At 44.3% G+C, this 287,054-nt stretch overlaps 5 protein-coding genes and 3 non-coding genes across 24 annotated transcripts; 2 read left to right on the plus strand and 6 right to left on the minus strand.

Annotated features, from left to right (window-relative positions):
- The first annotated feature begins 4,888 nt into the window (after positions 1-4,888).
- Positions 4,889-84,067, plus strand: NDRG4 (NDRG family member 4). 7 transcript variants are annotated; one of them, XM_078438838.2, is made up of 17 exons: positions 4,889-5,059; positions 60,922-61,016; positions 65,743-65,787; positions 73,267-73,372; positions 73,594-73,714; positions 73,799-73,861; positions 73,977-74,037; positions 76,751-76,837; positions 76,917-76,973; positions 77,287-77,390; positions 78,272-78,328; positions 78,406-78,457; positions 79,188-79,235; positions 79,420-79,455; positions 79,564-79,615; positions 81,050-81,088; positions 81,935-84,067. In XM_078438838.2, the coding sequence occupies exons 2-17, from the start codon at positions 60,945-60,947 to the stop codon at positions 82,087-82,089; spliced, it is 1,155 nt and encodes a 384-aa protein (XP_078294964.1). In that variant the 5' UTR covers positions 4,889-5,059; positions 60,922-60,944; the 3' UTR covers positions 82,090-84,067. The 7 variants fall into 7 exon arrangements, with proteins under 7 accessions (XP_078294964.1, XP_060506619.1, XP_060506614.1 ...); XM_060650636.3 differs by lacking the exon at positions 4,889-5,059 and adding an exon at positions 40,637-40,927; XM_060650631.3 differs by lacking the exon at positions 4,889-5,059 and adding an exon at positions 41,320-41,517.
- Positions 84,068-84,777: 710 nt separating this feature from the next.
- Positions 84,778-90,526, plus strand: SETD6 (SET domain containing 6, protein lysine methyltransferase). The gene is made up of 9 exons (XM_060650629.3): positions 84,778-85,307; positions 85,542-85,640; positions 85,714-85,858; positions 85,937-86,078; positions 86,214-86,408; positions 86,539-86,659; positions 88,098-88,278; positions 88,453-88,595; positions 88,747-90,526. Exons 1-9 carry the CDS (start codon positions 85,281-85,283, stop codon positions 89,050-89,052), a joined length of 1,359 nt encoding a protein of 452 aa, XP_060506612.1. The 5' UTR covers positions 84,778-85,280; the 3' UTR covers positions 89,053-90,526.
- Positions 90,527-90,713: 187 nt separating this feature from the next.
- On the minus strand, positions 90,714-193,057 carry CNOT1 (CCR4-NOT transcription complex subunit 1). 8 transcript variants are annotated; one of them, XM_078438837.1, is made up of 49 exons: positions 193,034-193,057; positions 166,834-167,109; positions 148,481-148,588; positions 147,567-147,665; positions 147,129-147,197; positions 146,987-147,041; positions 146,069-146,272; positions 144,830-144,998; positions 141,758-141,884; positions 141,500-141,610; positions 138,415-138,585; positions 137,869-137,996; positions 135,071-135,311; positions 133,399-133,518; positions 132,035-132,157; positions 131,673-131,824; positions 125,456-125,606; positions 124,061-124,262; positions 122,935-123,081; positions 121,420-121,544; positions 120,699-120,985; positions 119,577-119,655; positions 117,389-117,619; positions 116,935-117,075; positions 115,827-116,006; positions 114,168-114,284; positions 113,721-113,831; positions 113,324-113,401; positions 112,958-113,135; positions 111,972-112,102; positions 109,586-109,882; positions 108,775-108,915; positions 108,577-108,681; positions 107,706-107,825; positions 106,357-106,548; positions 105,441-105,583; positions 104,883-104,991; positions 104,611-104,780; positions 103,724-103,976; positions 101,262-101,510; positions 99,926-100,089; positions 99,614-99,731; positions 98,088-98,189; positions 95,105-95,278; positions 94,154-94,303; positions 93,025-93,205; positions 92,281-92,413; positions 91,210-91,344; positions 90,714-91,056 (listed from the first exon to the last, which is right to left on the minus strand). In XM_078438837.1, the coding sequence occupies exons 2-49, from the start codon at positions 166,933-166,935 to the stop codon at positions 90,978-90,980; spliced, it is 7,152 nt and encodes a 2,383-aa protein (XP_078294963.1). In that variant the 5' UTR covers positions 166,936-167,109; positions 193,034-193,057; the 3' UTR covers positions 90,714-90,977. The 8 variants fall into 8 exon arrangements, with proteins under 8 accessions (XP_078294963.1, XP_060506605.1, XP_060506602.1 ...); XM_060650622.2 differs by lacking the exon at positions 193,034-193,057 and adding an exon at positions 192,478-192,589 and having other exon boundaries at positions 103,745-103,976; positions 122,935-123,078; XM_060650619.2 differs by lacking the exon at positions 193,034-193,057 and adding an exon at positions 192,478-192,589 and having other exon boundaries at positions 122,935-123,078.
- LOC132691428 (small nucleolar RNA SNORA46) lies at positions 115,030-115,171 on the minus strand. The gene has a single exon (XR_009615776.3). It is a non-coding gene; the product is annotated as a small nucleolar RNA SNORA46 (small nucleolar RNA).
- LOC132691429 (small nucleolar RNA SNORA50) lies at positions 125,019-125,154 on the minus strand. Its single transcript, XR_009615777.1, has one exon. It is a non-coding gene; the product is annotated as a small nucleolar RNA SNORA50 (small nucleolar RNA).
- On the minus strand, positions 174,395-174,501 carry LOC132691404 (U6 spliceosomal RNA). Its single transcript, XR_009615754.1, has one exon. It is a non-coding gene; the product is annotated as a U6 spliceosomal RNA (small nuclear RNA).
- Positions 193,058-227,475: 34,418 nt separating the features above from the next.
- Positions 227,476-240,164, minus strand: SLC38A7 (solute carrier family 38 member 7). 4 transcript variants are annotated; one of them, XM_060650628.3, is made up of 13 exons: positions 240,085-240,164; positions 239,378-239,511; positions 239,016-239,112; positions 237,834-238,237; positions 236,990-237,188; positions 236,609-236,753; positions 235,504-235,602; positions 234,865-234,922; positions 234,533-234,647; positions 233,037-233,184; positions 232,428-232,627; positions 231,522-231,576; positions 227,476-229,441 (listed from the first exon to the last, which is right to left on the minus strand). In XM_060650628.3, the coding sequence occupies exons 4-13, from the start codon at positions 238,101-238,103 to the stop codon at positions 229,339-229,341; spliced, it is 1,392 nt and encodes a 463-aa protein (XP_060506611.1). In that variant the 5' UTR covers positions 238,104-238,237; positions 239,016-239,112; positions 239,378-239,511; positions 240,085-240,164; the 3' UTR covers positions 227,476-229,338. The 4 variants fall into 4 exon arrangements, 3 of the variants coding, with proteins under 3 accessions (XP_060506611.1, XP_060506609.1, XP_060506610.1); XR_013552497.2 differs by lacking the exon at positions 227,476-229,441 and adding an exon at positions 231,691-232,098 and having other exon boundaries at positions 231,533-231,576; XM_060650626.3 differs by lacking the exon at positions 227,476-229,441 and having other exon boundaries at positions 231,527-232,098.
- A 4,856-nt stretch (positions 240,165-245,020) lies between these two features.
- GOT2 (glutamic-oxaloacetic transaminase 2) lies at positions 245,021-268,919 on the minus strand. Its single transcript, XM_060650630.3, has 10 exons — positions 268,716-268,919; positions 257,158-257,314; positions 255,387-255,515; positions 254,334-254,393; positions 253,373-253,534; positions 253,044-253,148; positions 251,796-251,946; positions 251,189-251,354; positions 246,852-247,002; positions 245,021-246,238 (listed from the first exon to the last, which is right to left on the minus strand). The coding sequence occupies exons 1-10, from the start codon at positions 268,802-268,804 to the stop codon at positions 246,116-246,118; spliced, it is 1,293 nt and encodes a 430-aa protein (XP_060506613.3). The 5' UTR covers positions 268,805-268,919; the 3' UTR covers positions 245,021-246,115.
- Positions 268,920-287,054: the final 18,135 nt, after the last annotated feature.

Consider the following 287,054-nt stretch of genomic DNA (forward strand, 5'->3'; position numbering starts at 1 on the left):
CCTACCTTTCCACCAGTGCACTGCCTCCCCTGATTCCCAAACACTATCTTTTTTTTTTTTTAATATATGAAATTTATTGTCAAACTGGTTTCCATACAACACCCAGTGCTCATCCCAAAAGGTGCCCTCCTCAATACCCATCACCCACCCTCCCCTCCCTCCCACTCCCCATCAACCCTCAGTTTGTTCTCAGTTTTTAACAGTCTCTTATGCTTTGGCTCTCTCCCACTCTAACCTCTTTTTTTTTTTTTCCTTCCCCTCCCCCATGGGTTTCTGTTAAGTTTCTCAGGATCCACATAAGAGTGAAACCATACGGTATCTGTCTTTCTCTGCATGGCTTATTTCACTTAGCATCACACTCTCCAGTTCCATCCACGTTGCTACAAACGGCCATATTTCATTCTTTCTCATTGCCACGTAGTATTCCATTGTGTATATAAACCACAATTTCTTTATCCATTCATCAGTTGATGGACATTTAGGCTCTTTCCATCATTTGGCTATTGTTGAGAGTGCTGCTATAAACATTGGGGTACAAGTGACCCTATGCATTAGTACTCCTGTATCCCTTGGATAAATTCCTAGCAGTGCTATTGCTGGGTCATAGGGTAGGTCTATTTTTAATTTTCTAAGGAACCTCCACACTGCTTTCCAGAGCGGCTGCACCAATTTGCATTCCCACCAACAGTGCAAGAGGGTTCCCGTTTCTCCACATCCTCTCCAGCATCTATAGTCTCCTGATTTCTTCATTTTGGCCACTCTGACTGGCGTGAGGTGATATCTGAGTGTGGTTTTGATTTGTATTTCCCTGATAAGGAGCGCCGTTGAACATCTTTTCATGTGCCTGTTGGCCATCCGGATGTCTTCTTTAGAGAAGTGTCTATTCATGTTTTCTGCCCATTTCTTCACTGGGTTATTTGTTTTTCGGGTGTGGAGTTTGGTGAGCTCTTTATAGATTTTGGATACTAGCCCTTTGTCCGATATGTCATTTGCAAATATCTTTTCCCATTCCGTTGGTTGCCTTTTAGTTTTGTTGGTTGTTTCCTTTGATGTGCAGAAGCTTTTTATCTTCATAAGGTCCCAGTAATTCACTTTTGCTTTTAATTCCCTTGCCTTTGGGGATGTTGAATAATTCTTAATTACAAAAATAATTCATGTTCTTACAAAAACTGTAAAGAAAACAAACAAAACCAGAAATTTTAAATCACTCGTAATTCTGGGGCACCTGGGTAACTCAGTCGGTTGAGCGCCTGACCTCGGCTCAGGTCATGGTCTCACAGGTCGTGGGTCCAAGCCCCACATCAGGCTTTGTGCTAACAGCTTGGAGCCTGCCTCAGATTCTGTGTCTCCCTCTCTCTCTACCCCTCCCCCACTCACACTCTGCCTCTGTCTCTCAAAAATGAATAAATGTTAAAAAAAAATCAAATCACTCATAATTCCATTACCCAGAAATGACAACTGTTAACATATAATCTATTTGAGTCCTTTTACCGTGCATATATGTACACACGAATTTTTACAAAAATGTGGTCATAATGTACACCTTTTTTAGAAACCTGCCTTTTGCAGTTAACTATATATCACAGAGATCTTTCCCAGTTATTTAAGATTCTTCCTTGGTGACATTCGAGCTTGTTAACATGGCTAGGGAGCAAGAAAAGAAAAGCTTATGCGGAAGGAAGGAAGCTAAAAAGAATTTTTTTAAAGACTGTGTTAAAAACAATATTGACAAGCCATGTGTAAGATATATTCACATGAATCTATGTATGTGGAAAAATTATTCTACAACCCTGGTTCTTGAACATTTTTGAGAATCTGGTAAAGCCGTTTTCTTCCCTACAATGTGTATGAATACATAATTTGTATATAATTTCATCCTCTCCCCACCAAAAAATACTTTGTCTACACCATCATTTAATTTAAAAATGTTTTCTCCCTCTTTTTTTTTTTTCTTTGACAGAGAGAGAGTGTGCTTGAGAGTTGGGGAGGGGCACAGAGGGAGAGAGAGAGAATCGGAAGCAGGTTCCATGCTCAGCATCGGTCCCAACACGGGACTAGATCTCACAATACTGGGATCATGACCTGAGTGCCTAACCATCTGAGCCCCCCAGGTGCCTCAACACCATCCTTTTAAATGGTTGCAATGACTGCCTCAATATGGGTGGAGCATAGCTCATTTAACCCATAGAGTAGTTAAGAGTATGGTCTTGAGTCAGACACACCATATAAATCATGGCTGTATTTCTTTTTTTTTTTAATTTTTTTTAACCTTTATTTATTTTTTTTTGAGACAGAAAGAGAGAGCATAAACGGGGGAGGGTCAGAGAGAGAGGGAGACACAGAATTCAAAACAGGCTCCAGGCTCTGAGCTGTTGGCACAGAGCCTGACGTGGGGCTTGAACTCACAGACCGTGAGGTCATGACCTGAGCCGAAGTCAGACGCTCAACCGACTGAGCCACCCAGGCGCCCCTCATGGCTGTATTTCTTATATCTCAGTCCCTCTGCCTGGTTCCTGGCTTGTAAGATCCAGACAATAACAGGTTGGTTATAGAGGTTTCAAGAGTTCATACGCGTAAAATGTTTAGAACAGGGTCTGGCACATGATAAGTGCTAATTAAATGTCAGCTCTTATTATTTCCAGTGTTTTGCTTTTTCAACATGTCTAACTATATCTTTGCACACATCTGTGATTACTTCCCAGGGATAAATTTCTAGGTGTGGACTAGCTGGGTGGGATCACTAACATATTTATAAGATTTGAGATACATAATGCAAAACTCCTCTATAAAGATTCAGATTCAATAATTATTCTATGACTGGGTTTACAATGGTTAGCAAACAGACAAAATTCCCTGCCCTCATGGGGTTTAACATTAAAAAAGGGTAGATAATAAGCAAAATAAGGAAGTGATCTATTTGCAAGTGACAGGTACTATGGAGAAAAATTAAGCAGGGTTAGGAGTTGCAATTCTAAAGGGGGTGGTCAGGGAAGCTCCCTGAAAAGATGACACTGGAGCAGAGACTTAAAGGAAAGACACAAATATGAGGACATCTGGGACAGGAGTGTTCCAGGCAGAGGGCATAGCTAGTTCAAAGGGCCTGGGGCAGGAAGGTGCCAGGAAGTGCATTAGGGGGACCTGGGAGGAGACAGGACAGGGCTGTAAGCAGGCAGGGACATGTCTCAGAGGGCTGGGCAGGCTGAACCCAACTCCGTTTTGGGAGCAGTTTTACTTTTATGCAACTACATGTCTAAGAAGGGTGAGGAAGGTGTTCCAGGAGACACAACACACTGAAATGAGGTTTTCCTTGTTTCAGGCTATGCTTTAGAGCACTAAAGGGAAGTGATAATTCTCACTGTTCCCCCACGAAAATCGGAGGTTCCTTGTTTTCCGAGTAAAACATGTGACTGTCTCAGATACTCCAGTCCAGTGCCTTTTTCCTAGAACAGTGAGAACCAAGAGTAAAATGAAGAGACACAAGCTTGTTTTGTTTGTTCCTGGGCTGAGTTCCCGGACAGCCCGTTTGCCAGGTGTGTGATTTTGAAACAGTATTTCCCAGGGGAACACGGGCCCCTGGACCCCAGGCCTCACCCCCCCCCCCCCCCTGTTTTCCCTGCACACCGCAAAACACCAGCCCCAGACACACATGCAGAAAGCGGAAAGGCCAGCTCGGAGGCTACAGTTCAGGGCAAAAAATAGCACACCACAAGTTCATCATGGAGACCACCATGGCTGAAATAGTGACCTTGACTTTCCACCCAGTTCTTCGAACTGCAGAGCCCCTGCTTTGAATAAACTAGAAAATCCCAGGGGCTGAGCTGAAACGGTTACAAATGGGGGAAGACGAATCTTGGTATGGAGCTGAGGCTCGGTGGAGGTGCCTGTTGCCATAGGGGGTCAAAGATGAACCCTGGCAGGTTGTTCGCTTGTCCTGTTTGGGCTTCATCTACACCTTTACTGGTGCTCCCCTTTGTGACTTGGCTTGTCGACGATATGTCACTGATCACCTGCCGCGGACAGGCACAGGGCCAGGTGCCATAGGAGGGCTGTGAAGAATTGTATCCGCGGGAGCTGCCAGTTCCCGCTGGGGGAGGGAGGGACGCTCTGCTCCGCTAGATACTTGGCTCAGTGCCCCACGTGCCTTCCCTTCTCCAAGTTAACACGAATCAGGTTGTTCTTTTGCTCTGCCTTTCTTTCCCTCCTTCCTTTTGCTTTCTTTTTTTTTCCCCCATTCTCTCCTTTCCTTCCCTCCCTCATCCAAATAAACAGAGAAAACTTGCTGCTTTTCCTCTCCCGAGTTGCTCACTGTTAACAATTTAGTGTTTACTTTCCAGATTTTTTTTTTCATGCACACCCGCATTTTGGTATGTCATTCTCGTATGGAAAGGGACTGTAAACTCCTCCTGTCTAATTGACCTGTTGTGTTCCCAGCTCCTCGCACATGGTAAACATTGAAAATATTTGTGGAACAAATGAATTTTGAATTTCTGAAATCTGTCTCTCTCAAATATACACCACGGACATCCTTCCACGTCATCTAGTTCATTCCTTTTATGGCTGCGTACTGTCCTACAGAATGTCTGAGCTGTTGTTTAACCAGAAACCTGTTGCCAGACATCTGGCTGTCTCTCTGTTTTGTTTGAAGTCCTTGCTCCTCTGCCTTCACGCACTCCTGTGGAAGGTTCTGCAGACAACTGTGGCCGACAGAATAATAGCCTCCCAAATATGCCCACGCCCTGATCCTCAGAACCTGGGAATCTGTTTTGTTACGTGGCGAAGGACTTGCAGGTGTGATGAGTGACGACTCCTAGGACGGGGCGCCTCTCCTGGATTAGCAGGTGGGCCCCATATAATCACAGCGCTCCTTGTAGGAGGAGTTACAGCAGGGGGTGTGTGAGGAAGCAAGGGTCAGAGGAGTGCTCTTGCCAGAAGGAGGCCACAAACCAGAGAACACAGAAGCCTCTAGAAGCCGGAAAAGGCAGGGAAACGGTTCTCCTCTAGAGCCTGCAGAAAGAACGCCGCTTTGCCAGCCTATTTAAGACTTCTCACCTCCAGAACTGTAAGAGAATCCGTTTGTGGATTTTTTTTTTTCAAACTTTTTTCTTCTGGTAAAATACATGTCATGTAAAATCTACTTGTCTTAACCATGTTTAAGTAAACCGTTTAGTGGCATTAAATATTCATAACGTTAGGCAGCCATCAAGACCGTCCATCTCATAACTCTTTTACTTGCAAAACAGAAACTCCGTATCTATCAGTGACTCCCCCTTCCCCCCTCCCCACTGCCAACCAAGATTTCACTTTCTGTCTCTCTGATTTTACTACTCTAAGATTCTCATGTAGTGGAATCATACAGTATTTGTCTTTTGGGGGCTGACTTCTTTCTCTTAGTGTCTTCAGATTTCATCCATGTTTTAGCAGGTGTCAGAATTTCCCTCCTCTTTAAGGCTGAATAATATTTCATTGTGTGGTGGTGGATTTCCAGGGGGGACTGAGATAGTCATTCTTAGCTGAGACACCAAGAGGTGGCAGCTGATTCCAAGCAGAAATCCAGCTGACAACATATCAACGAATTGGAATCAGCTGACAATGTAAAAGATACCCATGAAAAAAATCAGTGACAATTTTATCTAACTTGTGATGTTTAAATTTAACAAAAGAGGGGTGCCTGGGTGGCTCAGTCGGTTGGGCATCCTACTCTTGGTTTCAGCTCAGGTCGTGATCTCATGGTTCGTAAGTTCGAGCCCCAGATGGGGCTCTGTGCTAACAGCACGGAGCCTGCCTGGGATTCTCTCTGCCCCTCCTCCACTCTCTCTGTCTCTCAAAATAAATAAACTTAAAACATTCTTTTTAAAATTTAACAGAAGTGTTTATAACAGATTTCTGAAGGAAATCAAGTCTGTTTTTAGGGGGTTTTTTGTTTGTTTTTTTAAATATAAGTGGGCTAGATCAAAGCTAACTTGATTTGATGTAGACTTTTCAGAAACAAGTGGGTAAATCTTAGGGGTTACACTAGCCACTGGAGACACAAACATACATGAGAAATTCTGTGCTCTTAATGGTCAAAAACTAGTATGTAAAACTCTATAGAAGATTTCATTAAAACAGTTCAGAAAAGGTAGCTCCTTTCCACAGATATTCTACAGACTTTGCTAGTTGTGGATTCTTCTCATTGCTGTGCTGTTTAAAAAATTTTTTTTTTAAGTTTTAAAATCATCCACTCATCTGTCAACGGACATTGGGGTTGCTTCTATGTTTTAGTGCTTGTGAATAATGCTGCCATGAACTTGGGTCTACAAACACCTCTTTGAGACACTGCTTTCAATTCTTTTGGGTGTACATCAGAAGTGGAATTGCTGGGTCATATGGTAATTTTAACGTAAATGTTTTGAGGAACCTTCATACTGTTAACAATAGTGACTATGCCATTCTACATTCCCACCAGCCAATTTCTCCACATCTTTCCCGACTCTTGATGTTTTCTGGTTTTGATAGGAGCCATCTAATGGATGTGGGATGGAATCAGATACCCCATTTGCTTAGCATCTCCCTCATGAGTAGTAATTGTTGTGCATCTTTTCATGTGCTTGTTGGCTGTGTACAAGTATCCCCTGCTTTTCAAGAGTTCCATGCTGTGCCATTTTTCTTTTGCGAAAGACCTGTTCTCCCTAAGCGAATGAAATCTGAAGAGGATTTTCGCTTTTGTTAAAAGGCAAAAAGCAGAAATAGCGCTCTGCATTTGTTTTGCCGTGAGCCTTTATGGAGACAGCGTGCGGTCTGAACAGCTAGTGGTCCCGCCAAGCTCCTTCCCCGGGAACCACACTCAGCATCAAGCTGACAGAGCTTTGAACTGTGTCTCTGAGCGTCTGTGCTTTATCTCCGTTTACTTTGTGCATCCGTTAGCAAGATGTGTCCTAAAGCATCACAAAAGCCTACGGGGGGTATTATTTTGAGTCTGGGAAGGCTCAAAACTTTTCCATATAAATTAATGATAACTGCTTCTTCGCTTCACAACATTTTGGCTTGAGAAAAGTTTCATAGGAACCCTCTGCTTCCAGGTAGTGGGGGAAACCGGCATCATCTTTGGAGAAATGTCGGTTCGAGCCCTTGGCCCATTTTAAAATCAGATTGTTTCTTGTTGTTTTAGTTCTCTATATATTCTAGATATTAATACTTAATCATATATATGATTTGCAAGCAGTTTCTCCCATTATATGGGTTGCCTTTCTATTCTGTTGATGGTGTCTTTTGATGCACAAAAATGAAGTTCAATTGACCTACTTTTCCTTTTGTTGATTATACTTTTGGTGTCCTATGCAAATTCAATGTCCTGAAGCTTTTGTCCTATGGTTTTCTTCTAAGAGTCTTAGATCCTATATTTAGATCTTTGATCCATTTTGAGTTAATTTTTGTATGTAATATTAGGTAAGGGCCCACCTTCATTCTTTTGCATGTGGACATCCAGTTTTCCCAGCACCATTTGTTAGAAAAAAACTATCCTTTTCAAATTAAATAGTCTTGGCACCCTTGTCAAAAATCTTCTGACCGGGGCACCTGGGTGGCTCAGTCGGTTGAGCGTCTGGCTTCGGCTCAGGTCATGATCTCACGGTTTGTGAGTTCGAGCCCCGCATCAGGCTCTGTGCTGACAGCTCGGAGCCTGGAGCCTGCTTCGGATTCTGTATCTCCCTCTCTCTGCCCCTCCCTCACTCACGCTCTGTCTCTCTCTCTCTCTCTCTCTCTCTTTCAAAAATAAATAAACATTAAAAAAAAAAAAATCTTCTGACCATAGCAGCTCCTGGGTAGCTCAGTCAGTTAAGTGTCTGACTTGGGCTCAGGTCATGATCTCATGATTTGTGAGTTCAAGCCCTGCATTGGGCTTTGTGCTGTCTGGGCTCTGTGCTGACAGCGCAGAGCCTGCTTTGAATCCTTTGTCTCCCTCTCTGTTTCTGCTCCTCCCCTGTTCATGAGTATGTGCGTTCTCTCTATCTCCCTCTCAAAAATAATGTTAAAAAAAATACTTTGAGTATATATGTGAGGGTTTATTTCTGGATTTTCTGTTCTATTCCCTTGTTCTATTCACTTGACCCTGTCTTTATGCTAATGCCATGCTGTTTTGCTTACTGTAGCTTTGTGGTAAGTTTTGAAATCACAAAGTGTGAGTCCTCCAGGTTTGATCTTTTTCAATATTGTTTTAGCTATTCCAGGTTTCTTAAGATTTCATGTGAATCTTAAAATAGGATTTTCTATCTCTGCAGAAGCATCGTTGGGATTTTGATGGATTGCAATGACTCCGCAGATCACACTAGGTAGTATTAACCGCTAAACAGTATTATGTATTTTAAAACAGTATTATGTAAAATAAAAAAACAAAAAAACAAAAAAAACAGTATTATGTATTTTAATCCATGAACATGGGATGTGTTTACTTCTATGTCTCCTTTAAATTTTTTCAGTGATGTTTTGTAGTTTTCGTTGTACAAATCTTTTACCTCCTTCATTAATTCCTAGGTATTGTACTCTTTTGGATGCTGTTATAAATAAAATTTTCCTAATTTCCTTTTCAGACCGTTCACTGCTAGTGTATAGAAATGCAACTGATTTTTATGCATTGACTTTGTATCCTGCTACTTTGCTGAGTTCATTTATTACTTCTAACAGTTTTTTTTTTTTTTTCTTATGCAGTCTTTGGTGTTTCTTACATGTAAGGTCCTATTATCTGTGAATGGAGATCTTTTTTCTTTCCAGTTTGGATGCCCTTTATTTCTTTTTCTTGCCTAATACCTCTTACCAGAACTCTGAGTACTGCATTGAATAGAAGTAGTGAGAACAGGCATCTTTGTCTTGTTCCTGATCTTAGAGGAAAAGCTTTAGTCTTCTACCGTTGAGTATGATGTTTGGCTGTGGGTTTTGCTTACATGGCTTTTATTATTTTGAGGTAGTTTCCTTCTGTTTAAGTGTTTTTATCATGAAGCAGTGTTGAATTTTGTCAAATGCTTCTTCAGCAGTGATTGAGGAAGTCATCTGGGTTTTTTTCCCCTTCGTTCTGTTAATGTGCTGTATTACACTGGTCAATTTTTGTATGTTGAACCATTCTTGCACTAGGGGAGTAAATCCCACTTAGTCAGGGGGTATAATCCTCTTAATATGCTGAATTCAGCTTGTGAGTATTTTGTTGAGGATTTTTCCATCAATGTTCATAAGGGCAATTGGTCTGTAGTTTTGGTTTTGGGTTTTTTTGTTTTTGTTTTTTGTCTGTTTATTTGTTTGTAGTGTCTCTGTCTTCAGTATCAGGGTAATGCTGGCCTAATAGAATGACTTAAGAAATAGTCCCTTCTCTTCAGTTTTTTGGAGAAGCTTGAGGAAGACTTCTGTTTCTTTACTTGTTTGGTAGAATTCACTTAAACCATCAGGGCCAGGCTCTTCTTTGGGGAAATGTTTTTTAATTTTTTTTTGACGTTTATTTATTTTTGAGAAACAGAGCATGAGAAGAGGAGGTGCAGAGAGAGAGGGAGACACAGAATCCAAAGCAGGCTCCAGGCTCCAGGCTCCGAGCTGTCAGCTCAGGGCCCAATGCGGGGCTCGAACTCACGAACCATGAGATCATGACCTGAATCAAAGTCAGATGCTCAACCAACTGAGCCACCCAGGCACCCCTCTTTGGGGAAATTTTTGATTACTGATTTAGTCTCCTTACTAGTTACATGTCTGTTCAGATTTTCTATTTTTTCATGATTTAGTCTTGGTAGATTTATGTTTCTAGGAATTTGTCCATTTCATCTAGGTTTTCCAACTTCTTGGCATACAATTGTTCATAGTGCTCTCTGAGGCCTCTTTATTTCTATAAAATCTGTAGTAACATCCCTCCTTTTAGTTCTGATTTTAGTAATTTGCCTTCTCTCTTTTTCTTAGTCCATCTAGCTAGAATTTTATCAATTTTGTTGGTCAAAGAACCAATTTTTGGTTTTATTGACTTCCCCTCCCCTCTATTTTTCTATTTTCTTTAAATTTTTTTTAATGTTTATTTTTGAGAGAGAGAAACAGAGCATGAGCAAGGGACAGGGGGTTAGGGGGAAGGGGGAGAGAGAGAGAGAGAGAGAGAGAGAGAGACCGACCTAGAATCAGAAGCAGGTTCCAGGCACTGAGCTGTCAACACAGAGCCCAACCCGGGGCTTGAACTCCCAAACCACAGGATCATGACCTGAGCCAAAGCTGGACACTGAACTGACTGAACCACCCGGGTGCCCCTATTTTTTTTTTTAAGATTTTAATTTTTGGGGAGGGCACCTGGGTAGCTCAGTTGGTTAAGCGTCTGACTTCGGCTCAGGTTATGATCTCGCGGTCTGTGAGTTCGAGCCCTGCGTCGGACTCTGTGCTGACAGCTCAGAGCCTGGAGCCTGTTTCAGATTCTGTGTCTCCCTCTCTCTCTGCCCCTCCCCCGTTCATGCTTTGTCTCTCTCTGTCTCAAAAATAAATAAAAACATTAAATAAAATTTAAAAAAAAGATTTTAATTTTTTTAAGTAATCTCTACACTCACATAGAGATCAAACTTATAACCACAAGATTAAGTCACATGCTCTATCGACTGAGCGACTGAGCGAGGCGAGCCACCACTTTCTCTTGTCAATCTCCTGTTTTTCTGCTCTAATCTTGATTATTTGCTTCCTTCAGCTAGCTTTGGATTTAGTTCTTTTTCTAGTTCCTTAAGTTGTAGAGTTAGGTTCTTGATTTGAGATCTTTCTTGTTCAAGTGTGTATAGCTATGAATTTTCCTTTACGACTATTTTTGCTGCATTCGTTTTGGTATGTTGTTGTTTTGTTTTGTTTTCATATTTAAGTATTTCCTAACTTCTCTCGTGATTTCTTTGATCCATTGGTTATTTACGAATGTGTTTGTTTATGATCCACATACTTGTGAATTTTCCTGTTTTCCTTCCGTTACCAATTTCTGATTTCATCCCATTGTATTTGGAGAAAGTAGGAGTTCTTTTTAAATCTACTGATACTTAATTTTTTTTTTTGAGACTTAATTTTTGTGGCCTAACATATAGTCTATCCTGAAAAATCCCTGTGTACTTGAGAAGAATGTGTATGCTGCTGTTGGTGAGTAGAGTGTTCTGTCTGTCAGATCTAGTTGGTTTATTGTGTCTATTTCCTTCTGTCTGGTTGCTGTATCCCTTACTGAGATTGGTGTATTAAAGTCTCCAACTATTACTATAGAACTGTGTTTCTGTCTTCAATTCTGTTTGGTTTTGCCTTACATATTTGGATCGTCATTAGATATGTAAATGTTTACAACTGTTAAATTTTCTTGTTGTATTCCAGCTTTTAATATATAATGTCCTTCTTTGTTTCTGGTAGCCATTTTTGATTGAAAGACCTTTTTGTCTGACAGTAAGATAACCATCTTCTCTTTTGCCTTCTCTTTGCGTGGAATACCTTTTCCCATTCTTCAGATCTATTTGTGTCTTTAAATCTAAAGTGAGTCTCTTGCAGACAGCATATAGTTGGGTCATGTGTGTTTATCCATTTTTGCCAATCTAGGTCTTTTGACTATTTAAAAGTAACTATTGGTAAGGAGGGACTTTTGTCATTTTGTTTTCTATACAACTTAGGGCTTTTTTTTTTTTTTTTTTGTCCCTCATTTGTCCCTCATCACAGTCTTCCTTTGTGTTTGTATTAGTTGACTTTTTATTTATTTTTTAATTCCTAATTTCCTTTTGTGTATGACTATTTCCCTTGTGGTCACCATGGGCATTACACTTGATATCCTAAAGTTCTTTAATTTGAATTTATACAAAAAAACTCTGCTCCTTTACAGCTCCACCCTTGCTGTTATCACAAAAAAATACCTTTATACATTATATACCCAAAAATGTAAACTAATGATTTTTAATGCATTAGTCTCTTAAATTATGCAGAAAAAAAAAGTGGAGTTACAAGCCATGGTTACAATAATATTAGCTTTTATAATCGACCATGTATTTACCTTTATTGAGATCTTTGTTTCTTCATTTGGCTTCAAGTTCCTGTTGAGTGTTCCTTCTTTTCACCCTGTAGGAATCCCCTGAGCATTTTTGGCAAGACACATCTAGTCACAGACTCCTTCCACTTTTTTTAGCTGGAAATGTCTTCATTCTCCCTCACTTTTGAAGGACAGTTTTGTTAGTTACAGGACTCTTGGTTGACAGTGTTTTCTTTTAGCCCTTTAAATATATCTGCTCACTGTACTCTGGCCTCCAAAAATTTTTGAGGAGAAATCTGCTGATAATCTTATTACGGATCCCTTGTACATGACGAGTAGCTTCTCTCTCCTGCTGCTTTTGCGAGTTTGTCTTTTGATGGTTGATATGTGTTGTGTGGGTTTCTTTGAATTCATTTTACTTCATTTGTGGAGCTTCTTGGAGGTTTATATTCATGTGTTTCATAAAATTTGTTAAGTTTCCATCCACTATTTCTTCACATGTTCTCTCTGGCCTCCCCCAGTTTCCATTCTTTTTCTCTCAATTTCCATTCTTTTTCTCCCAATTTCCATTCTTTTCCTCCTTTCCACACTGGCTCTTCCCTCCTTCTGGGACTCCCAAAAAGTGTATGTTGTATACTTCATGGTATCCCACAGGTTCCTCAGTCTCTGTTCACTTTTCCTCATTCTCTTTTCTTTGGTTTCCTCAGACTCTGTCATTTCCTTTGTCCTATATTCAAGATTATTCCGGATTCTTCTGCCAGCTCAAATCTGTCTTTGAATCCCTCTAGTGAATTTTTCACCTCAATTATTGTTCTTTTCAGCTCAATTTCTTTTGGCATCTTTAAGACTGTTCTTTTTAAAGTGTTTTAAGACTGTTGTTTAGGAGGCGCCTGGGTGGCTCAGTCGGTTAAGCATCCGACTTCGGCTCAGGTCATGATCTCGCAGTCCGTGAGTTCGAGCCCCGCGTCAGGCTCTGTGCTGACAGCTCGGAGCCTGGGGCCTGCTTCAGATTCTGTGCCTCCCTCTCTCTCTGACCCTCCCCCGTTCATGCTGTCTCTCCCTGTCTCAAAAATAAAATAAAACGTTTAAAAAAATTAAAAAAAAAAAAAAAAAGAGTTGTTTAGTATATTTGCCATTAGGTCATTGTAAGAGACTGTGTTGATTTACTTTTTCCCTTTGGATGGACTGTACTTTTTATTTCTTTGTAAGCTTTGTAAATTTTTGGGGGAAAAACTGCATATTTTGAATTCTTAAAGTTTCTATTTATTTTTGAGAGAGCAAAAGCAGGAGAGGGACAGAGAGAAGGAGAGATGGAATCCCAAGTAGGCTCCACACCATCAGAGCAGAACCTGATGTGGGGCTCGAACTCACAAACTGTGGGATTGTGACCTGAGCCAAAACTAAGAGTCGGACCTTCCACTGACTGCACCACCCAGGAACCCCCGATTTTTTTTAATTAAGTAGTCTCCACATTCAACATGGGGCTTGAACCCATGACCCTGACATCAAGAATCACATGCTCTACTGACTGAGCCAGTCAGGTGCCCATGGATACTTGAATTTAATTATATTGTAAATGTGAAGATCAGATTCCCCCTGCTTCCCAGGGCTTGTTGGGGATTTGCTTTGTTCTTTAAATTTTGTTTATAACTTAAAAAAAAAAATCTTTGTAGACTGCGGCACCTGGGTGGCTCAGTCGGTTGAGTGTCCAACTTCTGCTCATGATATCCCAGTTCATGAGTTTGAGACCCACATCGGGCTTTCTGCTCTCAGTGCAGAGCCCACTTCAGATCCTCTGTACCCCTCTCTTTGTCCCTCTCCTGCGTGCGCTCTCTCTCTCTCTCTCTCTCTCAAAAATGGATAAACATTAAAATATATATTTATCCTGTCTCTGTGCCAAGGACCAGCCCTAAGGTATAAAGTTAAGGTCCTGGCTCTTATTTTAGCCTTTCCTTGGGCTTGCATGATCCTTTGCCATTTTCCCCCAAATATGCAGTTGCTTTCAGTGTCTGTGATGGGTTAATTCTACATGTAAACTTGACTATAGTCAGGGATGCCCAAATAATAACGGTATGTGTTATTTCTGGGTCTGTTTGTGAGGGTGTTTCCAAAAGAGACTAGAAGATCAGGAGAACTGAGTAAAGTTCTGCCTTCACCCATGTAGGCGGGTATCGTCCAATCCATTGAGGATCCAAATAAAACAAATAGGCAGTAGAACAGCAAATCATTGTTCTTCTTGAGCTGAGATGTCTATCTCCTCCTGCCCTCAGATCTTAGACCTTCTGGTTCTTGGGACTTTGCACTCCAGTACTCACACCAGCAGCCCCTCACCCCCCTGGTTCTTAGGGCCTCAGCCTCAGACTGAATTATACCAGTGGCTTTCCTCCTTCTCCAGTTTGCAGATAGAGATCATTGGACTTCTCAACCTCCGTAGCATGAACTAATTCCTATATACACACATATATAGGAGATTGATAATATCTACGTATAATATATTGGTTCTTTTTCTTTGGAGAACCCTGAAGAATACAATGTCCTAGTCTTAATGTATGTCTCCCAAACTAGAAAAAGGTAAAAATGAAGGGGAGTGGGGAGGAAGCATCCTGGGCCTTTAAATCCCTTGGAAGTCACTTCAGCTGGAGGGAGAGGGGTTGCAGCAACGGGGGGGGGGGGGGGGGGGGGGGACGGGCACAACGATGGCTCCCTGCCCCTTTGTCTATACTTCTGTGATCAAAGGCAATAATCAGCAATCAGAGCACAGGTCTCTGATATTTGGAGAACGAGGTCCTTTTTCGCCCACTCTGGCCCCTGGAAGCTTATGTAAGCTGTTCCAGGGATATGGGCACAATGATCTACCATGGGGACAGGGAGTGGGTACTTCTGAGCTCAGAGCTGAAACCAACCAAATTAACTGCAATTTAGCTGTCTGAACCTTTCCCCTGGAAGTTACAAGCCTTCAGTAGACTCCAGAGTTCCAAAATATATCTGACAGATTCTACCAATGCAATTGTTGCCTAGGTAGGAAAACCTACTTCTGATGATTCCTACTCCACCATTTTTCCAGAGTCCTCTTAATATGTATTATTTCAAGCAGCCTAGTTTTCAGTAATTGGTTAGAGCAGTGATGAGAAAATAATTCAATAGGAGACCTAAAATTTCTGGTTTAAAAGATAAGCTCCATTTATCATCTTTTATGTACTTATGGTTTCCAACTCGGGCCCTGCCTTCCAGATAAATTTAAGGTATCTATGTACTTCTCAAAATATCAACCCCCGAATGACCCATCTCTGCAGACCCTGCTGACTGGAGCAAAATAAGCATTGTGCTAGATTTGAGCAGCACGTTTGGGCATCTCACGTTAAGCTATGCTCATTATGCTGGAAATGAACCGAACACCTGAAACTTCTCCCTTCACGTCTCTTCTGTCCTGTTCTTGAATCCTTGGTCTGTTTTTCTGACTTTGGGGCATGACTCACCTTTGATTCCTCCTAAACTTCATGTTGTCTAAATAGGTGATGTGTCTCACATCACACTACTGACTGGCTCTTTGTTGCCATTTCAATTCCATGTACTTTCAGAGAAAGGAAAGAGCAGGTAAATCTGGCCCCTTAAATCTCAGAGGAAGGAAGCTAATAGAGGCAACATAATAATATAGTAGGTAAAAGCCTCTATAAAAAAAAAAAAAAAGGCTCAACTTGAGGGCCTAAGATGTGATTTATATGGGAAAGCTTCACAGGAAAGCCTAACATGCTTTCCTAGCCTTGTGCTTTTCTCCATTTGGCCTAAGAATGGTGGACACTCTCATTTCCCCACCCCTAGGACTTCATAGTGGCCCTCCCAGTGGGTCATAAGCAGGAGATTACAAATAAATGAGTTTCCATAATTACTGTGCTGCCAGAGGCTTCTGGTTGTGTCTATTGTGAGGCAAGGGTAGATGAGGATCAGGGCTTTAGAATCTTCTCCAGGTTCAAGTCCTGGTTCTTCTGTAGTGTTGGCCTTGTGACCTCAGGCAAGTGAGCCAGGCTGGCAAGACTCTGGCCCCTGACTCCACTCACCCTCATCCCTGCTTTCACTCTGGAGCCGCACCATACCCCCAACCAGTACACAAATGTACCAAGAACTTCCCAGAGTTTGGGGCTCAGGCAGCCTATAGCGAAGAAGGAGAAATCCTCTGCTACTTTACCAAAGTGGCTGTAGAAAGGGCTATACCAACTCATAGGCATTCCCTCCACCTGCCATCATAGTAACTTCTTGGTTTCTACATCCATTCCAATCCATCGAATGTTCATTCATCTATCACACGCTAAGTGGGAGCCAGCCAGGCATGCACTAGGCTCTGTTCTGAGCCACAGCAATGAATGGGACAGGGACTCCTTCATAGGGCTTTTCTCTTACTGTCATTCATGCCCTTGAGCCTGCAGCTGACTTGGCCAGGAAGAGCAAGCAAGTCTGTGATCCTCAGGCTCAGTCCCTCCTCTGTCGATAGGGATCATAACAGTCCCCATCTCCTAATGTGGTCCTGAAGCTCCACAGGAGATAGAGAAAGGAGGGTTAGTAGCTGGAACTAGACCAGTATCTAGTACATGGTAAGTGTGTTGAATTATATAATCATTATATTCTACTAGAATATAAACTTCCTCAGGGCAAGCCTGATATGAGATTCCTTTTTTTTTCTTTTTTTTAAGATTTTATTTATTGTTGAAAGACCGAGAGAGACAGACCATGGGTGGGGCAGGGGCAGAGAGAGACAGAGACGGAATCTGAAGCAGGCTTCAGGCTGCAGAGCCTGACACAGGGCTCAACCCCACGAACTGTGAGATCATGACCTGAGCCGAAGTCGGAGGCTCAACCAACTGAGACACCCAGGAGTCCTATACTGATAGCAGATTCTTTCATTCATTTCCCTTCCAGAATATAAGAAGGTGGAAAAACACTGAATTAGGAGTGACAAAGCCCAAGTTCAATGATTTGGCCATTACGTAATCATCTAATGACTGTGGATTGGGTTCCTACTCTGTTGGAGCTAGTGTTGAACACAGCAGATGAGCTCCTTGGCCTCATGGAGCTCACAGTCCATGGGGAGGGACAAGTACTCAAAAAGTGAGCACTTAAGTGAATTTCAGACCGTGATCAGGGCGGGAAGAGAAGACCATGACAACTGGTGTAGATTTCTTGTCCCTAGGGGACTGCAGAGCCCAGCAACTCCATGTTGTTGAGCCCCCATGTGTGGGCTTGGAGCCAGGTGAGCCCAGGTTCAAATCCTGGCTCTACCAGCACAGACTCTGAGACCTGGGCCCATCACTCTCCCCTCCAGGTTTTAGCACCCTCCTCTGTAAGATAGTATAGGGTGCTGTGCAGGTGAGCCTGGTCAATGGGAATGGAGGAACTCAGACTGTGTCCCAGACTGAATGTATCCCCTAACTTGATATGCTGAAGGGTGAACCCACAGTATGATGGCATTTGGAGATGGGGTCTTTGGGAGGTAATTAGGTTTTGAGGAGGCCGTGAGGCTGGGGCCCTCATGATGAGATTAGCACCCTAATAAAAGAGGTTGCCTCTCTCTTTGCCTCCCTCCTCCCTGCCTCTTTACATGCATTAAAAGAAGAGATCCTGTGAGCCTGCAGCGGGAGGATGGCCACTGTGCCAAGTGGAGAAGTCTCAGAATGAAACCCACCTTCTCAGTACCTTGATCTTAGACTTCTGGCCTCCAAAAGTGGCAGATCAGGGACGCCTGGGTGGCTCAGTCGGTTAAGCGTCCAAACTTCAGTTCAGGTCCTAAGCCCCCAGTTCATGTGTTCAAGCCCCGCATCGGGCTCTGTGCTGACAGCTCAGAGCCTGGAGCCTGCTTCAGATTCTGTATCTCCCTCTTTCTCTGCCTCTCCCTCACTTGTGCTGTCTTTCAAAAATAAAACATTAAAAAAATTTTTTTAAGTGGCAGACCATGAATTTCTGTTTAAGCCACCCAATCTCTGGTACTTTGTTATGGTGGCCTGAGCTGAGGTGGCACGGCCCCAAGCACGGTGACAGGGTGCACATCCACGGTCCCTGGTTCATTTCTGCCATCAGGTTCAGGGCTGCATTCGGAGCTGTAAGCGCTGTCCGTGTTTCCCTAGGGTGGGTGACCAGCACCGCATCGCCCGTCTGCGGTCAGAACTGAGCACCCGACTCTCCGGGCACAGCCCTGAGCTGATGGGGATCGGTGCCAGGTCACTGTTCTTAGACGCCCTCCTCCAGGGGAAGCCCACTGCATGGCTCCCAAGGCTTTACCGCAGCCCGCAGCCCCTTCCCACCCCACCCAAGTCTGAGGGATGTCCAGAACCTGCTGGCTGTGTGTGTCCATAACACAGTAGGCTGGATTCTTTCCTGCTGTTTAACTTCTGACGAAGCTTTGCTGCAAAAGAAGAGGGGAGATTGGAAGGGGCTCACCCATAGGACAGGACCCAATTTCTAGAGCGTGAGAAACCAGGCAGTGGCGTCCCGAGAGACAGGGTCTCTCACCATACAGGAGAGCAGAGCACCGCAACAGGAAATTCACTCCCCACACAGGTATTGGGTGGCTGCTGTGTGCCAGGCACAGGCGGTGGGGGAAGGGAGGGGCTCTGGGGTACAGACGGGACCCAGACCATGAAGGCACGGAGGTCAGGCTCTGGGATCAACCGTCCTGGGCCAAGCCTAGCTCCTCTACTTGGCATCCCCGAGAAGCCAAGAACATCTGTTGTTTTCTGTCAACATTCATTCTCCATCTGCCCTCCTACCTCTACCCTTATCGTCCTCTGAGAAACCACCCCTTTGACTCACATGGTCCCAGAGAAGCTGATTGTGAGCCCCGTTCCAGGGGAAGCGCACAGGCCCCTCCTCAGCCCATGCCTGTCAATGCCTCTCACTCCCCCTGCCGTGATGCACACAAGTCAGAGCCCGGGACGCACCCCTAGGCACGCATGAGTTCCTGCTGGACCTGAAGCCAGAGAGGAAGTAGGGACCAGGACTTCTGTGTCCATCTGGCCACTAAACAAAACCCCAAAGTAAATCAGACACGGGAGAAGAACCACAGATGAGGAACCAAGGCCTGATGGCTTTTGAGTCCGTGGGTTAGCCGTGCCTGAACTAGCTGGGTTCCCACACTTCCCAGCAACATGAGCAAATTGATGGCTTCTTTTAAATTATTTGTTATAAGCCCGTCAACTTTCTGTTCTAATACACATACCCAGAGCAGTGGCAGGTTTCTAAAATTGGAGTACAAATGAGACCACGGTATTCCAGGTTGTACTCGACGACTCAAGGTTAGTGAGGGACTATTGATAAGGGGCAGGTTGGTGATGGCATCAGAGAATATCTGATGTAGACAGGAAAGCTGCTCACCTAAGTGGCTTTGTGGATACCAGATAAATCCTGACCTTTCCCCCCTCTGTTTTGAGGGTGACTCACAGGCAGACTGGTTGCTCCATGGGTACCTTCAACCTCCCAGGCAGGGGATGGCCAATATCCAGGCAGGCTCACTGGCCCCAGGATCAATGCATTCAACTCCTCCAGGAACAGGATTCTTTATTATTATTTTTTTACTTAAAAGAATTTTTAAATGTTTACTTTTGAGAGAGACAGAATGTGAATAGGGGAGGAGACAGAATCCAAAGCAGGCTCCAGGCTCTAGGCTCTGAGCTGTCAGCATAGAGCCCGATGCGGAGCTCGAACTTACAAACCACAAGATCATGACCTGAGCTGAAGTCAGACGTTTAACCGACTGAGCCACCCAGGCATCCCCAGGAATGGGATTCTTAGATCAAGAGAGGAACAAGGAAAGGCACGTTTCTGGGTAGAGGCTGGCAAAGCGGCAGGAAGAATTCCATCTCCAGATGGGACAGGCAGGAAGCTGCTAGATCTCTGTCAACTAATGGGGCCTGGCTCCCCTAGCTGCTTAATAAACTGATATTTCCACAGTCAAGAATGAATGAATGAATGAGTAAGCAGACCTCACAGAAGAGCAGACTATGGGAGATGGTTATTATACAAGGAATTTCCTGAGACCTCAAACGACCTTGGGACATCACTTGACATGGTGGGTCTCAAATTTGTCATTCAGATTTTTGCCACATTTGCCTGCCACCAATTTTATTTCAAGTAACCCACTTTTTAAAACTTAAATATACTATGGCAAGTGCATGTACAACACAGATGCAATAATTCTAAGCCTAGGCCAGCCTCTCTGTTAAGAAGGATTAATGAGCTGGAGAGGTGTTAAAGACCTCCAGAAGCAGACAGACACTCTGTCTTGGTATAATCAGCACCGAAAGGAATGACTTCCCATGAGATTTACTGCCACTTGAAACCAACTTGTACATCTTGGATGTCATAAGATGTGCTTGTCTTGGGCTGTTGGGACACAGAAACACAGAAATGGAGGGCACGGCAAATCCGTGGCTTGGGACCTCCTAGGCAAAAGGCCACTAGACCACTAGTGACCTATCCTGCTGCCCCTCTGGGCTGCCCTCTGGGACCATCACCTCCCTCTTTCCTTTAGGTTTTGGTCCTTGGTTCACCGGAGGCTGGCTGGGGCTCGGAGTCCAGACTGGGTTGCTCAGAACCCTCCTGTGAAGCTCCCCATCTTGCTACATACTTATTAACTACCCTAATTTCAAAGTAGTAAGGAACACAATATTTCAAATTGTTGACAGCAACCATAGTGTGATATGAAAAATATCTGATGTCTATTGCTGAGACTACTGTGGTCTGTGACCTACAATAAGGTGCATGTAGAGTTTAGTGAAAAGAGAAGTGTAACCTTTTGGGCTTGTTGTTGTAAAAATACAGATTTTATTATTTGGGTAAAGCCAAAAGATGAAGAGATGATTGCCATTGGCTGGGGTACATTTGTTACAGATCTCAAGAGGAGGGGCGGAACGGGAAGGCACTGGAGCCAGTCAGGAGGCAGAGGGAGCAGGGGGGGAAATGTGGGCAAGAGCCTTTATTGTGGTTCCCGTGCAAGGAAGCAGTGAGGCAGGATACGCGGGCTTACGATTGGCTAGTTTGAATCATTCCAAGGGCTCTGAGGCCTAGGAGCTGTCTCTCCTGTCATCCAGGACCTGCCCATGGAGAAATCAAGGAGTGGGAATAGTGGCCCAGAGTACAAAGAGGTGGTTGGGGTATGGGTTTTAGATTTAGATGGTTTTAGATTGAAAGATGTACTCACAGGCTCGACATCATCTCTAGGGGTTAGCCCTGGGAGGGGCAGTCTCTTTAGGCTCAGCAAGTCCCCAGATAGTAAAAACACCAAGAATACATGGTTAATATGTGCATCCGAATTCACAGGCCCCCTGAGTCTTACTTAAGCTGTCAGATTGAGAATCCTGTCTGAGAAAAGCCCAGATGAGAAAGGCAGCCTTAACACCTGAGAGTCAGAGATCCCAAACCCAGTGCCTTGGAGGAACAGGCAGGCGACATCAGTGAAGGCAATGAGCCAAGGACAGCAAGGCTGGGGCTGTGGGACTTATGCCCCACAAAGGCCAGCTGCTTTTAGCCCCAGCCAGTGAGGATTACCCGGGATTACACCATCTTCTGAGCATTCAGGTGAAGCCTGATAACTAAACTCTGCATATGTGTGAAAGAGAGGAAATGAAAAAAAATCACTGATTTTTAAATGTTCGCAATTACTTTTTTAAAAAAGTAAACATTGCATGAATAAGCACATCTCTGAGTTGCAAAGGCCTGGGGCCACCAGCCTTGGTTTTGCCCCTGTCCCAGGGCATCCACTCCCCCAGGGCCATTCTCGCTCATGGGGAATCTCTCCTCTTGCTGCAGGAAACCGTGCCTCCTCTGATTCTGGCTTGGTTTCTTTTGCCTATGGAGTTAAAACTCGAACATTCTTCCAGGCTTAATTTTTCCCTGGTATTCTCGGGAGCAAAGAGAGCATGTGGGGTGACATGGCACAGCTTTTTACAAAGATTTTTTTTCCCCTAAACTTTGAATTTCTGCCCCAAGTCCCTCAAGTTCTCTGACTGTGGGTTTCCTCACTTGGACCAGGAGGCTGACGACAGGGACCCCCACCTGGGGCTGCACTGCCTATTCTAGGAGGTGGTGCAGGCAGTAAGCTGGCCAATTACCGTCTAGGGCCACGAGCCAGAGTTGCTCGGCTTTGTCTCAGCCTCCTTCCAGATTGGCTGTACTGTTAATCCTACCTCACTGGTGGGGAAGTGGAAGCAGGAAGACCATGAACTTGCCTGAGAGCATCCTGAGACAAAGCCGCCTGGGTAGCTCTGAGGCTGGGGGGTACGGGATGGAAGCCACCTGCCTGCCCCACCCAGGAAGCCCCTCCCCCTGGATCTGGCTCACACCAAGAGGGATGTAGAAAGTAGAATAGATGGATCAAAGGCTTAATCATAAAATAAGAAGGACCATTATTCAGCCCTCACGTGTTCAAGGTGGGGAGGCTTGATTCTGTCGAGGAGGCAAACGCCCTGAGAGCAGTTGGTGCCTATCAGGGTGGACCAGGGTGGCAGAGCCTGGCTGCTGTCCAGTGAGGCTGTATCAGTGGGCTAGAGCTGCGGTGACAAGAACCACAGACCAGGGGAGCTTAAACAACCGAGATTTATTTTCTCTCCGTTCTGGAGACATCTGAGATCAAGACGTCTGTAAATTTGGTTTCTTCTGAGGCCTCTCCCCTTGGCTTATAAATGGCTGCCTTCTCCCTGTGTCCCCACACCATCGTCCTCCTGTGTCCACATGTCCTCTTTTTTTTTGAAATTTTTAAATGTTTTTATTTATTTTTGAGACAGAGACAGAGCATGAGGAGGGGGGAGGGGTAGAAAGAGGGGGAGACACAAAATCTGAAGCGGGCTCCAGGCTCTGAGCTGTCAGCACAGAGCCCAATGCGGGGCTTGAACTCATGGAGTGTGAGATCATGACCTGAGCTGAAGTCGAATGCTCAACCGACTGAGCCACCCAGGCGCCCCCACATGTCCTCTTATAAGGACACCACTCTGACTGGATTTCAGCCCACTCTAATGACCTCATTTAAGTTAATCACTTCTTTAAAGACTCTTCTCTAAAGACGGTCACATTCTGAGGTCCTGCGGATTAGGACTTCAGCATGAACTTTGGGGAGGACACAATCTGGCCCATGATGAAGGCACATGAAGCTGACAAGGGTCAGCTCACTGGTCTCCAGGGAGGCACATGGTGCTGGGGGTAGTGGGGGGTGGGAATAGGAGGAGCGGGGACTATGGGAAGCGGGGAGGGGTCAGAGGTGAAACAGAACAAAGCCTCCCCTGGCCCAGGGTGCACTGGGCTTCAACAGGATGCTAGGAGGCCCTCAGGACCTCTCACCACTCAGCTCAGTCCGAGGCCCGCTCACTGTGGCCCCTCTCTTCAGGCACGCAGGAATAGTGCCTCAAGTCTGTAACAGACAATCCAATATGAACTAAGCAAAAGATTTGAATGGAGCCTTTGCAAAAGAAGATACGCTAATGGCCAACAGTACAGGTGCTCAGCGTCGTTATTCATCAGGGTAACGCACATTCAAACCACAAGGAAGAGTTAACCCTCGCCCCAGAAAGGCTAAAATTCAAAAGACTGGCAAGACCAAATGTTGGCAAGGACGTGGAGCCGGTACCACTATGATAACTTGTTTGCAGGAACGTGAAATGGTACGACCACTCAGGAAAACCAAATGAAGTGTCTTAAAAACCTAATTATATACCTACTCTATGACTCAGCAATTCCTCGTAGCTATGTAGCCAAAAGAAATGAAAACATATGCTCACCAAAAAAAAAAAAAAAAATTGTACAAGAATGTTTATAGCAGCTTTCTTCCTAATAACCCCCAAACTGGAAATGGCCCAAGTGTCCATCAACAGGAGAGTAGATGAAATGTCATGTAGCCAGGCAGTGGAATACTGCTCAGCAATCAGAGGCACAGTGTCACACAAAACGACGTCGGTGAATCTCAAAAGCATTATGTTAAATGGAAGAAGCCAAAGGAAAAGGAATCTGTTCCAATGATCTGAGGGTCTGGGATAGACTGGATAATGCATAGGACAACCTCTAATAACAAATAATTATTTGGACCCAAATCTCAATGGCACTGTGTTTCAGAAGCCTCAACTAATTTATGGTGGAAAAAAATCAGAACAGTGGTTGTCTCTGGGAGATGGAGACAGGGATTGCCTGAGGCTGGGCACAAAGGAATTTTCTAGGGTGATGGTAACGTCTCCTATTTTGACAGGAATTTGGGTTACACAAGTGTATGTGTCTGTCAAACTTCAGCAGACATATGCTTCAAATTTTTGTATTTCATTATAAAGTTTAAATTAAAAGAAAAACCCGGAAAAAACTGAAGTTTAATGGCATGCATACTGAGGTGTTTAAGGGGTGCACTGATGCCCACAATTTACCTTGAAATACATTAAAGAAATAAGATGGGGCACCTGAATGGCTTGGTCAGCTGAGCATCCGACTTCAGCTCAGGTCATGACCTCACGGTTTGTGAGTTCAAGCCCCTCATCAGGCTCTGTGCTGTCAGTGCAGAGCCCATTTTGGATCCTCAGTCCCCCTCTCTGTCCACCCCCCACTTATGTGCTCTCTCTCTCTCTTTCTCTCTCTCAAAAAGAAACATTAAAAAACTAAATGAGATGGATGGGTGGATAGAAGGATGGATAGATACACCTAGGTGATTCTTCTCATTAAATTCTTTCTGTTCAAAGCACTGGTGTGGTTTCTGTCTCCCGTGTGGACCTTCACAGGCTTTGAGAAGCCATTCAAAAAGGGTTCTTAGTCCATCATCCAGGCCCTTCGCCATCCAACCAGTGCATCCAAACACATTATCCTGTACCCTAATTTGCGGTCACAGTCAGCAAGTGGCTATTTCGTGAAGACAACTCTAGCTTTCCTGCCGCCCCCTCACATGCCGGGGTCGCTCTGCACATTCTCTTCCGTTTGCCTGTGTGTCTTCCCACTTCTCCTCCTAAGTGTCATTTACCTCCTCTTTGATACCTTCTGTGATTTTCTCAGGCAGAGAAAAGGACTACCTCTTCTGGGCTTTCCCAGTGCCCTCCCAGAGCATGTACCCAACCTGGTGCTGTTGGCATAACTGTGTCTCCCAGACTAGGACCTGCTCCAGGCTTGGGACCCATCCCCATTCCTTCCTGAATCCTGTGAGCCTAGAATATTGCCTGGCCCTGGGAAAAACTCCATATCTGTTGAACGAAAAAGATACAGAAACAGATCCATTCTAGAGTGGTAAAGAAAAGCAGTTTCTAAGGTCTAACAAACGAAGTTAACATTTTAAAAACTCAAGTTCCATTCCACTTAAAAAATATATTAAAATTATTTAGTGAATATAATTGTTAGCCTGGATCTTGTTTTCGCTCTCTTTTATTTTAGCACGAGTTGGGGAGGGGCAGAGGGACAGAGAGAGAGAATCTTAAGCAGATTTCTTGCTGAGCGTGGAGCCCCAACTTGGGGGTTGATCCCATGACTGTGGGATCATGACATGAGCAGAAATCAAGAGGAGGACGCTCAACCAACTGAACCACCCAGGCGCCTCTTGTTTTTTTCTTTTTCTTTTTAATTTATTTTTTTAATATGAAATTTATTGTCAAATTGGTTTCCATACAACACCAGTGTTCATCCCAACAGGTGCCCTCCTCAATGCCCATCGCCCACTTTCCCCTCCCTTCTGCCCCCCATCAACCCTCAGTTTATTCTCAGTTTTTAAGAATCTCTTATGGTTTGCCTCCTTCCCTCTCTGTAATTTTTTTCCCCTTCCCCTCCCCCATGGATTTCTGTGAAGTTTCTCAGGATCCACATAAGAGTGAAAACATATGGTATCTGTTTTTCTCTCTCTGACTTATTTCACTTAGTATAATACCCTTCAGTTCTATCCACGTTGCTACAAAAGGCCATATTTCATACTTTCTCATTGCCAAGTATTATTCCATTGTATATATAAACCACAATTTCTTTATCCATTCATCAGTTGATGGACATTTAGGCTCTTTCCATAATTTGGCTATTGTTGAAAGTGCTGCTCTAAACATTGGGGTACAAGTGCCCCTATGCATCAGCACTCCTGTATCCCTTGGGTAAATTCCTAGCAGTGCTGTTGCTGGGTCTGTTTTTTTCTTTTTAAGCAGAGTTCTCACTTTCTGCTGCTCTGACTGGCTTTAACAAGTTCATAAAAGTTTATTTAACAAATTCATAAAAGCCAGACTTGCCTTGATGGTCTGCCTGAAGGACCAGATTCCTTAAGGATCTGGTGCACATTATTTTTAATGGTAGTAACTTTTTCTTGTTTTATTCTTGAAATTATACATCTTTTTATAAATTAAAAACAATGGGAAGGGGCATCTGGGTGGCTCATTCAGTTAAGCAACCGACTTCAGCTCAGGTCACCATCTCATGGCTTGTGAGTTCAAGCCCTGTGTCAGGCTGTGTGCTGAGAGCTCAGAGCCTGGAGCCTGCTTGGGATTCTGTGTCTCCTTCTCCCTCTGCCCCTCCCCCACTCATACTCTGTCTCTCAGAAATAAAAAAATTTTTTTAAATTTAAAAAATGGGGAGTGAAACAGATAAGAGACACATAAAGAAGAAAATTAGAGCCACATAAAAAAGAAACTAAAAACTCCCTAAAACTCCCTAAAATCCACCTAAAAATAACCACTGTTAGCATTTGGCAAACCAAATGCACCAGTAAGAACCCAAGCTGCCTCTTTTAAAAACAATCCGATACTTTTTATTTTTTATGATTTCAAACTGTCCTGTCTGGTTGCTAAGCCTGAGCACAGACAGCTGAGGCCTTACCCTTAGTGAACGGACCCCGATCACAAAACCCAGGTTCCAGCTCTGAAGTCTGCAAGGCTGTGGGAGCATGAGTTCAAAGGACAGACGGCAAGAGTGGAAAAATATCTCGAGGGTAATAAAATGACAAATAGCCCAATGAACAAATTTTAAAGCACACTCGTATTTGAAAAACAGAACTATTAAATTAGCAAAAGGGAACACATTAGACATGGCAGAGCTGAGTTTCCAAATGTCTTTTTGGAAATAATTAACTCCCGGAGGCAGGAACTGAGTACATTCCCTGCAAGTGGGAAGTGGCTACAGGATTGCAAACTGGAAGGTGGCCCTGGTGAAGGGGCGTGTGGAAGAGGGCTCCGGGAGGGGCCGTGCTAGGAAACCAGGCATTTCTCCCCATACCAGGAGGCTCTTGGAAAGAATGCTTAAAGCACAGGCTGGGAGAGATGCCTGAGTGGCTCACTTGGTTAAGCGTCTGTCCAACTCTTGATGTCGGCTGAGGTCATGCCTTCACAGTTCGGTTTGACCCAGTTCAATTCGTGGGATCAAGCCCTGGGTCACGTTCCGTGCTGACGGCACAGGGCCGGCTTGGGATTCTCTCTCTCCCTCTGTCTCCCTGCCCCCTCCCCTGCTCTCTTTCTCAGTAAATAAATAAACATTAAAAAAAAAAAAAAAAGCAGTGGCTGGGAGATCTCGGCCAGTCTTTTCTCCACCACTTCAGCGGTACGATTGCCAGCCAGTGTCTTAACTTCCCCAAGCCTTGGTTCTCCCATGTATAAAATAGGGATAATCTAGATTCCTACTTCGTAGGATAGTGGTGACAGGCATAGAGAACATTTCAGATGGATTAGCAGTCTGTGGTCAACATTCAAGGCTTGCAGGTGACAACTGTGATTGCTCCCATGACAAATGAGATGGAAGAAGGACAGGCATGCGTCCAGGAGTCTCACAGCTGATTCCGGAGAAGAAAGGGACCAAGCACCATGAAGGTCATTAAAATGACCTGGGACCTTAGAACTAGACTCTTGCTGATTCACTATAGGCAAGAAATCATGCAGTGAGATTTAACGCAGGCAAAGCCCCTGAGAAAACAGACTGATCCTGGCGAACCAGCCAGCTCTTGCTGCAGCACTGCCGGATAACAACCATCCCCCAAATCCAGGGACTTACAACCACAAGTGTTTGTGGGTCTTCTTGCTCAGGGGACTGTACATAGGCTGGTGCAGCTCCTGTCCCCAGGACCTTGCCAGACCTACTCCCTGCGTCTTATTCTGGACCCGGGCTCTGTAGGAGGCTGCTACCCAGTGTGTGTCCTTTCCAAGTCAACAGCCAGGAGATCAAGAGCCAACTCAATCTCAAAAGCACACATGTGACGTCTTCTGACATTGCATTGACCAAAGCAAATCACATAGCCAAGCCTGAGGTCAGCAGGGGCAGGAAGTTACACTCTCCTGAAGAGGGAGAGGAGGGGAGATAACACTTTTCATCTAACTGATGATTAGAAATTGATTGGGGCGCCTGGGTGGCTCAGTCGGTGGAGCATCTGACTTCGGCTCAGGTCATGATCTCACGGTTCGTGAATTCGGGCCCCCGCATTGGGCTCTGTGCTGACAGCTCAGAGCCTGGAGCCTGCTTCGGATTCTGTGTCTTCCACTCTCTCTGCCCCTCCCCTGCTCGCGCTCTCTCAAAAATAAACATTAGGGGTGCCTGGGTGGCTCAGTCGGTTAAGCGTCCGACTTCAGCTCAGGTCACGATCTCACGGTCCGTGAGTTCGAGCCCCACGTCGGGCTCTGGGCTGATGGCTCAGAGCCTGGAGCATGCTTCCGATTCTGTGTCTCCCTCTCTCTCTGCCCCTCCCCTGTTCATGCTCTGTCTCTCTCTGTCTCAAAAATAAATAAACGTTAAAAAAAAAATTAAAAAAAAATAAACATTAAAAAAATTTTGTTAATGTTTTTAAATGTTTTTTTTATTCTTGAGAGAGACAGAGCATGAGCAAGGGAGGGGCAGAGAGAGAGAGAGAGGGACACAGACTCTGAAGCAGACTCCAGGCTCTGAGCTGTCAACACAGAGCCCGATGTGGGGCTTGAACTCAGAAGCTGTGAAATCATGACCTGAGCCAAAGTCAGACGCTCCACCGACTGAGCCACCCAGGTGCCCCAACATTAAAAAAATTAAAAAAATTCTTTAAAAATTTTTTAAAGAAACTGATCAAGATACAGAATCCAGTGCTGGATTCAGAGGAAGTGGGAGGTGGTGAGGTTTGGGGAAGCCCATTCCTTCCATCTTCAGAGTCTTAGGCAGGAGGAAAAGGAGCCTGGGAGACAGGACTCTGGAAGTCTAGGACTCCTTCGAGAGGCATCTGGCACAATCTCCAGCAGAGTGCTTGGTCTCTAATTTCTCACAATGGGCCACCTGCTTTGGAATCACCGTGGAAGCTGATTAAAGACACAGATACTTTCGTGTCCCTAGTCCCTTCTAACCAGGATCCCAGGGTCAGAGCAGGGGCTGTGTGGGTCACGGCATCTCCAGATGATTGTGAGAACCTTCAACCAGTCACTCAGGACCTGGAAGTTTTGAGCTCAAAAGTGGAGAGGAGAGGGGTGTCTGGCTGGCTCAGCTGGTGGAGCTCATGGTTGTGAGTTTGAGTCCCATGTTGGGTATAGAAATTACTTAAAAAAAAATAAAATTTCGGAACACCTGTCTGGCTCAATGGGAAGAGCAAACGACTCTTGATCTCAGGGTCGTGAGTTCAAGCCCCACGTTGGGTATAAAGATTACTTAAATAAATAAAACTTTAAAAAAATAAAAATAAAATCTTTATTGAAAATAAAGTGGGGGTGGGACACCTGGGTGGCTCAGTCGGTTGAGTGTCTGATTCCTGATTTCGGCTCAGGTCATGATCCCAGGGTCGTGGGATCAAGCCCTGCATCAGGTTCTGCACTGAGTGTGGAGTCTGCTTAAGATTTTTTCTGTCTCTCTTCCTCTACCCCTCTCCCCTGCTCATGTTCATTCTCTCTCTCTCTTTCTCTCAAATTAAAAAAAAAAAAAGTGGGGAGGAAAAAACAGAGATGCCTCCTCCCTGGTTTTATGTGCTAATTCATTTTCCAGAATTCCGTGGTGCAAGCCAGGATGTTTAGCAACTGCTAAATTTGGCTATTGCCCATTTTACAGATGCGGAAACTGAGATAAAGGTAGCCTTGCTGCTGTCTAGATGCCAACCATTTGGCCTGTGGAACCCTTGGCTCCTCTGTTCTTCCAGGTGCCCTTCCTCCCAAGAGTTTGAGATCCAAACCCCTCCTTCCTTGCTACAGGGAGGCATTGGTGTGGTGCCTCGTCAAAAGGCACTGATCAACATCTACTGCCCCTTAGACTCTCCACTGATTGCTTTACAGGCATTGTCTCTTTTAACCCTGTAAGGATCCAGTGAAGTAGTTCCTGAGGAAAATTGTGTGCAGAGAAATGAAACAACTTGCTTAATGTCACAGGCTCCAAACTGGGCTCCAGCGGCCTTGAAGGGTCTTGCCCCCAACCTTAACCCTAGACCTGAGCACCTCTTCCCGGTCCCGACAGTGAGAAGGAAGAGGAAAATGATCCTTGCTCATTGCACTTTCTGCGACACCAGAAGAAGTGACTCAAACGTGTTCAACTGTGAGTGCTTTCTCCCCCCGCCCCATATATAACACACCAGCCGCCAGTGCACGTCCCCTGGCCAAACTGGGGGGGATGGTGAGTTTGGACTCAGCTGCTGCCGCTGCTTTGCTCAGAGGCTGGGAGCTTGCCGAAAGTGTCGGCTGGCTTGGCAGAGAGGAAACTGCTCACAAGGTGGTTCTCGTGGGTGGGAAGAGGGGACGGGCTGTGCCACACACCAGGATCCTGCTGAGACCCAGAGAAACTGCATGGGGGAAGGGAGAGAAGAGAGCGAGGATGAGGAAAAGAGTTGCCCTTGGTCCTCTCCAGGGGACACAGTGAGGTCACAGCTCTGGCAGGCAGCATCTGGGCGCCTGCAGGAGGTGAGTAATAGGCCATAAATTATGCATCAGGGTAAGGAAGGGGGCAGCTGGTGGAAGAAAGATTCTGGACTTGGAGTTAGGAGACAGGGGAAGGAATCCCACCCTGGCCTTGAATGGCTGGGTGCCTCCTTCTCATGATCTCTGTTTCCCAAAATGTAAGCCGGGGGCACTAATCATAATGAGCAGCCGCTGGGAGGATGGCGAGAGAATGTGTGTGAACAGAAAGGTCTTCTCCCAGTGTGAGGTGGCGTTACTGCTTTTAGTCATTATACCACCTAGAGAGGCAGAGGATCGCAGTGGGTAAGAAGAGACTCTGAAGCCCCACTGCCTTTGTTCAGTCCCAATTACTGGCTGTGGAGTGGGCAGGTGACTTTACCTTCCAGGCCTCAGCTTCCTAATCTGTGAAATGGACCTAATGATAGCACCCACTACGTGGAGCTATTGGAGGACAGAAGGGGTTAAGGATACTCAGCACGTGGAACCGTGCCCAGCACCGTGAAGTGTGCAAGGGCTGGCTGTTCCCTCCTCTGGCCCACTGGCACCGGCGCAGCCCTCGCACGCAGAGCTTGTTACAGACTGTGTACCCGCCCTCCATGCATGTGTAAATTCTAATCCCCAAGGTGATGGTATTAGGAGGTGGGGCCTTTGGGAGGTGGTGAGGTCATGAGGGTGGAGTCCTCATAAGCGGGGTTAGTGCCCTTATAAAAGGGACCCCAGAGAGCTCTCTGCTTTCTACCACATGAGCAAACAGCTCTCTGCAACCCTGGAGAGGCCCTCACCAGACCCTGACCAGGCTGGCACCCTGCTCAGACCTCCAGCCTCCAGATGTGTAGACAAGACACCCAGTTTGCAATATTTTATGATAGTGACTGGAGATGACTAAGTAAGACAGGGCTGCTGAGCTGATGTGAGTGTGGGGGGGGGGGGGGGGGCGGAGCACAGGACCCTGCCCAGCGGTGTGTGGTGTCCCTGAGGATTATGGAGGCAGCAGGTGCAGTGCCCAGAGACGGCAGTGGGTGGTCCAGGATGCTGGTTCTTCCCGCCCAGCATCGGTGCTCACTTGCCACCCAGTGGCCCTGTTCCCCTAGAAGGCCACTCGTGTCCCGTCTGTGGCCCCACCCCACCCAGCCTGCTGAGCCAATGGCTTTGTCTCAGGATCAAACTCTAACCCACCTTGAGACTTAAGACTTCCCAATGAGACCTCTGATGTAATAAAAAAGCACTTTTATCCGTGTGTCTTTACTGATAGAAAGTGGCGTGCTTACAGTAATAATCCAATTCCATTCAACGGTCATTTAATAAGTGACCACTAGGTGTGGTCCTCGGCATCGGGAGGCCCTGCTCTGGGTTTTGATTGCTGCTGTGAACAATGACTGCCTTAGCGGCTTAATGCCACATAAATTTATTTTCTCGTGGAGCTTGAGGTCTGAAATCTGGAATGGGTCTCATGGGGCTAAAATCAAGGAGTCCTCAAGGCTGCCTTCCTTTTGGAGCCTCTCAGGGAGAATCCACTTCCTTGCTTCTTCCAGCTTCTGGAGACCATCTGCTTTTCCTGGCCCATGGCCTTCATCTTCAAAAGCAGCAATGCTGGCAAGCTATGTCCTTCTCCTACAACCCTCTCTGGCTCTCTCCTGCCTCTCTTCCACTTTGAAGGACCCTTGCATTTACACTGGGCCCACCCAGAAATGCAGAATAATCTCCCTGGGTTACAGTCAGCTGATGAGCAACCTTCATTCCATCTGCTGCCTTCATTCTCCTCTGCCAAGTAACGTGTCATGTTCACAGGTTCCGGGGATTAGGACGCAGACATATCTGGGGGGAGGCACGATTCTGCCTGCCGCAGGTCCCAGCATGTGGTGAGCCCAGCGCCGTGCAGGTACTTTATAAGCCCCCACTCACTTAGTTCTTCAGCAAATACTGGTGGAGGGCTCCATCCTGAGTACGAGGCCCGGCGCCGGATGCTGAGGCTGAACGGCCAACGAGACACAGTCCAGCCCTCAGGCAGCTCGTAGTACAGGGCAGAGAGGGACCTGCACACAGACACTACTTTACAGGGTTAAGGAAAAGTGGTGGAGCCAATTACTTTGCTCCTCTAAACCTGTTTCTTTATCTGTAAAATCAGAAAAATATGCCGTGCCACCCTGAACACGCTGGATCTTGTCTGATCTCAGAAACATAAAGTGGCAGCTCTCTCTCCAAATGGGGGAGAATCAAATGAGACAGCAGCACTATGTGTGGCACACAGTAAGGGCATAATAAACAGTATACTATTAATACTGGGATTTTATTAAGCATGTGGCATGATGGGCACACAGAGGAGGGGGGTCAGGGAGTCAGTAAATCAGGTGAGATCTAAATTGACACCCCAAGGATAAACAGGATTAGCCAGGGGAAGTGTAGGAAGTGAAAGGAAGGGTCCCCAGGTAGAGAGGATGCACGTGCAAAGGCCCTGTGGTGAACAGGCCCCTCAATCCTCATGATACCCTGACACCATACCAGGTCTTTTTCTTCTGTGTATGTATATGAGTTGTGCTTCTCCCCAGAGGCCCAGAAGCCCTAGGGAGCCCCTGGCTTCTCAGCATCCAGCTCCAAGGTGGCTGCATGTGTCACTGTCCCTACTTCCCTCATCATAAGGATCCCACTGGCCCCACGCTTTGTGCCTGGAGCCACAAAATTCATTGTCCTAACAGCCACTAACCAATGGGCCCTGACCAGGTGCCGAGCCCAGGGCTGGGGCCTCTTCAGTTATCAGCTCCCTAACTCCTCACAGCTTTATCATTAGACCCATTTGAGAAAGGAGGAAACTTTTTTTTTTATCAAAATTTTTTTAATGTTTTACTTTGTTTTTGAGGGGGGGGAGGGGCAGAGAGAGAGAGACGCGCGCACACACACAGAATGCGAAGGAGGCTTCAGGCTCTGAGCTGTCAGCACAGAGGCCGTCGCGGGGCCCGAACTCCCAAACTGCGAGATCATGACCTGAGTCGAAGTCGGAGGCTTAACTGACTGAGCCACCCAGGCACCCCGGAAACTCTTTAAGTTTAGGAAACTTGACTGAGTTCATGGAGGTATTAGATGGTAGAGCCCAGGGTTGTCTGACTCCTCATCAGGAGGGCCACACAGGCCAGCAGCCTAGGCTTTGATGGCTCAGCTCCACGCATGGAGGCTGGACAGAGGAAAACGGGATGAGGCAGAGCCTTTGAAGGATAGCTGGTCTGCCCTAGACTTGACTTAGGGGACCAGACCCCGGGGTGAAGGCCAGGGAAGGGGCCAGGGTCCCAGGATGAGTTGCAATAGCAGCAGGCCCAAGAGAACAAAAAGACACAGTGGCTTGGATGCTTACAGGAGGGCCCCAGACTGTGCCCTCCCCCCCTCAGCAGGGCCTGGCCTTTCCCAAGAGCAGGGACCTCCGATCTAGAGCCAGTATAGGAGCCAGAGGGAGCCTCTCAGCTCATCCGTTCCTTACCTGGGGACACAGCTGAACGGACCAAAAGAAAAATGCACGTGGAAGGTTCCCGGTATATGGCAGTGGCTCCTGGCCCCTTAATGCACCTTCAAACCCAGCAGAATTGGGCCAACTGTTTTCTCTTGGGGAGCACTGAGCCGTATCAAATCATGATAGTCGGCCTACCTTGAAGTTAAACTTCCTTTCTTTTATGAAATCAGGTTGATAATAGATGATGGCTTGTGTGGACATGTGGCAGAATAAATGGTGTCGGTGCAATAGGGGTTTAACTCAGCAGGCTTAGGTTGCTTAAATCCCGCACTTGACAAAGAAAGGACGGACCCTTGACCTCTCCTGGGAGATAACCTCTGAGCCTTTGGAAGATCCTGCCAATTAGCAGCTTCTGTTATGTCTGAGGCCTTGGGCCACACTGTATCAGTTTGGCCAGATAGTTGGCAGTAACAATAGGACCTATGGAGAACGCTTGTTTTGGAACGCCTGAGGCCCAGGCCACGCTGTATCAGTGGACCTTGCGGGGCCTGGGGAATGAGCTAAGGCAGCGACACTGCTGATGCATTCTTACACGACTGACGCCCAGTACAAATAAGACACCAGGTCTCAGGTGAGCGCCGCTGGTTGGTACGTTGGTGCTGGAAGAATTCAGCGTGTCCCCATGTGACTCCACCCGCCACGGGTGGGAGGTGCGCCTGGAAGTCTGTGCTTGGCGTCTCTGGCCTCTGCTCGTGCATCTTTTCTCTTTACTGAGTTTGCTCTATGTCTTTTCATTAAAATAAAGTCACTGGGAGGGCGTTGGCTTTTCTGAGAGCACTGTGAGTTCTCCTAGCAAATCACTGAGCTTGAGGGTGGCCTTGGGGACCCCTGACACAGCATCTTCAAGGATGCTAAGTTTGGCTTAGCTGAACCAGCCTCGGTTTCTAGTATCTGGAAATCTGGTCGGAACTTCTGATTTGACCTAACCCTGTCGTTGTGGTACTGGGGTCTCTGCGGGGACACTGTGGCCTGGAGAGGGGAGAGCGGCCCCCCAGGTGGTGGCCACCGGGCCAAGTCCTCCCCGGAGCGGCACATGCTCAGTCTAGCTCAAGCTTGGGTCGGCCTGGGACAACGACACTGCAGAAAAGGGGCTGTTTCTCCCCAGAACTTTCGGACAGAGGCTCCTCCAGACATTCCAGACACATGTGTCCTGTTTGGGAAGGAAAATGGCTTTGCTGTCCTCCAGAGAGAGAATGTCAGCTTTTGTCTGCTTCCTGCCAGATTTCTGTGTACCTGGGAGCTCCCCGGAGCCCCCAGGGGAAGCTGTACCTTATTCCTGCCCCTCGGGTCTCCCTCCCCACCGCTGGAGCCGGGTAGCACATGCCAGAGCCAGCAGGAGAGTTAGGATAGAGGACAGCCTGGAGGGCCACCCTCCTCCCTCCACAGGACTGCCTTTCTGTAGAACAATTCCCACCCTTCGGGGAAAACTGAGGCAAGTTCAGCTAAGCCAAACTTAGTTCTGGTCCTTGTCCCAAAGTTTGGACATAAAATCTTTAGTTCCAGAGACAGGCAAGATAGCTTACCCTCAGACCTGCCTCAGTTGTTTTCTTTTTCTTAGCTTGCTATTTGAAATGGTTATAGATTTATAGGAAGTTGCAAACAAGTACAGGAAGTTGCAAAGAAAAGGTCCTGTGTGCCCTTCACTCAGTGCTCCCCGATGGCAACATCGTACAACTACGAGATCCAGACCTCAGGCTTTAAAATGATATTGGCTCCATGGGGAAGCTGAGTCCTGGAAGCCACTTCACTCCTTCCCCAGGAGTCCCCCAAGCACCTGCATAGGTGCAAAGACAATCAGGGCTTTGAAGCAGGCATTGGCCTCTTTCTGAGGATGGATGAGCTGGCACTGACAGAAGTCAGAGACCAAACAGCCAGGCAAATGGAGGCTGCAGAGTGGTCTTAGGAGGTCATCCAAGAGATGTGGGCAAAGCAGCGTCTTTGGGTGGACTGCTTGCGATATTGTTTCCAATAATGAAAACTTGGAATGCCTGGCAGGTGAGACTGGCCAAGAAAATAATGAAGCATTCACACAATAAAGACAGTGCGGCTAATGTGATCACATTGTAGAAGAATAACTTTTATCAGGGTAAATGTTCATGATATACCAGCAAGTGGAAAAAAGATCACCAAAAATATGTGCAGTATGATTCTTTGGGGAAACACACACACACACACACACATAAAGTGCCGAAGGATATACCCCCCAGAATGTTAACACCTTAACGCTGGTAATCTTTAGACAATGGAATTATGAGAAATTTTTATTTTTTCCTTCTGTATCTTACAAGTTTTCTGCATTAATTATATATGACTATTGGAATTCTTAAAAAAATATTACCAGACCCATCCCTTGTCTTGACTCTGCACAAACTTGGCTCCGTGTGTCTGGTAAAACTTTCAGGGGAGGTGGAGGGTCATTTTCAAAGGGACCTGGAGGGGGTTCTGCTGCCTTGTGGGAGGGGGGAGGAGATGGTAGGGCGTCTGGAGTTGCCTGGAGAGCAAGGGCTGGCCCCGCAGGAAAGGGTCTTTGCACACATGGGAGAAAGGGGGTGGCAACATTGCCAGCAAGTGGTCCAGGGTGGCCCAGGAGTGGGAAGCAGCTAACCTGGTGCCTGGTGAAATTCCAGAGCCAGGCTGAGGCCAGAAGCTCACCCTTGCCCACTTCATTGATCCAGCTTCTTTACCATCTGCTCATACACACACGCATGGCGTTCTCCACTTCCATTTAGGAGCTCCTGGCAGGGGCACGGCTGCCTTGTGTTTAGCTCTGTGCCCCCCTGAGCTTTGCAAAAGGCCTGGCTGACCCAGTGTATGATGGTTGGATGGTATCTTCCCCCATCACCCACTTTATCATCTCCATCTGCTGACTTTCCATCTCTCTGCAGGCTCAGATGCCTCTTCCTCCAGGAAGGCCTTGCTGACCCCTCCAGGGCCCCACCCTACTGCATGGTAACTTCAATTACACATTTTACCAGCCTGCCCAGTACCTAGATTATGGAATTCTGAGCTGGTTTCCTCCTTTAGTGAATAACCTTAGCAAGGTCAATCAATGCCCTCATCAACTCTGGTTCTCCAGTGCACCCCACAACACGAGGTTTGGCACCAAAGAGGCACTCAACCAATCCTTTAACAGAAGAAAAAGGATCCACTCTTCTCTCCCTGAGGCCCTGTAACTCATGACTAGTGCGTGGGGAGTGGGGGACGGTCCCTGCCTCACCTTCCCCTGCTAGGAGAGCAAGCTTCCGTGGCCCCAGGCCCGTCTGCACCTCCAACCCCACCTGCTAGTTCTTCATACTCGCTCCAGTCATGGTCACGAGGGGCCCGGAGAGGAATGGTGACTCAGCCCGATTCATCACCACAATGGAAAAACCCAGTCACCTGTCCTCCTGGCAACGGGACCCGAGCTTCCTCTGCATCTGGAAGGGCAGAAAGCCATACTGTTTTCAAGGTCCTTTTGTCTTTCACCTGCTGAAAAATCAAAGACTGGAATCTGCAGGAGCACCACCCGTCGACACTGTAGACTTGCAGCTGGCTGGGAATCTCAGTGACCAGGGGTGGTGCGTTCCACACCAGGCTCCAAGGTCAGTGCCCTCGTGTGCATCTCAGAGCAGCTTCACGAGCCCACTGCTGTGGGCACCGCCACCGTTTTGACCACCAGCATCTGAGTCGCCCTTCCTACGAGACAGAGCCCACCTCCTCCTAGAGGAACCGAACACATCTTTTCCCAGCCTCCCTTGCAGCTTTGGCAGAGTACCCGACCCGGTCACCTCCAATCAGACACGCCCGTTCTTGACTGTGAATGAGAAGCTAGTGGCACGAGGGAGGGAGCCAAGGGCACACAGAGTCCATCCTGGCCAGGACTCGGCAGCAGCAGCAGCAACTCAGACTTCAGAGGCAGCCGTGGTCCCGAGGCATGGCAGTGTCCCGTGTCCTTGCCCCTGGCGCGGGCTACAGTGTCTGTGGTGGTTTTGACACCAGACCAGCGCTGCAGTGTTGGGCCCGGATCCTGAGACCCAGAGAGCTGCCCGCCCTCCTTGTAACAAAGCCCTTTTTCGCTTAAGCTAGCCAGAGTCGGTCTCTATTTCCTGCAACTGCCAGGCTGCTGCATTAGCCTGAACTTCCAGAGGGGCAAACGAAGGCTCAGAGAGGTCTTCAGAAAGGCTGCGTCTCATCTCCAATGGTGGTGTGGGACAGGCTCCTCCTGCCCATTTGACAAACGGCAAAGGGGAAGTCCAGCAAAGGCAGCGACTTAGGCAGCATCTTTCAGGTAATTAGGAGCCAGGCTGGGGTGCCTTTTAGAGACCCCCAGTTCCAGCCAACAGCTTGGCCCTCTGCCGTGCTCCGTTTTCCTCTGTTCAAAGCCCTGACATCCGGCCTGTCCTCAAACATCATGCCTCCTGCGCGGGTGTTAAAGATGAAGAGAGCCTAGGAGCAGAAGGGACTGAGAACTTGTTCTTCTGCTGACTCAGCAGGGACTCCTCTTCCTGGCATGACTGACCGTCTCCTCCAGAAGGGGCAAGGGCCCCCTCTGCCTGCTTATTCCCTAAGCACCTGTGCTGGGTGCAAAAGCCCCCCCATCCTCAGGGGTGGGGGGTGGGTGTTCTTACATTCCTTCACCAGCTATTAAGTGTCCACTTTCACAGGTTCAAATCTGCAACCTGACCCCCCCGAATGCTCACTTGGGGTTTGGGAATTATCTGAGCCTCATGGATTGTGCACATCAGTTCCAGGCCATCGTAGATGCCATTCTGCACACAGACATGTCACAGTGTCAAAGCTTTTGTTTGGCAGCCCTAACATCCTCCTGGGGCCTGTATTCCCCTCCCCCCCCCCCCCCCGGGAATTCAGAACAGGCTAGGCCTCATGAACTACGTTACTAGAAAACCAACCATTAGTTTTGTTCTATGACTAGGTCTGTCATCAGACAGACCTTATTGAAAAGGGTAGAACTCAGGGAAGCCTGAATCCCTAACACAGGCATAACAATTTAATCATCAATAACAATAGCAACTATTTAGTGAACACTTAAACCATGTGTCTGACACTATGCTAAGCATTTTCTTTATGTTCCGTCATTTAATTCTTACAAGAACCCTCTGAGGGGTCATCATCCCAATTTCAGGGTATGGCATGGAGGCTCAGGGAGGGTGAGTAACTTGCTGGACCTCACACAGCTGGGAAATTGTAGAACCAGCCTGTACTCTTGAGGACTGACTCCAGGCGTGTACACGTAAGAACCACAGTCTCCTGGATGTTTTGGACACAGAGGTTCACTCTGTCACCACTGGCCTCCCCCATCCCTTTTACAAAGGTGGAAAGTGAAAGGGACTTCCCCAAGGTGAGCCCCAGAGCTGTAAGGAGAAGCCAAGCTTGCTACCTCCCATGTGGTTTATATACTGTACCCCGAGCAGGAGCACGCACCCCATCTGGGGCCACCAAATCTTACTAGCTTCCTCAAGACCAGTGAGTCAGTTCATTCAATGGCATGGCAGCCTCCGCCACAGCCTGGAGCTAAGGGACAGCCAGAACCTTACCACAAACCAGCCCAGACAAAGGGGAGGGGGTGCTGCAGGATCCACCTGAACTCCCACCCAGTGGGACCTCTCAGATGACTGGTCCAACTCATTCACTCTGCACAAAACAGGCTGGAATCTGGGAGAGGCAGATCCCTGACCAAGGTCACTGGCAGGCCCTCAATAGAACTCGTCTCCGGAAGCACTGTTTTGAACTGTCTTGCCCAAGTAAATTTTTCCAGGTCATCAGATTTCTCCCTACAGGACTCCATCTAGGGACTTTAGCGCTGCTTCATTTGGGGTGACAGGTGAGAGCAACGTCCCTGAGCTAGACCAGAGAGAGCCTGAGCAACACAAGGGTGTGCCAGATCCCCTTCCCGCTCAGATGATGAAGGGTGAATTGAAAGCAGGGACACTCTGGGCGGGACCCTGACGGCCCAGAACACCTTTGTCTGGAGACCATTACTCCCTCACCAGTTCCCAAGGAAACCCTGGGGGTCTGAAAACTGGACGGGGTTTCAAGGGCCCGTGAGCACCTGGTTCTTTCCGACCCCCCTGGGCTTTTCCCGAACAGGTCCCTGGCGGCGGCGGAGTGGGGCGGGGGCGAGCGGCGGGGGCGGAGGAGGCCGCTGTCCCCAACCGCTGGGGTTCCCCTCGGGAATCTGAACAAAGAGGGAGGCAGAGGCCGCCCCCTCCCCGGGAACCCGACGCCGCGCGGCTGCAGGGGGCGCGGGAGGGTAGGGGCCTTCCGCCGCACCCCGCCAGGTCGAACGCGGTTGACCTTTTCCCCGGACGCCTGCGAGAGGCGAGAAGCGTGCGGGTCCACAGGGAGTCTCGGCTAGGCTCGCGTGCCGCGGCGTCCGCTCGCCCGCCGGCCCATCCACCGGCCGGGCGCTCCCGCCGTGGCCGGAGGGGGAAGCCGAGCGCCCGGGACTTCTCCGCTGCAGCCACCCTGCCGGGCCCAGCCGGCCGGCGGAGCGCCCACGCCCACCACACCCACGTGGGCACGCCCCCCGCGGCGCGCCGCCCCCAGCCCAGCCTCCGCCCCCGGCAGCGGCAGCGAGGTGGAGGGGCTCCCGGCTGCCCGCACCTGCACCCGCGCGTTGGCGACGGCGGCGCCGAGGCCCGGCTCCCCGCCTACGCGTCTGTCTCGTTCACATCACCCTCGGTGAGTCGGCGGCGCCCTCGGTCTTTCTCCCCGTCTCCCCCCGCCGTTGCGGCTGCGGCCAGCCCGCCACCCCTGCTCCGCCTCCCCTCGCGACCCGAGACTCGGCGAACCGCGCGCCCTCTCTCTGGGGCCACATTTGGCTTACGAGGGCGGTACCCCCTCCCAGCCGGACGCGGGGACCTCCCGGGCGTCGCGGTGGGGGAGGGGCGGGCGGCAAGGCCTCTTTGTTCGGGCGACAGGCGCCGGGGCCCCCCTCCCGCCGCCGCCGCCGGGAGTGTCACCCGCACCCAGCCCGCGCGCTCCCCTCCGCCTCCCGGAGATCACCCCGACCAGGTGGCGGCGCGCGCCTTTTAGGGGTGCGCGGTCGTGCAATTGGTGGATTTTTTTAACCGGTTTTGGAGGGGGGGAGAACGGCGAGGGGGGCGGCGAGAGCGCTCCTGGCTCCCGGCAGCTCCGCCTGCCAGGCTCCTGGCTCTCCTGCTGCTTCGCTCCTCGCCTCCCGCGCTCCTCTCCCGGCTCGGCCGAGCTCGCTCCCCGACGCCGCAGCGCGGAGATGAAGGTGCTGGGACACAAGATCGAACTGCTGACAGGTACCGCCGGCCCTTCTCCTCCGCCGCCCCTGGGCGCGGCCCTCGCCGCCCGCTACTTTCCGAGTTGGAGCGGGAGACCGGCGCGCTGGCCGGGGTTTGGGGCGGCTCGGGTTCGAGCTGGAGGAGGGGGTGCGGATGCTAGCGAATTTCGAGCTTGTGCGCTCTCTGTTCCTGCGCGGAGCACCGCTCCGAGAGAGGACGTGGGGCTGTGTCCCGCCCGGCCCTGCTCCAGTCCGCGGTGCTGGCGTCCCGCAGGAGGGAGCGCGGGTCAGGGGAGCGGCCCCTTGGAGTCTCCGACTAGCCGAGCTGTAGCCAGGCCATCGGAAGGGATTTCAGCGCCCTTGCCCTCCAGTCAGTGTCGCCGTCCCCCAGTAAAGAAGGAGCTCCCTGGGCTCCCAACAGGACCCCTGCCATAGGCCTTGTATTTCCTGCTCCCCGTAACAATCTGAGCGCCTCTCCCTAGAAGTTTCTTGCTGGGAGTAGAGGCCAAGTGGTCTGTGAAGTGGGCAACCAGATGGGACCCTGCTGACTGGGGGCTCTCAGCCTTGAGGCTCCTCTGGAGAAGCGGCCAGACACCCTGCTGGAAACCACATCCAGGGTGCTGTGGCCGGAGATCAGCAGAGGACACTGGGTATGCCCAGGAGTGGGGGAGGAAAGAGCAAGGACAGGAGACCCAGTGTCTGAAAGGTGGGAGAGCTCTCCCACTCCTGAGGTTGTGTGGAGAGACTCGGGCAGGTGGAAGGGGGCTAGGAAAGGGAAACACCCAGGGCCACCATCTCCCCCGGGCCTGGGCGGTGAAGGTGCTCAAACAGTGTATCCTGGGGCCATGTGTGGAGTCGGGCACCTGGAAGACTTTGGTTTCTGACCTCAAGGACCTTACTGTCTGGTGCCAGAGAACAGAGCACAGGAACTGTGTTACAAGACAGGGAAGCGGGCAGCAGCGTGGGGGTGCGTTCAGGAAACAGGTTGGAGTCTGAGGGCGCTGGAGGGGAGCAGAGAGATTTGAACACATGGCAGTGTTTGAGCTGGACCCTAAAAGACAGAATTTCTATTAATGGAGAGAGAGGTGGCATCGCAGGCTAATGGAGGGAGGGGCCAGCTTACATATAGGCCCTGCGAGTGGTGCAGAGGCTGGAGGGCCTGGAGCTGCGAGGAGGTCTGGTGAGGTTTCAGGCTGTGAGTGAGAGTTAAGTTACCTGCAGCTGCTGTCTCTTGGCTCCTGGCAAGCTCACAAACAAGGAAGAGGGGGCTGTTCCGAAGCCCTGGAAAACCTGGCCAGGTGCTCAGAAGTGCCAGGTCTTAGTTGGATGAGCCGTGGGGCTGACCCTCCCTCCAATCCCTTACCAGCTTTTCCTTGTAGAGCTCACTTGAGGCAGGCTGGCCCACCTGACTTCAAGGCCACTGCACTAGTTAATGCCCTTGAGGGAAAGTTTTTACAGCCCTGTGGGTGTTGGGAGCCCTGCTCACAGGGCAGAACTTCTGGATCCTCCCCTTCTCCTCTTTGGCCCCAGAAGGCCCTGGAGGAAGAATGCTCTTGGGAGGCATTCATGGGGGCTCCAATGGGGGTGCAGCTTTGGGGTCCCAGGGCAATGCGCCCTTATCTCCTGGGTACAGGGGTCAGGGACCCGCCTCCCTCACCAGACAGGCTTACCTGGTTCTGGTGGACTCTCTAAGCCCCTGGCCAGGCTGGAACAGGAGCCCCTAGGGCACTGTCGTGGGTCACAGCCCCCCCCCCCCCCCTTGCACCTCTCACCAGGCTAAAGGGATGCACCTGGGAGACGGTGCATCCCTTTAGCCTCTGCCTGGTGGTCTTTGTGACCTTCCTCCCAACTCCATCCTGTCCTCCTCCTTGTCCCACAGATAAGGGTTCAAATCCCAGCCCTTCTGCTGACCAGCTATGTGATTTCAGACAGCTTGCTTAACCTCTCTGGCTTCAGTTTTCTCCTCTTAGAGATGAAACTGTTGACCCCTCCCTCTGAGAGTTGGCATGAGGCTCACTGAGATAGCACGGGTGAGGGGGCTAGCCCTGGTGGGCACCTCTTGGGCTTCATCTCCCTTCTGGAAAGTTCCTCGTCATGGAGAACTTCCACCTACCCTGGCTGGTTGGCCACTAGAGAGTTTGGCTCTGCCCTAACCCCACCTTATCCCTGCTCACATGCATCTGTGAGATTCTGACCTGTCTCCCCTGCTGGATGATGAGCAGGTCAAGGTCAGTGTCGTTCCAAGTAGATTGTGGTGGCATATGGCAAATGCTCAATCGTTGTTTGAGTCCAGGCTCAGTTGTGTCTCTGGGAGGATTCCTTAGAGGCCCGTAACTCACTGCCCCCTGCGTAAGCATTAGTGAATTGCTCCATTGAACCTCTTTGCTAAAATCCTACTTCTGTAGCTGTATACAGTTTTCACATTCTCCCCTTTATTCATCATGCCCCTTCTCCCAGTGAGGTTAGTCACTTCGTCATGCAGCTGGGGAAAGGTGGAGCTCAGTTTCAAACCTGGGTCCTGAGCCATCCCGTGTGTTCTAACTGCCCGGCTTCAGGCCAGTCTTCAAGCTGTGCACTTCTTTTTCCCATCTGTAAAATGGGATCATCATGGTACCTACCTGGTTGTGTGCTTCAGCAATTAGCTGTGAGAGTGTGTGTCAGTGCTGAGTGCAGTGTCAGGCAGACAGTCAGCAAATCGCAGTTGTAGGGCTTTTGTCCCCAACTACCTCCTCAGTGTCCTAGGGTCTCCCCCTTCCCCTTTGCTCCTCTTCTGAAATGTTCCAGTTCCTTCTCTGGCTTCTCCACACAATCCAGATCTCCCTGCAATGTGCTCCTGGGGGACTCTGCTGAGACCTCAGTTTCCCGTCATGTGGGACAAATGGGGCATGACACCTAGAGTTGGGCCCTACTGGCCTGACATCACAGCTCTGACATCAGGTAGGGAAGGCCGGGTGCCCCTCACCTGTGGAGCTGGAAGGATGTCCATGAGTTGTTGTGCCCAGTCGGAGCATGTCTTTTTGTTGCAGGGAGAAGAAGCAGGTGGTAGGGGCTGTTCTAGGAAGTTTCACAGGTAACTGATGCATATGGCAGCCAGCATTTTCCAGACTCTCTGAGTCTTGCAGTGTAAGGAGGGCAGGGATTTGGGAACCAGAAGGGTCTCCTCTCTGTTTCTCAGCTCCTGAGCAAATTTGTAATTACTCTGAGCCTCCGTCTCCTGATCAGTAAAATGGGAATAAGGGCCCTACCTCAGTAGCACTGGGAGGACCCCAGCACATGGCCCCCCATGTGCCCACGCAAGCTTGCTGCAGTCTTCGGAGGACAGACTCTTGGTGCCTTTTGTAGCTGAGTGTTTTTTTATTTCTTAGTATGATGTGGGAAAGTGGGACATTAGTCTACTTGGAAACAGGAAAGTGATGGCTTATGTGCATTTGCACTCAAACAATATGTCTCCAAGATGGTTTGGAGTCCTGAGGGAGCTCTAAAGTGGCAGATTTGGGGCTCTGATATGGTCCCTTGGGAGCCCTGATGTTGGATGTTGGAAATGTTTTAAAAATACACTCAATGTGTGATTAAAAAGCAAAACTTTTTGCCTGTTCTGTCTGGAATTTTGGTGTCATTTGAATGCATGGAATATGTAGTCCCACACAATTTCATAGACTACCTTTAAATAGTGTTTGATTCTTGGCAGGTGTGTTGACCCACATTTTACGTGTGGGGGAAAACGAGAAGCACAGATTTATCCCAGCAGGCTGAAAATAGGATCTCAAATCCTCATTTCCAGTTCATCCATTTCAGCAAACTCCACTGCTTCACCGGTGTGCTGCAGTGCGGGCGGGGCATGCAAATGAGGGGGCGTGGTCTGAAGAGGGGAGGGGTACGCAGGTGGGCCCCCAGCCACAGGTGAGGGTGGGGCGTGCGGAGACAGGCGTGCTGTCCCCACTGTCCGTGCGGAGGGCAACTGGCGCAGCTTTTATGAAGGGCAGGTTGGCAATGCTGTATCAGAAGTTTAAAAATATGTGTGATCTGTGACTCAGCAGTTGAATTTTTAGGAACAAATAAAGATGTGTGCAGAGGTGTTTGTTCAAGGGTGTTTATCCCATAGTTGTTTATAGAAAAAAAAATAAACTGGAGCAATCTGAATGCCTAACAGCAGAGAACGTTAAATAAATGCGGGTGCCATCATACTAGGGAACCCCAACAGCTGCAAATTATGCCATCACAGGTTATTTACTCATCCGGACAGACACTCCCTTATACATGTAATAATAAGAGGTGACATCACACTTGTGTGGCATTTGCCGTGTGCCAGGCACAGTTCTGAGTGCTTTCTATGTATTAACTCATCCCAACAACCCTAGGAGGGACCCGTTATTATTTCCTCCTTTTTATAGATAAGGCATACTAAGGCACAGAGAAGTTAAGTAACTTTCTGAAGGTCACACAGATGTTAAGTGGCTAGCTGGAATGTGAACCAGGATATCTGGCTCCAGAGTCCAAAAGTATGTCTCAAAACTGTTTTTTTTGTTTTCAGAAAGAAAAAAGCCTTTTTCAGTATGTAGATCAGCAGTGAAAAAAGATGAAAGAACCTAAGTAGAAATCTTAACAGTGGTTTCCTCCGATGAGTAGGATTGTATGTGCTTTTTACTTCTGTTCGCTCTTCTGCTTCTCTGACTTTTCTCAGTGAATGTGTGTTACATGAAATTCAAGTTCAGTTTTTAAAAACTAAAAAGGAACAGACGCAGAGAAGTGCTGAGTGCTGGGGTTCTGATGAAATCGAGCCGGCGGGAGCCCTGAGGAAGAGCCGAAGCCCAGTGCTTTGGAAGCGGTGTGTTCTTGGAAAGCTTGAGGGCAGAGCAGTGGATGTTGAAGTTGGCTTTCCATAGGGAAGAGGAAGTGTTCAGGGGCACAGTGAACAATTCTGACAAACGTAGGGCTGCAAGACCATGGGGGCGTGTGTGTGCACTAGGCTGAATAACGACTCCCAAAGATATTCAGATCCTAAGCACTAGAACCTAGAAGTGTTAGATGACAAGAGACTGCAGGTGTGATTAAGGTAAGGCACGTGAGATGGGGTCTTTGTCCTGGATTAGCCAGGGGGGCCCTGAATGCAAGCACATGTATCCTTACGAGGGGGGAGGCAGAAGGATACTTGACCACAGAGCCTGGGAGAAGGCAATGGAATGCCCTGCATCAAGATGCTTGACTTTCTCCACACCGCTGGCCTTAATGATGGAGGACCGGCCAGGAGCCAAGCAGTGCAAGGAGCACAGTTCTAAACCTGGAAAGTGCAAGAGAAGAGATTCTCCCCTCGGATCTGCGTAGGAAGGAAGAGTGGTCCTGCCAAAACCTTCACTGCCGCCCAGTGCCATGGAGTTTGGACTTCTGACCTCCAAGGTGATGAGACAATGATAGGCCTTGTTTGAAGCCGCTGAGGTTGTGGTGATTTGTGACACCCAGGAAAACCAGTCCTGGGGTGTGCACATCAGACCCAGGGCCTCAGCCCCTGCGCCGGCCGGCAGCACAGGGTGGTGGTCAGACTGTGGGGTTGGAGTCTAGAAAGCTGGATCTGACCTGCCCTGGCCAAGTGACCTCAGGCTGAACCTGGCCGAGTCCACAGGGTAGTCTTTTTTTTTTTTCTTTTCTTTTTTTAAATGTTTTGTTTATTTATTCAGAGAGAGAGAGCAAGCACGAGCACGAGTGGGGGAGGCACAGAGAGAGAGGGAGACACAGAATCTGAAGCAGGCTCCGGGCTCCAAGCTGTCAGCACAGAGCCTGTCTCAGGGCTCGAACTCACAGACTGTGAGATCATGACCTGAGCCGAAGTCGGATGCTCATAAAACTGAGCCACCCAGGCGCCCTGCACAGGGTAATCTTGAGGGTCAACTGAGAGCCCTGCGATGCTGTTTTCTGAGTAGGAGAGCGTCACAGGAGCATGGACGCAAAGCTGGTCTCCGTGTGGTGACAGAGGAGCTCTCGTTGCATTCATCCTCCAGCGCCCGAAACCCCAAGCCACAGATGAAACGTACATTCCAGCCAGAACGATTACAAGCCCCATAACAAACACTTCTGAGGACTTAGGTGCTTTTCCAGTTCACCTTTTGGGAGAGGCGTGGCAGGACAGATGCTGCGTGCCTGGTGGTGCGCCCTGTCTTAGGCAGGTGAGGTGGGGGGACCCCAGCCTCCTTGGACAGGACGCAGGGCATATTTCTGGGATGTCATCTCCCTACACAGGGGTGGGGGTGGGCATTCCATAGCCACGTCTGAGGTTTGTAGCCAGGATCATATTCTGTGTACCTGAGACAGTTTCCTGACAGCCTACTCCAGGGGCCAGGCTTGTGGGTGCCAGAAGTGGCTTTTAGCGGTCTTTTCCATGCTGGTATTTAGGAGGAGAGATGTCCTGTTGGGGCCCAGGGGCCTGGGGGTGGAACGGGGAAGCTGCTGACTCTCCATCAAGTTCCCTGGAGAATCCTGTCCGCCCCACCCTGAGCCATACACCTGCCTTTCCTCGTGCTGAGAGTAAGAGCTCTGAGCTCACTGCTCCCAAAGCCCAGGCCAGCTCCAGAGTATTCACTGAGAACTCGGCCCACTTGGTCAGGGTGGAGGGCGTAGTGGTCGGGGGTGGCCCCGAGGTCCCTCGTGATCCGAAGTGGTCATCCAGGAGGACTGCAGGCCCTGAGATGTTCCGGGTTGGAAAAGCCCTAGGCAGCTCGAGTGGACTGTGATGTTGCCTTTTGGGTGTGGTGGGCAAGTCCTGCCCTCCAGCCCATGAGCCCTCTGACCCCACACCCAGACCTGGCTGCCCCTATGTGATTGCAGGGTGGATGGGTGGGTGCTGGGCCAAGTGGAAGAAAAGACCTCAGACCTTCTGTTAGGTCTCCTGATTGCAGAAACTGAGCCTAGGGTGACAAAAAAGGACACTGTGGGGCAACTGTGGCATATGGATGTAGGGCACACGGGGCCACCGGACTCTGTCTCTCTCTCCCCCACTCCTACCTGTTCGGGTCTTTGGGTTGTTTTGGTTCTGTCAGGTCCTGCCTCTCGATGGCGAGTTGGCTGCTGGCTCATAGACCATCCTCCCCATAACCCCAGCGAAGAGTGTCCCCAAGGATGCCAGCAAAGGCCTGGTCCTGACGGGAGCCCGAGGCCCTCCCTGCACCCTCCGAGGCCACGCCCTGTGCTGTGTCCCCCTGGTTTCCACTCACTCACTCCTACCTTGCCGCTGCTTTCCCCTCCTCTCCTTTCTCTGGGCTCCAGCCCTGGATACCTCTGTCCTCACTCACCCCCTGGCTGGCCCCATCCGGTCTCACGAGTTTGGGCACTGCCTCTGTGGTGATGTCAGCAGCCCGGCCATTGGCTTCTCTGTCTGCTCAAGGCTAAACCTGCCTTGAGAGAGCTTCCCAGCTCTCTCCTCACAATGGCTCAGAGCAAAACCCAAGTCATGCTTGACTCTCTTTCCTCCCTCATGCCCCACATTGATGGCCGACAGCTCCCACTGGTTCTGCCATCAGGACACACCAGAACCTGAGTGCTTCTCCACCTCCACTAGCCGTCAGGTCTCTTCCAGGTCATTGCAACTGTTCTCCCTATTCCAGCCCCCACGTCTGTTCCCCCCAGAGCAGGTGGAGGGAGTCTTTAAGATGGAAATCCTCTCACATCACCCCTCTGCTCAGAACCCTCCAGCACAACTCACTCGGAGGAAAACCAGAGTTTTCCTAACAACCTTCAAGGCACAACATGATCTGATGCTCCTGCCCTTACGTCTTTGTCCCCAGGTCCTTCCCCACCCACCCACTCCCCAGCTCCCCTGAACGTCCCAGACAAATGCCTGCCTCACAGCCTCTGCCCTTCTCTCTGGCCTCAGTGCTCCTGCACGTCCCCAGAGCCCTCTCCCTCACCTCCGTGCGCCCTGTTTCAGGCTGTCTACCCCCTTCTCTGACACTGCTTCCTCTATTGACCTTGGCATGTCTGACACACCATAGATTAACTCAGACTTGTTGATGTTTATCTCCTCCCCTAGAAAGTTCCACAAAGGAAGGACATTTTGTCTATAATAGTATCTTGTCTTTGGTGCCTGGAACAGTGCCTGGTACGTAGTAGGTGCTCAGTCAGTATCTAGTGAGTGAATGAATGAATGAATGGATTTTCGCCTGAGCCACCTGGCCACGCCTGGGAGTGTGGTTATCTCTGCCTGAACCACATGGATTGGGAAGGGTGGGGGGGGGGGGGGCAGGTAATGTTTCATAAAAGGAAACCAGGTGCCATTACAAGTAGGAAAGACCTGGGTGTTGAGTGAGTCCTGACACAGGGCTCCCTTCTGTAGACATTGTGTTTGAAGCAGGAAGACTCTGGGAGTTGCTTGGTGTGAGTCCTTCTCTCCTAGGTGAATGTTGTTCCCGAAAACACTAATACGTTAGGCATTTCACAGGGGCTTCCTGTGAAAAAATACCCCGTAAGAAAGTTGCTCCCTCCTATTCTCTAATTCGGACCATATTGCAGACTCCTGAGCTGGACGAGGCTTGCTGCCTTAGCTTACCTCTTCGGATCTTGCATACAGATCCAGGACAAGTATATCTTTGTTTCTGGGAAATCTGCCAAATGAGGCAGATACACAGCTGAACTGAAGCACCAGTGTTAAAGAAACTTGAGAATCTGTAGCAAAAAATAAAAAAAATTAAACTGCCACAGTGGGCTTTTCAACTTTTTAGGTAGGTCACGGTTACCCATATCAGCAAGGTTACTGTGCACCTGTGAGGGCTGAGTGAGAAGGGGCTGGCTCCGTTGAAGAGCTAGCGGAGAGCATTGCTTCATGGAGTATACTGCCCACTGGAGAGAGGAAGCTGCAAGTTCTGGCCGAGCTCTGGCATTCCCCTGGTTTCCCTTGGGCAAGCCCTTTCCTTTCCCTTGGCTTTCTGCCTCTTCAGCATGTTAGGGTGGGCCTCCAAGAAAAATGCCCCACATTTAGATTCATTTCAACAGTATGGGACAGAAAACCCCAAGATACTAATAGATTAAACAAGATAAAAGTGTACTTCCCTTCTTTATAAACAGAGTCTGAAGATAGGCCATCCCGAATCATGGCTTCATGATTCTCAGGTACCTAGACTCCTTAGTATCCTGCCCCAGGGCCCAAAATGGCTGTTCAGGGGCACCTGGGTGGCTCAGGAGGTTAAGCATCTGACTTTGGCTCGGGTCATGACCTCGTGGTTCTCGAGTTCAAACCCTGCATCAGGCTCTATGCTGACAGCTCGGAGCCTAGAGTCTGCTTCACATTCAGTGTCTCCCTCTCCCTCTGCCCCTCCCCCGCTCACACTCTGTCTCTCTCTCCCTCTCTCTCTCTCAAAAATAAATAAATAAATAAACAAAATGGCTGTTCAGGCCCCCACCTGCACATCTATATTCCAGCCGGCAGGAAGGAAGATGGATTAAAGAATAGCATGTCTCCTCCCTTTAAAGTCACATGCTTCCATTTACATCTTACTGGAAGAATGTTGTCACATGGTCATTAATAAGTTTTATTGCCATTATCCACCTGCCTGTCTAAAACGTAGGGATCTAGGGGTGCCTGGGTGGTTCAGTCAGTTGAGAATCAGACTCTTGATTTTAGCTCAGGTCTTGCCCTCATGATCAAGAGATCAAGCCCTGTGTCAGACTCTGTGCCGAGAGGGGGGTCTGCTTGAGATTCTCTCTCCCTCTCCTTCCACCCCTCCCCACTCTGTCTCTTTCAAAAATAAATAAATTAATTAAAATAAAATAAAATGTAGGGATCCAGGGGTGCCTGGCTGGCTCAGTTGGTAGAGCATGTGGCTCTTGATCTCAGGATCATGAGTTCAAGCCCCACTTTGGGCGTAGAGCTTACTTTAAATAGATGGGTAGATAGATAGATAGAGACTTAAAAATGTAGGGATCTATTATTAAGGAAGAAGGAGAGAACAGATATTGGGGGACGATTAACAGTCCTTGCTACAGTGGCACTTTTACTGGTTCCTTACAGTAGCTGCCCACATGGAATGTTATTGGGGTTCTAGTTGTGTCTCTCCTTGGTCTGTGTTTAATTCTTGGGGCCATGTTGTGCAAAGAAACAGAGCTCCCACATTGGTGCTCAGCCTCCATAGAAGGAAATTTTATGAAAGAGCTGTGTTATGGCAACTCTGAGACACACATCTTTTTTGTACCCTCTCATGTCTAAAGAGGCTGTGTTGGGGAGACGGGCTCAGCGGTGCTGTCCTCGCTGTCTCGTGCACCTCAGAATCTGTGGTGGGGAGGGAAATCCTGGAGACAGCAGCAGAGCCCCAGTGGGAAATGCCACACCACCAGCATTCCTGATGTCAGAGGATAAGCACGCAGGCAACCACAATTTCAAGACAGTGACTCAGGGACATCGACCCTGGATGCGGAGAAGTTTTAGGAAGACTTTATACCATTTATTTCACGTGTAGTTTCCTTTTTAATTTACAAGAGTGATAGATGCTCTTAAAAATCTGGGTCTAAAAGAGTGAAGTACAGGGGTGCCTCGGTGGCTCAGTCAGCTGAGTGTCTGACTTCAGCTCAGGTCAGGATCTCTCTGTTCATGAGTTCGAGCCCCACATCGGGCTCTGTGCTTACAGCCCAGAGCCTGGAGCCTGCTTTGGATTCTGTGTCTCCCTCTCTCGCTGCCCCTCCCCCCGCCCTCGTGCTCTCTTTCTCTCTCTCTCTCAAAAATAAAGATTAAACATTTTTTTCATAATAAAATAAAAGGGTAAAGTACAAAAAACTAGCTAAAGTAAGTACAAAAGTTCTGAAGAGAAAGAACTCATTATGTGAGTAGCAGTTCTGAAATTACTTTGTGTGTATATACCAGTAATGAGCAAATAAGTGAAACTATTATGGATAGTGAGAGCCAGGTTTCTTATTATGGCAGAAAAAATAACAAAGGGGGAGAAGTAGAAAAAAACTGTTGTGTTGGGGTGCGTGGCTGGCTTTGTCGGTGGAGCATGTGAATGTTAATCTCAGGGACATGACTTCAAGCCCCACGTTGGGTGTGGATCCTACTTAAAAAAAAATTAATTAATGAAAAATTTATTTTAAAAATAGAATTAAAGGTGTCAGTATATATTTCATTTCATCTATTTATTTATTTTTTAAGTTAATTTGTTTTGAGAGAGAGTGCAAGTGGGGAGGGGCAGACAGAGACGGAGACAGAGAATCCCAAGCAGGCTCTGCACTGTCGGAAGAGAGCCCGACGCGGGGCATGAACTCACGAACTGTGAGATCATGATCTGAGCCGAAACCAAGAGTTGAACTCTTAACCGACTGAGCCACCCAGGTGCCCCTTAATTTCAGATTTCTACATACACACAGATGGCTAGATGTACAAGAGTGTGTTAGCATACTTACCTACATATCCTAACTCTGCTTGTTAAGACAGCCTGGAACAATGGAACCCCAGTGGCAATGAGCACACTAGTGCCCAAATCTTGGTTTCCTTTTTTTTTTTTTTTTAAGTTTTTATTTTTAAGCAATTTCTACACCCAGTGTGGGGTTTGAACTCACAACCCCGTGGTCAAAGAGTCACGTGGTCCACCGACTGAACCAGCCAGGTGTCTCCAAATCTTGGTTTCTAAATAGCATTCTGCAATATGAAGAAACTGGGCTCTCTGGAGGAATGGTTGATTCCAGGATTCAGGCAGAGAAAATATGAGATGAGTTTAGAAGATCATAAGGAACCAGAAAACTTGAAACTACTCAAAACGTAATGGGTATGTGGTAAAAGAACTCAACTCAGAGGACCCAGCTTGGAGGAACCCCCCAATGACCAAATCTGACCCGGTATAAACAATGAAATGATGATTGGGTTATAACCCATAGACTAGAATAACTATGCATAAGTCCATAGTAATGTAAATAAGTAATTGGATAAATAAGCAATTGGAGGAGAAAGGACAGCTCTTTCTTACAGAAGAACTCCAATTAATAAATGTAGAAGGGACGGTGGAAATAGAAAAGTGTCATTAAGAAAACACAATAACGACTGTAGGCAGAAGTCGTCAATGGTTGCTACGGTTAGTGGGGAACATATGACGAGAAACAGGAAGTTGCATAATCTCAAAATATCTTCCCACAAGATACTTCTTAATTATAAAGAGAAAAAATAATAACTTTACACTGGAGAAACCTGCAGACACCACCTTAGTCAAGTGATCAAGGTCAGTGTCCCTAGCAATAAGACAGACTGACTGCCCCTACTTCCTGATAGGGTGTGGTGAGAAGGGCGCGTGGCATCTCTTCTATTCCTGCCAAAAATGCATAACCTCCGTCTAATCATAAAGAAGAAAACAGACAAACCAGGGCACATGTGTGGCTCAGTCGGTTAAGTGTCTATTTTCAGCTCAGGTCACCAACTTGTGGTTTGTGAGTTCGAGCCCCACATCAGGCTCTCTGCTGTCAGCACTCAGCTCACCTCGAGTCCTCTGCCCGCCTCTCTTCCTGTCCCTCTCCCGCACGTGCTCTCTCTCAAAAATAAATGAACGTTAAAAAAGAAAGAAAACAACAGACAAACGCAAACTGAGGGGCATTCTACAGATTTAACTGATCAGTAGGTTGAGCCTACTCGATTTCAGCCCAGGTCCTGATCCCAGGGTCATCTGGGGTTGTGAGATCAAGCCCCGCATCCATGCACACAGCCTGCTTAAGATTCTCTCTACATCTGCCCCTCCCCCCCCCACCTCGTGTGCTCTCTCTCTCCATCTCTCTAAAAAAATAAAAAGTAAATAAAATAGTGTTTTCAAACACAATTAGGTAGGTACCTTGTGGTGCTCCAGGTGTAGATGTTCCATTCTCCTGACATTCATTTGGGTTGTTTCCACTTATTTTACTCTTCCAAACAGTGCCTCTTTGCACACACTGCCTCATGGTGTATCCTGCTATCGGGATAGAGACCTCAAGACAATTGCAGAGTTGACAGGCCTTTGCATTTTTACAAACTACCGAGTTGCCCTCCAAATAAAGTGGAACCTCTGCAGTCCAGCCAACGGTAGGTGAAACTCTAGCGCTTCCCCACAACCTCACCGACACTGAATGCCATCAATCTTTTGGTACTTTGAAGTCTAAGAGAAGAATCATTCACTCATTCATCTCATTCAACAAAAAAATACTAAGTGCCAGCAGAAAATACTAATGATCCGTTTCGTTATGATGTAGGGATGCGATGGGGAAGGGCGTTCTGGGTGGAGGGAGCAGCATGAACAAAGGCACTTGCTTCCTGTGGGTAGAATGGGCTCACGGGGTCAGCTGGGGCCATTAGCTGAAAGGGTCAGGATCCCCACATGGCTGCCTTAAGCACGGTGGAATGTGCCGGAAGGATGAGTGAGTGAATGTGTGTGTGTGTGTTGTCAGGCTGGCGGTGGTTGTGGGGAGACGGGAATTCATAGGCCTAAATCAGGAAAATCAGGAGAACTGGTCTAGTTCAGGTTGAGCATGAATCAAGGGGCCATAACTAGAGAGAGGAAGTGGAGGCTGGACCAGAAAAAAAATCATATCCCCCGTAGCCTCCTGTTGGGTATCTAGTGTGGGAGGCAGAATACACGTGGAGTGTGGGGTTTTTTTTAAGCAATTTTTTTTATTTTGTTTTATTTTTTGAGAGAGCACACAAGTGGGGGAGAGGGACAGAGAGAGAGAAGGAAAGAGAGAATCCCAAGCAGGCTCCACACCAAGCACAGAGCCTGACGCAGGGGATCCATCCCACAGCAGTGAGATCATGACCTGAGCCGAAATCAAGAGTCAGACGCTTAATCGCAGGCGCCCCTGGAGTGTGGGTTTTAGAGCACGGCTCTGGGTTCCCTTCTGGGATTTGCCATGGGGGGAGGGGAGGGCTGCACCATCACTCCCGCCTTGCACCTTCATTTTTTTTTTCTCATCTGTGAAATGGGGATGCCGAGGGAAGGTCCAGTCCCCATCCCGGCTCCACCCCCAGTGCTGTCCCAGCCTTTTGAGGTCAGGATAGGGACAGGGAGAGGGATAGAAGGGGCGAGCTAATGTTAAGGCTCCAAACCCCTACTTAGTGCATTTGGAAATTGAGTTCCTCATTTCTGGGGTCCCAGTTTCTGGGGATTCTTTTCAAACCATGGTGCTGGCCATGCGGGGGTGGAAAGGTGTTTGGGTGCACAGGCTTGGACATGAGTCACATGCCCTCCCGCCTTGTCTTTCTTTATCTGTGGCACAGACCCCTCCGCCGGGTGGAGCGGGCCAGTACCAGTTTGACCCTGCTCCTGTTGCAGCCTATTTCATTTGCTTGTGGCCTTTCCCCTAATAACAGGACCTTACAACCAGGACTTTTAGGGGCACAGCATCCACATGGCACCTTGGACCATGACCTTGACCATGATCTGCCAGAGGCCCTCTTACTCTTGAGGTGATAAACCATTGCACAGTCCTGCCTCTTTTCTCTTGGGGTTCAGTTTCTCCCTGCCCCACAAGGTCTGGATCACATGTATGGTTTCTCCTGCATAAACTAACTTCACTCTGTTTATGTCTTGCCTTTCTTCCACTTTGGTTCCTGTGTTGCTCAGTGGGACAGGGATGGGTGTTTTGGTGTGGGGAAGGGCTCTTCACTATGCAGCACTCTCCCTGCCCAGCACCTTTCTCACCTCTGGGCCCTGGGCACTAAATACTAGTAGGAGTCCCCTACCCAGTTGCTAAGACAACAAAAATCCCCGCAGTAGATTTCCAGACATCCCTACCACTGTCTGAGCAGTGCTTCCATTCAGCGATTGCTCTGTTAGGATATGTAACTACTACTGAGCAATTTAATTGGTGTATTTATTGAATAGTTTCAGGAATGACCATAGTAATCACTTATATATATTTTTAAGTTTATTTATTTATTTTGAGAGGGCTAGGGGCAGAGAGAGAGAGAGAAAGAGAGAATCCCCAGCAGGTCCTGTGCTGTCAGCTCAGAGCCTGACGCAGGGCTTGATCCCACAACCTCAAGATCACGACATGAGCAGAAATCAGGAGTCAGACACTTAACTGACTGAGCCACCCGGGTGCCTCTGTATTTTTAACACTAACACATCTGAGGGTTTACATGGCCCAGACCTCAGCATAGAATCATATTTAAAGAAGCACAAACCAGGGATGCCTGGGTGGCTCAGTCAGTTAAGTGTCTGACGTTGGCTCAGGTCATGATCTTGCAGTCCATGAGTTCGAGCCCTTTGTTGGACTCTGTGCTGACAGCTCAGACCCTGGAGCCTGCTTCAGATTCTGTGTCTCCCTCTCTCTCTGCCCCTCACCCACTCGTGTTCTGTCTCTCAAAAATATATAAATAAACATTAAAAAAAGATTTCCTCTTTCTAGGGAGGAAGGAAGGAAGGAAGGAAGGAAGGAAGGAAGGAAGGAAGGAAGGAACACAAACCAGGAACCAAAAGTAATTTAAAAGAAATGCAGGTCCTCGTCAAGAATCACCCACATCCACGCACATCCCTGCCGCTGCTCCCAGCTCCCGTTTGCCCTGTGATGTGACTCTGTCACCTGGTCAGAGAGGCCATGTGTCCATTCCCCCTACTGCAAACATCCGTGTAACCTTCCTGCCAGCACGTGTGAATCCAGCAAAAGACAGCAGGAAAAGAACCCAGAGTTGCCTTATGCACAAGGAGGAAGTTAAGCAAGACCCTGATCAATCACCTTTGCTAAATTCTTTTTGTCCCATCCAGATGGGTACCAAAATCTTCCATTTAAAAGGCATTTTTGTATCCATTGTCTCTGATGCACCTCTGAGGTGGGCAAAGGAAAGCTCATGCCCCCAGTTTGCAGAGAAGCATCCTTTTAGTGGTTTTGCCCAAAATAAAGTGAGTGACAGGGAAGAAATACCGGCCATGGTTCCAGTGACTCCAGGCCTCAGCACCGAGAATTTGGAGAGTTAGAATAATCCCAGGCTTATATGGATCTAACATGCTAGAATCAGGGATCAAAAGGGAGAAAAAAGGGCAGGGTGAAAAGAGCCATCACTGTTGCTTCCCAGACCCCTGGGGTCGCCCACCCAACTCTGCCCTGTGCCACCTATCTCCTTGCAGATCTGACCGCGGCTTCTTTGTGGGAGGTCGATAGGAATCTCTCTTCCCCTCCCTGCCCAGCTTTTCTTTTCTTTTTAAAGTTTATTTATTAATTTTTTGAGAGAGAGAGCCAGTGTGCAAGTGGGGGAGGGGCAGAGAGAGAGGGAGAAAGAGAGAATCCCAAGCAAGCTCCACACTGCCAGCCAGCACAGAACCTAATGTGGGGCTCAAACCCACAGACCGTGAGATTGTGACCTGAGCCAAAATCAGGAGTCAGACACTTAACTGACTTGAGCCACCCAGGTGCCCCCCGCCAGCCACCCAACTTTTCTGATATATAATTGATATTAACTTTATCTACGTTTAAGGTATACACTCTGTTGATTTGATAAGGAATTTCATTTTCCTTTAACTTATCATCTAGCTGCCTTTTTTTTTTTTTTTAACCATAACTTTCTTATGAAAAAGCTTCTAAGCCAGCACCCTGTGGGAATGTCTCTGTTCTGAAGCCCCACATCACCACCTGCTGGGCCCTGGGCTGCCTGTTTTCCATGGGCTGAGACACTCCCAGCTCTCTGAATTATAAGGTTTCTCTCCATCCCCCTTCCCCACCACCCCCTCGATCACAGGCCATCTGTCCCTGCACTGCCCACTCTCAGCCCTTTTCATAGCACCATCCTTGGGGAGGATGGTCTCCACAGTGGTTTCATAACAGGCTAGGGTGAGGGTGGGGACGCCCCAGTGCTGCCAAGGCATTTAATCGAGTTGGCTATTCAAGGAGACTAGCAGCTAAAAAAGTCCTAATGGGGGAAGAGTTTTCCAAGGTGGGGGCCCTTCTTTCAGCTCCCCACCCAGATGGATGGATGAATGCACACATCAGAAAGGATGGAAGAGAAAGGGGGAGGGGAGAGGATGCCTTTCTAAAAATACAGCCCATCTGCATTGTGTTAGCTGGTTTCCCCGGAAACCACTGGGACCGGAGAGCTCCAGCATGGCTCAGAGGTGCAGGGACCTGGGGGCCTGAGTAGGCAGGGACCTCCCTGCTGGGCTTCTTCCCTGGGGGGTGAGGGTGGGGGCCCTGCCCCTCTCCATTAGCTTCCCATGAGGCCTGGGTGGCCATCAGCTCCCAGCCCAACCTCAGCACATCTAAACCCCAAACTAGACTCAGGTGGGGATCCCCATGCTATCACAAGGCATCTTGATAATACTCTGGAGGACTGATGCTTCCTGCTTCTAACAGGAGGGAAGGAAGCCCAGGGAAGGTCTGGAGCTGCCGCCTGGTCTCATGACAGTCTGCCACGGGAATAGGTCCCATCTGAGGCCCTGTGCCCTTGGGCCCCACACAACCACAGTGCAGACTCCATAGTCACTGGGCCTTCCATCTGGGAAAGGATGGGGTGGGATGTGTCTTCTGACCAACCAGCTAGTGGGATTGTCAGCCTTCAGGATGGAAAGGAAAGTCTGAGGGCTTCACCCTTAAGGTGACCAAAATAGAGGGCCACCTGGATGGCTTAGTCGGTTGAGTGTCTGACTTTGGCTGAGGTCATGAGCTCACGGTTCAGGGTTCGTGAGTTCAAGCCCCACATGAGACTCTGCACTGACAGCGTGGGGCCTGCTTCATATTCTCTGTCTCCCTCTCTTTCTCTGCCCCTCCCGTGCTCGCTTTCTCTCTCTCTCTCTCTCAAAAATAAACATTTAGAACATTTTACGAGTGACCTAAAGAGAATTGGGGGGGGGGGGGGGGGGAGGGGTGTGAATGAATGGGAGGACTGAATGAGCACTGGACTAAAGCGGGGACTCAAAGACCCCCTTTCCAGGCCTGGCCCTATCTGGGCATGCCATGGAGCCTCTCTTAGCCTTGGTTTCTTCATCTCCCTTCCCTTGAGGGTAAAATCAAACAGCACAAGAAGTCCTTTGTAAGCCATGAAATGCTTGGGAGAATAAGGCACTGCTGATCATCTGCATATAGCCTTTTAAAAGTGTTGGCTTTTCTAGATTTCAGATGGTAAACTCTAGTTTTTCAGTCCTCCACCTAGGAATAATGCCTATAAGCTTTATATGTACATCCTTTCCGGCTTCTCTGTGGAACTATTCCTATTTTATAATCTCAAGGATACTGTGTGTTTTATAACTTCTTTTTCCATTTATTATGACACAAGCATTTCCCCATGTTATTACATAATCGTTTACAAGTGATTGACCTGCAGTCTGTGGAATGCCCTATTCATGGACATTTAGCTTTTTCTAGTTTATTATTATTATTATAAAAGGCACTGTGGTGAGCATTCTTACAGATAAATCATTAGGTGCCCTCTCTGGTTTCCTTAGGAAATTTCTTCCAGGGAGAGGACTGCGGAGTCCAAGAATATGAACCTTTTAAATTACTTTAATTCATTCTGCAAAAATGTCCTCCAGAAAGATGTAACAATTTATGCACCCACAAGCCGTGCAAGAGAAATGCCAGTTCTGGCTGGGGTGGGGGGGGGGGAGTATCTTGCTTTAACTTGAATGTCTTTGACTTCTAGTGAGCTTTAATATTTTCTCGTGTATTTATTGGTCAATCTTAATTCTTTTCTGGATTTCCAGTTCACGTCCTCAGCTAGTTTTTCTGTTACTGCATTCTAATCTATGACATCATGAAATCCAAGTAGGAATGGCTGTGCCAAGCTGGACAGATTGTCTCCGACGCCCCCACCACCACCACCTCCAAATATACACACAGGCGTGCATGTATACACACATGTGCACATGTAACCCTTCCCTGAGGTTTAGAACCCCAGGGTCTCCCAGGAACACTCAGCTGTTAGGGCCTGGGACCTATCATGTGGGATGAGTGGCCATCCCTCCCTGCTGCTGGCACATGAAGACTGGCGCCCCCTCTTTCACTGCACACTGCCTGCCACACTGGGGGGCCAGGCTTTTCTTCCCAGGCCCCCAGGACAGCCCTGGGTTCTGTTCCTCCCCTTCCGGGAGGGGTCCCCTTCCGGGACCCCACTGTCCACTTCCAACCACAGGGGGCTTCTGTCTGCATCTGCCCCTGCATGTGGCCTCCCCACACCCATCCCCCTGCATCTCAATAAATGCAGAATTTTCCTTGAAATTGTTTTAGGAATCATCCTGTGGTGCCTTTTCTCTTTTCTTTCTTTCTAAACATGCTTTAATTTTTAAGAGCAAATAATATAATGACGTCTTCTGAGCCAAACAGGCGGCTCTTTGCAGATGAAGCCTTGCTACCCCATGAAGCACTGCGAGATGCAGGGAGGATGGGGCAGTCCGTGCGGAGCCCTGTGCCCCTGCCTGGCCTGGGCTTGTGCTGCCCCCCTCCGCAAGGGGGGAGATTAAGCATCAGGGCCCAACCCTCATCCTCGTCCGCCCTTTCTCCCTCCCTCCCTCCCTAGGGCTCCTGCTCCACGACGTGACCATGGCCGGGCTGCAGGAGCTGCGATTCCCCGAGGAGAAGCCACTTCTCCGGGGCCAGGACACCGCTGAGCTGGTGAGTCGCCCCTTCGCGGTCCTGGGGCGGAGGGCGCCACCTCGTGGCCAAGAAGGAAAACTCGTGCCTTCCCTCCAGTCTTGCTGATGGCAAGGAGCCCTCCGACCGCCCACGGGGAGCCGCGGGCCTGGCGGCTTTGGCAGTCTTTGGGGCTGGGAAGCTGTTTGGGAGAGTTATTCCCATTTCAGTGATGAGAAAACTGAGGCACAGGAAGTTAAGTCACTTGGCCAAGGTCGCATAGCTATTGGGGAATGAGGCCATACTCAACCCTCAGTTCTGAGAGGCCCTGGAGCCCCAGGACGTACCCACTGGGGAGTGCCAGGGCCTTTCCTCACCTGCGGCCTTCTGTGTCTTTCCTCACAAGCCTCCGAGGGACGAGGGCAGATATTACCAACAGAGCCGTCGGGAGCAGTAGGACTGAGGCTGTCGAGGTGTTTGTGTCCAGAGGGCTCCCACTGGGGCACCAGACATTAGATTCCAGAGTTGTTTCTACCCCATGTCCTGGTGACACCTAGCACAGCCTCCCTCCCCCTCCCTGCAAGGAACAGCTGAGGGTCCACTGCTTGTAGAATCCTGGCATGTCAGGACCTCAGGTCTCTGCTGGTTGTGCTTCCCACTCCTCCTCTTACAGGTGGGGAAGCCAAGAGCTCAGTCCCGGAAACCCCACCACTCTGGTCTCCACCCTGCCCTTTCACAGCCTCCAGCCAGGAGGGGAGCCCAAGCGCCACTGGGGGCCTCCTGTTGGGACAGAGTGGCTGGCTGGGGCTCCGGGGCCCAACCACATGAGGCTCAGGTCCTGCCCGTTATCTTCAAGACAGAACCTTGAGTTAACTGACAAAACCTGAGTATGTGGGGGCAGCTCCCAGGAATGGTCAGGGGGTGGCTGGTGAGCTGCACCCGTCCTAGCTGTCCTGCCTCCCTCTTCCAGGCCCCCTCATCTCCTGTCTGGCAGCCTCTCCCCATTGCTCTCCTTACCCTACAACCTTCTAAAGCACATCATGTCACTTTCTGCTTGAAGCTGGTCAGTGGCTGCCACCTGCTCGGAGCTACCACCACCATCCTTCCCAGGCCCAGGATGAGGCGTGCACCCGCCCCCCAGGCTCCCCGCTTCCTCCTTCTTCTGCTGCCGCCAGGCCCACCACTCTTCCTTGTACTAGCCAATCATGTTCCCAGCTGCTTCCTCCGCCTGAGGTACCTAGCCCCGAACTTCCCCTCATTTTATTCAGGCTCTGATCAAATGCCCCCTCCTCCAAGGGGCTTTGTCTGACAAGGGGTCTGATATTGACGCCCAGATCCTGTCTGTTTGATTTCTGGTCTCCCTGGTGCCTAACCGAGCCTTGCACAGTGTAGGCTCTCAGCGAAGAGGGTTGGGTCATCACAGACTGAGATGCTTCTCAGAAGGAAGTTTCTCCAAACTTCTTGAAAAAGCCTCTCCTCCTCACAATCCCTTTCAACTCATGCGAGCAGAGACCAGCCTGCTTGTGAGGCTTGGTGGGCGGATGGTGCCCTTGGGGACCCCTGGACCCCATCACAAGGGCTGAGGTGTGGGATCAGAGAGCGGCCGCACGGAGGTCTGCCTGCTGGTACCAGGTGTAGGTCTGTGGTCGGCACGTAGAACTGAGGGCACGACAGCCTCACGCCTCCGTGCCTGTCCTTCCACCCTCACCTCAGCACCCCAAGACATGCCCCCACACTCCTCCCCTGCCAGCCCGGCCCAGCCTTCGCTGGCCCTCCCGCCCTGACTCGGCAAGCATGGCTCCTTTGACCAGCAGCCTGGCTCTGCTTTCTGTCTGCTGCATCTGGTGTCCCTCACTTCATCCCACCTGGACCTGGACCAGAGTTTGCCACTGTGACGTGCTCGCCCTGCACAAGGGTCTGCATCTCAGCCCTGTGTGGAGGCCTCAAGTCCCCAGCTCAGTTTCTCTCTCCCTCTCTCTCTCTCTTTCTCTCTCTCTTTCTCTCTCTCTCTCTCTTTCTCTCTCTCGGGTTGGCACAAGCCCCATGCCGTGGACCTGGTCTCGTCTGCTTTTACCAAAGGCACGTTAAAAGCCCCAAACACCTGTGTGCTCCCAGCGTGGCCATTGTGGATTCTAGTGGCCTCACTCTTTGCCTTCCAGAGCTATTCTGGCTCTGGCTTTCTCTTCCGCTGATTCGCCTTTTGTAGCTGCGGTGTGGGAAGGGGTCTGTCCCCTCACTTTTTTCTTTTTCTCAAGATATATTTGAGAGACAGAGTACAAGCAGGGGAGGGGCAGAGAGAGAAGGAGACACAGAATCTGGAAGCAGGCTCCAGGCTCCGAGCTGTCAGCACAGAGCCCGACGTGGGGCTCAAACCCACGAACTGTGAGATCATGACCTGAGCCGAAGTCGGACGCTTAACCGACTGAGCCACCCAGGTGCTCCTCTGTCCCCTCACTTTTTAAACCTGCAACCTGCTAGGTGCAAGGTCTTGAGTCCAGGGAGGAGTCAATGTTTCCACATCTCTACCCGCCATCTCTCAACGTTTCAGGTTTGCTCACCTCTGAAGACTCGGCCGCCAGGTGTCCAGGGCTCTGTGGGAGAACTGTTGCCCCTTCTCCCTGTGCCTGCATCCCCATCCTCCCCACAGGTGCTCCTGGGCCTCCTCCCACCTGCCTTCCTCCCACTGTTCCTGCACCTCCAGGACCTCCCAGGGTCTCTGGATTGCCTTGTATTATTCCTGCTGTTGCTTGGTTTGGGGTCCTTTCCCATCTCCTGGGGACCCCCAGTACCCTGAGAGCACACAGCACACCCTGCCATTATCTGCCTCATCCCTTGTGCTGATCTTGTTTTTAACAAAACTGTTCCCTTCTCTGAGATAACTGTGCCCTTAGGATTCCCAGGTATAAAAGTCTCTCACATCTCTTTCCCACTTGGGGGTGATCTTCCAGTGAGAGGATTCATCAGTAACCAGCCTCGTCCCCTTCCTGAGACCACCATCCTCTCCGGGAGGCTCTGGGAGTGGCCTGACCAACCTTCATGCTCTCCACCCCTCCCCCAGGCAGAACCCTCCTGGCCCTGGAGGAGCCAGAAGGTGAAGCCAGAGGACAGCCATTGTGTCTGATACAGTTCGAGCTGCAGGAGACCTGGCTCTCCTCCTTGGGTGTGAGGCCCTCTAGTGCCATCTTATTCTCTCCACCGCCCCCACCGCCCCAACTGCCACACAGCAGGTGGCTCAACTTTTCCTTATTTTGAGAGTAAAACACCCGAATTGCTGGTTTTCATTCTTTTTACTCCTGTGATTTACGGTCATTTTCTTTCTTGTACTTAGTTGCCCACCCCTTGGGTTGCCGTCCTCTGATAACATCCCCGTCCTCATCTGATTGTCTCATTTATCCGTGTATTTATTCAGTAGAGCCATAGGGAGCATGTGCAGCATACAAACTCAAGTGCAGAAGTATAAAGGACAGAGTGACAGCTAACACCGTGCTTCTCTTGAATCCTCACAGACACAGGCTTAGAAGCAAGGTGGCCTGCCCTGTTTGTCATAGCTGAGCAGAGGGGAGGAGAGGTTTCTAGACAGACACAGTCGAAAGCAAGGCAGAGACCCAGGATCTCTGGTTTTCCTGGAAATGTGCTGGTCCTCCCCTCGTCCTCATGAGGTTTCCTTCCCTAGACCAGAACCCACAGAAGACGAGTGTCTGAGGGCTGGTAGGTGGCATTGGGGAGAACCTGGCCACACAGACATATAGGGTTCTAGCCCTCTTGCACTCTGCCTCTCTGTGCCTTGCCAACAATGGGTGCTTCTGAGCTCAGTTCCCCTCGTTTGCAAAGTCAGACTCGTTCTTCCAAATCTGTTTGGATTTGGGAAGCCCATTCCATTACAGGCTTTCTGGTAGGAGCAGAGTCAGACACAGTCCTGCCTTCATGGCACTTACAGCCCAGTGCAAGGGACAGGCACCGGAGACTCATACCGTTTGGGGTAAATGAGCCTGAAAACAGGAGACCTCTGTGCTTTGAGAGCACAGAGCAGGCACGTCTGGAAAGGTGGGAGCAAGCACAGGCCCAGACAGAGCCTCTGTGCAGCTTAGTAAAGCCCATGAGTTCCTCCCTCACTGCATGGGCCCTAACTTCCCCATCCCTAAAATGGGTGTGCTGCCATGTCCCAATGACCTTGAAAACCATCTGTGGGGGGAAGCAGGACAAAGTGACAAACGGTAAAGATTTGGCTTCATCAGAGATCCCACCATTTAATAGCTGTGTGATTCAGCCTCTCTAAGCCTCACTCTTCCTACCTGTAAGATGGGAATCTTCACATTTTATTATTTTTTTTTTTTACGTTTATTTATTTTTGAGACAGAGAGAGACAGAGCATGAACGGGGGAGGGTCAGAGAGAGAGGGAGACACAGAATCTGAAACAGGCTCCAGGCTCTGAGCTGTTAGCACAGAGCCCAATGCGAGGCTCGAACTCACGGACCGTGAGATCATGACCTGAGCCGAAGTCGGACGCCCAACCGACTGAGACACCCAGGCGCCCCAAGGGAATCTTCACATTTTAAATAAATAGGTAGAATTCATAGGATGAGTCGCTGCTTGTAGGCTCGTCCATCAGGCACTTACTGGCCTGATGCCTGGGAGGCCCTGCATCACTTTTGTTAACAGTAAGATGGACTGGGGAACAGCTAGTGAGTCTGCTCAAAGCTGAGCCCCTGTGGTCCCCCTGGGCCAGCCAGGACCTAACATGCCACCTCTCTGTTTGCCTCCCCTTAGGAGAACTCCGACACCTTCCTCTTGGCGGTGGACACAGACTGGAAGGTAGGTCTCAGCTCAAACTGCCAAGGTAGGGGCCTGACAGCTGGTTGGCACCTTACCTTGCCCAGCCCGGCCCCAGAGGAGGGTCACAGCCCTTCTGTGCGGGCACCTTGCAGCCTCCAGGACCACCCGCCTGCTCACAGCAGGTTTATCTGCCCTCTGCCCAGTGGAGACGTGCCGCTCTTTCCCTGAATGGGACTGAAGCAGGGGTGAGGCCTGGGGAGAGTGAGGATAGAGATGGGATGCTGTCATCTGAATCAGCACTTTCCTCCAGTGAGGAAACTCTCCAGTGAGGTTGGTGCTCTGAAATAGCTCCTGTTTCCATGGAAGCTGTTGCCGGGACAACCGTGTCCTCTTTAGTTTGATGCCAGATTCCCCGTGAAAATTGAAATTGTTCTTTGTTTTTATTCCTCTGCGCGATGAGTTCGCTCACTTAGCCAGCCGTTTCTCTCTGAGTCCCATCATGGCCATTTATTTCCGGGTCTTGGAAAACATCCGATGGAAGACACAATGGGGAACCTCAGTGGGTTCCAGGGCCCTGCTGGCCATCAAAACCTGCTGAACAAAATCAGATCCTTCTAGGCCCTTCCTCCTGGCTAGATGGAACTAGCCCCCAGGCCACCGCCCTGGCCCCGCCTGACTTCAATTTGGTTTGGTCTCAGAGCCCCAGGATAGCCCCAGCCTCCTGGTCTGGATGCAGGGTGACAGAAGAAGTAGGGTGGCCTGCAAGCTGCGCCCCCTCATGCACAGTGCTGCAGCAAGGATCCAGATCCCAGGCCTGTGCATCAGGCCCTGTGTCCCTTCAAGGACACCAGAGGAGGCTTCAGAACTATACATGTGCTCTGATCCCTGGGGAGCATCAGTTCAAACACAAAGGGCTCTGGAGCTGAGGGCAGGATGGGGTCTGGGGAACAAACAGGAGCCCGTGAGGAGAGAAAGGAGGGACGTGGCCAGGAGATGGCCCAGGCCCAGCTGGAGATCAGTACAGGCACCTCAAGGGGGACTTCTCGTCCTCCCTGCTCAAATGAAGGCAAGAATGTGTGGATGGACAGCCCTCAGCCCCTGCCTGACACCAAGTGGGACCTGCCAGACCAGGTGCTGACTACCAGCCCCCAAAACACACCCTGGAGGTTTTGAAAGGAGAGAAGGGAGTCCTGGGGTCCTTTGCAGCTCAGTCCTTGTGTACCAGGCCCAGCCCAGGGCTACTGCTGGCAGTGCCTGGGACCCTCTGCCTGGTAAAGGGCAGCATGTGCTAAAAGGCACCTTGCTGTCTCCAGTTGCACCACATGGAGGCTGCACAGAGGCTGCCTTTTTTTTTTTTTTTTTTTTTTTAGACGAGCAGCTGAGAGGACGGATGACCGTTATCTGGGCCAAGGCCTGGCAGGGATTTTATCCCCTTTGATTCCTTGCCTCAATGGACCCAGCCAGTGGGGGAGGCAAGACAAACAAGAGCCAGACAGACCTGGGTCCAGGGCCTGGCCCTGCCACTTATGAGCCATGTGACCTCCAACACATGTCACTGCCTCATTTGTACAGTGAGGACAGAGCTCGGACCTCCCCACGTGTTTGTAGGGAATGATGCCCAAGGCCCAGCACTCAGATGCTGAGAGAACTGTGGCTATGGCCACCACAGCATGGAGTCAGAGGCAGACTACCCGAGTGTGGTTCCTGGTTCTGTGTGACGTTAGGCAGGTTACAGAAATTCTCTGTGCTTCATTTTCCTCATCTATAAAGTGGCTGTTAAGAGGATAAAATAAGGTAGCACCTGTAAGGCATTTGACAGAGACTGGCAAGTGGGAGATAGGCTAGTAAGCATTTGCTACTCAAAAGTGTGACCTCAGGCCCGGAGTGCTAAGGTGCTGGTAAGCTCCATGTTTACTAGCTGTTTGGGACACTTGACTTCTCTGTGCTTTAGTTTTCTCATCATTTTCCACAGGTGTGTGAGGACTGTGTGTTATTCTTGCAGCCACTCATGCAGACAGCACAGCTATTCTCCCATTTACAGATGTGGAGGCTCAGAGAGGTTGACTGACTTCCCCAGGGTCACACAGCAGAGAAGTGGCAGAGATATGACCGGAGCCTAGATTTGGCTGGTAGGACCTGAGCCTGCCTCGTCCAGCCACAACTGCACAACCTCCAGGGAAGGGGCCAATTCCCAGTTTGGAGAGGCACACGGATTGCCCGATGTCTCCCCTGTCAGGGCCTGGGCAGGCATGGGCTCAGGTCTAGAGCCCCTCATGCAGCTCTTTCTTGTCTTGGTAGCAACTCTTCAGGAAAGCATGGTTCCTGTTCTACAGTTGAGGAGGCTGAGAAATTAAAAATCCTTACCCAAGGTTACCCAGCTAGTGGGTGGGGGAGCCGGGACTTGAACTCAAGTCTATGGATTTGAAGGCAGTGAGCCGAGCAGAAATCGGGCCATGGATTGGAGTGGGCAGTATCCAGGATCAGCTTCTCAGCTGGGTCCAAGGGTGGCCACTCAGAGGTCAGAGGCTGGACTGGGCATAAAGTTAGAAGGCAACCATGGAAGAGCAGGGGTTTAGTGGCAGAAAGGGTGGGAGGATACCCCCTTTGAGGAGCAGGTAGGAGCATTTTGTGGACAGGGCAGGGGGCGTGGCTGTGCCAAAGTGGCCGCAGGGAACAGGGAACATGGCTAGTAGGTGCGGGGCCGTGGGACACCGTGCTCCATATCCTGGCAAGAGGTCAGAGATGGGGCAGGGAAAGTCGTTGGTGCGCTCCAGACAGAGGATGTGGCCAGGAATAGCACATATGGCAGGTGTTGACCAGGTCACTGGGCACCAGAGATGGGGAGGTGACCCCCTTCCCTCAGTGCTGCCAGACAGCACGCAGGGCTGTCCATGCTCCTTCATCAAAGAGACAAAATGGGGGCACAGGCGCCTAGCACCCTCCTTCTCTGTGTGGTTCCTGCCGCCTCAGTCCTTGGGCTCTCTCCTCTGCTCACCTCCCTGACCTATTTCCTCTCTTCTGCCTCCTCCTTCCCAGTTTCCTCTACTTGCAGGACTCTAACCAGCTCTCCACCCAAGTCCTTGCTGTTCAGGACCGGGCAGAGAGCCTGAGATGGCCTCTGCATCCTGGCGGCCCCCCCCCCCCCCCCACCTGGGAGCCAAGCCCCACACTGGTTGTGGGTGGGTCTGCAGGAGGTGGGCGTGTCCACTTTGACAGGCTGACCCCAGTCCCTCCTCTCCCTGGTAGCCTCCAGCCCCTTGCTGCAGGGTGGGGGTGGCAGCCCCTTGCTGCAGGGTGGGGGTGGGGAGGGCAAGACTGGTGCGTCCCCACCATACCTGCTGGTTCTGCAATCTGCCCAGGCCCCCTGCGCCCAGAACCCCCATTTCAGCACTGTGGGCAGGTGCTAGGCGTGCATGTGGGCAGAATAAGGGCTACCTGGGGAGAACCTGGGGAGTGGAGAAGGAGCATTCCCTGGAACAGGGTCACGAAGGAAGGTTGCCCCAGACAGCCAGTCACTTCCCCGTCCCTTCAAGGTTAAGTCATCCAGACCTTTCTGATGCGGAGATTGGGCTCGGGGCCATCTCAGGCCCTCCCCGCCCCCCTGGGAATGGGACAAGGGCGGGGCCGCCTTGGGCATGCCTGTGTGGCCTCCCCTGCCCCGCGTTAGTGTCCGTGTTCATGAGAGCTCCTGTGTACCTGACACAGGGCACACCTGTATGTGTGGTCTCTTCTCTCATCTTCCCAGGACCCCTCGTGCAGCTGCAGCTGTTGGTGTGTGCCCGCGCGGGAGGTGGGGGGGCGGGAGGTAGGGGCTAGGGACCATCGAGGATGATGTGTTGCTGGGGGCGGAAGGAGTAGGGGGAGGAGCAGGAGCCGGTGAGAGAGGACTTCGGAAGCCAATCAGAGTCAGGTTTGTCTCCCGACAGCCAATCTGGAAGCGGGGGCTGGGGGCGGGGGGAGCGTGTGGCTGCGCAGAAACCCCGCAGGGAGGTGGGGCCGGCCTAGGCCACGAGCCTCTGCTTATAAATGGCCCGGGAGCGGCGCCCCATCACAGCGTCGCCGTCTCCCCTTCTCACTGCCCCCTCCCTTTGGACCGTGGTGACTCAGGCCTTTGTTTGCCCTTCCTGGTAGAGGCGGATCGCCTTCTCGCTCGGCAAGATGCCGGAGTGCTGGGATGGGGTGAGTGAGGGCTCTGGGGGCGGCCAGGTGGGCAGGGAGGAAGGGACATCCCTCTGCCCCTGGCGGCGGATCTGCCTTCAGTCGCCTCACCTTGGGAGTCACTGAGGCAAGGCCAGCAGTTTCTAGTCTCCCTGGTGACCCTGGCCTGCATTAGGGGTTAGTTAGGGTTTAGCTGCTAGTCAGCGTCTGTGGGGAAGGGCTGTGACCTGTCCGCAAGCCTGGGTGGACCGGTGTGCCAGCGCGTGCACATCCCCCTGGCGGTGTGCCCTCCGTCTGGCAGGTGCCCGGTGGGCGTCTGCCTCGCGCCTGTGACCATCTCAGCCCTGGGGCAGGCTGTGTTCGCTGCACGTGTCGGGGTCTCCACCTTTCTGATCCTGCGAGGGTTGTCTTGGTTGTTCGGATCGCCTCACTGAAGTGACAATCGAAGGACAGACAGCCTCTTCCTTCCTTAGGAGTTGCTTGCAGCGCCTCCGTGGTCCCCAGGGAACTGCCGCGCCAGTCGGGCTGAGGTGGGGAGGTCTGGGGGAGGTGCTACCCGAGCCTTCAGGCCCAGGTCCCTGCGGGGGAGAGCTCGAGGAGGGGGTCGCAGGTCTTACTTGGTGGGTGGGGGAAGCCAACGCTGGAGCCATGAGCCTGCGGGGCGGGGGTCAGGGCAGCAGTGCCCAGGGGTGCTGTCCTTCCTCCAGGAGGGAGAAGCAGGAGCACACCTACTACACCCCCCACGCCTGGCCTGCCCTGAAGGTGCCACAGACCACCGGGTGCCCTGCACCCAGGCAGCAATGTCAGCGCCTACCCCGGGTCTGCACCCGGGGGGCCGAATCCCTGATGCGGTTTGATGGAATGAATTGTACTAGCCCCTCCCCCAGCCCTTCACCCCCTCCGTGTGCTGAAACCCGGCTGGGAGCACCCCCCTCCAGTCCTCAAGGTCACAGGAGAGAGGAGTCGGACGGCAGAGAGAGGACGTCAGAGCCCCCTCCCTTGCTGCTGCGGCAGCTGTGCCTCGCGGGCGCCCACCTGGAGGCGGGGGCTCTGACGTCACCAGGAGCCAATGGGAGCGCTCGGCCCTGAGGGCTGGGGGCTCCTAGTGGGTCCGGCCGCGGCCCTTGGATCACCCCTCTTGTGCAGGACCCGGAGGAGCGGGGACACTGGGCTTCCATCTGGCTGAGCTGGGTCTGAGCTCCTGGATTGGCGGGGGAAGGTTCAGCCAAGTCATTGGGCCGCAGAGGCCCAGCAACCGGGCCATTGCCCTCCACAGCCCATCCCACCCGGGCAGTTAAGCCTTAGCTGGGAGAGCATTGCCCAGGCACCGGTGATGGTGTTGCTGCGGTCACACCAGGGCTGGGGGGCGGGTAGACGCCCCTCACGCGCAGTCAGAGGGTGGAAGTCTGAGGTGGTGGTGGTCTGAGGGTGGAAGATTGCCACCCTGGGCCCAGACTTGAACCCGGCAGGGCTAGAGCCGACCCCACATGGACCTACCCTTCACACCCGCAGGAAGCGCATTGCAGCTCTTGTGCGATGGGCGCCCCTCCTGCCCACAACCCTCCCAGTCTTTCCCCACCCTCCCTCCATAGCACTGTGCATCCCTCCTGCCCCAACCCCTACTCTTCAGAGCTAAGAGACTGTGGAGGATGCTGCATACCTCCCTGCCCCCCACCCCACCCCCCACGGCCACCAAGCAGGGCCAGGCAGCTCTGGAAAACTGCCTGCTTGCAAATCTATTGGGTGGAGCCTTGACTGCATACCCCTGATCTCTGAGGCTGGCACCTGGCAAGGCCTGCTGTACCTTCTCTGGACTTGACCTTGGGAAAGTTATTTCTCCTTTCCAAACTTCAGTTTGCTCCTCTGGGGCTTGGGTCCCTGTGAGGAGTAAATGAGAAGACACATGAGAAGTGGCTGGTCAGAGTCAGTGAGCAGGAAGTGTTCCTTGTTTTCATGGCCCTGAGGGAGGACAGGCCTAGGATGTGGGGAGGCTGTGGTGGACCTGGGACCACTTAGAGGACATCAGGTTTCTTTAACAAGGCCTCACAGCAGAATTGTGGCTCCCAGGGTGTGGCCTTTGGCCATAGGGTTTACATCACCTTGTCATTCCCCACTGGAGACACAGGCCTGAACAGTGGTCCTCTGAGGCCTGACCCAAGAACACCAGGCCCCAGGAAGCTGTCTCCTGCCTCCTGAGTCTCCCCTTTTCTCTCAGGGGCAGGAACATGGTATCTCTCTGAACCTAAGCATCCTCCATCTGTAAAAGGGGCAAAGGCATGCATAACATGCATGGCACCTGGCACACATGTTGTCCCTTTCCTGCCCTTGACCTTAGCTTCGCCTCCAACTCAAAGGAACAACTCACAGGGATCCCCTTGGTGCGGGGCAAGGCTGTTAATTCAGCTCTGACAGATCCTCTTAGAGTCTGTCCTTCGAGTGGCCCCAAGTGACTAGTTGGCAGAGGGACCAGCCAGCAGGGCACCTCCCTAAGGCTCAGGGACGCCTGAGCACTTCAGCCTCCTTTTCTGCAAGTGCTACATGCTCCACAGACATCAGCTTCTTCCGTTCTCATTGGGTCCCCGTGAGATGCGCGGGAAGAGGTGGCTGAGGCACAGAGAAGTGGTATATACCCTGTTCAGAGTCACACAGTAAGGGACAGAGGAGGTCTTGAACCTACATCATCCAGCACCTGTTTCCTGAAGGACTAATAACCCCAAGCCACAAAACCAAGGGCATGAACACAGGAGGATCCTACAGTGGTCACTGGAAGGCCTTTGGGGTGGGAGTGCACATCTAACCATGCCCTGTTGGAAGGGAGGCCTTGGGGATCTGGGGGAGGGGCATTCGAGGTGGAAGGAACAGCATGAGTAAGAGTGTGGAGGTGGGAGCCAGGGTCAGGTGCAGGGGTTGGAGGCTGGGCTTGGCTGAAAGGGGAAGGTTACTGCAGATTCTAAGCAGGGCTGTTGAGGCCATTCACCTTCTGAATGGAAGAGGAACATGGTGAGGTCGCGACTCAGGCCAGGGTGGCAGAACTGTCCTGGAGGGGCTGTAGAGAGACAGAGAAAACGAGCTTCACTGGACTCTGCAGGGCTAAGGGCAGCAGGGCCTGGGCACTGGCTGCCCACCCCACCAGTCTGCAGAACTTCCCCGTGCAGACTGGCTCATGCTGTCCCTGTGCCAGACGCCTCTGGGAAGGAGTGCTCCGTCTGCTCTGTTCTCCCTGGGGGCTGCTTGGGGTGATGAGAATGAGATGCCCCCCTGTTGGGAGGTGGAGGCCCCACCACAGGCCCAACAGCCCCCAGGCTGCCCATGAGCCGCAGTGAGGGCTGCCCAGAGTGTCTGGTACCGTTTCCCCTCCAGGAACATGACATCGAGACGCCTTACGGCCTTCTGCACGTGGTGATCCGGGGCTCCCCCAAAGGGAACCGCCCGGCCATCCTCACCTACCATGATGTGGGCCTCAATCGTGAGTGCACCCCAGCCTCATCCTGCCTTCCTCTGCCTCCCCTCCTTCCCCACAGGGCCCCGGAGATCCCCACTCACCCTCAGCTTGGTGCCCTTAGCCATTTGGGCCTTGGTGTCACTGCTGGGCCACGAGGCTGACCACCTCTGCCTTGCCCTCCCTCTCAGGGCCACAGGCCTCCCTACCCCTTTGCTGAGCCACAGCTGAGAGGTGTGTCTTTGCAGACAAGCTGTGCTTCAACACCTTCTTCAACTTTGAGGACATGCAGGAGATCACCAAGCACTTTGTGGTGTGCCACGTGGATGCCCCTGGTCAGCAGGTGGGGGCGTCACAGTTTCCCCAGGGGTAGGTACCGGGGAGCCCCCCTCCAGGTTTCCCAGCTCTGTGCCCCAGGCAGCACCTGGCCCTGACCTCCTGCTCTGCCTGCAGGTACCAGTTCCCCTCAATGGAGCAGCTGGCCGCCATGCTCCCCAGCGTGGTACAGCACTTTGGGTGAGTCTCTGCCCTTACCCTGTCCCTGTGCTGGGGGGGCCATCAGAGTCACCTGATGGCAATCATGGGAAGTAGCTCCCCGAGCCCTGGAGTGACCAGCCACACTTTCCACCAGGTTCAAGTACGTGATTGGCATCGGAGTAGGAGCCGGAGCTTATGTGCTGGCCAAGTTTGCAGTGAGTCTCCTTACTTCCACCCCCACCCCAGGGCTGATGTCTCCTGGAGGGGGCCACCCTTCAACCATAGGAACATTTGCTCTTTCTTCCTTCTCCTTCCCCTCCCCCCACTTCCTCTTCACTCAGAAAAGCCCTTTGTTTTCTTTTATTCACGCAAGGAAATAAAAAAAGAGGGAGATTACTTTTTCCATACATTTCCTCAAAAGACTAGACTATTACTTGCTTACCATTATCCACAGCCAAAGTTTCTTTTAGCGGCAAACCATACAACTAACTGCTCTAGCCACTAAGTAAGGATTATCCTAATCACTCATTCAGTAATTAGGGTGATATTTAAACATAAGGCTTTTTTTCCCCTCTTTTCAAGTTTTTATTTAAATTCTAGTTAGTTAACATAGATGATAAAATTGGTTCCAAGTGTAGAATTTAGTGATTCATCACTTACATACAACACCCAGTGCTCATCACAAATGCCCTCCTTAATACCCATCCGCCATCTAGCCCATCCCCCGCCCACCTCCCTCCATCAACCTATTTGTTCTCTATCGTTAAGCCTCTTATGGTTTCCTTCCCTCTTTTTTTCCTTCCTCTATGTTCATCTGTTTTGTGTCTTAAATTCCACATATGAGTGAAATCATATGCTATTTGTCTTTCTCTGACTGGCTTATTTCACTTAGCATAATACCTTCTAGTTCCATCCATGTCATTGCATGGCAAGATTTCTTTCTTTTTGATGGCTGAGTATATTCCATTGTGTACGTATACCACATCTTCTTTATCCATGTCCAGTCAATGGACATTTGGGCTTTTTCCATAGCTTGACTACTGTGGATAGTGCTGCTATAAATATTGGTGTGCATGTGCCCCTTTGAATCTGTGTTTTTGCATCCTTTGGGTAAATACCTAGTAGTGCAATTGCTGGATCCTAGGGTAGTTCTATTTTTAACTCTCTGAGGAACCTCCATACTGTTTTCCAGAGTGGCTGTACCAGTTTGCATTCCCACCAGCAGTGTAAGAGGGTTCCCCTTTCTCCACATCCTTGCCAACATTTGTTGTTTCCTGTGTTGTTAATTTTAGCCATTCTAACAGGTGTGAGGTGGTATCTCATCGTGGTTTTGATTTTTATTTCCATGATTATGAGTGATGTTGAGCATCTTTTCATGTGTCTGTTAGCATCTGGATGTCTTCTTTGGAAAAATGTCTGTTCATGTCTTCTGCCCATTTCTTAACTGGATTATTTATTTTTTGGGTGTTGAGTTTGACAAGTTCTTTATAGATTTTGGATACTAACCCTTTATCAGAGATGTCATTTGCAAATATCTTCTCCCATTCCATAGGCTGCCTTTTAGTTTTGTTAGTTGTTTCCTTCTCCATGCAGAAGCTTTTTATCATGATGAAGTCCCAGTAGTTCATTTTTGCTTTTGTTTCCCTCACCTCTGGAAACGTGTCTAGTAAAAAGTTGCTATGGCCAAGGTCAAAGAGGTTGCTGCCTGAAACACAAGTCCTTTCTTAACCAAAAATTACACTTACATTAAGTTTGGAAGGTTTAAAGGAAGTTGCATTTCAGAAACATTGTGCTGGGTAGGAGCCCACAAGCTTTTCATCTCTGAAAACAAAAACTTAATTTTCAGGATTCAAAGTGTTTCTTTTTTCAAAAGAAAAGACCAGGAATTTTCAACTCCAGTATGGATTTCAGCACTTAACTACTAACAAGTAGATATATATATAATATATATATATATATATATATTATATATATATATATTATATATGTATAATATATATATATTATATATATATAACTATATCGTTATAACTATATATAAAACTATATATATAGTAATATAGTAGTATATATAAAACTATATATATAGTTATATATATTACCATATATAGTATATATAACTATACTTATAGTATATATGTATATATATTCCCTGTCACCCCAGATAAACTTGACAGGATAGTAAAGTCGTATGTATATGACCATTTTCCCCTAAATGTGGGCAAACACCTGAACAGATCATTTGAATTTCTTTTACCATCAAACACAAAACAGGCTTTGGAAAGGTCAGTTTCTTACTTCACTAGAGCTTCTTTTTCTATGAAAGCAAAGAAACAAAGTGTTTTATTTTTTAATTTTTAATTTTTTTAATGTCTTATTTTTTTATTTTTGAGAGACAGCGTGAGTGGGGGAGGGGCAGAGAGAGAGGGAGACAGCTGTCTGCACAGAGCCTGATGTGAGGCTCAAACCCAGGAACCATGAGATCATGACCCGAGCCACAGTCAGAGGCTTAACCAACTGAGCCAGCCAGGTGCCCCTAAACAAAAGGTTTTATTGCGGATGTTTAATCCTCAGTTTTACAACAGATCAAACAGATTCAAAGACCTGTTAAAAGGGGTGGAAAACAGTGACATAGGCATAGATTCGAAACCAATCAAAGAATACTGAAAGGTGCCGAATGGAGTAGAGGGTGAGCAGAGGCAGCCAGAAGGGGTGGGGTGGGGGGCAGGCAGGTTTCCATCTGTAGCCAGTGGAGGCATCTGTGGCTCCTCAAAGCCCTTCCAGAGCACGTCCTCCTCCTCCTCGGCCCCTCCCAACCACCTGTGAGATAGGCAGAGTCAGCATCTTACAGCCCGTTTGCCGGGTGGGAAGGCTGGGGCTCCCTACATACTAGCCAGCCTCCCAAGCTCTGTCTTCCTCTCATGGCAGCTTATCTTCCCTGACCTGGTGGAGGGGCTGGTGCTGATGAACATTGACCCCAACGGCAAAGGCTGGATCGACTGGGCGGCCACCAAGGTGAGCATGGTCCACCTAGCAGACGGGGGTGGTGGTGGTGAGGGGCGGCACTCACACTGGCCTCCACCCCGGCCCACAGCTCTCCGGCCTGACCAGCACTTTACCTGACACGGTGCTATCCCACCTCTTCAGCCAGGTAAGGGGGTGGGGCCCCCACAGGAGCAGCAGTGGTGGCTGAACTGGGGGTCCTTGGGAGCCTCTGGAGGGCCTGGTTCTGCCTACTCCCAGGGGCGCCTGGGGCTTCTACCAGGAGGGGATCTGGGTTGGGGTCATGAGGCATCTGACCTGTCTCACTCTACTCACCTGAGACAGACGTGGGAGGCCTCCTCCCTCACTTGCTGGGAATGGGGCGAGGGTGGTACTGTCTGGGACACCTGTGCCCGTCTGAGACCACACCCCTGTCTGTCGCTCCCCTCCGTGCACCTCCCCCATCTATCCCGTGGGCCCAGGAGGAGCTGGTGAGCAACACAGAGCTGGTGCAGAGCTACCGGCAGCAGATCGGGAACGTGGTGAACCAGGCCAACCTGCAGCTCTTCTGGAACATGTACAACAGGTGCGGGCAGCCTGGGGCCCAGCTCCGCAGCACCAGGCCAAAGAGTGCCCCCTCTGTCCCCTGGGTACAACCAGTCACGGAAGGAGGCAGGCAGGAGACGTGCTCTCCCAAGCTTGTAGATGAACAACTTGTACCAAGAAGAAAAGAGTTACTTCTTGCCCAAGGTCACACCCCTCGAAGGACAGAGGGTAGGGTAGGGCTTCCAGCTCTGGTTTCTGGGCTCTTCCACGCCTTTTCCCCCAGGGCATTGCTGGCTGGCCAAGAGCAGTGGGGGAAGCTGGGCAGCATCCCTAATGCCCCCAGCCTGAACCTCAGGGCTGACATCTGTAGGAGGGGGACGGGGGGTTGGATGAACTCCATGGTTTTCAAGCTGTGCTCCTTAGAGCCCACTGGCCTTCCCTCCTTTCTTTTTCTCGTACAAATATTTATTAAGCACCTGCCGTGTGCATGGTGCTGGAGGAACAGTGGAGAATGAGAAGCTAGGCCCTGCCTTCCTCTACGACCCAGGAATCCCACGCACAGGTGGTGGTGCATGTCAGAGTGCTTCAAGGGGGAGGGAGAGCCAAATTTCAGGGCCCACCTGGCATGAATTGCAGGGTCTGAGAAGAAGTTACGTATGAGGCATGGCCTGAAGACCCCTGTTTGTGCAGAGCAGGTCCCTGCCTCCCTGTTTACCCCTAACTGGGATCTCTGAGAGCCTTTTCCATAGTTGAGACAACTCAATAACCGTAAACCCCAACTCTGGGACCAGCCCGGGATGCTGGGCCATAATTGCCATTGTGGGAGGATGAGGTAAGGCTGGAATACAACAGGGGCAGGCCTGGGGCACACAACCCCCTCAGATCCAGTTCTGAGATGCCCACCTCTGCCTCTCCCTGCAGCCGCAGAGACCTGGACATTAACCGGCCTGGAACAGTACCCAATGCCAAGACACTCCGGTGAGTGCCCCTCACCCCCCAGCCTGTCCCTGCCTACCACGCCCAGGCCAGACAGCCCTTGTCCTCTGTGTCTGCAGCTGCCCCGTGATGCTGGTGGTCGGGGATAACGCGCCTGCTGAGGACGGTGTGGTGAGTGAGGGACAGCGTCCTGACTGGGGGTGGGAGGCGGGAGTACGGAGATCGCTGGCCTCTGGCTGGCAGGGCCAGGCGCTGGATGCTGGATTTCTCACCCCACCTCCCACCATCTTGCCATGATGCATCACCACCTGGCACAATCCCACCCTTCGAGTGAGGGAGGCGTGGAGACGGGAGGGAGCTGGGGCCAGACCACCTGATGGCCACCCTGTCCCTGGGGTGAGGAGTACCAGGGTGGCCCCCCGTGTGACAGAAACTAGCACACCCTCCCTGTGCTTGAGGGCCTGGAGGAATGCGGTGTGTGCTGCTGTGGCCATGGGGACTCGGGTAGGGGCCTCAGTCTCCTGCTGAGCCTTGACCCTCCCTCACCTCACCGCCTGAACCCGCGGTCCCTGGCACTTTGCCCGCCACTGCCACCAAGGTGGCCCTGGCTCCCCGTGAGGACATCGTCTGGCCAGCAGTTATGAGTGGAGTCCAAGGATCTCAGGTCCCTTGGGGCGCTGCTTCCTGATCTGCAGGGGCCTGACTTTCAGAAGGCAGCCTGGCAGGCGTGGGGCAGCCTCAGCCAGGGCCCCGGTGCCAGCCCGTGTCTGCCCCCTGCACACCCTTCTCACGAGTAGAGCCTCTCAGCTCTGGGAATAGAACCTGCCTTAGCAACTGGGGCAGGGGCTCCCCTGATACCCCGGGGGCTGGGGCTGCCTTACTCTGCTGACCTTGTCCCTAGGTGGAGTGCAACTCCAAACTGGATCCAACCACCACGACCTTCCTGAAGGTGAGGCCTTCTTCCCCAGCCATAGGCCAGCTCCTCAGCCAAGGGCCCAGCCTCAGGGAGGGGCCTGCCTGGGGTCCCATCCAGGGCGGGAGCAGGACAGCGTGTCGGGTCAGCGCAGCCTGTTTAGGCTTGGGCAGGGTGTGGGGTGGCCCCCGCTCAGCTCACCCCCTTCTCTTCCCTGCAGATGGCAGATTCTGGGGGGCTCCCCCAAGTCACACAGGTGAGACTCTTGGCCCTCCTTCCCTTACCTGGCCTAAGTGGGAGAAGCCTCCTTTCCCCCTAATCCCAGGCAGCCAGTCAGAGCATGTACTGTCTCTCTGTCCTGCAGCCAGGGAAGCTGACTGAGGCTTTCAAATATTTCCTGCAAGGCATGGGCTACAGTAAGTATACCTCCCCCTGCCCCCGCCCTAGAGACCGGTGGGCAGGCAGCAAAGTGGGTTTGGCACCCGGTGGCAGGTGGCACTAAGCCTGTGGGCATATGAGCTCTGTGTTCTCAGGGCCCACATGCTGTGCCACTCCCCACATGCTCCCCACATGACGGGGGACCCTCTAGGGCATCTCCACCTGCGTTGTAAGTAGATGATCCTAGGCTGTGTCTGGCTCTCCTCTGCTCTTGGAGGGGCTTTGGGACAGTGCTCTCCTGGCAGCATTGGAGCGGTAAGGCTCTTCCTCCAGCCCTGGAGGACGAGAGCCCAGGGCTGAGTCCTGCCCAGAAAGCCTGCCTACAGGTGAGTCATATATACCACCAGCTCCCCGCCAGGCCTATGGCACCTGAGAAGGGCTTTTGTCACACGTGGTGGGATGGTGCAAGGGACATTAGAGTGGTCTTGGAATCTAGGGCGTGAGGAAGGCAAGTGAGGCCACCTGGGTTTTAGGAGAGAGACAAGGCAGCCAAAGCTGGGGGTTGCGTATATGAAGACCCCAAGGGAGTAGGGGCCAAGGGGTGGCTATGCCCACTCTCCTCCCCTCTCCAGACTGCCCCTTGTGCAGGGATGGTATCCCCAGACTGCTCATGGGCACCTCTAAATCACATACACACGTGCACATGCACACACCCTTTTTATCTCCTTGATTCCTCCCCTTTCCCCCATATACCTGGCTCTCCTGCTGGAAGCAAAACTCTTCTCCCTGAATTTGTTTCCCCCCTGGACTTTACCCTCTGGAGCTTGTGCCTCCTTAGAAGGACAGGCCCGTGGGGGAAAACTGGGGGCCCAGCCAGGAGTGGAAATCCCTCTGGCCCCCCAGGAGCCTGCCAGCCTCTTGTGGGGATGTAGGGCAAAGAGAGGCCAAAGCCAACAGCGAACCACAGCAGGAGCTCTGTGGCTGGGCCTGAGCCCAGGGCCTGCCCCGTGAGCATCTGTGGGATGGGTAGACCAGCAAAGCTTATTGGGCTGGGACATGTTCTCAGGACCCCAGGCAAAATGCCACCAGGCAGCCTGAGAGCTGGGCAGGATTTAGGAGGTTGTGCAGGCCTCCCCATTCTGTACATGGGGGAACTGGGGCCCGGAAGAAGGGTGAGGGTGCTGGCACTAGCCCTGTCACCAAGAGCCCCTCAGGGTCACAGCCCAGGCTGGAGACGCAGGATGAGTGCCTCCACCGTGGGATCAGGGCTCCCTCCAGGGCTGCTGCTTCAGTGGGTGAGCAAGAGGGGGCTTCCTAAAGCTCTGGCCCTGCCCCAGCCCGCTCTGTTCCTGTCCTGTTGTCTTCTCTCCTGACGCTCGCAACACCCTGGCCTTGCCGGATCACGCTCTTCACCCGTGTTCTGTGTCTCCCCCCACCCTGCCCCACCCCTCTGGCTCTGTCTTCTCTCTTAGTTGCATACTTGAAGGACCGAAGGCTGAGTGGAGGAGCAGGTAGCCCTGTGGCCCCTCCCCTGATGCATGGATCCCCACCCCAGGACCCCCTGCTCTTTCCTCTGTGCAGCGCTGCGGCCGGGCCTCATCTTGCTGTGGTTTGGAACTTTCTTGTGTCCCGCTCGCCTCCTAAAGCCCAAAAGAGTCGTGCTTTTTCACAGATCCTGGACCTAGTGGGCTGTGTCCCATGTCAGGGCTCTAGATTGGCTGGGGTTCAGAGTGGTCTGGCTTCTGGGTGGCCATGGGCCACGTGGCTTTCAGAGCTCAGGCATTTGGAACCAGAGCCTCTCAGAGGTAAAGCCTAGGCCTGGCCCTGGGTGCAAGGGTGTCTGACCATGCCCCAGCTGGACCAATGACCAGCTGAGTTCAGGGAGGTGGAGTTTGCCCCTGAGCGTCTTGCTCGTGAAACTCCAACTAAGGACGGAAATTGGATTTAGGGCAGTTTGTGGCCACCACACCTAGTCCTTCTTCACGGAAGTAGTCCCACTCCCCTGTCCCATCATCCTCTTGAGGCGGGGGCATCGCTGGAATTCTGTCCCGTCCCTGTAACAGCTCAGGGGTACCCGGGCAGTGACCCCATTCTGGCCATAGCTCTGGCCAGCTGTTGTGAGCTGGGTCCCGCTGGCCTCTGCGGGGTGCCCGGTCCCCCCCTCTTTGGCTCATTCACTCGCTGGTGCTGCATGCCTCCGGCTTGATGGAGTAGGTGCCAGAGCCCTGGCTTGGGAGGGGCCTCTGTGCCATTGGAAAAATGGGTCTTGCCGCTTTGCTTGTGTCAACCCTTCTCCTGCCTGCTGGCACCCAGACCCCCCTGCCAGTCCTCATGCCCGTTCCCATCTCTGCCCACAGTGCCCTCGGCCAGCATGACCCGCCTCGCCCGCTCTCGTACCGCGTCGCTCACCAGTGCCGGTTCGGTGGATGGCAGCCGCCCGCAGGCCTGCACCCACTCGGAGAGCAGCGAGGGGCTGGGCCAGGTCAATCACACCATGGAGGTGTCCTGTTGAAGCCCCTAGCCTGGCAGAGATACCCACCTGCCCCCGCCCGCATCGACGTCCCACTGGCATCCTCGCGCCGGCTCATTTTCCCTTTAGTTTATTTTTGTGAAGGCCGGGGGAGGAAATGGGTTCACTTCTCTTTTGTTAAAAACGTGAGGGGATTCATCCTAGATGCTGCAGCAGAACGGTCTCCAGATGGTTTGAGAGGCTCGCTCCTCCCCACCCCCACCCCCACCTCACTCACCTTGTTAACTTGGCTGACTTAGGCCCCTCTTCCAACTCCCCACGGTCTGGGCGGGGCTCAGGGAGGAAGGGGATCTGCTAAGGAAAGAGTGCAACTCCTTCTCTGGGCAGGATCCAGGGTAATATCCTGGACTGAAGAAAGCATGGGATGACCCCCATGGACAGGGCAGGTTTGATGATGGGATGGGGTTTTGAGGTGGTGTGCTGGGACAGCAGGAGCATGGGGTCCAGCTCAGGCACCGGGGTGACAGGAGACAGCACAGGGGAGCACTAGGAGGTAGGGGCCCTGGAGCTCTGCAGGCCCCTTTCTCCCCATCTCCCCCACCAAGCACATCTGTTTCTGTCTTTTGCACATGTGACAATCATCTGAACCATAGCCACAAGGGGGCGCTCTGACCAGGCAGCAGTTTTCCTGGTGCTCTCTGGGCTAGCCTGGTGATGTAGGCCCAGGCAGACAGGCAGGCAGGGGCTGAACAGGGTTTCTCTGCCCCAGGAAGACCAAACACAGAGGACCTTACAGGCAGGAACCCCACAGACTGTCCCAGCCCACACACTCCACCATCTCGTGGCCCTGTCCCATGTCTGAGCCAAGGCCCTGAGGTAGAAAGTCACCTGATCCTGTATCTCCATAGGGACCTGACTTGGGGGCTGAACTTAAATGCTGGGATAGCCCATGAAGGTCGGATGCACCCCTGAGAACTTCACGGTGTCTGCCTTCAGGAGCCAGTATGTGACTAGAGACAGTGGTGGCTGAGATTCCCAGCAGACCCCCTCTTTTGTCCCCAGGTTCCATGGAGGACAACCCAATCAGCAGCAGTGTGTCCAAGGCCACCAGAAACATGGTGTTGTTAGGGAGAGTTCTGGTCAAGCTATGCCAACATTTTATGTGGGCATCACTAAGCAAGAAGAGATTTTATCTGGAAAGAAATGGTCTAAGGTAGTGAGACTTCTGCAGGCCCACATCACCATCTCAGGACTGTTGGAGTGGCTTGGGCTGGGGCTTGCTGGGTCCTGGGGTGGGAGGTGGAGGTTCCTAAAGAGAACAAGGTCCAGGCAGAGGAGAAAGGCTCTCCAGGTACCCCAGTCCCCTCCTTTCACCTGAAGCCCAGGACTGAGCCACACACATCCCACCCACCTGCACCATCAGGGAGAATCTCCTGGCCCAGAAACAGGAGCCACTTGTCTTGGAGCCTAAATCAATTGCCACAAACTCTAAAACAAGTAAAAGAGCAATGATAAAGGCAGTGCTGGGGAGGGGACAGTTGCGTGTGGGGTGCTCTGAGGCTGAGAGGACACCTGCATCCACATTTCTGCACATATCACCCCCTTCTAGAATCTTAAGCCATTACTAGACTGCTCTAGAGCCTGGTGGAGTGTTAGTCTGTCCCCAGTTCTATTCACTCACGTGCTTCCTTTGAATATCAAATGTGACTGTTTGAAAAGCTGGTAGAATTAATCCCTCTTAACTGTAGATAGCGCTGCAAATCTTGGATTTTTTTTTTCTTCTTTCAGATAAGATATCTATAAATATCTATACATTATATATATATATATGTATATTGGGTCTTCCTGCGTGTGGTTTTCCATCGGAGGTTGTCTCTTTGGTCAAAGTGAACTTTTAATGGAGTTTATTATTTTCCTGTCTATATAAAGCAAAGAACCTAATTTTGTGTATTCTGGTGGCTGATGTCATGAAACTTTGAGACGACAAAATGTAAAACAAATAAAAACCCTTGTCAAAGTATTAAGAGTTAAGTGTCTGGAAAACTAATAAACTAAGAAGAATTTGAGTGTGGTGACACCAGGCCCATCATAGGAAGCTCGTGAGAAGGCAGCATTGAGGCTGGTGCTTCTTGAGGTTTAGATGGGGTTGCATATGTAGGAGTGTCCATCCATGTTTCTATTTCTGGTTCTTTTTTCTTTTTTAACTCTACCCCCACCCTGGGGCTTGAACTCAGGACCCTGAAATCAGATCCCAAGATTCAGAGTCGTCTGCTCTACCGACTTGGATCCAGCCATGTGCCCCACCTATTTCCTGTTCTGATCACATTCATTATCTTGTCAATTCTTACATTAATTCCATACGGTAGATATTAGTTTCACAGCTGAGGAAACGGAGCCTCAGGAGAAGGAATTTACCCTAATAATATCGTAAAGCTGAGAACTGGCTTTGGCATTGTTTGGCTTCAAAACACTCTCGATTCAATGCTTCATTTACTTAACAGCATGCTACTTTCCCAGGTTTTAACCACCATTTCGGACTCATTCACTCATTTACTCAATAAATACATAATTGCATACCTGCTATGTGTCAACTAATAAAGAAGCATCTAAATAAAAATAAAACCCACCATGTGCTATGCAAATGATGACAAACGGATATACTAGCGAGTGCGGGCAAAGGCGGGTTATTCTACTTCTGGGAACCCTCCCCCTGCTCCTCGGAAACACACACAACCTGACCCACCACACTCCGAAACGCACGCACGCACATTGACAACCTGCTCTGTGTAAAACGGTTAGATGACCGTAGCTAACGGAGACTCGAGATCAGGAAGGCAGGCTGGTCGCCCACCTGGGTGCGCTGACAGCCTTGGTTGGTACCGGGAAAACGGGAGTTTTGTTCTTTACCCCGACTTCTATTCCGAAATGTCTCAGCTCATAGAGACCGAAGGGGAGAGTTGTGGCTGGCTCAGAACCAGGCTCGAGGCTCCACAGAGACACGCCTTATCGGACCCGACTTAAGCCCAACTGGGGACACTTGGGCGCCACAGGATGTCCTCAGGAAGAATGATTTGACCAGGTGCAAATCCCCACTCTTCCTCCGCGTGGATCAGGGGGCGAGCGTCACGTGGCGCCGGGGCGGGGCCTGTGGCCCCGCCCCCGAGAGGCCTTTTCCCGGACGCCGGAAGCGCTAGCGCGGAGCTTCTGAGCGGCAGGGCCGCGCGCCCTCCGCCATGGCGACCAGGGAAAAGCGCCGGCGGGTAAGTTACGGGGGGCCGGAGCGGGGCCTGCCCGTCTCCCTTGCGGCTCGCCCCTACCCCGCCCGCAGTGCGGTCCCGCCCGTCCCTGCGGTTCCCTAGAGCAGGTCGCTGGCCGCCCTCCTCGTCCCCTCCCCCACCCAGACCGAACTTTTCTCCGCGCGCACGCTGCGATGCCTTCCCGCTTCCCGCGCGTTCTCCTGGGCGAACCGTCTCCACCGCGCTGGCTCGTTTCAGGTGGCGGGGCCTGTGGGAGGCGACGCGGACCCGGACCCGGACCCTGTGGCCGGCTTCCTGAGCTGGTGCCGGCGGGTGGGGCTGGAGCTGAGTCCCAAGGTGAGGAGGCGGGGGTGCGGGCGGGCGCGGCTGGGGCGCAGTCCAGCTCTGACCCACCGCTCCCCCTGCTCAGGTGGCGGTGAGCCGGCAGGGCACGGTGGCCGGCTACGGCATGGTGGCCCGGGAGAGCGTGCAGCCCGGGGAGCTGCTGTTTGCCGTGCCGCGGGCCGCGCTCCTGTCGCAGCACACCTGCTCCATCGGCGGCCTGCTGGAGCAAGGTGGGTGCGCCGGCGGGGTGCGACCGGGAGGCGTGCCGCGGGGCCGCGCCGGTGCTCTCACCTCTGTGTCTCTCTCAGAGCGAGGCGCGCTGCAGAGCCAGTCGGGCTGGGTGCCGCTGCTGCTGGCGCTGCTGCACGAGCTGCAGGCCCCGGCCTCGCCCTGGAGCCCTTACTTTGCGATGTGGCCGGAGCTAGGCCGCTTGGAGCACCCGATGTTCTGGTGAGAGCCTTGGTGGGGGCGGGGAGCACCGGCCCCGTAGCCTCGCGGCTCGCTCCGCCCTGGCCCGGGGACCGGGCCACGAGCGCTAGTCCCGGTAGGGTGTGTGAAGGGAGCCTGGCTGGGGTGTCACCGCAGGCCTGAGGAGGAGCGCCGGCGATTGCTGCAGGGCACGGGCGTACCCGAGGCGGTGGAGAAGGACTTGGCCAACATCCGCAGCGAATACTATTCCATCGTATTGCCGTTCATGGAAGCCCACCCGGATCTTTTCAGCCCCAGGGTTCGCTCCCTGGAACTCTACCACCAGCTCGTGGCTCTTGTTATGGCGTACAGGTCAGTGAGCCGAACCTTGAAGGACTCCTTTCTTTAGATCTCAGTTGAGGGATGAGAGGGGAAAGAACAGTGAACCACACCCCAGTCTCTCACCCTACCCTGGGCTTTAGCAAAGTTCTCTCTGTGGCAGCTTTCAGGAACCACTGGAGGAAGAGGAGGATGAAAAGGAGCCAAACTCCCCTTTGATGGTGCCTGCTGCAGACATACTAAACCACTTAGCCAATCATAATGCCAATCTAGAATACTCTCCAGTGAGTGGATCCCTCTCAGTTATTGTTATTATGTGCACTGATGATCAGGCATTTGATTCAAACCAGTGCTGGTCGTTGATGCTGCCCTGACAGTTGGGCTCGGTGGGCTCCATTCTCCTCATGCTAAAAATGTGTTAGGTGAAGTTCTTCTGTTATGTACTTTGAGTTTGCGTATTCCAACGAAGTAGAACACAAAACTTCAAAACTCGCAGAGAAAGTTGTGGTTAGTTCTGTAATAAGCTACTGCCATTTACTTGGTGCTAGAGGTTGGTTGGCTCCTCTGTGCAGTGCCAGTGAACCAAGATCGTGTTGGGGCCCAGTGGACAGCAGCCTGGGTCAGATATACTGTCACTACTTTGGGGAAAGAAGAGGGAGGAAAGGGGAATGGCCATAGGTCAAATCTAACTTGATACCAAGGGTATATCAATTCCATTTGCTATGTGGAAAGTTGCAAGATCAGATCCAAGTTTATGGAATCAAAATTTAGGAAATGGCTATTTTTTAATTTTTGCCTCTATCTGCCATTTCTACTTTGATCTTGGTTTAATTGTTCATTTTTAAAACCCAGCGACTTTTACCCCTTTCATCCTACTGTACAGGCATACCTTGTTCTATTATATTTCAGATACTGCATTTACAGGTTGAACGTCTGTGGCAACCCTGTGTTGAGCAAGTCCGTCAGTGCCGCTTTCTTAACAGTACTTGCTTCATGTCTGTGTGTCATACTTTTGGAAGAATTGTAACTGCAAGAATTGCAGGATTTCAAAGTTTTCCATTGCTGCTGTATTTGTTCTGGTGATCTCATCCCAGCAGTTACAACTCACTGAAAGCTCAGACAGTGATTAGCATTTTTTTTAGCAAGAAAAGCCCATTTTTCTGTTCTTTAGGATGTAATACTGTTGAACACTTAATAGACTACAGTATGGCATAAGCTTTATTAAAAACCTTTTAAACGTATGTTTATTTTTGAGAGAGAGTACGTGAGCTGCGGAGGGGTAGAGAGGGAGACACACAATCCATGGCAGGCTCCACACTGTAAGTGCAAAGCCCAACTTGGGCCTCAAATGCACGAACCATGAGGTGAGGTCACGACCTGAGCCAAAGTCAGACGCTTAACTAGTTGAGCCACCCAGGCACCCCATAAACATCACTTTTATATGCACTGGGAAGCCGTAAAGTTTATTTAAGTTGGCTTTTGTGTTTGGTTTTTTGTCTTTTAACATTATTTGCTCTTTTGTGGTGCTCTGGAATTGAACCTGGACAATCTGAGGTATGCCTGTACAGGATCTTAACAGGAACTAAAAAGGTAGAATGTTGGAAGGTGTATCATCAGTCCCATTGCTGAACTGCACCCACCGGAGGCTTTTCCTAAAATAGAAATTATCTTCGTGGGTTGGCCAGGGAAGGGCTTAGTCCCAGCTTCTCCCTTCCACCCCAGAATTGTCTTCGGATGGTGGCCACTCAGCCCATTCCTAAAGGCCATGAAATTTTCAACACTTATGGACAAATGGCTAATTGGCAACTCATTCATATGTATGGTTTTGTTGAACCATATCCCGACAACACGGATGACACAGCTGACATTCAGATGGTGACAGTTCGTGAAGCAGCATTACTGGGTGAGTGTCGGATTAAGTCTTGCACACTACACTGATGGACGTGTCTCTGTCCCCACCCCAAGTGCTCTTAAATAGCAGTTGCCCCTTTTTTCGTAGACTGGGTGGGGTAGATGGAAGAAGAAATGAACTGGTGGGTATATGGAGACTTACACAACATTGCTTTTCTACCTCCAGGAACAAAAGTTGAAGCTGAAAGGCTCCTACTGTATGAACGCTGGGATTTCTTATGCAAACTGGAGATGGTAGGGGAAGAGGGAGCCTTTGTAATTGGGTGGGAGGAGGTGCTCACTGAAGAGGAACTGACCACCACACTCAAGGTAAAGGGCTGAGAATAGATGAAATACTTGGAACTACATGAAAGAGGAAAGGTGGGATGGAGGGAGAGGACACTTAAATGCTGCCAAGATAGGTCTGGCTTTTCTCTAAATTCAGCGATTCAAAATTAAAGGGCCCAATGATTGCTTCTAGGTACTATGCATGCCTGCTGAGGAGTTCAGAGAGTTTAAAGACCAGGATGGATGGGGAGATGATAAAAGGGAAGAGGAGAGCTTGACAGTCACAAATATCCCCAGGCTGAAAGCATCATGGAGACAGCTGCTTCGGGACAGTGTTTTGTTGACCCTGCAAACCTATGCCACAGACTTAAAATCTGAACAAGATTTACTAAGTAACAAGGAGGTCTACACCAAACTCAGCTCGAGGGAACAGCAGGCCTTGCAGGTTCGCTATGGTCAGAAGATGATCTTACACCAGTTGTTGGAACTGACAAGTTAGCAGGTTCCCTGTTGCCTGAAAGACCATCCACAAGAACTTTATTCTAAGCTCGCATTCATTGATGCTTGAAAAAAAGGAAAATCTGGGTCTTTTGCTTTTCCTTTAATAAATACCAACAGGAAAAGTAACAAAGGTGGTGTGCTAGGGGTAACTGAGATAAGGGTGACCTGTTTAAGGACTGGGTACAGCAGACTTGCAGATTGCTGTTACTAAGATCAGTGAATTTTATAGCTGTTTTGTTCTCAGTCTGAACCAAAGGTTAGAAGAAATGTGATAGTAATAGGTTCCTATTGTAGTCTAGCATTTAATAACAACGTGGACTTTGAAGGTAGACCTGGGTCTGTTTTGAGCAAGCATCCCCCCACTCCAAGACTTCATTTTCTGTTAGAGGGTATGATATGGCACTGGCACTCAACAACTACTGTACTTCCTCAGGAGCCTGAAGTTTCCTCTACATGGCACAGCCCACCGGTAAGGGAAGAAACCCTAAGCCACCAATGACATTCAAGCCCCATTAAGATTTCTGCTGTTGAGTCTTGAACTTTTTGTCCTCTGTGGCCATAAAACTTGAGTTATTAAGGTATATTTTATTTTAAATAGTGTAAATTTTAAAAACTTTTTAAAATGAGTAGGTATATGTGATATATTATCAAAACTCCATGGGGACAAAGGGTATGAAAAATGTTTTGTAATTATTTAACCATAGAAACCTGATCCAATGATTTTTCTACTGCTGAAAACACTACAAAATTCACTTCCTTGCTTGTTTAAAGATGCCAGATTCATGTAAATGATCTACCATGCAGCAAGAAGTGAGGTTTCCCATTGGCAACAGGCTCTGCGAGGCTGGGTAGTCCACTTTCCTCACCACCAGCACTGGCTGCTGCTACTACTGAGAAAGGCACAGTGGAGTCATGTGTGTGTCATGACTTTAATGTTTTGACTACAGTATGCATACACATACAAGTAATGGGAGCTAGAGCCCAGGAACTAGAAAGGCTACAAAATACAACACGTGGACCAATACATTTACAAAACATTCAAAATGCTTACAAAAGGGGCTGTATTGGTCCTTTTGACTTTGTTGTTGTTCAACATAGCCTATATAGGGCTATTTACTGGGATAACGGGGAAGGGCAATTCATACACTATTAGTTCCCTTTCCCACAATTTACAAGGATCAGAAGAACGAAAGGGGCACTTTTAGGCCTGGTCCGGTTTTACGTTATAAAAAGAGCTGACTGCATCTTGCAGGGCCTAAGGGGGCAGGTTCTCCAGTAGAAATGAGAAAATGATGCTCTCCCAGCAGTCAGCTTTAGATTTGGGGAAGAGGCAAAACAAAAACCCATGGGATCTCAATTGTGAGCTCTTCCCATGTCCCCTAAGCATACCAAATAGTAGCACGTACACATTTTTAACAACTTGGTGATTTTCAAGGTCCCCTGTCCACATTAAAAAAATAAGTTACACAATATTTAAACTGGCTTTTTTTGCTATTCTTTGGGACACCAGGAATGTCAGAAGACATGGAGCTGTATTGTTCTGGCCCCAGACAAGTGGATGGCATCAGCAGCCTTTTCAGTTACAAGCTGGGCAGGTACCAAGTTTATCTACTTGCCTTGGACACATTTTGCACAAACCCAAGAAGTTCCAGACAAAAGTTTTCTCTTTCATATATTTACACAAGTTCAAAATGATATTCACAGCATCTTCTAAATTTTGGCCAAGAGTCAAAAAAATGCATTTAAACTTTGGAACGTGCCCACATACACAGGAAGCTGACCCAAACAGTAATTGGGGCAGGTACCCGAGAACCAAAGGGCTGGGAAAGTCAGGAAGAGCTGAAAGGATTCTTCAGCCAGTTTATGAACTTGGTGCAGTGGGACCTCCAGGCTGACGCATTTACAGCAGAGATGCAGTTCCATCTAACTGGCTCCTGTCCCTTCCATTACTTGCTGAGCCTGCTTCTGTCCCATGCAGCACTGTGCAACCGACTGGAATAACCTGAAAATAGAGACAATCACAAGTTTGTGATAAAACTTGAGGCCTGGCAATCCCTTGTGTCACATTAGCTCTGGCTATTATTACCCTCTTAATCACCCACCCTAGCTAGAGCCATCATCTGTTTCATTCTTAGACAAATCACTTTGAACTCACTTTTCAATTTCTGGGGCACAGTGTACAAATTCATGGTTCCAGAACTTAAACGCTGGATTTTTAATCAGCTCAATGAAGGTAATAAGAAGACCCCAAGGATGTGGCCTATTTACAATCAACCGTTCCAAGAGAACCCTGAAGGGAAGAAAAGATGAGTTAATGCACAGAGAAACCTAGAAATTTATGAACACTTCTTCTTTACCTTTATTCCTATCTTTTCTCCTTGATTACTAAACTACATGCAAAAGTTACTAGCTTTACTGAAGACAGGTGGATTAAGGTCTAAACGATACATCACAGTTAATGCAGGTGGATTCCGAATTAGTCTTCTAGGCTCACTAACTGGAAGAGGTAGGATACAAATCTAGGTTTTCTAAGTTAAAGGATAATAGTATCAGATTACATGGCTCACAGAAAGCTACTTAAGGAATGCACAACCAGTGAAAAGAAATGAATTCTAATACTACCTGGGTATGTGTGAAAATGATCAAGGATATTATTTAATGAGATACTGTATCTAATACACAAACTATTAAGTGAAGGGGCAAGTTTTTAAAGTCTGGTCCAGTTTTAAAAATGTGTATCTCTCTCACCAGAATCCACCCATTGCCTAATCTCTGGTGTAGTTTATCATTAGGAAAATGCCAAGTACAATCCTCTATTTCTCCTTCAAACCTTTCAACCTAGAGGATGAAGGAAAAAGCCCAAACTCTTTAACAAAATGCCTTTTAATAGGCCTATGAATTCTGGACTCTGGATAAAAATGTTATCGCTACCATCTGAGAGAAACTTGATTTTCAATCAAGATACCTATACCTTTTGTCAAAACCTTTTTATTTTAGCAATGATTATGATTTGCAATTCTCTACTTGTAATTCTGTGTCCATCAGACTAATCACCAGGGTAGGAATCAATGTACATTTTGTTCACTACTGTATCCCATATCCCACATGTAAAATGTTTTAAATGGACACAAAGATCTCAACGAACAGTGCACAGAAAACACACTTGATGCATAAGTTAAGGGGAAGAGGCAACCATTGAGAATCATCCAAAAAACGTCTCCCTTACCTTGTAATCTGTTCTTGGATAGCTTCAGTGTTGGCCTCTGCAAAAAGGTACAGCATGGTGCAGCTGAAGTAGTGAGTGTGGCTATTTGGGTACCGCAGCTGATTTGCAATTGCATTCAAGAAGAGATATCGACCTAGAAATTCAGAAAACAAACTTTATTAAAGACTTGCTCTGAGAGGCCAAGGCAAAAAGACATCATTCTGAGTGGCTAGGGTTTGGATTTGGGATCCTGGCCTTTCCCGTGTCCTTTAGTTTCAACCAGTGGTTCTCAGGTCCCCAGTGTTTCCACTTCTGGGAGATATATTTTTTTTATTTTCCACATTACAATTTTTAGAAATATTTAAAAACAGATACCCTGCATATTAATACATGTTAATAAAAGCATTCCCCCCCACCCCAAAAAAAAATCAGGGAAGAATATCCCTAATTTCACAGATCTATTTAATGTCATTTAATAGGAGACAGCTGGATTTCACAGATCTATTTAATGTCATTTAATAGAAGACAGCTGGATTCTTCTAATCCTGTGTTCAGTCTGCTCCAGTATTGTTTCCTGTAGCCTCTGGAAAACTCCACTATACACTCACGGCAAGAGTTTCCCCACCACCCAAAAAAAGAAAATAGCCAGAGCCATAAACAGACTAACAAAATATTATATGCCTATTATGACAAAGTATTTCTATGACCAGACTGTGGCAAACAATACAGAGAACTTAACTCTGAGAATTGGCTAGTTTCACTCACCTTCAGTGTCCAAGTCCACAGCCAGGTTCTGGAAGATGTCCATGTGAGCCGAGTGGGTGATCGTGCTCATTGATGGCGTGCTACCCTTGTTGTGGATGTGTGCAATGGCCTGAGTCCCTACATAGAGCACCAGTGCATTGATGAGCTGGAGGTTGTAACGATTGCCAGGTTCATTGGATACCTAAATGAACAAAACAGAAAACTCCTTATTTTCATAGAGGACTCACTATTTCTAAACCCTTTTTATGCCTTCATAGAAAAGCTGAACTGCTCTCAGTGTTCTTTGGGATCTAACTTTTAGAAATTTACTTGACTTTGTGAGGTTGCTGAACAAATGACACAGCTGTCTATGGGTGGTTGTGTCAGTAACAAGAAGGCAAAGCTTTAACAGGTGCCAGCAAAAAAGTACAGTTTATAAAGTCAGTCTATTATCTCAATGATAAAAAAATATTGGGAGGGGCGCCTGGCTGGCTCAGTTGGTGGAGTGTGTGACTCCTGATCACAGGGTTGTGAATTCAAGCCCCATGTTGGGTATGGTGCATTCTTAAAATCTTGAAGAAAAAAATAATCTAGAGAAAGGGAAAAGTGGTACTCTGGTGTGGAAAGACCACACGATTTCAAGTCCTTTTCTAAAACAGCAAACTAAGACAGAATCACCTTATTAAGAACAATCATGGGGTGTGGGAGGAGCCTGGGTGGCTCAGCTGGTTGAGTGTCCAACTTTGGTTTGGGCCATGATCTCATGGTTCGTGGGTTCAGGACCCACGTTGGGCTCTGTGCTGACCGTTCACAGAGCCTGGAGCCTGCTTTGGATTCTGTGTCTCCCCTTCCTCCCTCCCTGTCTCCCTCCCCCTCATGCTCTGTGTCTGTCTCTCAAAATAAACAAACATTAAAAACAATAATCATCTTGGGAGTACTGAAAGGGAACCATTATCAGCCATGTATTCGTACAAAAAATCAGCCTGTTCCCCTGGTTGCCTCTTCTAAGGCTTTGTATCATTGATAAGATGAACCAGTAAAATGCATAATTCAGTGAATCTCATCCAACCATGAGAAATTTTTAAATCTGGTTGACTCCCAAATAGACCACTCACAGACACAGCTGAAAATTTAAGTCAAACCAATTAACCTGTAGGTTGCTGCGCAAATCAGACAGAAAAGTGACCGGTGATCGAGTTTTAAGATAGGAATCCAAATCCTTTTTGAACTGAGGTGGCATCACTCCAGTAAAATTGGTAAGAATCCGAGGTGCAATGTTAATTTCACTTAACATATCCACCTGCCACAGATAGATACAATAATCAAAACCAGAAGCATATGTAGGAGTTAACAGCAAATTCCATCTGTGCTAAAAAGTAGTAGGATTGTTTTTCTAAAACTATACAATGTAAGATCTTACAAAGAGCTGCCACTTTTTATTAATCTGTAATTAAAAATCTATAAAAGGTAGGAATCTCTCATTCTGTAGTAAATCATCTTTCTAAATTAAGGCAGGATAGGTACCTTCTGTGAACAAGCCTAATAATGTGTAGCACTAGTTATTTTTTTTCTGGACTTGGGTTTCAAAGTAAGGGTACAGAGGAGATATTGCTCACTCACCAAGAGCCCTAGTCTTTGAAAAGATGCCTCAGAAGAAAAGAACATCATACTTGTTACTTTAAAAAAAAAAAATGCATGTGAAAGAAAAAGAATACAAAATACATAAGAATTACAGTAGCTGCATCAGGGGGACACACAAAAAATACCTGTGGAATACAGGTATTATAAACGTCTGTTCTGAAATTCTGTGCAGTCAGGGCCACCCAGCAAGTGACTGGCCCAAAACCTTGGTTGACGTTCTGCAAAAATTAACTTACTATCAAAATTAACTGAAAACAGCAGCTAGGCAAAACTGTAAACCAATATTCAGCAGGCTTAATAACATGATTGCCCCCTACCCCCAAAGAGCATCCTCATCTAACAAATAACTTATATGTGGTTTATGCTGGGGAAAGACAGGTTAAATAAGTCTACAACCAGAGAAAAGGACTGAAATACTAAGACGTAACCTTGTTTTTCCTTGAAATGTTTAGAACTTTACCTTCAGATTAGGAGTGAATGGGTCTGGGAGCCTCATGTTTCTTGGGAAGGCACTCAGGATGAGATTTCTTAGCTGAATACAATTAGGTGGGATCACATCACAGAATCCATAATGATAATCACAAAGGAACTCAGGGAAATCATGCAAAAGAACCAGCAGCACTCTCAAAGTGCCCTATTTTTAAAAAATGAGAAAAACATTGTTTTCATATTAAGTTGGAAAGTTGGAGTAACATTTATACTATCATGTTAACTCAAGTAAACATGATAAAAGTATAAAGTATGCTTCATTAACAAATTACAGGCTTTAATAAAAAATTGTGTCACAAGTGATTTACCAAAATATATACATGTACCATCTGGAAATTACCAAAATCTAATTTTGAGGACTTAATACCTTAAATGCTGTATACTAGAAGAAGCTAGCAAAAAAAAAAAAAAAAAAAAAAAAAAAAAGACAGACATAGGCTTCTAACTTCAGAAGCTGAAAAAACATAATTTATGAAAACCAAGAATGTAAAAAAGCCAAAATCAATTACATGTTTAAAAAGTATTAAAGGAGCGTGAACCAAAATTGGCTGTTTGAAAAGATTAATAAAATTGATAAACCCTACTAATGGAAAAAATATTAATAGCAAGAATGAAATGGGACCATCACTACAGATCCTACAGACATAACAGTTTAAGAGAATGGCCCCCAGTTATATGCTAATAAATTTGACAATTCAGATAAAATAAACTACTTTAAAAACCAACTTGCCAAAACCCCAATCAAAATAAAATCTGAATAGGGGTGCCTGGGTGGTTCAGTTGGTTAAGCTCTTGGTTTCAGCTCAGGCCATAATATCACGGTTCGTGAGTTTGAGGCCCGCATCGGGCTCGCAGCTGTTCAGTACAGAGCCCACTTGGGATCCTATGTCCCCCTCTCTCTGCCCCTCCCCACCCTTGTGGCTCTCCCCCCACCCCCAGCATCTCTAAAATCAATGAATAAGAGCTCCCCCAAACTTTGTTGTTTTTTTTTTTAATTTTTAAAGAGAACTTTTCCCAACTTTTTCAATGAGATTAGCATAATCTTGACACCAAAATTTGATGTGAAAAGTCACACAAAAATCCTAAATATCAGAAATAGAAATAACAGTGATATATCATGACCAAATGATTCAAAATGCAATGGCAGTTTAAACATTTTAAAATTAATGGAGTTATAATATTAACAGAAAAAAGATTTTTTACATTATCTTGAATGCAAAAAGGCATTCAATATGACTCCATACCTATTTAATGATTTAAAAACTCAACAAATTATGAATAGAGGGCATTTCCTTATTCAGATAATGGTATCTGCAAAACAAAACTGTAGATTTATAAAAACATTATACTTAATGGTGAATAACTAAAAGCTTTCCTTAGGATCATTAATGAGACAAACATGTCATTATCACTCTCTTCTATTCAACACTTTCCTGGGAGTTACTGGCAAGAAAAAGTAAAACACAAACCCAAAGTTACATGTTGATGGAACGAATACAGAATACACTTCTCCCCACAAAAGACACTCATAAACTCCCAGAAAATGTAAATTTTGCAAGGTAGCTGGATGCAAGGCCAATATACAAAAATCAGTTTGTTTCTATACATTGTTACCAAGTATGAAAAAGTTTAAAGACATTTTACAATGTCACCAAAAAACCCACAAAATGTATAGGCATAAGTCTAAAGAAAGAGGTTGAAAAGCTCTATTCTAAAAACTACAAAGCACTGCATAGTAAAATTAAAGACCTACCTAAATAGAAATATTCATGTTCAGGATTGAAAGCTTAATATTATTAAGATGTCTATTCTCTCCAAAATGATCTAGAGATTCACTGCAATCTCAATCTAAATCCCAGCCAGCTTTTAGAAGTGAAGATGACTGTGTAGTTTTATGCAACGGCAAATGACACAAAATAGCCAAAATAATCTTAAAAGAGAGCAAAGTTGAAGAGGAATCACTTTGCTTGATTACTCTGGTTTTATATGTAAGTCTTACAACTCAAGACAGTTTTATACTGCCCTAAGAACACAAAACAGATGAACTAGAGAGATACCCATACACAAATGGTCAATTATTTGACATAGGTGCCCAAGCAATTCAATAGGGAATAAAGAATGGTACTGAAAAGCTGTACATTATTTATTGGGGTGGGGATATAAGGAAAGAGGAGGAAACGAATCACAAAACCATACACAAAAATAACTCTCAGATAGGTCATACCTCCTAAGCGTAAAAGCCAGAATTATACGGCTTCTTGGGCAGTGAACAGAGCACACACAGAAGAGAATGCGACTTGGGACTGCCAAAGATTTCTTACGTCAGATACAAAAAAAAAAAAAGATTTCTTACATGAGATGAAAGTAAAAACTTGGTAATTCTGACTACATTAAAGTTTCCATTCCTCAAAAGACACCCTACTTTTAAGGGAGTAAAAAAGCCACAAGAATAGGAAATGTTTGAATATATATTAAACAAAGGGCTTATATCCAGAATGTATGAAGCAGTCCTACAAAAAGAAAACAGATATCTAGTAGAAATACGAGCAAAAAACTCGAAGAGGAGCATCACAAAAGGATATCCAAATGGCCAAGCTATTCATTTAAAAAAAAAAAAAAAAAAAAAAAATCAAGGAAATCCAAACTAAATCCACAATGAGATCCCACTGCACAACTGCCAAAATGGCTAACACAAAACAGTAAATACCAGGCACATGCTGGTGTGTCAATTAACAGCTATGTGTATTTTATAAAAGTAGTAGTATCTACTAAAGCTGAACACATGGAATACCCTGTTCAGGTGCTGGTTATACAAGAACATTTGACTTTTGCACTTTTCTGAATATATATTATACTTTAAAAGCTTAATAAAAAATATTTGGCCTCACATTCCCAGTTGAGAGTGTGTAAGTATTTTTAAATTTTATTTTAATTTGTAACTCTAGATTAATTACCTTATAGAGGATTTGCATAGGTTTGGTGAGTTCCACATTTCTAAGGAAAGGCGCTAAATATTTGAATAAATCAATCAGTAGCTGTGCATACATAGGCCATCCCTGAAAGAAAGAAATGTACATGAGTCGTAATTCTACTCAGTTGCTGTTCTACCACCAAAAAGTTGACTTGTTTACTATCTTCTTCAGACTAATATAACTAGAGAATACTGACATAAATAAGTCTCTTGAAGACTGCCATTAAAAAGGAGTAAGGATAATTACAGAAACAGTGAGAAATATTTAAAACAAAATGGCTCCAGAATTCTAGGATGTATGGGTCCTTGTGCCTGTAAGCAAAATTTGAAGAGGAGTAGTAAACCTGGAGAAAATTTCAGACACAACACAAAACAGTCAACTAAGAAACTGACAGAGGTCTGTTTTCTTCCTTCCTTCCTGTATTTATTTATTTTTAAGTTCCTTGTTTTAATTAAGTCCTAGGTCTCAAACCATTTCTTTCCCCACTCCCAACTCCTGTCAAATAATTTGATCCAGTTTATAAAAAGTTCACACTATAAATCCTCTATTTTTCAGCCAAACATGGCTGAACCTGTCACCAACTCCCAATTTTACTAAGTATGTTTATTTGGGGGCAATTTTATTCAATGTTATTGTGTTTCTCCTCCTGGAATATCAAACAATATACACTCCATTTAAGGATTAGCTCACTTTCTTTTTTGCCAAGCACATTAGTCATATTTTCTTCTGAAAGGCCAATCAAGGATATGTTCTACCATATTCATTTGCCATTTAATTGCAAGATGGGAGAGAAACCTCTCATGTTAACTATGTTTATTGCAATTACACTTTAAAAACTCTTTACTAAAGGGGGCACCTGGATGTCTCAGTCATTTAAGTGTCCTACTTCAGCTTAGGTCATGATCTCACAATTTGGGAGTTCGAGCCCTGCATCGGGCTCTGCACTGACAGCTCAGAGCCTGGAGCCTGATTTGGATTCTGTGTCTCCCTCTCTCTCTGCCCCTCCCCTGCTCACACACACACACTCAGTCTCTCAAAAATAAACATTTAAAAATAATAAAAATTAAAAAAATAAAACTCTTTACTAAAACTTGATCCTAATTTCTTCAAATACAGGCCAGCAGTCTTCACCCTTGAGTGTGAGAGTCTTTAGCATTTAAGGTGAGAACCTGTAAAACTGGCGGGTTCTAGAACTCCATTATTCGAAGTTTTATATATAAGTCTACAAAGGTGCTCCAAGGTTTCAGCTTTTCTAAAAAAGTCCTTAAGAAATTAACACAGATGGCTCACAAGACACTTGGAAAAGCAATACCCTAATCACCGAGGAATGGCTTCTAGGCAGAGGCAGTCAAGTACTTGTTAAACCTCTCTCCAAAACTTTACTCCACATGAAATTATTCTCGACTAAACCTGGAATAAGTAAAATTACTACTAAATGACTAAAAGTGCTAATAATAAGCTCCAAGTAGTTACAGTCTTCATCTGTAGGAGATAAACTGCAGCCACACCTTCTGCTGTGGCGTATGTGCCAGCATTCTTGCAATAAATATCCGATGGGAGATCAGTTCAAGCCAGGCATACACAAAGCCAGGGGCTTTGGTAGGCCTCAAGATGTGGAATGTATTGCTGAAAGAAGAAAACCTTAGTCAGAAGAAGGTCCAAGTTAAATATGGTGAATACCACATCAATATAAGTAAGTAACATTCAAGATGTATTATAAATCAACATGCCTCAAATCCACAAGAATACTACTTCTCAAATTTTACCAACAAAATATCAATCCTTAATGGGAAATCTCTATTAAATCCAACAATACTCACCAGAAAGCTGTAAGTGTCTGGAAATTAATGGTTTCCAATACATGCTCAGGTGCATTGAGTTCCAAGAGCAGCATGATAAAAATTCGATGGTAAGGAAGCTGCTGAAATTCACTTTGCCGGACATCGTGATCCTGCAGGAGAACTCCCACGACTATACCAAGAACCTACAGAGCACACAGATTACGAGCCTGTACATCATAAAAATAATTCACTTACCACTCATCAGACAAGTTTTTTTACCTTGTATTCTTAAGTCCCACATTAAAGGACACATATCATTTGAATACAAAATTATATGCTGGCACCCAAAAGGGCCATACACTGATGTGGCCCACAGAATTTTGTTTTCTTTGAATTTCAATGATCTTAGACCAGAAACATACTCTCCACAAATACTGGTTTTTTGTAAGCTTTAGAAAGGAACATGGTACATCGTATTCCATCATGTTAATACAATGTAACAACCTAATTTTTCTGGTCTGATGTGAGTAAAGCTGACAAGAAGCAAAATGGTTTATACTTCTCTTGGCATTTAATAGATGGAAAGCCAGGGAAGCTCTCAGGCTGCAGAAATGTCTCACATACACAAAGAACTGGAAGTGCCTGGGCAGCTCAGCAACAGTCAAGCCTCTCTTGATTTTGGCTCAGGTCATGATCTCATGGTTTGTGGGACAGAGCCCCACAATGGGCTGGGCTGACAGCATGGAGCCTGACTGGGATTCTGTCTCTCTGCCCTTCCCCAGCTTGAGTGCTCTCTCTCAAAATAAATAAATAAATTTAAAAACACAAAGAACCATCCTGCATTCCACTGGATTTTCCCATTGAAGAGTGAGGGACAGGGCAACCTACTTGTAATTACCCAAGACCAAACTCTAAGTTCGTTTTTGCAGTTTTAGTACTGAAATTTCCAGGAATTCTATATATGTCAAAAGAAAACCATTTTGTTCCTGTGAAGAAAACAATCAACTGCAATGTCACTCCTGGTATTTGAGGTGCTAATCTGTTATCAGTGGACAGGTCGAGCCACCCCATTCAGGGTGATTCTGCGCATAGCCCAAAATTCTGTATTATCTAAATATCTTCCAGTATAGTCATTACCAAACATTAACATACTGAAATACCTTGTGGTGGTTGGAGGGGGAGGAGGGGTGGACTTTTAGTTCAGACACTACACTCTTCTAATATTTAATGACTATGTTTATAATACTATCTATGAATTTAATTTCAGGACAGAAAAAGGGCTATTACAAAATGTTTTGGGGAAGGGATTGGGCCCTAAAAACCACTGATGCAGGCTTCAAGTGTATCAAGACTAAGGCAAGAGAGAATTTCAGACCTTGTTCAGCAGATTAATCTTTGTGACAGTGTTGGTGGCCTCCCCTGAGTGCTTCACTAGCAGTGCAATGAGGCGGACAAAGGCATCCAGGTTGTGATAGCACTTGGCTCGGATCATGGTGGGATTAGCAGCAGGATTGTGCTGCTGCTCTGCCTGAGCACGGTAACTGATTTCTACACACATTTCAGTACACAGACGAAAGAACCTTGTTATGAGGTCATCAGTCTTCAGGATTCCTTGCTGGTGCATCTACCAAAGGAATAAAAATATAAAACACAGTGAGATATAATACACACAAATAATTTTTTAATTTTCATATTTAGGAGGTATTCTCCCATTCACTCCTTGTCACATTTCTACTTCTTACTTTTTGTAAAAACAGGGGTCATGAAAATGATTTCTCCATTAAGGACAGATGACAGAATTCCTTAGTTTTAAGTTTAATGGAGAACAGAAATGATGGAAATTGAGAAAGAAATAGAAACATGGCAATTTTGAGTTAACAGTCCACAGCCAAGTAAAGTGGAAAAATTAACTAGGCAAACGAACCAACTTTTAGTAACCTACTAAGTCATAGTTAGACATTCTAACCAATTCATAATTCCCCCAAGTAAGAGATTAAATTATGTATATTTTACTTTTTCACAGAATTTAAGATAACTTCTCCCGAATGACTTAACCAGTAACAAAATTTTTAAACTCCAACTAGCTGCAACATGAAAAGTCAAGTAATAATTTGCACAATAAGTAGGTACCAAAGAAAATAGCCACAGATCATACCTGGCTACTTAAATGTAAATTGAGTTTATTTTGACGTAAATTAAGTTTAAAATAACACGGACAGAATGAATTTCTTCAAAACAAAGGATAAAGAACAAATTTTATGACATATGATTTGGAAGTGAAGCAGAGAAGTTATTTGGCTAGTACAAAAGAAGAAGGCAGTATAAGAGGTGTTAAGGGTGCAGAGGGAGAAGGAGGTCAGTGCTTAAAGAAACCAAGCCCAAAATGGAAACTTGACCGATATCTTGGAAACTTAAAAACAATTTCACTGTCCCTTGATAAGCAGTAAAATAACTGAATTGAAACTTATGTACCCTAGGCAAGACAGAAGGTCAGCAAAGGGACTTTTGTACATTGAAATCTGAGAAACTACCAGGGGGAGGTAACAAAGACAGACTGCTGTTATCAAGGAGGTCAAGGAAGAAAGAATTCTCAAAAGGATGCAAAAGAGAATAAAAAGTATAAATACAGTATCTTTTTCAAACAGAGAGAAGAAACAAGAGTAAATAAGCCAGCAGGAAGAGCTGAGACAAGCGCCACATCCATACCCATGAAATTTTGATGATCACAAAAAAACCCCAACTGATTCAAAGTTCTTCCATCCAAATCAGAAAATCAAACTGTAAATATTCAACAACAGCTTTGCAATAAGGTGTATTTTAGAATTCTTTTAAGGTAGAGACCTACTTAGTATGATTTATTTACCCAGTTAACATTCATCTTGAACAGTAAATCCAATTTTTAACAACTTTTAAAATTCTAATCCGCTCTTCCATAATCCACTGTCATTTATTTGATAATAGATCTAATTGCAATCTTTCTTTGGTTGCACGCCTATGCTTTGGTCTCAGTTTAAAAAATATAATGGTCAATCTGCAGAAATAAGCAGATAAGCTAGTATCTCTCCCTGAATAAACATTACAATAGTTCTACTAAAGGAATTCTAAGGCCAGTTCAGCAAAAGCACCACTCTGGCAATTAAGTAGTATGATCAGGACAAACTGGCTACTGAGTATGAATCCCTTACAGTGGTTGAAAACAGCCAGTAATAATAAAAAACAGAATGCTAAAATGGTACTATCGCTCTCTTCCTACATCATTGTTTACTCATCCTGTTCAAATATTCTTTTCTAGGAAATGGTTTCCTAACACTTTAACTCAAAGTCCAATTTAGATAAAATCACATGAAAATAAATAGAAACTATTTCCCAAAAAACCATGTTAACCAATTATAGGCAGATAAGCTACTTAGTTTAGAAAATATAATAAAAGGCTCTACCATTTAAATATTTAAGATTTTGTTGCATTTTCTTATTTTTAAAAACATGGGCTATTATGAGAATATTACTTATTAGCCCCAAATTCCCTCACTATTGATTATCAAGCTAGTAAAATTACTACATACATGTGGCAATTTCATTATTCATTATCTGATCCACTGTATTTTGTAGCTATGACTACTGAAGTGGGATAAATAGAACTAAAGGGGACATGAAATGCTGAATTTACTGCTTAGTGTCCAAAGATAAGGAATGAAATAGGCTTTATCAATTTAACAGAGTAACGATGCTGACATTTTGGTTTACATGAGTATGGAGGTAACTGTCTGACCACAGGTACATAATATTGAGCTTAAATATTGGAGGCATCACACCCTACTTATGTTGAATAAAAAGCACCTTTCTTTCCAAAAGCTCTACCTGTCCAACAAACGCAGAGAAAGCTTTGGTACTGTCACGGCCAGCTGCTGCTGAATGGTAGAGATTCACCCATTCCCTCAGAAGATACTCTGCCTTCTCCCTCAGGCCTGGAGGATCATCATACTCTGAGGCTTGAGAGATCCCAGAATGCATCATAAAGTTAGGGCCTCCATGAGCACGATCAATCATTGCTTCATAGTTGGATCGCACTACTTCCATCAGCTGGGGCAATCTAGTACAATAAATCCAGAGCGAAAATCAGTCTACTCATGGTTGTGATTTCACAGACATACAGTTGGACAATCTGCTTATTTAATAGAAACCACAACAGTGATTTCCATACTTAAGCAAAGCTATCTTTGGTCTCTTCCTGTTTACTCATGACCACATAATATGCAAATGACTGACTGACCTCAGTTAAGCCACTTCTTGACCCCAAAAAAAATGATGCCTGTTGAGATGGAGCTGATGTGCATAGTTAACAAACACTCTGTGCGCCTACCATGTGCCACGGTTTGTTATTTATCTTAATCTCAACAATTCTCTGAGATACTATTTCTATTTTATTCAAGAAAAGGCTTGAGGAGGGAGGGTAAGTCAACTTGCCTAAAATCAAAATTTAAAGTGCCAGGGCTTAAACACAGGACTCCTGACACCAAGTCTAGTACTGTATGTACTGCTTGCTCTACAGTAAGGTGGCTTGGCAGTTAGTTAAGCTCTCATACTTCAAGGGACAATATTAGGCCTCACTAAAGCTTCCCACATGTTGTACAGCAGTTCTAATAGGTAATGTTAGTAAATCTGCACATTCATTTCTAAAGCTCATTCTTAGACTCAACACACAAAGATCCCATCACCATCCTCACCCTTCTGGAGCATTGCCTCTGGAGTGAGCATTAATCCTCATGAGAGTTTCAATGGTGTGGAACAGATCTGCCTCAGTAACATGAGCAACACTCCTTTCATCCACCAGCAGGATTTTTACCAATTGCATAGCAAATGCCACGGCCATGTAGTTTAAACCATTCTCCATTGACTGGCAACACAGAAAGCACAACGTAAGATAGACAACACTTATGGCAAACACACTTCCCAGCTACCAGAGCCCTTTTTCTGTTTAAGAAAATTCCTTCCATACCTGTGCTAGGTGAAGATCATACTGCTGCATATTAACCAAATGATTGCGAATTAGCAACTCCACTGCTTCAACATTGTATTTATATTCATCCCGACATTCAATTAGGCACCTAGAAAAAGTGTTTCTTTACTCATATAGGCTTAACCATATTGTAACAGGTAAAATAAAGATCCTATTTTATTCAGTGGTAATTTGTTCCAAATTAAGGATGCTTTGAGAACCAAATGCAAATCAGTACCCAAAATTCAAAATAGCCAATAATGAAGCAGAACAGACAGCACAGTGTTAAAACTCAAGCTTTTCTTTCAAAGCCTAGAAAACAAAGCATTCCACTTAAGACACTGAAATATTTATATGTGAACACCACTGCCAAGAAATCATTGAAACCTTTTAAAACCAATGATCTGCAATTTATTCCCCAAAGCAAAGTACTGGTTTTGTATATTCGTCAAAGTCCCATTTGCCTTCTAGAAAAAAAGGAAACCTCTGGACATGAAAAGGGCCATGTATCTTAGAAAGCAGTCTAATAAACAGTACTTGTTTAAGATGGATACTGACCTTGTGATCTGTTTGTTACACCATGGAGACCCATATGCCCGACCATCCTGAAGAGCTTTTAAGACCAAAAGATGACACTCCCTGTAGCGCAGCAATAGGTCAGCATCAGCACCACTTGTGGCATCTAGTAAACCCTCTACTGCCTACGGAAGAAAAACAGTATTCACAAACATGGAAAATATAGTATTCAGCCCAACTTTCAAAGCCAAAAACCAAACCTTAACAGAAATTACAATGTATCTTCTGGAGCCTCGAGTTAACAATGTCTCCACTCACCAAAACCCTTTTCACTCACACACACACACACACACACACTCTCTCTCTCTCTCTCTCTCTCTCTCTCTCTCTCAATTCTAATTTATATTCACATGTGTTCTTCATATAAAAAGTCCCACTGTCCCTACACAGTCAAAATCCAATGGTCCGTAACAACCCTCCCACATAACCCACCTACGTGGATCAACCTTTCCCTCCAAATCTAAAGTGCTGTCTTTTAAAGTTTCTTAAATAACTGTGTTTTCAAAAAATTGTAATAAAAAAAGATTTTCCCACTTCGCCGTTGGTAAGTGCCATGACTACATTCTGTTCTGGGAAAAACTCACCCAGTTTTTACCAAACAAAATTTGTTTTATCTTAATTTTAAAATCTGAAGCTAACTTAAGTAGGCGATGGTGCAGGTCACTAGACTTACAAACATAGTTTCTTCTTAAAAATAACATTTAATGGGGCACCTGGGTGGCTGAGTCAGTTAAGCATCTATCTGACTGTTGACTTCGGCTCAGGTCATGCTCTCACGGTTCATGGGATTGAGCCCCCATGTTGGCTCTGTGCTGATAGGGTGGAGCCTGGTTAGAATTCTCTCACTCTCTCTCTCTGCCCATCCCCTGCTCCCTAACAAAGTTAAAAAAGAACTAACCTTCTGGAGCAATCCAAGAGCAGCTATGGCATCCCGAGAGTTTCGAGATAATACTACAACCTCCAAAAGACTTCTAAGAGCCTGAGCTTGAGGATTCATGGCCAAAGTTGGTGGGATGGCATGTAGGTGCTGCTCCAGTTCTGTAATGCACTTATCATAAATCTGAGCTACATCATCTGTTGCCCAAGCTTGCTGTTTGAGAGAAGGAAAGAACCAAAAAAGAGATAAGCAAAAATTTTTCAGATTTTTCACTGGCACATGCAGCAATTAAAAAGTATTTTAGTATGTTTACTCCCTTGATTCCCACCCCCCCCCCCCCAATTAAAACAGAGGGGCGGCTCTTCCATTGCCTTTCCTAAACTATTCAATCTTAATGACATGAGGTGGGGCAGTGCAAGGCAGGGATGCGGGAAGGGGTACTTCACTTGACTATGAAGGCCTGACAGACATCAACATAATCAAGTAATCAAAGAAAACAAGACAGATAATGGGACAGGATATAGCCTAGGAAAGTAGGTAATCAAACCACAAAAAATATAGTACCCAGTCCAGCTGTCAAAGCCTAACAGAATAATAACACAGCATCATTTCTGTGATAAATATATCAAAGATGCACTACTTGAATCTATTCCTGAGAACATACTGAACAAATCCAAATCAGGACATTCTAGAAAATAACTAGCCTGTAGTCTGCAAAAGTGTCAAGGTCATGAAAGATGAGGAAAAGGTAAGGTGCTATACTAGACTGACCTGGAGGAAACTTTAAAAACATAACTAACTAAAAATGTGTGATTCTGAAATAGGTCCTTTTAACTATAAACAGATGATACTAGGACACTTCATAAAATCTGAATGATGTCTCAGGATTAGGTATTAATGTATCAGTATTAACGTCCTGATTTCAATAGCTGTACTATGGTCACACAGGAGAATGTCTTTGTAGATAACACAGACCAAAGTATTTGAAAGTGATTGGGACACCAGGGTCAGCATCTTATATTCAAATGGTTCAGGGGCAAAATGTTTCCCCCTACATCTCCCAACTTTTCTGTAAATAATTATATCAAAATTTTAGAAACTCTTTTTACAAAACATAGGCAAAGTGATGGGGTCACCATGTAAATTCCTTTAATTAGGCCAAAACATGAAAATCAACCTCATGGATTTAAAAAAAATAAAAAAGTTCCTCTGTGTGCCATCCTGATCTAATACAAAGAATAACTATACTCATCAACCGTGGGGTAATTTTCCCCCCTTTAACTTAAACTCTCAGGAAGCAAGAGATAGATTTGATAAAAACATTCAAATTAAAATGTAAAACATTCAATTTAATCCAAGGAACAGTTTACCTTCATGGGTTGGGCTAAAAATCCTGTAGGCTGACTTAAATCATTTGTGGGCAAGAAGCCAGGCACATTGCGTGCAAACTCTTCATAAACAGCCAGCTGCTTTGGGTCCACACCACCAACCTGGAAAGAAGAAAACCTATTTTGACAGGATCCTCTTCACAGAATCGAAGCAAAGTTCTTTGAAAGTGGAAAGTTTGCATGGAAGTACACACAGGGATTCTGGAGAAGGCACACAGGAGTCACTACAACATATAATAGCGTAATTGCACATGTATGTGTGTGCACACAACTCACAGTGTTTCCCATTTCCCTGAATCCTGTCAAAAGTCCCCTTTGTTTAAAAATTCATTTGAGTTTTTCTAGGGAAAAATACCTCAAATAGGAACACACAAAGTGAAATTCTCTAATGGAGCTGGTAACAGTGATCAGATTTCTTGCATCTTCTCACTAATAAGTAGTTAATAATTAAAACAGAAGTACTAGAAGGCAAGACCAAGTTGTGAAACACAAAAACTAACAGGCACATGAACTCTTTACATAGGGATGCGACAACTGGCAAGTGCATGCATCTAAGGTAACTTTTCTTTTTTAAAATTGTTTAAGTAATCTCTACACCCCATGTGGGGCTTGAACTCATGACCCTTAGATCAAGAATTGTATTCTCTACCAACTGAACCAGCCCAGTGACCCCATCTAAGATATCTTTATGCCTTCTCCACAGGTAGCCTACAAGTGATACGCTACTGAGGGTGGGATATTGTCTCAGAAACAACATGTAACCCCACTGTCTAAATCCTGGTGAGGAGTTTAAGCAACATAAACAGAAAGAAAACAAAGACGTGTAGGGAGAGACAATGCCCCCAATTCTTACTTTCAGCCTGATTTGCTCTGGCATCCGCTCAGCTTGATATGTTAACACAACAGGATCACAGTACCTGCGACCTTCTTGCCTAGCATGTTTTCTCAGTTCAAATTCCTGCAAATAAAAAAAGTCACTGAGGTTCTTGTTATGAGGCATTTTCTTAAACAGAAAAAAAAAATACTTAAATGGCAAAGGCTAAACACTTACAGTTGCTAATCTCTTGTCCATCTCAGGACCTGCTTTTTCTACTGCAGTCTTCTGAATAAAACAGCAAGCTAATTCACAATTGTCCTGAGCTAACTGAGCAGCTGCCTGATCCATCATTTCCCTCTGTTGTGGCGATGCAGTCTTTTGGAAGGGGAAGAGAAAGAAAGAAAACAATTTAAAGTTTTCTGTAGATAGATAGATAAGACAGATAATAGGAGATGCAATGCTTATACAAATTTTTAAAGTTCTGACTCTATTTATGACTTACTAGCTGTGACCACAAAATAGCCTAAAATCATCTTCATCTGTAAGATGAAAATACTACTCAACCAAAACACTTTGTTTTCAGGTTGTTATGAAGACAGTGAACAATATGGAAACAGTAAAGCAGTTAAAAAAAAAAAGGCGGTGGGGGAGGCATCATTAACCATGGCATGTAAGACCCAAAATTAGCAAATGAGTTAACCTGAGGAAAGAGTGTAATTGTGTGTGTACACAAAGTCACTTTACACAGTTTTCCACTGACCTACTACAAGTGCTTTAATCTAAATTCTTAATTACCAGAAACAATATTGTTAACTTATGTATTTTTAAAGCCTTCATGTCTTTAAACCAATAAATATTTGGATATCTACTATCTGCAAAACACTGTGTTGAGGATACAATAGTGAGCAAAAAAACATGAGGCTTCACCTCACAGCATTTACAATTCAACAGGAGGAAAGACATCAAATGTGATGACATGCAAAGAAAAAGAAACTCAAGCACGCATAAGAAATTATGTATTCCACCAAGAAAATAATCAACCTACACGAAGGGCTGAGGCAAAACTGTTTTTCAGGTTGGTAGATATGCTCATAAGCAAAGGTTCCCTGCAGGTAATCATAGCCATTCCAGCTGTTAAGTTCCGCATCATGTGATGAGCTGCTATTCGCATTCGAGATTCCTCAGAATCCAGGGCAAAATCCTTCCTGACTATTTGCTCACAAGTAGTCATAGCAATCTTAATTGATCGATCCACTACAGGATGGACCAGCTCCTGGACAGCCCGTTCAATTGCCTGGCGCACACACTGCTTCAACTGTGGATGAGCCTGAAACAAGGGAATCTAGGTGGGGGAAACAAGTTAAGTCAACAGCTTGTTTAAGTAAGACAACCCAAATTACATCAGTCATCACACCTGTGATTTTGGAAATGACTTCAAAGTTAACCATTAACTACCAATTTCTACTTTAAATTAACCAATGAAAAGCTCAGGAAATAGAAGCTAGTCTACAGAGAGAGTACTATTCGTTATACCTTATGATATGTGATAATAAATAGGTCTTTGCGTTTTTAAAAATTCTAAAAGTTTGATGTGCAAATTTTTAATTACAGGATCCATTATGTGCTTAGTTAAAATCTGTAGCTTAAGTACTCTCAAAGAAAGTAGCTTCGGGGCGCCTGGGTCACTCAGTCGGTTGAGCGTCTGACTTCAGCTCAGTCAGGATCTCACAGTCTGTGGATTCAAGCCCCACATTGGGCTCTGAGCTGACAGCTCAGGGCCTGGAGCCTGCTTCAGATTCTGTGTCTCCCTCTCTCTCTGCCCCTCCCCTGCTCATGCTCTATGTCTCAAAAAGAAATAAAAACATTTAAAAAACTTTTTTTAAATAAAAAAAAAAATGTAGCTTCTATAGTTGCGTGGAGAAATAAATGCAAAAAGAATCAGGTTAACAGAGAAAAGGATTTCTACAGAAACAGTACTACAAATAATTCTCCAGAATAGCAAACATTTACATTACCATACATTGAAGCCACTTTGCTTCACTTGAATGACTGTTTCTAATCTTTTATCTCTGGTATGCCCTAATACTCACTTGATCTCTTTAACTCAATGAATTTGTGAGAAACTTCTAAAATACTCATGATGGATACATAAAAATATTCAGATTACTGACAGTGTTATAAAGGGGAATCACAATTTCTAAATCTAAGGGCTCCCCCCCACCCCACAAAAAATTACATGCCATGGGGGTACAGGAGGGAGACCTAGGTTAAGATTTTTTAATTTTTGGGGCGCCTGGGTGGCGCAGTCGGTTAAGCGTCCGACTTCAGCCAGGTCATGATCTCGCGGTCCGTGAGTTCGAGCCCCGCGTCAGGCTCTGGGCTGATGGCTCAGAGCCTGGAGCCTGTTTCCGATTCTGTGTCTCCCTCTCTCTCTGCCCCTCCCCCGTTCATGCTCTGTCTCTCTCTGTCCCAAAAATAAATAAATAAACGGTGGGGGAAAAAAAAGTTTAATTTTTTAATGTTTACTTATTTTTGAGAGATAGACACAGCGTAAGCAGGGGAGAGGAGAGAGAGAGGGAGAGACAGAATCCGAAGCAGGGCCCAGGCTCTGAGCAGTCAGCACAGAGCCCAATGAGGGGAGTGAAATCACAAACCATGAGATCATGACCTGAGCCGAAGTCAGATGCTTAACCAACTGAGCCACCCAGGCGTCCCTAAAATGATCTTTTTTAAATCCCTTTGTGTCCTTTAAATAAAAAAGCTCAATGTATTAATGTTATTCCTGTATTTGTGAACATGGGCAGTTTCTAAAAATCAAACACCATGAATATTCCAGTATCTGATTCTGAACAAGTGTTAAGTAGACTGAAAGAAGATAATCATCATTCTCAATACACAGAGTAAAATACCTATAACTATTGGCATTTTATATGACTTCAGACCAAACTTCCTTCTGGAATATAGAAATGTAACTGAAAGTATTAAGTCCCACTTTTAGATCCTGGCTTGGAGACTTTACACATACACACAGGAATCAGCTCAGTTCTAGCTATCTACCAAAAGAAACAGCTTAATGCAAGGGCTAAGGGTCGCATGACAATGAAAATAAACAGCAAAAAACTATGGAATACTAAGGATCTTTTGGCCTGTGTAAGGTAATCTTGGCCATTGTGATTATATCGCCAGCTGATTAATACCACAGGGTTTAGATATGAGTAACCAACATAGGTGATTTCCAGTCACAATGACTATATTTTTAGAGTAGGAAAAAATCCCAGCTGTACTATACAGCAAGCAGTTGCCAATCCCTCCTTTCTGTACAAAATCCTCTAAGATCTAGGAACCCAGAAGGAAGGAGAAAAAGAAAAGGAAGGTGACCCATTTACCTTGTCATAAAGTAGGAACTGGGGGATGGAGCAGTTGTTACTTACTGTTGGATTTAAGGTAATGTGTGGTGCCAGGCCTGCAAGGGAATAGACATTGATGTCGTGGTAGCTGTACTGTGGCTGTGGTGGAACTGTGGCTGTACAAGTGGTACTGGTAGCTGGTGTTGTAGAAGTTGCTGAATGTTAAAGAGATAAAATAAGAGCTAATAAAAAGCACATTTCTTGACTTTGCTACAAAATCAAGGCATTAGGCAGTCTTTAACTGGATTAGTCTCTTGGGGGTGGGAGTGGGGGGTGAGAATGGCATAGGTCTCATTTTTCCACCCTAAATTATAACAAAAAAATTTCTATTGTTTTAATACAGAGATTTGAACAAAGTATGTAAAGCTATGTCAGTGACAATACCCCTGCAAAATACCCTTTGCAGTTGCAAAGAAATCAACTGTGAGGACATGCTACAAGCCCAAGACTTGTTATCAGCAAGCCCAAGACTTGTTGATAACTCTTCATTATAGACGTCTCTTTCCCATCTAGGCTGTTCTCTGGTTACAGTTGGGGATTCTTAGCTACTGACGAATGAGACAGAATGACAAGCTGGTTTATTCTTACACACCTCCTAATCTTTCATTCAATACTTCTATAGCCCCCACATTTCCAATCTATGATCCACGTATAATAATCCGCCCCCTGGGCAGGTCTAGCTGGTAGTCTGGCTACCATGTGAGGAGTAACACAGGCCCACCGTGCCATGCAGTTCTTTCTGATCTCAAACACTCTAAAGAATCAGCCGGCTTAGTTGGGATAGGATTAATGATACTTAGTTAAGAATACCATTAAGAATTACCCAGATGAATTCTGGAACTGAAGACAATACCTAGACATTACTAACTTTTCCTTAATAATTCAGATGGCTCACCAAAAAGTATACAAAATTTCAACACATTACGCGGAAAATTAGAACTTGCTACATGCATAAAGATGTACCATTTAAGAAAATTCTGGTAAAGCAGAAGGCTAATTATCACACTTACTTGTGGTTGTGATGGGAGGGAGCTCTTCTGGCTGCTTGACATCTTTCTTTGGAGCAGAGAGTTGCTCATCTAAGTTCTTTAGGCGATCTTTATCCTTTAGGAGGTTTCCAGGTTTTAGCTCATTGATGTCTAATGCAAGGTTCTTGCAGAGGACCTCAATCTCAAACTTCAAGTTTAACTGCATAATTCAAATTATTGGAATTTTGAAAACAAAAATGTAGTTTTATTCACGATATATACTATTCTCATCCAATTGTTACAGTGCTTCTTCCCCCCCACCTCCCCGCAATTCTCCGCCTTTCCTGTAAATTTTAATAATGTGAAGGATTAAGGAAGTTTCAAAGGATAAAGCAGCAACAAATGTACCTTTAAGTCATGTTCCTGATGTAGCTCTGCCAATACATTCATAATTGCCATCGTCCAGGGGTTGGGTGGCCTAAAAACCTAAAGAAAAGCTATTATGTTAAGTTGGTCCCCAAATCATCCTTTAATTCGCATTATTTAAAATACTTAGGCACTTATACCTGTGTGCCCATAATAATCTATATCATAATTTAGAAAACCATCAAAACCCAAAAACATCCATTAAAATTAGAGTTATTAAATGATGCTACCTTAATCTCTCACATTGGAAATCCGAGTTTCCCTGAGAAAGACTGAACTAGCTCTATACTCAGAACTAAGGATATAATCTCGTACCCTTTTGCTGAAACAGACTAACTCTTACAGATTAACCATCAATAAAATATTAAAATCTACTCACCACACTGCGAATGCTAGATTCTAAGACTTTGGCAACAAAGGGCACTACATAGAGCAACTCTTGTTGTCCTTTAACATAAGCCTCTAGCAGCAAAGATTTTACATCCAAGTCCTAGAATAAGAAAAATATTTTTAAAAGCTGGGAATATACTTCAAAACCCCTCACAAAGCACCAAAGAAAGGTATTTTGCAAACTCATTCCCAAATCAGGAATCAATATAATATGACCCTTGCCTTACAAAAAAAGGGTGACAACCAGACCTTACTGGCTTTTATTGTGCTCAACAATACAGAATCATGAGCATGCAATTACAGATTCAAAACATGGGCTAAACTCTTACAAACACCCAAAATCATTAAAACAGTCCCAAATACAGTCAAGACTTTTAGACATAATATGCTATATGAACATTCTCAATTTTTACATGAACCTCTGGCTGGAACTCACAGTGTGTAAGATGGGTTTATTTTTAGCTAACGTGATCATTCCTAGCCAATGTCCCAAATTCTTCAGCAAAGAACGATCTGAAAAATTGGCTGCAGCTTTATCAGAGGTCAGGAGCACCTGGTATAGGATTAAGAAATATAGAAAATAAGTTTAAGAAAAAATTCTCAACTGAATGTTTGAGAATTCCCTTTCATCCAACATTAAAAACAAGACGTCAATTCTGAGAACATACCCCAAAGTAGATCTACTCCATATTATTAGAGTGTAACTATACAAGGTTAAGGGGTCATGTATAGTCCTACAGAAAAGTATTTTAAAACTGAAATTTTTAGCTAGGTTTGAAGCAGGCACCCAAATGCAAATCTATTTTGAAGAGCAAAATTCAATTCAAATGATGATTAAAGCTACGGTTCTAAGGCCTTCAAGACAACAAGCATATGAAGAAATGTAACCAAGATCGCAGTATCTACTACAACCTTTTAGTATTATCCAGGTCACTATGTATCTCTAGAGAGAACTAAAATAACTTTCTGAAATACATTATAATAATGCTAAAGTGCTTCCTTTAAAATTTCTGGATTTAAATCTAGATTTAATTACCTATCTATTTCATTAATTCTGTAGTTCTTACTTTCCTAAGGGGGACAGAAACATCACATGAGTGTGTTTTGGGGCAAGCATATACATCCATCTACTACATATTACTTCTTAATTTATGGCTATAAATTTAAAGTTGTAATTTAAATTTGTTTAAAAGAATCTTGAAATTTTGCTCCAGAATATGTAGAAACTTTTATATCCCAATCATCATTGCCATCAGATTAAAAAAAAACAAAAAACAAAAAACAAAAAGTGAGTATAGTTATGTTCCTTAACTCTACAGATCAACAGCAGAATGGCACAAAGTCAGCTGTGCAACACAAAGAGCCAGGAATGAATTATTTTGCACTACAGCATAACCAGGAATGGGAAAAATTTCCATCCACAGGTTTAAATATAGTGCTGGTTCCTAAGCCAATGCCCAAATCATTCATCAAAGAATGATTACAGCTATATGATAGGTTTTCTTGAAATGTTATTCCTCCTGAGAAATAAAATACCTAATTTCATGAAACAAGCGTTAGCACATTAGGAAAACTTTGACTCTAAACTGCTCAGAATCCTTAAAACAGCTATCCTACAAATAAGTCGAGAGTCTAAAGATATGTGGCACTTAAGAAGACATAAAAGACTTACTGGAGCATTGTCTTTGTAACAGTTAAAGTTATTAACAACCTAAATATCCATTAGCAATAAACATCCATACAATAGATTTCTAGAAGACTATTTAAAAAAAAAAAAACAAAAGTGAGGGACTAGAGCTAAGAGCATATTACAAATTAAAAGCAAGTTGAAAACATAAACAGAGGACCAAGAATTAAAACCATGCATGAAATGATGAAAACAAATTTAGAATAATATAGCTACTTTCAAAGTAAACAGTATAGAGTAGATCTTCATGAAATTCTTCGTGAAATTTAGTTCCGTATCTGAAACAAACCCTAGATAACTTAGAGAAAAAACAGCCAATAAATACCTCCCCCCAAAATTTTGCTTGTACAATCAAGTATTTCCAAATTCAAAACAGTAATGAAAAGGAATAGAAGAACTAAATTTTACTTTGATGTTTCTGTAGGTCTCATTCAGAACCATCTTATTAAATTCAGGGTTCTTCAGCGTGTCAAGGAAGTTTGAATAGAGGCTGTGAAAGTTTGGCTCAATACTGACTCTCTTCATAACCAGGTATTGTGAAACCCAAGGCATAAATTCTTCCTTCACAGTTTCCTTTAGTTCTTCAACCTAGCCAATCAATATGACACAGGAAGTACACGGTTAAAAGATGATAAAATACAGCTTTGTGTTTCTTCTATGTAAACAATCCTATACCATGTGGCTCCTTGCAAAATTAGATGCTAAAGCCCCATGTTTCATCTCCCCCCACATGAGACATATGCTATGAAGTATAATATATTAAATTCTTGTTAGTACAAAGTCAATCATCTCTCAAACTGTGGGTGACTACGACTAAAACATTTATGGTTCCTTTCAACTTTAAGTCCCTCACCCTCACCTTACCCAACTCTCAATTTGATCAAACTTGCATATATTGCTAATGTACAGCCTACTGTTAACAGACTTAACACCAGAACCATATTTTCCTAAATTTCTATCTCCAGGAATCATCTCTAAAGTTTGAAATTTCTCTTCCAAAAGGACACTAAAGACTTATTTTACTCATAATCAATTCTGGTGGGATTTTGAAAGATGGTACATACATAATATCTCAAAACCTACTTGTTTAGGCTAATCTTACAGGCTAAAACAGGCATTTCCAATGCGTTATTATATAATCTTGAAAGAGAAGAATCTCTTCTTATGCTCTGCACAAGGTCTACCTCAGTTACTAAGCACCTAATAATAGCTCTGAATGGTCTCTGGGAGGACATGAGTTGTGATGAGGTACAAATGACATGTTCCATCATGATGAGATCGTGTAGTTTACTTCAAAAGCCTGTAAAACTCACCACAAAACTAGTACTATTTAATGGCTACAAAAACCACAGCCACTAATTGTATATCTGTATTCCCTTTGCTTTGATTCTATTACTTCAATCTTTAAATCTTTAAAGTAAACTGAGTATTTAAAAAGGTGCAGAAATCCCCCAACCCACTAGGGATAAAATAGATAGCATTCGCAATGATATATAAACTATTATATCATGCTCACCTTTTGTGTCATATTCGACTGTGAGAGATTATTGAAGATAAAAGCAATTTTCTCTTGGATATTTTCTGGGGGCTCTACAATTCTCTCAGTTTGATCTGTGGCCACAAGCAACGTATCTATATTTGTAGTATTAATAGAAGGCTAAAAACACAAAGTACATAAAATAAATGAACTGAAATACCTGTTTGACAAATCCCAGGGGAAAATGTATACATATTTAATATAAAACATATACATGGTATATATGGCTGTGCATTGGAACTGTTGGCAAGAATACATGTTGAACTGTTAATAGTGCCTGCCTCTGGGAAATCTGGGGGAGATACAAAGGGAGAAATGTTCATCTTTATACTTTACTAGGCATGTGCTGTTTATAATAAAATTAAAACACATGCTCACTCCTAGATACATTTACAACATAACAAATCCGAGAAAAGAAAAAAGATCTACTTACTGGCACATCTTTCTTAAAGCTGACTCCGGTTGGCCTGGTGACTGTAACCGTTTTAGCAACAGTGGTGGTTGTTGAGGTGGTTACCATCGTGCTAACCTGACCAGCAAGGGGAGCTTTTGCTGGAACCTGGGCCTGAGCCTGGGCCTGAGCCAGTGCAATACTTCCAGGGGTTGTGATAGAGCCCTGCATTTTCACAGGAGGATCTCTAGACTGCTGTCCATACTCAATATACTATAGGGGTAGGGAGATGGAAACACATTAAAAGAGTTCTTAACAAAAACTGAAAATTCTGAATTATACTCCCCTGACTTCTAGCAAGGGAAAAATCATTTCAGAAGATTCTTCTGGCTCATCTATAACCCTTACTCCTTGCCCCATTTTGGTCCATATTTCTATACGTAATATATGTAAGTGGATACCAGGGGCTCTTTAGGAAGTAAAATATTAATGTGTCTTAAAAATTTTATGAGAACTAGTCTAGCAAAACAACGTTCAAAACACCCACCAATGCTTGCATATATACCTCCGTAAATCCCTTAATATATATAAACCTTAACATTTTTAAATTTGTACAATAAACTGATCTCTTTTAATGAACACTGATGAGAAATCTAAGGCCTAAAAAATACATGGTAATGTGAATTATCTCTCAGCAAAGCTATCACTACAAAACAAACACACTGTAGAAAGGCAAGTCAGTTCTAGAAGGTAATAAGCAAGACAGCAAACTTTTTTTTCCATTTCAGACCATTTGACCTTTCTCCATACAAATTAGCAAACTGACATAGGGATCCTGATCCTATTTCCAGCGGTCCATGCCTGAACAAAACAAAAACTACTATCTAGGTATATGATAACTTTATTCAAAAAAGGAGATTTTCAAGTAAGACAGTCTCTGAATAAAGTATAGCGTCTTAAAGTACACAGATGAAAACAATTACCTCTCTCTCTCTCTCTCTCTCTCTCTCTCTCTCTCTCTCTCGCTGTCTTGTTACAAGGGGTGGTGGGGACCACTGTTTTCTGTGATCATGCCCATGCCCCTCTCCTGGTCTCCACTTACCTAAGATCTATATTCCCACCTCTGAATTCCAAACATATTTTACTGTGGTAAGCCTCTGACTTCTCATCTTAGCTTTACAAAACTCTGCTTTCCTGTATAGTTTTCAGTATTACAATACTGGCATATTCTCCCATCCCCCTCAGATGAATAAGTAACACTCACACCTGTCACTCCATAGGTCTCCTAGGTTAAGCCAACACAAAAACCCTGGCCTCCTACAAACAAACCCAGCAGCACGAGGTAGAAAACACTGGACTAAATTCTAACAAAAATTAAAAGTAGGTTCAAATTCTGATCTGATTCCTTAAAATATGATGTTATAAAGCCATTTTTCAGCTTCATGTAAAATAACAATAAAAATTAATCAATTTTCTTGTTCTCTGGGAGTAGACTTTGACTAAAGCCAAGACAAAGGTATGAATAATATTAGCCAATTAACCTAAAATCACTTACTAAAACAATAGTTGACAAATCATGTAAAATGGCTTAAAACTATAATCTCTAGGTCCATTTCCTCAAGGACTACCTCTCTCCTTTTAAACAAGTATATGAAAGGACTCTAAGCAGGTAGTTAAGAAGGCTGTTTTTTTTTTTTTTTTTTTTTTTAAGTAATCTCTACACCTAACATGGAGCTTGAACTCACAATCCAGAGAGCAAGAGTCACATGCTCTACTGACTGAAGCAGCCAGGTGCCACAAGCAGGCTGTAGTTTCAAGAAACACTTGTCTTAGTCTTATATGAAACAGCTCTGGCTCATATTAACATTTAGATCAAAGGAACATCTTTATTTATTTTTATCCAAGATTCCCACTCCAAATACTTTATAGAATCAGGCAGGAATTCTTAATAATAGTAAAAGATGTCTATACTTCAACAGCATTATCAGGCTTAAGTACCTGATAAAAGCCTTTCATTAAATGAAGCAAAACCACTGCTTAGAAAAGATAATCCAAGAATGACATTTTTTTTCATGACCTATCATTAAGCTGCCTAATGAGCACCAAAAATATGTATGCTTATAACATGCCAATCATTAAGAAATCTCAATGCCAGTCCCAGCAAACCCAAAATCAAATTAAAATAAACTCTCCAACTATTAGACAGATTTGAGGTATCAGACACACTTACCTCCTGTAAATGATGTGGAAATTGCATAAAGTGACTGATAGAAGCCAAGTGCTGACAATACTGGGGATAGTCCTTCAATCTGCCAATAAAATATTCATTCATTCATTCATTCTTTTCATGTAAGAACAGAAGCAGCACAATTAACAAATTTTTTTCCAAATGCTAGTCTAAGCCACTGTCCTCATTCTACCTTGGAAACACCTTATTTGAAGAGAATGCCAAAGAACACAGAAGTAGAGAGAAATATTGATGAATTTCACTCTTTTTACATCAGAAAACAGTATCTATGGGGCACCTGTGTAGCTCAGTCAATTAAGCATCTGACTTTGGTTCAGGTCATGATCTCAGGGTTCGGGAGTTCAAGCCCCACTTTGGATTCACTGTGGTCAGTGCAGAGCCCACTTCAGATCCTCTCTCTCTCTCTCTCTCTCTCTCTCAAAATAAATAAATAAACTTAAAAAAAAAAAAAAAGAAAAAGGAAACAGTATCTTTTTTAAAGGTCCTATTTTCAGTTACAATTACAATGAGCCACTAAAACTGCTACCCAGAACAACTCCAAATGTTAACCAAAAAATGGAGAAACAATTCAGAGTTAATCCATACAATGGAATAGTATCCAGCTATGACAAGGAACAAGTACTGAAACATGCAGTAATACAGATTAATTTCAAAAGATGGGTAGTAATTGTAACAAGTTAGACTCACACACACCGTGTACCGGAAAAACTAGAGAGAAAGCAGATTAGTGACTGCCAGGGGTCAAAGATGGGGGAAGGTGAACTTGTACAAAGGCAAAACAAGAGAATTGCTTGGGAGTGATACAAATATTCAGTATCTTGATTGTGACAGTAGTTACATAACTGTATAAATTTTGTCAAATTCAAAGAACTGTAATATAAAACAATGACTTAGCCCTCAATAATCAACAAAAAAGTATTTCGGTTTATACTTTTCCTACCATTTATTTCATAACTGTAATGAATTGTTTTCACTTCTTCCTCTTCAACTTTATACTGTTAAGATATATATAATGATGGGGCATGGCAAGAACTAGGTTGTATATGATAGTTATTATTTCTTACACTAAAAAAGAGATGCTTCATAGGAAACCTATTCACTCACCTATTTTTAAATCTATCTAGTGCAGCAATCCCAAAATAATACATTTTGGATCCAAAAGGCTTGCGTAAGGCTTCAAGAACATATCGCAGGGCCAGACCTAGTGCCATGTAAGTGACCAGTCCTTTTTCGATTATCCCACCAAACAAGCAGGCAGTTATATGTAACTCTTTATCAGGGTATTGGGGGAAAAACCGATATTCTTCAAATAAGTTCCTCAACATACAGTTAAATACTTCTCGTTCCCTCTTTATGGTAGAGTCTTTAAACCTCTGTAACATTTCTAATACCTAGGAAAAACAAGACAAAAACATTCATAAAGGAAACTATTATGAAAAGCATTCTTCAAAGAGTTCTCAAAGAATTGTTAAAAAGAATAATATAATTTAAAAATAAAATCTTTTTTTTAAAGCAGGGGAGGAGGGCGCCTGTCTGCCTCAGTTGGAAGAGCATGCGACTCTTGATTTGGGGGTCATGACCTCCCCCACAGGGGGTTATAGCCCTGTGTCAGGTGTAGAAAAAATAAATATACTTAAAATATTTTCAAAAAGAACCGTCAGGCAAAGCATTTAACAAAACACTTGAGCTTGAGATGAATGTTAAGATCTGAAATGGTACACAGACATATCATAACACGATCAGCTGAATTTCCAAACTCTTTGAAAAGGGCATTTATTTAAGATTTACATAAACCATAACGTATAGGAACATCCTAGACACTCACCTCATCAACAGACATAGTTGGATGTGGTGGATGATTATATATTCTCTGAAAATAGCTGTTTGCTTCATCATCTATCTCTTTACTAAAGTGCTGATTTGCCTCTGGCCACACCTGAGACAAGTCCGCTGTAACAAACAGAAAGGCAACCCACTGGGCATTTAAGCTCTTTCCCCACTTCCCCATGAGACACACAGAAAGCCAAAGAGAATAATATAGTTTTCATTTTAAGGGAGAAAATGAAGAAATTATTAAGTGGCCATGGTTCAGTATTCAAGTATTTTAACTACATAAAAAAGATTTTAACAAAATTGCCTTACAACTATAGTTCTACCTTAGTATTTTCTTCATCAGGCTTTATCAACCTGTGAAAGTCCACTACATTCAAATTCACAATGCACTTACCCTTAATACCACCTCACTTGACGTTAACAAGTCTTTTACTACTTTTTAATAAAAGTGACATCTGGGGCACCTTGGTGGCTCAATCGGTTAAGCATTCGACTTCTTGGTTTTAGCTCAGGTCACTATATCACAAGTTCATGTGATCGAGCCCCATGTGGGGCTGTGCGCTTACAACACAAAGCCTCCTCGGGATTCTTTCTCTCCCCCTCTCTCTCTCCCCCTCCCCCATTTGCATTCGCTCTCTCCCAACTCTCTCAAAAAAATAAACATTTTTAAAATGTTTTATTTTTTAAAAAATGACATCTAGGAATTATCAATGCATGTGCATGACACACTGATGTAAACACAAAGCATGCTACAAAACATTAACATTCAGACAAGCCTTTCACACTAACATTTTCAAGTCAACTGGTATAATTTCAAATCCTGTACAATGCCTATTTAGTCCCAACGAGATGGGTATTTATAAGTAAATGATACTTATGTATTTACAAAGAAGACTTCTGACTTTGAAAATTACCTTACTAAGGAGGTAAAACTTTAAAAGCTGTTTTCCAAGTTACATCATATATATGGTGATATTTATTATATATAATGCTATATAGATCATAAAGCTTTAATCTTAAAATAAACTGCTTTATAAACTACCAACCTGAAAGAAGAATCTGAAATTCTCATGGCTGCTCTTGATTTGTTTAAAAAAACAAAACCAAAAACGAAGACCACCACACCAACACATATTTATAATAAATATAATATTTATATACATATATTTAAACTGCTAAGTCTTCTTTTTACTGTATTTCTTACTTGTAGACTAATGATCCTAAAGGATGCTACTTCTTATTAACCATCATACTGTTCTAGCAATCCGATCAAAGGTGGAGTGATACCTCAGTTTCTTATTTTAATAAATCAAGTTCATAAATTAATTCCCACTGATATAGAAGGCACATCAACATATGGCCCTACTAACAATATATTAAAAGAAGTCAACGTTTTTGTCCACATAACTCTGGGCCGTCCATAAATCTAGGAAGAACAAATTGGAAATCTAAAAAGCTTTATGTGCATCAGTCATACTTCACAATCACAGACAACACTACCACTTACAAGGTTTCATCTTACTCTGCTGGAATGTAGGCTGGTTCAGTCCAGAGGTGCCCAGTTTCCTCTGTACAAAAGGGTCGTTATTCACTGCAGGGAGTCCAAGAGCCCCAGTTCCTATACCAGTCAGGCTGCCTGTGCCAAGACCACCTACTAGAAAGAAGGAAGGCAGCCAGAAGTCTTATCATTATTCATATTCTTGAATTTACATCAGAGATACAGGTTCTTATTTTAAAAGTCCGGGTCTTTCTTAATTCCCTCACAATGTCTATTTAATTTTACAGAGAAACTGAACGAATAAAGAGATGAAAATGGACAATGCCAGAATTTCTTCAGCTTTTAGAATTATTCATGTATTTATATTCTTAATAAGATATTAATACACAAATCCTTAACTGTACATTCTCATATGTGGTATGATACATAAGGTAGTAAAAGTAAAGGGGAACTGGCTTGCTTCTCCCGATGACTGAATATCAATTTCTTGCTACTATATTCCAGTTAACATGAGCCAGGAGGCCTTCCCTATTCCTCAACTCTAGCAAACAGAACTTAAGTTAGGACTTTGCTAAGAAGCTTTTACCGAAGTAACTCTGACTTAAATCAACAATCAGGGCTAGAACCACATAACAGCAGTGTTAATTAGGTTACAGAGTCAAAATGCAGATACCTTAAGACAAACAAATTACAGAGGTGGGGGTGAGGGGTGGGGGTGGGATGTGACCGTTACTTCAACAGAAAAGTTCAAAGCTAAAATAATCTGGAAAAAACTGAAAAGGGATTTACCATCACTGTCAAGGTAGGTGAGGTAGAATGAAGCAGAACATATACCTGAATCTCATACATAAAAGATTTTTTTTATTATACTAACTGTAATTTATAAAGCTTGCAGAATATGTGATTAGCACACTTGTTACTGTTTATACTATCATTTGGTAATACAGGATCCTTACAATGTGAATGAATTAATATTGTAATAGTATAGTTTTCTCTTCCCAGCTGTGAAGGTTGAAGTAACCTTCACAATTTAAACAGCTTTCACTTTATCACAATGACTCCAAACACCTTACTACACACTAAAGCACAATGAAACTTACAAATGATCTGCACTTCCATCCGCCACCCCACTTACCTGGAAGCTGTGATGAAAGTCCTCCAATACCACTGAATGCAGTTGTCTGGTTTGGGGTTGAAAGGGGTGGAAATGCTTTTGCTGGTGACTGAGGGGTACTGAATGCAGAACCCAAATTTGGAGGAAAACCCTGCATACTCTGGGTGTGAGGGGCAGCTGAACCACCTATACTAAGAGATGCCATTCCACCAAGAGGGTCAATCTGAAGAAAAACATTATAAAAATGTATTAAACATACTTCAAGCACATGCAGATTTATGACACAAGAAATCTTTAGCTCTTCATATGCTTAATAAATTACAAAACCCCAAGCAATCATAACTAAATCCCGACATCAAGTCAAGTGTGCCAGACATTGTTCTTACTACATCATAGAGAAGGTTTAAAGAGTTATTAGCCTCCACCAAAGTACCAGAGCCATAATGTGAGGGATAAGGAACTTCAAGAGTTAATGTTTAAGACGAACTGCCCTGCAGCCATAGCACTAAACACACAGGACAACTGTTACATTAGGTCTTTAAAATTTCCAACAAGCCCCTTTACAACAGAAACAATCTCTCGAACTACATTATTTAACTTCCAACACAATAAAAGCTTAGCAATTAGAAATAAATCTTCCACTCAAAACAAATAAATCTACTCAAAATTTGAGGATCTTAAGGGTTGGAGGAGATCAGCTCTAATTTAAAGCAAACAAAAAACAAGGTATGCTATTCACCACAACATCTTTTAAAGTATCTAAAAACTGCACTTCCGAGCTCCTTGGTTCGTGGCATTATTTCAGACCTTTATGACTACAGAAATGGTACATAAATGCCTTTTATAAAGCGGCCATTGAAGAATTACTAAACATTCTTTTTTTCTTAAACCCCAATCTGCCAATCAATGCAGATGAAAACAGAAGTGGAGTATGTTGCTCCCAGAGAGAAGGGGGGTGGTTGGTGTCAGGGAGTAACTTAAATGTACCTTGTTTTTAAAAGAGCAGTTCAGTTGAGAGCTGAAGAGCCCCAGTTATAACAAGTCCTTATGCTCTAGCACTGTTGCTTGGCCCGTGAAGCTACAAACAAGACACATCAGGTTCAAAGGCAGTGCTTATTTCTCAAGTCTAAGTTATTCTTATTTTAAAAAGAAGCCCTTACCATTTACCTAAAGAAGCTGTCTTGTCTCTTTCCTCTCAGAGACAGGTTCTATTTAATGATTAAAGTCTATCCTCAACTACGTTGCCTATTTATAGATCTCCTTTAAAATGTAATAGTGGATGCTAGACATGCAGGTGTCTAAAAGGTAATAAAGTCAGACAAATTTTCCTTTGAGTAGATTACTAATGATGTAGAAGTTTATTCTATTCCAAGTCTATGAACAAATGCAGACATACCAGTTGTAGCATTCACTTACCTGAACAGGAGAAATGGCATCTAAGCTGCTAGCACTAGGAGGACGTCCTTTTGGCATAACTCCAGGTGGTGGCTGTCTGGCTTTATTCATAACATTACTGCAATTGGCTACCATGGTGAGGATGGTTTCTGATAACTCCTGAGAAACACTCCTAAAGACAGAAGAGTGAAAAATATCACTTGCTACTCCTTGGAACACCTATATAAACAAACCTGATTTTCTAATAAAGAAAACCTGCTAGAACATATGGCTACATTTCCACCATACCCCACGTCTTTGTATCCATCACTAATCACTAGGATTTTCTGAGCACAGCTCTCTCTTGGAGATCTTTAATTACTTTTTTTTTTTTTTTTAATTCTATTTTAGAGATAGAGTGCACATGCACAAGTGGGGAAGAGGGATGGAGGGTGGGGAGGAGAGAGAATCCTAAGCAGGCTCCATGCTCATCATGGAACCTGATGTGGGACTTGATCTGATGACCTTGGGATCATGACCTGAGGTCAAATCAAGATTTGGACACTTAACCAACTAAGCCACCCAGGTGCCCCAAAGATATCTAATATATACCTCTGAAACTAAACCTTGTGTACAGTGCAACTAATAACTTTTAAATGTTTTTTTTTTTTAAGTTTATTTTTTGAGAGAGAAAGCATACATGTGTGCGTGGGAAGGGCAGAAAGAGGAGGAGAGAGTCCTAATCAAGCCCCTTGCACTGGGGTGGGGCCCTACAAAGGGGCTCCAACTCAGAAACCATGAGATCATAACCTGAGCCAAAACCAAGAGTTAGAGACTTAATGGAGTCAACCCAGGCACCCCATTTAATGTAGTTTTATGTTTTCTTTTTCTAAATGTGACTACTTTTACTTCTTGATGCCAATAGTTAAGATTTCAAATTCAGAGATAGCTAATGACATGAATCCTTTCAGATTTTAAAATATTAAAAGCTGGGTATATTAGATTGATAAAATATGGTTAATTAAAATATTCCATATTATTCTGGAAAAACTTTCTTATATTTCACACAATTTCAAACTTAGAAGAGGCTAACTAATATTATAAGAAACTCCCATAAATGCTTCACCCACTAGTTAGTTACATTTTGCCCTATTTGTTTAGCCATTCTTTCTACTGTCTCCTCCATGAAGTTTTTAAGGTTAGATACATCACATATCTTTTATTCCTAAATACTTCACTATGTATTTCCTAAGAACAAGGACATTTTCTTACACAACCACGTGAAATAATAAAAATAAGAAAATTTAACGCAGATAAAATTAAACAGGCCATGTTACAATTATATCAATTGTTGGGGTGCCTGGGTGGCATAGTCGGTTAGGCATCCAACTTCAGCTCAGGTCATGATCTCACAGTTCGTGAGTTCGAGCCCCACGTCCGGCTCTGTGCTGACAGCTCAGAGCCTGGAGCCCGCTTCGGATACTGTGTCTCCCTCTCTCTGTGCCCCTCCCCCACTCACACTCTTGTCTCTCGCTCTCTGAAAAAGTAAAGATTTTAAAAAAAAAAAATGTAAAAAAAATTATATGAGTTGTTCCAATTATGTACTTCACTGGTACTTTACCCTTGAATCATGATCCAATACACTGCACTGAGCTGTCACCTCTTTAGTTTCTTTCATTTTTTTAATGTTTATGTTAGAGAGAGAGCGCGAGTGCGAGTGTGCACGCGCATGAGCGAGCGTGCGTGCATGCATGCATGCATGCATGCAAGCATGGGAGAGGCAGAGAGAGAGGGAAACACAGAATCTGAAGCAGACACCAGGCTCCGAGCTGACAACAGCAACCCCAATGCAGGGCTCAAACTCACAAACTGTGAGATCATTACCTGAGCCGAAGTCGAACACTTAACCGACTGAGCCACCCAGGCAACCCTAATTTCTTTAAACTGGAAAAAATTCATCAGCTGTTATTTGCCTTCTTCAAGTTGATTTTTTTTTAAATATGTATTTTATACAACGTCCCTTACTTTGAGTTTGTCTGATATTTTAGATACGTTTATGGCAGGACTACCACAGTAGTTACATCGTATTCTTCTCAGTGCATTATTTTTTCAAGTAATTCTATGCCCAACATGGGGTTCAAACTAACAAACTTGAAATCAAGAGTCGCATGCTCTACTGAATGAGCTAGCCAGGTGCCCTTCATGTTTTATTATGAGGCATATTATACAGAGAGCTGGTGATCACTTTGATCAAAGAATTAATGTGGCATTTGCCAGTTTTCTCAATAAAACATTACTACTTTTCCCTTTGTTAATTTGTGGGGAGACACTCTATAACTAGCTGACTGCCCTGCTCCTGAAACATTCACTCACTACTTTCAGCATCCACTAAATTTTGTAACTCCATCATAATTACTTATTTATTAATTGGAAGAACTTTCCTTCTTTGGCATTTATTTTTTTATCAGTAACGATTCTAAAAACGTTACACGAATTATTTCATTCAATTCTTCAAGAAAACAGGTACTTCTAATCAACAAAAGAAACTGAAATCCAAGTCAGGTAAACTACCTCCCTACACACACACACACACACAAAAAAAACCATTTTATCCAATTTCAATATGCCCTTAAATTTACAGTATTCAATTTATGATTATTTAATTTCAGGTAGATTAAAATATATAAATGTAAGAGTCAAAACTCTAGACTTTAAATTTTAGAACATTAAGAACTTAGCAGGGTTTCTCAAATGTTGTACTATTAGCACTTTGGACTTTGTTGTGTTGTTTCTATTGTGCACTGTAAAATGTTTACCAGCATCCCTGGCCTTTACCCAGGAGGTGCCAACAGCACACTTGTCTCTGGTTATAACAATCAATAACACTGTCTTATGACTCTAAGGAAGCAAAATATTCCTTGATTGAGTACACTGAGTTAGGGATATACATGTGTAAATTTTTTAAAAATAAGGCAAGGCAAAATAAAGTTCAAGATCTGTGTGGGAGACGGAAGAAAACAGGACTGGAGAGGAAGACAAAGAAAGACAGCTTCAAAAATGTTACAGTTGAAGCTGCAGAATAGACTCACACCTGTTTATTATACTTCAGAACTTACAAAAAAAATACATAGTACATAAGCAAAAAACGGTGTAGTAAAGACCTCCATATATTCTCTCCCCTATAAAAGTAACTTAAAAAAGTGGCAAAAATTGTCACAATCAACTTTATCAAAACACTGGAGACTAACAGCTTACAACAATCCAGGAATTTTTACTCTAGAAAGAAAACTAAACCTTGGTAATAAAAGCTTTCTGCAATCTTAAATTACTTTATTCCCAGCCCCCTCAAGCTGCACAGCTGCCTTGAGAACTAATAGTTTACAATCTCAGAGAAAACCAGCAGCCTGACAGCCATAGGAGAGGGCTCGGAAGTGGCTTGAGGCATCTGCAAAGCCTCATTCTTAGAGAATTGCCATTATTTTACCAGAGGATTCCCTGTGAGACCACAATGGCAAGATTATCTTTATCTGACTTAATAGCTGGCCAAATGCAAATAGCGTTTTCCTCTTGAGGTATCTGAAGGAAATATTTAAAGGTAATTGTTTTAATTTTCTGGCTCCCTGGGATAGAAGTTAACAGTCTGAGCAAACAATAGGTTACCCAAAAAGCTTAAAAGGAAAATTTGGGAATAAAATTCCCATGGATAGAACTGTGAAAAACACTCATTTTCCCAGGGAACCAAGAAGTCCTCACACATGTGTAGAGTGCTGCCAATACCTAAATCTGTAATATTCCCCTGAAAGACCTAAAAAGAACCAAGCTCTCACTTGAAGTTGACATTTAGGCTCTAAGAAGAAAATTAAGGTTAACAAGTTGTCAAGTAATTGACTTAGCTGACCACAAGGCTACCCAGAAACTTCAGCGGCCAAACATGACAAAAAAAGACTACTACAAGGGCACCTCACTGGTCAGTTGGTAAAGCATGAGACTCCTGATCTCAGGGTTGTGAGTTAGAGCCCCACATTGGGTAAAGAGATTACTTAAAAATAAAATCTGAGGGGTGTCTGGGTGGCTCACTAAGGGTCCAACTTGGCTCAGGTCATGATCTCAAGGTTCACAAGTTCAAGCCCCGCATAGGTTCTGTGCGGACATCTCAGAGCCTGGAGCCTACTTCAGATTCTGTGTCTCCATCTCTCTCTCTGCCCCTCCCCCCCCCCCTTGTTCTCTCTCTCTCAAAATAACTTAAAAAAAAAAAAAAAAAATCAGTAACAAAATAAAGCCAGGTAATTCCCAAACACATAAAAATTAAACAACCTATTCTCATGGGTCGCAGGAAATTACAAAATACTTTCAGGTGAAAATGAAAACACACAATACCAAACTTAAAGCATTTCATAGGTGGAAATTCAAAGCCATAAACACCCCAATTAAACAGGAACAATCTCAAATGAAAAACCAAACTTTCCACCTTAATCAGGTTTAAAATGTTCAAACCAAATTCAAAATAAGGAAGGAAAATAATAAAGTTGACAGTTGGAATAAATGAAATGGAAAGTAGAAAAACAAGAGAAAAACAAAACAAAAAGTTGCTTCTCTGAAAAGGTCAACAAACTTGACATACGTTTATCTAAAATGACAAGAAATGGGTGGGGGAAAAGGGAGAAGAGATTCAAATACTAAAACCAGGAAGTGAAAGACAGGACTATTACTACCAACCTTAGAGAAATGAAGATGATAAAGATATAGTATGTAAGAACGGTATGCCAACAAGTGAGATAACCTAGGTGAAATGGACAAATTCATAAACTGCTAACATTGATCCAAGGGGGGAAAAAAAAGAAAATATGCAGAGATACATAACAAGATATTGAATTAGTAATTAAAAACTACCACAAGAAAAAGCCTAACACCAGATGGATTCACTGCTAAATTCTATGAAACATCTAAAGAACTGTTACCAATCTTTCTCACAAAAATTAAGAGTTAAGAACACTTTACCAATTCATTGTATGAATCCAAGATTACCCTGATAATCAAAACCAGACAAAAACAACACAAGAAAACTACAAAACAATATCCCTTAGGAATATAGATACAAAAATGCTCACCAAATACTAGCAAATTGAATTCAGCAGCATATAAAAAGTATACATACACAAAGACTGAAGTGAAATTTATCCCAGGAATGCAGTATTTTTTAACATCCAAATTTCTATTAATATACTACAACAGAATAAAAAACAAAAACAAGATCTTCTCAAGAAAGGTAGACCAAAGTATCTGACAAAACACCTTAATGATAAAACAGGCTACTAACTAGAAGTAAAGGTAAGGAAACCTCAACTGGAAGGGTATCTACGGAAACCCACAGCTAACATCACACTTGATGGTGAATAAGGAATACTTTCCTTATAAATTCAAGAACAAGACAAGAATGTCTGCTCTTGCCATTTCTATTCAACATTAGACTGAGGTTTACACTAGAGAAAATAAGCAAGAAAAAGATGGAAAAGGAAGAAATAAAATTCTATTTGCATATGACATGCCTTGTACAAAATATTTAACAATAAATACAATAAAACAAGTGTAAGACTTAAACACTGAAAATGAAAACATTCCTGAAAGGAATTAAAGACCTAAAAACATCTCAGATTCATGAATCGAAATACTTAGTATTTTAAGATGGCAATATTCCCCCAAAATGATGTAAAGATTCAACATTATCCCAGTGGGCTTCTTCATAACTTCGCAAAAATCAACAAGCTGATCCTAAAATTCACACGGGAATGCAAGGGACCCAGAAGAGCCAAAACAATACTAAAAAAAGAACAAAGTTGGAGGACTCGTATTTCCCAATTTCAAATCTCACTGAAAACCTATGGTACTGGCATAAGGATAGACATATACAGAACAAAGAATCCAGAAATAAAACCCATACATTATGGGCAACTTATTTTCCAAAAGACCATTTAAAAGAAAGACCAGTCTCTTCAAATGGTATTGGGATGACTGAACTTCCTATGCAAAACAATGAAACTGGACCCCACCTCACATCATATACCCAAAAAAAAAAAAAAAAAAAAAAAAAATCCATTCAAATGGAAAGAATATGTATTTTGAGTATTGTACTCTAAACTTAAAACCACTGGATTATCTAAACTGCTGTCACTTACACTCGTTCAACCCTTATTTTCCAAAACAAGTTATTCATAATCTAATTCCAGTACTAAACAGTCATATTTAAGCATGCTCTTCTTACCCTGCACAAGCTTGTAAACAGGCCAACATTGTTGCCAGAGTTTCTGGAGGAAGTTGAGCACTTTTGGGCTGATCTTTCTCTGGGGCAAGTCCACCCAAAATAGAAGGGCACCGTCTCTTTAAAAAAGTCATACATGCCTGGATAAAAGGCTCCTGGAAAATATAAAGTTTCTTGGTGTATCAGATATTGATCTTAACTGCTTTCAGATTTAAGATAAACTGCTTTCAGATTAAAGACTATTAAAGACAGTATGACTAAAATCCACAAAATAACATTCCACTGCCATTTAAAAAGGTTGTTTATTTAGCTATTTTAGGCATCAAAATTTAAGAGAAGTAACAAATGGGACAAATCCTGCTTACTCCATGCTCTCGAATTTTATCTGTGAGCCACTTGTCAAGTTTGAGGTATTCACGACGCGAAGCAAGTGCAGCAAGGTCAATAACAAAGGCAAATGGAGTACCATTTAGCAGCATTGACAAGGCCTAAAGCAAAAGAATATCAGAAACTGTAAGTCAAGCAATTAAGTATCTTTCTATCACTCTGTCCTATTTTGTTTCCTGCTTTTATTTTCACAAACAAGTCTAAACAAAACATTGCTAATATTTTCTTGGTCATATTTTTTTTAAAGCTTACTACAATTCAGTGCTGATTTAGTTCTTACTTAAAATAAGATCACATTTCAAAGGTGGGCATATGACTTGACCTCCAAAATAACTTTACCCTGTATTTCTTAAAATAACTAAACCTAGGGGCGCCTGGGTGGCGCAGTCGGTTAAGCGTCCGACTTCAGCCAGGTCACGATCTCACGGTCCATGAGTTCGAGCCCCGCGTCAGGCTCTGGGCTGATGGCTCAGAGCCTGGAGCCGTTTTCCGATTCTGTGTCTCCCTCTCTCTCTGTCCCTCCCCCGTTCATGCTCTGTCTCTCTCTGTCCCACAAATAAATAAACGTTGAAAAAAAAAAAAAAATAACTAAACCTAAATCAGAGCATACGATGCATGAAAAAGTATCCTTACTCCATTTTTAAAAATCTAAAGTCGGGCTTATTCTAACCTAAGCACAACTGCAATATCAGTACTATGCACCTACTGGTCAAAGACATCAAGAATCAGAGACTATTTGTGAAAAGATTCCATTAATGTTAATGAAATCTGCAAAGGGTGTAAAACCCAACCAGTTTCTCCACAAATTATATCTCACAGATCTACATCTGAGGCCAGTTATCACTTGTTTTAAAATAGCCTTGCAGGGGCGCCTGGGTGGCTCAGTCGGTTGAGTGGCCGACTTCGGCTCAGGTCATGATCTCACGGTCCGTGAGTTCAAGCCCCGCGTTGGGATCTGTGCTGACGGCTCGGAGCCTGGAGCCTGGAGCCTGTTTCGGATTCTGTGTCTCCCTCTCTCTGACCCTCCCCCGTTCATGCTCTGTCTCTCTCTATCTCAAAAATAAATAAACGTTAAAAAAAAAAAAAAAAAAAAAAAAAAATAGCCTTGCAACTACCATAGAAGACCAAACAAAATTCAGTCAAATGTAAACAATGAAAACATTTCTTACGTTTCCAAAACCACTGTTCCAATCCCTGTCTACTTACAAAGCAAAACTATAAAGCTCAACATAAGCTACCTAAGAGCTAGTTATATTTGATTATCCCTAAGGTATCTAGATAACATAAAAAGTCTGTTTTTTCATTAATAAATAAAAATGTCAGCCTGTCCCTCCAAGCTCACCTTCAAGTCCTGGGCCACATCAAGTATTCGAGACAATTTGGCCTGGTCATACTGCTCCCCTCGCATGTACCATTCTGCCATTGCATGCATGATAAGTTGGCGGATTGAGGGAGACTGTCCCTAAGAAAACAGGGGTTACATATCAATAATGCTAAACGTTTTCACAGGCACTAACATGAATGCCCAGCTAATTTTACTTGTTATATTTACAAAAAATTGAGGTGCATCAGTTCAAGCCTCAAGCAGTGACTGCGGTGACATTCTTTATAGGAAAGTCAAGTTATTTCCACATCTTCCAAATGAAAGCCTGTTCCTAAACCTTGGGTCATATAGTCATTTAATAAATGTACTTCTCCTATAAAACATAGGCCAATACATTTTCAAACAGATTATGGTGTGAACATGAGGGCACATGAAATTTGTTTAATTCCTTACTAAGTTATAAATTACTAGTCTATAGATTTAAAAAAGTAGTTTAAGGTAATCATTTCTCATGCTGCACAGTGTAGTGTTCAATCAGTATTTCTGGGAATGGTACTTGTACATTCTAAATCTACCTATTTTAACAAATAAGAATGTTCCTTTTTTTTTTTTTTTTTTTTTTTTTTGGTGATTATTCAATTTCCTTTTTGTCCAGAAAACATCCTAGCTTTGAGAACTGATCTAAAGTTTTGCAGCTGAATGAAACCAACAGTCGTAGTTTAGCAATCGATTCTCATGGAAGCAATGGCAAGGCAATTGCTAGCACTGTATCTAAATCACTTTCCAGTAACTGTCTTGAGGCAACAGCAGGTTCAGGTGAAACAAGTATTCAACAAGAAGTGAGGAGACGCAGCTCCTTTCTACCTGCCCTTTGCACCTTATAGATGTGGTGAGAAAGACCTAAAAAGGTCTGGGCAGCAAACCTTGTAAATGGCTGCTAAACATTCTGTCAACTCTAAGTTTACCATGTAAGTTGAGTCCCTAGAAATGGAGGGCTGACTGACAGCATGGAACTAAAGCTAACATTTTTCATTTATAAATAAGAGTTTAATGTTTTAAAAGCACTTACATATAATGTAAACTACACTGAGAATAAAAATGGTTAAAGAAAAAAAAACAAAAACAAAAAAACAACCAGCCAGAAAAGAAACTTGATGTAAAGTAGTTGATGACTGTTTTCTACCCGCCTAAGCTTCTCCATTTGTTATTATTAAAAATATAGGCTAGTGGGAGCAGGGGGAGGTGCAATGGACAAGAAAATATTTACATGTTACAAATTAGGGAAGGAAAGCAGCATAGGACTTAAAAGTCATTGCAGCAGAAACTAAAATAAAATTTAGATGCTGAATTTGGATAAAATAGAAGATGTCAAATTGACCTGTGATCTTCTCCCATTTACAGTTAAAAAGTGACAGGAGTACCTTCTGCTTCCACGATAAATAATTAAGCTCATTACTGTTACCAAATCATAGTGGTGCCCTAGTAGTGTGGAGCTTTCATGATATTGATTTTTTAACTGCCTTCTTATTCTTTAAAGTTTTATACTTTAACACCCACATGATGCTAAAAGATAAAATAGGCTTCATGAAAGTGCAACTTTTCCAAAGTGTCATATTCAAGATTGACAATTTAGTTTGAACATCTTCCACAGAATGTCAAATATTAAGACAAAGAAATATTCATGTCTTACCTGCCCATGCCACGCATAGTGCAAAATAATAGCAGAGTTAGGATGGTTTCCGAGGAAAATTGGCATCAGAGTGGAGATGAGCTCATGGCGCAAGGTGTGCCAAGAGGTGTTGATCTGTAGTAAGGCCAATACCAGCATGTCTGGACAGTGTTTAATAGGGAAGCTGAAGAGCTGTTTAACTTGCTCATATTGCCCCACCTCTGCAAGCCTCAGAAGAGATTCAATCAAATCCAAGCTCTTCCTAACAAGAATGGAAGTAAGATACTCTGTCAATGAAAACATAAGTATACAAAAATCCATTTTCCAAATAAGTCATACCAACTATCATGACAAAACTGAGGGGTCATCTATTAATATTTGAAAAATATTTAAATAGTGTTCATATTAAAATTATATACTAGTATATCACACTAATTTCAGAGATAGTCCAAGTTGACAGTAAGTGGAGAGGCAACACTACAGACCACTGACATAATCATGGATCCTTCTTATCAAGGAGGTATCATTGAAGATTTTTGTGATTAGCGTGTAAAATAGAAGCAAACAACATCACAGGGTTTAGAAATGCTCAAAAATGGAAAATACAAACATTGACCTAATTTATACACTGAAAAATTTTACACAAAAATACAGCTGGACACTTACTTTGATAATGAAAAGGTATAACTTCAGTGCCCCCTGATATCACCCAAGTTCAGAGGTCCACACATCCCATATGCATTATTCTTGCCCCAAGAAGCTGAAAGTGGTTGACTTTATTTTTTTTTTTTTTTAAACATTTATTTATTTTTGAGACAGAGAGAGACAGAGCATGAATGGGGGAGGAGCAGAGAGAGAGGGAGACAAGGAATCCGAAGCAGGCTCCAGGCTCTGAGCTGTCAGCACAGAGCCCGACGCGGGGCTCGAACTCACGGACCATGAGATCGTGACCTGAGCCGAAGTCGGCTGCTTAACCGACTGAGCCACCCAGGTGTCCCATGAAAGTGGTTGACTTTAATCAAACATCAAAATTTTACTCTACCCATAGTGCATGAAAACTATGGAGACAGAGATCAAACTAAATGCCATCAGGAAACATATACCCCATACTATGGGGTATTCTAAAGGAGAAATTATCCGATTACTTCATCAATCAATGGCAAAAGTTATATTTATTTCTAAAGTTTATTTCTGAGAGAGAGTACGGGGAGGCAGAGGATCCAAACACAGCCTCAGCACTGACACCAGCAAGCCCAAAGCAGGGCTCGAACTCACAAACCATGAGATCATGTCCTGAGCCAAAGTCAGACACTCAACTAAGCATTCCAGTCACCCCTAAAAGTTATTATTTTAAAAAAGAAGAGTGAGAAAAGGAAGACTTACAGAATAAACTATATGAACCCTGTCTGGACTCTTACTCATACAAACTGTTAAAAGACAATTTTGAGACAGACTTGAATGTACAGCTATGTTAAGGAACTGTTAAATTTAATATGACATTTTAGTTTCACAAAATAAACACTGCTATATACATTAGACTTAACAGAAAAAAAAAAATCAATCAAGCCTACAGATACAATTTTGCTAGCACCTGGGAAAAGGATACACTTTCTTTTTTTTTAAGATTCATTATTTTTGAGACAAAGAGAGAATCCCAACCAGGCTCTGTGCATTCAGCACAGAGCCCGATACAGGGCTCAAACTCACAAACCATGAGATCATGATCCAAGCCAAAATCAAGGTTGTATGCTCAACCAACTGAGCCATCCAGGCACCCCAAGGACACATTTTAGAACAAACTACTGCTTGGGGTCAATCTTTCAGAACAGGGATCAGCAAACTGCATCCACAGACCAACCTCACCCACTGCCTATTTCACGAAATGTTTTCTGAGAGAGCTACATCTGTATTTATACTGTGCTACAATAAAGAGCTTATTAAGTACTTGCTACAGGAGACTATATGGTCAGAAAACCCAGATGTTAACTAAATCTTCACAGGAAAAGTTTATCATCTCTTCTTGACTTTAGAAGAACTGGAAATATCAAAAGGGCTTTAAACTGCCCTAAAAAACCCACCCATAGCACCCAAAATGCAGAGAATCATCTGTTCCGTGTCAGAAAAGGATCTCAGAAAACTTGAGTTAGGAAGAAGAGATAAGAAACATAAAGTAGTACCTTTGGGGAGCAATCAAGCCCATGTCCCCTCTGTTGAGTAAGTGTGTTAGAGTGTGTTAGAGTGTTTGAGAGAAGGGGGGGGAGAGGGAGAGAGGGAGAGAGTATGTGTAGTGTGTAGTGTGTGTGTGTATTTCAACAGTAATGGAAGTACTTTCACCATCCTTACCTCATATTCCTAGAGAGGAGTGACTTGAGTTCCAGGAGAAATGTACTGGGCCAAAGTCTGATTCTCCCTCAGAAATTAGGAATTGGAACTCAAATAAACTAGGTAATTTAGCTGAAAGGATTAGAATGGATGGTTTGGCCATCTTGAGCTACTTACAAAGGAAAGAAAGCAAGTAAATCTGTAGGCAGAAGAAAAGGATCTAATCTAAAGGAGAAGTACAAACCTCTTTTCCAATATTTGACAGTTTCAGAGAATACCCAGTGGCAGACCTTAGAGAGGAAAAAATGTAACTATCTAGTGACAATGGGACTAAAATTAGATTTTTATCCATTAACACCCATCTAAAAATTTAAAGTCGGCTCACTAAAAATACTGTTTCAGTAAAACCTTTTAACTATGTAGTTGCTCCCTATTAATTTTCTACTGCAAAAAAGCACAAGTTATCCTTTCAAGAAACGCTAGAGGAGAGTGTTTACCATGTGGCAATTTCTCGATTGTCATCCTCTGGTGGTGCTTTCAGAATATCGGTGGCAACCGTATGACAGGGATAGTCAGCAAAACAGAAGATCTCTGGATTTATAAGGGAATGCTGAATAAAAGAGAGCTGGAACAAGAGGAAAAAAGTCCTTACCACCATAAATGACTGCAAATGCTATGAAAATCTGAAACATTTTCATTCAGCTAATCTCAATCTTAAGGTTACTAGAATGACAATTTCCCTTTAAAACATTAACTTTCTGCTCTTTTGAAGCCACAGACAATTCAAACAGATGAAAGGTATGAGATAAAATGGTGCTGGAGACAAATAGTTGGGGAAACGGTTTGCTTCACTTAGTTTGATTAGTACTAAACTACGATAAACCAAGATAATAATCTTTCCAAAACTGACAGTCTCTGCTATTCTGAACTACACAAAACAAATTCTATTTTAAAAGAATGTTTTAATCAATGGACAGATGGCACTACATAAGGAATAAGTCATTATGTGCTTCCTCTTCCAAAGCTACACACCATCAGCTCACCTGGCCTTCTGCATGTTTCCAAGGTCTATATATGAGGTCGACTGGGAACACTTCCATTCCTAGACCCCTCTGAATGCCATAAACCACATTATGAAGTCCTTTACTATCACGAATTTGAAATCCAGGATGGTCCAGTTCGTAAGTTACTTCCTTGAAATTCAAACTCGGGTTCTAAAACAGAAAAACATTTCAAAATCGAAAGAATGAACAAAAACTGTAAACATTTTTATGCTTTATCCAAAGAGCCAAATTAAATCTGAAATTAAATTAAAATGTTCTAATTATAAACTCAAAATAATCATTATCTGGCATTTCTAGAGACTTAGAAAAGTAAATACTTCATATTCAAAGTAAACCAGCTTTTCTAGTGAGGCACTCCAACCTTTCAGCTCATGACATATTTCTGACTATGGGAGTATGTAAAAGGGAACTCTCTTTCCCATACTTAGTTCAACTAACACTCCCATCCCAGTCTGGCAAAACTCTTAAATCAATGACTCGGTTTTAAGCCAAGATTCTACTAACTTGGAACAAAGTAGCAAAGGTAAATCAATTATCCCAAATACCATTATTTTTAAAAAGGAATTTTTAAGTTTATCTTTTGAGACACAGAGAGAGACAGGGCCAGCTTGGCAGAGAGTGAGGGAGAGAGAAACCCAAGCAAGGTTCCATGCCATCCACACAGAGCCCACGTGACTCAAGCTCACAAACTATGAGATCATGGCATGAGCCAAGATGAAGAGTTGGATGCTTACCCAACTGAGCTACCCAGGTGCCCCTCCCCAAACACCATTCTTAATTAACTAAAGATCTCCCCAGAAAGTATACCAATTGTTATCAGGAAAAGTGGTTTAAATTCTTTATGTCAAAATGATTGAAAATTCCATTGAAAAAACGTTCTATGAAAAGGTACTCAAAAAAAATCAGTATGAGACTCCTTAAGAAAACACAAAGCAAAGTTAACTAGTTTATAGAAGATAATTTACCACTCTGCACAAAGTACTAAGTTTATTTTATGCTTAAGAAGAAAGAGGCTTTGTATTTAAAACTCTTCAAAGCATCATGGTCAGTTTAGTTTTGCTCCAAGGTGACCCCTTTCAAGTCATGAAGACATTAATGCTTGCTTGTTATAAAAGTAACAGTACAGGGACGCCTGGGGGGCTCAATCATTTGAGGGTCCGAATCTTGACTTCAGCTCAGGTCATGATCTCAAAGTTCGTGGTTATCAAGCCTTGCGTGGGGCTCTGCACCAACAGCACGGAAACTACTTGGGATTGTCTCTCTCCTCTCTCTCTGCCTCTCTCCCAACTAACTTATTCTCTCTCTCTAAATAAATACACTTAAGAAAAAAGCAACGGTACAAACACAAACTTCAAATTAAGTACTCAATCCAAGCCAACAAGAGCACTGAGAAAATAAGATTGTTTTTCTTTCTAAAATTTGCTTCAATGACTGTGACAGAACAGAACCATTAATGTACTATTAAATAGCCTTATCATAGAGATGAATTTGGTAAATCCACAGGCTAGTTTGGTAAAACTGTAAGAATCCCCTGTGGTTTCTTCCACTCGTTGGTGAGCAATGGAGAAAAAAAATCATTGACCCAAAATGTATCTGAAATGGTTTCCTGCTCCTGTCTACAAAAAATGTACAGAATGGGCACCTGGGTGGTTCAGTCGGTTAAGCATCCAACTTCGACTCAGGTCATGATCTCATAGTTTTTGAGGTCAAGCCCCACATCGGGTTTACGCTAAAAGCACGGAGCCTGTTTCTCCCCCCCCACCCCCGCCCTACTCATGCTCGCTCTCTCAAAAATAAATGTTAAATTTAAAAAAAAATTTAATGTACATTTTTTTTAAAGTACAAAAAACCCTAATATATGAAAAGAAAAAAGAAGAAGGAAGAAAACAGGTTACTAACTCAAGTGTTCAAACCCACAGTGTAGGCACTCCATTTTATAGCCTTTTACAGTCTCTGAAAACAGAAAATAGGTTCAGATAACATGAAAATACTGTCCTTGTCTGCAATTTTTAAAGAGAAATTATTTTCAGTAGGGCAATATATTTTCAATAGGGTAATAAAGTACAATAATGAAACTACTGAGTGAAAAGGGCATGTTCTTCACTTTTGCATAACAACCACAGAATAAAAGCAACAGTAACTAGTGTATCTGTACATGATGAAACTATGGCTGTATTTTGCTTTTCATTTTCCAAATTTTCTGCCATGATCAAGTATTATTTTATCCTATTACTAAAGGAAAATAGGTCTGAACACTGTGACTCCACCTACTACTAAGAAAAATTTAAAGATCCATAATGTTAATAGTAAGGTAATACAGACAACCGTAACCCAACTCTATAAGTTACAAACATGGAAAATTAAAACGGAGGCTTAGGATAGCTAAATGACCTGACACAAAGAATGTTATAAGTATGTATATGTAGTCTTTAATGTTATATTTTGTTCCTTGACATTTTATGAATGAGACTAAAGATATTACACCTTGACTGCACTATTCTCCCAATGACTAAATTTCATCACTCCCTTTCAAAATTTCCAAGTTTCATTCCTACATATTTTATTTAAGCATTTTAATATTTTAGGAGAAGTACTTTATCTGGGGGCCAATTATTTAGTTTGTGGATATTCTAGAAGTGAAAGTCGTTAAGGGAAGTATGGATTTTTATTATCCTTACCCACCACAAAAAAAGATAGCAAGATTTCTGTTGCACTTCCCAGAAAATTTTCAGAAGGCCTCCTTTCTTGGTAATTCTTTATACAATTATTACTATGAAATAAAGCTGTCCCTCCAAACTAACCACACCAGGACTCTACCAAATCACCTCAGTAGTATCACTGAGAACTGCGCAGCAACAACTCCTAATGAACAAAACTGGTATTTGATTATAAACTATCTCCAGTACATAATCATCTTGGACACTTCATTACTTTGGAGCCAATGAAGTCAGGAACACCAAAACACTATGGCTTATTCAGCAGAATTTTATTTGTTACAGTTTGCTTTCTTTGGGCTACATCATATTAACATAATGAATATAAAATCATGATTACATGTACTCACCAGTTCTTTGAGAACATCAATCAAGACTTCTACATTCCACGTGTGTGCCTGTGCTCCGTCACTTTTATCTTTTCCATCACTCCAGATCCCACTGCCAGGAGCAGAGATACTCTGTACAAGTAAAATTTGAATTAAACAAAACCAACTACTTAATGTGTTCAGCTCTGGTTGGTAGAACAATCAATCATACTGTAATTTAATAAATAAAGAGGGCAGGATATTAATTCAAATTGTATAATAGTTGACTTCTACACTTACCTGTAATGGAATTCCATCTGTCAATCCTGAATGAGTTCGAGCCATCATTCCCAAAACCCTGGCAACCTGGGCAGCTGTAACCTCCCGGACACCAAACTGCATGATTATATTGCGACATTCTTCAATACTGAAACAGAAAATAAACTTCAGAAAAAATGTTTCCACCCTTCATACCAAAGATAAGAAATGCTAATATAAAATAATCCTTAAGTGAAATCCTTAGACTTTTACTAATACCAGCTTGGTTCCATGTTACTTTTATATAGCTAGGAATATAAAAACCACCTATGTAACTAAGAAAATGGGAAAGCTTTCTTTCCTTTTTGCTGTATCTGTATTACAAGGTAGATATGAGCTGAATCTATCATGGCAACCATTTCGTAACGTATGTAAATCAAAACCATCAGGCTATATGCTTAAACTTGTACAGTGATGGATATCAACTATTTCTCAGTAAACCTAGAGAGAAAAAGGAAAATGGCAGAAGTTTAAAAGATCAGTGGAAGAGGGGCGCCTGGGTGGCTCAGTCATTTAAGCGTCTGACTTGTGATTTTGGCTCAGGTCATGATCTCACATTCATGAAATGGAGCCGCATGTCCAACTGTGCACTGACAATGTGGAGCCTGCTTGAGATTCTCTCTCCCTCTTTCTCTCTGCCACATTCCTGCTCGCAAGCTCTCTCTCAAAATAAACATAAAAAAAAAAAAATCAGTGGAATAAAGTATGAGCCAAGAGTAATGATTATTTTTCACAAAGACAAATAAAATTAACTTCTTCCATCTTCAACATGAATCAAGTTACTCTTTAAAATACTGATACTCGAGGGGCGCCTGGGTGGCTCAGTCGGTTGGGCGGCCGACTTTGGCTCAGGTCGTGATCTCGCGGTCCGTGAATTCAACCCCCGCGTCGGGCTCTGTGCTGGCAGCTCGGAGCCTGGAGCCTGCTTCGGATTCTGTGTCTGCCTCTCTCTCTGACCCTCCCCCCATTCATGCTCTGTCTCAAAAATAAATAAATGTTAAAAAAAATTTTGTTTTAAATAAAAAAATAAATAAAATACTGATACTCGAGGGGTGCCTGGGTGGGCTTGGTGGGCTCAGTGGGTTAAGCGTCCAACATCGGCTCAGGTCATGGTCTCGCAGTTCATGGGTTCGAGCCCCACGTCGGACTCTGTGCTGACAGCACGGAGCCTGGAGCCCGCTTTGGAATCTGTGACTCCCTCTCTCTCTACCCCTCCCCTGCTAATGCTCTCTGTCTCTCAAAATATAAATAATCGTTAAAAAAAATTTTTTTAAATGCTGATACTCGGTGTGGGGGAGGGGCTGCCTGGGTGGCTCAGTTGGCTAAGTGCCCAACTCTTGGTTTCGGCTTAGATCATGACCTCATGGTTTGTGGGTTCGAGTCCCACACATCAGGCTCTGTGCTGACGGTGCAGAGCCTGCCTGGATTCTCTTTCTCCCTCCCCAACTTGTACTGTCTCTCCCGAAATAAACAAACTTCTAGAAATACATACATACATAAATATAAAATACTAATAACACAGGGGACCTAGCTGGCTCATTCAGGAAAGCACAGGATTCTTATTAATCTCAGGGTCATGAGTTTGAGCTCCACGTTAGGTGTAGAGATTACTTAAATAAAGTTTTAAAATAAAATAAAATACTGATACTCAAGGTGAGTTTGATTATTCTGGTATGAACATGGCCTTGAAAATGTACCCTAACTTTGCTACTTTACACCTTGAAGTTTAACTAAACAAGTTTTATGCCAGGCACATACACATACCCACAAACACATTTTCAAAAATAAATGTAGGTTTGGTTTGTATGAAGAGTTTTTAAAACATTAAAAGCTGGGGCACAAGGGTGGCTCAGTCAGTTGAGCATCCAACTTTGGTTTCAGGGCATGATCTCACGGTTCATGAGTTCAAACCCTGCACAAGGCTCACTGCTATTAGCAAAGAGCCTGCTTCAGATCCTGTGTCCCTCCCCTGCTGTCTCTGCCCCACCCCTGTTCATACTCTCTCGCTCTCAAAAATAAACAAACATTAAAAAAAAAAAATTAAAAGCTACATTTAAAGTAAAAGCAAAGCATATTAATATCTTTAATTCCTCTCAGGAAAATAATGACAATCCACTTTATCAAGTCCTGAGTGCTACCAAAAGGGTGAAACTATCTCCTTTGGGGCCCTTCACAAGTGAGAAAAACATTCAAGAGGAGGCTATAAAACAGGGAGAAAAGGAAGGTTGTAGAAAAGGAAGGTACAGTGGGGATTTGAAGGTTCAGGGAGGGAAGAGAAAGTTAAACTCATGAGGTAGGAAATGATACAATTTCCATAAACACTTGCCTCAATGATCTCTCTCCCCCAAAAGCTAAAAATGTCTATCCTAGCAACCAGGCTAGGAACCCATGATTTCTAAATTTGGGAAACTAGAGATAGAGAAAGAGATAGAAATTTAGCCACCATGATATTTACAGCTGTCACCAAAACTAGTAGAGGCATATCTCGGAGATTTTGTAGATTCAGTTCCAGACCACTGCAATAAAGCCAAATGAATTTTTTGATTTCCCAGCCATACATGCTGTATGTTAGTATGTTTACACTATACTGTAGTCTATCAAGTGTGCAACAGCATTAGGTCTAAACAAAATGTACATACCTTAATTAAAAAAATACTTTTTGCTGAAAATTGCTAACCATCACCTGAGCTTTTGGTTGAGTTATAGATAACCATAATAAATACAGTATGAAACACTTTGAAATACTGTGAGAAATTATCAAAATGTGACAGAGACACAAAGTAAGCACGTTATTGGAAAAATAGTGCCAACAGACTTCCTCAACACAGGGTTGCCACAAACCTTCAATTTGTAAAAAGTGCAGTATCTGCAAAGCACAACAAAGTGAAGCACAGCAAAACGAGGTATGCCTATATGTGGAAGATTAAATTTGGAAGTAAAATTCTTAAGAGGCAAAGATAATAGCACATTAAGTAATGTTAGCAACTTGCCTTAAATAATTACATCATATTTGGCACAGGAGTAAACAGAAGTTTAGTGTATCTTACTACCAACCTTGCACAAAAGCCATAGCCTACTTCCTGCATGAAATCAGCCAAGGAACTCTCCATCATGGTTTTAGCTACCCCTCCGGAATCAGGCAGGATCCTGTCCATTAGAATGTCCCGTTTTTCAGGGTATAAAAGTGGTGCAAGCACCACGGGACAGCGTTCCTGAGGAAAATCTGAAGGAGGAAAAGATTGTAATTGCTAAACTGATGAAAAACAAACTATTCTCATTTACTGTCTTTAAAAGCCCCCAAATCTGAATCTTCCACAAGTTCATGTTCAAAGGTTATTCAGTTTTTTCCAATCCAGCTAGCCCAAGTTACAACTTTAACACCGACTCCAAAATTTGAATGTTTGCTCATCACAAAAATTGCTCAAGTATATTTGTTAAGTTTTTATGCTAGGATCCCAATATCTGGTGGCCAATTCACATCCTAAATATTACTTTAAAATTTCACAAGATTAACTATCAGTTCTCATACAAAGAAAGCATCAGAGACCATTGAAATATCATTGTCTATTTGTTTCATTGATAAGAAAACTCATCACTGAGAAAGTTAATGCAGTTTAAAATTCAGGTATTTAAACATCAGAAAGCAAAGTAACAGTGGAAATGGACAGTGGTTAGTTTATCATCAAGACTTGTTTTAGGGATGCCTGGGTGGCTCAGTCAGTTAAAAGTGGTGATCTCACGGAGTTTGAGCCCCACATCAGGCTTCATGTTGGTAGCGTTGAGCCTGCTTGGGATTCTCTCTCTGCCACCCCTTCTCTCAAAAATAAATAAATCAACTTTTAAAAAAATATTAAAAAAAAAAGATTTGTTTCAAAAAGACTACTTATATCTCTAAAAGAAAGATCGGAGAAAAGAAGAATGGCAACAATAGAAGCCAAGAGTTCTCTTAGCATAGCATTTCAAATAGCCAGATAGGCAAAGTGGGTATATCAATAATGACCAATTTTCTTAAGTAAAAAGAACATGTCACCACAGTGTAGTCTCCATCACCCTAAGGGAGAAAAAAGACTACATGGAAATATACCAAGTCTTAACCGAGACTGTATCTACATAACAATATTACTACAGTTATGTTCATTTTATACCTTTCCTATGAGGCTTTAACTTTCATATTTAAAATTACAATTTACTTCCTTAAAAAATTACCAACTTATAGATAAATCATGGTCTTCACTTATATTCTAAAATCCTTGTCACGAAATCATCTTTTGTAGGCAACAGACACTCCTTTACCTCTGCGCAGCGTCTTAAGAAAAGCGTCTATTTGTTCCTGTCCAACTCCAAAGGCTCCCTTCTGCCCAAAGAGGAGATGGGAGAGGAGGAGATGTAGGACCTCTATTGCTATATCTTGGAAGCCACCTTCTTGATTTCCACTGACGTCTGCGTCAATGTAAGAACGCAGAAGATCAGGAAGCTTCTGTTTGATAAACTGGGCAGCTAAAAGTCAGGTAAACCAAAAATCACAAGTTACTTTAACACCACAATGGGTAAAGAGCCACATCAGAACACAGATGACCATCATTCTTATTCACCAACTCACCCTTCACCCTCTAATATTTTCACAGTTCTAGGTGGCAAGTATAAAATAAGAGACCAACTGCTGGGGGCTGGTAGGAGGGGGAAATGGAGAGCTGTTCGGTGGGTATAGTGTATCAGTTTTGCAAAACAAAGAATTCCAGACATCTATTACACAACAATGTGAATATAAGTATTACTGAACTATACATTTAAAAATGGTTATGAAGAAGGGGGTGCCTGGGTGGCTCAGTCAGTTAAGCACCCAACTCTTCATATCAGCCCAGGTTGTGATCTTGCAGTCTGAGATGGGAGCCCCACGTCGGCCTCTGCACTGACAGCATGGAGACTGCTTGGGATTCACTGTCTCCACCCTCTCCCCCACTCATATTCTCTCTCAAAATAAACATTTTTTTAATTTAAAAAAATTCAAAAATTTTTTAAATGTTTACGAAGGTAAGTTTTATATTATATTAGGTTTTACTATGCATACACACATTCATAAGAGAGGCCAAAAGAAAATAATCTTAGATTATCTTACTCTCTAAATCTAAACTATGGTGCCTCAAGATTCAAAAACTCATGGATTTTAAAGAAATAACTTCACTACAGGATCTCTAAGAAAAAAGAACTTACCAAAACCTCTAAGATCAGAACTGGAAGAATTCAAGAGGGCAAGGCCAAAAATTACCTGAAACAAGAAGGGTTAGATTGATCAAAGAGTCGACTGGCTGTTTTTAATTCCAATTTTGCATGTATCTCTTTTTAAATCACATACCTCTTGTACTTTGCTTAATTTGAGAACTTTACTCAGCTGGGCAAATAAGTGGGGTGCAGGCTTTAAACTCTGAAACAAACCAAACTTTATTTCAAAACAAGAAGAACTTAAAAAACAAGACAAACTTAGGATTTTCAGTAAGTTTATAAAAGCATCTATTCACCCAAATATGGTGCTACACAGGACTGACATAATTCTGTAGTGTTGCTAGAAAGAATACACCAAGTCCTAGACTGACAAACAAGCCTTTGCATGATCTGGTTTTAGTTAAGTTCTATTTATGATCAAACGAACCATCTTGATTTTGTTAGAAAACTAAAAAACCCTAAAGTAACTACTGAGATTTTTAAATTACAACGTGTCTTTATGATATCAAGATTTAAGGTCTTTTCAGAAAGTCACATCCTTAGGACTACTAAAGATAAAAGCAATACCAACCTTCTGATAGTGCAATGGATTATCAATGGCATAGGACAGCGTCGAGATAAAATTTGGCTTTGTAATCAGCGACGCACACTCCTGGATCAGAAACTGAGTCTTTAAAAATAAAAAGTGAATTTTCATTAGCATTAACATTCATCTTCTTCACAAACAGATGCAGAGATGCTCAGAACAGTGAAGTGTAATCCAATATTGGATATTGTTTCTACATTATCAAATCAGCTCTTTAAAATCACATTTAAACTCGTAGAGTCTATTAGCAGCAAGTGTTAAACCAACATTTCTACAAAATAGAGTCCAACGACAAGGTATCTATAAGGAATAACATCATGACAGACTATTACCAGATTGAAAATCAAGCCAAAGAAACTCAATCTAGAAAAAGACAGTCCTGGGGCACCTGGGTGGCTCAGTCAGTTACTTGCCCAACTTCAGCTCAGGATGTGATCTCACAGATCATGAGCGCCGAGTTGAGCTCCATGCTAACAGCTCAGAGCCTGGAGCCTGCTTCTAATTGTGTCTCCCTCTCTCTGCCCCTCCCCTGCTCGTGCTCCTCTCTCTCAAAAATGAATAAACATTAAAAAAAAGTTTTTGTTTTTTTTGTTTTAAGAAAAAGAGCCTCTCTCTCTGCCTTACTTACTTGTCAAGCAGTATTCCCCCCCTCATTCCTACTTCCTTCAGGCAGGCCTGATCCCCAGCACTCTAAGCCTGAACTAGGTAGTTGTAAAGCTCTGTAGTCAGGAAGGAGAAGGAAAGGGAAAAAAAAGGACAAGTCCCAATTCCTTTTAGCCATTCAGCTGAGATTACCTCTGGATGATTTGTGTATGTCACTTAATACACACACTATGCCCAAAATGCAATTTGCTGAACAATTAGATCTAAGTAAACATAAGCTCTGTAAGCCCCAATACCTGATGAAAATCTTTGCCACTGCTTTTACCATCGCCACTGAAATCCACATGCGAAAATAGGCAGCGTAATAAATGCCTGTCTGCCTCAGGACCGTGCCGATTCACAATCTAAAAAGACCAAAAATATGAATTTATAGTCAACATTAAGGAGGACTGAAAAACTTGGGGTGCCTGAGTGGCTCAGGGGGTTGAATGTCTGACTTCAGCTCAGGTCATGATCTCACAGTTCATCAGTTCGAGCCCTGCATTGGGTTCACTGCTGTCCGTGCAGAGCCCACTTCGGATCCTCTGTCCTTCCTCTCTCTCTGATCCTCCCCCACTCACGCTCTCTCTCCCAAAAATGAATAAATATTTTTAAGAGGATTAAAAAAGTCTCTAGGCAAATCTCAATATTAATTTTTCATGTTGAATAAGAGTTATTGGAATTAATGAAATAGAGGTACCCATATTTTATAATTAAAGGTTTTTTTAATGTTTCCTACAGTCACTGGCAGGGGAAAAAAAAAAAAACAAGAAACTAACCAGTCCATGTATATAAAACTGTGTGCACTTTGGTCAACATCTAAACCAAAACACCAAGTAACATAAATGACATGTAGTAAGAATATTAAGTGGTTGGGTTTTTTTGAAGTTGTAAGGCAACAATTTTGTAACAAACTGGAGCTATAAGAGTATCACTTTTTCTGTGCATTATTTGTACCCTAAATACGTAACCTGAAATTTAAGACAACTGTAACTCATTACAATAACCTACAAGACAAGGCCCTAAAAAAAACAGTCTGACTTCAGTACTTTATTTAGATGCTGCCCCTGGGCTCTATTAGTTTTGTGCTGTTTCTCAAATTTACCATTGTTACTGCTATTCTAATTAGAAAGCTTCAGAATGCTAACACGGCCTGTTCTATCAGTTCCTTTCATAACTACATGACCTGCCCCACAATCTCCCCTTCACCCTGAATTACTTTTCACTATAGCACTTAAAATCACCTGATAATTTATGTTTATTTTCTATGTCCCCACTAGACTTTAAGTTGTACGAGAACAGGGAATTTGTGCAGTTATACTCACCTCTTTGCATCTAGTCTAGAAAAGAACTTAGTGCATTTTAAGTACAGAGTGAGTAATGATTCTCTTATTAAATGCTTTTTAAAAATATTATAAATAACACTTGCACTTTAGGCTAAGTACAGTACTGAGCTTCCTTGGTTTAATCTTCAACAACTCTGCCAAAATTTACTGTAATTTTATAGATGAAGAGTTGAACACTTAGACAACTTGAGCGTCAAATTACATAGTCGATGAGTTGAGAAATCTGGATTCATACTCCAACTCCAAATCCTATGCTCTTTGTACTGTATCATAATTATGTGGTAGCTGGCTGAGTTAACTTATTTCAGTTTGTTTTCCCCAGTCAGAAAATACAGGAAGCTAAATAAGACCAATTTTTACACTGTCCCACATACATCTGCAAGATAAAATCAATAAAATCAGATAATCAAGAACTTCTCCATGTCTAAAAGTTATTGTGGCCCTACTCACAATGTACTGGGTTTGTGGGTTCTTACAGTTCCTTAAGTCCTATAAAGGCAGAGATTATTTTTTACTATCCCCTGGAATGCTGAAAACATTATCTTAAAGGGCCAATTCAAATTAACTAGAAATAAATCTACCTATGCTCCAACCAAATGGAGCTCTTGCTCAGAGGAACAAGAATATCTGGTTTAACAAAAATCTGAATACATGCTAGATACTATTCAAGGTACAGCAAATACAGCAGGAGACGAGACCAGCAGGTTCTGTAGCTCTCATGGAGTACATTTGCACAGGGGGAAAAAGTTATGAAATTTTTCTGATAAACTGTCATATAAAAAACAAAACAAGGTGTTGTGATATTGATAGGAGGGGCGAGTGGTGCCTGAGAAAGGCCTTCTCTAAAGATTTAACATATAAACAGACTTAAAATATTGAAGTGACAACAACCACACATAGAGCTGGAGGAAAGAGCATTTGAGGCAAAACGTAAACTATATGCAAATGCATTTAATAACAAAAAAGAAAAAAAAAAGCCAGAGGGAGTCAGGAGACTAGATCATGATTCTTGAACCTAGTGACTTATCTGGTACTGTTACATCAATCTAAAAGATGGAAGACATTCCACTAGACTGTCATCACAGCCAACAAAACCCAAAAAAACAAATTTAACTTTTTGTTTTAACTAGAATAAGCAGAATTTTACGAAGCTCCCTTCTAACCATTTACATTTATTTCTACAATATAATTTTATAGCTTCTATTACAGCCATTCAATCTTAACAACCACCCTCAGTATATATAGACAAACAATATCATGTCATTACAAATACAGATTTGTTTTTTAAGAAAATCAAGGTTGCAACAAAAAGGGACAAATGTCACACATAACTTGCTGGAGAGTAGTAGGATCAGAAGGTATGTTTTTATAGCTGCTAGGTGTATGGAATATTCACTCTGTGATACCATGGTGCCCTTCATTAGAAGCCACTTTTTTCTTCTAAAAACTGAAGTGATATTTTGGGGCACCTCAGTGGCTCAGTCAGTTGAGCATCCCGACTCCTGACTTCAGCTCAGGTCATGATCACAGAGCATGGAGCCTGCCTAAGATTCTCTCTCTGCCTCTCCCTCTGCCCCTCTCCTTCACTCATGCTCTCTAAAAATTCTTTCATAGGGAAACGAATTTGACAATAAATTTCATGTTAAAAAAGTAAAGTTTCTTTAAAAGGCTTTAATAAAAAACATAAAGTGGTATTGTAAAGACATGATCTTGGATTACAAAGATGTTATGGCAAGATTTTATTGATCCCCCAAGACCAAGTCCTATGCATTTTTACTTAAAATTCAAACCTTCCGGGGCACCTGGCTGACCCAATCGGTTGGTTAAGTGTCTTGACTCTTGATTTTTGGCTCAGATCATGATCTCACAGTTCGTGAGATTGAGCCCTGTGTCGGGCTCTGCATTGACAGTGCTGGGATCCCTGCTTGGGGTTCTCTCTCTCCTCTCCCTGCCCCTCCCCAGATTTCCCTCCCTCTGTCTCCCTCTCACCCCCTCCCTTAAAAAAAAAAAGAAATCAAACCATTCCACCCACTGTACACGAGTGGGGCCAATAAAATAATTCAAAGTTTTAGTTAAGTAACTACATTACAATCTGATAAAATCTGTAGGCTACATTAAAAATAAATTAACTATACCAAAGGCATGCCATAATACTTCTATAATGATCTGATCTGCGGCTAGAACAACATATTCTCATTTAGAAGTCACGTATTAAGAGGAACATTAACAAATAATGCATTTATGATGGTAGAGATCCAGAAAATCATGTGAAATGGTCAGAGAAATGGGGCACTATCTGCCCTAGAGAACATATGGAGGAGGATTAAAGACATAATTGTATGAAGGGTAATTACATGAAATAATACATCTTATACAGAAAGAGCCCCATTTATTTTAGCTCATTGTAAGTATAAGAAAATGACTAATGAAGGTTGTCCACAAATGCTATGAGTAATCTTACAAGGTAGTCAAGTAACTTTCATAGTCCAAAACAACAAAAATCCTTCTTTATTAATACTTATTCTTCTTTTGGTGGAATACTGATAAAGCAGCAATTATCTGATGAATTGTGTCTTCAACCATAGCTGTTGTACAGATTTTATATATTTATATATGGATACAGATTTTCACACAAGATCAAAAAGATTTATATAAATATACAAAACCTAACCTACAAATGACCTCAAAGGTCCAAAATATGCCCAAGGTTCTACAGTTATTAAGTACCAGATTTTTTAAATTTAAACTGAAGGCAGTAACTCTCTATATAACAATTACAGTTTTTACATTGTAATATGTTTTATACAAATAATGGAGCCTCTTTGTGTTTCTTACACTTGTTAAACAATTTTAATTCTTAAAATTATATATACAGGTTATTATCTGTAATATACTTTGGGTTACTTTATTAAAAAAATAGTGCATGTATTTGAAACAGTTTAATGTATTGAAAAGAACAAGAAAAAACCATGCAGCAAGTAATCAGGGTTAATTCTAATGAAAATCATTAATTTTAAGGACAAAACTTTCAAAGTCCTAACTCAAAGATGGTGGAACTATGAGCACTTTTTTCCGAATAACAAAAAACTTCCTAATTTCCATTTTCAATAAAACATACTCTTGAAAGAACTGATCCAGAGAGATATGGAAGATAGTTCATTTTTAGCACCTCAAATGACAGGCCAAATGTAGATTTCTATTAGGGACTGATAAATCCACAAGTAAAAATGTTTGGGACTGATACATGTTCCAAAACCTATATCCTTTGTTTGTTCAATTGAGGAACCAGGGGCCAGCTGAGCCATGAAAGAAAAGAGACTATCCATTTAGAAACCCAGATCAACATACTGCAGAATGACAAAGGAGCTGGAGCTGAGGAAACAACCAAATTCAAGATGCTACTTTCAATGTCTAGAGCAAACCATCTAGCCAAAGGAGAATGCTGGTGAAGCAGAATAAAGAGGAGGCTGTGGCAGTGGCAACCATTACTGAATTTGAAAACAAATGGCAGACTACCCCCAACATACTTCCCAGCCCTCAAGCATCCCCAAGATTGTTTACAAGTGAGTAAATAATTGGGTTAATTCAAATATGAGCAAAAATCCAGAGACTCAGGATGGAACCTATCTGGAAGAAACTGTAAAATAAACAGACCAAAGAAACAAACAAGACAGTTGGAGAACATACATTTGAAAGGACTTGCCCAAATATACAGAAGAGTTCAGTAAACAGTATTTCATACTACCAAAGAAATTCTAAGAACTGCTTTAATTTTTGAAGGGGAAAAGTCCTGAAAAAGGCAAAAGACTGGCTCAAAGACAGGAGAACAGAAGGAAATGAAAGCAAGCTTGCATATTTAAGAAAATTAAGGCTGCTTAGGATTCTCTCTTTTCCTCTCTCACTGCCCCTCCCCTGCCTGTTCTTTCTCCCTCAAAATAAAAATAAAAATAAAAATTTAAAAACAAGCAAGGGCACCTGGGTGGCTCAGTCAGCTAAGCATTCGACTTTTGACTCAGGTCAAAAGTCTCAGGTCACGATCTTAACGGTTCATGAGTTCGAGCCCAGGGCTCTGTGCGGACAGCTCAGAGCCTGGAGCATGCTTCGGACCTGTCTCTCCCTCTCTCTCTCTGCCCTTCCCCTGCTCATGCTCTCTCTCTCTCTCTCAAAAATAAACAAATGTTTAGATAAAAATATATATAGATAAAAAAAAATGTCTTAAAAGCAAATTATGTCTTAAAGCAAAAATGTCTTAAAAGCAAAACCTTCAGAAAAGGTAATCACCTAACAATCTATTTCAATCCACATAAAATCTAGTACAATCCACATGGGAAAAAAAAAAAAAAAAATCAAAGAAAGCAACAAAAATATCCATGAAATAAATAAAGATCTGAATGGGAAGACTGAAAGGTATACCACAGCACAAGAAAGGCTGATGCAGAATAACCAATGCTACAGCATATACATAAAGTTAATGAACTCTAAAAGAAAATTCACAGGGATACTGAGGTTAGGAGTAGATATTGGTAGGAAAAGTTAGTTATCTAAAATAAAATGCATGAGGAAGGAGAGAAACAAGGAAAGACAGGGAACCTTTGGCATTACATGTTGCAGAAAAAATAATGGGGAGCAATATTTATAAAACCAGGGGTAATCTTGACTCAAGAATCTCATATTTAGGGGCACCTAAGTGGCTCAGTCGGTTGAGCATCCAACTCTTGATTTTGGCTCAGGTCATGGTCTCACAGTTCATGGGTTCGAGTCCTGAGTCAGGCTCTGTGCTGAGTGTGCAGAGCCTGCTTGGCATTCTCTCATTCTTCTCTCTGCTCCTCCCCCACTTATACTCTCTCTCAAAATAAATAATAAACTTAAAGAAATAATTTCATATTAGTTATAATTGGACTTTAAATAAAAATGAGAACATTCTCAAGCATGAAAGAACTCCATTAATAGCACCCAAGTTCTAAATGAAACAAATCTGACCATGATCTACAGCCAAAACAGAAATGAATGAAAATAGAAGATTTGGGGGGAATGTAGAAACTGTAGTAAAAGGACAGGCAGCAAGAACTGAATCCATTTCAATATATAATATATTTCTAGTAAGATTAAATTGCTCTTTAAATAAAAGTTGTTTTACATATTTAACTTTGGGAACAAAAACTTTACATCATTACCAAGCAAACTTTAATTAAGTAAAAGATATTCCTTAAATATTGAAAGTAATATGAAAACAATGAATCCAATACTATACCCAGTTGGTGGTGTAACTATATCAAGAACTATTCTAAATAACTTTAAAATGTTAATTTGATGGTACATCTCTACTAAGATACATAGCCATACTTCATTTTATTGCACTACAGCAATTTTAAGATATATTTTTTTGTTTTTCAGATTGAAGGTTTATTGCAACTGTGTATCAAAGCTATTTTTCCAGTAACATTTGCTCATTCTTGTTTCTGTGTCACATTTTGGTAATTCTCACAATATTTCAAATTTTCCCATTATTGTATTTCTTATGATGATCTGTGATCAGTGATGTTACTACTGTAATTGTTTGGGGGCACCAAGCACTACATCCATAGAAGGCAGCAAACATAACAAATGTATGTGTTCTGACTACTACAGCAACCAGCTGCTCCCCCACCTTCTTTCCCTCCTGTTACCTGAGATAAAACAATATTGAAATTAGACCAATTAATAATCCTACAATGTCCTCCTAAGTGTTCAAATGAAAGGAAGAGTCAAACATATCTCACTTGAAATCAAAAGATAGATATGATTAAGGTTAGTTAAGGAAGGCACATTCAAAGTCCAAACAGGCCAAAAGCCAGTCCTCTTGTGCCTAAGTTAGCCAAGTTGTAAATACTAAAAAAGGAAGTTTCTTGTAGGACATTACAAGTGTTACTCCAGTGAACACACGAATGATAAGAAAGCAGAAGAATCTTCTTGCTGGTAAAGAAGAAGTTGTCATGGCCTGGACAGAAGATCAAACCAGTCATAATATTCCCTTAAGCCAAAGCCTAATTCAGATCAAGGCCCCAACTTTTCTTCAATTCTATAAAGCCTGAGAGAGGCGAGGAAGCTGCAGAAAAAAAGCGGTAAGTTAGCAGAGGTTCATGGAGTTTAAGGAAAGAAGCCATCTCCCTAATATAAAAGCACAAGGTGAAGCAAAGGCTGATGTAGAAGCTGCAGCAAGTCATCCAGAAGATCTGGCCAGATAATGAAGGCAGCTACAGTAAGCAAAAGACTTTTCAATGTAGATGAAACAGAATATTAGAAGAAAACGCCAGGGACACATGGTGGCTCAGTTGGTGAAATGTCCTGACTTTAGCTCATGTCATGATCTTGCCGTCATGTTCTCGCCGTCCATGGGTTTGAGTCCCGTGTCGGGCTCTGTGCTGACAGCTCAGAGCCTGAAGCCTGCTTCGGATTCTGTGTCTCCCTCTATCTCTGCCCCTCCCCCACTTGTGTTTTCCCTCCCTCCCTCTATCTCTCTCTCAAAAATAAACAAACATTAAAAAGAAGAAGAAAACGCCATTTAGGACTTCCACAGCTAGAGAGAAGTCAATGTCTGACTTCAAAGCTTCAAAAGACAAGCTGACTCTCTTGTTAAGGCCAGATGCAGCAGGCGACTTTTAAGGTGAACCCAATGCTCACTGACCATTCCAAAACTCCTAGGGTCCTTACAAATTATGCTAAATTGACCCTCCTGTGCTCTAAAAATGGAACAAAGCCTACAGGACAGTACATCTGTTTACAACATGATTTGCTGAGTATTTTAAAACCACTGTTGAGACCTAATGTTCAGAAAGAAAGACTCCTTTCAAAAGATTACTGATCACTGACAATGCACCTGGGTCACCCAAGAGCTCTGGTGGAGATATACAAGGAGATTATTGTTGTTTTCAGGTCTGCTAACACAACATCCATTCCGCAGCCCCATGGATCAAAGAGTCCTTTATTAGACTTTTTTTTTTTTTTTTAATCTTCATTTTTGAGAGAGAGACAGACAGAGTGCGAGCAGGGGAAGGGCAGAGAAAGAGGGAGACAAAGAATCCAAACAGGCTCCAGGCTCTGAGCTGTCAGCACAGAGCCTGATGCAGGGCTCAAACTCACGAAAGCAAGTTCATGGCCTGAGCCGAAGTCCAATGCTTAACTGACCGAGCCACCCAAGTGCCCCAGAAGTCCTTCAGATTTTCAAGTCTTACTATTTAAGAAGTACATTTTGTTAAGCTACAGCCACCACAGATAATGATAATCCTTGATGATGGATCTGGGCAAAGTAAACTGAAAACCTTCTGGAAGGGAATTAGCATTCTAGATGCCATCCAAGAAGAGCATTCGTGGTCATGGGGAAAAGGTCAAAATATCAAAAGTAACGAGAGTTACAGAAGTTGATTCCAGTCCGTGGAGATGACTTTAAGGGGTTCAAGACTTCAGTGGAAGAAGTAACTACAGATGTGCTAGAAACAGCACAAGAACCAGAACTGGAAGTGCGGCCTGAAGATGTAACTGAATTACTGTAATCTCATGATAAAATTTTAACAGATGAGGGGCGGCTGGGTGGCTCAGTCAGTTAGGTGTTCAACTCTTGATTTCAGCTCAGGTCATGATCTCACTGTTCGTGGGTTCGAGCCCTGTGTCAGGCTCTATGCTGACAGCTCAGAGTCTGTAGCCTGCTTCAGATTCTGTGTCTCCCTCCTTCTCTCTGTCCCTCCCCTGCCTGCACTGTCTCTCTCTCTCTCAATAAACAAAGATTAAAAAAAACATTTAAAAAAAAAAAAGATTCTCTCCCCCTCTGCCCTTCCCCAGCTTGCTCGCTCGCTCGCTCGCTCTCTCTCTCTCTCTCTCTAAGAAAAAAAAACTTTAACAGATGAAGAGTTGATTCTTTTAAATGAGCAAAGTGGTTACTTGAGATGGAATTTACTCCTGGTGAAGATGCTGTGAAGATTGTTGGAATGACAACGAAGTTTGTTTATCAACTATCAACTTACCAACTTAGTAAAGCAGTGGCAGGCAGGGGTTGAGAGGACTGACTCCACAATTTTGAAACACATTCTACTGCAAATTAAATACTACCAAACAGCATCACATGCTACAGAGAAATCATCCATGAAAAGAAGAGTCAATCAATGTTAAGAAATTGCTACAGCCACCTCAACCTTCAGCAATCATCAGCTGCTTGCACTGGGCTCTGTGCTGACAGATTGAAGCATGGAGCCTGCTTCGGATTCTGGGTCTCCCTCTCTCTGCCCCTCCCCCACTCGTGCTCTGTCTCTCAAAAATAAATTAAAAAAATGTTAATAAAAAATTTTTTAATACTAAAACATATACATCAAAAGTTAAAAATATATGAGCTCCTGGGGTGCCTGGGTGGCTTAGTTAGTTGAGCATACAACTTCGGCTCAAGTCATGATCCCAGTGTAGTGAGATCAAGCCCCACGTTGGGACTCTGCACTCAGCAAAGAGCCTGCTTGGGATTCTCTCCCTCTGCCCCTCTCCCGTACTCACATGCGCTTGCACGCTCTTCCTCCCCCCACCACCACCCCCCAAATAAAAAAGAGTTCTTAAGAATGCTAAAAAAACCCTCCTATTTAGGGTGCCTGGATGGCTCAGTTGGTTACACGTCCAACTTCGGCTTGGGTCATGATCTTGCAGTTCTTGAGTTTGAGCCCCACATCAGGCTCTGTGCTGACAGCTCGGAGACTAGAGCCTGCTTTAGATTCTGTGTCTCCCTCTCTCTGTGTTCATGCCCTGCCTGTGCTCTGACTCTGTCTTTCAAAAATAAACAAACATTAAAAAAATTTTTTTTTAAAACTCATATTCACAGTCATGTTCAAAAGCCAGGAAACGAGTCACTTTGAAAACTTGCAAATAAACACAGAATCAAACATTAATCTTGCCCTTCTTTTATAAACTGTACCTCAGATAACCATAGAGTTGGTAACAGCAAGTTTCTTTTTACAGAACTATTTCAAGAATGCATAACAAGAGTACCATCATTTTGCAATCCTGAACAAATGAATCTAATCAATGAACAAAGTCTACTAAAAATCACAAAAATAGAGGCAACCAGACACTGCAAACCTCCTGATGAAAAGTATATACTACTACCTTTAAAACTGTTTTAAGGGAAGAAAAAACCTAATCTGTTAAGCTTCTAAATTTACTGATTTACAGGAAATACAAGAGACAAAAGAACATGTTAAACATCACCCTGGAGCTATAATCAGCAAAACTCACACTGGGTAGCTATAAGACAATCTGATTTAAAGTTTTTATTTATTTAAGAAGTGGGGAGGGGGACAGAGAATCCGAAGCAGGCTCTGCGCTGACAATAGAGAGCCCAATGCTGTGGGTTCAGGAACTGTGAGATCATGACCTGAGCCAAAGTTGATGCTTAACTGACTAAGCCACCCAGGCACCCCGGAAAACCAAAGATTTTAAAAGATCTTTAATGAGGGCCAATTGAACAAATGTTTATTTTATTGGATCCTAATTCAAACCCACGTGTTATATGAGATTTTTTAGATGAGGCAAACAGGAAATTTGAGTGTTAACTGGATATTACATTTAGAAATTATTATGCTTTTTTTTTTTTTAAAGATATGACAGTGGCATTATGGTTTGGTTTAAATTAATATATAAATAAAATTATGTATGAGACAAGTTTTAAAACCGAAGAATGGGGGCGCCTAGGTGGCTCAGTTGGTAGGGTGTCCAACTCTTGATTTCAGCTCAGGTCATGCATGATGCCACAGTTCGTGGCACCTATCACCTCGTCAGGCTCTGGACTGACAGTGAGAAGCCTGCTTGGGGTCCTTGCTCTCCCTCTCTTTCTGCTCCTCCCCCACGTGTGCTCTCTCTCTCTCTCTCTCAAAAAAAAATTAAAAAAAAAAAAAAAAAAAAGCCTGAAACAAGATTAGTCATGACTTAAAATAAGGATGATAGATTTGGGAAGATTGTATTATACTGTTCTACTCTTGCGCTTGAGATTATCTTTAATAAAACTCTTGGTGTAAGTTTCATTCACTTAATAAATTTTAAAATCTATTTTATATCACATATTAAAAATAAACTTGAAATTTTAATACAATTTTTAAATTATATTTACAGAAACTCTAGATCTTAAAGGACACGACACAAAATACTTTTTTAAATTTTTACTTATATAATCTCTACACCCCACATGGGGCTCAAACTCACAACCCCAAGATCAAGAATCACATGTTCCCCAACTGAGTCAGCCAGGCACCCGAAGGCATAAAATATTTTTATAGAATCAGTATTTTTAACCCAAAAACAAAAGTGAAATATTCAGAAACGTTAAGCTGAGAATTTAAAAAAATTAGTGTATTTTTTTCTATTTTACTTATATAATTTCTTTCACATAACGACAATGATTACCTTTATGGTTTTTTGTTTGTTTTTGAGAGAGAGAGCACACAAGCAGGGCAGTGGTAGAGAGGGAGGGGGAGATGGAATCCCAAGCAGGCCCCACATAGTCAGCACAGAGCCCAACATGGGGTTCGATTTCATGAAGTGTGAAATCAGGACCAAGAGTCCAACCTTAACCAACTAAGCCACCCACGCGTCCCAACAATGATGAATTTAAAGGAAAGAACTACAAGGGTTAATCTTTAAAGAATATCATACATCCTGACTGATGAGACAAACTCCAATCCTGTTTTCTCATCTATAAAATGGTAGTACTAGTTAGTTTACACATCTAGTGAACCCATATATCTAATAAATTCAATGAACAATCCTTTATCCGCTTGTCCCCAGGAGAAACAACAAAGGGAAAACAATCCTAGTCAAGCTATTAAGGCTGCTCAGACTAAGCCACAACACAGCAAGTGTAAAATATACTAAGCATCCAAGAATACAATAAGCCTTTACCAATCACCAAAAGCAATCAAGAACCAAAAATTAGAATGCTGCTTCCACATCCGTTCTAAATTACTAATCATTCTGAAATAACAGAAGGAGGCTGTCTGTAAAGATACTATTTAAGTTTATCAATTTTGAGAGAGCGTACGCAAGCAGGGAAGGGGCAGAGGGAGAGAGGCACTCCCTGCAAAAATACTATTGAAGACACAAAATTTACTTGTCTGAGAAAAATTTGTAGACATTGTGAAAACCTCAGTCATTAGGCCAACCATTCTAACATTTATCTTCAAAATTAATTAGTGGGGCACCTAGCTGGCTCATTCTGGTGGAGCCTGCGACTCCTGATCTCAAGGTTGTGAGTTTGAGCCCCACAATCTTTTAAGGGGCACCAGGGTGGCTCAGTCGGCTGACTGTCCAACTCTTGATTTCTGTTCAGGTCATGATCTCACCGTCAGGAGACTGAGCCCCATGTCTGGCTCCACGATGGACATGGAGCCTGCTTAAGATTCTTCCTCTCTGCCCACCCCCACTGCTCCCTCTCTCAAAAGAAAAGAAAAGAAAAGAAAAGAAAAGAAAAGAAAAGAAAAGAAAAGAAAAGAAAAGAAGAAAAAAGAAAAAAGAAAAGAAAATATCCCCACTTGCACTGTCTCTCTCTCAAAATAAACAAACAAACAAAGGAGGAGGAGCACCTGGGTGGGTCAGTTGGATGAGTTTCAGCCTCTTGTTTTAGGCTCAGGTCAAGATCTCAAAGTTGGGTGAATTCTGTCGGACTCTGCGCTGGCATCACAGAGCCTGCTTGGGATCCTCCGTCTCCCTCTCTCTCTCTCCGCCCTTCCCCCACTCCTGCTGTCTCTCTCTCAAAATACATAAACTTAAAAAAATAAATAAAATGAATTTTGTTTTTTTAATTTTTTAAATTAACTTTTTAAAGACAGAGAGACAGAGTGTGAGTGGGTAAGGGGCAGAAAGAGAGGGAGACACAATCCAAAGCAGGATCCAGGCTCTGAGCTATCAACACAGAGCCTGACATGGGGCTCAAACCCACAAACCGTGAGATCATGAGCTGAGCCAAAGTCGGACACTTAACCAACTGAGCCACCCAGACGCTCCAATAAAATGAATTTTAAAAAATAATCTAATCTTCTTAAAAAAACCAATCACTAAATAATTTATTCCTTCTTTCATCCCGATTGCATTTATAGGTATAAAGATAAAAACTAGAGAATAGTTCCACAACTCAAGGTCTTGAGAGTAGGCAAGATAATCAAACCAATTATAGTATAGTATTAAGCTGACCAGTTCAGGCAGAGCCTTGCTGGGGTGAAGTGACACACTGCACCATCAGATTCCCTACTTCAAGGAAGTTGCACTCACGCTGGCAGTCAGGTCCCTCAGAGTTTGTCTCGGCTGCATGGGACAGCTCTGCCTAAGGTTAGCTCTCATATATTAAGAGATAACATAAGGGATATAAAGGCCTGGCCATCTGGGCACACCGTGGGACAACTTTGAGATCTGTTCCCAAACTTCCCACACAGTTTGCCAACATTTCCACCACAGTTCTCCTTCTGCCCAATTCTGTTTCCAATTGGTCTCCCTCCACTACAGGTGTAGAAACCTTGTAAGTAACCTGCATTCCAAACTACCTCTTACGTGCTTCCAGAGAAGAGCAACACAAGCCAAGCCTAGGAGTCTGAGTTTCTAACTGGATAGGACAGAGACAGACTAAAGATTTTAAAACAACAAAGAGACCACAGCTATACATTTTACAAAGGTCACACTGAGAACACAGTGAAAGATATTTTAGAGTAGGGGCTGTCTGGGACAGCCAAACTTTGAACTAGAAGACCTTCCAATCCAGTCTAATTATCTCCTACTTCTTTGTCTTCCATGCAGAATGAGATCCATCATAGGAATGTTGTGGATTCAAATCACATTTGCCACCATTTTCAGGGAAAGTACCAGTGGGCAAAATAATAATGTCTTTGAAACTCCGTGTAAAGAGAGTAATACCTACCCTGCATGACTATGAGGAGAAGGTGAAAACTGACATAAAATCACATCAAAAATAATACCTGCACCATTACAAGTGTTTGAACAGTTGCTAGGAAGAAATGGTAACAGAACCGAGTATGCACAAACAACGAGTGAACTGACATAATGCTTACCATTTTTCACACAACACCGTAAGATCAATGTTGTTTCACGTAATAATCTCACTGCTACTGATAGACGATTGGGTTATTTCCAGCATGGCTATTGCAATACATGTTTTTTGATGAACATGCACATGAGTTTGTTTTATTGTATACATAGAAGTGAACTGCTGGGTCATAAATGATATGTTCAGTACCTTAAAAAGAGGCTCCTGAGATGTTACCATTTTTCTTGATCTGCATGGTTATGCAGATTTATATTCATTTTATGAATATTCGTCTACTTTTCTTTAATTTTTTAAAAAATTTAAATTTACTTATTTTGAGAGAGTACACCAGTGGGGAAGGGACAGAGAGAGAAAGAGACAGAGAGAGAGAATCACAAGGAGGCTTCACACCACTAGTGCAAGGCCAATGCGAGGCCTGAACTCAAAAACCTTGAGGGGCACCTGGGTGGCTCAGTCGGTTGAGCATCCGACTTTGGCTCAGGTCATCATCTCACAGCTCATGAGTTCGAGCCCCACATCACGCTCTGTGCTGACAGCTCGGAGCCTGGAGCCTGCTTCAGATTCTGTGCCTCCCTCTCTCTCTCTGCCCCAACCCACTCGCATTCTGTCTCTGTCTCTCTCAAAAATAAACATTAAAAAAAAAAAAAAAAAAAAAAAAAAAAAAAAAACCTTGAAATCACGCTCTGAGCCAAAGCTAGATGCTTAACCAACTTAGCCACTGAGGTACCCCTGTGTCTTTTTTTTTTCTTAAGTTTATTTATTACGAGAGAGAGTGTGCAAGCAGGGGAGCGGCAGAGAGAGAATCTCAAGCAGGCTCCACACGGTCAGTGCAGAGCACAACACAGGGCTCAATCTCAGATGCTTGGCTCGATCTCACTAACCATGAGATCTTGACCTGGGCCGTTATCAAGAGCGGGACCCTTAACCAGCTAAGCCATCCAGGCACCCCTCATCTGCATATTTATGATTTGTGAACCGCTCTGTATATACATATTACTTCAATAAAAAGTTGACTAGGGACACCTGGGTGGCTCAATCTAGTATCCGACTTCAGCTCAAGTCATGATCTTACAGTTTGTGAGTTTGAGCCCCACATCAAATCAAAAGAGAATCTCTCCTCTATGCCCTTCTCCCACTGGAGCTTTCTCTAAGTAAACTTTTAAAAAATGACTAAAAAAATAAATAACACATGGTACACAGCAGATGCTTAAATAGTAGTTCCATCAAATTCTTAGGTCACAGACCAGCACAGCTTTCAGAATTTATCCTAAAGAATTAATCCAAATAAAGGAAAAAAGGGGTTAAGTCTTCACTGATGAAGTGTTATTAGATTGGATTCTTCAAAGATGCGAATTTCAGGATTTAGAATGACATAAAGGGTCCTGAAACTCAGACTGAGAAGCTTGAATTTTGTTCTGTACTAGAAGGACCTGTGAAGGTATTAGAAAAATGAACTTAAGCACCGTTAATTCATCAAAGTAGCATCAAATGCATTAAGTCCTGTAAGCATACAAATGTGCTGGTATTTCAATGTACTACATACACTGAAATACTACATGAAAAGAAAAAAAAGCAAATAGGAACTGAGTAATTCCAAGAACTGAGCTTTCCATTAGAAAACTAAGTAGAAGGGGTGCCTGGGTGGTTCAGTCGGTTAAGTGTCCGACTTCGGTTCAGGTCATAATCTCATGGTTCGTGGGTTTGAGCTCTGTGTCAAGCTCTGTGCTGAAAGCTCAGAGCCTGGAGCCTGCTTCAGATTCTGTGTCTCCCTCTCTCTCTGCCCCTCCTCCACTCAGGCTCTGTTTCTGTCTCAAAAATAAATAAACATAAAAAAAATTGAAAGGGGAAAAAAAAACAAAACTAAGTAGAAGAGTTGCCCAAGCTTGAATTTCGAAGAATTTATCCTACAAATCAACTAACACACACGTCAAAAACAATCTTATAACAGCATTGTCGATAGGATGGATACACACACACACACACACACACACACACACACACACCAAACCTATATGTACCTCAATAGTGAAATAAATTACAATTCATCAATACGATGGTTTCCTATACAGCCTTTTAAAAGGATGAAGAAACTTTTCATGTTTGGATTAAGAAATAATTTCTAAAAGAGACTGGTAAATTAAAAAAAAAAAACCAAGATGTAGAACACTATCATACACCACCATATAAAAAAGGATGAGAAGTATTTTACTATTTTCTTTTTCACTTTTTTTTGATGTTTATTTATTTTTGAGAGGGAGACAGAGTGTGGAAGGGGCAGAGAAGAGGGAGACACAGAATCTGAAGCAGGCTCCAAGCTCTGAGTTGTCGGCACAGAGCCCAACACGGAGCTTGAACCCACGGACCACAAGATCATGACCTGAGCTAAAGTCGGACGTTTAACTGACTGAGCCACACAGGTGCCCTTATATTAATCTACTTTAAAAACAAACAAACCACAATTTCTACACACACACTCCAAAAACAAAAGAGAAAAAAGTTTCCATATCCAACTCTTAATTCTTAGATTTAGCTCAAATAATTAGGCACCTACTTCATTTACAAACTTGTACCAGTGTACTACTTAACTTATATAATAACTGTAATTTATTATGCAGAGGAGAATTAGCATTTTTAAAAATAATGCTTACGACAGGAACCATATTAGGTGCTCCACTTATTGCATTTAATCCTAACAAGGATGTCAGGCAGATTTTATTTTTATTCTTATTTTGCAGGTGAGGAAAATAAGGTTCAGAGAAGTTACCTATTGTCACACAACTAGTATGTTTTATTTTAACAATATATACAATTCTAAGTATAGTGCCATTTGATTTATTGATGCGAAGGGGGTACCATCATTGAAACAAAGGTATACTATATAACTTTCAAAAAGATTGAATGAAATGCTCTATAAGTCAAACCTGTACTTGAAAACAATAGCTTTTTAAAATCGGCAGTCAAAGGCAAAACCTGGGCGGGGGGGAGAGGGGCAAAGAATTTGAAATGACATTTCTCCAAAGATACACAAATAAGCACATGAAAGATGTTCGACATCATCTATATTACCAAAATGAGATACCTGTTTACACTCCCTATAATGGGAATAGTGTTAGTAAAGAGGAGGGAAAATTGGAACCCTTCTACATTGCTTGTAGAACTGAAAAGTGGTCCAGTGCTCTAGAAAATAGTCTGGCAGTTCTTCAGATTAGAGTTACCACATGACCTAGAAATTCCATTATTTAGTATATACTAAATATTTAAAACAGGGGCACCTGGATGGTTCAGTCAGTTAATCATCCAACTCTTGGTTTCGGCTCAGGTCATGATCTCATGGTTTCAGGAGTTCGGGCCCCACATCATCCTCCAAGCTGACAGCGCAGAGCCTGCTTGGGATTCTCTCTCTCCTCTCCTCTCATCCTGACCCTTCCAGACTCACGCTGTCTCTCTCTCTCTCTCTCTCTCTCTCTCTCTCTCTCTCTCAAAATATATAAACTTACAAAAAAATTAGAAACAAATATCCACCCAAAAACTGAAAGCCAACACTACTCAAAAGCCACAAAATGGAAACAAATTTAAATATATTCGATGGATGGATGAACAAAATGAGGACTATTCATAGAATTGACTATTGTTCATTATTATGAATAATATTAACACAGTATTATTATTATTCATAAAAAGGAATGAAGTACTGACACTGGCTCCAACATGGATGAAACTTGAAAGTACTGTGATAAGTGAAAGAAGGCAGACACAAAAGGCCACATCTGGTAAGACTGCATTTATATGAAATGTCCAGAAAGGCAAATCCATAAAAGCAGAAAGATTAGTGCTTGCCAGCGGCTGGAGAGAGGAGGAAATGGAAGAGCAACTGCTCACAGTGTCAAGCATTTCTTTCAAAGATGAAGAAGATATTTTCAAAGATGGTGATAATTAAGTAATTTTGTGAATTACTGGAAACTACCAAATGGCACATTTTAAAAGGGTGAGTTTTACATTTTGTAAAGTATACCTCAATTTCAAACTGTAGCTAGAAAAGATGGGGAGTAGGCCAAAATATTTCATAAGTTGTATAGAAAAATTAAAATCTGTGACTCCTCAAAAAAAGGACTGGGATAAATCTCTTTTATGTATTAAAGCTGCGGAGAACCTTCTTTCCACTACATACTCATTCCTTTACTGGTACTTGTTTTCTAAGTTTACTTACATGCTGTATTTCCTGCTGGCTGGCTCGGTAGTTTTTCTTGGTTAAATTGTCCACCAGGTAGCTGATTTGAGACAAGGCCAGCGAGAGCGAGTCAAGATTCATTGCTGGTTGGGGCGGAAGCAGGCGGCCGAGCCCGGCGCAAAATCACCATTATTCCCCTTTAGTCACCTCAGAGGCAGGTTAATGCTTTCTTTGTAATTAGCCTATATCTGATGTCTGTGCAGTGTCTTCAGTTCTTCTTTACCAGGGGTATTACTCTGTTCTGAAACATGGCACCTGTGTTATAAAAAAAAAAAAAAGAAGAAAACACTTCAGATTTTCAAATAGTTTTTTTGTTTTTTACATTTATTTATTTTTGAGAGACAGAGACAGACAGAGACAGACAGAGTGTGAGCAGGGGAGGGGCAGAGAGAGAGAGGGAGACACAGAATCCAAAGCAGGCTCCAGGCTCTGAGCTGCCAGCACAGAGCCCGACGCGGGGCTCAAACCCACAAACGGTGAGATCATGACCTGAGATCATGACCCAAAGTTGGACGCTTAACCGACTGAGCCACCCACAGGTGCCCCCAAATTAGTTTTTATTTTTAGGGAAAAAGGAGTTAAACAACCATCATCGCTCCATCTTAATACCTGAAATACCACTAAGGACTTAGGAAAAACAAAATTAAAATGTCTCAAACACTATTTATAGACGATGCCAAGTTTGAAACTTAGGGCCAATAGAAAAAGAAACCCCCCCCCCCAAAAGTTTGTTTAGCGAGACAACCTATAATATCTGAGATTTCTATTTTATCTACTTCAAAATGATTATTTATACTATACCCTTAGGAACAGCAGGAACGTACTTAAAATTAGGATAGATGGAAAGGAACACTCATCTGACATTTTCAGTCTCTCTTCCCACACTATCTACAACCTATTTACAAGACCCCATTTATTAACTTTACTCCTTATAGACTGCTACAGAATCAGATGGTTTGGTCTTAAAGTTGTACCTTAGGATCTATGTTTTAGGTATTTGAATGGTTGTCTTAAAGGCAAATAAGGACTCCATAACCCAAATTCCTTCTCACAGTGTTGAAAATTTTATTAGGAAAATTTAGAAAGGAAAGCCCAAAGCAGCAGGATAGCTAAAATCACAGGATGCTTATCAGTTTAATTCCAACCACAAGCTGAGTCAGAGGAACTATTCTGTATGACAAAAACAAAAAACAAAAAACACATAAGCTTCTTTTAATATTTATTGTGAAAGAGAGTGTGCAAGCAGGGGAGGGAGAGAGGGAGAGAGAATTCTGAGCATGCTCCACACTGGCAGCACAGAGTCCAACACAGAGCTCTATCTCAAACTGAGATTTTGACCTGAGGCAAAATCAAGAGTCAAGACACTTAACTGACTGAACCACCCAGCTGCCCCCACACGTTCTTCTTAAGCATTCACCAAGTACTGCTGCTGAAATACAAAAATCTTTCAATACAAGGAGCTGAACTTATGCAAAGCTTCATGTTCTATAAAATCGGCTCATAATTTCATTACAATCAGAACTCACCAGGTAAGATATAGAGAATTCACAAAGATTAGGGGCGCTGGGTGGCTCAGTCTGTTAAGCGTCCAACTCTTGATTTCGGCTCAGGTCATGATCTCACCATTCACTTCAGTTCGTGAGTTCAAGCCCCACATGGTGCCCCACATTGGGCTCCACCCTAACAGCCCAGAGCCTGTTTGGGATTCTCTCTCTTCCTCTCTCTCAGCCCCTCCCCTACTTGTGTGCTCTCTTCCTCCCTCTCAAAATAATAAACATTTTTTTTAAAAGGCTGATACAAAGGAACAGAATAACTTTACCATGGAACAGATACTATGGCAGCCTGTTTTTTTTTTAAGTGTTTTAATGTTTATTTATTTACAGAGACAGAGAGCAGGGGAGGGGCAGAGAGAAAAGGAGAGAGAAAATCCCAAGCAGGCTAAGTGCTGTCAACAGAGCACCACACAGGGCTTGATCTCGTTAAGTGTGAGATCATGGCCTGAGTTGAAATCAAGAGCTGGACGTCTAAGTGACTGAGCCACCCAGGCACCCCAGCCTGTTTCAGTTATTATTTTACCCATGGGACAGCACAAATTTTATTTTACTTATGATATGGTACAGCAAAACAAATACTGAATGACCTTCTCAGAATTCCTCTAATAAAACTGAGATTTTGGTACTTTGACTACACCATCTCTTCTGATAAAAGCCTCATGGTAAAGGGTACAACTTTTTCACGTTAACATCTAAAGACTGCTATACAATAAAACACTGGTGTAATCCAAGTTTCAAAAACCCAATCTTCATTATATGAACAAGTTAATGCATTTATGACCAATTCCAAGCCCTTATATTAGATTAGAATGACAACATAATTTATTAACCAAACCAAAACACTTCTGAAAGTAAAGGGTGTAACCAGTTAAACCAGACAACAGGTGTAAACCAAGACATGTGATCACCCTAGCTGGCAAAAATCTTTAAAAAAAAAAAAAAAAAAAGAAAAAAAACCTGACCCGTCCCTCCAAACATTACTTTGTTTCTAAAATGTACTTTCACTCGTCTCTCCTTCTCAGTCTCTTTTGCTGACTCCTCCTCCTTGAACACTACAAATTGTTTCTTGTGCATCCAATCTAAGGAATACCAAGCACTGTGGATTACAGTTAATCTTCTAAGTGTTAACATAAAAGAATACCCATGACACTGAGTGAAAAGCTTCGGAACTATGAACAGCAAGATTGCATCTTTTAAATAAAGACATCTACGTTCCTATGTGCAGAGAATGCAGAGAAAATAAGGCCTTAACCATAGTGGTTACAGACAGGATTTCACTTAAAATTCCATTTACAAAAAGACCCCGAGGGGCGCCTAGGTGGCACAGTCAGTTAAGCGTCCAACTCTTGGTCTGGGCTCAAGTCATGATCTCACAGTTCATGAGTTCAGGTCCTGCATCAGTCTCTGTGCTGACAGCACGGGAAGCTGCTTGGGATTCTGTCTCTCCCCTCTGCCCCTCCCCAGTTTGTGCGCTCGCTCTCACTCTCTTAAAAAAAAAAAAAAAACTTTAAGTCCTAAATAAAGAGTCCTTCTAGAAATCTACAGACCTTCATACATACAACATGTACAGTATTATTCAGTGCAGCAATAGCTGTCATAGCAAAGGAATGGCTAGGAGTTGGTGACCGAATAAGTATCTTGGACAATGCATATAGTATTCTAGCCTTTAAACTCTGATTTCTAGGGGCACCTGGGTGGCTCAGTCAGTTAGGCATCTGACTTCAGCTCAGGTCATGATCAGGTTTGTGAGTTTGAGCCCCATGTCAGGCTCTGTGCTGGCAGCTTAGAGCCCGCTTCAGATTCTGTCTCTCCCTCTCTCTGCCTCTACCCCACTCGCACTGTCTTTCTCACACACAAAATAATAGTAATAAACATTAAAAAAAATTTTTTTAATAAAATAAACTGTTATTTCTATATATGCTACTTTTTGCTTCTAATATGTGGACATATATAGAGTTGGCTTTTTGCAAAAAATATACAGGAAAGATAAGCCACAAACTAATCAAAATGGTTACCCATAAGGAGTGAGAAAAGGGTAGAAGGCATACAAATCAGACTGAAAACTCAGCAAGTATACCTTTTTGTATGTTTTTGACTTTTGAATCACGTGATTATCTTCCACGTTTGAAATTTAATTAAGAAAAAAACTATAATCAGGGGCGCCTCAGTCTGGTTAAGCATCCGACTTCAGCTTAGGTCACAATCTCAGTTTGTGAGTTCAAGACCCACTCCGCGACTCAGTGCTGACAGCTTGGAGCCTGGAGCCTGCTTCTGTGTCTCCTCCTCTCTGTCCCTCCCCTGCTCTCACTCTGTCTCTCTCTCTCAAAAATAAATAAACATTAAAAAAAAATTTTCCTGAGGAAAAAACACAACCAAATACAAACAGAAATAAACCTGAGTGTCAAACTGATTACATAAGACACAATGAAAACAAATTATTTCAAATAATTACTGAACACAGATGCTGTACATCCTTGATGGACAATGCAGAGTGGTGTGTGGGTATGTGTGTATTATTTCTTATTTGAAGGGGTGGGGGGAGGGGCAAGTATCTTAAGTTGGGTCCGTGCTCAGCACAGAGCCTGGCGCAGGGCTCTATCCCACAACCCTGGGATCATAACCTGAGCCAAAACCAAGAGTTGAACACTCAACCAACTGAACCACCAAAGTACCCCTATTTTTTAGGACCAAAAGAAATCAAAGAAATTTGACTCATGTTTACTGTTAGCAAGAGTATTTCATTAAAAAGTTTAAACTTTGGGTACCTGGGTGGCTCAGTTAGTTGACTTCAGCTCAGGTCATGATCTCCCAGTTCATGGATTCAAGCCCCACGTCAGGATCTGCGCTGATGGTGCAAAGCCTGCTTGGGATTCTATGTCTCCCTCTTTTCTCTGACTTTCCCCCACTCACTCACTCACTCTCTCTCTAAAATAAGTAAATAAACATTTTTTTTTTTTTTTTTTTTTTTTTAAGTTTACAGGGTGCCTGGATAGCTCAGTCAGTTAAGTGTCCTACTTTGGTTCAGGTCATGATCTCACAGTTAATGGGTTCAAGCCCCATATCGGGCTCTGTGCTGACAGCCTGTTGAGCCTGGAGCTTGCTTCAGATTCTGTGTCTCCCTCTCTCTCTGCCCCTCCTCCCTCCTCCACTCACAGTGTCCCTCTCTCTATCTCTCTCCCTCCCTCTTGAAGATAAACATTAAAAACATTTTAATAAAAAAGTTTAAACTATTTTTACATTATTGGGCAAAGCAAATAACAGGAATCCAAATTCAGTGCAAAAAAATGTGGTAAACATAAAAGTTTAAAGGCCGTGGGGCACCTGGATGGCTCAGTAGATTAAGCGTCCAACTTTGGCCTAGGTTACGATCTCACCATTCCTGAGTTCGAGCCCTGCGTTAGGCTCTGCGCTGAAAGCTCACAGCCTGGAGCCTGTATCAGATTGTGTCTCCCTCTATCTCTCTCTCTCTGCCCCTCCACTGCTCATGCTCTGTCTTTCTCTCAAAAATAAATAAACATTTAAAACAAAAAAAATCAATAAAATAGGCAAACTTAAAAAAAAAAAGCTTAAAGGCCTGAAATACTAGATTTCAAATGGAATTATCAGAAGAAACGCTTTTTAAAAATCATCATTTCCTAATGGAGTTTAATGAAAGCCCTAGAGTATACAATGGAAACTACAAGACAGTGTTGAAAAAAAAATTAAAGATGACACAAACAAGTGGAAGGACACTGTGTTCATGGATTAGAAGAGTTAATACTCTTAGACTGCCCATGCCACCCAAAGCCACCTAGACTCAACACAAACCCTATGAAAGTCCCAATGGCATTTTTCACATAAATAGGAAAAAAAAAAAAAAAAGTCCTAAAATTGGTATGGAACCATAAAAGACCCTCAAGAGCCAAACAATCATGAGAAAGAACAAAAAAACCAGAGGCATCACAGTTCTTGATTTTCAACTATACTACAAACCTACAGTAATTAGAACAGTATAGCATAAAAATAGACACAAAGATGAAAAGAACAGAGAGCCTAGAACTAAACCCTTGTATATACAGCTTACTAATATCTGATAAGGGGGACAAGAACAACCAATGGGGAAAGGACAGTCTCTTCAACAAATGCTGCTGGGAAAACTGGAAAGCTACATACAAAAAAATGGAAGTGGACCTCTATCTTACACACTCACAAAAATTAACTCAAAATGGATTAAAGACTTAAACAGAAGACCTGATACCACAAAGAAAACATACAAAATAAGCTCTTCAGTGCTGATCTTGGCAATGATGTTTTTGGATATCACACCAAAAAGCACAAACAACAAAAGAAAAAGAATCAACAAATGCGACATCAAAATTAAAAGCTTCTGCACAACAAAACAAACAACAAAATGAAAAGGCAACCTACAAAATTAGAGAGAACATTTGCAAAACATGTACCAGATAAAGGGTTAACATAAGAACTCATACAGGGACACCTGAGTAACTCAGTTGGTTGGGATTCCTTCCAACTCTTGATCTAGGCTCAGGTCCCGATCTCACAGTTTCCAAGTTTGATCTCTGCCCTAGGCTCTGTGCTGATGGCTTAGAGCCTGTTTGGGATTGTCTCTCCTTCCCTCTGCCCCTTATCAGCTATGCATTCTCTTTCTCTCTCTCAAAATAAACTTCAAAAATAAAAATTCAAACAACTCAGTAAAGATATTAAAAAAGTACAAACGATCCAATTAAAAAATAAGCAGAGGAACTGAACATTTTCCCAAGGATGACATCAAAATAGCGAACAGGTATCTGCAAAGGTGGCTCAACATCACTACTCATCAGAGAAAAGCATATCAAAATCAGAATAAAATATCATCTCACACCATTAAGAACAGCTAGCAACAAGAAGAGATAAGTGCTGGAGAGGATATGGAGAAAAGGGAACTCTTGTGAACTGCTGGTGGGATTGTAAAGTGATTCCACCACTATGGAGAACAGTATGAAAATTCCTCAAAATATTAATAAGAGGCACCTGGATAGCTCAGTTAGTTCAGTGTCCAAATCTTGATTTTGGTTCAGGTCCTGATCCCAGGGTTGTGAGATGGAGACCTGCGCATGGAACCTGTTTAAGATTCTCACCCAACCCTCCCTCTCCCCTTCCCCCACTGTGTGAGTGTGCTCTCTCGTGTGCAAAATTTAAAAAATAAAATAAAAAAACAAAACAAAAACTTATACAAGATATTGAGGCAGGGGCACCTGGGTGGCTCAGTCGGCTAAGCGTCTGACTTCAGCTCAGGTCATGATCTCATGGTTTCGAGCCCACGTCAGGCTCTGTGCTGACAACTCAGAGCCTGGAGCCTGGAGCCTGCTTCAGATTCTGTGTCTCCCCTTCTCTCTGCCCCTCCCATGTTCATACTCTGTCTCTGTTTCTCAATAATAAATAAATGTTTGAAAATTTTAAATAAATAAAAGATATTGAGGCAAAGTTTTTTAATTAATTGGATATTATAAAAGTACTTAATAATTTTAGGTGTACTTTGGCTATGCAAGAATGTCTTAATTTGCAGGAGATGAATGCTCAAGTATTTGAGATAAAACAGTTCAGTATAAATATATGAATAGAGATGGGAAAAATGGGTGAAGGGGAGTGGATGTACAGGATTCCAGTTATAGAATAAATCACAAAAATGAAAGGTATATCATAGAGAATATAGTCAGTGGTATGGCAATAATGTTGTATAATGACAGATGGTAGCAACACTTGTGGTGAGCACAGAGTAACATATGGTGTTGTCAAATCACTATGTTGTGCACCTGAAACTGATGTAACGGTGTGTCAACTGTACTCCAATAAAAATATATATATATGAACAACAGAGAAAATAATTATGGTAAGATGTTAATTGCTGAATCTAGGAAGAAGTTACTGGCTGTTCACTGTACTATTAATTTCTCTGTACATGTGATTTTCTTTTCTTTCTTAAAGACTTTACTTTGAGACATGATAGAAAAAATATGGAACACTGCATGAATTTGTGTGTCATCCTCGTGCAGGGGCCGTGTTAATCTTCTCTGTATCGTATCAAGTCTAGTGTATGTGCTGCTGTAGGAAGCACAGGTGAAATTTTTAATAAAACTGGGGGTGATGATACGGCGCCTGGGTGGCTGAGTCAGGTTAAGCATCCAACTTCAGCTCAGGTCGTGATCTCAGGGTTCATGAGTTCAAGCCCTGCATTGACCTTTCTGCTGTCACCACAGAACCCGCTTCAGATTCTCTGTCCCCCTCTGTCTCTGGCCCTCCCCGGCTTGTTCTCTCTCTCAAAATAAATAATTTTTTTTTTTAAAAATGGGGATGATGGGGTGCCTGGGTGGCTCAGTCAGTTAAGTGTCTGACTCTTGATTTTGACTCAGGTCATGATCTCTCTCCCACTTCAGGCTGCACGCTGACAGTGCAGAGCCTACTTGGGATTCTCTTTCTCTTTCTCTCTGCGCCCCCCCCCCCCCCCGCTTCCCTGTTCAGTGCTCTCTCAAAATAAATAAACTGTTATAAAAAAAAAAACAAAAACAAAAAACAAGTTACTCTTTAAAAAAAAAAAAAATAGCGGCGCATGGGTGGCTCAGTCAGTTAAGCATCCGACTTCGGCTCAGGTCACGATCTCACGGTCCGTGAGTTCGAGCCCCGCGTCAGGCTCTGTGCTGACAGCTCAGAGCCTGGAGCCTGCTTCAGATTCTGTGTCTCCCTCTCTCTCTGACCCTCCCCCGTTCATGCTCTGTCTCTCTCTGTCTCAAAAATAAACAAACATTAAAAAAAAAAAATTTTAATATTTCAATTCTAAATCTTTGAATGACTCTAAAAATGTTTTTAAATGTATCAACTTTATTCACGCAAATGAGATCTCTCTTTGACGGGGACTGTCAATAATGTGAAGATTCAAATGTTATATAGGCTTTGAAGCATAAACACCAACATAAATCTGATTGCAGAAACAAGCTCAAATTCATTAAGCTTTGAAAATATTTTTTTAACTTTATTTATTTTGAGAGAAAGAGCAAGCAAGCAAGGGAGGGGCAGAGAAAGAGGGAGAGAGAATCACAAACAGGTCCCCCCCTGCCAGCACAGAGCCCGACTCTGGGCCCGAACTGATGAACCTTAAGATTATAACCTAAACTGAAATCAAGAGTCAGACATTTAACTGAATGAGCCACCCAAGTGCCCCTAAAATACTTTTAATGGAAAAACTATTATCGTTCCTTACGAGGATTATATAAAATGTCCAAAATGATCTCCTTCCAGTTTATTCCAATATACTTTATAAATATCTTCATTTGCTAAAGATGGCACTCTTATTAATTCAAACACTTGAGCCTAACTTTATGCCATGGACATAGCTTAGGTGCTATATATATACCACAAGGGGCTTAATGGAATAAATACAGATTTTTACACTAAAACAATTATGGAAAAAAAAATGTGCATAAGAACTGGCAGATGAAGGGCACCTGGATGTCTTAGTCAGAAGAACGTATGACTTTTGATCTTGGGGTCACGTGTTCCAGACCCACATTGGGTGTAGAGATTACTTAAAACACACACACACACACACACACACACACACACACACCCCTGAGGCACCTGGGTGGCTCAGTTAGTTAAGTGTCCAACTCTTGATTTCAGCTCAGGTCACAATCTCATGGCCTTTTTTTTTTTTTTTAAACATTTATTCAACTTTGAGAGACAGAAACAGCGTGAGTGGGGAAGGAGCAGAGAGAGAGAGAGAGACACAGAATCTGAAGCAGGCTCCAGGACCTGAGCTGTCAGCAACAGAGCCAGAGCCCGATGCAGGGCTTGAACCCATGGACCACAGGATCATGACCTGAGCTGAAGTTGGACACTTAACCAACTGAGCCACCCAGGCACCCCATGATCTCATGGCTCTTGAGTTTGAGCCCTGCATCAGGCTCTGTGCTGACAGCTCACAGCCTGGAGCCTGCTTCAGATCTGGGTCTCCCTCTCTCTCTGCCCCTCCCCCGCTCATGCTCGGTTGGTCTCTCTCTCTCTCTCAAAAATAAATATTGAAAAAAGAAATAGGGGCGCCTGGGTGGCTCAGTCGGTTAAGCCGCCGACTTCGGCTCAGGTCATGATCTCGCGGTCCGTGAGTTCAAGCCCTGCGTCGGGCTCTGTGCTGACAGCTCAGAGCCTGGAGCCTGTTTCAGATTCTGTGTCTCCCTCTCTCTGACCCTCCCCCGTTCATGCTCTGTCTCTCTCTGTCTCAAAAATAAATAAACGTTAAAAAAGAAATAAAAAACCGCTGACTCCTAAGCACCACCCTACATCAAGATAATCAAAATCCTCAAGGAAAGAGTACAGGGGCACCTGAGTGGCTTAGTGAGTTACCGGCTCAGGTCATCATCTCACAGTTTGTGGGTTTGAGCCCCACATCAGACTCTGTGCTGACAGCTAGGAGGCTGGAGCCTGCTTTGGATTCTGTGTGTCTCTCTCAAAAATAAAATAAACATTAAAAAAATAAAAAGAATACAGAACAACATTGTATTTTAAACATACTCTGCAGGCGATTCTTATGCATTTTAAAAGTTGAGAACCACTAAACTTACTAATAGCTTTGGGAAACGTTTTTAGAAAGTTTACCAAACTTTAATGCAATCTCTACTAAGTGACAAGGAAAGCCCTTCACATCTATTCCTTTTTCTCCCCTCAACTTCTACCAGTTCGGCCAAAGACATCTCTGTAAAGGCAATTTGGTCTCCCACTGCACTGACTGATGCTAGCAATCTTGGTAGTATGACCTAACTTGCTCTAGGATTAAATATCAACAGGTACTTTAAGAAGCCAAATAGGCCTGGGGCATCTGGGTGGCTCAGTGGGTTAAGGGTCTGACTCCCGCTCAGGTCAAAAATCTCAGGGTTTGTGGGTTCAAGCCCTATGTCAGGCTCTGTACTGGACACCATGGAGTCTGAAGCCTGCTTCAAATTGTGCCTCCCTCTCTCTCTGCCCCTCCCCCATTCACGCTCTGTCTTTCTCAAAAACAAACATTAAAAAAAGAAGCCACTGGGGCGCCTGGGTGGCTCAGTCGGTTAAGCGTCCGACTTCGGCTCAGGTCACGATCTCGCGGTCCGTGAGTTCGAGCCCCACATCGGGCTCTGGGCTGATGGCTCAGAGCCTGGAGCCTGCTTCCGATTCTGTGTCTCCCTCTCTCTGCGCCCCTCCCCCGTTCATGCTCTGTCTCTCTCTGTCTCAAAAATAAATAAAACGTTAAAAAAAAAAAATTAAAAAAAAAAAAAAAAAAAAGAAGCCACTATCAACAACAGCCAAAGTATGGAAAGAGCCCAAATGTCCATCGATGGATGAATGGATAAAGATGTGGTATATATATACAATGGAGTATTACTCGGCAATCAAAAAGAATGAAATCTTGCCATTTGCAACTATGTGGATGGAACAAGAGGGTATTATGCTAAGTGAAATTAGTCAGAGAAAGACAAAGATCATATGACTTCATTCATATGAGGACTTTAGGATACAAAACAGATGAACATAAGGGAAGGGAAGTAAAAATAATATAAAAACAGGGAGGGGGACAAAACATAAGAGACTCTTAAATATGGAGAACAAACTGAGGGTTAGTGCAGGGGTTGCAGGAGGGGGGATGGGCTAAATGGGTAAGGGGCATTAAGGAATCTACTGAAATCATTGTTTCACTATATGCTAATTAATTTGGATGTAAATTTTAAAAAATTAAACATAAAATTAAAGAGAGAGAGACAGAGACAACATTAGTGGGGGAGGGGCAGAGGGAGGAGAGAGAATCCCAAGCAGGCTCCACACTGTTAGTACAGAGCCCAGCGCAGGGCTTGAACTCACAAAACCATGAGACCATGACCTGAACTGAAACCAAGAGTCAGATGCTTAACTATCTGAGTCACCCAGGCACCCCTAATTTTATCTAATTTTAATTAATCTTAGTATAAATTTAAATAGCCTCATGTGGATAGTGGTTACCATACTGGCCAATGTTGCAAACTCCTAATGACCCATATAAATCGGGGAAGGTATCTTATTCTAGCATTCAGAAACAACCAATACCAATTTTCCCAGATGCCCCACTTTCCCCCTTGGTTTCCTTAAAAGGGAGAGCTCATTATTTTCTATTAGGACTTTAAAACCAACAAAATCACTGACTCAAAATACTCATCCCAATTTATTTTTTAAATTAAAAAAATTTTTTTTTTTATTTTAGAGAGTAAGCACACACACAAGGGGAGGGACAGAAAGGGGGAGAGAGGGAATCTCAAGCAGCCTTTAAGCTCAGCACAGAGCTCAACGTGGGATGCCATCCCACAACCCTGGGCTCATGACCTGAGCCAAAATCATGAGTCAAAGCTCAACTGACTGAGCCACCCATGTGCCCCTACTTATTTTTAATTGAAGTGTTTTTATTTTATGTACAATGAGTTACATTAAGGTAGGTATCCTGGGTATCTGCAGTTAAGGGAGGTATCTTGGATGACCCATTCAAGGAAGTTCACTTAATGTAACTTAATGAAGCCTATATCCTTCACGGACTGACGGAAATACTGGCAGCACATACTGAGAGTGCATTTCTGGGTCAGACCCTGCTGGTTCCAAAAATGCAGCAAGAATGAGACCCCTGGCCAAATTTCCTCAGATGGCTCCAGTACAGCTGTTGGTGACCCATTTTGCTCTCTCAGATGCAATGAGGCAAAAGGCCACAGCAATCTTTAATACTCCTCCAAGAGGCAGAGATTCTAGATTTATAGTACACAGTTCCAATCCATTCATCCAAAATGGTTTACTTATTAAATTCTTAAATATAATTACTATGTACAAAATAGGATAACTTATCCCAGTACAATCACAACACTTAAACAGAATTGTTCTAAGCATTTTATGTATATTAGTTTATTTAAACCTGGTAACTCTTTGAGGAAGGTATTATCCCAAGTTTATAGCTGAAGAATAGTTTAAATGTCAACTGCTAATAGAATTTTAAAGACAGTATTTAACAGAACTTTAAAGAATTGGGCAGTAGAGGTAAGAGGATTTAAAAATGAACAAAAATCCTTGTATTGCACCTTCAAAATCATTAAGAGTCTAAATAAGTGTTTTAATACCAAGTCCCAAAACAAACAGTTCCTGACAGGAGTATCTCCAACCTTTAGGATGAATAGTAAGAGTTTTAGACCACTTAATCCCCAATTCTGTACTGAATACTCAGGAATCATCCCCCCCGAATCATCTTTAATCCATTCCTTTTTCATCCAGGAAATGAACAACTCTTTAAAAACGTATCAAGTGAAAAAGGCCTAAATATCCCCCTAAAAGTGCAATGGTTAAGTAAATCATAAAAAGGAATACTATCTATTGGGAGGAAAGCAAGTTTCAGAACAGCATTGTGTATATATATGTCCTTATATGTAGAGTATCCAGAATGATACAAAAATAACTATCTGAAAAGTTAGATGAAAGGAGATAAGAAGGGAATTGAACTTTTTTTCCCTACTGAAATACAAATGTAATTTTCAAAGACAAAATATTAGGCCAACAAAATTTTGCATATTCCAATTTTGCATATTCTCTATACAAAATCCCTTTTGATGGAGACCATTCACCTCACTTACTGAACAGAAAAGAGTTAACATAGAAGGCCTGCGACTGCTATCCTTAGAAAGACATGCCAGGTTGGCCCGTGGCTAGTGTGAGAACCTGGATTTGGGGAAAACTAATCCCCATTCCAAGAGCTAATAAGAGTGGCTCACTGTGACTAAACTGTACCAAAAAATGTGGTTCATGTTTAACACCTACCTTCCCTCCAGGAACCTGGAATTTTAATGGGTGACAGGCAGAAGGTGCCTATAACAATCCTAGGCACCGTGTCTCTAAGGAGCTTCGCCGCTGGGCAACATTTTGCACATATGTGTTGTCACAATTCCTTGTTGAAGGAATTAAGTGTGTCTGATGTGACTCTACTGGCAAAGGCACTGGGAGAGGTTCAGCTTGGAAGCATGAGTCCAGTTTCCTCAGACTTCACCTCATATGCCTTTTCCCTTTGCTGATTATGCTTTGTATCCTTTTGCTGTAATAAATCACGGTCCTAAATACAATCCCCACACACTAACCCTGACAGTGGCCAAAATGAAATGTCTTCTGGAGGTAACTAAGACCCATTTTGTGGCTTTCTTCTCTTTTATGTATAGAACCCATCTCAGACTTCTAGATTTTATCATAAAGATGATCCTAGAAGCTACATGAATTGGTTTAAGTATATTTTAGGGAATAAGGGAGTAGGAGAGACCAGGTAGATGCTTACCAAATCTGTTTCCTCTCCCTGGCTAAACAGCTAGACTACATTTCTCAGTCTCTCTTGCATAGGTGTGGCCAAGATTCTAAGTTCTAGCCAATAAAACGCAGGCCAAAAATGATACCAGCCACTTCTGGACCTTGTCCATAAAACCTCATACTCATGACCCTCTGGTTTTATCACCATCTGCCAGCTAAACAAAGAGGACTCCCTCTAGAGAAAAACAATGCCACAAGATGGAAGGAGCCTGGGTTCCTGAATTACCACACAGAAGGCAACCTAATGAACACTCAATGAAAGTTATCTGAGGAAAGTTATCGGAGTATAAATGTCTACTCTGTTAAGCCACTGATATCTTGGGGTTGTTTATTACGTTAACCTGCTTTGCATACTAACAGACGGCATGATCTGGTAAACATTTTTAGAAGCTACTCTTGACAATGCAAAATACTGAGAAAGAGGAGGTCACAAGGAAATTTGATAAGAGGGAGGGGCGCCTAGGTGGCTCAGTTGGTTAAGCATCCGACTCTTGATTTCAGCTCGGGCCATGATCTCACAGCTTCAGTTCGAGCCACGCATCGAGCTGTCTGCTGTCAGCACAGAGCCTGCTTCAGATCCTCTGTTCCCCACCCCCTACCCCTGCCCTGCTCAAGCACACGTTCTCTCATCTCTCAAAAATAAACAACAACAAAAGATTATAGGGAAAGCAAAGTGAATGCATTCAAGAGAGAACTGCAAGGACTCTCTGAAACTGTGAATAAGCAAGACAAGTGAAGGAAAAGGAGCAAATATATTTCCACTAAGCACCTGGATTCCACTTACTCCTGACATGAAACAACTAAGAGAATACATGGCAAGAAAGAAAATGAAGAATTTGGACAGGACTATGAATTATAGCCTGCAACATAGCAAGGGTGAGCTACAAATAATAGATCTGGGAGTCATCAACATAAAAAAAAAAAAAAAAAAAAAGACAGGATAGAACTACAGAATGAAAATAAGAGCGTCTAGAGAGAATCCTAAGGAAGCTTAGTATTTCAGGGTGGATAAAGAGGAACTCAAGAAAGGAAATGAAGAGTAGCCTGAGAAGTGGAAAAAACTTAGAATGCATAATATCAGAAACCAAGCAAAGTCCTCTACTTAGTGGTAATAAGTAAAACCTACAAACAGCATCCCTAAAGAGAGCCTTAAGGATGAACCTTCACCAAATGTCCATTGTGGCAGACAGCCTCTAAAACAACCCCAACAATCCCTAAAATGTCCATCCTTATGTAATCCCCTCCCCTTATGAGTGGGATGGACCTTAAGTGTAGCTTCAAAAGAAGGAAATAGTCATTTCCAAGTGTACGTTACAAAAAAGACTGACTTTTGTCTTGTTTACCTCTCTCTGAGCCTATGCTCTAAGCAAGCTGCCATGCTGTGAGTATGGAAAAGACATATGTGGCAAGCAACTGATGTCTCCAAACCAACAGCAAGAATTTGAAGCCAGACAAATGCCATGTGAGTGAGCTTGTAAGATCTCTCCACCCTTCAGCCTTGAGATGACTGCAGCCCGTTAATACTTGCATTGGAACTCTGTGAAAGACACTGAGCCAGAAGCACCTAGCCAAGCTGTGCCTTAGAAATAAAGAACAAGAAAGGTTAAATAGCTAAATTCAGAGGTATTTTGTCATGCAGTAATTGATAACTAATATACCTATAGTCTGCAGAAATCATGGGGGGGGGGGGGAGATTTTTTTTTTAGGTTTATTTATTTTGAGAGAGATAGAGCACATGGGGAGGGGCAGAGAGAGAGGGAGAAAGAGAATCCCAAGCAAGCTCCGCACTGTCAGCACAGAGCCAGACGCGAGGCTCAATCCCACGGGATATGAGCTGAAATCAAGAGTTGGACCAACTGAACCAACTGAGCCACCCAGGTGCCCCCATGGGGGAAAGATTTTAAAAGGTATAGCTGGCAGTATACCAAAACTATATAGAAATTATAAATTATCAGAAATCGCAACTAACTGATCATTGATAACCTTCAAGGGGAAAGTTAGTGACTACCAGAAGGTAGGCCAAGATGCCTCCATAAAGTGGACAATGCATCAGGTAATAAGACCAGGGTCTACTTCAAGCCCCAGCCCCTCCAAAACCTCCCAAGCCACTTCAGATCATCTACAGGCTAATCTACCTTCTCTCCCCTTCAATATGTATGATGCACTATAAAATTAGGGGCGCATTGGTGGCTCAATCAGTTAAGCGTCCGACTCTGGCTCAGGTCATGATCTCACGGTTTGTGGGTTCGAGCCCCGCATCAGGCTCTGTGCTGACAGCTCCAAGCCTGCAGCCTGCTTTGGATTCTGTGTCTCCCTCTCCCTCAGCCCCTCCCCTTCCTATGCTCTCTTTCTCTCTCTAAAATAAACATTAAAATTTTTAATTTAATCATAAAATTTTTTAATTTAATCAAACTGTTCACTATTGTTTCATGTGTATTATCATTTATATCAGGCTCCCGTAGACATGCCTTGGGTTTTATTCCATAGCTCTTCCTCACCATCACTCCCAACCAATCAGCTTTGAGGGCACTGAAAACATTCCAGAACTCTGAAAAATACAATACCAATATTAATTTCTAGGACCCTAAAATATAATTTGACTAGGCCTAACAAAAAGGAAAATGTAGCCCAAGTTTGGCAAAGTTCTTCCACCTTCATCACCCATGAAATGGAGATAATTTTCCACAATCTCATTTCACATTGGTTTGTCTTTAACTGTAGAAGCATCTTTACATTATGTATCACTAAAAAAGTTTACTTGATAGTATTTTTCTTAGGACAAGATGCATCCCAATTTCAGAGATGTTAAAATGTTGAAAATTTGTTTTATAATCAGTGAAATCTGTTATTCCTTCTCTTTACCCAGTCTTCTCATATGTGCCACTGTGAAATTAAAGTAACTTGTGATTTACACCAATAATAACTGGCTCTAAATTAAATAAAATAATCCTGACAACAAATCTGAACCTCAAGGGGGTATTTACTGGAATAAACTAGAAAGCAATGTAATCTCCAAAAGTTTTTGTTTTCTTTTTAATTTTTATATTGGGGTGGGGGGAGGCAGGGGAGAGGGGCAGAGAGAGAGAATGAATCTCAAACAGGCTCCTCACTCAATACAGAGGCCAAAGCAGGGCTCAATCCCAGGACCCTGGGATCATGACCTGAACTGAAACCAGCCAACATTCAACCGACTGAACCAGCCAAGCGCACCTGCTAAAACATTCTGAAATGCTTAAATTTTTTTTTTTAACATTTATTTATTTCTGAGAGACAGAGAGACAGAGAGTGATTATGGGAGGGGCAGAGAGAGAGGGAGACACAGAATCCGAAACAGGCTCCAGGCTCCGAGCTGTCAGCAGAGCCCGACGCAGGGCTCAAACCCACAGACCGCGAGATCATGACCTGAGCTGAAGTCGGCCGTTCAACCAACTGAGCCACCCAGGCGCCCCTTAAATGCCTGAGTGGGAGAGCCACTAGCACACAACGAGAATGAGAGATGAAATAAACATCACACAAAGGACAGCACCACCAACAAAGAATTATCCTGCCCAAACACCAACAGTGCCCTTGCTGAGAAAATGGCTTTTGCATCCACTTTCCAGAAGGTGAGCCCTAGATGTGAACACCTCAGGTATGACTTTCCACAAAGTTAACACAAAGCCAAGCACAACTTAAATTCATCAGATGATAAGAAATAGTGTATCGTTTTCGTGAAGTGGCTACCACAACTTATCAGAAAAACAGTTTATGCACTATATGCACTAACTCAGCCAACTATTTGTTGAGTACTGACTATGTGTCAGGTATTTAAGATACATCCGTGAAGAGACATACACATATGCCTGCATTCCCACTGGAGGTGAGAAATAGTAATCATTAGAAATTATAAAACATGTTAGGAGATGCTAAGTACTATAGAAAAAGAAAAAACATCAGGGTAAAAGTGAGCCAGAGGACAGGAGGGATGCAATTTAAGTTTTCTGACGGTGGTCAGAGTGAGCCTTATTGAGAAAGAAGTCTTTGAGCAGACTTAAAAGGAGCTGAGGGGTTCAGCCATGCACATATCTGAGAGAATGTTCCAGGCAGAAGGATCAATCAGTTGGTGCACAGGCTTCCTAAGAGACTGCGTGGCATCTGTAAGGCAAAGCAAGGAGGTCAAGTGTAGTTGAAGGAAACCAACTGGGGGGACAGGGGTGATAAGTTAGGGGGAAATGGAGAATACATGAGTAGGTATAGAGCAGAGTTAAATTCTATAGGTAATTAAAGGACTCTGGCTTTTATGAAAGACAAATGGAGAATCAACGGATGGTCCTGAACAGGACAACATGATATGACTTTTAAAATACAAGAATTACTCTAGATGATGAACTGAGAAGCAAGGATAGAAGCAAGGTAGATAATAGCACATTAAGAGACAATTAGTCACTGAAACTCAACACAGAAGAACTCTACAAAGCTATATACAAATATGCCAAAACTAAGTATATCAAGATATCATACCAATGTTTTGTGGTTGCCAGAGAACTTGAGGGCTTACTGATACAAGAGTGACTAAATACTTTCATGTAATTTCTACATTTTACATTTAGATACACGATCTCAACTTCTGTAATCTTTGGCATATTTGTCTGTTTGAAAAGGGAAGGGGAAAATTCTTTTTTAAGATTTTTTTTTAACGTTTATTTATTTTTGAGAGCGTGAGTGGGGGAGGCACAGAGAGGGAGACACAGAATTTGAAGTAGGCTCCAGGCTCTGAGCTGTCAGCACAGAGCCTGACATGGGGCTCGAACTCACAAACATTGAGATCATGACCTGAGCTGAAGTCTGCCGCTTAATCAACTGAGCCACTCAGGTGCCCCTCTTTTTTAAGATTTTAAGTTATCTCTACACCCAACATGGTGCTTGAACCTACAACCTTGAGAGACCAAGAGTCACACATTCCTCCAACTGAGCCAGCCAGGGACCCCTTTTTTGTTAACATTACTTTTCTATTTCTTTATATACAGATGATAGATTTTTCTTTTTAAGTAATCTCTACACCCAACGTGGGGCTTGAACTCATGACCCCAAGATCAAGTGTCACAGGCTCTACCAACTGAGCCAGCCATCTGCTTTAGGAAAGGGGAATATTCTTAACAGTGGGCATATACATGGTAGACTTAACTCTCCATTACCCAAACTAAAGAGTAAAAACCAAGTGTAAATAATCCAATCATGAACATCCCAAAATTATGTATTACTGAGGTCAAAAAAGCCTAGTATAAAACTTGTTTTTTAGAACCCAGCTGACAAGGGATAAGGAAATATCCAAAGGCATAATGGTCAACAAATAGTAAATAGGTATGAAATAATAACAAATGGGACATGAGCTAACTTGCTTCCTAACCATGCCACTTTACACAAGCAATTTTTACTCAATTCAATAGAATCTTAAAGATGTTAAAGAACATTTAACAGCCTCTTGTGGATATTTTCAGAATTTTACAAAACTTAATCCAATCCATACATCAGCATAGTTTGAAATACTGTTAGTGTTAGCAAATAAATCTTTTTTTTTTTTTTTTTAAGTAAGCTCTTCACCCAATGTAGGGCTTGAACTCATGACCCCGAGACCAAGAGACCCATGCTCTGCAGACTGAGCCAGCCAGGCACCCCCAATAAATCCCTATTTTTAAAAAACTGAGAAAGTGGAGAACTAGAAAAGTATGCCTACTCCAAAGTCAGAAAGGAATCAAGTTTTTGACTTGGAATCAACTAAATATTCAGAAGCATCTTCCCAGAAGTAACTGCAAAACTATAAAGCAATATAGTGTATAATATACTTAATTACTAAAAGATAACTGAGACTCCTTCACGGAGCTACTTTAAAAATGTAACTACACCAAGAGAACATATTTGTTCTAACAAATACACATATTTGTTAGAATTCAATTTACAGTGCTGAAGAACATTGTAAAACCTCAGTCCTTCCCCATCCTTCAGAGGTCTTAACAGAAGTGCAAGTTAATTTACACTGAGGTTAAATATTAATCACACAATAACTCCAACAGAAAAGACCACCTGTTTGTCACACTACAGTTTTCTATTTTTACACTGAAGAGAAGAAAAACTCAAATCCTGTGTCTCATCCTCCAAAAACTTGCTGGAGAAAAAAATCTGTATTTGCTTTAATCACAACTAAGAAAATCTCACCCAAATACACACTGGTGGTATCTCACAATATATGTGTATCAAGTCATTACACTCTACATATAAAACCTATACACTCTACCTATAAAACTTACATGATTGTGGGAATGCAAGCTGGTGCAGCCACTCTGAAAAACAGTATGGAGGTTCCTCAAAAACCTAACAATAGAACTACCCTACGACCCAGCAACTGCACTACTAGGTATTTATCCAAAAGATACAGGTGTGCTGTTTCGAAGGGACACATGCACCCCCATGTTTATAGCAGCACTATCCACAATAGCCAAAGTATGGAAAGAGCCCAAATGCCCATCGATGGATGAATGGATAAAGAAGGTGTGGTATATACATACAATGGAGTATTACTCAGCAATAAAAAAGAATGAAATCTTGCCATTTGCAACTACGCGGATGGAACTGGAGGGTATTATGCTAAGTGAAATGAGTCAGAGAAAGACAAAAATCATATGACTTCACTCACATGAGGGCTTTAAGAGACAAAACAGGTGAACATAAGGGAAGGGAAACAAAAGTAATATAAAAACAGGGAGGGGGACAAGAGACTCACAAATATGGAGAACAAAATGAGGGTTACTGGAGGGGTTGTGGGAGGGGGGGGATGGGCTAAATGGGAAGAGGCACTAAGGAATCCACTCCTGAAATCATTGTTGCACTGTATGCTAACTAATTTGGATGTAAATTTTAAAAAATAAAATTAAAAAAAAATTAAATTAAAAAAAATAATAAAAGGGGCACCTGGGTGGTTTAACTGGTTAAGGTCTGACTTCAGCTCAGGTCATATCTCACGGTTCGTGGGTTCGAGCCCCGCGTCGGGCTCTGTGCTGACAGCTCTGAGCCTGGAGCCTGCTTCAGATTCTGTGTCTCCCTCTCTCTCTGCTCCTCCCACACTCATGCGCGCTCGCTCTCTCTCTCTCTCTCTCTCTCTCAAAAATAAACATTTAAAACAATTTTTTTATAAAAATAAAAATATTAAATAAATTTAAGAAAACACTATTGTGTGTCAATCAGGTCAATAAAATGGGGGGAAATCACATATTAGGAGTAAAGGAAAATTTTCCCTTGATAATTAATTACCTAAGAAACAGTTTAATTCTATAGAATTAGTATTTTTTTAAGTTTATCTATTGTGAGAGAGAGAGCATGCGCACGCACGCACACACAAGCAGAGGGAAGGGAGAGAGTAAGGATGAGAATCCCAAGCTAGCTCTCTGCTGTCAGCACAGAGACCAATGTGGGCCTCAAACTTACCCATGAGATCATGACCTTAGCAGAAACCAAGAGTCGGATGCCTAACCAACTGAGCCACCCCAGGAGCTCCTGATTCTACAGAGTTATTATTAATAGACATAGTGTGATGTGCTAAACTCCAATCCACTCAATGAAAGTGAAACCCTGAACTACCAATCAACCTGCAGAGATTTTAACTGTAAGATGACAAACATTCTTTCAAAAAAACAAATGGCTGACCACATAGATGATGCTCACTTTTTTGATGAATAAGTTCACAGGCCTTTCTTTTCCTTGTACTGAATTCAAGCCGAGTGTGAAAATACAAAATGAACACTAGGGTAGAGTAGAAAAACCTGGTCTGACCTTAAACTAAGTCAGTCACCTTACTTTCCTCAGCTTCAATTTCCTAAAGGATGATACCTTAATTCTGTATGACCAGCTTTCCAAGTTTAACCATCTAAAAGATGTCAACAGGATTATAAGTATACAGTCCAAAAAAAAATCCTCTATAAATCTTCCCAAGTGTAACAAATGAAACATTTTTCAATTACAATTCAGGGCAATTACATGTTTTTGTGAGAAAGCGGAGGTTCCTTACCCACTATAAAATGAGGCAGAAAAACTTATTACAAAGCAAAACAGTGTATGCCATAGGTAAGTGAAACTGGCCAAAAGGTATAGAGGAAATCAATTTTGCTTAGGAAAATCACAGGAAAGATTTATAGACAGTATACTTATGTCTGAACTGAAATGATGGATGTTTCGGTAGATACAAACAATGAGATTCCAGATAAAAGGGGCAAAGATGCATTCAGGAACCGCTGTGTAACAGTCTTTTGACTATAGCATAAGACAGTAATAGGATGCCACAGGTAGGGAGGGATCAACAGTTACACAGCTCTAGGCCAAGGGATTTGAAGGACTTTGAGCAGAGGATGGCTATTTTCAAACCAATGATTTAGGAGGCAATTTGGGTGTAAGAATTAACAATATTCCTGGAATCATTTACACCCAGAATGTACTTACATACTACTTATGTAATAAAAATAAATAAATAATAAACAAACCATAGGGCAAAAATAGTGGAGATTAGTTAGAAAGCTAGTGCAAAAAAGACAAAAGGGGATGATGCCTGGCTGGCTCAGTTGCTAGAGCATGGGACTCTTGATCTCGGGGTCATGAGTTCAAGCCCTATGTTGGGGGTAGAGAAGACAGACAGAGAGAGAGAGAAAAGGTCTGAAACAAAGGGATAACTATTCTTATGATTAGTGTACATAAAAACTTTAAACATTACATTTCAAAATCATGAGCTATAACTCCAAGGTGACAAACTTTGAAACTAATTACCTGAAAGGGAAAATGCTGAGCTCTTGATGAGGATTAAGAACAGTAAGATGATGTCTTTCGAAACATAACTTCATTCCTTTTTATATTTTACGTAATCAGTTCAACAACACATTCATTACACACAAAAAAACCTCTCTTGAAAACTGTTTAACACCGCATTCAACATATTAGGAATTTCCTCCTGACAACTGTTAACAACATTAACCAAGACATTTTATCCTGGAGGTTTATGCAGAGCTTTCCAGCATTAAAGACAAAATGCATTTCTTAAACCTATACTCTACACTTCCAAAGGCTGCATTTCCTTCAAATCTCAGCACAGGGTTTCAGATTAAGTCTACACTTCTAATTACTGACTTTTCAAACAGTGCTTTTCAGTGAACTGGTTTTATTTGCTTTGCTACATCCTTACAAATGTATGAGTGAAATGTACATTAAAATAGTGTGTATATAGAGAGTGCTAAAGGTTTTGAGCCCATTTTAGCTTTGAAACATGCTTCCCAAAAATTGTGAGCAAAGAGAAAAGGAACTGTAGGATTTTTCTATATATAAGGTCTTAAAATAAGACTCAGTGGGATACCATTTTGAAAGGTCCCAGCAGGAAGCTCAGTTTGGTCACAGGGCCATTTAAGAAGTGCTTCAGCTAATATCTTTAAATGACTTGAAAGTTAGTTTTGTACTTTAATAAAGTATACCAAGATCATAAAATATTGCATTTCAAAATGGCAATTATTTTTGTTCATTTGAGAGGCAGAAACATCTTACCAAAAATTAGTGTCTTAAACAATGTGTGAGCATTCAATTAAAATTATTATGGACAAATTACCTTCCACAGCATTGAGTACCAAAGATTTCTTACCTCATGGAATGAAATAAAAATTCAAGTTCATCAATTCAGGCTGGTTAAAAAGAAAGCTTTTCATAAGTAAGTCAGAATCTAACCAAAAACCTACTTGGAAAACCCAACATGCAAGGATGAATATGAGATTAGTCTTTACGCATGTCTTGAAGAGACAGTAAGCGTCTCGTCTCCTGTCCTCACACAGTAGTTTGGTTTTTAAATGACACAACCCAAAGTTCAAGGGATGCCACAGCACTTAGCCTGACAAGAGTCCATGGTGACGGGACCGGGATTTAAACGCCCAATATAAAGTTAGAGACTAGAGAGAAAAAACTAAGCTAGAAACTAATCCAGCTGAGTTAGGAACCAAGAGCATTTCAGTTCAGTTCCTCCGTGATGCCACAAAACCCTGCCTTAAGACTTCTAAGGTTACAATCTTAGGCAAAAAACGGAAATGCTTTCAGTGATGAATGGTCAAGTCTTTGTGCCTTGATTCCGATGAAGGACTTGGGACCCACACTTGTTGAAAAGGGACCAACGGTCTCAACTCTCAACAAGTTTTATCAACGTGCTTCCATTTCAGTAAAAGTACAACTAGATGCCTAAAACTTTATGTATCATCAGCTCATTTTCTACTTAGACAAGGTAACGATTTGCTGTGTCCTAAAACAAGATTATTTAAACTGTTACCGTATATTTTATTAATAGTTAAAACACTATGCTGTCAATCTGTGGAAAGGTAGGAATGTCAACCTGAGTCACAGATTTACTAACAGATTACTGAAGAGCTCTACAAAAACAGGTTTGTTCTTAATCTGTCTGACCTGCTTTCTAATTTTTTACTTGTCCTCTCACTTTTTTCATCTAAGTATCCCTGTTCCTACCAAACGGATCATCACGAGAGCATTGTTCAGAATCCCCGTCAAAGTACGCAATTATTGGCTGTTAAAATCAATCTCCCAAGGCAACAGAATTACACAGAAATAAGGAGAGAAACTAAGGATCGTTACGCAGCTTACAGTAAGAAAACAGGCTTTTTTATTGGAGTCCTAAGAAATGTGACGTTAGATTGGGTGGCTTGAGGGGAAAAGTTTACTTCTCAAAGTTTATTTTAAACGCAGCATTTTCCAAGTCCACTATCAGGCATCTCCTTTTTGTAAAGTACAAATCTTACTCCTGGCGGGGGGTAATTATCTGTGTGAGGCCAGGTGGGTGAATTCTGCAGCGGGACTGGTAACGAGTAACTGAGTAAGTATTTCGTGTGCGGCCTTAAGCAACCTCTACAAAACCTGGAGGAAGGCAATCCCTCCCCAGCCGCGAGGCCTCCGAGCGGTCGGCTCACTAGGGGGGCACTTCCCACGGGAGAGCAGAAGCCGCCACTACGGCACAGACAGCGGCCCCAGTGAAGGAGGGCCGACTTCGGAGAAAGTCGGAGCGCCCCAGCGCGCGAGTGGAACAAAACCTGTGGCGAGAAGTAATGAGGAAGTGCTCGCTCCCGCCGGCCCCTCCCACCGGCGGACACCCGAAACACCAGGGGTTTGACAACGTGCCGGGGGCACCGGGAGTGGGACTGCCAGCTCCGGGTCGACCAGAAAGAAGCAGGAGCCTACCAACTACTCCAAACACGGACCCTCGCCTCTGGAACTAGGCCTCGGGGGCCGAAGCCCACTGCACCCGTCCGGAAGCCCCGAGAGAAAGGGGCAGTTGAGGAGCTCGCGGGGGCTGAGGAGGGTGCAGCCCGCGCGAAGCGAGGCCCAGCCGTCCGAATTGCCGCCACCGCCGCCCTCAAGAGCCTCCAGGCCCGGGCCGGGGACCACCCCGGGTCTCACCCGGCGCTCTGCCCTGCGCTCCGGGAAGCCTTCAGCCCCGGCCTTTTCTCTTCAGAGCCCAAAGAGTACGCGAGTCGTGGGAAGAGCCCGCCCTCTCCCGCCTCGCCACTTCCCCGTCCCGACTGCCCCTCACTCCGCGGAGCTCCGGGAAACGCTCCCAATGGCCCCTGGACCACCCCGTTCCTTCGCCCACCGGCACTCGCGGTCCGTAGCTGACACTGCCAGCCGGCCCCAGCCCCCTGACCCCGGCCCACCTCACCTCAGGCGGCTCCGGCAGCGCTGGACACAGGAAACTCCTGAGTCCCCGACTCCGGCTCTCCTCGACCCCCTCTTCGGTTAACTCCGCTTGTTTCTCTACAAAATGGCGCCGGAGGTCGCGCGCTCACGTCGCGGCCTTTCCCCTCCCCGTTCCCATTTCATCATTCGCTGCCCGCCCGAGGAGGGATGGACCCAGCACCAGCCAATGATCGTACCCAGCCCGTGGCTCCCGCCCAATCGCCGTGAGGTGCCCGCGGATTTAAACCAATCACACACTATCACTTGCAGAAGTCAAGGAAGAAACCAGGCTCCTGCTAGCAACTACCAATCCGGACTCCTACTTCGCGGGTTTTGGCCAATTGCCGCTCACCCGTCCCTGGGGACTGGAGTCGGCGCTCTCGCGCCTGCGCTCGAGAGGAAGACCAATGGAGAGACGCAGATAACTTCGATTTGGGGCTTCATGGACTTCCCACCTGCCCTCGAGGTCTTCCACCAATAAGGGCCTGGGATTGCCTCCGAGAAACAATAAATAAGGGAGGGGGCCCACAAACCCTCACCTCCCTGCGCGGGAACTACTTTGAGTTACGGTAAAGCACTTTCCCCCACTCTCCGTTCTCTTTCCAAGTGTCAAGTCCGGTACGCTGCGGGGCGACGTTCCCCTCCCCTCGCGTTCCTTTGGCTGAGAACGCCAACTAGCAAGAAACAAGCCAGACTGTAACGAGTGATGGCGCTTTGCTTTCTGGGATATGTAGTCGTCCCTCATCCGCGCGCCCCATTCCTGTCGCAAAAGTATCGCGTCTTTTTCCGTCACTGACTGCGTCCCAAGAGAGCAGTGTGTGCTGGAGAATGTAGTCTCCTATTTGGTCCTAATTTGCTTCACTTTCATCAGAACTTTGTCTTCTATGTAGTTCTGCCTATTGAAGAAGAGATCTCTTACAGAGACATAGGAAGCTAAGGTTCTCTTTTTAGCTTATTCCCTGTAATGGGTATCAGAAAGGATACCTATCAGAAAGGCTCTCCGGAGAAAAAGCATAGAAACCTATATTTTGCTGCGATTTATCTATAGCAGACTATAAGACTTTATAGTCACCTATTCCCAGACAAAAGTAGAAGGACCGGGAGGGGAAGTGTTGACTGGTTGGTTTTCGCTACCTTTGGAAAAAATACCTATCCTCATCACTCCCTCCTAGGCTAGACTCAGTAGCTTGTCTCCTAGCCATCTGTTTTCATACTACCCTTTGTGTCTAAAAATACCTTTTTTAAAATCGTGATAAAAAACACTTCACATAAAATTTATCATCTTAACCATTTTTTTAATGTTCTGTACAGTAGTGTTAAATATATGCCCATTGTCATACAACTGATCTCTAGAACTTTTTCATTTTGTAAAACTGAAATTGTATACCAGTTGAACAACTCCCAATTTCCTCCCTCCAGTCCCTGACAACCACCATTGTACTTTCTAAGAGTTTGACTACTTTAGATATCTTTTATAGGTGGAATCATGCAGTATTTGTCTTTTTGTGATTGGTTTCTTTCACTTAACATAATGTCCTAAAAATACTTTTTGACATCTGCCTTTCCTTGGTTGGAGGCCAACTCTTTTACCAAACATTTATTCATTGTCTTATGTTTTCAAGCAACTGTATGAAATCCAGGAACCCCACATGAAGCTAGGGCAAGGGCTGTTTCAGTCTCGTTTATTGCTGTATTCCCAGCACCTAGCACAGTACCTAGCACATGGTAGACACACAAACAAATGAATGCTGAAAAATCAGGAGACAGAGAAATAGACTTATAACATCATAATCTTAGTGGTAAAAGACCCCTCAAACATATCAAGGATGAGGAATAAATCTTTGTATACAGCGTTGCTGTATAAAATTGCTAAAACATCTGTGGATAGCATTTTAGCCAAGTTTATCAAAATTGAAAGCGCACAAGCCCACTGACCCAGTAATTCCATGTCTAGGAATTTATTCCACAGGTGAACATTGCAAATTTGTATAGATACGAGTGTATAAAAATTCACTGACACATTGTTTATGGGGCCTCTCAAAATTGGAAACAATAGAGAACGGGTTAAATAAATGTATGCTACATTCATACAATGGAATACTATTTAGTTTTTGAAAAGAATGAGGCAAATCTATATGTACTTCAATGAAATGATTCCAAGATTTACTGTTTTTTTTTAATTTTTTTTAATGTTTATTTTTTAGAGAAAGAGCATGAGTGGGGCAGGGGCAGGGAAAGAGTGAGACACAGAATCAAAAGCAGGCTCTAAGCTATCAGCACAGAGCCTAATGTGGGGGTCGAACTCATGATCCGAAGATCATCACCTGAGCTGAAGTCAGATGCTCAACCAGCTGAGCCACCAGGAGCCCCTCAAGATTTATTGTTAAATTTAAAAAGGTGTACAATAGAAAAAACAATAGCATAATCATTACGTTACCATCTGTGTAGGAAAAAAATAACTGTCTATATTTACATATAACTGAATGCATAAAAGGCTTGGAGCTGCGTCTGGGTGGCTCAGTCGGTTGCGCATCTGACTCTTGATACCTGCTCAGGTCATAATCTCATGGTTCCTAAGATCAAGCCCCACGTTGGATTCCCTCCCTCCTCTCCCTCTCCCCCTCACCTGCTTGGGCTCGCTCTCTCTCTCTCTCTCAAAATAAATAAATAAACATGGGGGGGGGGGGCTTGGAAAGATATACGTCCCTACCAAACTGACACTAGTGGTTATCCCTGGGGAGGGAAGTAAAATGAAGAAGGGTAAAGGGAACTTTTGCTTTTTATTCTCTACATCACCACACTATTTGAACTGTTTACAAAGCAGATGTATTCATATCTTTTTGTATAATTTACATTTTTTCTTTTTTAGAAAAGAGACTGATAGCCATAAAGGTCAACTATCTAAGGTTAACTCTGTAATTCTACAACTAGTTCAGGCCTCAAACATAGATCTCCTAAAATAAGATAAGTTGACAGAAAACTGAGTTGCCTTTCCCCACTTCAGCCTGTCTCTGCCAGAAAAATGACTTGCTACTTAATACTGAGACTGTTCCAGGACATTCTTAAAGCCCACTGCAGTCCCTACCCTGGAAATAACACATCAATACCACTCCTGAGGACCTGACCTGCCTTGAGGACTTAGTCAAGTACCTGCAGGATTCACACAATAGCCTGGAGATCAAAGTCCTTCAACTGTGTGTTGTCAAGAATTCTGGGTGGCTTCCATCCCTGCTAGAAACGGAGAGACCTTATAGAATGTTTACCAACTGTAAAAGGTAAAGGAGATTCACCTGGTGTACTTTTTCATTTTACTGAAAAACATAGTAGGAAATCATGCCCAAACTATTTTACTAGAGACCTTCACAAAAGATTCACTAAATCACTCAGCAATTACGTGTCCTAGGGTTCAAAACGTATTTAGAAACAGAACACTTCAGCCAGCTGTTAATTACTCACCTGGCCTCTTTCCTCAGCCTTCTTCTTCTGATCCTTCACCCCCCCAATTAATTGTGCATCCCAAGCTCTGGAAGAATTTTACAAACTCTTTTAATTGTTTCCCAAAATAGCCTGGAGGAGGAAACCTAAGTCTCAGGAAACAAAAGCCTTACTGAATTGGGTTGCAATCAGTTGAGGCAAATGTACCTAGAAGACAAAGGACTTTGAGACTTTTAGATCTGTGGGGCACCTGGGTGGTTCAGTCAGTTAAGTGGCAGGTCATGATCTCAGTTTCTTGAGTTCTCGTGAGTTCCAGCCCCACATTGGGCTCTGTGCTGACATCTCAGAGCCTGGAGCCTGCCTCAGATTCTGTGTCTCCCTCTCTCTCTGCCCCTCCCTCGCTCAGGCTGTGTCTCTCTCTGTCTCTAAAAATAAAAAAAGATTAAAAAAAAAAAAAAAGATCTGTGCGAACTATATATGTTTAGGTGCTTGGAAGAAGGGTGAACAACAACAACAACAAAAAAGCAAGCAGAAATACAAGACTTACTACTTCACGTTCCCCTTTTTCGGTGCCATTTATCAGATGGTTCAGTAAATTCAATTTACAATACTGTTGACTACCTTAGGATTCTCTGTCCTATCCAGAGCAGCTCCCTGACAGCCCAACCCTAAGTTCTGATCTCCTTCCAGCCCATCACCACTGCCTAGCAGCAAAGCTCCTGACTCCCTAAGCACCCATGCTTTGGTATCACTTTGGTGGCTCTACCCTGAGGGCAGTGTGTCCAGGGAAGCACACTGCAAAAAACTCACTGAGAAGTTCTGAAACTCAAGTCCTAAACCAGGCTGTACCCCTAACTTTCTGTGTAACCTTGGGAGGGTCATTCCCTTCCCTGGACCAGTTCTTTCCTTCTTCACTACTCTGAGGATATCGGGCAAGATTACATGGCTCCCCGGTTGTGCACTTTTGACTTCTAAGAAGCCAAGGACCTACTGTGGGGTGCTGGAATTCTTATGTGTGCATAGGTTTCTTTGATCAGCCAATATATTCTAAAAATACAACTTTACATGCTTTATCCCATCCACACCTCAGGACCCTGTGAGGTACAGATTGAGTTATTTACCCCATGTTACAGATCATAAAACCAAGGCTTAGAGAAGCTGAGTCACTCGCTGGAGGTCACATACCTAGTCAATGGCAGAGCAAGTGTTGAAACCCAACCTGTCTGATTTCAGGGCTCATATTCTCAGGCACCATGCTCTTAGTCGTTGTTTGGAAAAACCCCTGCCCAGGTAACCTCCCAGCTGTAATGTTCAATGGCCCATCAGCAACCAGATAGTTTCCAAACCAAAATATATATATATATATATATATATATATATATATATATATATATATATATATTACGTATATGTATATGTATATATATATATATATGTATATATACACGTATATGTACATATATATATATATATATAATCTGACAGGGTGTTATAAATTAGTGATACAGGTCCTGAAAATACCGCTGTGTGTTTGGTGTTTTCCAGTTGAGTTTGCATTTGAATTACTAGATCCTATCCTTAACAGGAAATTTGTTCTAGGACTGTGTAGGAGCTTCTGACTTAATTTAAGGCTGTTAGTCCCCTGTCTCTTTTCATGAGAGAACACGTAAGAAGCTCGGAAGGAACAAGAAAGGCCACACAGCATGGCCTCTGGTTCATGGATACTTTAGAATTATCTAAATGGATGCTTGCACACAAATTAGGGCAGGTCTAAGAAATATGCCTGGGGTCCAGGCAGATGAGTGAACCTTAGGACTACTGATAGAACTCTGAGCTGGACAAAGTCTGTGACTCTGCTCTAATTTTCTGTGTCCTCTCTGATTACAGACCTAATGATTGAAGTGGTTGTCTGTATGCTGGACTTTTAGCTCAAACTCTTTCCTTCACCCATCTGGGCGCCTGCCTTGGCAGATAGTTCATTTTGTATTACAGACTTCTCAGGGCACTATCTGAGCCCCAATGTAGACTTAACATTCTTTTTTCATATTTATAATTGCTTTAAAGAAATTTTTTTTTAAATCCAAGTTAGTTAACATACAGTGTCATAATGGTTTCAGGTAGACTTAACATTTTTTTTTTACCTAACATTTATCTCTGTGATCATTTCAGAGACCTTAGAGATGTAAACTTGAACCGTGTCCTGAACAGGAGAAGGGGTGGGCAATAAATTGGGGATTGCCCTCCAAACTCCTCTTCAGCACTCCATACTTCCCTCTCTAGGGCATAAGTGCATCAGAAATTTAACCTCTTCCAAATACAGCCAGGTGCTCCTAGATGGCCATCTTCTTGATGTAACCTTGTATGGTGGCAGAGGCAAGGGAACTCTCTGGGATCCCTTTTATAAGGGCACAAATCTCATTCGTAAGTGCTCCACCCTCATGACGTAATCATTTCCTAAAGGCCCCACCTCCCGATATCATCACTTTGGGATGGCAATATGTTTACCTGCATTTTAGGCTGTTTAATTTTTAGCTATCTGCCTCAGCATGGTGATGGGCTCATAGTAGGTGCCCTATAAATATGGAATAAATAAGTGAATGAATGGCTCTTTTATTTTTTTACTTTTTTTTCCTGAAGTTTATTTATTTTTGAGAGAGAGAGAGAGAGAGAGAGAGCAAGGGGTAGAGAGAGAGGGAGACACAGAATCCAAAGCAGGCTCCAGGCTCTGAGCTGCCAGCACAGAGCCCAATGTGGGGCTTGAACTCTGAAAGGTAAGATCATGACCTGAGCCGAAGTAGGATGCTTAACTCATTGAGTTACCCAGGTGCCCTTAAAAAACTCTTGAAGACAGTCAACTCCAGAGAATCACTTCTTTTTAATAGGCTGTTGATCATATACAACATCTAATCCTGCTATCTCGATATAGACAATAGACAAATAGATACATCTGTTCAAAAGGGGAGGGGGGGTAAGTAGAGGTGTAGAAAAATGGCTTTCAAAGTTACCTTTAAGTAAGAAAGCCTCTCAAAATGCAACTTGTGTTAAGGTTTATTTTTTCTAAATCGCTGGCAAGAATTTGATCCCTCCCATCAGCTCTAGGAGTCAGGATATGAGCCAGAGAAAGTTTTCTGTCACTTTGCAGATGCGAAAATAGAGACTCAGAAGAGCTTAGTGTCTCTATTAAGGTCAAGTAGCAAATTAGAGGCAGAACCTTCACTGGAACCCGGCAGCTTCTGGAGAATTCCAGGAGCAGCCTACTTGTCCATCCTCCTCACGTAGACCTTTTTTGTCTTCCCCCTTTTCCTCTTCCCAGATTTCACTACTTTGGCGATAGCAGCATAGAGCTTTGGAGAAGGGCAGTGAGAGTGCTTGGAAGGGGAGGCACCTCAAGAGAAGCAGATTGGGTGTACGGGAAGACCCAGCCTTTGGGGAACCTAACCCACATATGAGGAAGATCACAATTCTTCAGGAAGCTTTTGAACATCTCCAGAGCCTGAACAGGTTGGTATTGGAGCACTAGGACACCTGAGCCCTTTGAAAAGAAAGGTCAAATCATTAGTACCAGTTATCTGGCTAGTACGTTTCTGTAGAGCAATGGTTCTCACAGTGGAGTTCCCTCAGCAGCAGCAGGAACTCCATCATGGAACTTGTAAGAAATACACATTCTTTTTTTTTTTTTTTTAATGTTTATATTTTTGAGAGACAGAGAGTGAGCAGAGGAGGGGCAGACAGAGAGGGAGACAAAGAATCCAAAGCAGGGTCCAGGTTCTGAGCTGTCAGCACAGAGCCTGACATGGGGCTCAAACTGCGAGATCATGACCTGAGCCAAAGTTGGATGCTCAACAAACTGAGCCACCCAGGCACCCCCTCCCCCACCCCCTTTTTTTTTTAAGATTTATCGTTATTCTTACATTAGAAAGAGAGAGAGAGAGAGTGTGTGTGTATGAGCAGGGGGCAGGGGGAGAGGGAGAGAGAATCTTAAGCAGGCCCTACACTCAGTGCAGAGCCCAATGAGGGGCTCAATCCCATGACCCTGGGATCATGACCTGAGCTGAAATCAAGACACTCTCGACGCTCAGCTGACCGAGGCACCCAGGTGCCCCCCAAAACACACTCCTTTACACTCTAGCCCAGATCTACAGAATCCAACACCCTGGGGCTAGAGCCCACCAGGCTACCCTCCTAGTGATTCTGATATGTTTTAAACTTTGAAAAGCACTGCTCCAGAGTTGAAGTTTTATATTAACTTTTTTTTTTTTTTTTAGCAGAAAAAGTACTAACTTTTTTTTTTTCTTATGCTATAGAGGCCTGGATAGAGAGACAGGGGAGATCACTGGAGATGTTTGGGGGCTTCTTGGGGAAGGTGGTATTTGAATGGGGACTTTATGACCCTAACCTCAGTCTTCCTAATTATATTCTCCAAGCTATGGGGCTTCTAACTGCATCCACTTTTCTCAGGTCCCCAAACCACAGCTGTCTTTAAGTCCAGAACAAGTCCTGGGGTCTCAAGCCAGGAACTTGGTTCTTTCTGGCTGGGTCCCATTTGGCACCCTTCACTCGTTGAAGGGTGAAGAGCTTCCCTCCCTACCCCCAGGAGGACCTAGCCCAGATTGAGTCCTGAGTCACCTCCCCTGTGCAGGTTCTGGTGAGACACTGGTTAGGAGTTGGGTGGCCCCACCTTGATTCTGAGGAGTGAGATCTCATATTCTTTACAGAAGCCAGCAGCCTATTTGTTCCAATATCAGATAGTGGCTCACTATCTAGGAGACCAAAGAAGTGGGTCACTCAGCAACTGTGTTTTCTTTAGCCTCTGCAAAGAGGCTCCTCCTTAAAGTAACCCTCAGACCAACCGACCCCTATTTGGGTTTCCTCTCACAGCTACCAGCTCTGAGGGTATTTCTGGCTAGAGCATCAGGTACTTATGAGCCAGTAACTCTCCCAGCTCTACAGCCACTGCCCCTCCATCACAAGGGCAGAACTTTCATTTCTTCCACAAATAACCATTGCTTAGACATCCACCATGCCCTAGATTGTAGCTCAGAAGAGTACAGGCCCTTCAGGTGCTGGCTGATGTTGCTCGCAGGCTAGCAGAGAAGCCAACTGTCAAACAAAGAATTACAAGTATAATAAATGTTAATAAATGGGGAAGCACAGGAAGCTTGGGGGAGTCTATAACCCAGTGTAGGCATTCAAGCATTCTCTAAGGATGTGGAAGGAGTAGGAGTTCTCTGGATAGAGTGGCAGAGAGAGTTTGCATCCCAACAAAGACCCGAGCCTTACAGAGATGACACTGGCGTCTGTGGACATCTTTGAGGAATTGAAAGGCCAGGAGAGCTGGAGTTGAGAGAAGTAGCTGGAGACCTGCTAGAGCAGCCTTGCTCAGCCCTTTATCCTTAAGGGCTCTGGAAACCTTTGAAGGGTGGGGTAGAACAGGTGACATACTAATATGTGCATTGTTTTAAGGTCACATTGACTGTACCAAGGAGAAAGGGCGGGTGCCCAGCCAGAGAAGTTAATAGGAGGCTAACCAGGAAGCTACCCCAAGGGGGGGGGGGGGGGACGCTGGGTAGAGCATCAGAGGGAAGTGAGGCCACCAGAGGGAAGGGAGATAAAAGTGTGGGGCTTTGGCAACCTACCTATGAAAGGTGAGGGAGGAAAAAGTTAAGTCTGCCCCAGGTGACTCACCCCCACAAAGCAGGAACAATGGAGGAGTGATGGTGGGTTCAAGGTGCCTGTGAGTCACCCAAGAGGAGAGATTGAGAGACCCCTGGGCTAAGGCTGCAGGACAAGGAGCTGGGAGACAGACTGCTGATGGGGATTGAAGTCTCGGGCAGAAGGGCTGCTGTGGGGGAGACTTCGGAGAGCAGAGGCCTCAAGGCCCTGAGAAGAGGTGCCTCCATTCACAGTTAAGGAGGGAAGAGCCTCGGGACAGCCCAGCCCAAGAGGATGAGGATGAGTAGAGGCTAAGCGAGGTCACAGAATCACAGAAGCCAGAGCACTGAGAGACTCTGTGTTTTGGTGCAGTCCAGCAAGGAAGGGATTGACAAGGCCTCAGGCTGTGTGACAGGGCTGATGGTGACCTTGGAGAGAGCCATTTCTGTGGAATGAGGGGGGAGAAGCCAGATCTGAGTGGGAGATGTAGCTGGAAGGGAGAGGAGAGGTTTTTGTTCTGTTTTGTTTTTTTAAGATGGAGAGATTGGTGCATATTTAAATGCTAATGAACTTCTTTTGGAAAGAAGTTATCTCTCCTCGGGTTTTAGATAGCTTTTTAGATAGCTTGAGGGACAAGGTCTCCTTCTTTGTTTCCAAAAGGAAGGAAGAAATTTTTGGCCTTTGATCTCTCCCACCCTGCCTACCTGACGGTTCTTCTCCCAGGCAGAATGTATTGGGGGGGGGGGCAGCCCCCATTTTGGAGGGGTACTGGAAGCCCCTCATTCCCAGGCTGCTGATTTCCGGAAGAACAAAGGACCTCAGCACTCCACTCTGACCCAGGATTCCTCACCTGCTACTTCAGGGCCTCCACAAACCTCTCCCCACCCAGGAAATTGCAGGCCAGGTTACTGTCCCCCGTGTAGACAAAAGGGCACAAAGGTCATTTTGCCGCAACTTACAGCAGAATGGGCCCCGTCACATCCTGCCTCTGGTACTGAGACCTAACCTGGGAGCTGAGGGGAGAAGAGCTAGGAACTGGGACTCCCTGGGGGCTCTTTTAAATTAGCCAAAAACTGCTCCTAGATATGGGCCTACCTGCTCCCCCAGGATGACAGTTCTATCCCACATCCTCTTCCTGGACCCTAGGGCCCTCACCTCCATGTCCTCTGCTTCCAATCGAATAGCTGCCTCTCCCTCAACCATGGCTTCTTTCAACAAATATTTGAGTACTTACAGTGTTCCTGACACTGTACAGGTGCTGGGATTGTAACAGTGTGCAAACATCCTGCCCTACATTTAATCCCCGTGGTCTCTGGCCTGTCTCTCCCTGACTGTGGGGTCACAGCCTCACTGTAGTGACTTTACCGGTGGCTGCTGGATCTCCTCGGGTTCACCTGCACAGTCCCCAGGCACGGAGTGAGTCCCTGCCTCAGGTAATTCTGGTTTGGCTGCAAGTACAGGATGGGGCATGGATGCACTCAGGCACCCCAGGGATGGGACCATTCGGAGGCTGGAGGCAGCGAGTGTTAAGTGTAGGAAGGGGTTATGTGGTAGAGAGCCTCAGATATTCCCTCCCTCCATTCCATTATTCCACGCCCAGTCCCCCCAGACTCAGTGAATCCCATAGAGATGTTCTTTTTGTTTGGAATCCCACAAACTTTTTCTATGCTTTATACCCCTGATCCATTTCTTTTTTTTTTTTTTTTAACTTTTTTTAAAAGTTTTATTTATTTATCTTGAGAGGGGGAGAGAGAGAAAGAGCATGAGCAGGGGAGGGGCAGAGAGAGGGTCCCAAGCAGTTCTGCACTGCCAGCACAGAACCCGACGTGGGGCTTGAACCCACAAACCGTGAGATCATGACCTGAGCCAAAGTCAGCCACTTAACTGACTGAGCCACCCAGGTGCCCCTCAAAAATAAATAAACATGAAAAAAAAATTAAAAACAAAACAGGGAGGGACGGGGGATAAACAATAATAAATACATACATACATATATAAACAATAAATCAAGCAAGCACACTAGGCATTCAAAGTGCTGTGACAAGTAATGAAGCAGAACAAGTTGCTGGAGTGACAAAGAGGTGGGCACTTAATTTTGTTTGAGGAGATCTCTGACTAGGATCTGAGCAGAGACCTGAGGAGCTGAGGGAGGAAGCCATGCAGGCATCTAGTGGCAAAGGGTTCCAGGCCAGGGACCAGGAAGCACATAGACCCTGAGGCTGACATCTGCTGAGTCTGTAGGTGAAAATGAAGCAGAGCTGAGGTGGTGGACAGGGAGGAGGAGGGTGGTAGAATAGGAGGTCACAGAGAAATAGGACTGTGGGGCCTGTCATTCAAGGTGAGGACCTCGGCTTTCCTCTAGTAAGAAGAGAAGCCATAGAGGATTTTGAGCTGAGGATGACGAGTTTTAAAAGACTGTTGCAGGGGTCCTTGGGTGGCTCAGTCGGTTAAGCGTTCAACTTCAGCTCAGGTCTTGATATCACGGTTCGTGAGTTTGAGCCCCATGTCTCTCTGCCTCTCCCCTGCTCTTGCCCCCCCCCCAAAATAAATAAATAACCTTAAAAAAAAAAAGAGAGTAAAAGATGATTGCAAGGACAGGAGACTACAGGAAAACAAGGGTGGCAGCAGAAATTTGCAACCAAAAAGCCCAAGTTGGGTGGCCCTTCGCTCAAAAAGCCAATACTCAAGAGAAGAATTTTGATTGGCAACGAATAGGAGCTTTATTCAGGAGGCCAGGCACCTGGGGAGAAAGTGGACTCTTGTCCAAAAATCAACTCTGAGGTTTCTGCCTGGCCCAAAGATTTTTAAAGGAACTTCAGGGCAGTTAATCAGTAAAAGGGAACCACAGTGGTCGGTGACACTCCTTGACCACATGCACACTCAGTGGTGCCAGCTACGGATGTTATCTCTGTATTCAGAGGTTGTGTCCTGGTGTTGTGCAAGAGGGTTTGTTCCAAGTCTTTCGAGGAAACAACGCGTGATCTATAGATATACAAAGAAAGGTTATAGATATAACCTTATACTTAGATATGCAAAGAAAGTTAACCAATCACATGGGCTAAAGGTGCTTGCTAAAACTTAAAGACTAGTAAGTTGACTGGAGAGGCTGAGGCAGTGACTTCAGAATCACCAAATTAGAAGGATATTATAATAGTCCAGGCAACAGATGATGGTGGACTGGACTAGTTGCAGAGGTGGAGAAAAGCAATGCCTATAATAATGATATCCAGACCGCAAGGCATGGCTCTCACTGTCTCGCACCCCACTGACCAACCACTTACTGGGGTGGCCATGTGGAACTGGTACCTTCAGAAGAGGTTGCTTGTGTGTGTTGCCAGCATAATGCCCCTGGTAGCCTTGTGCCATCCTCCGTGCCCCCCCTCCCCGCCCCCGGCAGGGTGACTAGAGGTTGAGGGTGTTGAAGCCAATGCCCTGAATCATGCCATAAACCTCCAGGACCAGCAGAGAGAAATCAGTCCAAGATCTTTCCAGGATTAAGGGTTTAATCACAATATACTATACTTCTGGCACAAGGTCTAATTACATTGACACCCAACATGATGAAAACTTCCAGTAGGGCATGTGAGACCTGAGCTTGTGCCCTCCGGCCTCTTGGAGCTGCCCCTGGGGAACACCTGCATGAAGCTGCAGGTACCGCTACAACCTTTCCCCAGGAAGATGGTTACGAAGTACCAGCCAGCTCGGACAAGCCAGTGGGCTCTATTCTGATCTAGGGGCCAGAGTTCACTATTTATGTATGTATGTATGATTTAAACATTTTTTAACATTTATTTATTTTTGAGAGACAGAGTGCGAGCCAGGGATGGGCAGAGAGAGAGGGAGACACAGCACAGAGCCCGACACAGGGCTCAAACCTACATACTCTGAGACCATGACCTCAGCCAAAGTCGGACCCTTAACTGACTCAGCCACCCAGGTGCCCTATTTTTTTTTAAGTTTATTTTTTTTTTTTTATTTTCAGAGAGAGAGAGAGAGAGAGAGAGAGAGCAAGCAGGAAGGCCAGAGAGAGGGAGACAGAATCCCAAGCAGGCTCCGCGCCATCAGCACAGAGTCCATGCGAGGCTGGAACCCAGGAATGTGAGATCATGACTGGAGGCGAAGTTAAGAGTTGGACGTTTACTGACTGAGCCGCCCAGGTGCCCCCACAATTTATTTTTTAAAATTTGGCTCATTCAGACAGAGGCAAAGGCTCTCTGGTCCTCTTCTCCCGCCTATTGTCACTCCTTATAACTTGCCACCTATTTCCACCTGGGCATGCGCAGCAGGAACTTTGCAAGGCTGAATGGCTGCCAAACTTCTAGCGCAGAAATCTGAGCTAGAGTACCCGGTAAATGCTCCTGAAGTGTTAATTCTTGTTTGAAAACCAAAATTTGGTGACCTGCAACAGCTCCCTGTATACAATAATCCTTTGTCAATGGTCAAATGAAATTGTGAATAAATAAAAGATAAAAATAAACAAAATAGATGAAGATGCGAGGTACTTCGGATTTTTGGGTTCCTGCAATGGTAAATCAGAACCCCAAGGGCCCAGCACCAGCACAGGAAGCAGAGGCAGAAACACTGCGGTGAGGCAGCCATCTCCTCTGAGTTGTTACCATTCCTGGTGAGATCTCCTGCTGCTTATTTTGTTTAAAAAAAATCATATAGCACTGGGGAACCAGCTGGCTCAGTCAGCAGAGCATGTGACTCTTGATCTCAGGGTTGTGAGTTCAAACCCCATGTTGGATGTAAAGCCTACTTAAAAAAAGAAAAATCAGAGTGCTGTAGTTTGCATAAATCACTTTCTTTCTTCTTTTTTTTTTTTTAATGTTTTCTGTGTGTGTGTGTGTGTGTGTGTGTGTGTGTGTGTGTGTGTGTTTTATTTGAGAGAGGGAGAGGGAGAGAGAGAGTCCGATGCTCGGCAGACTGAGCCACCCAGGTGCCCCCGTGAATCACTTTCCTAATGAAATCAGAGTCAATTCAGAGTTACCTCTAGACTCTTACTTATTTGTATTTAGATATGCACACCCTGTTAGGTGGGAGAGACAGGTGTGGGGTGGTGGTATATACTGCAGGGGAAATTGAGGACAGTCCTATCTCACCCAACGGAATGAATGTTATCTCTGATGTGGATCAGGGCCTGCCTGTTGAGTGTTTTGTCATGGTCTTTGTAAGTTTCTTCCTGATTAACCCAGGATAGGGGGCAGGGTCCTCATGACAGGGGCTGTACAGCCTGAACAACCCTGCCCTTAGACACAAAAAACTGAATTCTAGTTCACACTCTGCTTCCTACTGCCTGGACAGCCTTAGGGTAGTTTGTTTTCATGTCTACAAGATGGGCATAATAATGCGAATTCTAAACAATAATAAAATTAAATCTGGAGTACATCAAACTTTTGTATTGTTTCAGTTCTTTTTTTTAATATTTTTAAAATATTTATTCATTTTTGAGAGACAAAGAGAGAGCATGAGTGGGGGAGGAGCAGAGAGAGATGGAGACACACAATCTAAAACAGACTCCAGGCTCTGAGCTGTCAGCACAGAGCCCGACACGGGGCTTGAACTCATGGGCTGCAAGATCATGACCTGAGCTGAAGTCTGATGCTTAACCAACTGAGCCACCCAGGCCCCCCTTGTTTGAATTCTTAATAAGGACAATATATTGCCTTTGCAATTTAAAAAGCAAAAAGAGGGATGTCTGGGTGGCTCAGTTAGATAAGCATCTGACTCAGTATCAGCTCAGGTTGTGGTTGAGCTCTGCACTGACAGCATGGATCCTGCTTGGGATTCTCTCTCTGCCCCTCCCCTGCTTGTGCTCTTTCTCTCTCAAAAAATAAAAAGCAAAAAGAAAGCAGCACCTGGCTGGCTTAGTCTGAGGAACATGTGACTCTTGATCCTGGGGTTGTGAGTTTGAGCCCCATGATGGGTGTGGAGCCTACTTTAAAAAAATAAACTAAACAATTTTTAAATAAATAAATATTGTGGAATGATTACCACAAGTTTAGTTAACAACTAATTACCTCACATAGTTAACAAATATTTTTTTTCTTATGGTGAGAACTTTTAAGATTTGCTCCACTGGAAGCTTTCAAATATACAAGACAGTATTAACTGTAGTCACCATGCTGTATATTATATCCCTAAAACTTACTCATCTTATAATTGAAAATTTTTACTTTTTGTCCACCTTCATCCATTTTCCCCACCCCCCCAAAATAAGATTTTTTATTATTTATTTTTAAATGTTTATTTATTTTGAGAGGGAGCGGGAGAGGAGAGAGAGAGAGAGAACAAGCAGGGGAGGGGCAGAGAAAAAGGGTGAGAGAGAATCCCAAGCAGGCTGGGTGCTGTCAGCACAGAGCCCGATGTGGGGCTCAAACTCATGAACTGTGAGATCATGACTTGACCCAAAGTCTCAGGATCAACCGACTGAGTCACCCAGGTGCCCCCAAAATAAGATTTTTTAAAACAAAATGTGGCCTCACCTATCTGCTTGCCTCACAGAATTGCTGTAAATAGAATTGGGAGTGTGTGTGTGTGTGTGTGTGAGAGAGAGAGAGAGAGAGAGAAAGAGAGAGTGTGTAAGGACACTGTGCATTGGGGTTATGAGCTCCTCTTTTTCCTTTGCTCTCTGCCAGCTGAAGAGGAGAGAGTTGCCCTCTCTACAGCCCTCACTGAGGAGAGGGGTGACTCACCTCATTGAAGCCATTGTCCTCTGTGTTGTAGAAGATTTTGCAGGTGTGCTCTCAGAGTCTGGTGTTGAGGGGAGTCCAGAGGCTGTAAGCAGAGAGCCGGAGAGTCAGGCTGTGAGGGCAGGGCCCCGGGGGCTCACCTCCATCCACGTGGCAGTCACTCCATTTCCTGCTGTATTAATTATCCCTGATCAGTCTAAACTGGCCTGCCTGGTGGCATTGCTTACCTCTGGCCTACACATGGCAGAAAGCAACCTGCCTCAGAGGTACATGTGCCAAGGACGGGAAGGAGATAGGACTTACTGCTGCCAGTGAGGCAGTGGTAGTAACCAAACTAGCAGAGTGTCATTGTTCAGCTGGTAGTTGCTCCTTCTGTTTCTGGCTCCAAAGCCCTGAAACCAGAAAAGACAACTAAATGCTAAGAAGCTCCCTCCTGATGGTAACAGTGATGATGTCTAACCTCAGTGGAGTGCTCACTGTGTGCCAGGGTCTGCTCTGAGCCCTTTACATTCATTGTCTCCTTTATTCACCATAACTCTGTAAAGCAGGGACTATTGTGAGAACTCCCAGTTTACAGATGCGGAAACCGAGCCACACAGCCAGTCAATGGCAGAGCCAAGATTCAAACCCAGATTGGTGCCATTTCTGGGCCTGCACTGTTAGCCACTTGGCTATGTGACCTCCTAAAGGATTAACAGTGAACTATATTCAAAATCTCAGAGCAGCTGACATCTTTCATATTAGCCTCATTTCCAGATGGGGAAACCTGTGTGAAACTGAATAAAGAAACTTTATTTAAAATGGAGTCATAAGGCCAGAAAGGGGAGCTCTCGCAACCTCCTCAATTGCAGACCTCAACACGAAGAGGCGGACCTTGCATTCTCAACAGGAGGAAACCTATACTTTACCACCCCAGCAGGAAGAAGAAAGATTTCCTCCTCCTCCAGCAACAGCCCAGCCAATGAGACACTGTCACAACTCAGCCAATGAGAAGTCACAACACTTCAAACTCCCAGTTTACTCCAATGGACTTTCAGTTTACAACAGCGCCCCCCAACTCTCCACCTTCCTCTGTAAAACCTTGTTCTCTAGACTTGGCTCTGGTTTTGCCACAGCTTGTTTGTTCTGAATTGCGATTCTCTATTGTTCCTGAATAAACCTATTTTGCTGGCAAAATAACTGACAATTTTATCATTAAGGATAACACGGGGGGGGGGGGGGAGAACCTGGGTAGCTCAGTTGGGTAAACAACCAATTCTTGATTTCATCTCATGATTTCACAGGTTGGTGAGTTCCAGGCCTGAGACAGGCTCTGCGATGACAGTGGAGAGCCTGCTTCACATTCTGTCTCTCCCCCTCTCTTTCTGCCCCTCCCCTGCTCCTGTGCTCTCTCTCTCAAAATAAATAAATACACTTAAAAAACAAAAACGAAAACACTGGGGGTCGTGGGGTGGGGTCGGGGGAGGTCAAGGTCAAAGTTTAATCCTTATCCTACAAAGGTATTCCAATCTTTCCATTGATCTCCACCTCCAGTGCTTTTGTTGGGTCTAGGCCATCTGTCACTGTCACTTCTGCCTGGACCACAACAGTTCAACTCTTAGGCAAACCTCCTACCACCACCCCCACCCCGGCTCCCGCCTTTTTTTAAAGTAAGCTCTATGCCCAATTTGGGACTTGAACTCACCGCCATGAGAGCTAGAGTTGCCTATTCTTATTGACTGAGACAGCCAGGCACTTTTTGAGGCAAACCCTATTAAGTGAAAAATTCCATCCTAATTTAAGTACTCTCTGATGCCAAATGTGACCTTTTAAAAGGATAACAACAATCGGGCACCTGGCTGATTCAGTTGGTAGAGCACACAACTTTTCATCTCAGGGTTGCCATGAATTCAAGTCCCAGCTAGGGCCTAAACCTTACTTAAAAAATAAAAAAAATAAGGGGCGCCTGGGTGGCTCGGTTGGTTGAGCCTCCGACTTTGGCTCAGGTCATGATCTCCCTATCTGTGAGTTCAAGCACCGCGTGGGGCTCTGTGCTGACAGCTCAGAGCCTGGAGCCTGCTTCAGATTCTGTGTCTCCCTCTCTCTCTCTGACCCTCCCCCATTCATGCTCTGTCTCTCTCTGTCTCAAAAATAAATAAACATAAAAAAAATTTTAAAAATAAGAACTCTAAAAGAATAAAAACAATGAAACACTTATTTATCCCTTAATGTAATAATAATATAATAATAAAGAAAACACTTCTTACAAATCTGACATGATTCTTGCAATACTTTGAGCTAAATATTTATGTATATTTTGCAGATTATGCGGTAGATAAAGATGGCCACAAATTCTGTCACTAATCTCTTGGAGGGATGGGGCGTCACTCCCTTCCACTTGAATGTGATGACCAGCTATACATCAGAGTTCCCACCTCTCCCTCCTCAGGGGGAGATAATTTGCTGGAATGCCTCACAGAAGGGAGGTAAACACTTGTTCATGTTTACCAATTTATTAGAAAGAATATAATAAAAGGTACAGATGAACAGCTGATAAAGTACATAGGATGAGGTCCAGAAGGGTCCCGAGTACAGGAGGTTCTGTTCTGTGGACTTGGGGTGTGCAACCCTCCTGGCGTGTAGATGTGTTCACCAACCCAGAAGCTCTCTGAACCACATACTTTTAGGGTTTTTATGGATGCTTCATCATACAGGCATAATTGATCATTAACTCAATCTCCAACCCTTCTCTCCCTCTTGGAGGATGGGGGGTGGGGCTAAAAGTGCCATGCTTGGTCTTTTTTTTTCAACGTTTTTTTTTTTTATTTTTTTTTATTTTTGGGACAGAGAGAGACAGCGCATGAACGGGGGAGGGGCAGAGAGAGAGGGAGACACAGAATCGGAAACAGGCACCAGGCTCCGAGCCGTCAGCCCAGAGCCCGACGCGGGGCTCGAACTCACGGACCGCGAGATCGTGACCTGGCTGAAGTCGGACGCTTAACCGACTGCGCCACCCAGGCGCCCCTATGCTTGGTCTTTCAGGTCACCAGCCCCTGTGCTGAAGCTACCCAGGAACCTGCCAATAATCACTTCATAGAACAAACCACACTCCTATCACCCAGGAATGCCAAGGGATTTAGGAGCTCTATGTCAAGAACCAGGGTAAAACAACAAATATTAGAACAAAAGTTGTTCCTGGTGCCCTTATTACTTAGGAAATTACAAAGATTTTAGGAACTTTGTACCAGGAATTGGGAGCAGAAGCCAATATACATATTTTCTATTATTTAACAAATTGTATTGTTATCAAAGAATGGAGGAGGGGGCCAGGCAGTCGCTGTTGCAACAAATATTGTAATATATGGATAAGGAAAACAAAGCTCGGGGCACCTGGGTGGCTCAGTTGATTAAGGGTCCAACTCTTGATTTCGGCTCAGGTCATGATCTCATGGCTCCTGAGTCTGAGCCTGCTTCAGATTCTGTGTCTCCCTCTTTCTCTGCCTCTCCCCTGTTTGCACTCTGTCTCTCTCTGTCTCTCAAAAATAAATAAACGTTAAAAAATTAAAAAAAAAAAAAAAAGAAAATCAAGGCTCAAATCAAATCAAGTCTCAGTAACTGCCTAAATCCTCATAATAAGCAACAAAACTACAATTCAAACATGGCCTTGTAGTAGATGTTCCACTTTTACTTCCCTTACTTAAAAAATTTTGGGGCATCTGGGTGCCTAAGTTGGTTAAGCATCTGACCTTGGCTCAGGTCATAATCTCATGGTTCATGAATTCGAGCCACACATGGGGATCTCTGCTGTCAGCACAGAGCCTGCTTCAGATCCTTTGTCTCCCTCTCTCTCTACCCCTCCCCTCCTCTCAAAAAATAAATAAACATAAAAAAAATAATTTTAAGTTAAGGGCTCCTGGGTGGCTTAGTCCATTGAGCATCTGACTCTTTTTTTAAAAAAAATATTTATTTATTTTTTGAGAGTCAGAATACGATCGGGGAGGTGCAGAGAGAGGGAGACACAGAATCGGAAGCAGGCTCCAGGCTCTGAGCTGTCAGCACAGAGCCGGATGCAGGGCTCGAACCCACAAACCATGAGATCATGACGCAAGCTGAAGTTGGTCACTTAACCAGCTGAGCCCCCCCCAGATGCTCCATAGCATCTGACTCTTGATTTGGGCTCAGGTCATGAGGGCCATCGGATGGAGCCCCACATCAGACTGCTGAGTGTGGAGCCTGCTTAAGACTCATATTCTCTCTCTCTCTCTCTCTCTCTCTCTCTCTCTCTCTCTCCCCCTCTGCCCCTCTCCACTGCTTGTGTTCTCTTTAAAAAAAAAACAAAAAATAGTAAGTTAAAAAACAATCAAACTGGGGCGCCTGGGTGGGTCAGTCAGTTAAGTGTCTGACTCTTGGTTTCGGCTCAGGTCATGATCTCACGGTCTGTGAGTTCAAGCCCCACAGAGCCCTCTGTGCTATCAGCACAGAGCCTGCTTGAGATTCTCTGTCTCTCTCTCTGTCTCTCTCTCTCTTTGCCTTTTCCCCACTCACTCTCCTTCTCTCTCAAATATAAATAAACATTAAAAAAAAAATCAAACTTGGGGGTTACCTGGGTGGCTCAGTCAGTTAAGTGTCTGACTCTTGATTTTGGCTCCCATCATAATCTCACAGTTCATGGGATTGAGCCCTTCATCAGGTTCTGTGCTAATAAGCAAACATCCTGCTTGGAATTCTCTCTCTCCTTCTCTCTCTGCCCCTCTGCACTCACACACACACACGTGTGTGTGTGTGTGAAAGAGAGAGAGAGAGAGAGTCTGAACGTGTGTGTGTATGCATATACTCTGTCTCTGTCAAAATTAATAAACATTAAAAAAAATTTTTTTTGAGAGAAAGAGAGGGCACAAGTGAGTGAGGGCAGAGAGATAGAGAGAGAGAGAGAGAGAGAGAGAAATGAGACTCACCCTAAGTGGGACTCATGCTCACCCCATGCAGGACTTGAACTCATGAACTGTGAGATCATGACCTGAGCTGAAGTCAGACACTTAACTGACTGAGCCAACCTGGTGCCCCCATCTTGAATTTATTTTTGTGTATGGTGAAGGAAGGGGTCCAGTTTCATTCTTCTGCATGTTGCTGTCCAGTTTTCCCAACACCATTTGTTGAAGATACTGTCTTTTTTACATTGGATATTCTTTCCTGCTTTGTTGAAGATTAGTTGACCATACTGTTGTGGGTCCATTTCTGGGTTTTCTATTCTATTCCATTGATCTGTGTGTCTGTTTTTGTGCCAGTGCCATACTGTCTTAAGGACTACAGCTTTGTCATATAGCTTGAAGTCCAGAATCATGATGCCTCCAGTTTTGCTTTTCTTTTTCAGGACTGCTTTGGCTATTTGGGGTCTTTTGTGGTTCCATACAAATATTAGGATTTTTTGTTCTAGCTCTGTGAAAACTGCTGGTGGTTTTTTGATAGGGATTGCATTAGATGTGTAGATTACTTTAGGGAGTATAAGCATTTTAACAATGTTTGTTCTTTCAATCCATGAGCATGGACTATTTTCCCATTTCTTTGTGTCTTCTTCAATTTCTTTCATAAGTGTTCTATAATTTTCAGAGTACAGATTTTTTTTTACCTCTTTGGCTAGGTTTATTCCTGTGTATCTTATTGATTTTGATGCAATTGTAAATGGGATAGATTCCTTGGTTTCTTTTTCTGCTGATTGATTATTGGTGTATACTGCTATTTCTTTATTTAAAAACTAAAAGTTTTGGGCACCTGGGTGACTCAATCAGTTGAGCATCCAATTTTGGCTCAGGTTGTGATCTCATGGTTTGTAAGTTCAAGCCCAGCATTGGGCTCCCTGCTGTCAGTGCAGAGCCCACATCAGATCCTCTGTCCTCTTCTATCTCTGCCCCTCCCCTACTCTCATTCTCCCTCAAAAATAAACTTTAAGTAAATAAACAAACATTAAAAAAAGACCTAAAAGCAGTAACTATTGACTAATGATTTAGCTTTCTTACACCTGCACTCTGAAGTCCTTTTCCCCTTTTTTAAGATTTTGTTTATTTATTTTAAGTAATATCTATACCACACTGAGATACCCCCTCATGCCAGTCAGAGTGTCTAAAATGAACAACTCAGGAAACAACAGATGCTGGCGAGGATGCGGAGAAACGGGAACCCTCTTTTGCTGTTGGTGGGAATGCAAACTGGTGCAGCTGCTCTGGAAAACAGTGTGGAGGTTCCTCAAAATATTAAAAGTAGAACTACCCTACGATCCAGTGATAGCACCGCTAGGAATTTATCCAAAGGATACAGGAGTGTTGATGCATAGGGGCACATATACCCCAATGTTTATAGCAGCACTCTCAACAATAGCCAAATTATGCAAAGAGCCCAAGTGTCCATCAACTGATGAATGGATAAAGAACATGTGTTTATATATACAAAGGAATACTACTTGGCAGTGCGAAAGAGTGAAATCACAACATTTGCAGCAACGTGGATGGAACTGGAAGGTATTATGCTAACTGAAATAAGTCAGTCAGAGAAAGACTGATATCATACGTTTTCACCCATATGTGGATCTTGAGAGACTTAACAGAAGACCATGGGGGAAGGCAAGGGGAAAAAAAAAATAGTTACAAACAGAGAGGGAGGGAGGCAAATCGTAAGAGACTCTTAAACACTGACCTTAAATGCCGACCTGTCAGCACAGAGCCTGAGCAGGGCTCACACACAAACCCAGAGATCACGACCTGAGCTGAAGTTGGACGCTTAACAGACTGAGCCACCCAGCTGCCCCATCTGTAAATATTTAAAAAAAATAATTAGTTGTGAGGGGTACCTGGGTGGCTCAGTTGGTTAGTGTCTGACTTGGGCTCAGGTCATGATCTCGCGGTTTGTGAGTTCAAGCCCCGATTCGGGCTCTGTGCTGACAGCTCAGAGCTTGGAGCCGGCTTCAGATTCTGTGTCTCCCTCTCTCTTTCTCTGCCCCTCCCCCACTCACGCTCTGTCTCGGCCTCTCAAAAATAAAGAAAATTAATAAAAAATTAAAAAAAATAATTAGTTGTGTACTAATCTTTTTTTTTTTTTTTAAATAGTCTTGGGGTTCCTGGGTGGCTCAGTTGGTTAAGCCTCAGACTCTTGATTTGGACTCAGGTCCTGATCTCAGGGTCTTAAGATTGAGCCCCTCATCGGGCTCCATGCTGGGCTTGGAGCCTGCTTAAGATTCTCTCTCCTCTCCCTCTGCCCCTCCCCTGCCTGTGTACACATGCACTCCCTCTCTCTCAAAAAATAAAATATAAAAAAATAAAATAAAATAAAATGTAGTCTCTACACCCAAAATGGGGCTCAAATTTACAATCTTGAGATCAAGAGTCATATAGGCCCCTGAGGGGATTCAGTTGGTTAAGTGTCTGACTTTTGGGCCCTGCACCAGCCTCTCTGCTGTCAGCACAGAGCCTGCTTCAGATCCTCTGTCTCTGTCTCTCTCTGCCCTTCTCCTCCCTCTTTCAAATACAAATAATTAAAAAAAGAGTCATATACTTCTCCCACTGAGCCAGCCAGGCACCCTATGAGTAAATATTTTTATTTTAGCCTCACACTTGACTGAGAGTTTGGTTGTATAGTGAAACTTAAGTTGCAAATGTTCACTTAGGGGCACCTGGGTGGCTCAGTCAGTTAAGCATCTGACTTCAGCTCAGGTCATGATCTCGTAGTTCATGAGTTCGAGCCCGGCATGGGGCTCTGTGCTGACAGTTTAGAGCCTGGAGACTGTTTCAGATTCTGTGTCTCCCTCTCTGCCCCTCCCCCATTAATGTTCTGTCTCTGTCTCTTAAAAAATGAATAAATGTTAAAAAAGAAAAAAAGAAAAGAAAATGTTCACTGAAAATTATGAAGGCATAGGGTGCCTGGGTGGCTCAGTTGATTGAGCATCTGACTTCAGCTCAGGTCATGGTCTCATGGTTTGTGAGTTCAAGCCCTGCATCGGGCACTCTGCTATCAGTGTGGAGCTTGCTTTGGATCCTCTGTCCCCCTCTCTCTCTGCCTCTCCCTCTTCGAAAATAAATGAACATTAAAAAAAAAAAACACATCTCTCTCCTGCTTGTGCACTCTCTCTCTCTCTCTCAAAATAATGACTTGGGGCGCCTGGGTGGCTCAGTCGGTTAAGCGTCCGACTTCGGCTCGGGTCATGATCTTGCGGTCTGTGAGTTCGAGCCCCGCGTTGGGCTCTGTGCTGACAGCTCAGAGCCTGGAGCCCATTTCAGATTCTGTGTCTCCCTCTCTCTCTGCCCCTCCCCTGTTCATGCTCTGTCTCTCTCTGTCTCAAAAATAAATAAACATTAAAAAAAAATGTTTTAAAAAAACCAAAATAATGACTCATTATTAAAAAAAAAAAAAAAAGAAAGTTATGAAGGCATTGACGTGTTATCTTCCAGCTTGCAGTTATGCTAAGAAGCATGCTCTCCTGGCCCCCACCATCTCAGAAAACCTTTATGATTTTATTTCCAGTGTACAGCTCTTAAAATTCAATTTACTGTCACAAATATGGAGACTCACATCTTTCAGTCCTGGGAAATCTTCTTATCTCTTTGGTAATATCTCCCTTCCTTGTTCCCCACCCCGCCACCCAGTTTCTCTGTTCTCTATTTCTGGGACCTCTGTTAGTCAGGTGTTGGAGCTGAGTTAAAACTCTAATTTCATTTTTTTTAAAGTTTATTTATCTATTTTTAGAGGGGGGGAGAAAGAGAATGAATGGGGAAGGGGCAGAGAGAGGGGTACAGAGGATCTGAAGCAGGCTCTGGGTTAACAGCAGAGAGCCAGATGTGGGCTTGAACTCACGAACTGTGAGATCATTAACTGAGCCGAAGTTGGACGCTTAATGGACTGAGCTGCCCAGGCACCCCAGAAACTCTAATTTCTTTATTGCTTCTTTTCCATCTCTTTGGCTTTTTGTTTAGCTTTTGGGGAGAGTTTCTTAACTGTCTTTGACTTTTGTTTAATTTTTTAAAATATTTATTTATTTTTGAGAGAGAGAGAGAGAGCAGAGGGTGGGGGTGGGGGGCAGAGAGGAGGCAGACAGAGAATCCAAAGCAGGCTCTGAGATGTCAGTGCAGGGCCCGATGCAGGACTCAAACTCACAAACCATAAGATCATGACCTGAACCAAAGTCAGAGGCTTAACTGACTGAACCACCCAGGTACCCCTCTTGTTTTGATTTTTTAATTTGGCTCTCATAGTTCTGATTTTTAGTGCTAGCTTTTATTTTGCTTATTCTTCAAAGCATTCTTAAAAAAAAAAAAACTTTCTATTTATTTATGTTGAGAAAGAGAGAGAAAGAGAAAGAGTTTGGGGGAGGGGCAGAGAGATGGAGAGACAAATCCTAAGCAGGCTCTGCACTGTCAGCGCAGAGCTCAATGCAGGGGTCGAACTCACAAACCCTGAGATCATGACCTGAGCCAAGATCATGAGTTAGATGCTTAACCATCTGAGCCACCTAGGTGCCCCAGCATTCTTTTCTTATTTTATATTGTAATATCTTCTAGCTTTCATTTTCTTTCTCACTAATGAACTTCTTTTAACACTTATTTCAAGGCAAGTCTACTGGCAATAAATTCCTTCCATTTTTGTCTCAGAAAGTCTTTATTTCACCTTCCTTTTTGAAGGATAATTTCACAGGGTACACAGAAATTCTAGGTTGGTGGTTTTTTTTTTCTCTTAATCTTTAAAATATTTTATTCTACTCTCTTCTTGTTTGCATGGTTTCTGAGAAGTCAGATGTAATTCTTATCTTTGCTTCTCTGTAGGTGTTCCCCTCTCCCCCCTTCCTTGGCTTCTTTCAGGATTTTTAAATTTATCTTTGAGGGGCGCCTGGGTGGCTCAGTCGGTTGAGCGGCCGACTTCGGCTCAGGTCATGATCTCGGGGTCCGTGAGTTCAAGCCCTGCATCGGGCTCTGTGCTGACAGCTCAGAGCCTGGAGCCTGTTCCAGATTCTGTGTCTCCCTCTCTCTGACCCTCTCCCGTTCGTGTTCTGTCTCTCTCTGTCTCAAAAATAAATGAATGTTAAAAAAAAAATTTTAAAAAGTATCTTTGACTTTTTATATTTTGAAAATGAAATGATTGGTGCCATATCAGCCTCCAAAGTGGGGCTCAAACTTAAAACTTTGACATCAGGAATAGTGTGCTTTACCAACTGAGCCAGCCAGGCACCCGTAGGTGTCATATTTTTTGGCATTTATCCTGCTTGGTGTTCTCTGAACTTCCTGCATCTGTGGTTTGGTGTGTGACATTAATTTAGCGGGAATTCTCTGTCATTACTTTTCCAAATATTTTTTTCTGTTCCTTTCTCTCTTCTTCTGGTACTCCTGTTATGTATATGGTACTCCCTCTGTGTTGTTCTATAGTTCTTGGATTTTCTTTGTTTTTCTTTTGCTTTTCATTAAAAAAAATTTTTTTAATGTTAATTACTTTATGTTTTTAAAGTTTATTTATTTATTTATTTTGAGAGAGAGAGAGAGAGAGAGAGAGCGAGCACAAGCTGGGGAAAGTCAGGGAGAAGGAGAGACAGAATCCCAAGCAGGCTCTGCACCATTAGCACAGAGCCCCATGCGGGGCTTGAACTCACATACTGTGAGATCATGCCCTGAGCTGAGATCAAGAGTCAGATACTTAACCGACTGCACCACACAGGTGCCCCTGTTTTTGAGAGAGAGAGACAGAGAGACAGAGAGAGACAGAGGGAGAGAGAGAGACAGAGGGAGAGAGAGAGAAAGAGAGAGAGCACACAAGCTGGGGGAGGGGCAGAGAGAGAGGGAGACACAGAATCTGAAGCAGGCTTCAGGCTCTGCAGTCAGTGTAGAGCCCAATGCGGGGCTCGAACCCACCAACTGCGAGATCATGAGCCTAGCCAAATGGAAGCTGGATGCTTAATGGACTGAGTCACCCAGGTGCCCCGTCTTTTTTCTTTTTTTTTTTCTTTCTATTTACTTTTCAGTTTTGGAGGTTTCTACTGAGATATCCTGAAACTCAGAGAGTCTTTCCTCAGCTGTATTCGGTCTACTTGTGTGTCCATCAAAGGCATTCTTCATGTCTCTTGCAATGCTTTTCATTTCGGCATTTCTGTTTTGGCTCATCGTTCTGCTCACATTGTCCATGTGTTCTTGCGTGCCGCTTACTGTATCCACCAGAGCTCTTTCAGCATATTGATCATCCTTGCTTTAAGTTCCTTGTCTGGTGATTCCGACATTCTTGCCACATCTGAATCTAGAGATCTGATGTTTGCTCTGTTTCTTCAAAATGTATTTTTGGCCTTTAATATATCTCATAATTTTTACTTGATAAGTGGACATCGTGTCCTGGGTAAAAGAAACTGTGGTAAATAGGCTTTCATAAAGGGGTGGCAAGGCATTGGAGGAAAGGAAGCATTCTATTGTCCAATAATTAAATCACAGTCCTCAGGGGCACCTGGGTGGCTCAGTCAGTTGAGCGACTGATTCTTGATTTTCGGTTCAGGTCCTGATCTCACGTTCAGGAATCTGAGCCCCTTGTCAGACTCTGCACTGATAGTGGGATTCTCTCTCTCCGCCCCTCCTGTGTTCCAGCTCCCTCCCCCTCTCTCTGTCTCTCAGAATAAATAAACTTTAAAAAACAAGAAATCACTGTCTTCAGTGATTCTGTACCCCTGGACTGTGAACCTCACACATGCTTCTCATTTCTCTCCCCAGTCCTCTCTGGATGGGACAGGGCAAGTAGAGGGAGCTGGACTGACCTGTTTCCCTTCCTCCACGTGGAAGGCTAGAGCTGGCTGCAGTTGGGTATTTCCCTTCCCTTACGTCAGTTAGGCTCTGATAAAATCCCAGCAGGTTAGGCTCTGGTTAAATTTTAAGTTTCCCCCGAGGGCATGTCTCGTGAGGGTCAGAATGCTGTGGCACATTTCAAAATGGCTTCGTCTTTCCCCTCCTGGAAACTGGAGGGGGTTTTTCTCTGACATTTACTAGGAAAACCTGCAAAGCTCGGGGAGGTAAAATGCACAAAAGTGTGACCCTTCCCACGACTAGGTCCCCTGGGGTTTTTATCTGTCAGATTTGTACCCACTGAGCCTCGAGCAGTTCATCAATCACAGTTCGGGCTTCCCTACCCTGGCTCCAGTTCCTACTTGCTTGTCACTCTCTTCAATTTTCAGGGACCTGTAATCGGACTTATCCTACAGATTTAAGGAGAGTGGTTGACTTTTCAGTTGGTTCAGCTTTTTTACTTGTTGTTAGGATGGAGTGGCCACTTCCAACCTTCTTACGTGCTGGACTGTTTTTTTTTAAGTCCACAAACTTAATTTGTGATGTTCTGGGTTTTTCTTTTTTTTTTTTTTTTTAGTTATATTTATTATTTAAATTTTAGTTAACATACGTGCAATATTAGTTTCAGAAGTAGAATTCAGTGATTCATCACTTAATATATAACACCCAGTGTTCATCACAAGTGCCCTCCTTAGTACCCATCACCATCTAGCCTATCTCCTACCCACCTCCTTCCTTCAACCCATAGTTTGTTCTCTATCATTAAGAGTCTCTTGGGGCGCCTGGGTGGCTCAGTCGGTAAAGCATACGACTTTGGCTCAGGTCATGATCTTGCAGTTTGTGAGTTTAAGCCCCATCTCAGGCTCTGTGCTGACAGCTCAGAGCCTGGAGCCTGCTTCAGATTCTGTGTCTCCCTCTCTCTCTACCCTACCCCTGCTTGGGCTCTGTCTCTCAAAAATGAATATATGTTAAAAAAAAAAAAAAAGACTGAATAATACTGCATTGCATGGATATGCCACATTAAAAAAAATGGTGTGCCTGGGTGGCTCAGTTGGTTAAGCAGCTGACTTCAGCTCAGGTCATTATCTTGTGGTTTGTGGGACTGGGCCCCGTGTTGGGCTCAGCACTGACAGTGTAGAGCCTGCTTGGGATTCCCTCTCTCCCTCTCTCTGCCCCTCCTTTCACATACACATGCACATGTTCTTTCAAATCAATAAACATTTAAAAAATACTTTATTTTTTATTTTTTTAAATGTTTTTATTTATTTTTGAGACAGAGAGAGACAGAGCATGAGCAGAGGAGGAGCAGAGAGAGAGGGAGACACAGAGTCTGAAGCAGGCTCCAGGCCCTGAGCTGTCAGCACAGAGCCCCATGTGGGGCTCAAACTCATGGACTGTGAGATCATGACCTGAGCCAAATTTGGACACTTAACTGACTGAGCCACCCAGGCGCCCCTAAAAAGTACTTTATAAAAACGAGTCTCTTATGATCTGTTTCCTTCTCTTCCCCCAACTTCGCATATATTCATCTGTTTTGTTTCTCAAATTCCACATAGGAATGAAACCATATGGTGTTTGTATTTCCCTGATTCACTTATTTTACTTAGCATAATACATTCTAGCCCCAACCACATCATTGCAAATTGCAAGATTTCATTCTCTTTGATGGCTGAGTAATATTCCATTGTATATATTTGACTGTGATATGTCTTGGCAATCAATAGCTGGCTTTTGTTGAATTTAATGGGAATTCTCTGTGCTTGTTGGATTTTGATGTTTGTGTCCTTCCCCAGATCTGGGGAAGGTTTCAAGTATAATTTGCTCACATAAACCTTCTGCTTCTTTTTCTCTCTCTTCATTTTCTGGAACTCCTACGATATGCATGTAATTAGGTTTGAATAAATTGCTGAATTCCCTAAGTCTCTTCATGATCCCTGACCTTTGTTTCACTTTTCAGCTCATTATTTTCCATAATTTTATCTTCTATATCGCTAATTTGCTCATCTGCCTTGTCCATCCTCATTTTTATGGCCTCTATTTGGGTTTGCATCTTGGTTACAGCATTTTTCATTTTGACTCGATTAGATTTTAGTCCTTTTTTATGTATTTATTTATTTTGAGAGAGAAAGAGAGAGAGAGAGAGAGAGAGAGAGAGAGAGAGGCAGAGAGAGAATCCCAAGCAGACTCTCCACTATCTGTACAAAGCCCGATGCAGAGCTTGAACTCACAAACTGTGAGATCATGACCTGAGCTGAAATTAAGAGTTGGAAGGATGCTTAACTGACTGAGCCACCCAGGTGCCCTCCTGTACTTTCTTACTTTTTTAAAAATTAAAAAAAAAGTTTTTACTTATTTTTGAGAGAGAGAGACAGAGCGTGAGCAGGGGAGGGGCAGAGAGAGAGGGAGACACAGAATCAGAAGCAGGCTCCAGGCTCTGAGCTGTCAGCACAGAACCTGGCACAGGGCTTAAACTCACCAACTGCAAGATCATGACCTGAGCCAAAGTTGGACGCTTAACTGAATAAGTCACCCAGCTGTCCTGTAATTTGTTTTTAATTTACATTCAAATTAGCATATAGTGCAACAATGATTTCAGGAGTAGATTCCTTAATGCCCCTTACCCATTTAGCCCATCCCCCATCCTACACCCCCTCCAGTAACCCTGTGTTTGTTTTCCATATTTACGAGTCTCTTATCTTTTGTCCCCCTCTGTTTTTACATTATTTTTGTTTCCCTTCCCTTATGTTCATCTGTTTTGTCTCTTAAAATCCTCATATGAGTGAAGTCATATGATTTTTGTCTTTCTCTGACTCATTTCACTTAGCATAATACCTTCCAGTTCCATCCATGTAGTTGCAAATAGTAAGATTTCCTTCTTTTTGATTGCTGAGTAATACTCCATTGTATACATATATACCACATCTTCTTTATCCATTCATCCACTGATGGACATTTGGGCTCTTTCTATACTTTGGCTATTGTTGATAGTGCTGCTATAAACATGGGGGTGCATGTGTCCCTTTGGAAAAGCATACCTGTATCCCTTGGATAAATACCTAGTAGTGCAATTGCTGAGTCGTAGGGCAGTTCTATTTTTAGTTTTTTGAAGAACCTCCATACTGTTTTCCAGAGTGGCTGCACCAGCTTGCATTCCCACCGTAATTTAATGTTTATTTATTTTTGAGAGAGAGTGGGAACAGGGGAAGATCAAAGAAAGAAGGAGACCCAGAATCTGAAGCAGGCTCCAGGCTCCAAGCTGTCAGCACAGAGCCTGATGCAGGCCTTGAACTCACAAACCACAAGATCATGACCTGAGCCAAAGTTGTACACTTGACCGACTGAGCCACCCGAGTGCCTTTTTCTTTCTTTCTTTCTTTCTTTCTTTCTTTCTTTCTTTCTTTTTATTTTAAGTTATTTCATTTATTTATTTTGAGAGAGAGAGAGAGAGAGAGAAGGGGAGGGGCAGAGAGAGAGAATCTCAAGCAGGCTCATCACTGTTAGCGCAGAACCAGATGTGGGGCTTTAACTCGCAAACCATGAGATCATAGCCTGAGCTGAAATCAAGAGTTATTTGGATGCTGAATTGACTGAGCCACTCAGGCAGCCCCCCACCCCCTGTTCTTTCTTTTAAGGTGAATTTGTCCATCTTGTCATTTTGGAGGAAGAAAACAACAAGAACAACAACAGAATGAATTAAAAATAAAAAAATAAGATGAAGGAAGTTAGATCCTAGGTGTGTGTTGGTCAGCTTGTTAACAGAAGCTGCTGTGCTCTCTCCCTCAAATTACACAGTTGTTCTGTTAATCCTCGGATAGATTTCCTAGGTGTTCAAGGTGGTTTGATGTTGATCTGTGTTTGAGGGATGAGACTAGCCCAAAGTCCCTTTACTATTCCATCGTCTTAACTCCTCCTTTGATACATCAATTTCCTTTTTCATGGAAGAATGACCTAGTGAATCTTGTGCCTATTCCCTCCCAGGACACACAGTGTTCCTTCACAGGACAGTGTGTCAGCCTTCTTCCTGGCTACAATGTCTCTCTCTGGCCTTCCTCTGTACCTATTGATTTTTTTTTCATTGTATCATAGCAATGAATTATTACCAAATCCGGATTTATAATATCTACATTAGCACATCTACCTACACGATTGGTTTGTGTGATTATTGCGGTCCTGACCCCAATATAGGGGCATCACTCAGGGGTACTAGGCAGCAGCTAAATTACTCAGAGGACTGGAGTCTCCTCTTTCTTTCCTTTTTTTTTTTTTTTTTAAGAGAGACATAGAGCAAGCTGGGGGAAAGGGGCAGAGGGAGAGGCAGAGGGAGAGGGAGAGGAAGAGGGAGAGAGAATCCCCAGCAAGCTCCACACTCAGCACGGAGTCTGACATGGGACTTGATTCCACAACCCTGGGATCATGACCTGAGCCGAAACCAAGAGTCAGAAGCTGAGCTGAGTCACCCAGGCGCCCCTGAAGTCTCCTCTTTCACAAGAAGAAACTACACAGAGGTGACCTCTATTGACCAAAAGAAGAAACTGCATTCACGCGCTTCCCTCCTTCCTTCCAGTACAGGGAAATGACCAACACAATCCTGGCCAGCTTCCAGGCACTTCACATATGTTATTATGCCATTTGTCCTTGGATTTGAAATATTTACAACTACAAGGTGGGCACCATCACTCCTACTTTAGAGTGGAGAAAAGCAGGGTTGAGACAAGTGAACTGATTCTCTGGGTTTCCACAGTGTTAAGAAGCATTGCCGAGATCCACCTCAGGTCTATCTGAGGCTTCTAGAAGGCTTTGCTCCGTCCACCAGTCTCCTGCTACTCAAAGTGTGGTCCAAGCTCCAGAGCATGGGCAACACTGGGAGCATTAACAATACAGACTTCAGGCTCCCTAGACCTACTGAATCAGAACTTGTATCCTAAGGAGATAAAATTTTTGCATGTACATTAGGGGCGCCTGGGTGGCTCAGTTGGTTAAGCATCTGACTCTTGATTTCAGCTTAGGTCATGATCTCACAGTCATGAGGTTGAGAACCCTGCTGGGGCTCAGCATGGAGCTTGCTTGGGATTCTCTCTCTCCCTCTCTCTGCCCCTCTCCTACTCATGATCTTTCTCTCTCTCTCAAAAATAAATAAATTAAACTTTAAAAAAATTTTGTATGTTGTATTAAAGCTTGAAGAGTACCCTGACTCACAGGAAGCGGTAGGGAAATCCCAGTTTTTTGAGGAGACACCGAGTTCTCATATTTATTCTGTGAATGTTGATTTCTGGCTACAAAGCACTTCTGTCATTTTTCCTGTGTTGTCTTTACATTGGCTCCCCTTTTCCCTGGGAGGTAAATAAGGTCAGTGATTATCACTCCAATTTTAAAGCCGGGAAAACAGAAGCCCAGAGGGGAGACGCAGTTTGCCCAGAGCCACTAGTCAGCAGGCATCCCAGTACTTGACAGGGATTGGCTCGGAGGATGATCCAAAGGTTCCAAGATCTGGTGTTGGTGCCAGCGTGGGGGTATTAGGCTCCTGAGCTTGCCTTCAGGAAAGCTGGCTCTGAGAAAGCCTTCTGCTCACTTGTTTATCCATGCATGACAAGAGTGCAGTCGGACTTCAATTTTATTACCAATGTGTCCCTGAGCAAACTATGTGATAGTCTTTCTTAGCCTCCCTCCAGAGCCGTTGCAAGGATCAAGAGAGGATGATGCAGGTGAAGTTGGGGCACAAAGGAAGAATTCAACAAATGTTCCTTGCTATTCATTCATTTGCTCCACAACTATAGGACACTTGCTTACAATGGGCCAGGCTCCAGACTAAGACACCAGATGGATAAGGAGTGTTAAAAACAAAACCACAGTCCTAAGGTGGAGTCATTTGCCTCCAGGATAGCAAAATGAGACTTAATTGCAGTTTCAACCTCCCCAGAAATGTCTTAACTGATCAGTCAGGAATTTTCTGATCAGCACCAAGGGGGCAATCTGTCACCTGGGCCCTCTCCATCCCCCAAAGGAAGATGAGCTAATCCACCCAAGACCCCCTGCCCTTCCCTTTAAGTGAGGGTGACTTTGCCTGAAGCAATGCTTTCTTTTCATTGGCTAATAACCACCTTGTCCCACTCCCTTCCTGTAAAAACCTTCCATTTTGCACAACTCCTTGGAGCATCTCTGTACTTGCTAGACAGGATACTGCTTGATTCATGAATTCCTTAATAAAGCCTATTAGATCTTCCAGTTTACTCGGTTGAATTTTGTTTTTTAACAGGAGATATGCCCTTGCTCCCATGGAGCTTACAGTGCAACGGGGAGATGTGATCAAGTGCCTACAAGTATGGGGACGACACGACACAGGCAAAGTCTTGAATATAACGAACAAATGATGAATCTGGCGTTTGGCCTTTAGCATAGATGTAACCTTTCCTTCTCTTTGTTCAGAGAAAGTGAAACCAAACCTCAACTTCTCGTCCCCTAGTCCTCCCGTGAAGCGCGGCCCAAAGCTGTCTCACTCCTCCAGCCCTCAAAAGTACTAGGCCACTTCAGAAGTATTTTCTCCCTGGAGAGAGTCCCCACTCGCACCAGGAGGGAGGGAGGGAGTGTGGTGGAAGATGAGCTGGTTACACTTTACCCTGTGGGCAAGAGGGGCGCCACTGAAGACCACCCCAGAATGCTCTAGTCTCATCCCTGTTGCTCTCCCACATCCAGCCGATACCCCACAGACAATGTTCTTCCAATACCAAGTGCACATGTAGTTCCCATGGCCTGGAAAGGTTTCCTCACCTCTCTTCATTTAGTTCATTCCTACTCATCATTCAGGGGCCAGCTTAAATGTCACTTCCTCCAGGAAGCCTTCCCTGACTCCCCAGACAAGCTTCAGGCCCCCCAATAGAACATTCTATATGTTCTCCTCTTGGCACATATCACAATTTGCAAATAGATACTTGTGTGACCACTTGGTCTGAGGGTGGAGCCGCTGTCTGTTTTGCTGAGTTTACCTTCTTGCCAGCACTGAGCAGTCAGTACCTGGCTCCGCTACCAGGACAACCAGGGTCTGCTCAACACATGCCTCTGAAAGGATGAGGGTGGATGCTCAGGAGTTGGAAGCTCACCCCAAAATGTGAGGTTGGCAAGAGACATGCAGCACAGAGGCCAGTCTGAGGCCACATGGAGCGGGGAAGACACAAGCAGGACTTAAACCAAGGACAGGAGCCCAGGGTAAATCCCCAGGTTGGCAGGCAGGGCCTGATGGGATGTGGAAGAGAGGGGAGGTACCAAGAACCACTCGCATGCTCCCGTCTTGGTCAGGGGAACACAGCAGAACTCATCCCTGACACAGGGGTCAAAGACAATGAAGCCAGAAGTGCCTGCCCCACCCCTTCTCCACCAGCCTACCTTCTTCCTGTCAGTGGTCTGGACTGTGTCCCCAGCACTGGACATAGGCCACAGAGCTCAGCAGCACAGTCTCTTTTTATTAGCCATCCTCTCTGGTATGAATGTGCACAAGTAGAAAAGAAACAGTAAAATACCCTGGCTGGGAGGGCAGGGCAGGGGGCTCCTGAGCTTAGGCCACATGGCCAGATTCCAGCTCCTTTTCCTGATGGGTCTGTTTCTGTGCGAGGACTCCCCTTACACCCCCATCCCTTGACTGAGCATGGATGGACACTGAAAGGACCTGGTGCTGTGCAGGGGGCGGAGAGAAAACAGCACAGGGGGTCTGGCTCCAGGGGCTGAGGGGCTGAGGGATGTGAAGAAAGGTGAGTCATCCACTCCAGGACCTGAGCAGAACCCATCTGGCTGCGGCCAGTCTCTGCTTCTGTGGTCTCACTGCCCTGAGTGGAGGGCTGTGGGGTGGGGGTCCCTCTCACCCCTCGTACAGAGGTTTGGGGCAGGCAGGGCCAAGGAAATTCTAGGAGTTCCAGGTGGAGGAGGCCTGATTCAATGCCTGGCATTGGTCAAAGTGAACAGCCAAGGAGGGAAAACTGGGAATTGAGAATGGGAGAAGAGTGTCCCTCCTCACCCCACCTGGGGTACAACCCACATGTGACCTCGGTGTTGGGTCACTGAGGCCAGGTCTGGTGGGCCTGTGGAGCTGAGGAAGCTGACACGAGAGGGTTGGGCACAACTCCTGCCCCAGTGTTACATGAGCAGGAGAGACTGAGCTAGAAAACTGGGGGAGGGGCTGAAGAAATGCTGGGGGGAGGGAGCAGACAAGATCTGGACCAGAAGGGAAACTTCTAGACCGGCGTGACTACACTCAAGTGCTGCCCAGTCAGTGACAACTCGGCTGCTCTTCTTCTCTGTGGGCTATCCTGCTGGGGTTGCCAGGGGAGAGGGGAGCAGAGGGCAGGCAGAGAGAAGCAGTCACTGAAAGAGAAGGTAACAGAGAGGCTCACCTGGACCTTGACAGGCCCAACCTGCGTGGGTTTGAAAGATTCCCAGCCTTCTCTCTTACCCACCCTGTGCCACAGAAACGAGGGGCTCATCTGGAATCTGAGTGAGATAAACAGACTTCCTGCCAAGGGGAAAGCTAACTGAGGAGTACTCACAGCACCGTGGTGGCACGGGACGGCCCCTGTCCTTTGGGTCAGAGCCGGGCTGGCACCGTTTGTAAACATTAGACTTGATGATGTCTGGAGATGGAGGAGGAGAGGGATGCCTGGACCCTCAGCTTTGGGGAAAGAGGGTGAGGCCTCAAAGCCTTGGGAGATGTCAATTAGCCACGGAAAAGAGGTCTACAGGTTCACTTTGGACCGAGGCTGGGGGTGGACAAGGCATGACTCTATCTACCTCTGTGCATCTGTATGATTTTTGTGCTACCTTTGGAAATTGCCAGATCCCAGAGAAGTCATGGCTGGCCAAACGGCTGCCCAACTGGAGCAGGCACTGAGTCCCGGGATAATGAGCACAGGTCCTGCTCAGGACAGGGTGCTCTGTCGAGTGGCCCTTTGCCCATACTTTCTCCAAAGGAAAGTCAGGCTGCGGTCTTTTTTCTGAGATGTTCTGATCCTCCTCACCCATGTTTTTCAGAGGTGGAGAAGTCGAGAGTTGAAGGACAGAGAAGGTTCTTCTGTGATACAAGACCTCCTCCCTCCATCCTGGCACTGCCAGGACTGGAGAGCAGGGGGAGCTGGGTCTGAGCCGTCCAGAGGTGTGAGGCCTGATTTTACTCCAGAACTGTTCTTGGAAAAGGATGTCCAGATGTCATCCTACCAGCAGTTGGGAATGATGCTGGACTCAAGGTGACCCCACAACTCTAAGAGATGGGCTCCTGGGTCCAGTGGCAAAAGCCATGTGTTGCCTGGGAGGCAGTGGTTATGCCAAGAGATCCACAAAGATGGCGTTGGCTGTGGTCTGGCCGAAGATGAAGGCTCCCAGGGTGACCAAGAGGACACCATAACTGACCAGCGCCCACCAGCTGTAAGGCAGGAGAGAGAGGCCTAGTCAGTCAACCTACCCTTGGCTTTGCAGACTTGTGTGTGTGTGTGTGTGTGTGTGTGTGTGTGTGTGTGTGTGTGAGTTAATTATTGTAATTACTTATAGCATTTCTCTAGTGAGTAGAGCACTTCCTACTTCTAAATGACTTTTCATACAAAGGTATGTGGGGCCAAGTGTAAGATCCAGTCCATGGGTCAGAAGACCAAGACCTAATGGAGCTCATTGACAGGTCACAGCAAGCCAAGGGCAGAACCAGGATTAGAATGCATGCCTCCTGATGGAAACGTGTTCAGAAAAAAGCAGGTCACATGGAGTGTGATCCATTCCATTTACAAAAAAAAGCGCAGACATCTGCAAATATATATATCAAATATAGTGACAAGGCAGTAAGAGGATACAACAGGGTATTGACATTAAGGATGACTCAAATTTTCTTCCTTACACTTGTACTTTTAAAGTTTTCTATAATGAATATTACTTCATTATAGAATGAAGTATATAGAATATGTAAATATAATTCTTTTAAAAAAGCTTACAAGCTGTTTTCAACCTCTGCACTATTCAAGGAAATGTGGATATTAAAACAATATTGTGTTTTTCATCTACTAGACTAACACAAATTTAAAAGGCTGTTCTGGGACGCCTGGTGGCTCAGTTGGTCAAGCGTGGGTTCATGGGTTCAAGCCCTGCATAGGGCTCTGTGTTAACAGCTCAGAGCCTGGAGCCTGCTCAGATTCTGTGTCTCCCTCTCTCTCTGCCCCTCCCCAGCTCACACTCTGTCTCTGTCTGTCTCTCTCTCAAAAATAAATAAATATTAAAAATTAAAAAAAAAAAGGGTGTTCTAGACAATACTGGCAGGGGTGTGGAGAACAGGGTACCCTCACTCTACTGCTAGGACTCTAACTGGTTTTCTAGAGGGAAATTTGAACCCATGTGCAGAAGTAAAAATGAGCATGCCCCTTGATCCAGCAACTTCTTTCTAAGAATTGATCCTAGTAAGATCCTCGAAACAGGTGTGTCAAGATGCACATGTATAAGAGTATTCACACATTCACACACTAGAACACTCCGCAGCCCTTAAAAAAGGGAAGAAGTGGATGGATCTTCTTGTGCTGACGTAGAGTGATCTCTAACACACATGGTTAAGTGAAAGGAAGCAAGTGGTAGAAAAGCGTCTGGCATGAAGCCATTTTTGAAAAAACCAAACCAGACACAAAATTTCATGTGTTTGTGCATACGTATGCGTAGCTCTATGTATTTGGACATGTATGCACACACAGAAACAACTAGAAGACCATACTGATGACAGAGAGCTCTCAGGAGAAGGGATGTGGTGGGGAGTGGGCTGTAGGGGCAAGAGGAACTTCCACTTTTTTCTCTAAAGTCCTTCAGTAGCATTTAAACTGTCACAGCTAGCATGTGCCACCCATTTCTTAGGTATTTAGACAACTCATGCCTTTTTTTTTTAATTTTTTAACGTTTATTTATTTTTGAGACAGAGAGAGACAGAGCATGAACAGGGGAGGGTCAGAGAGAGAGAGGGAGACACAGAATCTGAAACAGGCTCCAGGCTCTGAGCTGTCAGCACAGAGCCTGACGCGGGGCTTGAACTCACGGACCGCGAGATCATGACCTGAGCCGAAGTTGGCCACTTAACTGACTGAGCCACCCAGGCGCCCCAAGGCTTTTTTTTTTTTTTTAAAGGTATGAGGTTTGTCTTGTTTTTAAAATTTTTTAATGTTTATTTATTTTTGAGAGAAAGTGCGCACGCGCATGAGTGGGGGAGAGGCAGAGAGAGAGGGAGACACAGAATCTGAAGCAGGCTCCAGGCTCTGAGCTGTCAGCAAAGAGCACGAAGCGGGGCTCGAACTCACAAACCGTGAGATCATGACCTGAGCTGAAGTCGGACACTTAGCTGACTGAGCCACCCAGGCGCCCCAAAAACTCTTCTGCTATTTTTAAGTCCACAGGTGTCTTGATCTCTCCCCGTTTTAAGCACCCCCGCCCCCACCAGCCCATCCCTCATCTGGCACCTCCACACGCCCCGGGCTCTGCTTTACCTGGCTGGCTTGACTTCTTCCATCTCCGAGAGTTTGGCTTGAATGAGGCACAGCCCTGGAAGAGAAGACGTGGCCCCGAGAGCTCAGGCGGGCTCCTTCACTCAGGCCCACCCTCCCCCTTTACCAAGAGGTATTGGTGAATGGAGAAAGGCCCGTGTTTACTCTTCACCTCTGCCCCACTCCATGCGCAGTCGGAGGCCTTGCATCTGCTCTCCCGGGAGAGGCCAGCATCTGACAGGCTCTCCTCGGGCTGCAGGAGAGCCCCAGAGCCAAAGGGGCAGCCACGGAAGGGGATTCAGCAGTAGCCCCCACCACCCCGAGGGCCCTTCCCAGGGCACTTCTGAGCAGATGTGGCCCCCCCCTGCTCCTTGCAAAGTGGCAAGGACTTTCAAGTTGGTCTCCTAGAGAGAAATAAGCTGGGTACAGGCAGAACTCATGGCTGGGCAGGTGGGAGCACTTCTTGGGGATCCGGTGGCAGACTTGTGTCTGAAACTTGGGTCTCCCGACTTCTGTATCCGGGTGCTGCCGCCAGACCCTGGCACTCTCTGGGTTGTAATGGGCTGAACCAGCCGGATCCCTAACAGTCAGGCAGCAACAGAGAAGCGAATGAAAGGTTAAGAGTGTAGGCTGTGCACCTAGACAGACTTGGGTCAGAAAAGTTGTTACTCAATGGTTGAGTCTGTTTAACCTCCTCACATCTCATCAACAGAATGGAGATAACATCTATCCCTTCTTTTCAGGAGGGGCAGGGGTTAGCGCAGAGCCTGAGGTGGGTGATTAGTAAGGGCTGGTGGTTACTCTCCTGGCAGGTAAGCAAGGGAGGAGTTGAGGCCGGGAGACCCTGGGAGCTGGTACTGCATGGGCGGGGCGGGGGGCAGTGTGCAGGGGGCGGGCACAGGTCCATACCTGGGAAGACAAAGATGAAGCAGGCAGCCAGGCCTCCGATGACTGAGATGACCTTGCCGATGTCAGGGATGAAGAGTGCCAGCAGCAGGGTGAGCAGGAACCAGACCAGAGTCTGGAGCACACGTCGCCGCCGCTCCCGCCCCACGTCCTCCTCCACGGGCATCCCCTGGTAGCGCAGCCACAGGCCCTCGATCACCGCCCTGCCCACACAGAGAGTGTCTCAGAGGCCCCCACCTCCGGTTCACAGAGCCAGACCTCTGAGTGCGTAGACTAGGGGTAAGGCCCTAAGTGCTGATCCTGTTTCCTGTTCTGTGCAATGGGTCCAGCAGTACTCTTGTGGTTGCCACGGGGACTGGATGGGATGGTGGATGTGATGTGCTTAGGGCCTGGCCTGGCCCAGGACATGCTCACCTCGTGGGAACTGATGCTATTGTCCTCCTGAAAAGAAAGGGTCTGGGTACGCTGGAGGCTAGGTGTTCAGGAAAGGATCTGACTACAGGTTCTTAGAAGACTCACAAAAGGCCAAAGGACTATGTTCAAAGGGCTCTCAGGGGTGCTGAGGAGTCCTGGTGAGAGGGAGCACACCCATGGGGTGGGGAGGGGGCTCACCGCCCACAGAAGTGCAGGATGGGGTAGGAGGTGAGCACGCTCAGGATGATGAAGGCACGGGCAACAGCCACAGCCATGTCCTCCGAGGGGTAGGATAGGAGCACATCGGGGTCCACAGCAGCTCCAAAGGTCAGGAAGCCACAGATGCCTGAGGACAGGGACAAGAGGGCTGGCAGGGGCAATCCTGGGAGGGTGAGGGGGATGGACCATTTACTCCAGGGTGCAACTCAGATGGGGAGGGTGCTGGAGCAGCTCTGGAGGCTGAGAGGGTGTCAGGCTGGGACCCGAGGCTTTGTCCCTGACTTCTCACATCCCCTCCCCACTGCCACCTTTGTCATCCTGAGCTCACCCAGCACGTTCCTGTTTCAGAACTTCTGCACTAACCTTCTGTCTGTCCAGCCCTTCGCACCCCTATCTCTTCACTATTCAGGTCACAGCTCTGGTGTCCCCTCCTCAGAGAATGAGTCCACCCTGCCCATCCACAATAACCCCTGACCTTGGGCGCTCACTCACAGCACCCTGCTCTATTTTCCTCAGAACTCTCCTGTGTGTGTGTGTGTGTGTGTGTGTGTGTGTGTGTGTGTGTGTGTGTGTTTTCCTTTTACACTTATTCATTGTGTGTCTCTCCAGCCAGAACATGAGCCCCAGGAGGACAGGGACTTGGCCTATTTGCCCCTCTTGCTCCTGGCTTTGTCTTCAGAGGTAGAACAATGCTGGCCCCATAACACCTGTGGAAGGAATCACAGCCTGGTCTTCCTGTTCTGCTTTGTCATCCAAACCATTCCCCGCATGGCGCCCGCAGCCATGTTTTGTTGAGATGTGCCCCTGCTGGAAATGCTTCCTCTTGGGCTCCCCATAGTCCTCAGGCCCAACAGGACCTACTCCGGTCCCTGTCTGGCCTCCCTGCCTGCCCCCCACCCCCAAATCACCCCACTCCAGGTGCACAGCCCTGTCTGTCCCTGCCTCAGGGGCCTGGCATTTCCCGCCTCTCTGGAACACTCTTCTCTCAGCCCTTCAGATGCTCGCTCCTCATCTCTGGGGCTCCTCAGACAGGAGCCTCCTGTGAACCATGGAGGCTGTCACCACCTCTTCTAGTCCCACTCACAGCTTCCCTGTCTCACTGTTGTGGTGGCACTCCCCACTGTCTGGATGTCCTTACTGACTCCTGCCTTACTCTTGTAAGACTCTCTGGCTAGACTGTCAATTCCAGGTAAGCAGGACCAGGTCTGTCAATCTTCACAGCATCCCCTGTGCTGGGAACAGTTCCCGGCACTCACGAGGCACTGACTGACAGCTGCCAAGTGAATGGGTGAATACATCTCTCTCATTTGGGGGGGAGGAGGCCCAAGGCAGCCCAGGTTCAAGCCAATGCCTACAGAAGTGTTTGATATGCTGGGAATGCTGGGCTGTCCCCAGGAAAGCTTGGCCAGAGGACTTGGAGACAAAGAGGAAAAGTGGGAGCACTCCAAGCCCAGCCATCAGAGGGGAGCACTCACCCGTGCCCATGTAGACAGCGAGGGCTATGACCATGGCGGCTGTCACCACCCCACCCCAGGTCTTCACCTTGGGCTGCCGCATGCTATTGAAGACCGGCACACTGCTCACATGGCACTGTTAGGGTGAAGGTCACAGTTATGGTGGGGAAGTGACCCCTTCCCAGTTTCCAGAGGGAGGCAGTTTGGGGACAAAGGCACCAGGGACAAAGGACAAGTCCCAGTGCTCTGACTCTGTCTTTCCTCCCAGGATGTCCCCATCCTCCCTATAATGTGGGTTCCTGCCCAGGGTGGGGAGTGAGCTAAGAGGACAATAGGAACCTTGCAACTGGCACCTGAAATCCGAAGCAGATGGTGGGCATAGCATTGAACACGGCTACCCAGGAAGCTGGCCTGTGGACAAACACACAAAGAGTCTGCTGCTTGTGAATCCCACAGAGCCACCAACCGCCCCATGTCCTTACTCTTCACTCATCTCACCATGGCCTCCACCAACCACTATTCTACACATTCAACCCCCTTAAGTCTGGAAACAGGGAGAGGGCACATCTCCATTTCACAGGTCAGTACACTGAGACTCTGGAAGACCCTCCTGGGACCAAAATCCAGAATTTCTGGTTGCTGCACTGGAGTTGCTTTCCTTTTTCTTTCAAAAACAAGAAACTTTTTTTTTTTTTTTTAAATGAGAAAACAGATTCATCCTCATACAGAAATTACAGATAAGGACAAGTTGCAAAAATATGCAATTCTACCCTGGTAGTCTCCATAACTGGAGGCCAAGTCTTACAATGGCTTATCTGTTGGATACTGGATACTGGATGTTGGTTCTCACTCTTGCCTCCTTTCTCCAATGACCAACAAGTCAAGCTCTGGTGACCTAATGAGCTTTAAAAAGAGCACCTGTATGGCCTTTTGATGTCTGACCCAGTACTTCCTGGAGCCCAAGTAGCGGCTTCCTTGGGGTTCTTACCCACCTAGTCAGGATGTCCCCTGGGGTCATCTCTTTATCTGGCCAGATATATTTGATGATAATGATGGCAGTGACGTACCAGGTGCCCACGACGCTCAAGAAGCTGCCAGAAAGAATGGTTTGAGTTTCCTCTTCCCCAGCCCCAGCTGCCCTCTCTCTGATTGCACCCCAGGGGTATCTTACCCTCAGCTCTAGTGACCACAGTGTCTACTGAATAAACTGGGAGATTATTCCAAACAAAGATTAAAAAAATCCATGAGAAATAAGCTTTAGAGGGGCGCCTGGCTGGCTCAGTCAGAAAAGCATGTGACTCCTGATCTTGGGGTCATGAGTTTGAGCCCCACGTTGGGTGTATAGATTATTTATTATAGATAAATAAACTTAAAAAAAAAAAAAGAAATAGGTTTTAGAGAAACCAGTCACAGCTTGGAGGGAGCTGGACCGCAAGAGGGGACCAGACTAACATTTCTGACCATTAGGAAATGCACTGGTTCGGCTTAGAGGTCTGGGCTTCAAAGCATATGTGTTTCTTCCATCAGTGCAGCCCTCACTTGGTGACTGCTACAAGGGCCTTTGAGAAGTAGGAGCCGCTGGAGGTAAAAGGGCTGAAGATTCAAATACGGGGATGTCAACATTAAAGGGGACCTTGGAGACAGCCAAGTGTGACCCTGCCAATTGTGGATCACAGGAAATGGCTCAGAATTACACAGCTTTTCAGACCCTGAGCCAGGAAGCCAGTCCTGTCTCTTCATACTAAGCTGCATGGAAGATGGGGCCAGGCTTTACAATTCCAAATGATAAAAAATCCCCTCCTCCCTGGGAAAGCCAAGGTCCTGGCCTGGAAGCTCCCTTCACACTCCTGATAACCACCTGTCTCTTCTGTGACAAGGACATTTGGAACAGGATCTCTCACTATGCAAAGGGCCACTGTCTCCCTTGATGCAGACACAAAAGGAAATCTTATGCTGGTGGCCTTGCGAGCCATGGTCCACGCTGCCTTGCCCACTTTGGCTGCCCAGAAGGAGAGGGGTTCTCCAGCAGTGCCTGGGCCTTTAGCTGTGTGTGATTAGAGCTTCTGTCTGGCCTGGGTTGGGGTGGAGCCTCCGAACCTGGCATACTTCTGGAAGCCGATCTCTCTGGGGATGGAAAGGGGCAGGATGAAGAGGAAGGCAGTGAGGCTGATAGTGAACTTTCGGTCTGTGTACCAGGAGCTGCTGCCGGCCCCCTCAGGCTCCTTTGCCATCACGGCTATAACTGCACAGGGAGGAAGGAGGGAATGTCATGTCAGGCTCCTGCAGGCTGTGGCCCTCCTGCTCTGCTGAGCCTCAGGGCCTCCATCTGTCTAATGGGCTCAGCAGCCAGGAGGGAGGATTCACAGAAGAAGGCTGGACCCAGGCTAGGCCTTGGGCAGGTGTTCGTGCCCATTCCTCCACCCAGGATCCCGAGGGCCGAGCGGGAGGGATGAAGTAGGTACTGAGGGGGAACCTCACTCTTGTCTTGTTGGTCCCCGATGATGATGAGGAAGGCGATGCAGGTGCCGAAAGTGTAAATGGCAATGGTCACCTCACACAGCACGCCTGTCAGTTTGCCACACACAGCCCACACCACCTCCTGGTAGGTCCTCTCATTGCTGGCCTGGGAGCAGTAGGCCAGGATGACGAGGCCGCTGATGATGAAGACCAGCATGCCCTGCAAGCAGGACAGAGCCACAGGGTGTGGGACAGGCCTGGCAACAAAGGGCTGCCTGATCTTGCTCAGCATTTACTAGGCCAATGCCTACTGCCAGTTTGGTAAATAAGCCTCATCTTGTAGGCAACTTTACCAGATTGCTGGAGGCTGCCGAGTTGAGATTTTCTTTAAAAACAGAAGAAGTTTTGTGGAAAATTTCAAATACACACAAGAGGGACAAAATGGTATCATGAACCACCATGCACCCATCACTCAGCTTCAAAAATAATCAACTCATGGCTCATCTTGTTTCCCTCTGCCACTCTGGATTATGTTGAAGGAAATACAAGCTATCAAATCATTTCACCAGTAAATATTCCAGCATGTAGTTCTAAAAGGTAAGAGCCCACTTTTTAAACATAAACTACAAAATTATTAAATATGCAGTCGATGTCCAAACTGCTGGGAAGCCTTCTGCAGCCTCACCTGGGCTCAGATGAAAGAGTGCTGGGATAGGTTAGTAATGTCTGCCAAAGGTGAGGGTGGGAGCAGTGGTAGCCTGTGTCACTGACTGACTATCCTTGAGGCAAAGCCTCCCTTCCAAGGTAAAGAGCTCAGACCCAACACCTGAACTGCATTTCTGGCCCTTATGGCCAGCACACTCACCATCTGCAGTGTGATGCCGGCTGCCACGCCCCCTGCAGTGCTGAAAGCCGCCGGGAAGTTGAGCAGCCCTGCACCCAGGCAGGCATTGACGACGATGAAGATGGCCCCAATTGTGGAAGTGGTGCCTCTGCCCAGACTCTCAAGAGACGCCTCCCCTTCACTCTTGGGGGCTGTGTCCACGCAGGGACTCTGCAGCAGACGGGCCCGCTCCCCGGAGTCCGTGCTCAGACCCCACTCGCCAAGGTCATTGTTGATGCTGACCTGGGCCATGGCCCTCGGAGCCCTCTTCCCACGGGGTCTGTGGATTCTGCCTCACAACCACATCCCCTGGGCAGCTGGAGGGCGGCACTAGCCTGTTTGGGGCTGTTATCCTAGGAGGCCTGTGAGCTCTGGCTCTTCTCAACCTAGATGGGAAACACAGGTACTACTGTTATGCTGAGATGGGCACAGAACGCTGAAACAACATTCCCAAGGTCATATGGCTGACATTCAAACCCAGGTGTGCCTCTGCAGAACACTGCATTTGGGTGTCACAGTGTATGGTGGCAGAGGCAGAAATATATCTGATGTAAAGCCTGCTTGCTTCAGGCTTAGAGACCCATAGGTAAATAAGTCCTAAACCTAAGAGAGCGGAATACTAACACATCAGCACTACGGAGAGGCTACACTCCTGTTGGGCAGAAGTATCTTGGACATATCTTATCTCATTCAGTCCTTATCACAGTGGTCATAAGGTTCAGAGAGATCATATCGTTGACCCAGGGTCACATGCTAGCAAAAGGCAGAGCAGGATTTGGGTCTAAATCTATCTGGCCTCCCAGCCTGTTTCCACACCACAGGGTTTGCAATCGCAGCCCTCACCTAGAAGTGTGGGTATTTCAATATATTACAATCCAACATACTGCCCTCTAGCCCAGAGTCTAAATTCTGTGTAGCTTGCAAAGCCCTTGAAAATTCAAGGCTAACTCTCACTCTTCTCCCTTGTGACTGACCTAACCATTGCCTATCAGAGAGGCGTCTCTCTGATGCCCTCAGCACACTGAGGGGTTTAGAATGGCTAATGAGGCCACCGCCCACCCCCAGGTCGTCGGATGCTTCTCATTGCTTCTCCTGGTGATGGATGAACAAAGATGGGAACCATACGTTCATGAGAGGGAAAAAAGAGAGTTTGGGTGCTCTCACCAAGCATGCAACCAAGGGACACAGCTCCAGAGGAAATATCTCTCTGCTGGCTCCAAGTCCAGAAAGATCAGATGCCACAGGCTTCCTCTTATGCAACCTGTTACTCAACCAGTAACACAGCAAAAAAAAAAAAAAAAAAAAAAAAAAAAAATCAAAGCTGTGAGTAGTGGAGGCAGAGAGCTCTGGGCTCCCAGGTTTCCAGCATAGCTCAAGAAAGAGCCCTGCAAAGTCAGGGCTCCCAGAGCTGTGAGACCCCCTCCTCCACCCTGCTCACATCTCAGACACAGAGGTCTCTGCACTGGTCCAAGATCTCTTGGCTGTCCTTCCATGAGAAGTCCCCGGTTCCATTGTCCCCACCTTACCTTCTCCTTCCGCCTGATGGGCTATGGTGGAGGGTGTGTTGTTCTTACAGCTCCTTCTCGAAGACCTGGGATCTGATTTTCCTCACTTCCCTCTCTGGCCCCAATTTCTTCTTCAAGACTTTATCTAAAATCTGCTGTCAGTGGAGAGAAGAGTGTGAGCTGTTTCTGCGTTGGTCAGCAGAGCGTCAGCAGCTCTGACGTTAACTCAATAATGGAGCACCAGATCAGTTAGAGGAACAGGCCCAGGGAAGGAAAGAGGCTAGACTAATGTCACAGCAGATAGTCGGCAGAACCAGAAAAATGATGTCCACAGGCTCAGGCCAGAGCTGTAACCATTGCAATAGGCCCTCTCAGATCCCAACCGGAGTGGGTTCCCAGTCCAGTCTGGGGCTGGATCCCAGAAATAAGCAGGGATGGCTGCACTGGGAGGTGGGTTAGGGCGCAACCGGAGCGGAGGGGCAGATCCCCAGGCCCCAAGCGAGGCGAGTGGGCTGCTGTGAGGTGAGCTAGGAAGGCGCTTCAGGCCTAGCACTAGGTGGAAACAGTCCGAACTACGGCGCCGCGGCAAAGCCGGTCCTCTTGAGGGCTGGCGGGGGACCGACGACGCCGGGCTTCGGAGCCCCGCACGGAGTGGGCAGGGCTCTAGACAGCTGGGGTCCGAGACTTAACACTTCCACCCTCCACCGCCTCCACCTCCTACCACCTACCTAAGGTGCTTCCCACCCGAGCCGGCTGCAGAGACACGTGAGCCGAGGTCACATGACAGCCAGGGCTCAGGCGGGCCGCGGGAGACGCTGGAAGTTGTAGTTTTCTGCAGGCTTTAGGCTTGGATGGCACCGGCCCTCTGAATCCTCAACCACACATTTGCTGCGAGCCACTCTCCGCTCCCAGACCACCATGCATAACCTGTTAGTTATCTATCTATCTATCTATCTATATGTATCTATATATATGTATCTATAAACATATATATGTATCTATATATGTATATACACATATATACATGTATATACATATATAAGTATATATACACATATATATGTATATATATATATATGTTTTTAATGTTTATTTATTTTTGAAAGAGAGAGACAGAGCACAAGCAGGGAGGGACAGAGAGAGAGGGAGACACAGAATACAAAGCAGGCTCTAGGCTCTGAGCTGTCAGCACAGAGCCTGACACGGGGCTGGAACCCTTGAGACCCGTGAGAGCATGACCCGAGCTACCCAGTCTTCCCTATCCTGTTAGTTTTAATCCTGGTCTCTTAGCCAAAGCGAAACACTCCTCCTTCCTTTTAGGAAGAATATTAGGAGCTTTGGTGTCTTTGCCAGGCCCAGGAACTGGACAAAAGCGATTTGGCCTCATTATCCTCCTGTGTCTCCCTCCTGGCCTCAGACCCGCAACCAGTGACCCTGGAGTTTCTTTCACTGACAGTGAGGGACCACTTTTACCCACTTGAGCTGTGTGATCTTTCCTGTGAGAGGACTGGTCTGAGTATTGTTCATGGCCATAACCTCAGGGCCTAGATGCTAAAACAGTTTCTGAGGTATCTAGTTACTCATATAAAAAAAATATTTGTGGAATGAGGGAATGGGTGTCCAGAGCCCTGGCTTCTGTTCCTGGTTGTGTGCAACATTTTCAAGTTGTCACGTAATCTTTGCCATTCCAATGTCCTGGGTCTGTCTTATGAGAATATGCTCTCCACTACATGTATCTGTCCATGAATCAAGACCTCACTGATGAGGGAACACAGGAAATACCACATAACCCAAGTCATCTTTAACTGAAACTTTTTTTTTTTTTAATTTTTTTTGACATTTATTTATTTTTGAGACAGAGAGAGACAGAGCATGAACGGGGGAGGGTCACAGAGAGAGGGAGACACAGAATCTGAAACAGGCTCCAGGCTCTGAGCTTTCAGCACAGAGCCCGACGCGGGGCTCGAACTCACGGACCGTGAGATCATGACCTGAGCCGAAGTCAGCCGCTTAACCGACTGAGCCACCCAGGCGCCCCTAACTGAAACTTTTATTGAGATCGCTGTGGATTCATATGCAGTTATAAGACATAATATGGGGGTGCCTGGGTGGCTCAGTTGGTTAAGGGTCTGACTCTTGGTTTTGGCTTAGGTCATGATCTCATGGTTGGTGAGACCAAGCTCTGCGTTGGGCTCTGTGCTGACAGTGCAGAGCCTGCTTGAGAGTCTCTCTCTCTTGTCCCTCCCCCCTTGCTTCTGCTGTCTCTCAAATTAAATGAATAGACTTAAAAAAGCAAAAACAGGGGCACTGGGTAGCTCAGTCAGTTAAACGACTGACTACAGTTCAGGTCATGATCTCGAGGTTTATGGGTTCGAGCCCCATGTCAGGCTCTGTGCTGACAGCTCAGAGCCTGGAGCCTGTTTCGGATTCTGTGTCTCCCTCTCTCTCTGCCCCTCCCCTGTTCACGCTCTGTCTCTGTCTCAAGAATAAATATTTAAAAAAATTAAATAAAAAAAAAATGGAATCAAACAGTTTGTAACTTAGGACTGGTTTTCTGCACTTAATTCCCCAGAGACACATCCAAGTTGTCCTGTAGGTCTTATTATTGAGTAGTATTTTGTGGTGTGTATGTACCAGTTTGTGTAATCACTTGCTGAAGGATAGCTGAGCTGTTTGCAAGTTTTGTTCTGTTTTTTAAGAAATTGCTACACTCAACAGGCGGCTCTCGAACTCAACCCTGAGATCAAGCTTCCCATGCTTTTCCCAACTGAGCCAGCCAGGCACCCCTGCAAGTTTTTGAAACAAGTAACTTTATTGAGCTTCATTATGCATTTTACCGCAAGATTCACCCTTGTAAAGTGTCCAATACAGTGGTGTTTGCTATGTTCAGAATTTTGCAACCTACCCAGTCTCAGAGCATTGTCATCACTCTCTCAAAAACTCTGTAATCATTAGTAGTCACTTTCTACTCCTTCCTGTAGGCCCTTGGAAACTACAAACCTACTCTGTGCTTCTATGGAGTTGCCCAGTATTGCCATTTCACAAAAATAGTCACTTGTGACTTTTTGTTGAATATGTGACTTTTAAAGAAATATTTATTTTGAGAGAGAGAGAGAGAGAGAGAGAGAGAGAGAGAGAGAGAGAGAGACAAGTGAGGGAGGAGCAGAGAAAGAGGGAGACAGAGAATCCCAAGCAGGCTCTATGGTGCCAGAGCAGAGCCCGATGCAGGGCTCCAACTTAAACCTTGAGATCATGACCTGAGCAGGAACCAAGAGTCAGACACACTTAACTGACTGAGCCACCCAGGCAACTCCCCTTTTTTAAAGTAGGTTCCATGCCCAACGTGGGGCTTGAACTCACGACCCTGAGATCAAGAGTTGGATGCTCTACCGACTGAGCCAGGCAGTTGCCCGTAACTTTTTTTTTTTTAATTAGAAAAGAGCAAATTTTAAAAGTAAGACAAATTACTTAAGGTAAAAGTGGACATAATTGTACAGTGATCTTTAGAAAATGAACATGTAGGATTTTTAGATGCATCCAAAGAACATCCACCTCAGAGAGAGATTGACATATGTGACTTTCTTATCACATATATTTTGCCTTCTTTCACTCAGCATACTGTTTTCAAGATTCACCAATGTTGAGGAATATATTAGCACTTCATTCCTTAAAATTTTTTTTTAACATTTATTTATTTTTAAGAGGGAGAGCATAAGTGAGGGAGGGGCAGAGGAGAAAGAGAGAGAGAGAGAGAGAGAGAGAGAGAGAGAGGGAGAGAGAGAGAGAATCTGAAGCAGGCTCCATGCTGTCAGTGCAGCACCCAATATGAGGACTGAACTCATAACTGTGAGATCATGACCTGAGCCCAAGTCAGACACTTAACTGACTGCACCACCCAGGTGCCCCTGGACTTTGGTTGTTTAGATGTAAGCTTGAAGAAGTCTAAGAGTACCGAAGGACTGGTCCATGGGTCAGCTATATGTGAACCACCTAGGAAGTTTTTATTAAAAAAAAAAAAAAAAAGATTCCCCAGCCTTATCTCAGACATATTGAGTCAGAATGCCCAAAGGTAAGACCAGGGAACCAATAATTTAAAAATCAATCCAGGGGCGCCTGGGTGGCTCGGTCGGTTAAGCATCTGACTTCGGCTCAGGTCATGATCTCACGGTCCGTGAGTTTGACCCCCGCGTCGGGCTCTGTGCTGACAGCTCAGAGCCTGGGGCCTGTTTCAGATTCTGTGTCTCCCTCTCTCTCTGCCCTTCCCCTGTTCATGCTCTGTCTCTGTCTCAAAAATAAATAAACGTTAAAAAAAAAATTTAAAAATCAATCCAGTTTGGGGGACGATTAGACCTTAAATTATAACAGAACAAAGGCAAGACTATTCTGAGTGGGCAATCTCCTCCATCAGGTGGAAGAATGTTAACATTTTAGACTCTAAGAAACCAGGAAAAGGTGAAGCAAACAGCCTGAACAGTGGAGAGAAGCATCAGGTTCACATCCCCCAGCTCTGTTTTCAGTGAGGAACGGGACTTAGTCCAGTCCAGGGTGAGCTGGTAATACATGGGTTTAAAAATAACAAGTCAGCAGGGCAGTTAAGTTCCCTTTTTGGTTGAGGTTTTGGCAGCCAACCTTCAACCTTTCAGCTCCAGACAAGGAGACTTAAAGCAGTTTCTCCTAACCTAGGCAGTTAGTTCCTTTATGGATCAATTAATGTTCATTTTATTTAAAGATATTTCCAAAGACATCCAGTGATCCAGTCCATTCACTTTTCCTTTTACCACTGTGGTGTTTCCATTAGCAGAGGAGCCAAGGGTCAGGAGTGACCTCCCCATGCACTGTGTCCCTCAGGGAGTGAGGAGAAACAAGAGCCCACTTTCCCCTCCCAACAACTGTCAGAACACCGTGGATGGCCTCTGAGCCTGACTCCTGTTCCACTGTCTGTCTGGCCAGTAGCCGTCCCATCTTGAATGGCTCCTAGCACGAAGCAGAGGGGACAGAATAGCCTTGGGTAGGACTGATGCTAAGCAGATGCCACTAGGGCGAGAAGTCTGCTGACAGAGCACATGACTTCAGGCTAAAGGCCCCACACTGGCAATCTATTGCTTGCATCTTGCTTACAAATCATTAAAAAAAAAATTGAATTAGTTACCAACTTTTAAGCATCAATTGGCCTCCCATAAAAACAAGGATTTTCATTTTATTAAAAAAACTTAAGACCCACAACCCTAAACTTTTGGTTCTTGCAGTGCTGTCACTTCCCTGCCAGTCAATACCGAGACGAAGGCTGCTTACCAGTCATGATCTCATCTCTAGTTCACATCAGTTTTAATTTACATCACTGTTTATATTACCTGCTTAGCTCCTGTAGGCACCTAGTCACCACTGCCCACCCACCCCCCTTCTTCATCCCTGCTCTATCTATAGGTTCCTTTGAGGTATTCCACATGTCCCCCCAAATCTAAAGGATTATACCTGCATTTTCAACATCGCTGGACTGGACATGCCGAATGGCAAGACAAAGACGTGGCTTCAGTTTACATTCGGAACAGCTAACACACCCACTGGCTTATGGGCAGCTGAACATGACCGCACACTTCTGGGACACAGAGCCACTCTCACCCTTTCCTCCCATTAAAGAAAAACATAACATAGCAGACAGTGGTTGGGTCTACAGTATCTTTATTTTAAACAGAGAAACCAGGCTGCAAGAAGTCTACGTGATCGGAGCAGATGGCGGTTTTCTTTCCAGAGGGTGAAGCCTGAGCCTAGCTGGCAGCACACAAAGGTTAAAACCAAAGCCCAGATATCCTCTTTCCTGGTCTGCCCTGCATGGCCTGCTCATGATGCGAGATGAGAGACTGCACGACCACACTGGATGAAGCGAGGGGTCCAACTGGGCAGAGGCGACACCTCGACAGGAGACCATCATTGAAGAGGACACGAAAATCAAGTGCAGTGACTTACTCTCTGCTATTCTCTGATGAGAAAGGTGAGGGTATGGGATGAACGGTAAAATGTGTTCATTCTTCAAGTAAGTAAATCCTATAGGATGGGGTTGATGATCAATTGAGCAAGAGAAGAGGGTGAAAATCTAGGCTAGTTATAGATCTCTGTGCGTAAGGAAAAGAACAGCAATGATAAGGGAGAAGAGAGGAACATTAAAATGCCTGAAAGTATTAAAAAGAAGGGCCTTTTTCCCCCCTTAAATAAGACAGGAAACAGTATCTTTTATTTTCCTCGCTGCAATGGCAGCAGACTTGCTGGTTTTCATGAAACATGATTTCTGGAACAAGGTCTGTTGATAAGCTTGCTCAATCACGGGAGGACACAGGACTGACTGCTAATGTTAGAATGAGGTCTTCCCACAACACCTCTTGTAGGTGCTACTCTCGTGCTGGATCTGCAGAGGTGCCCCAACACCATATGGTGTTCCAGTTAAAGCTTCAGAAACATTGCAACGGCATGATCGACAGGTTTTTTTGGGCTTTCTTGTACATGTAAACTCTTGGAACAGCTGGAGTTAAAGCATGAGCAGGAGTTTGGTTTTGAGCCACAAAGTTTCAGACACCAGCCACAGATGCCTCTGCCCTATTTCACTACATGTTCTTCTCTGAGAAACACAATGGTTGAGTGTTAAGTACTGTCTCTGAAAAGAAATGACCTGCTCACCGCCACCCACCCTCCTCCTTCCTCTGTGTGAATCTCACAACAGCAGAGGCTGTAGACAGGAAGGCTGTTTGTTCTTTCTCAGCAGGGAAATTACTTGGTGACCTGGTGAATGGCGTGGGCAAGGTAGCCCACGTTGCCCGAGGTGACTCCTGCCACAGAGATGCGGCCATCCTTTGTCATGTAGATGGAGAATTCCTTGGTCAGCCTCTCCACCTGCAGAGAAAAGAGTACAGGAGCACTCCCAGGCAGGGGGGTTTGCCCAGCCAGGTGTGGCACGGTGGCCAAGTGTTAAAACAGGAAAATAACAGAAAACTCTATTTTCTCGTTTAAACCCTATTCCCAGAATTTGGTAGGCTAGTGCAGAGGGAGAGAAGGACAAAATGCTATCTTAAAGTAGGATGAAGAATACCGAGGTGTGGACAGGCAAAAAAAAAAAAAAAAAAAAAAAAAAAAAAAAAAAAAAAAATCAAATCTCATTTCAGCATTTGTAGGAAAGATAGATCCAGAATCCAGCTATGGAACCGCTATGTCTCCTATCAATATTCAGGCTCCTTTTGGTTTGGGAAACTCTTCAGAGAAGCAGCAGTGGTCACAAAAATGATCAAAACGTGCTCTGCTCCTCAGCAGTGTGCAACCTCATGGGGGACACAGACAGGTAAATGACTAAGAACAAAACAAAATGAATGCTACACTCTTCCTTTACCTAAAAGGGCTTCAAACGACTGTTTTAACAGTAATCTGAACAGCTAAGTGATCTATGAGGAATTCCATCATTTTGCAAAGACTCATCAGTTGGTCAGCTGAGGAGAAACTGGAGTCCACTCACCTGTTCAGGCTTTAGTCCTGTGAAACAAAACATGCCAATCTGGTCAGTGATGTGCTGCCAGTTGTGGGAGGAGCCCTCCTTCTTGAGGTTGGAGACCAGCTGAGTCCTCATGCTAATGATGCGGTCAGCCATGCCTTTTACTTCCTGCAACCTGTGCAAAAACCCACCAAGATGCAGCTCAATTCCGGACAAGCACGGACAGACAAGCCACAGCTGACATGAGTATTCCCCTAGTGTGCCTCAATTCTTTGTCCTATCCTGAGTTATATGCTAGTTATAGCCTTCTGTTTTCTATTAGAACACTATTTTGAGGGGCGCCTGGGTGGCGCAGTCGGTTAAGCCTCCGACTTCAGCCAGGTCACGATCTCGCGGTCCGTGAGTTCGAGCCCCGCGTCAGGCTCTGGGCCGATGGCTCGGAGCCTGGAGCCTGTTTCCGATTCTGTGTCTCCCTCTCTCTCTGCCCCTCCCCCGTTCATGCTCTGTCTCTCTCTGTCCCAAAAATAAATAAAAAACGTTGAAAAAAAAAAAAAAAAGGAACACTATTTTGATTAGGCAGCTAAAATGATTAACATAATTGAGTTATTAAGAAAAATGAAAGAACGACTCAAACCTAGGAAGGCTAAAGTTCTCCATACTTTATGTGGGGGCAAAAGTTGTGTTTTAAATAGTAAACTATGACTTTATTTTTAACATGGATGGAAGAAACACTCCTGCGTTTGCAGTTAAGACAGTGCACTGGGAGGCTACAATGTGCCAAGCCATGTGCTAGGTGGTAGGGAGAAAGGGAGGCTTGAGACATAGTCCTTGCCTGTAAATCTTACAACTTGACACTGGGAACAAACCTGGGAGCAACCAACTATGGAACGAGGCAAGAGAAGGTAAGAACCCATAGAACAGTGCTGTGTTGAAGGCCCCAGGAAGAGATGTAATTCTATCTGGGTGGCTGAAAGGAGTCCTGATCCACATGGCTCACTCGGTTCTGTACATAATCACTGCTTTCCTCAGAATCTCCTCTTCCCATTCTATTCCTATGGCTCTAGAGGAAATTCTTATCTGTTCTCAGCAACTAGACGACTGTGGGAACATTTATAGTTTACCCCCAGTTCTTATGTGTTCACATTCTTTAACCACCTATGATGAGGCCATACACAGAACAGATCACAATCGCCAATTACAAGTCAAATGAGAGTCCTAGTCATTTGTGACTCGTTAAACATTTACAATTGGGCACTTGCTCCTAAAAACATGGATTTGTCCTCCCTTGGAAAAGTTGGCAAGTTGGCAACTCGGCACTAGCAGAGTGATTACTGGCTGGAGCTGGAGCCCTGGCCCTTCTAGGGATGGCACTGGGTTTACATTTCCTATGGTTCCATCTCTCCAGCTCCATTTACTTTGAGGCCGGGGTGCTAAAGGCAGGGAGTGTGACCACGGCCAGATCCAGAGCAACTTTGGTGAAGCCCTTCCGTGCTCCCTGCTACCCATAGAATGAATGTCTGACTTCTCAAGATACCAGTGAAGGTGCTCCATGATCTATCTGCTCCCACCTTCCCAGCTTTGCTGCCTTCTCCATCCTCCTCCCACTCAGTGTCTCTGCCACAAAAAACCACTTGGGACTTTTGATGCACATCGTGTAATGTGTGGCTTTCTTCATGTACATCTGTCCAGTTTTCATTTACTCTTCATCTCCTTTGGGGGAAAAAAAGCCGCCTTTTCTCTTCAAGGCACAGCCTGCATGCTGCTGTCTTCATTAGGTCCTCCCTCATTTCCCCCTAGAATCGATGGCTGCTCCTTTCATCCGCCTTTATTCCTTGTCTCTTTTATCAATGCCATACATGTACCTTTCTCACTGGATTATAAACTCTACAGGTAGAAATGTCTTACTCATCCAGCATACTACCTTTGTCATCTTTGTACACTACAGACTTTCGATGTGTACTGATGTGCACACATTAAAAAAAAAAAAGCTTAGTATAATTCTAAGAGACAAATCGAAACTAATCCTACAACACGCATATATAGGAGTAAAATATATAGTATGTTACAATGATGAAAAATAGTGAAGAAAAAAGCTGGGTTATAGTGACTATATTTACAGTTAATTTTTTCCCTCTCCTAAACTTTCTGAAATGTACTTACACGTTAATGCTATAATGGAAAAAAGTAGAATTTAAAAAGTAGTTAATATTTTGGTAAGCCTTCCATGGACTACTGAACTGAAAGAACTACCCTGAACCAGACTTACTTCAATGTTTCACAGGATTAATTTAAGGTAGAAAGAGTAGCTGTCATGTGAAAAGTTGGGGGGTTGCAGATACAGTTCCTTGCAGACAGCAGACAACAGATTTAGCTTTTTTCTTCAGGAAGCTACTCAGGAATCTATTCCCCCAATTAACTGGCTACACAGGACAAACTCTTGTTATAACAAATCACATCGTTCATGGGCATCTTGGCTTTTTTTTTTTTTTTTTAAGTTTGTTTATTTATTTGGTGGGGTGGGGAGAGAAAACACGAGCAGGGAAGGGGCAGAGGGAGAAAGACAATTCCAAGCAGGCTCCACACTTTCAGCACAGAGCCCAATGTGGGGCTTGTACCCACAAACTGTGAGATCATGACCTGGGCCGAAATCATGAGTCGGACACTTAATTGACTGAGCCACCCAGATGCCCCTTGGTTAATTAACTTTGAATTATATACAGCAGGGGGTTAGCAAACTTTTTATTTTTTACTTTTTAAATTTTTTTATTTTTTTAAAGTTCCAGTACAGTTAGCATGGAAAACTTTTTATGAAGGGTTAAATTATAAATTTGTTAGGTTTTGTGGGCCATTTGCTCTCTGTCACAACTACTAAATTCTGCTATATGGCATAAAAGCAGCCACACGTAATTCATCAAAAATGGGTGTGGCTGTGTTCCAATAAAACCTTACAAGAACAGGGAACAAACGAGATTTGATCCACAGAAGTTTGCCAACCTCTGATCTAGAGCAAGGTTTTCTAAATTGTGTCAGGACCCATTAGTAGGTGATAAAGTTTTTCTAAATTGTGTGTCATGACTCATGAGTAGGTCATAAATTCAAGGTAGATGGATGCAACTGGCATTCAGGAAATATTTAAATAAAAAAAAAAGAAAATATTAAAATATAACACACGAAGGGGCGCCTGGGTGACTCAGTTGGTTTGGTGTTCAACTTTGGCTTGGGTCATGATCTCAGTTTGTGGGTTTGAGCCCCGCACCAGGCTCTGTGCTGACAACTCAGAGCCTGGAGCATGCTTTGGGTTCTGTGTCTCCCTCTCTCTCTGACCCTTTTTTCTTTTTTTGATTTTTTTAATGTTTATTTTTGAGACAGAGAGAGAGAGACAAAAGGAGAGAGAGGGAGACACAGAATCCAAAGCAGGCGCTAGGCTCCGAGCTGTCAGCACAGAGCCTGATGCAGGGCTTGAACCCACAAACTGCGAGATCATGACCTGAGCCGAAGTCGGATGCCCAACCGACTGAGCCACCAAGGTGCCCCCATCTCTGACCCTCTCTTGCTCATGCTCTCTCTCCCTCGTAAAAATAAATAAACATTAAAAAAAATTTAAGTATAACACATGAAGCCTAATATTAAGTTTGGACAACCATGTCAGTTATATATATGGTTTTTTTTTTTTTTTAAATTTTTTTTCAACGTTTTTTATTTATTTTTGGGACAGAGAGAGACAGAGCATGAACGGGGGAGGGGCACACAGAATCGGAAACAGGCTCCAGGCTCTGAGCCATCAGCCCAGAGCCTGACGCGGGGCTCGAACTCACCGACTGCGAGATCGTGACCTGGCTGAAGTCAGACGCTTAACCGACTGCGCCACCCAGGCGCCCCAGTTATATATATGTTTACAGGTAATGTGTTCAGAGTCATGATACAAAATATCTGTCTTATGTGGACTGTGGTTAAAGAGATCGAGTAACACTAAGAGCACAGGGGCCAAGAGATTCAGATGGTAGGAAAAATAAAAACTGAAAATAAGCAGAAATACTGATTCGGTGGTAGTTATTACTAGGATTAAGAACCAAAAATATGGTGTTCTTAAAAAAGTTTTCCTATGTAAGGTACTTCAATTTGAACTCAATTTGAGGAGAAGGCAGGTTTTACTTAGCATGGAGATAATGGAATAAAAAACCCTGCCATTTCTCAATCATTTGTCTCCAATGTATTTATTTGAAAGTGCTCTCTCCCTTCTGCCTCTTCCATATATGGAGGCTGCGTGATATTTGTATGTCAGTAGTCGCTGATTATAAAGGAGCTTTGAAAGATCAGTGGTGGGACAGACAGATGGCTGGGGAGTGGCGGTGTGCTCTTACCACTGTTTTCGCAGGTCAGGGCTGGTTAGGATGGTCGAGGCGATCCGGGCCCCGTTGATTGGAGGGTTGGAATACATGGGACGGATCAAGATTTTCAACTGTGACTCCACCCTTTTGGCTTCATCGGCATCTTTGCAGACCACAGTGAAGGCTCCCACACGCTCACCTGAGAAGACAAAAAGGGATCCTGTCTTCTAGTTTTCCAATCTAAAATGCTGAAGCAAATCATGATTCAATTTGCTACATGTTATGCTTCCATCAGCAACGTCACAAAAATATGTTATAAATAAAAACCTTTCAACATCCAGTATGGTGACTTTAGAGACAACAGAAAGAAAGTCTGAGAACTCAAAGGTCTCTTAATATATCCAACTTCTTGGCTCATGGAACGGTTACTTCTTGTTTAGAGAAACAATAGTTTTCTCTGCTGGAGGAATTCAGAGACACAAAAGATGATGTGACTAAGATCAGTTAGATCCATGTTACTGGTCTTTCCTCTCTGGGTAACACACACGCATGGACAGGCACAGACACTCTGTGGTGTCCTTTTCCAGCGCTTCTCCAATCTCACTGGGACAGACATCACAGACTGGGGCCTTCTGCTTACCGTACAAGCCCATGTTCTTGGCATAGGATTGGCAGAGACAAACGTTAATGCCCTGTTCGATGAAGTGGCGTACAGCCCAGGCGTCCTTGTTACCATCACCGCTGGCAAAGCCCTGGTAGGCCATGTCAAAGAATGCAAAGAGGTTGTTTTTCTGGGAAGGAAAGAGAAGAGCAAAGCTTTAGGGAGTCCTTCTCAAGACAACCCACCTGGCTGCCTGTGCTTATTGGGACGACGTCTGCCTCACATAGAGTCAACACAGTTTTCTCTCCAACTGGCAATTTGGAGATGTTTAATTTTCCTTGAGTTAAGGTTATCATTATATATGTTTTTACTTTGGTGGATATGGTCCCTCAAAAAGACATTAAGAAAAGAGACTCTTAATTTCAGTCTTCCCAGAAAGCTGCTTGATCCAACAGGAAGCTCTTTTCAGGCCCACAGGAGTCTGGGTAATTATTGTGGTCCAGTCGACACAGGACCAGCATCAGCCTTTTCTGGGGCTAATGTAACTCTGGCAGCCTCACCTTATACCCAGAAATCATGGGAAGGCCTCATGAGAACCATCTCATCTTCAAAGTGCTCTCTGAATGTTCTTTCTCTGCCCCCCCCTCCCCCACCCCAATCTCATTTTATTTATACCTTAGGTTTGACAGAATGTAAAGAAAGGGAAACCAAAAGAAGTGAAAATGCGGACATAAGGCAAGAGAAATATTTTCCTCCCTTGGAATTTTTTTTTAAGTAAACTCTATCCCCAATGTGGGGCTCAAGCTCTAGATTCTGAGATCATGAGTTACACAGTCTACCCACTGAGCCACCAATGTGCCCCTCCTCCATTAAAATTTTGACTAGGGCCTTCTCTGACAGCTGATGCTGTGAATGGTAATGGCAATGCTGAGCAAACAGGCAAGGATAGGAGGGGACATGAAACAGTGTACAAAAGATGAACAAGTAACAAGGACCAGGGCAAACGACAGACATCCCGGGACCAGTGGGTACCCACTGTACAGGCTGGTCAATGACAAGATTTATCAGAATTCCCCACATCCAGGCTGAGGAACAAAAATTATTTGCAAGCTGCTCACGTATCATCAATTAAGAACTGCTAATTATGCAAATGAGACGTTCTTTCCTGACAACTTAACAATGTGGGCTCAAGGGTAATTAATTCTCATTGTTAAGACTTTGCCAAGGCAAACATCTAAGACTAGTTACTGAACACAGAACTGTCACCAGTCAGTTCAGTCTCCTTACCTTTACCACTGTTGCTATTTCCTTCCACTGCTCAGGGCGAGGGTCCACTCCCGTGGGATTGTGGGCACAGGCATGCAGGAGAAGAACACTTTGCTGTGGCATTTTCTAAAAAGACAACCAACAGATGATTTTGCAGCCCTCAACAAGACAATTTACCTGAAATGCTGTAGGGTCACTATTTTTGATCAATGAAGATAATATGAGCTCTGAGAATTAGCTCATCCCCAGTATTTCAAGTCAGATATTGAGACTGAGATGTGAGGCATCAAATCTCCACAAGGAAGCTTGTTCCTTCACCCCTCTTGCCCTTCAGGGCAAGCCACACTTACCGAAATGTCCTCTATAGCGCCTGTGAAGTCAAAGCCACATGTCTTGGGGTCATAGTATCGATAACCGTGTAGCTGCATGCCAGCGTCCCTGAAGATGGGTGTGTGATTTCCCCAGGATGGTTTGGGCAGATAAACATCTCGGCTGAACTTAAAAAATCTTTGCTAAAAAATGGGATGAAAGGGAATGGAAAAATGAAGGAAAAATAAAATGACATATTTTATGGAGGAAGACATTTTTCTCTATTTTTCTCTTGAGTTTATCTCAATGACTGAGAGACAGTAATGACTGAGAGATGGTATGACTCAGCATCAAGACTGCCTGGGTTGGAATCCAGGCTCTGACAAGGAAACTGGCTGTGTAGTTAGGGACCTCTCTGGGCCTCACTTTCTTCATTTGTAAAATAGCATTAAATGAACCTCCTTCATAAAGATTAACTGAGTTAAAACAAAAGCTGCTAGTAACAGATATGTGCTCAATAAATTATATTTATTGTTATTATAATTTCTAAATTTTAATTATTTGAGAGAGAGAGAGAGAGAGAGAGAGAGAGAGAGAGAACATGTTCACGGGGAAGGGGCAGAGAGAGACGAAGGGTGAGAGAATCCCAAGCAGGCTCCACACTATCAGCAGAGAGCCTGATGCAGGACTCGAACCCACTAACCGTGAAAACATGACCAGAGGCAAAACCAAGAGTCAAATGCTTAACTGACTGAGCCACCCAGGTGCCTTATTATTATTATATCTTCCTTGTAGTTTTTAAGTACTTTTTTTTTTAAACTTAAATCCAAATTAGTTAAAGTACTTTCATATTCCTTACCCCTGACTCCATTTATCAGAGAATAGGAAATCTTCCAATTATGTGGAAAGAAGTCAGCAAACACACATGCAATAGGAAAACACCCTCCTCCTCAGCTTACAGACTGTCTTACAGCTCTTTCCTGAAGGAGTTTCCAGACTCACCAGAAAACTGGCTCCAATCCTCAAGGCCCCGGTTCCAGAAATGGTCTGCACGGTGACATACTGAAGGAGAGACACCACGGTCAGGGAGGTCCAACACTCGCTAGAGGCCCACAGACACAGAACTGAGGCCAAGCCCACAGAGGCAGTACTCTGTAGTCATTGCCCTTCATTTTTCAGAAGTTGAAGACAATGTTCCAAATGGGCATTTGCAAACCAGAAAACAGCACTAATTGTTTCATTTCCCCATTTGCTAAGAGACAGATTGATTCTCCTTGGAGTTCTCAAAACAGCCACCTCTTCAGTTTCCAACACCTTTGCTGATGGAGAAGCTAATTCCTTAGGGCTTGCTATTAGTATCATATGGTATATGAGAAACTTTCAGGACCCAAACTCGCTCCCCATGAATAAGGGCTAATTTATACATATACCACGGTCACTACATTAAAATGTTCTAGAATTATACAAAATTCAATGTGTCTCTGAACATCAAAGCTCCTTGAAAAGCAAATCAATACATTATAATAATATTGCTACATTTTATTATTTTTTAAAAGTTTATTTATTTTGAGTGAGGAGGGGCAGGGGGAGAAGGAGAGAGAGAATCCCAAGCATGCTCTGCACTGTCAGCACAGAGCCTGATGCGGGGCTCAAACTCACGAACTGTGAGATCATGACCTGAGATGAAGTCAGACACTCACTTAACCGACTGAGCCACCCAGGCGTCCTGTAGTTTGTCCTTTCATTTTTTAGGTTTCTAAAGCATATTCAGTACAAGACAAACATAAGCATACACAGAGCAGTGTCAAATCTTCAATCAAATTACTATTCCATTTTCAGGACTACTGCTGCATTTTTGGGATTGGTGTTATATGAAATCGTTTATTTAACAAGTGCCAACTTACTTTCTAAAGGAGAGATATTAGCAATAGTGTGGTTACTGCAAACAACCATCACACAAAGTGATATATCTCTATTTGTTTAAATTAGTTCACATTTGTTTAAACTGTTAAATTTAAACACAGACTGTAGGATGCCAGAGTCTGCTCTGCTTACCCGGCTACTTTTCAACACTTCATTGTTCTCACCCAGGGCTAGTTCTGCAGATGCCTTACAAAATTCAGCAAGTCCTGCAATGGGCAGGTATTCTTTGTCCAAATTTTTTGCAGCAATCTGGGCCTCTGCCTAGACAAGAGAAAATACACCCGCTTAGTTTCTTCTCCTTACCTGGAATTACTGTGATTAATATTTAATGTTTTATAACTTAAACATATATATTCAATATAAAGGAAGTAAAGCCTTGTTTTTATTTTGGAAGTACTGTCCAAGGAAAAGGGTTAAGTACTACATCTGAAACTAATATTACATTGCATGTTAACTGGAATCTAAAGAAAATCTTGAAAACACAAAAATAAATAAATACAAACTATAAAAAAAGTAGAATACTTAATATTTTATATTGTAGAACAGAAATATTTCTAATTTTTAAAATCATATATATATTTTTTATATGGTTTAGGTTTTTATATGAATGGGTATAGTGTTCTCTTGGTCAATATTTAATATAAAATGGCATTCTTGGAATGCACAAGAACAAGGTTTACGAGCAACACTTAAAACACATAAGTAGATATGAGATGATAAAATCAAACTAAATACATAAAAAATTAGTATTTCAAGGCATACGCCAGTCTCAGAACTTCAAAGCGTTAACAGTAACAGCCACATATCTTCATGCTTTGGAGACGGAGGCGTGGCTGTCCCTTTAGCTGTGTGAGTCTCAGCAAATTAGTAACCTTCCTGAATCTCAGCTGAATGGGGGAACAACTTGAAGGATGTACAAGAGCTTGTGGTGGTGTTCCAGCCTGCAAAATAGCTAATACTTGCTGAGTACTTTAAACTGACTTGCTGAGACCAGAGCAATTTCTGCATGACCTGAGACCCAGCAGCCAGCAGTTTTCAATGGGTCTTCTCCTCACAATTGAGCCCTTTTTTTGTACTCAGAGAGTCATAGAGAAGACACCTAACCCACACTCCCACACTTTTGGAAGAAATTTCTTCTTCCAGTGGTTCATTCAGGCCATGTTCTATTATTTCAGTGGCTCATGAGGGCTGGGCCAGCCTGCTGTATAGTGTGAAGCTCAGATGGTTAGAGAGTTCCTTACCCTCACCTGGAAGTATTCTTCTGAAACGTTCACTCACTGTGCCTGTATGGGGGAATGATGCATCACCACCCCACTTTGAGAAGTGACAAAGAAGCATTCATATATCAACAGAGGAGGTGCAGAGGGAAGGGACACTCATACTTTCTTTCAAAAAAACTGTTGTAAGAGGATTATTTAAAGTTATAATGATAACCAATAGAAAAACTACTAATAAAAATACAACAAAAATAAAACAAATTATTCTACAGTGCAGTAGGAAGAAAGGACAGAGCATGCCTGTGTGAGAGCTTTATTAAGGCAATCAACATGAGAGGAAATGGAAAATAACCACAGTAACTCTCATCCACAAAGGGCTATTCTTATCACCAAAAGGCAATGTTTAATTCTTCGTCCTTATGTGCACCCTCAGGATTAAATACGAGACGATGCCTGCTTCAGTAGAAAATCATGTAAGTTCAATCTTGAAAAAGACCACACAGTTCCAATCTGTCACTTTTACAGCCAAGGAGACCACAGCAGACAACCTGAGTCATTCAAGCAGTTAGTGCCAGAACTAGAACCCAGGTCTCCCGACTCCCAGTGTGGCGCTCTTTCTGCCACTCTCTAGGAGCTCTCTCCAGTTTAACCACCCTGAGAAGGCAGGAGATGAACGGCAAACTCACCTTCCGGACACTAGGAAGCACATAGGGCTTTCCATTATCGTCCCGGTAGGCACCAACTCCCAGATTCATCTTTTTGCTGTTGGTGTCTCTCTTAAAGGCTTCTGTGACTCCCAGGATGGGATCTGGGGGCCCCATCTCCACATGGGTCCACCAGGAGCTGAAATGGGAAATAAAATGAAATCAGTCATAGTAGCTAGATTTCCATGGCCAGAGACTTCTCAGATCTGCTGAAAATCCATCTCTTTGCAGAAGAATGCAGAAGACCAAAGACTTTAACACAAATGCAAGGAGGAGAAGGTGGATGGGGAGGACAGGGTGCATGTGTAGGCTTTTAAAGTAGCCCACACCTGTCCTGAATTCCCAGGCAAAGAGGGCTATGAGAAACAGAGTGGCAAAAGATGACACAAAAGAAGCAAACAAGGGCAAGAGTATTATGTGATACTGTCCCCTCAAAGGGGCTTGGGTTTTATCTTGTTCTCAAAATTATTAAGGGGTATCTTTTGGAGAACTTGTTAAAAATACAGGTTCCTGGGGTACCTGGCTGGCTCAGTCGGGTAAGTGTCCGACTTCAGCTCAGGTCGTGATCTCACCATTTTTGAGTTCGAGCCCCGCATCGGACTCTGTGCTGAGAACCCAGAGCCTGGAGCCTGCTTTGGATTCTGTGTCTCCCTCTCTCTCTGCCCATCCCTCACTAGATCTTGCTCTCAAAAATAAATAAAAACATTAAAAAAAAAATACAGGTTCCTGTGTGTCTCATCTTGGATATAATGAGAACATGTGGAGTCATTAAAGTTTTGTTTTCTTTGGGTGTGAGGAGGGTTAGGGTTGTTGATCAGGTAAGGGGAGTGGCATGGATAGCCTTGCCTTTTTTTTTTTTTTTTTTTTTTTTTTTAACGTTTATTCATTTTTGAGACAGGGAGAGACAGAGCATGAACAAGGGAGGGTCAGAGAGAGGGAGACACAGAATATGAAGCAGGTTCCAGGCTCTGAGCTGTCAGCACGGAGCCCGACGCGGGGCTAGAACTCACGGACCACAAGATCATGACTTGAGCCGAAGTCAGCCGCCCAACCGACTGGGCCACCCAGGCGCCCCAGCCTTGCCTTTTTAGAGCCCATCTTCGAGCAAGGTGGGGCACTGAATGCAGAGTGGTCAGAGTAGAAGCAGAAGGATCACTCACTGCACTGGCTCATTACATGGCCAGAGAGTTAAAGGAGGGCCTGAATGAGGATGGGGCAGTAGGGCTTGAGAGGAAGACAGAATTTTGAGGTATTTAGGAATTAAAAATCAACAAGAACTGCTTGTAACATCCTACTGATTCCTTCACTACTTACAAAGTTAAAAAATCCTGGACCATGTTCATTATTCTTTATTTATACAAGAGTCACGATTTTACCTTAAAAAATTATCTTGTAAAAAAAATTATCCCTTAATAGTCTTGGGGTGGGGGGGGGGGGAGGTCATCCACCAGGGCCAGGTGAACTGTATTGCCAGGGAAGTATACATCTGTCCTCAGTGCCCTGAGGTAATCTCAAGAGGCAACAGAACCTTTTTTTTGGCAATAGAACTTTAAAGCTTTTCTTTTAAAAGTTTATTTATTTAGAGAGAATGCGAGTGAGCAGAGTAGGGGCAGAGAGAGAGAGAGAGAGAGAGAGAGAGAGAGAGAGAGAATGAATGAATCAGAAGCAGGCTCCACACAGCACAGAGCCCGATGCAGGGCTTGATCCCATGAACTCTAGATCATGACCTGAGCTGAAATTAAGAGTCTGACACTCAATCTACTAAGCCACCCTGGCACTCCAAGGCAACAGAGCTTTAAATTTCTGAGGCTTGTTTCTCTGGCTTGTTCTCCACCCCCTAGTGATTTGGGGTTTTGTTTCTGTTCCATGTATGGCCAATAAGCTAGTCCTCATTGGCAGCAATGACTATGAATCTGGTTTTATGATCTGACCATTCAGTAATTTCTGTAAATGGACAGCAAAGATCTATTCTCTGTTGGGTGAGAGATGACACATAATATGGTTTATTGTTTGTGTGATTTTGTTTCTTTTTTTTAATCAGAATTGTGAGGTTTTTATTTGTGTTTATTCTCTGTGTGTTTCAGACCTAAAGAGCTGAAGTTTTAGACCTAAAGAGCTATAAGATCTCTATGTGTCTGTAATTCAGAAAGGCTTTTTTGTTTTGCCTCTGAGTGTCTGAATGTGAAATGTTTTCCAGCTCTGGAGGGTACTGATAAATTGGATTATAAAAATCTCAAAGGTACTCTGTTCTGATTGTGTTATAGGGACTGAATTCCTATTACTTTAAATGTGCTAGACAAAAGTTTTTTCTTAAAGAAACTAACTCAGAAATGTTTAAAAAATTCAAGTTCACATAAATGAGATAAACCTTTGAGACTAGTTTAACTGATATAATAAAAGTAGCTATGTCTTCTAGGGTGCCTGAGTGGCTTACTCAGTTAAGTGTCTGACTTTTGATCTCAGCTGAAGTCTTTATCTCAGGGTTGTGAGTTCAAGCCCCTTATGGGGCTCCATGTGGGGTGTGAGGCTTAGGGAAAAAAAAAAAAAGCTAGGTCTTTTATTTAGACACAGCATACATTTTATTCTATGTGGCTTTGTTTTTCCTAAACTTACATTGGTTTACTCATACTATACACAAAGCATTCCTAATATAATGTTTGAAATTATGAAAAATCTGAATTTGTGTTCAACTAATTATTCTGACATATTTTCACCTCATACCTGTCAGAATGGCTAAAATCAAAGACACAAGAAATAAGTGTCAGCTAGGATGTGGAGGAAAAGGAACCTTCATGCACTGTTGGTGGGAATGCAAACTGGTGCAGCCACTGGGGAAAAGACTATGGAGATACCTCAAAAAGTGAAAAATAGAGGACACATGGCTGGCTCAGTGGGTAGAGTACGTGACTCTTGATCTGAGGGTCGTGAGTTTGATCCCCATGTTGGGTGTTGAGAGTACTTAAAGAAGAAAACAACAACAAAAGTTAAAAAAACAAACACATAGGGACACCTGGATGGCTCAGTCGGTTAAGCATCCGACTTCGGCTCAGGTCATGATCTCGCGGTTCGTGAGTTCAAGCCCCTGTGTCGGGCTCTGTGCTGACAGCTCAGAGCCTGGAGCCTGCCTCAGATTCTGTGTCTCCCTCTCTCTCTCACCCTCCCCTGTTCATGCTCTGTCTCTCTCTGTCTCAAAAATAAATAAACGTTAAAAAAAAAAAATTAAAAAAAAACAACAAATAGAACTGCCATATGCTCCAGTAATTCCACTATGAAGTATTTACCCAAAGAAAACAAAAACACTAATTCGAAAGATATATGCACCCCTATGTTTATTGCAGCATCATCATAACAGCTAAGATAGAAGCAGCCCAAGTGCCCATCCACAGATGAATGAGAAGATATAGTATACATACACAATGGAATATGACTCAGCTATAAAAAAGAATGAAGTCTTGTCATTTACAACAACACAGATGGATCTAGAGGGCATAATGCTAAGTGAAATAAGCCAGTCACAGAAAGACAAATACTGTATCATTTAACACATATGTGGAATTTATGAAACAAAATAAATGGAGACCAACAAAAAACCAGACTCTCAAATATAGAGAACTGATGGTTTCCAGAGGGGTGGTGGGTGGGGAATGGGTAAAAACAGGTAAAAGGGATTAATTAAGAGCCCACTTAGATTGATGAACACTGAGTAATGCATAGAATTGCTGTACCCTTATGTTGCATAACTGAAACTAATATAATAATGCTGTATGTTAATTATACTTAAACTAAAAAAATAAAAAATTATGTATCTTTTTTATTAACTTTTATTAGTAGGTTAAATTTCTTAGAATGGTTTTAGATTTACAGAAAATTGAGCAGCTAGTACAGAGTTCCCACAACTTGCCCCCCAACAGTTTCCTCTTACTACTAACATTTTATATTTGTAGAGTACTTTTGTTACAATTAATGAACCGACACATTAAGCCCACAATTTATTTAGATTTCTTTAGTTTTTACCTAATGTCCTATTTCTGTTATAAAGTTCCACCCAGGATACCATATTACATTTACTTGTCATGTCTCCTGAGGCTTCTCTTGGTGATGACAGTTTCAGACATGCCTTGCTTTTTTTTATCACCTTGACAATTTTGGGGAGTACTGGTCAGGCATATTGCAGGGTACCCCTCTATTGGATTTGATATTTTTCTCATTAGACCGGAGTTATGGGTATTTAAAAGAAAAATAATGTATTTTGTAATGTGTTAGCTTGAAGACAATTCTCAAGACCTTTAAGTAACTTAAAATCGTGGACTAATTTAATTATGAGTTAAAGGGTTAATCACTGGATTCTTAGACAATTTCTAAGAGAGGATATAGACACATTTATTACTAAACATAATTCAAATTTCATATATTTTTACTTCTTATTTTTACATAGGCTAGAAGGCTATAGCTTTGGGTCATTTTAGTAAGCATGTTGTTGCCATTTCAAGAAAGCGTAGGGGTGCCTGGGTGGCTCAGTTGGTTAAGCATTCGACTTCAGCTCAGGTCATGATCTCAGTTCTTGAGTGCCAGCCCCATGTCTGGCTCTGTGCCGACAACTCAGAGACTGGAGTGTGCTTCAGATTCTGTGTCTCCCCCTCTCTCTGCCCGTTCCTCGCTCATGCTCTGTCCCTCTCTCTTAAAAATAAACAAACATTAAAAAAAAAAGAGAGAAAATATATAAAAGAAAGTATAAAAGGGATATGTGTGTGGCTACAGAAGCTGAACTATGTGCACCCACTAGTCTGCTAAAATGCTTGCGCAGGACTGGCATCAATGCCCGCCCCCTCAGTTTTGTCCGTGAAATGGAAGGTACTTTGGCTAAAAGTTATTTTTGTAAAGTTTACTTATTTTGAGAGAAAGAGTGGGGGAGAGAGAGGGATAGAGAATCTGAAGCAGGCTCTGCAGTGAGCCAGACATGGGGCTCGATCTCACCACTGTGAGATCATGACCTGAGTGGAAATCAAGAGTTGGAGGCTTAACTGATCCAACTACCCAGGCATCCTGGCTAAAAGTTATTCAAAAAAAATTTTTTTTCTTAAACATTTATTTTTGAGAGACAGAGTGAGACAGAGCATGAGTGGGGGAGGGGCAGAGAGAGGGGGGTACACAGAATCCAAAGCAGGCTCCAGGCTCTGAGCTGTCAGCACAGAGTCTGACATGGGGCTCGAACTCATGGACTGCGAAATCATGACCTGAGCCAAAGTCAGACGCTTAACCGAATGAGCTACCCAGGTGCCTCTAAAAGTTATTAAAAAAAAAAAAATTAATATTTATTTTTGACAGAAAGAGACAGAGACACACACAGCATGAGTGGGGGAGGGGCAGAGAGAGGGAGACACAGAATCTGAAGCAGGCTCCAGGCTCTGAGTTGTCAGCACAGAGCCCAATGTGGGGCTCGAACTCATGGACCGCGAGATCTTGCCCTGAGCCAAAGTCGGATGCTCAACTGACTGAGTCACCCAGGCACCCCTAAAAGTTATTTTTAATGAGTGGTTGAGACTATACTCAGATCAACTGTGACAAGAGAAGTACAACTTTGTGTATGTTTTAGTCTTTCAAAGAAAAAAAAAGTCATGTTGTTCTAAAGCTGTGATCTTTACACATTTTGGTCTTTGGATCTGTTTTTCCTCTTAAAACTTGTTGAGGGTCTGAAATAGCTTTTATTTATGTGGGGTATAACTACCAATATTTACTGTATCAGAAATTAAAACTAAGAATCTCTTATACTAGAGTATCAGCTTGTTCCAAATATGAAAGAGCATATAGGGACAAAACTTGCAAAGTGAATTTTGTCTTGATTCATAAAAACTAAGTCTGAAAAGAAGCTAAGAAATGTGTTAACATTTTTTAAAAGTCTGCTTATTCTTCCTTGGTTCAGTGATTAATGACTTTATAATATAAAAGGTTATTTTCTACCTTCTGTGTTATATGCCTATACAGTGGAGATTCTGTGTTTTACCAGAATACTTCTTTATGCTTTATGTTGATTCTTATGTCCAAAAACAAAACACAGTTCCTCATATATGAAGGAACTAAGGTTCTTTACAATCATGGTGTATGTTTAATTCAATATTTTCTCATTTTAATTAAATAGGTAAACAATGATTAATTCTCAGATACTCAAAATCCTATTTTAATCAAGTGACCAAATATCACCTAACAATTTTTTTGATCTGGCCTTCTCAAACTGAATCCTAAACATAGAAAACATAAAACTTCCAGGCTATCTTTCATCTAAACCTACTGAGAGATTTTTTATTTTTATTTTTTAGCTACTGAGAGATTTTTTAAAAACTATTTTATTTATTTTTGAGAGTGTAAGTGGGGGAGGGGCAGAGGATCCCACGCAGGCTGACAGTAGCGAGTTGACGTGGGGCTTGAACTCACAAACCATGAAATCATGACCCGAGCTGAAGTTGGACGCTCAACCAAATGAGCCACCCAGTGCCCCACTACTGTGAGATTTCTAAGAGTGCACCCAAGAAGCACCATCTATGTTTCTAACACACACTCTCAGCAGCAGGATGCATTAATGTATCAAAACTGAGGTTTTACCTCATGGTAAATTACTGCTCTGAAAAAAAGATTACCCCTTTTCTTCAGGATAAATTAGCAAAAAGCTCTTTACAGATTCAGATTACAGAAAAGTCTTTATGATTGTCTAAATCAATCATTGAGAATGTGCTATGTGCTAAGAGCTAGGAATATCAGTGAGAGTAAAACAACCCCTGACTATCTACCACATTAGCCCAGTGGGGTGACCTGTAGGCAGGCTGGGGTCGGAGGATGACCTTCAGCGATAGAGACAGGCTCAGAGCACAGAATATTAGTTTTAAGAGACCGAGGAGAGGACCTAATAACCTGGGAAAGGGGGAGGTAGTATAGGCTTAGAAGGCTTGCAGGAAGAGGTGACACATGAGCTAAGTGCTACCGATGAGAGGAGGAAAAAGGCGAGGAAAAAGGCGTTCCCAGCAGAGGCATAAGAAAGGCTAAGGGTGAAAAAGAGCTGGGGGCAGAGGGGTGGCAGGGGGAGTGCTGCAGGGAAAGGTGAAAGCTAGGGAAGCAAGGTTCCAAATTACCCAGGTGAAATAGCTCAAGTTCCTTTAGTAATCACTTATCCAATCTCAACCAAATGTTTCAGCACAGCACAGTGAAAGTTCTCTACGGTCACCACGCTGACAAGCTCAGTGAATTATTCAGAATTTCTTTTCTGAAAATGATTCTCTTGAACTAGTCAGTGGCCAGTCAGCACTCGTTCATTTCATTCCTCCACGAGGCACCCTGGATGGCTCAGCACAGCATTACAGAGTTAAATTTATGCTCTCCTGACAAGTTGAAACTGCCTCTGTATTAATAGCTGTAATTGTGACATATAGTTAATTCTGTTATCAAAGGGTAGATTATTCCATTTTTGGATTTCCCAGACTTTTATTAGCCTGCCTCGGATAATGTCAGTACTCGGCAAACTGCACGGATTCAAATAACAGCTCAGCTGCCTACAAGACTGTGTGCGCACAGGCAAGCCAATTACATCTCAACCTTCCTTATACATGAGCACATAACAGTACCCACCTTACAGAGTTGTTATAAGGATGAAAGGAGTTATTAAATATAAAACACTCAGAGCCTGGAATAGGATGAGTGCTTGCTGCTCACTGGTATCATTGCTACTAAATCATTCCTTCTATGCTTCTATTCTACCGTGCCAGTATGGAGCCTGGCAAGGCAAGTATGTAGATAATTCAAGAAGGAAATGGTCATAATTTTATGACCAAATACAGGTCTTTCTTGCTTTTCAGTTATTTGTTTAAAATGTTTATTTATTTGAGAGACAGAGAACATGCCCGAGGGGCAGAGCTAGGAGACAGAGAATCCCAAGCAGGCTCCATGCCACCTTGGAGCCTGATGCATGGCTTGAACTCTCAAACCATGTGGTCATGACCCGAGCCAAAACCAGGAGTCAGATGCTTAACTGACTGAGTTACCCAGGTGCCTCTTGCTTTTCAATTACTACTAGTTTTCCTACAGTTTTGAGAGACATTATCATTACCATCCATCTCCCTCATTAGCTTTACTGCCAGGACTCAAAACCCCTCTGTTCTTTTTCCTTGTTGTAGGCTGCTTAGTTGTTCCGGTACCTAAGCAATAGTAAGAAACAGATACCTTGAAACAACTTCTGACCTGGGCCTGAAGAAAACTTCCTTTATTTCCTACCCACAGTTTAGACCCTGAAAGCTTGCAGCCACCTGCCTGTATATATCCCTGCCATTAACTGGTGAGTGAAAGGAATACTTTGAATGTCAAAGACCTATTATAGAAAACCTGCAGGAAGCAACTGTCATTTCAAAACAGATGTCTTGGTCTCTAAGGCCTTTAATCAACAATGACAGGACTGCTGCCCCAAGCCACAAGGACAGAGGTGCCATTCTTATTAAATGATGTGAAAAGCACTTATTCATCAAGTTCTTTACAAAGTTTATTGAGTACAGAGATTCTCTGAGAAACCAAAGCCTCAAGTCTTCTGGCAGGGATCTGATCAAGAGTGGAATCTTTCTTTTTCTGAGCACATAACAGTATATATGAGGCACCCAGACACCTCTGGAGTGTATCTTTTAAGAATTCTAAAAGCAACTACACCATATTGAATCTTAATCTAAATACAGGAGCATGGATACCCAATTTGATTAGTTCTACATTAGTAATCATGTTCAGAACCTCTATGCCCTTCATCATTCCCTTCCTTAAAACTGTAAAGACTCTATACCCACAATGTAAGAACCATGATGTTTTAAGGGACAGTACTAGCTGAAAACAAGAGTGCTAGGGACAAAACTGATGCTGATAACCTGTGGCCTACAAAGTGATTCCTACAAATGTACTTTGGACAAGTGCAAAAAACCTCAGCCATTGAGCAATGTTGGCTAACAAACCAAAAGATGTTAGGTACAAACTATTCAGATAAGCTTTTCTAAATCAAATGTCTTGTAATTTTCCTGGGAACCTACCTGGCGCTTTAAAATTAAAATAGCTTAGGGGCGCCTGGGTGGCTCAGTCAGTTAAGCGGCCGACTTCAGCTCAGGTCATGATCTAGCGGTCCATGAGTTCGAGCCCCACGTCGGGCTCTATGCTGACAGCTCAGAGCCTGGAGCCTGTTTCAGATTCCGTGTCTCCCTCTCTCTGACCCACCCCCGTTCATGCTCTGGCTCTCTCTGTCTCAAAAATAAACGTTAAAAAAAAATTTAAAATTAAAATAGCTTAGGGACACCTGGGTGGCTCAGTCGGTTGAGCGGCCGACTTCAGCTCAGGTCATGATCTAGCGGTCCGTGAGTTCAAGCCCCACATCAGGCTCTGTGCTGACAGCTCAGAGCCTGGAGCCTGCTTCGGATTCTGTGTCTCCCTCTCTCTCTGCCCCTTCCCCACTAACAGTCTGTCTCTCTCTCCTTCAAAAATAAATATTAAAAAAACTAAAATGAAAATAGTTTAAAATATATAGTTTAAGAATAGTTAAAAAAATGTTTTCCTTCACATTCTTATTTTATTTTGAATTGTGGTGCTCGATCTCACAACTGTGAGATCACAATCAAGAGTTGGTCACTTAACCAACTAAGCCACCTAGGTGCCCCCACATTCTTATTTTAAAATAAGAATAGAAGTTAACTAATTTGCTCAAGATCACAGAGTTAAAAATGGGAAAGATAGTACAATTTTGATCTTCTAGCTACTGGTTATTATACAACTACCACACACTGCCTTTCCAAAGGGTCTCGTGATACTCCTTCAGTTATTTCACAAAAAATTAAATAATCAGAATTAAGAACAGATCATTATAGGCTCTATTACCCAATTAAGTATCATTGCTTAAACCTGAACAGCACCTCCTCAACTACAGGCACTCAACTATTTTAAGGCTTTATATCAGGGAACAAAGTAGGTAAGGTCTCTGCCCCCGTGGAATGTACATTCTAATTGTGAGAAGACTGAAAAGAAAAATGAGTCAGCCACTCAAACTCAAAGAATGACTAAAAGGTCACACCCATAGGGATTTTCACCAAGCACTTTAAGTAAGCTTTAGGACACGCAGCCAAATTTATAAAACAATAATTAATTTAAGGTTACTACAATGTTGAAAGACTTTCTCTTGCCCATCGTTTTAGGCACCCCTTTCCAAACTGGCTACGTGAATGATAACCACTCCCTAATTCTGGCTCACTAGGTAGCATGGCTTAAAGAGCACACCTTGACATAGGGCCAAGGAGGAGCCAAATCTGGGAGAGAAGGAGCAGTGAAAGCCCAGACAAAATTGTACTGCCAAGAGTGCGAGGCTCCGTAAGGACACACTTCTGCTGACTTGAAGACAACGCGCATACAATCAAAGGAAAGGCCAAGACACATAAAAGAGGCCAAGGCTTTGCTCCTTGTAGTCAATATCTAGCTGGAGGTGGGCTGGAGACTAGATTCATTAGGTGGTACTTAAGGATCCGGTCCCAAATCGCCTTCTTGAGTGAATCAATCGCCTGGCTCAGGTCTCCACTAGGAAGGAATTACTAATTCGCTTTAAACTCCGTGCTTTTTAATGGCAATACTTAGCACGCAGGGCTTAATGACATATTTATAATTTTTTGAGTGGCACCTGTTTCCCCGTCAGGCGTGTTCACCGCAGCCTCCATCATTAGCATCGGGTCTAGTACCTGGCTCATAGCTGACGAAGTATTTACTGAATGAGAGCAGAGCGAGGTGGAGAGGAAGAACGGTGACTTCTCTACAATCAGACCCCCTAAGGGCAAACAAAACGGAGGTGAACTACACCTCTGTTCTTTTCCAAGCAAAGGGGTCACCGGCGACATAGGCGCTAACGCGGATGGGAGGATGCCGCCCGCCAAGGTCAGGGGATGCAGAAAAGAAAGCTGGGCTGGAAAGCCAGGGCCTCGGCGGGGTACCTTCCTCTCGAGTACTTCCTACTCCCAGGCCCACGACCGGCAGTACGCCGCGGCCCTGCCAACCCTGCTTAGGCCCGAAGGCGGACACGATAGGTGAGCCCCGCCGTGCCCCAGGGCAGCCCATCAAGGGCACCCGCGCCCCTCCGCGCCGCAGCCAACCGGTGCGAGGCAGCCTCGGCGGCGCAGCCAATGGGCGCCAGGCCGGCCGGGCCCGGCACCTCAGCCCCGCTTGCTCTCCCCTCGCCGCCCCACCCCCACCGCGCCGAATCCGCGTCCCGTGACCCCCCACCCTTGAATGGAAGTCCGGGTGCCGTAGAGGGCCACACTGCCTAACCCCGGGGAACGCGCTGACACGTTCTCCTGCAGTCCTGGGGGCAAAGGAGAGGGTTACTTTGAGGCGCCGGCGCTCAATTTTCAGCGCCCAGTGAGGCCGAAGGGGTGTCAGAGAAAGCATGTGTGTGGTGCTTGCGTCTGCGGGGAGGGGGGATATGTCCGGGGGCGCCCGCAGCCCGGCTGGGCAGGCCTGTTGTCCCCAGCTCCGTCTCCGTCTGTCCTGCTTACCTGGCTCTGGCAGAAGCCGCGGCAGCGAGGCCCGGGTGGAAAGCGGTGGCGACCCCGGACAGGACGCGGCCGGTGTGCAGCAGGGCCATGGTTGGCGGCGAGAAGGCAGTGGGTAGCTGCAGGACGGAGCGGAGGGCCAACGGGCGCACACACGGAGGCGCGGGCTGCTTCTGAAGGTAAGGACAGCGACTTCCCGGGGGCGGCTAGAGCGGCCGCCCGCCGGTCTGAGCCGCGTTACAGCGCACCCTGGCGGCCGGAGCGCAGCGGCGAGGCCAAGGCTGGGCGGTGGGTGGGCGGGGCGGCCCCCGAGTCTGCACCACGCCCCTCCAAGCCGACTCCGGCCACGTGGTTCCGGAGAATGGTGACGACACCGTATATTAAGGTTCAAAGAGCTTGAATACCTTTTTCGTTTAATCACCGTGGACCGGACAGTGGAGGTAGTTGCTTTTATGCCAGTTTGAAACATGAGAAAATTTAGTCTGGTGTAGTTGAAGTAGTTTGCCTACAGCCATACATCCAACTGAGTATTTCGCTAAGTGCGTATCACTTCACCTTCTTCCCGAGTGTGTGTGTGTGTGTGTGTGTGTGTGTGTGTGTGTGTGTGTGTGTTTAAATCTCTGTTTGTAGAAGATAACAGGCCTGTCTCGTGGGGTATTTGTGAGGATTAAGTGAGATTAGCCGCTTATGTCTAAAAACAGGGCTTGGTTTAGTAAGCACGAGATAACCTGTGGTTGTTAATGACAAACTTGTGTTTGTCAAATCCTGCAGTTGTGTGTGGAAGGGAATTAATCACTTTTAAAGGAAAAAGTGAATACATCTGAGATCTCAGAAGTTGAATGATTCAAACAAGTCCACTCTAAAGAATGGCCATTTCTGGACGCCTGGTTGGCTCAGTGGTGGAACTTGCCACATTTGATCTCAGGGTGGTGGGTTCAAGCCCCACATTAGGTGTGGAACCTTCTTTAAAAACAAACAAACAAACAAACAAACAAACCCCTGCAGAAATGGCTAAAGAATGGCTGTTTCTTTGACACTTCACTAACCCCAACAGTGTCCCTTGCTGATGTAATTTATCCTCTGTGGCATCTCATTGCCTGAATGAATAAGTCCAAATACCTATCTAGGGTCATATTGTAGGCCCTTCCCAGTCTAGCCCCAACTGTCTCAGACTCATCTGCTCACTCTCTGACCTCAACTTATGCTCCCACAGGCCAAGTCTTTTGATTCCACCACTACATTTGCTTCTTACAGCTGCTCTGACAAATTACCACGAACTGTATGGTTTAAAACAACAGAAATGTATTGTTTTACAGTTCTGGAGGCTAGAGACCCCAAATCGAGGTGTCAGCAGGGAGTCCCTGAGACAGGAATCTGTTCCCTGCCACTCCCAGCTTCTGGCAGTTGCCACAAGTCCCTGCCAGCAAGCAGTTCCTTGACTTGTAGACATATCACTCGGTCTCTGCCTCTGTCTTCACATGATGTTCTCTCCCTGTGTGTATCTCTCTGGTTCTCTTCTTGTAGGACACGGATCATATTGGATCAGGGCCCACCTTAGTGGTTTCATCTTAAGGTGATTACATTTGCAAAGACCCAACTTGCAAATTAGTCACATTCACAGGTACCTGGGATTGGAACATAGATTTTGAGGGGATGCATTTCATCCCATAACCATCACTATTGTTAAGACCCAGCAATTATACTTCCAGCTATAGACCCTAGAGACCTCGTACATATACAAGGATGTTAGTGAAGCATTGTTTATGAAAGAAAAATGCAGGAAATAATCTAGTTGCTCATCAATAGGTAAATAGATGTGCTGTTATACTCACATGATGGAGCGCTGTAGAGCTACTGACATGAACGAACTCAATTTATGGGTATCAAAATCGATAAACCGTAAAAATATTAAAAAGCAAGTTGCAGAACTATAGGTTAGTATGGCACCACTTAGATAAAATTTTAACATTCACAAAATCATTTCATATATTCATTTGTAAATGTATGTAAAGTTTGAAAAAATACTCCAAGGATACAGTTCATTACAGGATCAGGCCCTTGTGGAGGGAATGACACAACTTTGTCATATTTGTCTCATAAAAAATTACAGGTAATATTAACAATGGTCATCATTTTGGGTGTGTATCTTTGTTATACTGGTCTCTGTAAAATATATATATATTCAAGTTTCTCATACAACAGCTGATTTGAGTTACTGGTAGGAAAGACAGATGGGAAGGGACAGACCTTACAAAGTAGGGCGACTAGGTAGAAAGAAGGTTGACACGGTAACCCAGGGAAGAAATTCTGATTGTCTGAGTTCAGTGCAAGTGGCAGTGGTTGAGAAAAGATTACAGATCTGGGATATATCAAGGAGGTAGATAAAAAGGGTTTGGTGATTAGATGCAGGGAGAGGTGGAAAAGGGGTCTGAAATAATGGCCAGTGTATCAGTTAGAACTGGGGTTGTCTGCAAGTCATAGCGACCCCAAATAATTGGCTTAGACAAGATGAAATTTACTTGTATGACTTAAAAATCTGGAAATAGGTAGTCCAGGGCTGGCATGGCATTTCTGCCTCACAAAGTCCTCAGGGACTGAGGTACTTCCAGCTTGTGACTCTGCCCTCCATAGTGTGGCTCTCAACCAGTGATCCCAGGTAGTAGCCACATGTCTCCATTCCAGCCAGGAGTCTAAAGGAAGGGGCAAAGATAAAAGTGCAAAGGGTCCACACTAGCCATCATTTAAAGGAGCTAATAGGAGGCAGAACATGGCAAAGATCAGATGGAGGAGAGGGAGCCAGCGGAGGGCCCAGGAGAGAGGACTCGTTCCAGTTGTAGAAATCAGAGAGCTATCTGGTCACCAGGGATTGACAAAAAGCTTTGCTGGCAAATCAATAACTCCTCTTAACCAAAAGCGCCACATTCTCTACTCCAATAGAGTGTAGAAACTTATTGAACTCTAGAAACTGAAAGGGCTTTCAGAGCTTATTTAGGACAGTACTTCTCACACTGTAGTGTGCATCAGCACTGCCCAGAGGTTTGATTAAAATGCAGATTCTGATTCAGCAGGTGTTGGGAGGAACCTGAGATTCTGCTTTTCTAATAAGCTCCCTGCTGAGGGCCGTGCTGCTGGCCAGTAGACCACATTTTGAGTAGCACAGATCTAGACTGTACCTTGCCAGCCCTTTATATAGGTATCACAGGAAGCTTGTGTCTCCAACTCCAGACTTCCTACTATATATATGGAAAATCTGAGGCCAGAAGAGGGAAGTATTGCATAAGGTCACACGGCCACCTGGGGTTTGAGACTGGAATCAAAAGCACAGATGAAGGATAGATTCCTTTGTACCTATTTCAGCATGACTTGCAGGTATTTCAGAGGATCCTTGTTCTGCTCCCCGCCTGAGTCAGCCCCTTGGTGGCCTTTCCAGGAATCCTCTCAGGGCTCCAGGCCCAGGCTATAGGAGAGGTCAGCCCTCAGGCCGCAGGGAGAAAAGTGCTAGTCTCCCCCAGTCCGGAGGACTGAAGATCCTTAAAGAAAGGAAGAGTTCTGCACAGACTTATGGCTCTTTTGGGGAGCACTCTGATCAACACCTGGGAGGATGAAGGAAGCAGCCCCAAAGAGTTGTCTTGAATTGAGGCCTACCTTTTGTACCTGTGCATCGACTCCCCTTCCCAAACTCCCTCTTGCCTCATCCTGCTGAGTGACCTTGCCTGGGCAAGTGGATGCTTCAGTGGATAGAGGGGCCGGGGACCTGAGCGGCACCCCAGAGCATCTAGTACACAACTGTGTATATAAAATCTGTAAGGAGAGTACTTGCAGTGCTCGTGTGTGTGTGTGTGTGTGTGTGTGTGTGTGTGTGTGTATAGCTGTATATGGACATGCCTATCTTTGATGTCTGTGGAGGGCATGCGTGTGCACGTGAGGGTGATCGTGTTTGAGTGAGACTTTGTGTTTGGCATTTGTGTGCATACATGACGTGAGTGGTGTGTTTCTTTGCAGACGACCATGTACCTGCCTGTTTGCATGCGGGTATTCCGTATGTGGGAGTGGTGGGGAGTAGTTGTGTGCCAGCTTTCAAGCCCATCGGACAAGAAGCTCTGTGGCCTCCTGTTGCTGAGGAGGACAGGGGAGACCTGCTGGGCCAGGGTGGGGATGCTGGGCTGCCTCAGTGGCCTTGGATGGAGAAGGGATAGTGCTGGGTGAGAGGGCCACCTCATTTGAGGAGGTAGCTCTTTCTTTGGACTGACCAGGCTCTTTTGTATCCTCACAGCCCTTGTCCTCTATGCCCAGCCTGCCTTAGGAGAAACACAAAGCCTCAGAAGAATAGCTTGGGGGATGTCTGGGGCCAGGCACTGCCCTGCCACAATCGGCCTCCTCCTAGCAGGAGGTGAGGGGAGTAGTTTCTGGGGACTGTGGTCCTCCTCAGGGTACTGGAGCATCTCCTGAGTCCTCCCCGCCCCCCCCCCCCCCCCCCCGAATATCATGGTTTCTGGCTGGTGGGCCCTCTGGAAACTTCTGCCACCTTCTCACAGAGTGTCTGCAAACACTTTTCTGCGTATGTGAAATTACTCTGGAAAAGCCCACCTACCCATCTCTACCTGAGAACTCTAAGGATTTTAATACACGATTGAAAAATACTTTATTAATGGTGTCCTTCTGTGGCTCCCCTGTCATACAGCCCCTGGGTATGTCTTTGTTCTGCTTCACACTTAGACTTCCCACCAGAAGGAAAATCATCCAGTTCCCCCATTGGCTAGGATCATGCCAGCAGGAGCTGCAGATTCCGGACTATCCCTGGGTCGATGCTGGCCACCTGCAGTGAGCGGGGCAGAGCAGCACCTGCGGCAGTGAGCCGTGTGGTGGATCAGTACTGTGGGGTGGGCAGGGGCCAGACATAGCTTGGAAGGAAGTTCTCTGGGTGTGCAGTTTTAGTAGCCCAGAGTGAAGAGTGGTTGTTGCTGGCTGGGGAGCCAGGAGAGGTGGCGTGGAGGAGGGGGCACATGAGCAGGGCCCTGAATGCAGAGGAGGTGTTTCAACATCACCATCTGCACTTCCAGCTTTCAGTGTCTGGGGAAACCAGGGCTGGACAAGGATGTCTCCCCGATTCTCATGTGTGTGAAGTCAGTTCCCAGACAGGGAAGTGACTTACCTAGGGCCCTACAGAGCACCTCTGATAGGGCCTAGCCTTTCAGATAATTGGCCTGTTGTTGATTCCAATCACTTCCACCCTTTCTGGCTACCTATGTTGGATCCACCCTGCCCTGCCCATGGGAGTGGGAGCCAGGGCTGAGATAGGAGGGCCTCCCGACATTCCACCCACAGATCCCAAATAGGCCCTCCTACCTATCCCAAGACCTGACATGCTCATAGTTGAGTCATTTCTGACTTATCTACCCATTTCCTTAAGCCAGAAATTCAAGAGTCATCGTTGATCTGGCTCTCCCTCACCTCCCATACTCCCCAGTTGACCTCCAGGACATTTCTGGAATACTGCTACTACTAAAACATTTATTGTCTCATTTATCCCTCACAGAGTGCTGTGAAGTGGGCACCCAAAGTCCATAGCCAAGAAGGGGCAGAGCTGGGATTCAGCCCCAGCTTTCTCCTTATTATAAAGAAGGAAATGGAGCCACTGTCCTCTTGCCATCCAGATGCAGCCCTCTCGTGGGTCACACTAAAAGCCACTCACTGGACTGTTTGACTCTAGTCTTGCCCCTTCTATACATTGTCCCTACAGTAGCCAGTGGCCAATATTGGCCAAAACATAAACATAAACATAAACCTCTAAAACATATGGCCAATCATATCTCTCTCTTGCTTAAAATCCTCCAGAGGTTCCTCAAGATAGAGTCCAGTCCCCTCCACATAACCCTTGAGAGGCCTTGCAGGATCTGCCTATCATGGAGAGAGGCAGGTGCTGGCCTCCTCCCATGTCGCAGACAATGCCAGTGCTGCACACACACCCCTTGGGTCCTTGTACTGTCTTGGTGGCCCTTGCACCCCACGTGCCTTCACTCTCAACAGTCAGTAATGTGTCTAGACTAGTGTTAGCCACCCGAGGAGGACATTGCAAAAAAGGCCAGTTACAAAAGAATATGTTGCATCTGTGCGTCTTAAAGTTTATTTATTTATTTTGAGACAGAGAGAGAGCGAGTGCACAAGTGGTGGAGGGACTGAGAGAGAGGGAGACAGAGAATTCCAAGCAGGTTCCACACTGTCAGTGCAGAGCCTGATGTGGGGCTTGAGCTCATGAACTGTGAGATCGAGAGTCAGCTGCTCAACCAACTGAACCACCCAGGCCCCCCTGTCTCTGAGCATCTGTTTTTTTTTTTTTTTTTTTTTCCAAAATCATGGTTATTTTATTGAAGTGTTTCACCATTTGGAGATGTTAGGGCTAAAATAGGACTGGAGTGCCTGTGGCTTAGTCGGTTGAGCATGTGCACTCTGGGTTTCAGCTCAGGTCCTAATCCTCACGTTGTCCCACATTGGGCTGAGCTGCCAGAGTAGAGCATGCTTGGGATTCTCTGCCCCTCCTCTGCTCATTCTCAAAGAACCTAAACTAGGACTCAATGTAGAGTAAAGGGGGTTAAGGCATTCACAGATGTCGGAGGGAAAACCAGTCCTTGGCTTCTTACTACCCGTGGACTAAAGGTTGTACAACACTCCATTAGGACAGAAATGGCTGTGAGGGGAGCCAGCCTTCAGGAGGGATAGGTGGGCTGGAAGCTGCAGCTCAGGTCTGGGACAGCAGGCTGGGAAGTTAAGCTTTCCAAGCTCTAGGACATTGAGGATTTCCTCAGACAAGGCTGTCTCTGAGCATCTTAATTAAAGGTTGAAACTGATTTCAGGTTTTCTAAGTTCAGTAGCAAATGTAAATATAGGTGCCGCTGCCAGAGGAGTGCAGAATAGAGACAGTCAGCCTGTGATGTCAAGAAAAGTCACTTGGAGGAGAAAACACTTGATCTGACTCTAGAAGAATGAGTAAAATTTAAGGAAGGATGTTACCAGGATGAAGGAGCAGCACTTGTCACGCCTGGTAGATACCAGAGGAAGAGGTAGATAGACAAAGTCAAGATGCTCCCAGATATTACAGCACGAGTTGGGGAGGAGCAGGAGATGTTCCACCAGTGGTCTGATGGGGTTTTCATGGCAGGATTATCAGCTCCATTTTATAGGGACACAAAGCGTCTGAGGCTCCGAGAGGCCACATGAGTGGCTCCAGGTCACAGATCAGTAAGGTCAGAGCCAACCAGGCCTTCCTTGTTCCTCTCCCTGCAAGCGTGCGGCCCTGAGAGGGTGACTGAGGGGATCCAGATAAGCCCAAGGCCTCGCTCAGCTGACTGTAGGCAGGGCAGGGACAGGGTGCAATCAGTGACCTCAAAGCCAAGGCTGGAGGTTGCACTGGGGAGAAATTCCCTGTGCTCAGTGGTTAAGGGGATTTGAGCTCCTCAGCACAGTTTGGAGAAATAGGAGCCAATTTACACATTCACAGCATGTAGTTCCCCCAAGTAAGCTATGCTTTAGCCATGCTGAGTCCCTGACCGAGCCACACACACACAAAATAAGAACAAACTTTAACTTCAAACTTGAAGCTCTTCTTTTGCCTTAACCTAAGCCACGTGTCTGGTCCCACTTCCAGGCCCAGGCATAGCTCTCATTGCTTTTGGAGGTTGAAGTAAACTCCTTCACACAACTTAAACGAGTATTTTTGTACATTTTTTAATCATTAAAGAAAAGAAAATGTCAGAATCACAGAAGGCCAAGCCATTGATTTGGTGGACACAGCCTGTCCCCAACACTGGAGAGAGCATTTCCCAAAGAGTATGAGTGACATTAGTGTGGGGCACAGACCCCGAGAGGCATGATGTAGCCTTTTTGAAAAGACCCAGATGGGCTCGAGCTGTTCCCACCTCCAGCTTTGCTTGTTGGAGGCTAAAGAGGCTAATGCATATTGCATGGGACCAGAAGGCTGCTGCAGAAGGCTGGACTGACAAACTGTGGAATTGCTGGACCAAAAGCTGCCTTTAGATGCCATTTCTTCAGAATGGAGCAACAATCTCAAACTGCATGAGGAGACAGACACCACCCAGCCCCCTCCCTCACTTTCAAGATGGAAAAAACACATGATTTGATACGGAAGATAACTCACTTCAAACCAGGAGTGAGTTCATGGTGTACACAATTAAAATCCAAAGCTTCCAGATTCCAGGCCATCATTCTTACTGGATTTAGCTATTTAGAAGACAGAAAAAGGCTTCTTGGTAACAAGTTTTGCCCTCCACCTGATTACTAAAGTTTTTGCCCTACCTGCTTCCCAGGAATGGTAGAAAAACAAAGTGTGTTTGGTGGCAGTAAGAATGCTGGGCAGCTCATGTATAAACTTCCAATGTTGCTGTCTTCTTTGTGCATTTGCTGATGGGTGTGTATTTTACTGGTGTGGCTCTATGCAAATATAGATCTGTTGGTTGCCCACACCATGTGACTTAGGAGTGACAAGTGTGGTTCCTGTCCACAAGAAGACAATGCCACTCACACCTGAGCTTGAAACTGTAGAATGAAACATCAGGTGTGGGTGCATGACAGTAGAGACGAAAAAGGTTGTTGACCTTCGAAAGACTCTTAGGTCATGTAGTTTAGCATTTTCTACAATACAGTCCATGCGATGGAAGTTTGCTGTCATGAGGAAACAAGGGTACTGCCGTCAAATGACATTTTAGAAACATTGGCTTAATTCAATCAAACAGGTTTCTTTTCTGCAGGGCTCTCTGACTTTTTACTATATGCCTTATAAATTTTTAGGGGAGATTTATTAGATGCAAGATTTCCCAGACCTCTGTGTCCACAGAACCCTTTTCTCCCCCAGAATAATCTCATGAGTCTAATGTTTCTAGGAAAATATCTTTTAAATGTTGACCTTTCCCATTATTCTAACTTCACAGATGAGAACACAAAGGTCTGAGAGAGAAGTGATCTGTCCTTCGTCATAAAACTGGTGAGTGGTGGAACCAGAACTCCAACTCATATTTTCAGACAGAAATCTGAGAACCAAATCCCTTTCTTGTTTTCTACTGCATCCCTAACTTTGTGTCTTTAGCAGAGAAATTAATGGATAAAATAAGGCACAGTGACTGGCCAATAATTAACTAAGTGCATTATTCACATGGTTTGATTAAAACTCTTAAGGGATAAGCATTGCAATTACCAATTTTACAAAACGTTAAGTTAGAAATTGTGAAAGATCTGAGATTGTACGTGACTTGCAAGCTTATGAATTAGTCTGGCACAATTTTATATACATACACTGACAGAAGATATGACTGCTGGGTCAGCGACACAGATTTATTCCTCACAGAAAAAACAGGAACCAGAACAGCATTTCCCCATGCTCCAGTTTCTGCGGGGAAATGCAATGAGGGCTGGGTGTTACCTGCACATGTAGTGGGGTGCCCCACAGGAGAGGAACCGTAAAATTAGGAAACTGATGACCTGCCCATCTTCCCTTCCGGAGAAGGGGAAGAGAGAGAGAGATTACTCATTATTTTGGAATGTAAGCCAGTCTCCCAGGGAGAGAGGAGAAGGCTTATCTTTACCACTCTGGGACATCTCTGGGGAGGTAATAACAAAATAGCTCAGGAGGGAACATATTTCTAACTTCCAAGGCTGTTTGCTATTCAAACATCCTAAAAAAAATTTTTTTTTAAATTTTATTTTAGAGAGAGTGCAAGCAGGGGAGAGGGGCAGGGAGAGTGGAGCCTGATGTGGAACTTGATCCCATGACCCTGGGAACATGACTTAAGCCAAAATCAAGAGTCAGATGCTCAACCGACTGAGCCACCCAGGCACCCCTCACACATATCTTTGGCTCAGAAGGTCCAGACCTGCAGAAAGTGAGGATTCCAGGGAGACCTGTCTCCCAACAATGATATGGGAATTGAAGCTTAACATACAAACTATTTGACTTCACACAAGTGAAAGTACCACGAAAATAAATAAATTAATGAGTGAAGGACCTAGGCAAAGGCACTTTCTACTCCAGATGTAAAGGACCACCTTGACAGGTAATGATGCAGAAGAAGGGAGGAGTAAAGTATATGAGTGCCTTGTGATCATGGCAGAAACCCTTCTATCAAAACCAAGTTGAAGATATTCTCTGACATTCACAACCAGTTGCAGGAGCTCTGTAACTCAGGCACAGGACCAACACAGTTTTTGCACCACTATTTTGCACAAGACCAGACCACACTGGTCTTGCAATATAGTTTCCCTAGAAACCTGCTTAAAGTCAGAGAGGTCCCATTCTAGCCATGAGGAGGCCCTCCCGTGCTGGTCTTAATGTCAGCTTTCATTGTCTCTCTTTTTAAAATTGAGATCTAATTTCACATGCCACTCACATACCTAAATGAACCCTTTTAAAGTGTACAATTCAGTTGTTTTCAGCCTATTCAGAAGATGGTACAACTGTTACCACCATCTAATTCAAGAACATTTTCATGATCCCAAATAGAAACCCAAGCCTTCAGTAGTCATCTCCATTGCCATCCTCCTCATCCCTTCTTGCGATACATGTCTTTTGTGTCTGGCATTTCTTATTAATGTTTTCAAAGTGGACTCATCTTGCAGCATACATTTGCACCTCATTTCTTTTTAGGGCCAAATGATAGTCCATTATGTGGTTATACCACATTTTGTTTATCCACCTGTCAGTTGATAGACATTGGGTTGTTTCTACATTTTGGCGATCACAAATAATGCTGTTGTGAATATTCATGCATGAGTTTTTGTATGAACATGTCTCATTTCTCTTGGATGTACATGAAAGGGTGGAATTTCTGGGTCGTATGGTTACTCTGTGTTTAACATTTTGAGTAACTGCCAGACTATTCCACAGTGGCCCTCCCATTTTATATCCCCACCAGCAATGTATGAAAGTTTGAATTTTTCCACATCCTCACCACTCTTCTTTTTGAAAAACTTATGGCTAAGTGGGTGTAAAGAAGTGTCTTATTGTGGTTTAGATGTGCATTTCCTGGATAATGATGTTAAGCATCTTTTCATGTGCTTTTTGGCCATTTGTGTATGTTCTTTGCAGGGATCTTTTATCCATTTAAAAAGTTGATTATTTGGGGCATTGGGTGGCTTAGTTGGTTAAATGTCTGACTCTTGATTTCGGCTCAGGTCATGATCTCATGATTCATGAGATAGAGCCCCACATAGGGCTCTGTGCTGACAGCATGAAGCTGGCTTGGGATTCTCTGTCTCTCTCTCTTTCTCTGCTCCCCCCCTGCTCGTGCTCTCTCTCTCTGTCTCTCAAATAAATAAACATTAAAAAATTAAAAAGTTGTTTGTCTTTTTATTATTGAAGTATACAAATCCTTTATATATTCTGTATATTACACCTTAGCAGATAGGTGATTTGCAAAGATTTCCTCTCAATCTGTGGGTTGTTTTTTCACAATCTTGATGGTATCCTTTGAAGCACAGAAATTTTACATTTTGATGAAGTCCAACTAATCTGTTTTTTCTTTTGTTTCTTGTACTTTTGGTGCTGTAGCTAAGAGGCCATTTTCCAACCAAAGTCACAGAGATTTATCCCTGTGTTTTATTTTTAGAGTTTCATGATGTGAGCTCTTACATTTAGGCCTTTGATCCATTTTAAATTAATTTTTGTATATGGTGGGGAGTAGAGGCCTAAATCCATTCTTTTACATCTCCAGATATCCCAGCATTATTTGTTGAAAAGACTCATTTCCCCACTAAATGGTTTTGGCATCATTGTGGGAAAACAGTTGTTCATAGATGTATGGGTTTGTTTCTGGGCTCTTAATTTTCTTCCTTTGATGTCTATCTTTATGCCAGTACCACACTGTCTTTGTTATTGTAGCTTTGTAGTAAGTTTTGAAAATAAGAAGTGTGAGTCCTCCTTCAAGATGTTTTGGCTATTTAGGTCCCTTGAATTTCCTTATGAATTTTAGGATCAGCTTGTCAATTGCTGCAAAGAAGCCAGCTGAGGTTTTGGTAGGGATTACACTGAATCTGTTGGGGAGAATTGCCATCTGAACAATATTAAGTTTTCTGACCCACAAAGTGGGATTTCTTCCCACTTATTTAGATCTTCTTTAATTTTGACATGTTTTGTAGTTTTCGGTGTATAAGTCTTGTTCTTATTAGATTAAATTTATTCTTAAGTATTTTATTCTTTTTGATGCTATTACAGGTGAAATTATTCTCTTAATTTCATCTTTAGGTTATTCATTGCTAGTGTATAGAAATACAGCTACTTTTTTTCTATTGATCTTGTATCCTGCAACTTTCTGAACTTGCTTATTAGCTCATATAGTGTCTTAGTGGATTCTTTGGGTATAAGATATGTATAAGATTCTGTTCTGTCTTTCTGATCTGGATGTCTTTATTGCTTTTCCTTGCATAATTGCTGTGGTATGATGTTGTACAATATTGAATGGAAGGGGCAATAGTGGACATTCTTGTCTTGATCTTAGGGGGAAAGTGTTCAGTCTTTTTATCAAGTTGTATGACACTAGCTGTAGATTTTCCAAAGATGCTGTTGATGAGGTTGAGGAAGTTCCCTTGTGTTCCTGGTTTATTGAGATTTATTTATTTATTTATGTATTTATGTATTTATTTATTTTCTTATTATGAAAGGGTGTTGGAGTTTGTCAAATGCTTTTTCTGAATCTGTTAAGATGGTTATGTGGTTTTGTTTTTATATTGTTGATATGGTATATTATACTGATTGTTTTTTGTCTTTTGTACTTATCTTATATTCCTTGGATAAATCTCACTTGGTCATAGTGTATAATTATTTTTATATGCTGTTGGGTTCCCTTTGCTAGTATTTAGTTGAGGATTTTTACATCTATATTCATAAAAGAAATTGATCTTTAGTTTTCTTTTTTTTTTTTTTTGTCATGTCTTTATCTAGTTTTGGCATCAGGGCAACAATATTGGTCTCATTCACTAAGTTAAGAAGTGTTCCTTTCTCTCTTTTTTAGAAGTATCTATCGTTTCCTGAACGTTGCTCAATGATTTTCTGCCACCAAAGACTTCTTGGGACCTGAAAATATTTCATATCCTTGCTCTTGACTTTGCGGTCTTACCTAGTAATGGAAAGAAGTATTTAAAGTCAGTATTTAAAGTCAGAAGACCTAGAATTGGAAACTGCTTTTACCTTACCTGTTATGGACGCTGATCAAATTGAGAATTAAGACGATAATTACCTTTGTTATCACTATACTTTTTATCTCCATCATTTTTTGACTATTTATTATGAACTTTATATGCCTTTATCATCTTTAAATTCCACAACAAACTTGTGGGGGCAGCTGCTACTATTGTCTCCATTTTGTAGCTAAGGAAACATGGTATGAGAAGCCAGACTTCTTACATTTGTGAACTTTGGCAGATGGCAAGCCTGGAATTTCAACTGAAGTAGTCTGATCCAGAGGCCACAGTTTAATAACCAGAGGCCACAGTTTAATAACCAATTTCTAAACTTTTTTGAAGCGCCAGGCATCCTGTGTGTGTCTATGCATACGTGTGCGTGGGTGAATAAATTCTCCTGTATTTCACACAAACCTATGAGAGACGCATTATCATTGTCACTGTAAAGTTGAGGAGACTGAAACTCAGAAAAGTTTCAAAACTTGCAAAATGTCAGAAGACTAATACATTGTATTAATGGCATCTGAACTAAGAGCTCCATCTCTGCCAAAGCTAAGTCCTGGCTACTATATGATTCTGATGTTTCTGAACTTGAGTTTTTTCATGTGCAAATAAATATAATTAAAACTTTCCTAACCATGTCTAGGAGGAGCATCATGTGAGACTGTAGTATGTGAAAGCCCTCAAAGATATGTGTGTCATCATGATTGCCTTTGCTCATTTTTGTGCATCTCTTTCTTTGTCCCTCCTGTGCTTGTGCATGTGCTTTTTCTCTCTCTTTCTCTCTCAAAATAAATAGATATATATTTAAAAAAAAAAACAAAACAAAACAGGTGCGCCTGGGTGGCTCAGTTGGTTAAGCATCTGACTCTTGATTTTGGCTCAGGTCATGATCTCACGATTTGTGAGACTGAGCCCCGCATTGGGATCTGTGCTGATACCACAGATCCTGCTTGGGATTCTCTCTCTGTTCCTCCCCAAGTCTTGCACATGTGCTCTCTCTCTCTCTCTCTCTCAAAATAAATAAATAAACATTTAAGAAATAATGTGAATGATAATAATGCTGCTCCAAAAAATTTAAGTTGAATTAAAGTGGAAACTCTCTTTTCACGCAAATCCTGCCATTTGGAGGCTGGCTGTGAACCACCCTCTGATCTACTTTTGTGGTCAGAAAGTGTTTTCAAAATCAAGAGGAGACATATTCTCAAGGCAAAAGCAAATATAATAAATGTCTTCTGCTTCCTAATTGTGCCCTTTGTTTAACTCAAGGGAAGCGTCTGCAGAAATGCAGGTCAAGAATCCAATAACTTTTGATTTTGGAATTTACATTATCCAGTTAACCTCAATGCTGGCAAAAACTATCCTTTTGTTTTTGTTTTGTGGGGAGAAGTGGAGTCTCTTGGAGGTGGAAAAATAAAGACTTGTTGATTCAATGCATTTTGTACTAGACTAGCAAGACTGAAGACATGTCCCTGGGCCTCAGGTTGACTATATTTTGCTGAGATAGGAAGGAACCCCACAGGTACACACAGGTCTGGGGCTACATATGTTGTAGAGTGGATTCATCACTAAGTCATCCTTCTAAAGTTTTTTTTTTTTTTTTCTTTTTGAGAGAGAGAGTGCACGAGAGCAGGGGAGGGGCAGAGAAAGAGGGAGAGAGAGAGAATCCCAAGTAGACTCCACGCTGTTAGTGGGGAGCCTGATGAAGGGCTTGATCCCATAAACTGCAAGATCATGACCTGAACTGAGATCAAGAGTCAGACGCCCAATCAACTGAGCCATGCAGACACCACTATTTTCTTCTTTATTAAAAAATGTTTATTTATTATTTAAAAAAATTTAAATGTTTTTATATTTGAAAGAGAAAGAGAGAGAGAGAGAGAGCCCACATGTGAGCATGGGGAAGGGGCAGAGAGAGAGGGAGACACAGAATCCGAAGCGGGCTCCGGGCTCTGAGCTGTCAGCACAGAGCCCAATGCAGGGCTTGAACTCACAAGCAGTGAGATCATGACCTGAGCTGAACTTGGACGCTTAACCAACTGAGCCACCCAAAAAATGTTTATTTATTTATTTAGAGAGAGAGAGAGAAAGAGAGCACATGCATGGACTGGGGAGGGGCAGATAGAGAGGGAGAGAGAGAATCCTAAGCAGGCCCTGCTCTGTCAGCTCAGGGCCTGATGAAGGGCTTGATGTCATGACTGTGAAATCGTGACCTGAGCCAGAATCAAAAGTCGGACACTCACCTGACTGAGCTACCCAGTGCCCCTAATTTACCCTTTTAAACTGTACAATTCAGGGTGCCTGGCTGGCTTAGTTGGAATACTACCTGACTCTTGATCTTGGAATCATCAGTTTGAGCCCTACATTGGATGCAGAGATTACAAAAAACACAAACAAAAACAAAACTTAAAAAAATAAAGTATACAATTCGATGGTTTTTAATATATTCACAGAGTTGTATAACTATCATTATAATAAATTTTTGAGCTTTTCCATCATTCCTCAAAGAAATTTTGTATCCTTTAGCAGCTACCTGTCATTGCTCCCCTCCCCACCCTGACTAGGGGATGACCCTGGGCAACCTCAGTCACCTCTCTCCTGGCTTTGCCAATGTTGGTTAGTTGTAGGATTGTTATCTGAGTTTTTTCTTTCTCTAGCCTTTTAGCAGTAAGATGTCTTCTTTTAACTGATTGAGGAAGAATAGAAAAAAAAGTCCTGTATTGATCCAGCTCGAGGGAGATCACATGTGTTGGCTTAAGTGTTAGCTATCTGCCTTCCTATCTGCTTTAATAGTCATCCTCTGGTTTCAATGTCGGTTATCATGTTTGATGGGGTCATTGTACTTGCTGAGGATATTCTCTTTCTCCTCCAACCTGAGTAAATTGATGTGCTCAGAACAAGGACTCAGAATTCACACAGAAAGAGCCACAGAAAGTACAGATAATTAAAGTCTTGACCAGATCCGTAGGAATAAATAGTTTGGATGTCATTTTATGCTGTGTCTGTGAAATGGCATTTCAGATGTAGAAGGAAAAGTCACATTGTCTAACTCCCCTGATCAAAAATTTTCTCTGGGCAAACTCCTACATTTGTCATAGAGGCCTTTGTGATCTTGTCCTTGATTGGCTACAGTAAATATTTATTGATCATCTCATACATAAACAGCTGAATGCATGTTGAGATAGTTCGTCTCTTGCTGTGTCTTTCCCCAGACAGGTCACCTGTGCTCCCTGACATCTATATGCCCACATAAATCTGTGCACTCCTGCCTTCCTCAGTGAACTCTTACTCATCCTTTAGACTGAATTCAAGCTCCAGCTCTTCTCCAGAGTCTAGCCTAATTTCTTCCACTTGGTGTCTTCTCAGTGCACTTGAGGTAGATTGAAAAGTAGAGCCACAGTGTTTTGCAGCTCTTCCTGTGAAAAAGAAGAGTCTGTTTCCTCATTTACCCTCTTGGAATGCAGCCCTGAGACCACTGGGTAAAGAAACTCCGTCTGGCCTTCCAGAAGTTAGGAGGCTAGTGGAGGAAAGCCTAGGTACCCTGGCCACTGCAGTGTCGGTCAGTCCCTTGTAGTTGAGCTATCAAATGACTGCAGACACATGGGTGAGCCCAGCCAAGATGCAGAATCATGAGCAAACAAATGATTGTTATTTTAAGCCACAAAATATTGGAGTGGTTTGTTACACAGCAGTAGATAACTGATAACAATGGGCTATTTTTCTTGGTGTTTATGAAGGTCACAGAAAACTATGGGAAGGAGAATTGTCCTCAGTGGAAAATCCTCTCTTTCTTCTACTTTTTTAAAAAGTGTATTTATTTGAGAGAGTGCACAGCAGGGGGCGGGAGGGGACAGAGAGAGCGAGAGTGAGAGAGAGAGAGAGAGAGAATCCCAAGCCCCCCATGCAGGGCTTGAACTCACAAACTGTGAGATCATGACCTGAGCTGAGCCACCCAGACACCTCTCTTCTATTTTCTTTATAAATTTAATTCCCATTCACTATTTGTAAGGTTTCAAATTAGGTAACCATTCTCTGAGGATCCTTCTCTGACTACCCAGAGTTAGGGTCAGGTGCCTCTTGGATGGACTCTTTTGCACTCTGTCTTTATTATAGAACATTTCATGTTTTATAGTTATAAGTCCCTTTTTTTTCCTGCTCTGTTTTCACAGTGAAGGCCCTGTGACAGCAGAGACAGAGCCTACCTCCAACACCATTATGCATATCACGGTATATGGAAGAATTTTCCGCTTATGGATCTCATTGGTTCATCAAATATTTGTTGGTGCACTGATCAGGCCATCTATTTCATTTGTGGGACAGCACTTGGTGTGACAATGCTTTTCTTTATAATGAGATAAACGCTGTGTACCTTCAGTTCATAGGCCTGCATCTGATCACCAGAGCCAGATAATAAAGGCTGTGTATGTTTGAGTACAGGTGCTATGCTCCCCCTGTTAGGTCATTTCTTCTTCAGCTCATGGCTGTCCTAATCTCTCTTCTCTGATTAATAAAACTAATCTTAGGGGTGCCTGGGTGGCTCAGTCAGTTAAGCATCTGACTATGGCTCAGGTTATGATCTCGCAGTTTATGAGATCGAGCCCCGCATTGGGTTCTGTGCTGACAGCTCAGAGCCTGGAGCCTGGTTCAGATTCTGTGTTTCCCTCTCTCTCTGCCCCTCACCCGCTCATGTTCTGTCTCTCAATCTCTCTCTGAAAAATAAGTAAACATTAAAAAAAATTAAAAAGAAAAAAATAAAATTCATCTTATGTCATAATAAGTTGGCATCAATAGCCATTCTTCAGGTAAACAAAACCTGCTATAAATGTAGCAAGACCTTAGTACCATCAGGAGAAGTCCTAGACAGAGTGTGATGACCATTTCAATTGTTTAAAACTGTATTCTTTTATTACTGCAACCTAAGCCCATCAATATGTTGACTGTAATGGCCCTGTGGCTGGCAGTAGTATATAAAAAAAGACTTCAGGGCCAGATTTATGTAACATCTAACCTTAAACTAAGAATGTAGCTGATTTCCCCACTTACAGCAATGGACAGATCATCCAAACAAAATCAATAAGGAAACAATGGCTTTGAGTGACACAATGGACCAGATGGACTTAACAGATATATTCAGAACATTTCATCCTAAAGCAGTGGAAT

This window comes from Panthera onca, chromosome E2 (assembly GCF_046562875.1).
Source record: "Panthera onca isolate mPanOnc1 chromosome E2, mPanOnc1 haplotype 2, whole genome shotgun sequence".
Lineage (NCBI taxonomy): Eukaryota > Metazoa > Chordata > Mammalia > Carnivora > Felidae > Panthera > Panthera onca.

What these genes read in the sequence shown, in the direction of transcription:
- GOT2 (XM_060650630.3), bottom strand. Translation starts at nt 268,804, where the DNA reads ATGGCCCTGCTGCACACCGGCCGCGTCCTGTCCGGGGTCGCCACCGCT. An exon ending in AAGTGTTGAAAAGTAGCCGG is followed by an intron (nt 254,394 to 255,386) that starts GTAAGCAGAGCA and finishes TCTCTCCTTCAG; the next exon opens with TATGTCACCGTGCAGACCAT. An exon ending in CAGGACTAAAGCCTGAACAG is followed by an intron (nt 246,239 to 246,851) that starts GTGAGTGGACTC and finishes TTTTCTCTGCAG; the next exon opens with GTGGAGAGGCTGACCAAGGA.
- CNOT1 (XM_078438837.1), bottom strand. Translation starts at nt 166,935, where the DNA reads ATGAATCTTGACTCGCTCTCGCTGGCCTTGTCTCAAATCAGCTACCTG. An exon ending in TTGATGTTCTCAAAGAACTG is followed by an intron (nt 138,586 to 141,499) that starts GTGAGTACATGT and finishes TTTCTGTTTTAG; the next exon opens with AACCCGAGTTTGAATTTCAA. An exon ending in ACTATGCGTGGCATGGGCAG is followed by an intron (nt 133,519 to 135,070) that starts GTAAGACATGAA and finishes CTGTTTTCTTAG; the next exon opens with GGACAGTCTCCCTCAATCCG.
- SLC38A7 (XM_060650626.3), bottom strand. Translation starts at nt 238,103, where the DNA reads ATGGCCCAGGTCAGCATCAACAATGACCTTGGCGAGTGGGGTCTGAGC. An exon ending in ATCCTGCACTTCTGTGGGCG is followed by an intron (nt 232,628 to 233,036) that starts GTGAGCCCCCTC and finishes CTGTGTGGGCAG; the next exon opens with GGCGGTGATCGAGGGCCTGT. An exon ending in CTTCATCTTTGTCTTCCCAG is followed by an intron (nt 232,099 to 232,427) that starts GTATGGACCTGT and finishes CCTGACTGTTAG; the next exon opens with GGATCCGGCTGGTTCAGCCC.
- SETD6 (XM_060650629.3), top strand. Translation starts at nt 85,281, where the DNA reads ATGGCGACCAGGGAAAAGCGCCGGCGG. An exon ending in GGCTGGAGCTGAGTCCCAAG is followed by an intron (nt 85,641 to 85,713) that starts GTGAGGAGGCGG and finishes CCCCCTGCTCAG; the next exon opens with GTGGCGGTGAGCCGGCAGGG. An exon ending in TCGTGAAGCAGCATTACTGG is followed by an intron (nt 88,279 to 88,452) that starts GTGAGTGTCGGA and finishes TTCTACCTCCAG; the next exon opens with GAACAAAAGTTGAAGCTGAA.
- NDRG4 (XM_060650631.3), top strand. Translation starts at nt 41,481, where the DNA reads ATGAAGGTGCTGGGACACAAGATCGAACTGCTGACAG. An exon ending in TATCCCACCTCTTCAGCCAG is followed by an intron (nt 76,974 to 77,286) that starts GTAAGGGGGTGG and finishes CCGTGGGCCCAG; the next exon opens with GAGGAGCTGGTGAGCAACAC. An exon ending in CCTGCAAGGCATGGGCTACA is followed by an intron (nt 79,616 to 81,049) that starts GTAAGTATACCT and finishes CTTCTCTCTTAG; the next exon opens with TTGCATACTTGAAGGACCGA.